At 46.8% G+C, this 286,937-nt stretch overlaps 1 protein-coding gene, 1 long non-coding RNA gene and 2 other non-coding genes across 4 annotated transcripts; 3 read left to right on the top strand and 1 right to left on the bottom strand.

Annotated features, from left to right (window-relative positions):
- The first annotated feature begins 104,184 nt into the window (after window positions 1-104,184).
- LOC136361152 (plexin-A4) lies at window positions 104,185-226,699 on the top strand. The gene is made up of 28 exons (XM_066318874.1): window positions 104,185-104,255; window positions 104,685-104,808; window positions 108,042-108,195; window positions 110,656-110,755; window positions 113,424-113,538; window positions 129,976-130,176; window positions 139,160-139,256; window positions 142,717-142,907; window positions 148,502-148,653; window positions 149,260-149,377; window positions 155,679-155,815; window positions 157,442-157,609; window positions 163,720-163,813; window positions 164,508-164,747; window positions 165,696-165,842; window positions 171,080-171,314; window positions 172,904-173,046; window positions 176,015-176,283; window positions 178,988-179,054; window positions 181,496-181,642; window positions 187,630-187,789; window positions 195,331-195,434; window positions 197,804-197,903; window positions 199,959-200,149; window positions 202,685-202,854; window positions 206,352-206,564; window positions 217,814-217,964; window positions 220,236-226,699. The coding sequence occupies exons 2-28, from the start codon at window positions 104,743-104,745 to the stop codon at window positions 220,329-220,331; spliced, it is 4,026 nt and encodes a 1,341-aa protein (XP_066174971.1). The 5' UTR covers window positions 104,185-104,255; window positions 104,685-104,742; the 3' UTR covers window positions 220,332-226,699.
- Window positions 226,700-260,400: 33,701 nt separating this feature from the next.
- Window positions 260,401-261,096, bottom strand: LOC136361993 (uncharacterized). Its single transcript, XR_010743717.1, has 2 exons — window positions 260,995-261,096; window positions 260,401-260,819 (listed from the first exon to the last, which is right to left on the bottom strand). It is a non-coding gene; the product is annotated as an uncharacterized lncRNA (long non-coding RNA).
- Window positions 261,097-281,424: 20,328 nt separating this feature from the next.
- LOC136362013 (U5 spliceosomal RNA) lies at window positions 281,425-281,538 on the top strand. The gene has a single exon (XR_010743723.1). It is a non-coding gene; the product is annotated as a U5 spliceosomal RNA (small nuclear RNA).
- Window positions 281,539-282,475: 937 nt separating this feature from the next.
- On the top strand, window positions 282,476-282,589 carry LOC136362012 (U5 spliceosomal RNA). The gene has a single exon (XR_010743721.1). It is a non-coding gene; the product is annotated as a U5 spliceosomal RNA (small nuclear RNA).
- Window positions 282,590-286,937: the final 4,348 nt, after the last annotated feature.

Here is a 286,937-nt window from a genome sequence, read left to right as displayed (position 1 = left end):
TTGTTCCATATTGAAAGGGATTACAAACCTTCTCCAGCTGCTTTTGAGCCCTAACTCTAGAAATTGTTTTTAAGCAGGTAAAGAAAAATCTGTTGTTTTCTGCATTTTGTTCTGTATCACCGGATCATTGTCAGGGACAGACTGGGACTGTGTGTCTTGTTCCTCCTCATAATCCCAGTTATTGATGTCCCTAAGTGACACCCTGTTATGAGATGTGTCTGGAATCATAAGGTGCCTCATTGGTGCAGGACTGATTTCAAAACCTGATATATGCAATCAGCGAGAGAAATAGTCTGTGGTGCACTGAACACTCTGCAATAATAAATTGCCCCGTGGAACATTAGCAATAAGAGCAATAATATTATCAGAGTAGCATTCGAGTGAGTCAGTCCTGCAGATTTGTGTGGTTTTTTATCTCCTGTTCATCACCACCACAGATCCTTCCCTCGTTGCCATCATTTTGAGCGTGGTAGATTTGTCCAGGCGGTGACAGGAGTGCAGTGACAGTGCCAGATAAAAGCCAGCAGGCTCTGCATTGTTCTTACAGTGCTCTTGTGTTGATGGGAGCAGCAGAAGTGATGAAATCTGCTTTATCCTCTTGGCGAGGAGGATGGGAAAAGTTGGCTTTCTGTTGACAGTGGTTGTTGTCCAGAAGACCTGGGCCACAATACACACAATAATTGGGCCACAATAATCTTGTCCAATGATTATTTTATGTATATATATTATAAATAGGTATAAATTACTGTGTAGGTGGTGAGAGAGAGGTTTCCCAGAGAAACTGTGGTTGCCCCTGGATCCCTGGAAGTGTCCAAGGCCAGGATGGACAGGGCTTGGAGCAGCCTGGGACAGTGGGAGGTGTCCCTGCCCATGGCAGGGGATGGAATGAAATGGTCTTCAAGGTTCCTCTCAACACAAATTATCCTGTGGTTCTGTAGTTGCTTGTTTCCAGTGGAAGGAGGGAAAATCCTCACGTTCTCCCTCTGCTTTTGTTGTTGCTGCCCAGATCCGTGTGGATGGCACCACCAAGAACACTCTGGAGTACGAGATCGTGCAGGTGGTGGACACTGGCCCCATCCTCAGGGACATGGCCTTCTCCATGGACCATGAGCACCTCTACATCATGTCTGAGAAGCAGGTAAGGAACTCCAGCAGCCCATGGTGTTTTTAAAATCTTTTAGCTCCATCATGCTGTGGACATCAGGAATACTGACAGGAATTCTGGCAGTGACCACAGTTCCTTCAAGGATGTGCTCTGTTGTCAGCCTCAGGATTTTTATGCTTGTAAACCCGTGGCATTTATGCATATATATTATAAATAGATAATATTTTTCACAATATTGAGGGGCCAGGGGGACAAAACTCGGGGCAGGAATCACCCCCAGAGTTGCTTTGTCCTGCTGGCTGCAGGACAAGGAGTTGCTGCTGCATTGTTCTCCCCCCACCACCCAAACCGTGGCTGCATCTGCCACAGACACAGGAAGGTGTAGCACTGAATGATTTGGCTCTAGCTGGAGATTTTGGAGAGGCTGGAGCCTCTCTGGGACACAGTGGGCAAGAGTACAGGACACTGCTTAGTGCAGGCCAAGTTTAGTGTGTACTCGTGTTGTGTTATCAGCATTGTGACTGAAAATGCTGGCAGACAGATTCCAGGGAAGGCGTCTGGGTATTCAGCACGGAATCCTGGCTGATTTCCGTGGAATTCTGGGCCTTGGGAAGTTTGCTGCTTGGGGCTGGGGTAGGAGGAGGAACTACTTTTACATGAAAAATGCACTGTTTGTACTTAGTCCTGTGGGTGTGCAGGATTACTTGAGCTATCATACCTGGCTGACTCACAGCTGCTCATGAGGAGCTTTGAATCCACAAAAAGAATGGAAGCAATGAGGGATTGTGGTGGGGTGGTGGGAGTTGCCCTGTGGTGTCACTTCAGTGGAGGCCACCAGTCTGAGTGGGACATGTTCACCCATACATGTTCACTGATTTATTAAACCAGTGTTAGTGGTTATATTTCTTAATCTAATAGTGTCATTTCTTCTGCCCGCACCACTTAAAATAAAGTGTTTTGGGATGTCTCCAACCATTTCCCGCTACTGTGGATATTTATACCTAAAATTTGGTGTGGGGAGAGGAGCAACTCTGTAAATTCCTCCTGATTTAAGAGGCTGAGAGATACCATAACTCAGGAGAAAGGACAGGATGACAGAGCTGGGATTCCTTCTCATCTGCTCTATGCTGGGCAAGGATGGGATTTCACTTCCAGTCCTGATGTGAAAACAGCTCCAATCACTTTTTGGGGTGGGTTGAGAAGCTGGAGACAGGTGATGCCCGAGTTCCTGCAAGACTTTAAGTGTGACCCCATTCCTTTTCCTCTTCCTTTTACTGTCTGGGCCCTTTTTCCTTCTGCATAGAATGGGGCTCCTTGAGAGTGAAAGCCCTGGAGCAGAACAATGAATGCACCCATAACCAACCCACTGTTTTCAGGTTTGCTCAGTGTCCTTTTAGTGCAGACCCATTTGGGGTCACCCCAAACACCACTGCTGCCTTTGCACGGCCCTGCAGATTTACAGAGACTCCCCAGGAACTGTCTCAAACCTCTGGGGAAAGGGTTCATTCCCTTACCTCCTTAAAACATGAAATCTGGAACAAGAGGAACAATTAGTTTTTCCTCCAGAGACTTCCAAAAAGCTTATTCTTGCTCCCTGTACTTCCCTGCCCTTTTCAGCATGAGCAGATTAATATTGTGCTTGGCTGTTCCAAAGCACAAGTCGAAGGTGGTGTTTTTAGGACCTCAGGCCCTGTGGAGAGCTCAAGAGCTCTGAGCCCCCTGTGATTTATCAATCATCTCCTCCCGCCCACCTCTGACGCCCATGGGTGTCCCTGTGAGAGAGGCTGGTGGAAAAGGCAGACTGTTGTTATTTAAAATCTGATGTGAGCCTGTGAAACACTCAGCACTGCATCAGCCTTTGCCCAAATCTGATTTTATCCGAGGCGGGCGACGTGAGTGACAGCGCTGTCACTACCTGTGTGCTCGTGACAGAACAGACTTTAGTGCTTGGATAAATTAATATTTGTAGAGCCCCAGTGAGTGGGTGCAGGGGTTTGCCTGTGCTGGAGGCAAGATTATGAACAGGATGCCCTTGGGGAGCAAATATCCCACCCACTCTACAAGCCTTTTATAAAAGGGTGAAGATCTGACTTATCAGAGGTTTTCACTGCCCAGAGTGATACTGGGAGGTCTGTGGAGATGGGGGCCAGGGGGGTGATGACTTAACCTGACCTTTTTTAAAGATAGACAGGCACCAGGGCTTGTGCCATCCCTGGGGAAGGAGGAGGCTTCTCCTTCCTCTGCCTGCTGGGCTCAGCCCTGTCTGTGCCCCAGAGATAAGAGTGGTTCTGTTATTATCTGTGTTGTTATTAAAAGCTGTGTTCATAGAATCACAAAATCATTAAGGTTGGAAAAGGCCTCTAAGATCATCAGGTCCAACCTTTGACCAAATACTCGTGTGCTCACTAAACCATGTCATGAAGTGCCACTTCTACTTGTGTTTTGAACACTTCTAGGGATGGTGGCCCCCACCACTGCCCTGGGCAGCCTTTTCCAATGCTTGACCACTCTTTTACTGATTAAATTTTTCCTACTATCCAACCTGAGCCTCCCCTGGTGCAGCTTGAGGCTGTTTGGTCTTGTCCTGTTGGGGGTTGCCTGGGAGAAGACACAGACCCCCACCTCACAAAACCTCTTTTCAGGGAGTTGTGAAGAGCAGTGAGGTCCCCACTGATCGTCCTTTTCTCCAGGCTAAAGATCTCCAGCTCTCTCAGCCACTCCTCACAGGACTTGTGCTCCAAACGTTGTGGTTTTGCCAGACTTGGCTCCACCTCTCACCAGCCCCCCACAGGAATGGAAGCCCCAGTGATAAAGCCAATTTCTCCAGCTTGTCACAGTCTTACCACAGCTCTGGGTATCCCAGCAAGGCACCTTTTAACTCGGAACACCTAAAAAGAGCTGTCACTGTAAATCTGGATACAAGGAACATCCTTCTCATGATGCCAAAATAATCCCCTGGACTTTCTGGGGTCAAGTTCTGCATGGGAAAGTTTTCCCCAGTGAACTTGGGGGCCCTGCTTTGCACATGGGGGTTTTCCTGAGCTGAACTCCCTGGTCTCATGGGACCCAGCTCAGCTCTGTGCTCTGTGGCTGAAACAAGCCCTCCCTTGCAGTTCCTCTGGACACTGAGCGGTGACAAGCAGCACTTGCCCACTCAGTCAGACGTGCAACGCTCTGGGGAGCAGAATGCAACAGCTTTTCACCATTATCTAGAAATACAGATTTTATATGGACAGTGATTGAAAGAGGGGGAGGAGATTTGTCACTGAAGCCCCGAGACAGAGCATACAAAGGTCCCATCATTTCCCAGAGGTGTGGACATCTCTGTGTTTTAGGTGTGAATGTGTTTCCAGTCGCTGTTGACAGGGCAGGGAAGGGCTGGTACACACATGGGATCTGTCAGGATTGGTCAGGTGATCATCCCTTTAACTCCAGCCTTCACAAACACTCCAAGGGAGCTACAATAACTATCGCAGCTTTCTCCAAGCCCCATCCACCCTGACCTTGGACTTTCCAGGGCTGGGGCAGCCACAGCTTCTCTTGGCAGCCTGTGCCAATGCTCATCATCCTCACAGCCAAGAATTTCCTCCTAATATCCCATTTAAACCTACTCACTTCATCTGAGGCCATTCTTCCCGTCCTGTCACTACATGCCCTGTAAACAGCTCCTCTCCACACTTCATATGTCAGTGCATTGGAGGCTGGGACTGTTTCTTTCTCCTTTTTCTGTTTCTGGTGTGCAGAGGAACCCTGTGCCTCACATGCTGATCTTAGGGGATGAGGAGCAGATGGGAAATGCTGGAGGAACAGGAGGGTTTCTGCTGCAGCTTCTCTGCATCTTCCCTGCTCCTCATCACACATGCCTGTGCTTCCGTGGGTCCCCCTCCCTCACCTAATCATCTCTGAATTTCTTTCTCTTCCTGGCTGAGGAATTCCCTGGAATCCTTTGCAGGGCTGGAGATAATTCTTCCACCCATTTCTCATTCTCCCTGCCTCTCTCTCTGATCCTTTGCAGCCCTTTTCTCTCATTTCCAGGCTCCTGCATTCCTGGCATCCCTGTGCCTTTGCTCTCTGCTCTCCCAGATGTCTCCACACCTCTGACTAACCACGTCTCCTTGTCTCCTAGCTGCTCAAGGGTTGACACACACACAGAGCCCACCTCTGCATGCCAGGAGGGGCAGGATGCTCATTCCTCTGTCCCACCTTTGGACTAGCATTTGGAAGGTCATCTCCATCACTCCCTAAATAACTCTGTTTCAGCATGTTGGGCTCCTGGGTCTCTCCCAGCATTTTGCAAACCTGATGCAACACATGGAAGCAACTCCAAGACAGGAATCTCAGCCCTTCCTTTCGATACAGAGGGATCAAAGGGAAGAGCTGGAGGAAATAACCTTAAAGGCTCAAAATCCAGAAGGTAAAGGACAAGAGGTGTCAACTTCATGTTATTTAAATCTCAAGGTTTTGAGCTTCTTCTTACTTTTGGTTTACTGAAGGTTAGGGAAGACTGTTCTGCAACCAGGTTTTGAGCAACCTTATGCTACTTATGAGCAATTTTACCCATCCCTGGAAGTGCCCAAGGCCAGGTTGGATGGGGCTTGGAGCAACCTGGGTTAGTGGAAGATGCCCCTGCCCATTTCAGGGGTGAAATGGGATGCTCTTTATTGTCCCGTATAAAACCATCCTGTGATTCTGTGTTTGCCTCAGGGAAGGAGATTTGCTGTCCCTCTCCGTGCAGACAGGTTTGTCCTGTGGGTCAGCTTCACGCTCCAGTGGAAAGTTGTGCTTTCCCCCCTGTAAATTAGCAGAAAGTCACCCACAATCTGTGAATAAATCACATCTGGGCAGTGCTATCATTCCCTAAAACCATTACAGTGTGTCGGAGGTGAGGCTGGTAGGGTCATGCGTAGCAGAAGCAGATGGGTATTTTGGAGGCTCTTTTAAACTTCGCCAGCGAAATATCAAATAAATATGTACTTCAACTAAAGCGTGGCAGAAAGCACATTTGGTAAAAATTAAGTAACTGTACTGCAAATCATGTTGACAGGGTCTTTTTGGCCTTTTTGTGTCTGTTTCTCATTAAAATGGGGAAGGCTTATACCTATTTGTCTCCTGAGATTTATTCTTCTCCCCTCTGCCGCTGAGTCATTATCAGCAGCAGAATTATTGTTTGCAAATTAGCTGCCAAAGAGGAGGGGGTGTCTGGCCAGTTTACTTCTGGTTTCATGACCACTGATTAAAAATCTTGTCTGCTGCTTATGTTATCATATCAATTAGTTAAAGCAATCATTAATAACTTTGCTTAATTATGGCTTAATTTCTTCAAATGGGGTCTTTGCACAAGATATCAAGTGGCATTAACTCCTGGGTTTGGAGTGGCTGTTTCCAGGGGATTGTCAGTCTGACAGAAACACTGGCTCAAGATCACAAGTTTTAAAAATATCTGAAGACTTTTTGGGTTTTTGGTTTTTTTTTTCTTTTTTTCCTTTTAATTTGCATTTGTTTGTGAGCCATCAGGTTGTGTGCAGACCACGCTTTTCATCATTGGGCCCGAACCAGAAAATGCAGGAAGATCTTGTTTGAAAACAGAAAGCTGAGATTATCTAATAGGTGTGACTTTTTGACCTGAGGATTTAAAAGCAGAAGAGACACCCAGAAACTGTAAATTTTGGTGCTGTTGTAGCAGATTTCTTTTATTCCGCTGTCTTGGAGTATTGATTTAGAAGGGGCTGTGAAAGATGACCACTGTGCACATCCACTCTTTGGAGGTGGTCTGGTCTTCTGCAGGACTTCACTACTCAACTTCTGGAAAGGGTATTGGCAGCATCATCTCTTCCTTGGACTAATTATCAGGTAGTCGGGAAGAAAGTTTTGGCTGGGAGGGTGGGGAGGCTCTGGCACAGGGTGCCCAGAGAAGCTGTGGCTGCTCCTGGATCCCTGGAAGTGTCCAAGGCCAGGCTGGACAGGGCTTGGAGCAGCCTGGGATAGTGGAAGGTGTCCCTGCCCATGGCAGGGTGGCACTGGATGATTTTTAAGGTCCCTTCCAGCCCAAACCACTCCATGATTCCATAATTGGCTGTTCCTAAACCAGACTGACATCCCACATAAGATCAGGGCCACCAGAGCTTCTAAGATGCCCAAAACATGGTTGAATTCATTGTCTTTGCAAAACTGTGTCACATCCCTCTCCCTCTAAATCCTCCAAAGAAGAGGATCTCCAAACCTCCCATTTCCTTGCCAGCTGTCCCACTCTTGGGCAGTCCTGCAGAAAACTGATAGGGAAGAGCAGTTCCTAGAGTTCACCCAATCCCTATCAAGCAATGAGTGTAATCCCAGTTGGCAGCAAAGGCAACTTTTTGTTCTCTTTGATTGTTCTTTGCTGCCCCTGGAATACTCCTCATTACTCTCGGCGATATCAGAGGCTGAACTCCGCTCTCCCTCGCATTTGCTTTCACCTAATTAAGGGCCTGTTAAATAAGGTCAGATGCCCTCTGAGAAATGTCTGGATAGATGGAAAATCCCGCATGGATGCTCAGCTAAGGGTGGAAAAGACGCTGTGTGAGTGCCTCTGTTTCTCAGCCAAGAATGATAAAAGTGATTTGGCCCACCGGCAAAACTGTGGCACATTGTGCTGCTGACTCTTTTGAAATAATTCCTTATCAGCAAAAAAGGCAAATTATTGCAAAAAAAGTCATAATTTAGCTTGATTTTAACTCATTTGCTGCTTTCACGTGGGTGTTTTGGAGTGAGCTGGGATAATTCAGGGAGCAGGGAGTCCCTTCACCTCCTGCTGGGTTGGTTGTGTGTTCCAGAAGGGAAGTGAAGAACTGAGAAAGCTGAGCTGAGCAAGGAGAGGAACAGATTCAAGGGCTTGGAGGTGTCCCAAATGTTCATGGCAAGGGAAGAAATTCCTCTTGGGGCTGTCTCCATCCCATGAGATACATGGGCAGCTGGAATTCCAGCTCTCACTCCTCAGCCTCGGGCTTTTCACACTTGAATTAAGCTCTTTTTATGCTTTGGAAAGGCTTTCATGAGCCAGTTGATGCTGTATTGGAGTTCCTCACTTTGCCCTAAGACCAAGAGAATGCAAAGTGCACCAGGAAGGAGGAAAGGCTGGGAGACAGTCCAGGATTTGGGAGACCTTGAATCATTCCCTGCCTTGCTCACAGACTCCTGGCACTCTCAGACACACAGTGTGATTTTTGAGGTGATCCTATGCAGGCCACGAGTTGGACTTGATGATCCTTCCAACCCAGGATATTCTAGGAACGTATAACTCAATGACATCAGCTGTGGGCAAACCTCTGTAACTCCATGTGCCCTGAAGGTACAGCAGATATTTCCAAGATCAGGATCTCTTCTGGAACTCTCCGTAGCACCTGCCATTGACTGTTGAAAACTCAGCTGTCCCCCTGACCTGTGTAGATGCCCTGAAGTGAGCTGGAAAGAAAGCTCTGTTGGTTCCCAATGTTCAGAGAGACTTTTGCCTTATCACCAGTCTGAGCTTTGCTGTGTATCAGAGAGGGAAATGCTCCTTCGGAGAATAATTTGTAGCCACCCTGTCCTCTAAGTGACATGAGTTAAAGCTTCCTTGATCCCAGCTAGAGGAACCTTGACAAGCCCAAGCTGTGTGGAGAGGACCAGCAGGGAGCAGTTGTTCTCTGGAGGGAAGGATTTCACACCAAAGGCAGGTCGGGATCCCTTTGCTTCATGCTTGGCCTTGCTGATCCATGCCAGAACCATCCCTTCCAGGCCTGCCCCATCCCAGAGAAATTACTTCCCTGCAAGCACATTGCATTCATCACTGGGTCCAGCTGTGGGGGAGGATCTGCAGCTGCTGCAGGACTTTGAGTTCATAGATCTGAGTTTTGGACAGAGTATAAATCCTGCCTGCTGGCAGGACATGAAGTCCTATAGCTCTGGGTCAAGCACTGCTGGTGAAATTTTGCAGAGGACCTGGTTGTGCCTGTGACAGAGCAGAGCATCAGGGCTGAGTCTCTGGATCACCCCTGAGCCAGGATTTGGGTGCACTTAGTCCACATCAACACAATTTATTGCCTGTCACGCTGAAGGACCTGCGTTCAGACACAGTGGGGGCACATTTGGGCCTGAACTCTCCAGCTGTACCCTGCTCTACGTGTTCAATATTTGAGGGTAGAACCACAGCTTTCCCAGTGCCATCTGTGGATCTGCATTTGGCTTGAGCTGCAGCCTGAGCTAATGTCAGCATCCGTCTCTTAGCCTGCCAAAAAAGCCATGCCAGGATACTTCCTCCGCAGGCTGCTCAAAGAAGCAGCACATGAGCTGAGGGATTCTCAGGGGTTCCTGAGGGTGCTGTGCTCTCTAGAGGATGGTTTAATTAATCTCTGGGATTCCTTGCCTTAAGGTATTCGTGTGGGGGACACGCCTGAAGGGCTTTGCCTCTGTCAGGACATGAGGAATGGGATGAGTCATTCACTCCAACCAGGTCTCCTTCCTCCTGCACCGTGTTTTGAAGTTTTAATTGTTCCCTCTAGTTCATGGGCTTCTGCTGACAGCTCCCCCCTACCTTGCACAGGAGACAGAAAATAAAAAAGGGTGGAAAGAAGGAGTGAGCAATGCCCAGAAATGCAAAAAACACTTGCAGAGTCATTCCCTGGGTGAGGAGAGGCAGGGACTATCGATCCTGGGGAGCCATGGAGATGTCCCCTGGGGCACAGCGCTGCCCAGCGCACAGCCTGGGGGTCACCTGGCACTATTGATTGTGGTGCTGTTCCTCTGTGGACTCAAACACTGGCTGCTCAGTACAGCTGCTGTGCTGTTGTGGGAGAAGGAAGGTGGATGTGTGGAGTTTAATGCATCCATCTCATGTTTTAAACAATAAAACCCCCACTCCCGTCTCCCTGAGTCCTGTCAGACTGGTAGGTTGTGTTTTCAGCTAGGAATAGGTCAGAGTATTAAGGGCAGCTCAAGGAATTTAGCTGGAAATCTGAAAATCTCCCTCCTCCCTTCCCCCAGCCCCTGACCCTGTAACAGACCCAGAAGAAGGGGAGAAGAAAGAGGAAACCTAAGAAGCTGGTGATTACATGTGAAGCCTGGCAGATCTGTAATCCTGGACTCCATTAAACATCTGTCTCCTCCAATCTCCCTGACAGCCAGGTCTCCTCCTCTCACACAGATCCTGCATTTGCAGGTCACTCGGAGGCATCGGCTGTTAATCCCCATCCTCAGCTTTGGTGTTCCACAGCCCAGCCTGGGCACCAGAGCTCCCTGGCAGGGGGATTTGGGCAGGACAGTGCCCAGGGCTCAGAGCTACAGGCACATCCACACCTCTGGGGTTGGAGCTTTTCCATCAGACACATCCTTGAGTGCTTTCCCGGATCCGTGCCCAGTGCCTGTCTGGGAACTGTTCTCTTAATTATTGCACTTTTTAAACATTCCTCCAAAGTTATTTCCATTACAGGCTCATGTGTCTCGTTACTTTCTTTGAGGCAAATATTTGCTCTCTTGGGGCATTTCCTTGCACCATAAGTGCACAGTGTTATCATTTTCTAGGACATTTTCTATTTTTCATGTGATATCCTTGAACTCCTAAGCACACTCCATGTTAGTGGATTAATAGGAATTTCATTGTAAGACTCAGGGAGATTTTTTTTTTTTCAGTGCTCCAGAGTTTGCTGTGTCTTCTGTACTCGTGGCTTTGAGTCTTTCTTGCTGTGAGGCCCCTGCTAAATATCTTTCATCACTTTATATTACTTGATACAGTCATTATCATCATATATAGTAGGAACTGGAAAATGAAATCCATTCCAGAACCTGCCCTTGAAAGGCAAACTGGCTTTTATGTTCTTTTCTATTAAAAAACCCCTTTAAAGTCATGCTGTATTGTTATTTTCCCCCCCACCTTTTTTTTTAACAGGGTTTGGGTTTTCTTTCCAGTTCTTGTGATTTTCCAGTTTATGATTGGAGACAAGAGTACTCAGCTACCCTGAAAATTATTTTCTTGTTTTATTTCCATACTGGATGAAGAAGTAATGGGAATCCTTGAGACCTAAATTTATCTGTCTTGCTTTGTTGTTTGTTGTTTGGTTTGGGTTTTTTTTTTTTTTTTTTTTTTTTTTTTTCCTTTAGAAAGCTATTCTGAACCAGCAATCTGAGCACTTGGTCAATACTGTATTTTAGTTTGTAGTGTAAACTTGGCTTTCACTTGTGTTTGGGTGGTTGGGAAGATTTGAGGGGACAGAAAAATCCATTCAGAAAGTTGTGTGGATAAATTAGTGGTTGTTTGCCTGCCCCCTCTGTGGACGTTGCACATAGGAAAGGGAATTCCTCTGCCAAATGTCCCACATGTCATTGCCTGGATAAAGGCCGTGTTAAGATTTTTTTTTTAATAATGGGATTTTTTGAACTAATGGTCCTTAAACTTTTAGTTTTACTGTCTCATCCCAATTGCAGCATTTCTCATATCATTCCTAGGAATCCTTTCCTTTAATTCACCTCCTGAACCCACCTCTTTTTCCCTAATCCTGAGCTCCTACATAAATACCTGCTCTTGTGTCTCTCCTCTGAGAGTCTGGATCCACGGATGCCTTCATGATGGATTTATAACTCACAAAGCCCTTTGGATTTCTCGAAGATGAAAGACAGTGTTTGTACAAGATCCCTGCCCTCATGACATAATTTGGGAAGCTTTCTCTGGAAGGAACCTCCCAAGCACTTGTGAGTTCATGTGTCAGTAGTTTCTGCCCCTGAGAGTGAAGGTACCCTCCAAGCATCACATCAGGAATGTGTTTTGATGGAGTGTGGACTCCAGAGTGATTCACATAATTAATGTTGGATTCATGGAGCACTGGAAAGAAGGAGATGTTTGCACTGACCTGGGCTCCATCAGAACAAAGCTTCCTTTATTCCCACAAGTTATAGCCTTGTTTTATTCCATTGTTTTGGTTAAATGCAATAAAACAGGGAACAGTTTCTGGCAGTGAAGCCAAATGCTGCCTTGTGCCTGCAGATCTCAGCTTTCTTCCTTTCACCCCCCCAAAAAAAGGATAACTCCATTCAAACTGAGAGGGAATAAACCCAAACCATTCCTGGACACTGCGAGGTTTCCTCTTCCTCTCCAAGAGCTTTTCTCCTCCTGAATCTTCCACCTCAGGCCATGAACTGGCAGCCTGGCCATTACGACCCACTTGGCAGTGACTGATTGTGGGGATCTCTTCTGCTGTGGAAAATGTGGAACTGATTGTCTGGGCGACCCCGCTTGACCTGGGGAATTCTGCATTTAACCTGGCTTTAGACATAATAAACTGGAGTAATTAGCAGAGAAATTCAGTGGTGACATGTCTAATTGATTGGAAATGCCAGTCCCCCCAATGAGAGAGGAGCTGTGGTGAGGGCTGTGCTGGGCAGGGGTCATTGGGATGCTGTCAGGAGGCAGGGAAATGCAGGGAAAGGAATGTGGAGCCGGCTGCTGGAGGTTTGCTTTTCTTTGCAGCTGAGAATGCTGCAGGTTTGCTGTTCTTTCCATCTAATGGCCTTGGTGAATACGCTATCCATCACTAATTACCAATCCCTCCACACAGCACTTTCCCAAGGTTGAGCTCACACCTCTGGGAAAATCCACCTCAATCTCTGCACAGTCCATCTCAGCTTCCAAAGAGAAAAAAAACCCCACCTTTTGTGTTGCTCATCTGAAAAACCTGCAGTTTGTGCCTCACCAAGGAGGCAAGGATGGGGCCTTTTTGGGAGAACATTAATTTCAGGTCATGGATTGATGATATCTCCTGCGTCAACACGGATCTGTGATATCCCTTCCCAGGCTTGGAATTTCTGCTTCTAGATTGATGTCAGCTGGAAAATAAAAGATTTAAATTAATTTCTCTTTAAGATTTGTGCTTGGAAGTGGGCATTTTGCTTTCCTGGTTCATGGCAGGGCCTCAGCACTGTGTGTGTGCACCCCTTGGAGCAAGGTACCCTGTGGCACTGGACCAGGAATGGCCTGGGAGTTGTGTCCAAGTGTCCAAGTCCCAGACAGTCTTGGACATGGTTTAGGGGTGACCACAGCCAGTGACAGTTTCTGAGAGGCAGTTTGGCTGCAGCTGCTCCATTTGAAGGCACATGAAACCTCTCAGTGCAGGCAGAACTGTCCAGACTTGTACAGTGTTGTGTGATTTGTGTAGGAGGGTTCAGGGTCTCTGCTACTCATTGTGGCCTTCCATGACTTAAAAGGAGCTGATTAAAAAAGAGGAAGAATGATTATTTACATGGACAGGTAGTGATAGGACAAGGTGGGGGATGGTTTTAAACTAAAAGAGGAGAGATTTTGATTAGATAATAGGAAGAGATGTTTCCCTATGAGGATGTTGAGGCCCTGGCACAGGTTGCCCAGAGAAGCCCCTGGATCCCTGGAAGTGTCCAAGGCCAGGTTGGATGCGGTTTGGAGCACCCTGGGATAGTGGAAGGTCTCCTGACATGGCAGGGGGTGGAACTGGATGAGCTTTAAGATCCCTTCCAACCCGTTCCATGATTCTGTGACACTTCACAGGACAGGAGCCATTGCAAGCTGTCAAGCATTTAGTGGGTTTTGCTTGTGGTGCTAATGAAACATTTAAAATCTTGATGAAGAGCTTTTTATGAAGAGGAGTAGAAGAGAAGACTGGGCACATGTTTGGGGAAAGCTGAAGTAGCCCACTGGGGGGCTGGCAGCAGCCTCTGGAGGGGGAAATAACAACCATACCCCATGGAAAAAGGGGAGAAAATAACATGTCAGGGTCATGGGCCTCTTTTATCTCATAGCATGGACACAGCCTCAGAGGTTACAACCTGTTGCAGCTGTTACACCATGAGGACTCTCCATTTGCTAAGGTTTTATTCTTCAAGGACTGGTTTCCTTGAGGTGCACCTTCCTCCCATCAACAGGAACCTCTGGAAACCAATCCTGGGCTTCAGGAACACTTTCATATCCAGGATCAAAAAGCGAAAAGGGGAAAAGGCAATGCAGTGACACCACCATATGCACTGAAGCATCCTGTGGAGATTGTGGAGTCTCCAAACAAACATTGGATGTGTAAACATCAGGATCAGCATTCCTTCACTGCAGACCCACTTATTGCCTTCCTGATGATTTATTTTCATTAATTTCCGTAGCTAAACAAACAAAAGTGCTTGTGGCAAACATCACGGGCTCTCCCTGCTCCCACACAACTCAACATCCCCCCCCTCCTCTTTTCCAGAGTTTCTTTTTTTCAGCTGACAGCCAATCCATCCTCTACTTTTTTGTGGCACAGAGTTTGTGCAGCCCAAAATTTGCAGAGACTCCTTTCCCCAGTTTTCAGTGCTCAGAAACTTTTGGGAATGTTATTCTCTCTGCTTAGAGAGGCAGTGGTAATGGTGGAGATGCAAAAGGAATGTTTAAATACTGAAGTATTTGTGTTTGATGGGTTTTTTTGAGTTTGTGGCCTTTTGTTTACTTCCTCCTGTGCTGTCTAGAAGGAAGGAGGATTCACACATGAAAACTGCACTTTGGAGTCATTTTTTTCTTAAAGCAGAGGGACTATTTGTAGGTTTAAGCATTGACAGTTTTACCTCAGGATCCTGGAAGAAGAGAAAAAGTATTTTTACTGGGCTGATGAAAAAGATGAAATTTTTTTGCTCTGCTGGGTCAGGTCCTTGGAAACACCCTGGAAATTTCAGTGGACCAATTCTATTCTTCTTCTGGTTACATTTGTTATTTATTTTCTGCATCCTCCCTTTCCAAGATATTAATGTGAATTTTTTTTTAAGTTTTGCCAAAAGTCACCCTGAATTTTGTGCTCCATTTGTGGGGGGAAAAAAAAATTCCTGCTCTGTAATTTGCTCTTAGCCTGGGATGGTGTTTTTTCTCCGGTTGACAATGAAAATAGTCATGTGGAACAGGGAAAGGATGAAGTTATTTATTTATTATTAAATATACATATAATATATATATTTACAAGAGCATGTGATGACAGGACAAAGAGGATTGGCTTCAAACTGACGGAGGGCAGGATTGGATTGGATATTAAAAGGAAATTCCTGGCTGGGAGGGTGGGGAGGCCCTGGCACAAGTTGCCCAGAGAAGCTGTGGCTGCCCCTGGATCCCTGGAAGTGTCCAGCTCCAGATTGGATGAGACTTGGAGCACCCTGGGACAGTGGAAGGTGTCTCTGCCCAGGGCAGGGGGTGAAATGAGATGATCTTTAAGATTCTTTCCAACCCAAACCATTCTATGATATATAAACAGACGATATTTACATACTATTGGTGATTTCTTCAAAGATTTCATGAAATGTCACAGAGTTTTTGTAACAAACTGCCCTGACCTTTGTGTGGGATTAGGAGCAGGCTGGGGGTGAATAAGGTTCCTTCCCTCACCGCACAAGAGGTTTGTGGTGAGATGATGAGGAAGATGATGGACGAGGTCATCAAAAATAGAACAGAGTACCTGAGCCTACTGCCCCCATGGAGATCTGCTCTGATGTTCATGCCAGGCCACAGGGCAAGAGGGAAGTCATGTCACTTTTCCCTGGCACTTTTACCCATTTCCACATCCAACCCCAGCGGGATCACCTTATCTGCCAGGGCAGCATGGCTGGGCTGGAAGGCAGCCTGAGCCTGGCAGGGCACAGCACCATCCCACTAATGCATCTGCAAATGGGAGACTGCCCAGGGGCCCTGGGGATAATGGAGTGGCTGGGCTAATAAAATTAGCCTGGCATTCACAGCCTGAGTGGGGAGGAGGAGAACTGTCCCTTTTGGTCTTCCCAATCATCCCCTGACATCTCATTTCAGCCCAGCAAGGGAAGCAGGAGAGAGGGGGGAGCCTTCCAGCAGAGTGACAATGTGCTGGGCACTGCTGCAAGTGCTGGGGCTTTCTGGAGAACCGAATGGCTGGGCTGTGGTGGCCCCACCTCGGTGACAATGCCAGCCCTGAGCCACCGTCATGCTCCGACAGCCGCCCTTCCCTCCACCAGAGCAAGGTTGGGAATACATTTGTCACTCGAGCTCCAGACAGCAAACGAGGCTGATTTAATTAACCCATGGAGCCCTGCTGGCCTTGTCTGCCAGAGCTCAGGACAGCAGGACGTGGATGAGTGGAGGCAGGGAGAGGAGGGAGAGGGGGAGTGGGCAAAGAGGCTGGTGGAGTGTCAGGAGCCATCTCCAAGCGCTTTGCTTCTCCCCACCGAAAGCCCTTCACAAGTAGTCTTGATGTGATTTACATTTACTTTAAGGCATCTGCATAATGGGGTGTAATGCACAGGAGATGCAGTCATGAGCTTCTGGAAAGTTTTGGGGGCTGACAGGTTCCGCAGAGCATGAAATCTCCCTTTCTCCTGCAGCTGGAAACAAGTCTGGCCTTTACAGAGCGTTTGCTCGTGGACTAAAATGCCAGAAATGTACCTTTCAGCTTGTCTGAACTCTCAGTTCTATTCATGAAGTGTCCAGACTTGCCTTTCCTTTTCCACCTTTCTGATGGATTTATTGGGAGCTTGGACTTCTTACTTAAGCACCAAGCAGGAGGATTTTCATCTCTAGCAGGGTCAAGCCAGGTGAATGTTGCTTTGCCGTCAGTCAGGGGCAGACCTTGGGCTGGGGGAAGCTGGACCACCTCTGCCCACACCTGGCAGGCTTTGGTGGGCAGGTTTGCTGTCAGAGACATCACTCCTGCTCATAGAAAGTCACCTTGGCCAAGGAGCTCTGAAATTTTAATGCTCCCCACCAAATATTGACTCTCTGAGGGCGTCTGAGTAAGCCTTTAGTGGAGGAGTCGATATTTGTCTGATGTTTCAATGGATAATGTTGCTTTTCTCTGAATTTCCTCTGGACTCTGCTGCTGGCCTCTCCCAAACTCGCTGCACAGTGGCAGAAGCAAGATAAAAAGCATGGGAAGAGGAGGAGGGAGTGCTCCTTTTGGAGGGTTGTTTTGTGCTGTCCTCTTCTCCTTGCCTTAATGAGGCTCTTTGTTGGGTGCCTCTCTCTAAACTCAGCATCTGAGCCTGGTGTAATCACTTCCAGCACACAGCAGTCCTTCCCCATTTGGCTCTCCCTCTCTCTCTAAGGAATTTGGACAGCCAAAATTTACCATGGACACAGCAGAAATGCTGCAATAAGTGCAAACACATCAGCAATTTTCCATGACAAACATCCCTCTTCCCACTGGAGTCCAGTGCAGGATAATCTTGTCACTCCATCCTGGGTGGACTTGGGTGGATCTCATCTCTCCTGCTGGGAAAAGAAGCTTCAGGTGAGATTTTAGGCAGGGTTGTAAGCCATATATGGGTAACAGAGGACAAATATGTCTCTGTTTCCCTGCTTTACTGTGGCTCCTCAGCTGAGTTCTGCAGCAAAGGCTCCATTCTGCCCTTGGACATGATCATTCTGCCCCAGACATGGTCATTCTGGCCCTGGACATGGTCATTCTGGCCTTCGACATGGTCATTCTGCCTCTGGACATGGTCATTCTGTCCCTGGACATGGTCATTCTGCCCTTGGACATGGTCATTCTGCCCTTGGACATGGTCATTCTGGCCCTCGACATGGTCATTCTGTCCCTGGACATGGTCATTCTGTCCCTGGACATGGTCATTCTGCTCTTGGACTTGGTCATTCTGCCCTTGGACATGGTCATTCTGCCTCTGGACATGGTCATTCTGCCCTTGGACATGGTCATTCTGCCTCCTTGGGCAATTTAACATCTGTCCTCTACAAGTCTGGGCTGCAGTAGGATCCCAGTGGGGTAGAAGTAAATATGTTGCCTTGCAGGTAGCAAAACACTGCTGCAGGTTAGATTTCTGCCAATTTGCCATCCATCAGGGACTTGGTCTAAGTTGGCTGTGCCTCCTAAGAAAGAATAATCCTGTAAACAGCATAGCTCTAATATACTGAACAATTAAAGAACTTGTTTCTGATTGAAGATGAAATTCATTATATTTCCATTTGCAAGGCGAGCTGGGCAGATTTCAAAATAAGTGAAAAAAGGAGCTAATTTGTATTTCTGTCTGTGCTTGTAGCAGCTAGTAAATAAATCCAGGTGCACAAGGGGAGTTGGGAGACTTTAATTTCAATGGCAGCTTGAGTGTCTGGTAACTGTGGGAGTCTGGACCTAAAATAAATACAGAGGAACAGTTTTCAGGAGCATAGGGCATGGGATTTGTGGGTGCATCTTTTTTGCTGTTATATTTAAAATTTAAAATCCCAGAATGCTTTTTGTTGGAAAGGACTTAGAGATTATCCAGTTCCACCCCCTGCCATGGGCAGGGACACCTTCCACTATCCCAGGTTGCTCCACACCATGTCCAACCTGGCCTTGGACACTTCCAGAGATGGGACAGCACCAGTTTGACTCTCCAGTCCAGATTTTATCCTGCCCAACTGCTGGTTGGTGCCTTCACAGGTCTGTTGCCTGCCTGAAAGACATCCCAGTCTGGAATTGACATTTTTGGGGTGGTCACCTCAGGAGGGCAGCCTGGGCTGGCAGGAGGTCTGATCAATATTTATCTGGCCAAGAAAGGGAGTGAGTGATGCTCGTGTGAGCAGTGTCATATTTAAAAGGTGTCTCCACTTAACTGGAGGTCACAGTGTACACTCTCCCTGAGTGGTGGCATCATTTCATAAAAAAGCTTTTTCATTAATTAAAGTCCCTTAACCTTGCATCGTGCTCAGGGTTTGGTATAGAAGCTTATTTTTTTCTGATCAATATATATTACCATATTTCCTAGAAAGAGGCTTTCACCCCTTCAGTTAGCTGAGGAAAAAAATATTTGCATGCATTTGAAAGCATTTTGTGCCTCTAGTATCCATTAAGTAGATCAGAGCTGCAGTTTTCTTGTTCTTATGGACTTTTGTCCATATCAGTTACCCAAAGGAGCAGAAAGCACTGTTTGGTGTCATTCAAATGACATTTCAATGAATGCCAGGGGATGATGATGATTCTGTTCTGCCTTTTTCTTTTATTTTCTTTTTTTTTTTTTTTTTTTTTCTCTTTAATTTAATCTTGAGAGAGAGGAGATGAACTCATGAAAATACCCCAGGCCACAAATCAGGAGTCTTGGGGTTGTGATTTCTACATGGACTCCATGTGATCACCCAAAAGTCACTGAAGGCCACAAACAGCTCCTTGCAGCGAGGTCTGCCATTTGTTTATTCTTATGTAACACCCAGGGCCACTGATTTTGATGAGGTTTCCAGGCAGGAACATGCTTATTAATTTATCCTCAGAATTAATGGAATTGGGCAGGAGAGGACAACAGTTCAATCTCCCAAACCTTCCCTTGCTTCCAACTTCCAGCACTCTGAGAAGCCTTTGGGCAACTTGGCACTCCCAATCCGGGGGCTGAGCCCTGCAGGTGGACTCACCCCCCAGCAAAATGTCCTCCTTCCCTCCTGCTGGGCTGGAATTAATATTCCTTTTTCCATCCCTTTGTACAGGAAAAGCTAAAAATTAATTGCCTGTGCACACAAGAGGTGAACAAGCAGATGCCCAGGAAAGCACAACAGAATTATTGAGTGATTCTGCTTTAATTAAGTGCATCAGAGAGCTGGGAATGGTTTGGGCCCCGTGCTTGGTGCCAGTAACATCATTGAGAGGAGGATGTGAAGGGATGGCTGCTGCCAAGGGATGATGGAAGGTACTCAAGGAATATAGAAAGCTATTTTAATTCTGGCTTCCTTTGAGAAAGCTGGAGCTACAGCCAATAACCGTAAAACTGCTGGGGCAAAGCTGCAAACGCACCAAGGGCATCCCTCAAGCACTTATCTCTGTGAGCCCTGTGAGAAGGGACACCTTTTATCAATGAGAGGGGAGCACAGCAGAGCTGCAGCTGTGAATTCCCTGCCAAAAAAAGGGCTGCAGGCAGCATTTTCAATGACTGAAGCTGTCATCATCCAAACCGTCCAAGAGGGAGGAATCTGAGGGTATCGTCCCTTCTGAGCAGGTAAAGCAGATAAAGCATCCAGAGAAAGCATCCAGACACCTGCAGGCAGTGGGAAAGGGAAATTGGCCCTTTCAGGGTGAAATACACTTGATTTCCTGCGGGTTCAACTTTAGGATAACATGAGGTACCCTCAGCAGTAGCTGCTTCACAGCAGTGAAGAGATGGCAAGGAGAGCCAAAGCAGCTCATTTTAGGGAGTTATTTGCAATGTCTATCAAAAGTGATTTTTACTTCAAGTCTCCTCTATGTCACAGCTAAGGGATCTTGGCTGGTCTCCAGTGTCCATGTCTTTTCTCCTCAGGATTCCCTGTGATCCTTACGGAGATGTTGGAGGCTTTGGCTCTGCCACCAGCTCAGATTTTTGTCCAGGCCTCACACCTAAAGCAGAGACCAGGTTGTTGACAATTATTCCAATTATTCTGCCTCCATGTCAGCACATGGCTGTGTCTCTGCTGGGCAGTGAATACCTTTTTCCCCCAGGGAATGAATTCTCATCCCTTTGGGAGGGTGCAGCATTTCCCCTTTCATTTCTCTCTGTCCCCAGCTTGCCCAGGTCACTGCTCTGTGCATCTGAGGTGGCCTGAACAGGGATGATTTTGGGGTCTGCTATGCAAAGAATGGCCAGAAATGGATTCTGAAAAGTCACTTTTTCAGCTTTAAGTCTGAGTGCTTGGACTGAACATTCTGGCAAACTCAAGCTGTGCTTTACTTTAGAGCTATTGAGATTTTCTTGTCACCTCCTTCTATTGTGGCTCTCCTCAGTACAGGAGAGATCCCACGCCAGGGACACAGATCCCACACCAGGAGATCACCCACCTGGAATCAGCAGCCTGGTTCAGACATCAAGAGGTGTCAGGACGACTGCAGTAAATCCTCCAGTAATTAAAGTCTTTTTAGCCCTCAACTCCAAGCCTTTAAAGACCTAAACCCACATCCCTGCTGTAGGAAATGTGTCCAGGGATCCCAGAGGCAAAAGTGCTGACAAAGAACTCCAGAGAAATTAGGAAAACCAGTGACCCATGGCAAAGCCCTTCAAGGACATTTATGGGGCTGCTTCTCAGAGTACATCAAACACTGAAGGAAACAGGGAATTTGTGGGAATGGCTCCCTGGGGGAACCGAGGTGTGGAAGCTCCTTGGCTTGGTTCTCATGGACAAATTGCAGTAGGGATCAGGACATTCCTCCTAAAGTTTTGTTAATCTCCTGGGTTATTTCCATTCTCCTCTAACCTTCTGGGCACTGCACTGATTCAGCTGCTGGCCCTTAGATGTTGGAGGATGTTCTGTTAATCACTGTAGCTATTCTTCAATGCATATGAAGTTGTTCTTCAATCACAGAATCATATAGGTTGGAAAGGCACTCAAAGGTGCCGTCAGGTTGTGGTAGAGGCACAGTGGGAGAGCTGGGCATGGCCTATGAATGGAATAAAAGAGCTGCAGGAGAGCAGTAAAATTGAAAAATAACTTGGAAACTGGAGATTTTGGCACATCCAGGCTGGTGTTGCTACCAACCAGCCTGGGACCAGAGGGTGCCTTTGGGCAGGGTTAGGATTGTGGCCAGAGAGGAAACTGCAGTGAAAAATTAGGAGGATGTCCCAGGTCTTGGGACATCTCTGAAGGTATAAAGGAGATCACCTGGCAAAGATCAGCTGAGAGTGAGCAGCCATTTCCAGTACCCAAAGCAAACTGGACCTCTTCCTTTTTATGTGCCCACAAAGATTCTGCACAATCCTGCACTGCTCCTTTAATTTTTATGGCATTTTGCTTCTTTCTGTGGCGTGCAGGAACTTGCAGGCTGCTCGTAACAACATAAGATCACAGCGTGGTCTGCTTTCTATCTGCATATGCACAGAGACACACAATGTTTCTCCCAGCATGAAGAATGAATAAATTCTGGAGTAATTTTTCGTTGTTGCCTTTATGAGCTTCAAGAAAAAAAAAAGAAAAAAGAAAGAAAGCCTCCAAAAAAACCTCAAAACCTAATAAATAATTTATTTTGATGCAATTGCAGTTTATTGTTATAGACTTTAGATAGCCAGGAGTGCACTTGGGATTGGAGACATCTTGTCTATATTCTCATTGTATCAAGTTTTTTTTTCAGGGAGTTCATGAAGTTTGTGTGTGCATTTGCATTTGTGGGGAAGCATGTACATGTGAAGGCAAGAAAAAGGCATAAAGAAATGTAATTTATTTCTATCTGCACATGAATCATAGAATGGTTCGGGTTGGAAGGGACCTTTATGATCATCCAGCTGAATATTTGTAAAAAAAGACATCCACTCCTCTGTTTTGGATGTGCAGGCTCCCTTCATAATCCAACACAAATTATGGATTCTTGACACCTCTCTCCAGAGCAGGACTGGTCATTGGTGGTCACTGGGGCTCCTGGTGAGGTTTTCTTTTCATTCTAAACAGCCATTTAAAATACTCCAGATGAACTGTGTTGTCCCTGTACATGCACATATGGGTAAACACGTGTGGGGTTTGTCCAGTGGACCATAATAATATGATTTTATATGGCTGTATAATTAGCAAATTGCAGTTTTCTTACCATGAGCCTCCAGGTGAGTACCTGGGGTGGGGGTGCTGCGTATGCAGAAGTGTCTGAACTCAAGACACTTAACTCTATAACCTTACCCTGTGTAATGAGACACTAGGGAGAATGAACCCAGAAGAAAAGGACCCAGAAAAAAAAAAAAAACCCAGTCTGTGTGGGCTTGTTGAGGGTCTGCCTTAGAAACACCAAAAAAAGTGACATTCAGGGTTATCTTCTTGTTGTAGCTGATGGGCTGGGGTTACCCAGGGAGTCACAGGGTATAAGGATGGTTTGGGGTGGAAGGGACCTTAAAGCTCGTCCAGCCCAAGCCCTGCCATGGGCAGGGACACCTCCCACCACACCAGGGTGCTCAGGGTCTCATCCAACCTGCATTAGCAGCCAGGGTGCTGAGCCTGGGCCTCAGAAACAGGGCTTTGCCACTGATCTCCTAGGCAAACAATTTCTCTTTTCTCTCTTTGTTATTCTGATCTGTAGGAGATCAAGAAATCTGATTTCCAGTGCCCTGAAGCTCCTTTCTCACTGAATTTTCTGCCGCTCTCGTCCATTTAGGTGTGAACCACAATGTCTTTTACTCCATGTGTGCAGCAGGGTTGGGTGGGCTGGCCTTGGCTGGACACCACCCAACCAGTCCTTTACTCCCCTCCTCAGCAGGACAGAAAATGAGATGTAAAAACACTTGTGAGTCAGCATAACAGGAGTTAAATAAAGCAGAATCTGTGCAGAGAACAAAGGAAAACAACAGATTTACTCTCTCCTTTTCATCAGCAGGTGATGTCCAGCCACTTCCCAGGAAGTAGGACTTCAGTACGTGTGGCAGTTTGTAAGATAAATATTTTCCTAACAAATCCAACTCCTCTTCCTCCTTTTTCTTAGCTTTTATATCTGAGCAGACACCATATGGTCTGGAATGCCCCTCTGGTCAGTTTGGGACAGCTGTCCTGGCTGTGTCCCCCCCCAGGATCTTGCCCACCCCCAGCCTGCTGGTGAGGGGGAAATGTTGGAGAGACAGCCTCGATTTTGTGGCCAAAACACTGGTGTGTTACCCACACCTTCCCATCTGCCAGTCCGCAGCACTGTGAGGGATCTGGGGAAATTAACTCCACCCCAGCCAGGCCCAACTCGAGGGCACGATGCTGTGGGATTCCCCTCTCAGCAGGGAAACCTTGCCACATAAATAAAATAGCAGAGATAAACCCCTGCTTTGCCACTGGGCTCGGTTAATGTCTGATGCCTAAAATGAAACAACCCAGAAATTCACACGGAGGAAAACAGGGAAAAGCAATGCCTGAGCTCTTCCCTTGTTGATTCCAGGGGCTGGTTTGCATTGGTAAAGGCAGACTAAACCCTGGGATGTGACTTCCCTGCAAGATGAGGTCTTAGGGAGATGAGAGAGCCAAAGCAGAGGGGCACAGGGTCGCTGTAGCTCCCGATTGCTGCTGCCCGCGACTCAGGCACGCTCCAGGATCACCATTCCCAAGCAATCCCGGATCTGTATTTCCCTTAATGTGCCACTGGCTGCTTCTCCTGACCTCTTCCATGCTGCCCATTACCTCAGCCCTGCTTCCCCTCCCTTCTGATCGAATTACTAAAGCACACAGTGGAGTCTCTTGGCTCAACAAAATTTAATGACAGTGACAACAGAGGAGGATAATAAAGATAAATCAGCTGCTCCCAGGAAGGAAAGATGAAGTAAGAACTGAGTGAGTTAGAAGGATACACCATGTAGTGACTCTGGCATAGGCACGTCCCTCATCATCCCTTTTCTCTCAACATCTGTGAAAGAAAGAGCAGTTTTTTCCTGTTTTTTGGGAGATTTGACAAGGAAAGTAGAGAGCAGAGGGGACTGAGGCACTGGAGATTTCTGCCTTAGGCTTGTACTTGCTGTGGAATTTGGGGCACATCTCCACCTCCTCTCCGTCTCCTTGCCAGGCTGGAGGCTGAGAAGAGACCAGGAGAACTTTTTCATTATGGAAAATTGTAACGAGGATCAGATCGAGGGTTTTCATCTCATCCCCAGCCCTGTGTATTCATGTGATCCACACAGTTAGTAAAGGGAAATGAAGTTTGTAAAGGAGCTCCTTCATTCTCAATGCCTATAAATTCCTGGGCACACCACATCTTGTTAATCCAGCCTTTTCTGACAAGATTTCTCATGGAAGCGAATGGAAGCAGAGCCTGCAGTGACTGTGACTACTGCAATCTCTCCTCTGACATTCACCATGCTTCCAGTTGCAGAGCATTTCCTTTTTAATGACAATTCCTGGAAAAAAAACCCCTCACCCTTCAATTGCAGTTCCTCTCTTCCCTCCCACCAGGTTGTTAAATGTTTGCAGCATTGCTTTAAAGAGCCCAGCACAAAACAGTGAGCTGTAGCTGAGGCCTCCTGCAAGCTCAATAAACTTAATGGACATCCTCAAGAACTTTAACTGGGAAGATTTAGCTCCCGAAGAAGGAGGAAGCAAACAGCCAGAGCAGCTTTGCCTGCCTGTTGTCCCTCATTTTGCCAGAAACAGCTGTTCACGCTGGGATTAGCTCAGAGGTTTGTACTGAGCAGAGTCTGACTCACAAGAACAAAAAAACAGGAGATCATTACATCTCAGTGCAGGCTCCAACTGCTGCAGGCTGCACGGGGAGAGAGAAAATTAACTGGAGTGGGAGCTTGATCTGCAGAGATGCTGCACAACTTCTGAATGTGACAGAGGAGAGGGAGGAGGGAGCACATCCAACTCTGCGGGGCTGGGATGGAGCTCCTGCCAGGGGGATGCAGGAGATGACTGCCAGACTTCCCTTAATGCAGCCCCTATGGTCAGGATTCACGTGCAGCCAATGCTCAGAAGAGGAGGAACAAAATTAATTATTTTACAAAGATGCTACTTATGCAGAAATTCCACTTCCCTCCAGACAGTGAGTGATGGGAACAATTTCCCTGTCTTTTTGAGGCAGGTGGCAGAGTATTCACCCTCGCATGAATTTCTCTGTGAAAGATAATCTCTGAGTTAGATTAGAGGCATTATTTCCACATTTCCGTGGAAGATGTCCCTGTCCATGGCAGTGGGGTTGGAGAGAGATGATCTTGAAGGTCCCTTCCAACCCAAACCATCCCATGATTCCATGGAAATGGAATCTGGTTCGATGCCTGAGATGTTTTGTTTTTTTGTAATTTTTTTCCTAGGGAATTTTCTATAAACAGGAGAAATGTTTTTGTAACTGTACCTATGTTATTTATTCTTTTTCTTAGGAGGGACTTCTTGTTGTCCCTCTGGTCTGACCAGTGTAATTGAAGAGGTTTGCCTTTATGTCACCAATCAGATTGGTCTGTGTGAAATAATATAAAAGAAAGACACATCCAAAAAAAAGAATAAATTTCAGCCTTCTGAATCTCGGAGTCTGTGTCGTTGTGGTCTAAAACAACATCAGGGTGGTCTGGTTTAGGAAGTCATGTTGGACAAATCATAAAGGTTGGAAAAAATGGGCAGAAGCACAAAACAGAATCAAGTGAGAGGTCTCCATCCTCACCTTATTCTTGTTATAAACAAGGAACCATCATCCCTCTACCCAACATGACAATTTAATAGCACATGGAATATCAGAGAGCAGCTACTGGTTTAACAACAACTTCCTTTCTTCTAATAACTTATTTTCTAACAATGATGAAAGCTCTGGAGAGGGGGAGAGGAAAGCAGGAGGTTAAAAGGTTGCTTGGACAGTCTTTCACATTAAATCTGTGCTTGCAGCTCAGGGGCTCCTCTCCTCTACTCATCCTTGTCAGGGGACAGCTGTGGGTGGAAACAGCTCTGCAGACTGTTCTTGTAAGTCCTGAGGAGCCCACAGGGCTTCACCAGACAGGCTCTCAGCCCCAGTTCAGTGCTGATGTGAACTTGGGGTCACCTTTCTTTGTGTTTCTGTCTTTCAGGCAGGACTCCCCCCTCTACCCTTCAGCCCTGTAACATAATAAACAGTGCCCTGAAATGCTCAGTAAGCCCATTCCCCCATGGGTAAGTCATCATTGCCTGGAACAGAGTAGGCTGCACTTCCATCATCTGCTGATGGCTGCTGCTAAGTCTTTTTTTTTTTTTTGCCTTAATTTATTTTTGTACTACTCGTCAAATAACTCAGTATTGTCGTGGCCCAACGGCTAAACCACAGAGCACCAAAATTCATGAGAAAACCCTCCTGACAACAAGACCTGGAGCTGCTGGCTCAGGGTTACCTGGCACCTTGGTTGGCTGTAATTAATGCTCTTGAAAGCCCTGGATACCCTTCCACTTTGGCCAAAGACCTGGAGTTGTGTTTTACTGCTCAGCCTCTGCCTTGCAGGGATGGTTGGTTATTTATACCCCAGCACCATCTCTCTCTTCTCAAGTGGGGAGACAGATGCAAGTTCATATTTCCCCTCTGTTAAGTCACCAGGTGTTATTTTGAGCCCCTTCTGGAACAGATTCATTGTCATCTCACAGAGTGAGGACATTGGAAGTCTCTGCCATGTGCAGTATTGATCCCTTGACTTGATTAGTTGGTGTATTGAATACCCTTGCTTTTCTAATCTAATTAATGCAAGATAAATACTCCATGCAGGGGCCTGGAGTCACGTTCCAAGAGTAATCAGGGACTGGGACTGATTAAAACCAGAAGGCTTCAAGGATAATTTATGGACTACTTGACACTGCTGGCAGGTTGGGGTATTTTGGAGGGCTCTGTGTGGTCTCTGGCTCAGAATTGCCTCCTTGCTCCACATTCAAATTCCTGCTCAGGCCTCAGTGAGGTAACTTTGGGTTTGAAGGGGTTTAATCTCTGCGGTGAGACACCAGCCTGGAGGTGAGGACATCTGGTTTCACATCTCACCAGCAGTGGGAGGACACTGTGCCAAAGAGGCAGACGAGTCACTTCAACTCTGACCTTAAGAAAATCACCACATGTCATGGTCTGATAAAAATACTGAGCACAGGCAACTGAGGACTTCACTATTATTTGGGAATCTGTAAGGAAACAGAAATAAATTATTGAGATGGAGCTCAGTCCCAGTGTGTCCCCATTTCAATCCAGATCTTGGTGTTTCAGGACAAATGAATGCTCTGGATCAAGAGGGATAACTGGAGTAGGGAAGGTGATGGTGAAAATTCATGTCACGTGCATTAATTAATGAACTCACTCCCACTAGGAGGGGAGTAACACCATCACTGCTGTGAGGAACAGGGAGAAGAGGCAGAGGGAATTTTCATGCCCAAATCAGGGCAGTGTTTGCTGCAGATGTGGTTGAGATCCTGGGGGTGAATTTAGTTCCAGTCACCTCCTGAGCTAAACCTAACTCCTATGGAAGGAAGGAGTGCATTGTGACAGAGGATTCAGCTTCCCTCTGCTTTGTTCTGCCTCTGTGGTGGCTCTTGTGACACCTGGCCACGGAATGTCCATCCTCCCACACCTTGATGAGCGCCCAGGAGGAGAAATGAGGAGTGGAAGAGTAGAATTCCAGTGCAGTCTGTGGAGAAACTGCTCTAAAATATCTCTAGAGTGTGGGACAAGAGCCTTCTGTGAGCTGTGGTGGGCAGTGAGGGTTGGGCCAAGCTCCACCTCCCCGATTACAATTACCCTGTGGTTGGAATGGCGTGAAAATCTTTTTCCAGGGAATGGGGAGCCCGGGCACGGGGTCACTGACAGGAATGGCAGGGCCATCTATTCCAATCCCTCCCTTTTGCATATATGTTTTCCCAGGCGAGAGCAGAGCTCGTACAGCCAGGGGAAGGCAAGGGCAAGTTCAGCAGCCAGATGTAATTGCATTTTCCTCCACAATTGCCTCCAGGGCTGAACCACGGCCCTCCTGCGCCTGCCTCTCTCCTCACAATGCATCAGAGAGAATTGGTGTAAAATCCAGTTAAAAGGCCACTCTCGGGTCTCAGCTGCTGCAGCACAAATTGAGGATGAATTTCCCCTCTCCCGCATCCGCCTGATGGGTTTTGTCACCCAGCCCCATATGGCTGGGTTGGATTTCTCCTCTCAGCCTGGCCTTGCTGGTCTCTCATCACAGCCCCCCGTAGCTGCTCGTGAGCTCTTTCTGAGCAGGGCTGCACTCCAGGCTCCCTGTTTTACAGTGGTGTCATTACACAAAGATTTCTCTTCCTACACGTGTGTAAAAGGGAGCCCGAGATTAATGGGGTGTTGGAGTGGATAATCACAAATCCAGCTGCCCCAAGGTAGCTGAGAGCAGAGATGGTGCAGGGCAGGGGGAAAAGGGTAGTGGGGCCTGAGGGAGCTTTGTAGGGTACATTTATCACACTGTTGGCAGAGAGATGCAATTTATACGGACGGAGCATAAATCCTGTTGGAGTTGCAGGAGGCTCCATATGGGCAGCTGAGCACCTGGGCCTGCTCTGGTGCTGGAGCTTGAAACGTGCTGCTGGGCTCATCCTGCCAGCTCTCTGCTGTTCCCCTTTCCTGCACTTCCTACTCCCTTTCACATCCTGGTGGTGTCCATTCTCAGCCCACCGAAGAGCCAGCCCCTCTCAGTGGGTGCAGGTGAGCAGGAAGGGCATTTTCCTGTGCTCTGCTCACTGGGAGACATCTCTGCCGGAGTCACTGAATTATTGGGGGTAATTGGAGTTACTGGGAAAGCTCTGCTTTCTCCTCACCAAGCCGTTCCCCAGGAGCAGGTTCTGCTCCAGGGATTGCTCTCAGAAGACCTGACAGAATCGCAGAATGGTTTGATTTTGAAGGGACCTTAAAGGACATCCAGTGCCACCCCTGCCATGGGCAGGGACACCTCCCACTGTCCCAGGCTGCTCCCAGCCCCAGTGTCCAGCCTGGCCTTGGACATTCCAGGGATCCAGGGGCAGCCACAGCTGCTCTGGCAATTCCAGCCCAGCCAGGAATTCCCAGTTCCCAAGATCCCATCCAGCCGTGCCCTGTGGCAGTGGGAAGCCATTCCCTGTGTCCTGTCCCTGCAGGCCTTGTCCCCAGTCCCTCTGCAGCTCTCCTGGAGCCCCTTCGGGCCCTGGCAGGGGCTCTGAGCTCTCCCTGGAGCCTTCTCCAGGATGAACAGCCTGAGAATAAAGTCGCTGTCCAATTGATTTTTGCTGGGTTCCATGCTGTACCTCCATACCCTTCCCAAAAATCTACCAAGCACATCTCCCCTATATCATTAATTTTCCTCTTAACATGTGATCAGAAGGCTTGTTTGCTTTTTTACAATCCTGAAAAAAACTTTCCATTTTGGTTTTACTTTTTAGAACATAGAGGACCAATTTCTCCATTATTCTGTCCCTGTCACTATACAGCCACTCTTCCCTGGATTTCAGCCATCCTTTGTGCACCCCCAGCTTGCACTTCCAATTTAACAACCACAAATTTGTTATTCAGCTCCAGTCTGCACACACACACATGGAGGGGTCCCAAGAACTTAGAATAAGCTTTGGAAATGAAATAATAAATAGAGACCCTCCTCCCTCCCTTCCTCACACATTCTACGTGTTGCTCCAGCAAACCTTGAATAAATCACTGAGCTATGGGGTAATAAATCTTTCATGAGATTAGGACCATCTGAACTTCAGCGATTGTGTGGGGAATGTATAAATTCACATGCAGATATGGAGTGAAGGGAAAAAAAAAGAATCTTTAGATTAGTTATTAACTTTGGAAACACTTGATGAGTTTTGATTCATTAAGTGTTTCAAAGTCTTGTTAATTTAATAAGTACCGATGAGGCTGTAATGTAAGACAACAATCAGTAATTTGGAGGGGGGAAATAATAAAGTAGTCATTACACAGCAGAATGTTTAATCAAAGAATGTGGAAACTTACAGTTTCACATTAATTTGAAAAGGTTGGAGATTTAAAATTAATATTAGCTCTGACACAGGGAGGCTTTCTCTACAAGAAGATAGGGTTTATATAATTGCTTAGAATTAAAATGCCTGTAAATTTAATGGCTTCCACCTCTTTAACTGGATCCTCAGGCTCCATAGGTAGAATAGAAATAGACCTAAACCAGTCACAGTCCTTCAAATCCATTTGGAATTTTGGCAGCAAACCTCAGGCTTTGGTATTCCTCTGGTGTGCTATGCTGGAATGGAAAAAGCTCCCAGGGAACTGAGACACACCAGGGAAAACTCAATTAACTTTTGTCCACCATGGAAACATCTCTTGTTGCCCAGGGTAGTTTTGGATGCCCCTGGATCCCTGGAAGTGTCCAAAGCCAGGTTGGACACTGGGGCTTGGAGCAGCCTGGGATGGTGGAAGGTGTCCCTGCCTCTGGCAGGAGGTGGAACTGGATGGGCTTTAAGGTCCTTTCCAACCCAAACCATTCTGGGACCATTCTGTGATGATGATTTTCACCTGATTTGTTACCTCAGACTCCATTGGCAGTCAGTGGAGAGACAGAGTTATTTTATGCTGTAACCTCTCTCCCTTAGGTGTCTGTACTAGGATTCCACTAATTCTTCCCCAGATCCTTCCCAGGATCCTTCCCCCCATCCTTCCGGCATCTCTGTGCCCTCCAAGGAGGGAGCATGGACAGCTTGTTTACACACAGCCACGGGCATTTCACACGTTCAGTTTTATCCCCACGTCTGTGTCTGCCTGTACCTGTGAGTGTGTGGGATGTGTTTGTGCTGTACCTGTTTGTAGGACAGAGAAGAGAAACCCAGGTAGGCACTGGTGCCGAGTGTCCAGCTCCAAGGCAAACAAAGTCATTGCAGAACTATTTCTGGAACAAGGGCAGCCGGATGAGTTCTTGGAGCTCTTGATGCTCCACCTTTTCCCAGGCAACCCCCGTAATTCTGAGACTTATTATTTTCACATTTCTCCTCATCCTGACAGGGTTCATTCTACCCATGACTCTTCATTTGGTGTGGCTCTGTAGAGGACAGGGTGACACTCTCCAGCTAGGCAGAGTGGAAATGATGGTCTGACAAGCAGCAGGAGCAGATAAATGTGATTTAATTTGTCCTCTGTCTGGACTCAACTTAGGTAAGCAGGACAAATCTGTCCAGACACAGTTTGTCACTCTTTAAGTGTCTGTCCAGGCTTTCTGCTCTTCAAGGACAGAAGGAGCAGGGAGCAGTCTCCTCTCACAGCCAAGCTGCTGGAAAATCCAGTTGGGGTTCAGCTTGGATTCACCATTAGCAGGCTGGAAAGGTGGACTAATTAAATGGATTTCAGGCCTGTGTGGGCTCAGCTTTGCTTTGCTACTGCTGCTGGTGTCCTGTGGGACTGCTGGGTATGGAAAAGAGCTGACTTTGGGAAAACCAGAGCACAACCCCTGCCTGGCTTTGCAAGGCTCTGCTTCCAACATTCAAATCATCGGCTCCAGTCTTTGGGTGGAAAGGGATTTTCCCCTCTGCAGAAACTCAAAAAATCCAGTCTGTTTCTACTCTCCCTGGGAGATCCTCATTGTACTCTGGAAAGAGGAAACTCTAGGCAAAACAAAGTTGGGATATTTGAAGGAGTCAGAGTTTTTTTTATGGAAAGGAAGAGTCTGTGTTTTTGTGGAGTTCAACCACTTTGGAGAACAACCACCCTCTAAACACGTTTGTTTTGGTTTTTTTGCATCTTGGATGCATCTTTTGTCCCAAAAACTATTGTTTAAAGACATGTTGACTTTCTCTTCTCTTAAATATAGTAGTTCATTTCTTCCCCTTCCTGGCAGGAGACTAAAATGAAATTATTTTTTCCTTTACACACCACTTGAACCATTCTTGCTGTTTTTTGTTAATGTCCTTTTGTAAGGGGAGGGAAAAAGCTCCAAAAAATATCCAAACTTCAGTTTGATACCAGTTCAAAGATTTATTCTGAGGGCTGGCAGACATAACAAGACAAAATTTGTTTATTATATTTTTTCCCTAATTTCTGCCCTTGTACAGCTTCAACATTCTCCCAGTTTTTGACATTATTTCCTGTGCCCAACGAACACTTTTGCTTTGTGTTTTTGACCCAATTTCCATTGGCTGCACTCTTGGGTTGACAGGTCATGCTTTTAAATGATCCCTCTTCTTCCAAATAATGTCCTCTCTAAGACTTTTTTTAATGATTATTTTTATTATGTGCTTTCATGGCACCAGGAGATGAATAATGATGAAGAGGCAAAGACACCTAATATTTATAAGATTATTGCAAAGTACTGTGTGTCCTCAGGTGGTTTCATGCTCAGCAAAGAGATTTATTTTGGGGTGAATAGTAGTTTCCAAATATATCTGTGTGGAGGGATGGATGATTTGTAAGTTCTACTGATCTTCCCACAAAAAAAAAAAAAAAAAAAAGCAAAGGCAATTTTTCCGAGGAGAACTGGATGTGTGATTTTTACGGCGTTCCCTTGATGTAGGGATGCACTTTGTTCTTCCCGTGATATCCATTAATTCCATGCAATGTTCAGGTAAACTGGAGGGCAGGCAGCCTCCAGTGCTGACCTGCAACAGCACAGCTCCTGCCAGATTCTGGGCCACTGGATAGAGAGGGGAAAGGAGGGCGATGAGATGAATCGTAATAAAATTTGTCGGTTTTTTTCTTTGTCAAAAGTCCCCGAGTCCTTCCACGACAATGGAGTGGGAATGAAAGAATTGGCTTTGAAGAGGGAACTAGAGGGAGCAAAAAAGGTACAAAAGCCTGTAATGACCATGGACACAGGGAAAAACCTTGATGTAGGTGAGGGAAGATGAAACTGATGAATTCTGAAGTGAGTTTGATCAGAAAACTGGCACAGAAGGAGACCTGGAGGGGCTGGACTTGGGTTCTGTGTGCGGGCACATGTTGAGGTGTTGGCATGAGTGTTCAGACACCTGGTTCAGCAGCAAGTTGTTACAAGAGTTATTTTGAGGCTGGAATTGATAATTTAATTTCTTCTGCTGTTCTATTTTATTAGTGGGGGGGAAAGGAGTGTATCCTGGAAGAGAAACTCTAAGCACAGGGTTTTCTCTGGCCTAAAACTACATTTATAGAGCCTTTTCTGTACAACTAAATGGTCAGAGCCAGACAGGGAAAGCTCTAGATTTGAGTCAAATTAAAGGATGAGAAGAAAGGAATGCTGCATTTGCCACCTGCAAGTTTGGAGAATTGCTTTTATTTTTTCTTTGAACTTTCTTTAAAAGTTGTGGAAGTTACGGTATGGACAGAAAACATGAAAATAGGTTAAAAAATGTTACAGTGGTGCAAAACACTCTTCCCATTCACCTGTCTCCATAAATTCATCAGTACTAACCCGTTAGGACAAATTAATGATGGTATGCATGGGAAGATGTTTTCAGCTGCAGATGTCAGATTATACCACAGAATGAAGATAAAAACCCAAATTTCCTGGTGATTTTGGGGAGGTCTGGTGCCCAACCCAGAGCTTACTCCAATCTCAGCTCTTTGGCTGCCCTGTGGGATGTGGGGGGGAGCACTGTCCTCCAACACTATTTCAGGGTGAAATCTTGTCCTTGCAGCCAAAGTCTTTGTGTCCCTGACTGGCTTTTGTCATCATCATAAAGGTCCAGTTTCAAGGAGGGATAGGCAGTGATGAAGTTGTCAAGAGCTGTGTCTCACACCTGTAGAAAACACTTCAGAAAGGAGGAGAAGCTCTGATCTTGCAGCAAAGAGAGGGAGGAAGGAGTCCTCAGGTGACAGTGACAACTTTCAGTGATGGTGAGTCCCCAGGGTGTGTCTTCATTGATTAGCCCATGTCATGGCTCAGTGAAACCTCACACTGGGGAAGGTAGAGGTGAAATGAGAGGGCTGGAAGCCCTTTGTATGTGCCTGGTGATGGATCTACAAGGAAATCCTGCAGCTTCTCTGCAGGGAGGATGCTCTGACCCCAGAATTCTGAGGGATTCATCCAGCACTCAAAGTCTCAGGCACAGCCAAGAGCCCTAAACAACCAGGAGCTTTAAAATCCACCATTTCCCCACCACCTTCCCAGGAGGGATGGCCCAGACCCTATTTTGGCAGGAACAGAGCTGCTTTTATCTCTCACACCAAAAGATTTGGCTCTTTGACCTTTGGGACACTGCCTGAGCCAGCTGGGATGGGGACAAGGACGTTCCCTGTGCTCTGTGCTTCGCCATGCTGTGGAGTTTGGGATGCTGTGGTGAGTCAGTGGCAGCAGCAGCAGCGCTGCTGACGGGGAGGCTGTTCCTGGGAGTGTTTGCAAAGCAGAGGCTGGCCTGGAATTCACTCCATCTGTTGCAGAAGCAGGGATTGCGCTGCCCATGCCGTTTAATGCCAGGGATTTCACACCGAGCTGAGCAGTCCTGGTTCACTTTCCAACAAACTCCAGAAGCCCTTTGCAGGACAGCTGTCCCAGAGAGAGCATCCTGCTGTGTCCTGGATGGACACACAGACCTGGCCAGCCTGGCAGACGGGTCTCTTGATCAAACCCTGCAGGAATTTCTCCAATCCCTCTGTGGTCCCAGACCATATTTGACACACCAATGGTGATGACATTAAGGGACAGTCAACAACCCAGTCTGCTGCTCCTCAGTGCTGCCAGACCCTGCAAGCAGCAGAGAAATGTCAGAATTCTCTTCCAAACAGTCATATATTTCAAGGCTGTTTCTCTCTATTCACCCTGCCAGGAGCTAAAGCCTGGCATTGCTGGCTAATTGTCCAACTGAAAGAGTCATCAGGGGCAGTGGACTGCAGGTTGGATGTCTGACTGTGGCTCAGGCAACACATTTTGGGGGCTGATATCCTACCCCCCTCTAAGATATTCCACAGACCATAAGATGGTCTTATTTTTGTGAATTTTGAATTCCCATCCATGGCATGCCTGGCTTTAGCCATGCCTCACCCTCCCTTGCTCCACTGTCCCTTTTCGCCAAACCAGGTAAATTAAACAACCCTCAGTCACCATTTTTGACCTTCCACTATTTTCCCACTCTGCTGGGAATCCTGCTGAAACATTGGGATGTGCAGTGAGGGATCCTACAAAAGAGACCCCTGCTGTTGTCCAATATTCCAGGCATCATCTGCTACTAAACTTCAGCATTTTCCCTTGGGATACCTCCTCCAGGATGGGATCTTAAATCTATTGATGCTGCATCTATGGAAGGGTTTTAATTTTGCTCTCAGTGGACAAGTCCATCCTAGCAGCACATGCCAAAATGGCATGCAGCAAGTGCTTACTGTGAATAACAATTAAGAAAAACAGGAATAAATAGCCTGTATATGCCACAGGAAAATGTGTGTGGGATTTTTCTACATCTAAAGTCAGATAATGTGTTTAGAGAAAATGAGTTAAATGGAAGTATCACCCTGTAGCAGGTCTAATAATTAACTTAAATGTCTGCAAAAGAAATGGAAAAAACATTGTGGATATTCAAGTCTAACCCAAAACTGCACCTGATTTATTCAATTTTGAGTTGATCCAATAAAAGGTGCCAATTTAATCCATTCTATTCCTATCCATTAACATTTTAGACAAAAAGACACAGAGAGGAGCAAGAGATGGGCTGGAAATGGTTGGTGAGCTTGAAATGGGATTTGGACCTACAGAGTCTGAGTTCCTATGGACATGCCTGTAGTCTGTGCTAGAAAAGATAATTTCTAACAGTAGAGCACCAATGCTTCAGTCACTGTAGGAAGAGAAGACACTCAGGAGGTGAGGGATGAGATGGAAGTGAGACAGCCAACATTGTCAGGGGTGATGTGACAACCCAGCTGCTCTGATCACATTCACAGCTTTATCTTTTTGTTATTTCATTTTCATTACTTAATTCACATTCATAACTTCCTCTTTTACCTGTTTTTTTTTGTTTTTGTTTTTTTTTTTTTTTTTTTTTTTTATTTTTCTCTGTCCTGCTGCCTCCCTCCATGGCTCATAACATTTTTTTGGAAGGAGTGAGACAGAGAGTGAAGGTTCAGAGTGTCTCATGCGTGCAGAGCTTTCCAGACTGCTGCCTTTGCCATCCCCACCCTGGAGATGAGATGCAAGATGGATCTTCTTTTCCCTTGACTTGTTTAACAAACCCAGTGTGCAGCTGCATAAAATATTTTCCCTCCAGGCAGTAGAAATGTCACACTGTGTCTCTGTTGGTGACATGGGCATATTTAAATAGGGTTTTTCTTACCAGACAGCACTTTAGGGGACTTTGTCCTGTCAAGTATCCCTTGGTGTTGGACACTGCACAGGATCTGGAGCTCAGTGCACACACATACCTGGCACAGGGGGTGATACAGCACTATCTCTAATGTGTGTTTGAACATTATTATTGCAGGATTGATGTGACTGAAGCACACACCTCAATGTAGATTACAGAGACTCCCCAGAGGCAGGCAAAGAGAGTTGGGGTATTCAAGCTGGAGAAGGGTCTAGGGAGACTTTCCAGTACCTAAAGGGGCTCCAGGAGAGCTGGAGAGGAACTTGAGACAAAGACATGGAGTGATAGGAGAGGGGGGAATGGTGCTTTATATTGACAGAGGGAAGGATTAGTTTGGATAGTGGGAAGAAATTCTTGACTGGGAGGGTGGCGAGAGAAGGGTGCCCAGAGAAGCTGTGGCTGCCCCTGGATCCCTGAAGTGTCCAAGGCCAGGCTGGATGGGGCTTGGAGCAACCTGGGATAGTGGAAGTTGTCCCTGCCCAAGGCAGAGGGAGTGGAATGAGATGATCCTTCAGGTTCCTTCCAACCCACACCGTTCCATCATTCCATCAGTGCATGAGCTGGGCCATACACTCAGAAAACACACCAGGCAGAGGCTCCACGAAACACGAAGCACAAAAAGTCTGCAAAATGGATGAAACACCAGCAAAACACTGATGGGGCTGTGTCTCCCCAGACATCAAAGGGCCTCATCTCACTGACCCCCTACACCCACAGCTGCACCCCATACCCTGCTCCAACACCCCCCAACCCATCCCCATGCCACTCCTGTGCCACACTCTTGGCATACATGGTGCCATGTGCTCCGGATGAGTTTGCTGGGAAGGATGAGTTTTCCGGGAAAGGTGAGTTTGTTGGGAAGAATAAGTTTGTTGGGAAGGAAGAGTTTGTCGGGAAGGATGAGTTTTCCATAAGGATGAATTTGTTGGGAAGGATGAGGTTTTTTGGGAAGGAAGAGTTATCCGGGAAGGATGAGTTTCCCATGCATTACAGAGTCACTTTTCTCCCTGTTTCTTAAATTGCTGCCCTGGAAGAACTGTTTGTCTTGGAGGCATTTTCATGCAGAAATGGAGATTTTGGGCCTGGAGGGGAACACGTAAAGAAGAAACCCACAGGGGAAATGGTGAATCATGCATTAAAACTTGCTGGGGGTAGGGGATTTAATTTTAACGCCATGGGACAACATGCACATGCCAGTGCTTCCAGGATGGCCAGAAATGCCTGATTTGCCCAAAGAATCTTGTTCTGTTGTCTCTTCTGATTATCTTCCAATCCTTTAAGCAGAAGAAGACTGGCTTCCTCTGTTGATGTCCAGTATCCATTTGAAAATAGTGTAATCACAGTGCCAGGCCGAAGCTGGGCTCCCAGCTCCTTGTCTCCAGAGAATCAATGTCAATCAACTCTGGCTAGGAGTTGAATGGAATCTTCCATTATTTTCTCAAGAGAAAGCAGAGTAAGAGATTTTCAAAGCACTCCTAGGTGCCACACTAAAATCCAGACACGCCTGGACACTCAAGATTTATTCCAGGGTCCATTTTTAAACTGGTGTGTTTAGATCTGCTCAGCATTTTTTATGGTGCTGTGCTATTTATTTATTCATAGTTTCTATGTCTGTTTAGCTGATGCTGGATGATGCAGAGTAGTAGCTCAGCTAAAATAAACCAAAACAAAATAAAGACTTAAACTGAAATAAAAGTCAATAAACAACCTGCTCATGTTGAAATATGCTAGTTGAAATTAAATTCTGGTTGAAATATGCTAGTTTAAATTAAATTCATGCAAAGCTTGTGTGTAAACAAGTCCAAAGTCTAACTTAACTTCTGTGGACACGTAAACTGGTGGTTTTGGATGAGCCCTGAATAAAATATACAATTAATAGTGCTAAAGTTTTGCCCCACAGTGTGTGAGCTCTGGTGATGAAAGTCACATTTTCACCTTGTTGCAAGAGGTGAAACCAATGAAAATTGAGGTTTGAGATTTAGTAGAAGTCATAGAAGAACACAGTTTTCCTTTGCTTTTACTGGTTTGTGATATTTTTACTAAACAAATGGAAATTAAAGGAAAGCAATGCAAGCAAACCTTTTCCCGGGGTGGAGGCTGCAAAACTTGTGCAAACAACATTTGCAAAAGCAGCCCTGCAGGTTTTACATCTTGTCACCAACACCTAGAGCATATCAGCATTTTGGAGCTGGCTGTAACACGTGCCTTGGGGAATAAACACAAGGATACAGCTAAACCAGGATTATGAATATAAAACTAAATATAACTCCGAGGAAGGAATGCAGGAGCTGTAACTTGTCAGGTATTTGCTCTAATGAAGGTTGATCTGTGAGGAATTAGCACCAGGGAGATCTGCACACCAGATGCTCCACAGTCTGGGGTTGGGGAGTTTTAACTCCAAAGTCCACCCAGTGTCAGCTCTGTGTGGCACAGAGGTGTCAGGAAAGGCTCTCAGCAGCCTCTCTCTCACCTGGATTTAACTGTGGTTAACTAATCCAGGACTGGACCACTCCTGACTAACAATTTCCTGATGTAGGTCTGACCACTTCTCCACAGCTGATCTTAGTTCTAGCTTCGTGGCCAGTTTAGGTTCAAATCAATGAGCAAGATCTGATTTGTTTCTCCTGGAGATCTTTAACAGACAGCTTTTTGTGGGGGAAGGGTTGTTTGATGATCAGTGAGCTCTGGAATTCAGCAGTAGGTAGGAGACAGTTAAAAACTCTCCCATGGGAGAAGGATGTCTTTGGTTTTACTTAGAGCAGAAAAAAGACACCACAAAATCAAAAGTACAAACCCCCTTCTGTGGAACAGACGTGGCCCAATTTCCCACTGTGCTGAACGACCTCGGTGGAAATGCAGAAAATCAGGTCAATGGCTAATTTTCATCCTTGGACCTCACTGTCTCACTGACCTCCTGGCCTTCAGGAGCTGTCTTGAGGTGTTTATTCTCAAATTATGCTCATCTCTTTTTTCCCCTCTGCCTGCTCTGTCCCTTCTTCCCATGCTCCTGGATCTGGTATCCAAATGTTCCCTGTGTCCCTGCCCATGGCAGGAAGCTGATCTCTAAAGTTCCTTCTAGGCCATTCTGTGATCCTGTGATAATCCACATCTGGCTCAGCACAAGCAATTCCCTAAGCTCAGTCCTCTGGAGTTCTGGGATGGGATCAGCCACAGGGAAGTGGATCCAGGGCAAGCTGAATTACAGATGTTTTAAGCAAGCAGCATCTCATTCCGTGTCTCTCCAGCTGGCTTTGAACAGTTCCTTGCAATTATGCACTCATTTCTCCAACTTAATTTCAGTGATAAATACCTGATATGCAGCTTAACAGGGAATCTGTTAATCAGGTAAATAATTGACTAATGGCCAGGGTTCTTGGAAGTCTTGCTGGGATTTCCTCTGTGTGGAGACAGAGCAAATCATGCCACCAACAGGATTCTTACCTGGCATGAAACTGTTTATTAAAGCAGGATCAGGATTATTATGAAGCATAAATTGCTCCTAATTTCATCAGCTTTCTCTGCTGCCCCAGGAGCCCTCCCTTGTTTGTCTTCCAGACTTTGTTATTTAACCAGGCGCTGATCAGGTGACGATGAGATAATTTCTAGGTATCAAAATTAACAAATCAATTAATTAAAAGGAGACCTAGGACTTCCTCTGGCCAGCAGTTCTCCTCCACTTTGCTGAATTGGAACAGGAATCACTGCCAGCTTTACTTATGCCGAGTTGTGTGATTATCTGGGCACTACTTGCCCTCTTGGGAAAATTACATTTGTTTGTATTTGCTATGCTTTTCCAGAAGTCCTCCAAAGGTTTATTTGGGACTTGGAAATTTCCCATTTTTATTTGGGAATAGGAGCCAGCTCCAGATGAGCAAGCTGAATAGATAAGGTTGTCTCAGCCAGCTGGGGTCCAGGAGTTTGCTCATTGTCCCCTGCCACTGACCCTGCTGTCACCACCCAGTCCGTGGAAATTGTGGTTATTTTCCATTCAGAGGCAACTGGAAGAATGTTCTGGAGGATATTTATCTCCTAAACTTGCAGGCTCCTGCCTGCCCACGGTCCCCATTCCCCATCTGCTGCACAGCCTCCCATTATGCAAATGGAGGCAGCTCGCTTCAAGTTTATTTCTTAATTTAATAAATGTAATTTAATAAATCTTAATGCAATACATTCCTGGTGAATGAAAGGGTAGCTGAGTGCATAAAACAGCATCAGCTGTCAGACAAGCCTGAGTGTTCTCCAGGAGCCCAGACTGCTCCAGGAATTGTTTCTTTTAAGAAGACTTTGCCAAATCAGATCTGTAGCTGTGCATGGGCCTTGCTTTTGCTCATGGCCAGGAGGAAAAAATAACTGACCCATCATTGAAATGGAGCCAGGACAAGGAGGAGATGGCTGGAATTGTGTGCAGTGTGACACTGGATGTGGTTTTCTGGCTGGCACCACAGTGTCACATCTTGTTGATCTTCCCTCTGTCCCTGCACTGGAGATTCCAGCTCAGTGTTTTCCCCCCTGCTTGTCAGTGACAGCAAAAGTGAGTGGGCAGAGGGGGACAAATGATTGCAAAAATGCAGAATTAACTTCCTGGTGCATCCCACCGAGATTTGGGTGTGCAAGGCACCAGAGCAAAATGTTTGACAGGATCTTCTCTTTGGGTGTGAGCCATGACAGTTCAGCCTCGTGATCCCTGTTTCCCAAGAATACCCACAGGATCTGAGAAGAATCAGTCCTGCGAGGTGGGAGTGGACTGTGGCAATCTCCTAAAAAAAAAAAAAAAAAAAAAAAAATCCCAAATCAAACCTGGGACTTCCCTGAATGAATTCCTCTTTGGAACAGAGCAAAGGGTAAAAGGAGCTCAGGCCTTTTAATGTCTCCACCAAGGGGTCACATCAAGGTGTCCACTCTGGGCTAGAAAACACCTGCTTGAAGACCAGCAAAACTCTTGCCTCGAGAGCCAGCTCAAGTGAGGTTTAAAGTCCAAATCCAGAGGCATCCTAAAGAGGAGGGACAGCATTTAAGAGATTTTGACATCTTGCATCAAGCTACCCTAAAGGAGTTTTAAGGTTTCTGCCGAGGGGGCTTTACTGATACCACTCTACATGTTTGGATAATAAAACAACTCCCATGCTGATAACCAGATAAATGTCTAAATATGATCAAAATCACCACCCGCCAGGTAAAATTTCCCTGCCAAGTAGCAAGGATATATGCTTCAGCTGAAGCAGGAAACCAAAATGGGAACTGAACTGTTGAAATTTTGGCAAAAGCAAAGAGAGAAGAAGCAATTTATTGGAATCTCATTATTTGGATGCCATTCTTGCAAGGATGATTATTCTGACTTGTCCCATGTCACGATAACCTCACGCAGAAAGATGCAAGAGTCCAACTTTCGTTTTTCTTGTTGTTGTGGTTTTTTTTTTGTTTGGTTTTTTTTTTTTTTTTTTTTTTTTTTTTTAATGTGTCATTATCATTAAAAAACCTCAAAACCCAACCAACAACAAACTGCCCTGTCTTCATAAGGAATCCTTGGGTCAAATGTTCAGCCACTTGAAAAAACATGTAAAATAAAACACATGTATGTGCTGTGGAAGCAGTTGCTGCGTGATGAGTTACATATGAGTTACAAATGCAAAAGAAGGCTGTGGAGGCACCAACAAAGACATATATTTTTGGTCACAGAGACAATTGTGCCTTTCATTTTTTACCTCATTCAGAATTTTTCATGGATGCATTCATTTCCCTCCTAATATCAGTCTTTTATTTATAGAAAAAACTTGACTGTCATTGTTCAGAGAAGACAATGAGACCAAATTATATTACTTCTAACTCTTGTTCTCTGTTTTCTCAGGAAGAAAAAAATTCTGTATCTCTGTAAATTTATTAAAGTGAAAAAAAACACCAAACAAACCCAAACCAGGAAAAAAACCCCAAACAAACCAAAACAACCAAACACAGAAAATGGTTAGATTTATTTTTCTACAGAATCAAAGAACTGCTTGAGTTGGACAAGACCTCCAAGATCATCAAGCGCAACCATTAACAAAGCATTGCCAAGGCCACCACTAAACAATGTCCCCAAGTACCATATCTATAAGTCCTCAAACATGGAGCAGAGGAGACATTATTCCGCCTGCTGGTCCCTTGTTAGGCCTTAGGGTTGTTAGGAAGATAAAAGAGAAAATTCCTCTCCCTCCTGACGTTTAGTGTGTGGGAGGAGGGTTTGAGAACTCCTATTTCAGGCTCAAAGCTCTTTTCAACCATCCAGCAAACCCTTGGCCTCTTTCCTGCAAGTGCCTCCAGTAAAACTTCCATGGTAAGCATGGGAATGGAGTGCCTGGATATTATTAGCCACTGGGAAGAGTCCTGAGCACCAAAATCCACTCTGGAAGGGTGACCATGGCAATAGGGACCATCTGTGGAAGAGCAGAGTCATCCTCCCTTGCAACCAACTCGGCGCCGCAAATTCCCGGAAAATTCCTCCTTGTGCATCAGGCTGGAGAGCTGGGAGAGGACACGTGGGGCCGTGGGTGGGTGAAAAGCACACAGACTTCCAACAGCTGGCACTCCTGCTGCCACCCACGGCAGAAAAAGGGCAGGAGAGCTGTGTTTGGAAAAACACCAGGCTTGGCAGACGCTGCCAAAAGTGCGCCGTGTTCCCGTGGTCTGGCCTGTCTGCGGTGGGGCAACTGGAGGATTGGGTTTTCCCTGTCCTCCTCCACCCTTATTCACTCAGAGAGTGTTCCTGCCCCACATGGAGGCTCAGTTGGTGGAAATTGTCCTGCTTTATATGGCAGAGAACTAAGATGGCCCTGTGAGGTTACAGAAAAAAGGGATGCAGGCCCTGGAAGATGCATCCAGCAAGGTCTCAGCTGTGTGTCATCCATGCAGGGTGAACAGGGGGAGATGCAATGTGAAGAGAGGGGCTGTGAGGGGGAACTTATCACCCCCAATAACTCCTGAGGGTTTTGCACCAGAGGAAACTGCCAGAGATCCAGCCAGGAGCTGTTATCACCTCTGGTGGGAAGGTCTGGCTCAGCCCTCGCTGACCCTGTTTCTCTGTCAGCATCATCTGGGTGCTCATAAAAGATAAAAGAGGTATCTCTGCAAGAAACTGCTCCATTGACTGCCAAGGAGGCTCTTTTTCCTCACAGGAGCTTTGTTTTCTCCATCTGAGTCTGGTTTTGTCTGACTGTCTTGGGTTTGGATGCAGTTCCCACATCCAGGATGCAGGAGGATTGTGGAGGAAGTCTCTGGGCTTTTCTCAAATTCACCATCTCTCACCTCTTTCTTTTTGGAACTGCTTTTGTTTCCTCTTCTCCTGTTTTTTGCCCTGATGGGAGTCCAAGGTGGGGGTTACCATTTATTCCATTAAATTCAATTTATTTATTGGCTTTCTGGTACCCTGCCTGATGTATCCATTAGAAGGAAATTGAGAGCCTAGAGAGAACAACTCTGGTGGATGAGACAATGAGTATCTGTTCCCAGGTGCTTCTGGACACTCTCTGAAGACAATTTTTTACCTAATTTCTCACTAAGTGTCCCTCACACTTGGCCTTAACATACTTGGTCTAATTTTGTGAAAGAAGATGCAGAAAGTCCTTGGCAGTTATGCATCAGGAAAAGAAAAAGATAAAACAAGCTTTTATTTTAATTAGACTTTTCTCAGGAGACAGAAATTTACATAATTCCCCAGGGTTTGACTCTGATAATGTGGATTCCCAAAGGGCTCAGCCCCAAGTGCTGGGAAGTGTCCAGGGAAAGGGTTTGCTTTTGACAAGAGCAGTGAAATGCTTCTGTCTGTCTTGGAGATTTGGTGTGATCATGGCTTTTTGCTGTGGGCTGATCTTGGATTATTTAATCTTTTTCTTCTTTCTGATGGCAACCCTCTACATCCCTTTGTGGATCTGGACAGGAAGGTGCCTAAAAAAAAGTCAAATTCGGCTTGATTTGGCTGTGGTGGCCTCTCCAAGGGTGCCTGAAGTTTGGCAGTGGGTGGGCGTTGGGCTCCTTCTGAAGAAAGGTTATCCGTCATGAGATGGAGCCAAGTACCTTTTGGGATGCCCCATATCCCAACCACTTTCTAGGCTGGAGCCTCTTTCATCTTCCAGCTTTGGGCCTGTCTGGAAAAATGTCGGAATAGAAAGAAGAAAATCTCTTGAAGGAGCACATGTCCCAGTAGCGGTGACTCTGGTAGAAATGGTGGTGGGTAATCACAACTATCCTAAATATATATTTTTAAAAAAGCTCTGGTCAGCATGTCACTGGTAAATCAAGTTTCAGCCAACACTATTTGCTTAAAACTGGCTCCTGTTTTATTTGTGTCCCATTTATATCACTTTGCATATTAATACAAAAGATAATGACACTGATGAATATTGTCCAGCGAATGCAGGGAGGGGCCTGATGGGAAAACAAGCCATTATCTCCCCTTCCCTCCACATCCATGTGCAACCTTCTGTCGGTGTCTCCAAGAGGGCCCCGGTGATTTATTGATACGGCAATCTGATTTTGGTAATTAAAATTGATTTTCAGCTTAAGCTTTGTAAATACAATGATCCATAACAAACGTGGGTCGTGTTCTTGGGAGAAAGTGGGAAGAGGGAATAATGGGATGAGGATGCCAGGAGAAGTGATGGGGATGACAGTGCTGGAGGAGGAGAGAGGCAGGGTGAACTGGAGTGAGCTCTGCAGGGCATCGCATAAAAGCTGTGGAGAGTCCCTGGGAATGTGCTGATCCCGCTGTTGTTGGGTGGCAGCAGGGCTGACCAGAACCTGGATCCCAACATTATAATCTCTGGAGGCTCCAAGGGCAGCCAAGAAAAGCTGCTGGATCTGGGAGCAAAATATTGCTTGTTACTGAGACATGGTGTGGAAAAGGAGCATGGGGAACAGCTGGCTCCTGGGGCGAGCTCTGGGGACTGTGATATAAATCCCGTCACTCATGTCCTCTCCTTTAACCTCCTCTTGATGGAAATCCATAGGTCTCAAAGCAGGCCCAGAGGAGGACACAAAGATGCTCCCTCTGCTCCAGAGCCAGGCTGGGAGAGCTGGGGCTGTCCAGCCTGGAGAAGACAAGGCTCTGGGCAGAATTTATTGTGGATTTTCAGTACTTAAAGGGAGCTTATAAGAAAGAGGGTGAGAGCCTTTTTACTGGACACATCCTTGATAGGAAGTGGTTTAAAACTAAAAGAGGAGAAGATTTGCATTTGATGATAGGAGGGAATTCCTGGCTGGGAGGGTGAGGAGGCTCTGGCACAGGGTGCCCAGAGCAGCTGTGGCTGCCCCTGCATCCTTGGAAGTGTCCAAGGCCAGGCTGGACAGGGCTTGGAGCACCTGGGGACTGTGGAAGGTGTCCCTCGGGGTGGACCTGGATGATCACTGAGATCCTTTCCAATCCAAACCACTCTGTGACTCCATGAAATTCGTCTGTGGCTACAGCTGAGGGTTGAGATCAGAGCATCTCCTGCTGCAGGGCTCTGTGCCTGCTGCCACCACTCTGCCCACAGAGTGATGGGGTAGATGGGATGGATGACTCCTTGAAGCATCCATCTTTCCCAAAACCTTTCCTCTTTCCCTGTGGGGGTGGCCTCTCCTGTGGCAAGGACAGGCTGTGCTCACCCTGCAGGTGCACAAAAATCCTCTGCTTTGGACGTGCTGTGGGGCAGCACAAGTCAGAGGGATCTGTGCTTTTGGCACTGATCTGGGTGAGCTCAAGCACCTTTTCCTGCTGGTGCCTCAGTTTCCTCACTCATTCAGGGCAAGAAAAGTTGTTTTTCCTGCTGTGAGCAGCCTGTGCTGCCTTTGAACTGTACCTCTGTCTGGGGGAGGAATGATCTCCCTGGGCTGTGCCTATCCTGGGCTCTGATAAATTGAGCTCTGCTGGGAGATTTGCACATTGCAAAGGGCTGGGAGCTCTCCGAAATCCAAGCAGAAGAGATCTCCAAGCCTGAAGCCCTCCACCGCCTTCTTCCTCAGGCCAAGCACTTAAATCACTCCCTTTTGAGGTTGAGAGGGAACATGGCAAGCCAGCCCACACACTGGCTGTTTTCTGCTTCTGAGCCATTTTTCGAAGCCAACCCACTTTTGTAGCGCGGCTGCTTCCATTAGCTGATAATCTTACTGTACAACTTCTCCAATTGCTTTTGGGGAATCTCAGTGCATAACATCTATTACATTTCCCTTGCCTACCTTGGCAGTAATGCTGCAGCTTCAAAGAACTCCCCACAAAGTTAGTTAAGCAAAAGACCTCCTGCTTGTAAATCCGTGCTGGCTGTCTCCTCTAATCCAATTATGCTTTACAAGGTGCTTCCCTCACTAAATCCTGAAAAATTGTTTCTGATATTTTTACCCACAATTTATGTTAAGCTCCTCGGTGTATAATTGCTTGTCTAATCGCGTGCTCCTATTTTTGAATAATGGGGTTAGGTTTGACATTTCTGCAGCTCTCCTGTGTCATCTGAGAACTGCTAAAATGTTATTACTCAAGACTTCACTCACGTGTGTGCCCTCGTTTCCTCCAAATCTGGCGGAGTTCATGTGTGTGAACCATGTCTACGCTGGTCATTATTGTCCACGTGTCAGCTGAACTCTCTTTTGCTTTAGAAATGCAGATGAAGTAGCCCAAGTCCTACTCACAGTAGTAATTCTGCTTCTTCTCTGAGTATATGAGAGGTGGGATTTAGTTCAGTCTCCACCTGCAGGCACAAGGAACCTTCAGGAAAAGATGTGGGGCTTTGTGCTGAGGGCCTTGCTGGCAGAAAGAATTATTCCTGTTATTTTCTGGAGAAAAGGATGCTCAGGGGAGACTTTATTACGCCGTACAATTACCTAGAAGGAGGTTGTGGTGAGGTGGGGGTCAGTGGGTCAGGCTCTTCTCCCAGACAAGTGAAAGCAACAAGAGGAAACAGCCTCAAGTTGTGGCGGGGGATGTTCACGTTAAATATTAGACAAACTTTCTTCACTGAAAGAGCGGTTAAGCATTGGAACAGGCTGCCAAAAGCAGTTGTGGAATCACCATCTGTGGAAACATTCAAAAACTGAGCAGATCTGGCACTTCACCCTGTGGTTTAGTGGGTACAGGGATATTTTGATTGAAGGTTGGATTTGATGGCCTTGGAGATCTTTTCCCACCTTGATGATTCCATGGTAAGGGACAATGAAGTGGGTCTCCCACACCCCAGAACCTGAAGATTTTTCCACTCAAATCTGGGATTCTTTTGGATTCAGGAATACATAATACCCCTGAGGTAGGAAGCTGGCTTTAAATTCTGAGGACTCCAGCAGGTGAGAGACAATATCAGAGGAGGGAGCTGTGTAGGAGGAGGTTTATTTGCCTGCCCTTTCCCTGTTTTCCAAGGCAGCAGCGATTTCCCAGGCAAATGTCTCTGTCTGTGACGGTGGCTTCAGCTGGGAGTGTTTTTTACACAGCGCTGGCAGGGAGCTCTGTTGAGATGTCACGTCGTCACACAACCAGGATTTAGGGAATAATCCGTGATGTACCATCAGCAACACCACGGGTTTGAGCCAGATGAAGAAGGGAAGTGGCATCCTCTCGCTGGCAGCCAGGCAACAAAAGGGATGGGGCTGCAGTTGGGGAGCAACAGATGGGTTTGAACCTTAAATAGACTGGTCTTTTCAAACCAAGAGGAAGAGTGGTGGCTCCTCATGCTAGAATCCTTCCTAGCCAAATATCACATTTGCAATCCTCAGCCTTTCCTTAAAGTTTAACTGAAGAAAAATTGAGGAGAAAAGAGCAGAGCAGCTTCTCTAGCAAACCCCTCTTATGAGGCTGATGTTTTGAACCTCTAAAAAGGAGAAGACAACTCCCCAAGTCTGAGCTCCCACAGACAGGTGAGGTCCTGCCACACGAACACCACTGAGCAGATTCCAGTTTTCCTTGCTGGATGAAAGAAAAGTGGCTGCAGAGACGTGGAGAAAACCAAGCAGAAAAGGTAAAAACTGAGAACCAGTTTGTTAAAGGTGGAGCTGCACTCTGACCCCTCTCCTTTCCCAATTATCCATGGGGTTTGTCCTGAGTTTATCAACATCCAGCAGCCAGAGGAGCTCAAAGATGCTCTGGGAATTCAGCTTTGTTTATCAAGCCTGGGAATTGCTGTCGAACAATCAGGAGAGGTTTTGATTTCCTTCCTTTTGGTGGACAATTTGAAGAGCACCTCTTGTTCTCATAAAAGGTGAAAATTAATTGTCCTCACTCAGCATTTCTGCCTCTCAGAATGTGAAATCCAGGATTTCAGTGATCTCTTGTAAGAGAGACAGCGATTCCTCAAGCGGGGACAGGTTCTGCAGAGAGATCTCCCAAACTTCTGCTCATTAATGACTTATTCATGCTAGTTCATATATATTTATCCAAATTATGATTTTAGGAGGATTATTTTGCCTCAGACCCTTCATCTCCTGTGCTTTGGGTCCAAGTTTTGCTCACCTCCCACCCCTCCAGCTGTCCCAGATAAACTGCTACACAGGTATTTCCAGCATAACTCCTGATCCTCTAATTCCTTTCTGGGGGAAAGGTTTATTTGGGAAAAGATTATTCTTATTGCTCTGAAACCAGCTCAGCATTTCTAAGTTCAGGTGCACAACTTGCAAATCACAAGTTTTTTACCTCCTCTCTAATGTGCTGAGCCTAAAAACAGCTCCTTGCAATCTGTCAGGGCTCGGTGGACTGAATTCTGTGAACCAGCATCTCCCCATGGAAATTTAATTTCAGCCCTTCCAGTGGGTCCTGGCAATGATTCTCTCCATTGTTGGAGAGAATTTCCCCAGGACAAAGACTAAGGGGGTTATTTATATTTTTAATCCTCGTTCTTTCATTCTAAACAACATTCCAACAACAACATGCAAGCAAAGGCAGGAAAAAAAAAAAACCAAAACCACTCCAAAAATGAAACATTTTGCAGCTTAATGCTTTAATGTGATTTTTAATTTTAAAACATAATAACTGCCTAGACATTTAGAAGACTTGACTTACTCAGATTATTAACCATTCTCTAGATGTTAGAAAATACAGATACCTAATACAAGGCCCTGGTTTTTGTAGGACACTTTCACCTTCTATGAAGCATCTCGCTGGAGCTGACAGCAGAAATAGGAGATAGAGAGGGCTGGATATTAGGTTTTTATTAAATCTGTCAATTTCTAAGTAATTAAGGAAGCGTTTGATATAAACTGTACTTCTAAATCACACTTTAATCTCCATTATTTTGCCAAAATGGTTTCTCAGTGAGTCTTTATGCCTAAAAGCACCCCTGGGCATTTGTTCCCCATCTGTGGGATGATGGGGGAGCTGGTGGCCTTTAGCTCTGCTTTTGGCTGCTCTCACCTTGTCACTCAGAGAATAAACCTTCTGATAGATGGCAGTGTCAATAAAAAAGGTTAATATTCTTAAAAGCTAGATAGATCTTTGTTTAGCTGCCATTTTGTGGCAGTCCTGCAGTTCTGTTAGGAGGAGTTTGCCCATCCCTGGGTTGACTAATTGGTCTCTGAGCTATCCTTTGCAAGGAGGGCCATGCATCAACTTCTGCTTGACAAACTGTATGAAAAAATAAATTAAAAACCACAAACAAAACCAAGGAAATGGAGAAGTTAATACTAAACTATAACTAAGTGTTCTGGTGAAATGGAATTTTACTGAGATCTGACCTGTCTCGAGTCATAGGAAAATGAATTAATTAGATTCTTTTATGAAAGGATTATGATTTCTGCAGACATGATCTGGGGGGAACTGCTCAGTCTATATTCCAAAAAACCAAATTTGATGATTTTTCATAGGCTACTCTAAATTTGAAGTTAGGGATTCAGATGAGGTCGAGTTGTAGGAACTACCAGTGATGGTATCACTGATGCTACAGACCAGTGTCTTGGAGGAAATGAGAAACTGTTTGCCCCTGGATCCCTGGAAGTGTCTAAGGCCAGGCTGGACAGGGCTTGGAGCAGCCTGGAACAGTGGAAGGTGTCCCTGCCATGGCAGGGAGTGGGACTGGATGAGTTTGAAGGTCCCTTCCAACCCAAACGATTTTGTGATTGTATGAAATCAAGAGGAGAGGACTGGAGGCTTTTTTGAAGCCCTGCTATCTGCTCTAATTAGGTGGGAATTGAATTAATTACACTCAGCTTGGTAAATGTCTTTTACACACCCCCAGTCAACATCCTCCTTTTTCCCAGAGCTTCCGGTGTCACAAATGTTCTAAATCCGTAAGAGATCCCAAAACAGCAAAGAATTCAGATTCATGCCCTAATATTTGAGGGTGCTGGAATTGCCACAGAATCACAGAATCATTCATGCTGGAATAAAACCCTCCAAGATCATCAAGACCAACCATTAACCCGGCACTGCCAAGGCCAACACTGAGCCATGTCCCCAAGTGCCACATCCAGGTGTTTTTTAAACACTTCCAAGGATGAGATTCCACTCTCTTGGGCAGACTGTTCCAATGTCTGACCACTCTTTAAGTCGTTATTTCCCTGTGAATTATCTTAAAAGCCTGTGCTGTCAATAGCCCACAAAAACTCTGATATAAAGCCTCAGGAAAATGAGGTGGAAAAGGGAGCCCTAACACAGCAAACTAATTGCTGGGATGTTTATGCATCAGCAGAAAACAAAACACATTTAGGGCGATGATAAACTTCATGTCTGCTGTCTGTGTGGCTCATCTGAAAGAGGAAATTCATCCTTGTCTGGCGAATATGGCAATTACTGTGCCAGCCCCATTACAGGCTTGGTCACCAGGTCAGGCAACTTGTCTTGTGAAATCTGCATCCTGATGGAGAAAATGGAGTTTAAAGCTGAGCGAGACGAAACCCGTCTGCAATAAAAATAATAATAATAACAATAACAACCAAAAAAACCACTTTTCACTTCACATAAAGCCTGTGTGCCTAGCTAAGCTCTTTTCAGCCCAGGCTGACAATTATGGTTGGAACTGTTTGGTGACTACTTATAAATTCATGGGATTGAAAGCTAAAAGAGGCCGGCGTGATTGTCTAATGCGATCTGCATAACTCAGGTCACAGAGCTCCTCGGGGAGATGTCTGCTCCGAGCCCTCAGCTCAGAAACATTTCGTATCTTTTAGGAAAACAAACTGGCTGAGCTAAATGTTTCCAGGCATTCAGAACATGCTTTTCTAAACATCCCCCATTAGCACCAGGCAATCCCACCAGTCTTGGAGCTTCACAGTATCCTTGGGAGCTGCAAATAGGATCTAACTCTTGCTGTGCATATGAAGGGGGGAGAAAAAAACCTGCTCCACATTTATCCCACCTCCCTTCATAAGGAACGTGCAGAAATAGTCCTGGGTAGGGTTTGTGTCCGTTTTAGAGATGCTTTGGCTGCGTAGAGGGAATTGGAGATTAAATAAATTCTGCAGATGTGTGTCTCTGGCCAGGGATGGATTTGAGTTAGGCTTTTACCTGGCTTGTCTTCCCTTCTTCCCAGACTATTTCTGTTTCCAAAGGTATAAATAAGATCTTCAGGCAGGAAAGGATGTTTGGAGCTGCTGATTCAGGGAGCGACGGCTGAAACAAGAAATAAAATAAGTGTTAAACCTCACTTTCCCTTCACCTCATTTTGGGACAAACACCTATAAAATCTGTTTGTCCTCTGGAGGAGATAAAGGAACAGGGGCATGAACTCTTGTGTTCTCCTGAAACGCAAGCCAAGAAAGTGATATTTTAACTCCTGGCATTAAAGCAGGACATCTACAGCTCTCCTTAGCTAAAATCCCAGGCAGCTGGAAGCAAACTCTCCTCCTCATCTATTATTTTGGTGAGATTTGAACCTGATCCTCATCTGCCTTGATAACACATCCCTAATTTCCTGCTCTCCATAAATGCTGAGGAAACCACTCTCCTGCCTGTGCCGGGTGAGGGCTTTTCTCCACGCCTGCTGTTGGGTTAATAAACCAGGGGCAGGGATTGCTGCTTTGGGAGGAGGCAGGCTGTAATCCTCGGGAAGCAGAGGTGAAATTGCTCCTTCAGGACATCCATTATTGCCACCAGGCTGCACCCGTATGGGCAGGAAAGAGAGAGACAGACAGACAGATGTCACGGCTCCATAACAGGCCGGGAAAAGCTGTGGTTATAATTTTATGGTTCACCGGTGTGAAATGGAATCTGATAAATAAAAGAAATGTTCCCCACAGCCCCTTTGCTGTGCTGTACAGACCTGACAGGGCTTACAAATGCTGTGAGCTGGCTGCCAGGCTGGGTGTGTGCACACACAGGAATGGCTGAGGAGGGAGTGGGATTTGGGATCATCAGCACCTCTGCTGATCCTATGGATGCCACAAGCCTGTTGTGGCTGGAAGGAGGCCAGGCCCAGTGTCCAGAGCCCAGGGGAAGGAATATCAGCTCACTCAGCTTCCCTCCACATCAGCCAATCTGTGCTTGGCCAGGCCACGTGTGGCCACAGCAGTATTTATACAGTGGCCAGACTGCTTTAATCAAACTGGTGTCAATTCTCCTGTCAATAAAAGGATGAGTGTGTTTGACCTTCAGGCAGCCATGTCTGTGCTAGGCCTGGTTTCTTCTCATCCCTGATGCTTTTTGTTGTCTGTTCCCTGTTCCTGGAAGAGCCTGAGAATCACAAGGGAGAAGCACTGACCCTGTTGTGTCTGCACTGGCTGGAGAAAAGGAGGAGTAAAGAGCAGCAATGAGAATGTCACCTCTGCTACTGAGATGGAGAAGTCAAGTGCCCTGAGCTCTGCAAGGAGACCCCAAATCCTTTGAAGCCACTGGCTTCTTTTTGGGATGAGAGTGATGCCTTAAGTTTGAGCTTTCATGTATTTCAGACTCTGTGCTGCCCAGGGGTGCAGTTCTGAGCCTCACATTCAGTGTCACTCAGCTCTTCACAGAGCAGGGAGACAAAACAAATCCTTTTCCAGATAGAAACCAAGGACAACTGTTACAAGTTTCAGGCCCAAAAGCACAAACAACAGAGAACTGAAGAGAGCAAACAAGGAGGATGGAACTTCATAACCTGAAGCTGTAATTGGACAATTAAACCTCAATATGCAAATGGACTAAAACTTATAAAAATGTGAGACCTCATGACCAGTCAGCCCCTTTGTGACCATTTTGGGTCCACCTTGGGTGTAGCCCTGGCCAGGCTCTTGTCCTGCCCAAGGTGTGCCCTTTAAAGCTTTTAATAAATGCCTATTTATTCTCTAGCTCTATCCAGTCTCTGTTCCAGGTCAGCCTTCTCTAGGAATAATTGGTGAGATGTGGATAAAGGGGTTCAGGGGACTCCAAACTCTTTGAAGACACTGACTTATTTTTGGGATGAGGGTGAGACATGGATGAAGTGCTTCAGAAGGGTCAGCAGCATCCTTCCAAGAGGCACAAATGTCACCTGCCTGTGAACCAGCCCTGCAGGGAAATGCTGGGGCTGCCCCAGCAGTGAGGAAGCTTTGCCCTCCCAGCTGCTAGAGGTAGAGGGGAGGAGAGAATCCTTTGAGCTGCACAGAGTGTCTTGTGTTTCAGAGGTGCTCTCTGAGCACCTGGCACTGCTCCTTGCTCTCGTTTCTGGCCCTTGCATTACAAGCCAAGCATGGCTCCCTCCTTTGTGGCCGGGGACAAAAGGGTATTTGGGGGTTGTATTATTTTGTGGTTTGTTGGGTTTTTTTTTGGTGAGCACTGTGAAATGCACCTGAGCAAATCCCCCAGGCCAAACCCTTTTGTAAGGGATGCCCACAAGGGAGGCAGGTGTAACCAGAGCCCCAGAGCCAGCGTGCCTTTGATCTTTTAGGTGGAGGCCTTCTTTAAGGTGCCTTATCAGACTAATCCCGCTCTCTTTCAGGGTGCCAGTTTGGGAACCACCTGGATGGAGTTGGCAAGGGCTTTGTGGGGTCTCTTGGGTCTCTGTGCTTTGTGCAGGGGCCAGCTGGCAGCGTTGATCTTGTAGTCATCCAAGAACACCGTCCCCAGCCCCTGTCCCTGCCCCCCGGACTGCGCTCCCCCTCAGCAGCAGCTTTTGTGAGCTCAGGGCTTGGCAGAGAGGAGCTGAAACGGGATCTCCCTGTTCTATACAGCACCAGAGCCATTCCTCAAATCAAATTTGAATAGTTCTCTGCAGGGACAAAAGTTCTGTCTCTCTGCAGAGCCTCATGCCAGCTGTTTTTTTCCCCCAAGAAATCTGGGCGCCGGGTCTGTCGTTCCATAAAAAGAAAGGTGCAGTGGGAGTCTCCTCTTTCTGCTTTGGCTGGAGAGAAATGTGAAAAAATTCACCAGAGTACAAGTGAAACTAATTGGAGAAATAGGAACCTTGTGTGCTGCTCACAAGCTTAGGGATCGTGCAGGGGCCTAAATTTACAGTTATTACCAGGAGTCAGGAGATCTTTACAACTCCACAGGTTTCCCAATGTCCAGGTTGATCCTGTCTAACTTTGGGCACTTCATGAAGGAATTTAGGTGTAAAGCTGCAATAAACAGGCCCTGGTTAATGCATGGCTCTTCTGAGGATGACCTTGCACACTTGAGATCTGAGTTACCCTACATCTAAAATGCTGGGGAATAAATTCATGATTTAGGAGCATCCAGTCTCCTGCTCTAATGATTCCTGTGGGCTGGAAGGGGTAATGTTAAGGAATGTTGAATAAATCTGAAGCTCGTGATTTGGGCCAAATGGCATCTGGGCAGCATGGTTCTATAAAAAATAGGATATTTTTCAATCTGTGAGGAAATAGGTGATCCATTCTTGAAGGAAATAATGAAGTTTTCTTTGTGGATGCCCTGTCTTTATCTTACCATACGGTGCTTAAGACAACTCCACAGCCTGTTCCCATTAGAAAAAAAAGTCCTGAACCCTAAAAATAGCATGAAGAGATCTGTGAAATGGCTCAATACTTGGCAGCTCTCAAAGAGCCTGAGGGTTTTCCTAGTAGTATTCTCCAGGGATCAATATTGGGCCCAAATCTATTGAAAACTTTCATGAATGAGCGGGAGGTTGAAATTAAATCCCACAGATAAAATATTCAGTGGAACAACCACTAGCTCAGCATTAACCAGGACCAGGGCACAGTGATTGGGCAACTTGGGCTCCCTCAGACAAAATAAACACAAACTTTGCTGTCTCACAGAGAGGAATTTAGGTCAGGCTGGGAAGTAGGAGACACGTCCTAGAAAGCAATGACTGAAATGGAAGAGGGGCCCATTTCTTCACATCCTTCCAAATGGTTTTTTTCCCTCATCTGGCCCGTGTTAGAAGCAGGTTGACATCATCCTGCACCCTTGGAGGAGTGCAGGGAGACCTGTCATCATGCTCTGTGGGCAGGTAGGAAAAGAAGGACTAAAGACCCACAAAAATTATTTGGAGGAAGTGGGAAGGTCCTCATGGGATCTGAAAGCATCTCAGTGTTAATGCATCAGTAGGAAGGCTGAGGAAAAACTTGATCAGGATCTGTGAGCATCTTCACAGGGTAAAAACAGAAAGTTAAAGGGCTTTACAACCTGGAAAAGAAAACCAAAATAAAGATCACTGGTTGGAAGCCAAAGCCTGATGAATTCATATGAAAAGTAAGGCAAGTGTGCAAGCTTTTTATGGTGTGAGTGATTAGCGATCAGCTGCTGGGACAAGCTGCCATTTGGAGGATTCTCCCTTTCCTGGTATCTTCACATCATAGTGGTAGGGCTTTCTAAGGCAAGATGCTTCAGCTAAACCCAGGTTATCTGGTTCCGCCTAAGAGTGGGTGGGTAGTGGCCTGTGACGTACAGGAGGTGAGGACAGATGATGTAGTAGTCCCTTCTGATCTTAAAACTTATGCATTTATATGACCCCTGAATTAAATATCCTTGGGCTTTCATTTTATGGCAAGATGAATGCCTGGGAAAGCTGGGAAAACACACGTAGTGCTTCATCCACTGAAATATGGGCACTGGGATGGAGCAACCCCCACTGCACTCAGTAGGAATTCTGCATTTCCAGCCCCCCTTTGTGAGTTAAAACCACACAGAGAGGGAGCTGGGCTTTGCTGGGCTCTTCTTCCCTCTAACTCCACGCTGAAACAAACAGCAGAGACATCTAAATGGATGTGCCCCAAAACAGTGGCCTGAATCTCTACCTGGCTGCTGCCTCTTTTGGCAGCACTAATTACCCTCAAACCTTGAGGGCTCCCACAGGCGCCAGCTGAGCAGGGAGTGCTGTCTGCTTTTCTCTCCTTTCATAAACTGAGACATAAATTTAAGGGCTTGGGAAGATCCTGCTTAACTCTTGAGTGAAACCCCTCAGGAAGGCTGCTGGTGGTGGGAGCTCTGGAGAGGCAGAGATGCTGTGGTCGCCCTGAAAGCCCCAGTTTTGGGCCTGAGAGTTGGGTTGGTGAGTGTGTTTGCTCAGGAACAGCTGCAAGCAAACGTTATCACAGTTCTCCCTGCCTCACATCTGAAGATTTTGGGCTGCAGATTAACCAGTGTGACCTCAGAACTCTTCAGCTGATGTTATCACTCTGATTGATGCTGCCTGTGGATCTCCTGTCAGGGAGATTTGAGGGCACTGCATGGAGAATGAGGTGTAACAGGAGAGGAGGTAGTGATGGGAGGAGAAAATTTGGAGTGGGGTGTGTGTGAGGGGGTCTGGGAGCAATCCAAATGCCCCTTTTTGTGGCAAGAAATGTGGGCTCTGGGGAGCTATGGGAAGATCAGAGCCACTGTGCACTCGCTCAGCTAAAAGCAATCAAGTTTTACAAGTTCCCTGCCTCTGATAAAACAATCACAGGTCAATCTGATGTGTTGTGTTTGTCACCTGGGATGAGCCTAAGGGATGTGGACACAGCCTGGTGCCTCAAACTGAGAAGTGACACCCTGGTAAAGGCAGTGGTTTAATAGTTTTTGGTGAGATCAGATGGTGAAGGCTACAAAGAGATGACCTTCGACACTACTTGGCCTCTCCTTTTGCCCAATATGTGGCTAAAAAGGGTAATTAAATGGTTGAAAGAGAAAGGATGAGCACAAGTCTGATGAGGAGCAGCTGAGGGAGCTGGCAAAGGGGCTGAGCCTGGAGAAAAGGGGGACCAGGGGGGACCTTGTGGCTCTGCACAAGTCCCTGCCAGGAGGGGACAGCCGGGGGGTCGGGCTGTGCTGCCAGGGAACAGGGACAGGAGGAGAGGGAGCGGCCTCAGGGTGGGCCAGGGGAGCCTCAGGGTGGATTTTAGGAAAATTTATTCATAGAAAGGGTGGTCAGGCATTGGAACAGATTTCCCAGGGTAGTGGTGGAGTCACCATCCCTGGAAGTACTCTAAAGCCATGTGGATGTGGCACATGGGGACATGGTCAGGACTGGCCTTGGCAGGGCTGGGTTGGACTTCATGATCTTGGAGGACTTTTCCTGCCTTCATGATTCTGTGACCAGAGGTAGAGGGTGGTTTCCATGTGGGAGGTGACTGAAGCAGCAGGAGCTCCTCAGCCTTGAAGGAGGTGAGCTGGGGAGATTGGCAAACTCAGGAGGGGATGGATAGGAACTGACTGCTCAACACCTCTCCAAATACAAGAATTACAGGGCATGAAATTAAACTGTTGAAAAATCAAGTCCCGAACAAATGAAAGCAGGTGATTCCTTCAAGCAGCGGGCTCTGGATCTGTGGAAATCCCTGGCAAAGCATGCTGTGGATGCGACAATGCAATTTCAAGGATAAACCAAAATAAAGGAATAAATAAATAGCTCTTTGGGTCATGATGGAGAGACAGACAAGATGCAGAAGTTCTCCTGAATGAAAACAACCAAAGGCTGGGCAGCTGCTGGGGACATAAATGTGTTTACCCTTGGTCTTATGCTGTCCTTTCAGGCCATGGCTGAGGGAACTGGGATATGAGAGGTGTTAGTCCCAGCCAGTACAGCAGTGCAGGAATTATGGGGCATTAAAAATCTGATTGTAACTGAAAAAGGGGCATTTATCAAACTGCCCCAATTCCTGCAGCCTGGCAGGGATTGTATCCTGCGCAAGGGAGCTTGATCAACACAGCCCTCTAGGAGCTGCCTGGGTCAGGAGTGGTGGGGCCAGAAACCTGGGAGAGGGTCAGGGTGCTGGGGGAGAGAGATGAAGCAAAGTTCCTCCAGGCAGCTGCATGAGGATCAGGGTTAGGCTGGAACTTCATAGCCCTGGGAGACATTAAACGTGTAAAGATGGAATTTGTAGTGGTGACAGGGTTGAATTGATGGGAATGGACACAACATGATACCTGAGAGGGCTGCTGAGGAGAATTAATCCATGGGAAGATGCTCACTGATAACTGAGGATGAGGATCCCTTCCCATGATGGGGTGTTGGAACCAGATGATCTTTAAGGTCCCTTCCAACCCAAGCCTTTCTCTGGAACATCTGGAAAGGCAGTGGAACAACATGACCTGGGAAGCACCATCACCAAGCAGAAACAACTCTTAACTCCTTCCTGTGTGTTTTAACTGTTCAAACCTCCACCAGGAGCCTTCAAGGGGTGCTGGGCTTTGACAAACCCGTTGCCGTGGCACAAATAACTTCAGAAGTCCCAATTAAATCTATTTATAGCTTTTTTTGGAGTTGGGTAACAATCTCTCCCTTGCTCAGCAGCCACGCTCCAGTGGCCACACAGGCACTAGCTCTCATTAAGCCTGGGCTGGCCCTGCATTAATTGTGACATGAGGCTCTTTTTATTTTTTTTTAAGGCTTTTGAACACAAATGTTTAGCCAAACCTCATTTGTTTCACAGTTTACAGAGTGAAACACTTGACCAAGAGATCAAGATTTAGTCTAAACAAGGCAGAGGGGACGTAAGCTACTTTGATGCAGCAGGGAGAAACAAGGATGGAATGCTGCAGGCAGAGGAGGTCGGCCAGAGCTGATGCTTTGTAGGGTGGGGAAGAAGATGGTTGGATTCATCAGGTTTGGGTAAAATCACTTCTCTCTTTCCTTCCACACCTCTGAGCTGGTGGACTCTGATTTTGACAGGGAAGTTTAAAGATTTCCCAGCCTTGTGCCAATGAGATGCAATCCCAGCTGGGGACGGGTTTGGCAATCTTGGCAAAGGGAAAATGAGTGAGTTCGGTGGAAATCTGAGCTGAAACCTCTGAGTGTGTGAAACACTTTTCAACCTCCAGGACACCAACCAAGCTCCCAGCAGGGTGCTGTGTCCCTGCTCCTCCTGGAGTGATTTTTTGGGGGAGGGAGAAGGGGAATTCTTTGAAGAAGGGACAGCACGGGGCAGAGGCTGAGCAGTTGTAAAGGGAAAACTGGGAACCTGCCAAACCTTAAAGAAAAGAACTGAGATAATCTTTGCTATCTGCCTGTTCCCTTGTAAATACAGCCAGAGCAGAGAGCAGGGGTGAGGTTGGTGTGAGGGCCGTGTGACAGAGCAGATGGGGAAAGGCTCTTGTTCAAACACAGCCCCTGTCACCACACAAGGGCTGCAGAGCTCTGTGATGGTTTACAAGCCATGGAACACAGAGGATTTCCCATAGCACTCTCCAAGAAATTAAAGAAAATATATTTTGTATTGGTTATTCTGGTGCTCAGATTAGGAAGAGGAGAGGCCTGAACATATTTGAGTGAGAAAATTTGAGGCAGAGCAGAAAATGAAGTGTGGCATTGGTGTGGTGAGTCACCTCACCCCAGTGACTGTGGTGTACATTGTAAATGTCTCCACCTGACCTGGCTGTCCAGACTCCTTTATATTCAGTGAACAGACACAGGCACATCCAGGGTGTGATTTATCTCATCGCTGCTTGACATCTGAAACAGAGAGCAGACAAATCCTGCCCTGCAAAAGGTCTCTCCTTCAACAGAGCACGAGTTTCTAGCTTAGAATTGGACTCTGATGTTGCAGACAGAGTTTAGTGAGAAGGCAAAGCCCTCACTTCTCACACCTGCCATGACAGAACTGTTCCCCACAAGCTGCAAGACTGACACACTTGATAGATCAGAAATGAGGCCCAGCATGGTTTACATAGAAAACTCCTGATTTGAGGAGTTTTCTGCGCCAGCTGCAGGGCAGGGTCCTGCCAGGGGATTGTATGAAGAGAAGAGCTGCACTGCAAGGTGTTCAAGGCAAATTTCACTGCTGTAGGAGCAGCAATCTCATCCTGGGAGCTGCCAACACTCAGCCTCACCTCAAAGTTTGCTGGAGCTGTTGCCACAGAGGCTGTGGGCATCAAATCTTTTATTCCTATTCTTGCTGTACTTTTGCTGATGTGAGTGTCCTGTGGTTGTAGCTGAGGATTTGCTCTGGAAATGCCAGAGTGGAGAAATCTCTCACCAAAGGTGCCCAGAGCAGAGACCGGAGAGGAGCAGGAACAGCAAACACACAGCTGGGGGTTGGGGGTCCTTGGTGAACAAAGATATTTGATCAGGTAATTTTTCCTGCCACGTAGCAGGACACTGACCCCCACTTTAATTATTGTGTCATTTGTCCTTGACAGCTACTGCTGCTTCCAATTAACGCTCTTAATTAAAGCCCCCATTTTTTCAAGGGTGTAAGCATGGATTTACTGGGAAGAAGGCTACAAGGAAGAGGCAGAGCTTGGGGCTGTCTGATGAGAAATGACATTCCCTGTCCCAGTGGAACTGGCAGGTTATGTGCTTATCTTGCAGAAGTGGCAGGCTGGAAGCAAACCCAGATTCTCCTCTCCATCCCCACAGGAGAGGAGCAGCTCCTCTTCCACCAGTCTGACATTTCCCTGTGTGTGAGTCCTGCTTCTCACCAGGGTAAATAATGAGCTTCAGCTCCCTGGGCTTTGCTTTTCCCTGTTCCTGATTTTTTTACTGGGTCTGTAGGTCAGTTAATAAGGCACAGGATATCAAACATGACAGAGGAAATCCAAGTCCCTTTGTCCCTAATTCAGGCTAGAATAAAATCAGCATCTTGGGATGCTGTGCAGGTGACTCAACACCCTCACTGGCTGTTAAAGGTACAGAAATGCTTCAACCTGTGGTTCTTTCAGGTGGGTTTTTTGGGGTTTTTTTGCCTTCCTCTATTTAATAAACTGTATTATCATGAACACTCTATTCAGGGCTTTGAAATCAAATAAGCTCCACTCTTAATCTTTCTGCAGTTTTTTTGGGGCTGGCTGAGGCTTGAAAGATAGCAGCATTCACAGAACCCACATGGCTTGACAGAGCCACTGTTCAGTGTTTTGGAAATGTATCTTTTGACTGTTGGGAAGGAAATTGGCTACTTAAGATGCCTTTTTGTACATTTAAATTAACTTAGTCCATTGGACTGAATAAATCCTGCCACTGTATTAACATCCAATTATAACAACAGAGATTGAGCAATGATTCAGGTTTGGACCAGAATGTTGGCAGTTTAAGGGGAAAAAGAAGTAATGTATATTGAAATAAAAAAGGCAAAAAATGAGAGCCAGAAAATTGTGACTGAGCACATAGCAGGAGCTTTTGTGAATGTATAATGGCAGAAGCAGGAGCCAAATTTCTAACAGGATTGGCTGTTAGAGTCTATCAGATCCAAAAAACTCAATCATTTTGTTTTAAATGACTTTTTGTAACTCATTCATACTAGAAATAGGGAGGGCAAGGGAGGTTGGGAGCTGGAGAATCTGCACTTTGGAATTTAGGCAGGATCAGAGGCGAGGTGTTGTGTGAAACACCCTGAAGGAGCACTTGAGCTATGACCCACTCAGCACTTTGCAGATTTTGCCAGATTTTTAAGATGTCCTTGTGAGCCAGAATCTTGTGAATGATTTCTTTGGAGGCCAATGAATGAGTGTGTTGATGGGGTGGAATCTCTCTTCAAATCCTGCTGCAGCCATGGCAGCTGGGCCTGCTCATTGTTCCCTTTCTGCCCTTGAGAAAGACAGAAGATCCACCTTCTCCTTGTCCAACCCTGGCTCTGGGATTGCATCTCACTCTGGGTCAGAGATCACCTGTCCCTGTGCTCTGCCACGGACAGATCTCTGGAAGCACAGCAGCTCCTGGATGTCCACCTTACCTTCATGTCTTCAATATTCCAATGAACCCAGAGCCTAAATGTGTTGTACTTAATAACCTGGTGCTCACTGAGCAGGTGTTTTACCCTCACTGAACTTCCTCCTCAAACTTGCTCAGCTGCCACAAACCCACACCTCCAGAGACACCGAGAGAGCCTTTCCTTCTGCTGCTGAGACCTCACTTTCAGCTTCAGCTCTCCTTCATAAAATGGGGAGCTGTGGGGATAGAATCAGGGAATATCATGAGTTGGAAGGGACTTGTAAGGATCATCCAGCCCAGCTCCTGGCCAAGCAAAGACACCCCAACAATCCCACCCTGAGCATCCCTGAGAGTGCTGTCCAAACACTCCTAGAGCTCTGGGAGCCTTGGGAATGTGGCCATTCCCTGGGGAGCCTGGGCAGTGCCCAGCACCCTCTGGGAAAGAACCTTTTCCTGATATCATATATTTTCCTAATATATGGGATGTAAACCCTTAGAACAGCAGTCTGTTCTCACATCCATATATTGCTCTGACACAGTGAGGCCAAAGTATCAGTGGAGCTGTGACCACTGCAGGAATATAAATGATTCCAAACTGGCTCCTAATGCCCCAAGATGAAGGACATTTTCCTTTTCTCATCCTGCTGAATCTCTGGTTATATTTGGACAGCATTCCTAGGCATGTGGTGGATTCTTGGAGTTGCCCTGTGCAGGGCTAAGGATTGAGCTTCAGTGATCCCTGCAGGTCCCTTATAACTCAGGATGTTCCAGGATTCTGTGATATTTGCTGAAAAACGTTGAATTCAGGTTTCACTCCCACGAAAAAAACAGGGGTAAGGACCCTCACTAACGTTGGGAAATGACCTTGAAGAGTTTGTCAGGCTTTCCAAGGGTGGAGAAGGGTGGAAGGAGTAACCGCTGCCTGGTTTGCAGTGGAAATTTCCACCTCCAGCACTGCCTGGTCCCTTTATCCAAGTGAATAATGGCAAAGCTCTGGAACTGGGAGGCTGCATGAACTTCCCTTTTGCTGATATTTTAGTGGCAGCACAAAAAGCTGCCTGTTCCCTGGAGGGACACAGTCAGCTCTCAAACCCTTCAAGGTGGAAAGCTGAGCTGAATTAATTACAGTTTATGCTCCAAAAAGGAAAATAAGACCTCTGATGTGCCTTATTTGCTTGATGTTTTTTCTCTTTTCAGCAGACGACCCTTAGGTAGCTTTTCTTTCAGCTGCAGCTCCTTTGTTTTTTTGTGGTTTCTTTCTGCATTAATTGGAAGGTCTGACACTTCCAGCCCAAGACATTTATCAGTGTGGTACAGTTTTAATTAATCTCACAATAAAGCTGCTAGAGGTGAGCTCTTAAAAGGACTTTTAGGGCAGGAATAATGCACACAGTGACACGGGACACACTGTGGTGGGACTGACAGGATTTGGGATGTGGGAAGCTCATGGCACATCTCTGCGGGCTGTGGGACAGCAGCACATGCCAGGTGTGCTCCTAAAAACAACACATATCCCACAAAAGATGTACCCAAACACAGTGAAAAGAAAACATTTCTGCAAAGATGAAGATCTGGGTTCCCAGTAGGTTCCTCCTGCCACTAAAATGAGCTTGGATATCCTTTGATGGCTAATTAATGAATAAGAATAAAGCATACAGAGACCACCTTTTATCCACTCTTCTTACAGCAATTTGCCAAGAAACGGCAAATTTCAGTCCTCTAGGACTTTTCTTTTTTCTTATGCCTGTATCAGAGCCACAAGTGGATTTTGACTCTGAACATTCAAGCCAGGATCACCAGGTATTGGAAAAGTTAATTTCCTGATCTAAACTTCTTAACCAAGGCTCACTTCTATCAGACAGGTGAAAACTGGCTCAGAAATGAGGTTGGCTGGAACTATCTGGAGCTAATGAGGATAAATCAAGCAGCACCATATGTCAAACTGAGGGTGGTTTGGGTGGGAACTGCAGAGCCAAACCCAACTGTGCTCACAAAATTCTAATTACCAGGTGGGAATTGCATCTGCATTGAGGAATGGCAGAATTAGAGTCTTTCAAAACTAAATTATCTGCTTCTTCTTCAAGTCCTCCGGTGGCCACAGTGCAGACATGGCCAAGCTTGACGTGATCGAGATAAAATGACTCACAATATATTTTTCTCAGGTGGAAATAAGAGGTGGGAATGGCTGGCATAATAAATTATAATGCCTCCACCTTTTGGTATCTTCCTGTAAAAAAAAAATATGCCTTTTTGGAATTTGGATTCAACACAGACTGTTGGGTTCAACGAGTTTAATTGGGTGAAACCCTGAGGGATAAAATTTATTCTTCATGAATAGGTGATACCTTCCTGATCAGAAGCTTAAGGAAGGTGGAAAACCCTCAGTCATGGCCAAACAATCTTAATTTTTAAACGTCTTGAAAGGATCATAGGATCTTGGAAAAGACCTTTAAGATCATCAAACCCAGCCATTAATTCACCACTGCCAAGGCCACCATAATTAAAGAAGTTTGAATCACTCCCTCCCTGTCTTGTTCTTATAACTTTGATTGGTCTGTGGTCTGTTCTGATTATGTTTTTTATGCTCATGGCAACGGATTCCGTTGAGAAAAGTGAGTCTGTGTTGTTTTTCGTTTGAGATTTTTCCCCATTCTCACATTTTCATTAGAGTCTTCCAGTAGCCGCAGTGGGTTCCTCTGGGTGACTTGGCACAGGCAGTGCTGCAATGGTAAACAAACCCCATCGTGTTTCTACCTGAAGTTTTCTAAAGCTTCTGCCACTTGCCAGAGGCAAAACTGCACATTTTCAGCTTTTGCTTATAGACTATCAACTGGGATATGTGAGCAGGGGTGAGAAAAACTATTTCTGATGCAACCAGAAAAGGTCTTCATACCTTAGCTGGAATTCCAGTACTGGAATTTTGCCTGAAATATATACTTACATTTGAATTAAAAAAACCCAAAAAATTAAAAAGTCAGTTCTTGGTCCATTCACAGATGCAATCAAGATGGATCTTAGTCTGTCACTCCACACTCCACTCTCTCTTCAGGAGAGTTTGTTGTGCCAAGTAAAAAAAATTGTCCCTGGGATCCAGGTGTATTCCCTCATCATTTGTCAGGAGTAACTGTTCTGCAGTTCAGAGCTGGCAGCTCTCAGCGGCGTTTCATCAGGGTAATACCACACTCTGTCATCTGAGGGAATAAACTCTCCCTGCTGACAGGAACTGGGGTGAAGACACCAGCAATTGACTGGATATTACAGAGGCTCTCTGAAGCTTATTCAACGGAAAAGGGACCATCAGGTCGTTCGGGCCCAAATTGTGTGCTTGGCTTCAAAAGCTGCGAGGGGCTTACAGAACCTGAGAGGAATCAAAAGCTCTGGTCTGTGAGGCAGGAGGTCGGGCTGGGCAGTCCCTTCCACCTTTGAAACCTCTCGCTGAAATGCTTTAATTAAAAAGGGAAAAAAAAAAAAGAAAGAAAAATAGATGATAAAATGCGTTATTTTGGCAGTACATGGGTGTTTCAGGTCCTACTCTAATGCCTTCTAAGCTGCAAAAAGCAGGGCTACAATATCCAGAAAGTATCCAGCCTGGTAGCCTTTGTCCTTTTCCTGCTGGGAAGAACCTCTCCAGGGATGGGATGGGACAAGTGATGGTTGGGAAGATGCAATGGGGAGTGGAGCTGATGCTTCCCTGGGACCAGCAGTGGTGGTGGCAGTGGGGACAGGTGGTGGCAAGAGGTCATGGGAGGGAGGCAAAGACATCACAAGACCTCAGTTCTCACAGGAAGCCAGAAAATGACAGAGTCCAAACCCAGGGAGATCAATGAGATCCAGGGAGTTTAACTTCCTGCAGAAGATCTGTTGTCCAACTGAAATGAATTAATCTCAAGGTACCACGTCCCCACAGCCTGCCTGATTTGCTGATTGCTGGGAAATCCTGCAAGTGAAGTCGTTTGGCAATGGATGAAGGGCTACAGGGAGAGGAAAAGGCCACAGGGGATGTGGAGCAGGATGTGGACAGGGACTGCAGCAGGCTGAGCACTGCAGCAAACCAGCCACATCCCTCTGCCTGCCCCAGGCCTGCCCAGCACTGCATGGATGTGGACAGGCACCTGGATGTTGGAACCCTGGAAGCTGAGAATTCCAGACTTTCTGTGCTGACAGGCACTGACCCCCAAGAAAACACTGCATTGACCTGAGGCCTTGGAAAAGGCTCCCAAAATTGAGTGACAGCAGTGGGATCGTGGGTGTGGAGTTTGGATAGAAGTGTGTGATATCACAGGGTGGGAAACTCAGAGTTTAAGGGTTTAGAATATAGTATATTATATTCTGTATAATATAGATATAAGGTTTTATAATATCTATAAAACAAGGTGGAGATTTTAGGGCAGAGGACAGTATTTCTTTTTGACCTCCTTCTTCATGGCTCTGGGTGGTGTTTTGTAATTGGATAGAAAAATCCACATTGCGAGCCACGGGTGGTTGGTTACTGGGTTAAAAGTCAAAATAATTTAGGTGTCATTTCTTAATTGGACAATTTCTAAGTTTGTTCTTAAAAGGCCTTGTAGAGAGGTAGAGATGGCTCCATTTTTTGTTTGTTAGCTACAAGTGCTGTAGAACTTCTGGCTTGTGAGACTGTAACATAGATAGGAATTAATAAACATCTGAGTCCGAACACAAAATACCATATTGAGCATTCAATCTCGCCTCCGGCAGAAAAAGAAGATAAAAAAGCAACACCAAGGGGGGGGGACAGGGAGGGTGGCACCTCCATCGAGCCATTCTGAGCAGTGTGAGAGAGAAGCCTGACAGGTTGTCCCCTTTTCCTCCTGCAGCTCACCAGGGTGCCCGTGGAGTCGTGCAGCCAGTACGAGACCTGCAGCGAGTGCCTGGGCTCGGGAGACCCCCACTGTGGGTGGTGTGTCCTCCACAACACGTGAGTACCTGCTGGGGTGCTGGATTTTTGCCCAAATGGGATGGGACCACTGGGAGGTGTTTCTTTGAGCCTTTATTTCAGCATCAGCCTCATAACAGGGTTTGAGACAATTGAAAGATGGCAACAGCTCACGTTTTGCCCGCAGCAGCCAAGGATCTCTTGGTTACAAGGCATTTTTAAAGTTTTCCAGCCAATAGCACGTTGCTAAAGCTCACGGACAATTGTTCTAGCCAATCACTAAAAGCACACGTACACCTACTTCAAACAATACCTGCTTGTGTGCTTTCTATTAACAGTACTCCATTATTAAGCATAAGAAGAAGCTTGAAACCTTCTACTATCTTGCTAAGCGTATTTTTCTGCAGTCCTAAATTCTATTCTAGCCAAGCCTAAAAACTCAAACTATTGTTTCATGTCCTTGCTTACTGTATCATTGTATCTTTCCTTTCAGACTTTGCAGCTGCAGCTAACTCTTAAATTATTTGTTCTTTCTGTTTCTGAGGCCTGCTTTTACACCTTCTGAAAATCTTATTACTTTTACTAGTAATTTCCCATGCTGGGGTCTGTCACCACCTCAGCCCTGCCTGCCACCTGCCCTCATGCTAACACAGGGGTAAAATCCTGTCTCAGCCCCTGGCTGAGCTAGGTACCGCCAAAAATGTCTCTGGCACTTGCTGGGGAGAGGCTTTGCTTAATTATGAAAGTTTTTTTTTTTTTTGGGGAGATGAGGGGAAAGAAGGGTGGTAGAGGCTGAACAGAGCTTCTCCACTGCTTGATCCACAGTTTGCTGACTGTACCAGTGAAGAAGGATGATATGTTCTGAATTCGGCACTCCAGCAGCTCTTCTCTGGGTCACATTTTCCTGGTGGTTTCCATTCCATTCAAGGGAATTTGACTCTGACCATTAGCCCTTGTCTCAGCACCTCCAGCTTTCCAGTGCTGACCTGAACCTCTCCTCTTTTGGATTTGTGATCTCCATCACCCTTTGCGAGGAATCAGATCCCAGTTAACAACATGGGATCCATTCCAAGGTGGTTTTCATTGGGACCTTATGGTTTAACAGGCCAAGCAGAGGCCTCATCCCACCCTTCCATTATTTTGTTTTACTGGTTTATCCACTGCCTCACAAGGAGCACTGGATCAAGGTGTCCTCAGTGTTGGGATATCAGTTCATTGGCTTGTTTGTCCTTTTAAAGGCTTTTAAATGATGCCTTTGATCTTGAAGTTGCCTGTCTGCAGCCTTTCCCTGAGTGATCTCCTCCTCCAGAGAGCCCTCTGCCAAAGCCCTGGAGAGGGAGGTGTCAGCTTGGCTGAGCTCCTGGCTCTGAGTGGCAGGGAGGTGTCATTTGCCAAGCCCCTCTCAGTGGAGGCAGTGGCTGGGAAGTGCAGTGGATCTGTCCATCCCAAGGCTCCAGCTGAGAGTGGCTCTGCAGGGTGTTGTCACTCCAAGCCTCACGGTGTCCTTGGCAGCTGTGGAGGTTTTTTTCTGATGGGCTCTGCTCTTGCAGCATATTGGTTCACCTGGATTCTTCCTGCTGAGTTGCAAACTCTCCAGGTGGAGACAGGGATCCAGTTGAAGTGATAGACTTTGCTGCCTCTCCTTGCTGGAACAGAAGGGAACAAACCTGGACCATATTCCAACCTTCTGTCGATGCTCTGAATGCTCTGCTTCTGTCAGGCTGTGTGACCCTCATCCAAATCCACGGCAGCCTGCCTAATTTCAAATCAGATCTGGGGGATCCATCCCCAAAACATAGCCAAAAATGTGGCTCATGCTCTGGAATCGTTCAAGGGAACCTTGGCAAAGCAGCCCTGAGTTGTGGTGTGGTGGGTAAGAGCCCAGAAAACTTTCATCCTGCTGACCTGAGGATATTCCCATTTGATACAGAGCTTTTATGGTGTGTTCCCATCCCATCTCATCCTGTGTTTGCTGTCAGTGAAGGGACAGCACAGATATGTGCAAGCAGCACAGACAGGCATGAATTTGTTCATTGATTGTACCACAGCAATGCTGGTATTTTATCTTCTCGCATACAGGGCCAGTGGCAACAAACAATCAAAATACACAGCAATAAATCCCCCCCCAAAGGAGAGAGAAGGGGCACAGACACCTGCAGAGTGTGCAGCAGCTCGTCTTGAGGAGTGCTGGAAATGACATGGAGGGTGATGGGTGGGGTTGGCAGATTCGACTTGGTTAAATATAAAAATCACTGTGCAGGCTGGATCCTTGAGGGAGAAGCGTGGCTGGACCTGGTTGATGGCAGTGTCCCCGTGCCCTCCTCCCTCTGGTCACTTAACCTCTGATTCCTTATCTGGAAAGGAGAAATTACCTCTTATTTATGTACCTCTCAGCAGGGTCAATGAGATTGATTCCCTGTGGGGCTTTTTTTAAGCACTTGGAAGGCAAATGTTATCAAATCCCACTTCAAGTCTGCTGGTTCCCTCTAGTTTTCCTCACAGTGAAGAAATGTGATTTTCAGTCCTAGTTTGGGAGGGGTTTTCAGTGCAGCCTTAGGTGTTCCTTCCTGAGTCTCAGTTTCTTCATCCTTTTGGGCAGCCCTGAGAGCAAAGGAGCAAATTATATCCCACTCAACAAGTTTTGGCTGCACGGGATATTCAGGGTAAGGACTCTGGAATACCGAGTCTCTAATTAGAAATTTTTGCACATCAGAACCCCTCAAGGCTCATTAACAGACTTTTCCTCAAGTGGGATACGTCACCAACAACTCCTGCTCAAGGATCCCTGGGGAAAAATGCCATAAACATTTCCCCTCCTGGCTGCTAACCCTTCCCTCTCCGCTCCCACTCAGGAATCCCAGGGGATTCCCAGTGTGGGGCTGGATCCAGGGAATGTGGGAGCTGCTGGAAGGTGTGGAGGAGGCAACTGGGCTGTGCTGAGCTGGGGCAGGAGCCAGATCTGTGGGCAAAGCCATGCTGTTCCCTTCTCCTCCTCCAGTATAAACCATCAAGAGGAAATGTGGTGGACTGGAGACAGGTGAAAACTGCCCAAATGGATTACAGCATCTATTTTTTTTGTCTGTCCCATGCACACTTCTCTTATTTTGGGATTTTCCCTCCAAGGGCTGATGCAGCTCCTTGTCCACAGACTTCCATTTCCAGAGGAGGCAAGGGGGCTGGTGAGGGGCTTGGAAGACAAGCCATATGAGGAACAACTGAGGGAGCTGGGGGTGTTTATCCTGGAGAAAAGGAAACTCAGGGGTGACCTTATCACTCTCTACAACTCCCTGAAAGGTGCCTGTGCTCAGGTGGGGTTGGTCTCTTTCTCCAGGCAGCAGCTGACAGAACAAGAGGACACAGCCTCGAGCTGCGCCAAGGGAAATACAGATTGGATATCAGGAAAAAGTTTTTCACATAAAGAATAATAAAGTACTGGGATGGCCCGGGGAGGTGGTGGAGTCACCATCCCTGGGTGTGTTTAAAGGAAGACTGCATGTGGCACTCAGTGCCAGGGTTTAGTTGAGGTGTTGAGGCTGAGTTGGACTCGATGATCTTGAAGGTCTGAAGGTCTCTTCCAGTGATTCTGTGAGTTCTGTGAATTTCCAGCCATCCTCAGCTCCCACCACCTGAGAGCTCCGGGGACAGCTCCCTATCCATCTCTTCCCCACAGAGCTGGGCTGTCTGTGCCGAGGGCAGCGTGCCAGGGCTCGGGAATCGATTTCCACAGCTCTGCTGTCCTAACCTTACACCGAGAAACTCGAGTCCTCTGAGAGACGCCGAGAGACAGACAGACCCACAGACGGCTGCAGGAGAGAGGAGGGGGGAGGATTGATTGGCTTCTGCCGAGGAGAGGAGCTGATACAGAGCAGGTCACTGGAGCTTTTCATCTCTGTATCTTTACCCCGATCTTGTCCCCCCTCCCTTTCCCAGCTCTGCTCCCTCCCGGGCTCTGCCCAGGCCTCTTTAGGTGGTGATGAATCATTTACTTGGTGTAAATTGAAAGTGTGGCTCTGTGGAGGGAGAGGAGCTGGGCTGGGGGCAGTGGGGATGGAGCAGGCTGCAAAGCTGCAGGTCCTGCAGTGTCACCAGCTGCAAGGTCACAGCAATGTCACCGGCCTGGATGGGGGCTGCAGAGAGGGTGAGAGCAGAGTGAAGTTTTCTGCAACCCTGAAATGAATTCAGCAGCTTCCTCCTGTGTCAGATGCAGGACTGTCCCAAATCTCACCACTCTTCTAATCCTCGGGCAGGTCACTCCTGTCTCACCCATATCCAAGCTGTAACCACCCCTCTTCCTTCTCTCCCAGCAACAGTTCAAGCTCTTTATCCCCAGAGGAGGGATAAACCCTTCAGCTACTGAAAGAGTCCTCCCTAATTCTTGATTGGATATTTGGAAGAAATTCTTCCCTGTGAGGATGGGTAGGCCCTGGCACAGTGTGCCCAGAGCAGCTGTGACTGCCCCTGGAAGCACTGCCCCTGGCAGTGTCCAAGGCCAGGTTGGACAGGGCTTGGAGCACCCTGGGATAGTGGAAGGTGTCCCTGCCCATGGCAGGGGGTGGAACTGGATGATTTTGTGAGGGTTTCTTCCAACCAAACCATCCTATAATTCTATGTACATTCTATTATTCTGTGTTCTATTATTCTATGTACATTCAGTGGTCCATCTGCATGTGGTCACCACGCAGGTTTGCAGCCCTGCACAGCACCCCTGGATTGTGTTTAACACCCCAACTGCCATAAGAATGGAAATTTGGGGCAGAAAAGCAGCATCCCTATAGAGAAGGGCCACATTTTATTACAGGGTGCAAAGGGGCCTGTCCCAGGATCTGCTGTGTTAGTGACACTTCTAGATTTTGGCCTTGCTGCCTCATTTCATCCCATGCAACATCCATCTAATTCCAAGAGGAAGAGCTGAACACACACAAGCTGTCCTTAAGGAGGATGCACCCCCAGGCACCAGCCTCCTTCTGCTCTGGAATCTGCCCTTGCAGGTCTGGGGACTCCTTGGCTGGCAGGTCATTAATTGCAATCAGAGAGGGAAACAATCCCATTTTCTGTGAGGACTTGTGATACTTCAAAACTTCTTCTTTTTTTTTTTTTTTTTTTTTTTTTACCTCCAGTTCACAGTGGCCAATTATTTTTTTAATAAGAAATGTTCTTGAAAGCCGTTCTGGAAAGGGGCTAATTCCATTTAGTAATTGGAGAATGATTCATTTAGATTTCGGAAGCTCTCGTTTTGGGGTTTGATTTCAGTTTTTAGCAAATTGCTTGAGATTTTAAAATAAAAAGTCATTCTGAAAGGAAGCATTAAAATTATTTTTTTTAATTTTTATTTTTCCATTAGAATGAAACATTTGGGCATCTGTGATTTCTTTCTCCCCTAGAAGTCTATACCAGCCCTAGAGACTGAGCAAAGCAGTCAACAAAAGCTGTTGGTTTAGAGGAGCTGACATTTGCTGCGGAGGGAAGGGGGATTGTTGAAGCATCTCCAGTCTGTCCTGCTTGAAGATACTGGAGCCAGGAGCTGGCTCTGCTCCCTGCACTCCTCTGCTCAGCTCTAAGGAGCTGCTGGTGTCCTCTGTGTGTCCTTCTGGCGCCCAGAGCCTCCCCAAGGCACCCCAGAGCACATGCCAGCAGATCCCACTGCTCCTGAACCTTGGGAATAGAATCCAGTGGCCTCCTGAAGGCCTCCTCACCCCATGGAGGAAGCAGTGACATAAGATACTCACACCTGGGCCACACCAGAATCCCTTTGGCTCTGGGTTAGTCAAGGAACGGCCAAAATGTCCCCCACACAATTCTTCAGGTGGAGCTGGTCTGGATTAACTGGATCCCTGCTGTTGTGAGACACCTCAGAAAGCCATAGGAGGATTGTTTGGTTTCACAACAGAAAACCCAGCCTTCATAGGGGTTTGATATCAGGTGTTTCAACCCTCATAAGGATTCTTCATAGGGGTTTGATGCCATTTCCTGGCAGCAGACACCCACCCCAGTGTCTGGGCAATGACCCTCCACATCCTCCTGCTCTCCACCTCTTCCCATCCACCACAGCCACTTGTGTGGAAAACTCACACCCTCAAACTACAGCTCTCCTCTCTAACACGATATGAAGGGGAAAAAACCCCAAACCAACCATTTAAACAAGCTGTTTTCTAGTGATCACTGCGGAGCGGGAGGGAGGTTTGTTATCCACACTCAGACTCCTTGCCAGACCATGAGGAAAAAAAAGGGAAAAGTTCCAAAGTGCAGCTCGAGGTGTCTGGGCTCAGCAGGTAACTCGATGCCTCTGGCAGAGCTCATTGATCGTCCCTGGCTTCCACTTTCTTGGTCAAAGTCTTCTGAGCCACCAGAGGGTCTCAGGTAACCCCAGCTGCCTGCACAGGCTGCAATAAGACCTTCCTTGAAGGGTCTTTTCTTGTTTGACTTTCTGCTGTCTGAAAGCCTGTGACTCTTTCAGGCCGAGGGGTTTTGTTCTTTCTCTTTCCCTTTTTTTTTTTTTTTTTTTTTTTTTTTTTTTTCTTCCCAGTCTTTTCCTTCAGTGCTGCTTCCAGGAGGGGCTGTGTGGGTCAGGCCTCAGGGACCCAGCAGGGCAGGAGGTGGGAATATCACACCCATTCCTGGGCCACTCTGAGCTCTAACAGTGAGAAAACCCTGACTCTTGCAGGGGTTTGTGACCCTATAAACCCTCAGCTGTCCCTGCCTTGTACTCCCCATGCTGTTTTGTCCCAGGGTGCCAACTGGAATCCCTCCAATAAGGCAGCAATTTGGAGGTGTTCTGCACTTGCCTGGAATGATGAAAAAGCCATAGAACCAGAGAATATCCTGAGCTGGAAGGGCCCCATATGGATCATCAAGGTCCAACTCCTGGCTCTGCACAGAACAGCCCCAAAAATCACTCCAGGTGCCTGAGGGCATTGTCCAAACTCTTCCTGAACTCCGGCAGGGTTGGTGCCATCACCACTCCTGGGGAATGTGCCTGGCCACCCTCTGGGTCTCACGGTCATGGCTGGGGCCATCTTCATAAGAAAATCTTTCTCCATCCTTTCCTGCCTTAATATTGTCCTGCCATGGGGCAACTCTTGAAGCCTCCAGGCACCTGGGAAATTTGCCAGAGGTACCTGGTAATTGTCCTAATCGTTCCGAGGATGGAGCACATGGTTTCCAGCTCAAATCGTGCTTTTCCTTGGAAATCTGTGCCCATCTGGGCTGTGGCCCCTTCATCAGAGGGGAGATTCAGAGCTAATTCATCTGTTCAGTTCAACACCCTGGTGTTTGTATTTGTGGACATTTCTCACTGCAAAGGAGATTTCCAGTTCTGTGCTGCTGTGTGACGGGAAGAAAAAACATAAACCCTGGGAAGGAAAGTAATTCCAGGAAAACCTGAAGCCTTTCATTTGGTTTGAAAGTCTCCAATCATTTGTTTGGCAGTCAGAGGAGGCAAAGGCAGGAGTGAATGAGCTCTCAGGATGTCTTGGTTTGACTCCTCCTGGGTCACAGCTGGCCTGAGAACCTCTTCCACCTGACAGCAAGGGAAAGCGGAGTCATTTTCCCCAAATTGGCCTTGGCACGGAGCAATGCCCACCTCTTCCCAGGCAGTTATGGAAACTGGAGCCGGGGTTTCAGGGGGAAGCACAGCAGGGAGGCATCAAAGGATCCTGCCCCGAGCCCAGGGAATCTCTAATCTGCCTGCTGAGGTACAGCTAAAGTACCCATCCTCTCACACCTTTGCAGCCCAGGAAATAGTCCCAAACGTGACAGCTCTGCAATGGCTTTTGAAATGAGATCGAGGCTCTTAGCCCAGGCAGGAGGAAGAAGAAATTCTCAGGACTGGGAGCGTGGCCTTTGATGGTGATAAAGCCCTGAGTGAATGAATCAGAAGCTCCTGGGAATTCTGTTTCTCTACAGATAACAGGGTTGAATAAACCCTTCTGAACCAGCGCCCTGAGCAGGTCCCCAGTCCTGGAGGACCGACCCATGGCTGCACCCATCCCCTAAATGCCATCGTGTCCCCTTTGGGAGCACTTCTCCTGCTCTGGTGAGCCGAGCAGTGCCGGGCAGAGCTGTGCCCTTCACAGGTTGATTGTCTCAGTGGCTGTACCTGCCTGAGGCGACTCAGGGACAGCACCGGGCACTGTGGGCCATGAGACGCAGGCGTGTGGTAAATGTGTTTTGATAACAACCTTGCCTTTGATTAGCTTATATTGCTAGAGGGCAGTGGGGAAGGGTGGGAAGATAATTAGTTTGTGCACTGGGTTCCAGCAGAAGATTTCTCCTCGTGCAGCCCTGAGAGCTTGGTGTCCTACTTGGGATTTGTCTCCGTCACAGCAACATTGGCAGCTCGCGTTTAGCATTGCACAAAGTTCAGCCCCTTCAGGGGAAGGTCTCTGGGTGAAATATCTACATATCCCACAGGAGACATCTAGGGAGGGGACAGGGATGGGAAAAAGCTGCACAGCCACCCCAAGCAGCATTAAAAATCTTAAAAATCAGGTGTGCGCTGGAGGTGAGATGCAAAGTTACAGGGACTGACACACGGAACGAGTGTTCCCTGGCTTGAATTGCAACATGGATGTTGACAGAGGCAGCAGGGAGATTCAGACCTCAAGAAGCAGCAAAATAAGGAATAATTCAGGTGCTTAAATGCAGATATATTGGAAATATAAGGAGATTTTGAATTAGAGGTGGTTTTTTGTACACAAGGGATTCGATTCAGTGGCTCATCTCTGCTGTGCTGAAAGTAGGGAACTTCAGGTGTGAGACGTTCACCTGACACTGACAAACATGGCACAGAGACTACTTTTCTTCTGGAGGATAAGATGGGGTCCTGAGGACGCCTCAAGTGACTTTAGACCTCTGTATGTTGGCAGCAAAGTAGAGCCTAACCCTAGTTTTGGATCCCTCTCAAATTCCGAGAACGGACAAAATTCTTTGGATTTTGCAATGTGACCACTCTCACTCCTCCCATGAATTTTAAAGTCTTGCAACGCCCTAATTTGCAATGAAGCAGGGCTAGGCTTTGCTGCAGGCTCTCAGTGAGTGTCAGGGAATATGGATGGTTCAGGGAGCTGTCCCTGTCGCTGGGCTGTTTGTAGGGAACCTCTCTCCTTTAGGGAATCTGTCTTGCTGTCAGGTGCTCCCCCGGTGCCTCTGCAGCCAATGATCTGCCAATGAGGGAAAATGGCACAAAAACGAGCCCTCCCCGGGATGGGGGAACATCAGCCTAGTGCTGCCACTGCTGCTTCTGTGACATTTCATCAGCCTCCACCTGTGACAAGGCTCAGGAGGGTGTTCCTGTTAGGGACACGAAAGAACGAGCAGGCAGCAGAAAGGTTAGCAGGAAAGTTTTGTTCTTTATTTTTTTGATTTTATTTTGTATACACTTGGATAAGAAGGTCAAAGATTGGCTACACAGGTAGCCACTTCTTTGACCTCCTTGGTGAACATCACCATTAATTATCTTTCTCCTCCCAGAGGAGAAATGTGTAAAAAAAATAGATAAGTTTTAAAAATATACATAGTTTTCTTGAAGCTGTGTGAGAATAAAGGAAGTACGAACAATGAAAAGCAGGCAAACTTGGGGCAACAGGAGGGAATGGAGCAGAGGAGGATCGGGGAGAGATTCCCTCCTAAAGGAAGTCACAGCAAAGCTTTAAGGTGTGTCCTTATCCAGCCCGAGTCTCTCCATGGATCCACATACACTCCTGCCCATAAATTCAGCCATCAGAGAATAATTTGTGTGGGAAGAACCTTCCAAACATCATCCCATTCCACCCACTGCCATGGCAGGGAGACCTTCCACCATTCCAAGTTGCTCCAAGCCCCATCCAGCCTGGCCTTGGACACTTCCAGGGACAACCACAGCTTCTCTGTGCCAGGGCCTCACCACCCTCCCAGCCAGGAATTCCTTCCCAATATCTTCTCTTGCACATTCTTACATTCAGTGACCTGCCACCCAATCTCTCTTTGTGTCACCACCACAGCCCCTGACTGTCCCTATTGCTCCCACACCCCCCTGCACTCCATTCCCCAAACTGAGGGGCAGAGGTAGATGTTTTCCCCTTTGACTTCTCTACTAGGGAGTGGTTTGTGGGTTTTTTTTGTTGTTGTTGTTGGTTTTGTTTTTTGTTTTTTTTTTTTTTTTTTTTTTTTTTTTTTTTTTTTTTTATTCCAAGAATTGGGCATTTTTGGAAGCATCTCCACAGGGGAATGGTCACAGCATGAAACCTGCCAGAGTTCAGGAAGAGTTTTGACAACACTCTCAGGCACAGGGAGGGATTTTTGGGGTGTTCTGTGCAGGGCCAGGAGTTGGACTGGATGATCCCAGTGGATTTCCTTCCAACTCAGGATTCCCTTCCAAGCAGAACTGTAGTCCTGGAGGGAGCTTTGGGAGTTCACAGGAGCTTCTGAGCTTGAAGTTGATTCTCTCATCCTGCTGTGGGTCTTTATTTTATTTTATTTTATTAATAATTTTAAGACTCCTTACAGTCTTTTCCTAACCCCAGCAACATCTGCATTTTTTTTGTTTGGTGAGTGGCTCTGAGCAACTCAGTGTCCTGTTTTCTTGAACATCTTCTCTCCCATTGTTATCCGCTTCAGATATGGATAGGAGAAACCGTGATATTCCAAGAAAACATATTTTCTTTTCATTTCCCTCCAACATTTTCTTCCCTGCCTGGGAAGTTACACTAGCAATTAGCACGTCTTTCTGTTAGTTGCCTTGTGGCAAAAGAAAATAAAGAGGAAGCTGAGGAAAAGTTGAGACAAATATTCTGAGGAGGAGGAGAAATGCTGAAACTCTGCTGGGACAGAATGGAGGAGCTGGAGGATGATTCTGGATAAAGGGATTTGAGAGGTCAGGGGAGTAGGAATTGCTGTGGCCTGAAGGACAGAGTCACCATTGTAAGACAAGATCTGGGACAGGCTCTGGGTGGAGAAAACATGTCCTGGACCCCTCAGTACATTCAGAAAGGAACATCAGCATGATCCACTGGTTACAGGATTTTCCTTAGGCAAGAGAGAGCAGAATTAATTTCCTTGCTCTTCCTTGCATGGTTTTGGACAAATTTGTTAGGATGGGATTTATCTTGACTGTTCCTTGGTTTCCTGTCTCTGCAGACAGTGAAGACAAGGACTTTTCAGAACACATTCCTCCTAACCCTGAGGTGTTGAAGGCATTGGAATGAATTCCCCTCTGGAAGTGCCAGTTTCTTTTAGTAGCTACTGAGGAAGCTTAAACGACCATATCAAATGCCTGGCTTAAAATTATTCCAATCCTTAACTTCCCTGTGTTTTAGCCCCTTGTTTGTAGGACAGGAGTAACAATTCCTCACCTCATTGGTGAGTGTGAGATCCAAAGGCTTGAAGTATTTTGGACAACAAATGGATTGCAGAAGTCCTGTAGGGAGCTGGATGTGATGACTGCAGTAAAAAAATAAATACATATATATATAAAAATATAAAGCATATATAATCATGTATAAGGCATATATAAAGCACAAAAATAATAATTTCATCTCACAAGTGGCTGAGTAGGTTTTGAGTTTGTTTAATTAGAGCAGAAGGTGCCTTGGCAGACATGACGAGGCGCAAGCACACGTGCAATTCCCTGATTATCCCAATGAAGACCCTTCTGTTAGAGCAGGGGTGGCACCAGAAGGGTTAAGGCAGGCAGGGATGTAGCAAACCCTCCCCATGCCTTGCTTCCCCCTCCCATATCTCATTCCCAAGGCCTCCTGCCCCTCTGCCCCAGGCAGTGGAGCAGATCTACATTTTAATTGAGACATGTGAAGAAAATAATCTCAGTCTAACTCAATCTACCTTCCCATGCCTGGAAGGCTTCTCCCTGGGTAGCTTGGTGCATATTTTGGGGTGAGGGTGAGTTAGAGCCCCACCCAACCTGACCTTGGGTGTTCCCAGGGATCCAGGGGCAGCCACAGCTTCTCTGGGCAGCCTCTGCCAGTATTTTACCACTCTCATTGTAAAAAAACCCTTTCTTATATCTCATCTTAATTGACCCTCCTTCAGTTTAAAACCAGCATTAATGAGGGTCCTGGGTTAATGGGACCCCTCTGTATCAATGACTCCCCTTTATTAAGGAAGCCCCACCCTCATGGCTCAGAGCTGAGGTGAGGAGATGACCACAACCAAACCAAACTCCTTTAATCTTCCAGACCCAAACCATCCCCACAAAGAGGTTTTGTCTGCAGATTTTCTCAGCTGTAGCTGAGGGATGGGAGCCCCCCAGAGCTGTCCTTCTCTGTGGCACCCCAGGAGCTGGGAACAGGCAGCCAGACAGACACATCCTGCTCCCAACACAAGCTTGGAAGGGATGCCAGCCCTGCCCTGCCAGGAGCACAGGGTTGTTTTGTGCAGGGCAAGAGGGCAGGATTTCAGTTCAGATAACACTTTCTCGTTTTGTCTGCTCCCAGTGTCCCAGAGCTTGCCTGGCCTGATAAAGTGTTATCAGAGCAGGGCATCTCTGAGGTGTGGCAGGGCCAGAGGTGGCTTTTCTGCAGGTGGCCCTGGCCGTTTTCCACCCAGCACCTCTGAAGAGGCAGTCAGTTAATAACAGGAGGAGAAGGAGGATTGTTGGGATGCTTGCCAAGAGCTTTAGCTCTGTGCTTTTCTCAGGGAGAAGAGAAAATGGAAACATGGATACAAGCAAATCAACTTGATCCCTTCCTCATCCTCACCCAGCCCCAGCCCTGCAAACAAGCTCACAAATAACTTTCAGTGTATGATTAGCCAGAAAAAGCAGAAACAATTTTTTCACCTTGAGGCTATTGACTCAAAAAGTTTATTTCCAGGCATGGTTCTGAATTTTGCAGTGTCTCTGGGGAGGGTCTCAGTGGACCTGGACATGACAGTGATTTTTTTTGTGTGGTGGGAAGTTAATTTTTACCAGAATTGTAGGGCAACAGTAAATCTTTGTTCTCTGTTCCCCTGTCTGCTTTTAAGGACAAAAAAAAAAAAAAAAAAAAAAAAAAAAAAAAAAAAAAAAAAAACCAAAAAGCCAACCCTGACCTGAAGAATTCCCTCCTGGCTTTATCTGATAGAAGGTTGTAGAATTACAGAATCCTAGGATGGTTTCGGTGGAAAGGGACCTTAAAGATCCTCCAGTCATAACTCCTGCCATGGGCAAGGACACCTTCCACTAAACCAGGTTGCTCCAAACCCTCTCCACCCTGGCCTTGGACACTTCCAGGGATCTAGGGGCATCTGGATTAGGATCAGAAAGGGCAGATGAGAAAGGAAGAAGAGTGGACCCACAGCACAAACTCATCTGTCCAATTGACAAAATATCATTTGATGGCCTCTTGAGCTGCTGAGGAGCACATCAGTCCCGTTATTGAGTGTTATACTTAATCTGCTATTGATTGGGGTGAGCTGGAGAGGACAGCCTTCCCCACTTCCACCCATTTCCAAATTAAAAAGAATAAGAGGAGAAGTAAATGCTTTGACTTTTCCATTCTGCCTGGATGTTTAGGGAATTTACTGCTAATTAAAAAAAAAAAAAAAAAAAAAAAAACACCCCAACAACAACGAAAAAAAACCCACCACCACAACAAAAAACCAAACCAAAAAAAACAACCCTTAAGCGTGAAAACATGAGTAAAATGAATAATAGCCAAATCAATTAATACTAACAGTATCTATTAAATATTGCACTCTGGAGCTTTGCAGGAGTACATTGCTGCTCTGATATGATCATGACATCATTAACATAATATAAAGAATCAAAAAATCAATAGCTTGCTGGAGCCCAAAATTAAGGCCAAGCAGTGTTATAGCATATCTTTAAATATCTGAAATAGCAACTTGTCTCTGTCATGTACAACCCATTTGCAGATGAAACATCTCTCCCAAAGTGGATGGGAATTTGTTGGCCTGCCTGTCACTGCTGCAGCTGCCCCTTTGGGACACTTGGCATGAAGTGATCTCCCATTTTACAGCACAAACGGGGCACGAAAACCAATCTGGGTTACACTGGCATAACCCTGGAGCAGAAAATCTCCTCAGGGTTACCTTAGTGTAACCCTGGAGGGGTCCAGAGCAGGCCGGGGGTCATTGCCCTGTTGGACAGACTGACAGATGTCTGTAGGGTGGGAACATGGACTGAGTGTCTTCTCCTGCTGACTTGGTTTGCTTTTACAGTGTAAGTGTCGAGGAGGGTCTTTTCCCTGGTTTACCAGGTTAGGACACTTCAGCTCTTCTGTGTGCATTGGGAAAAAAAACCACAAGACAAACAAAAAACAAACAACCCCCCACCAACAGAGATAGGAGAGGCTTTCAGGTGGGCTGGGAGAGATGCTTGGGCGAGAAGAGACTGGCGTGGGTCTGCCAGAATGATAAAATGGTTTGGGTTGGAAGGGTCTTCAAAAAGCACCTCATTCAACCCCCTGCCATGGGCAGAAACACCTTCCACCATCCCAAGTTGCTCCAAGCCCTGTCCAGCCTGGCCTTGGACACTTCCAGGGATCCAGGGGCAGCCACAGCTTCTCTGGGCACCCTGTGCCCCTAACCCTATCCCTCTCCACCCTCACAATAAAGAAGGTTTTTTCTAATATCCAACCTAAACCTGCCCTCTGTCAGTTTGAAGCCATTATCTGGTGGCAGGAGAACATCTCTGTGTGTTTCTGAGGACAATCAGAGAGACTCCAGTGGGAGGAGTCCTGTGCTGCTGGGCCATATATCATATATTTATAGTAAGAGTTAAAACAACTCCACGGAATATTATTGGGCACTGGGAGACAATTCCTAATGCTGCAAATTTATTAGGATGGAGTTTGGCTCGGGCCAGCTAGCGCCCTTTCAAACAATTCCTGGACGTGTTTAGGAATTAAACGGGTCAGGGAGGGTTTCCACGAGGTGTTTTGGAAGTTAATAGGGTTCAAAAACCTGGCTGTGATCAGACCATGTCATTTGGCCCTGGGATTAGGGAATATTTCCTGGTATTGTTCAATGCACTAATGGGATGTTGCAGGGGGACAGCAGGAGGAAAATCCTGGAGGAGAGGCACAGCTTCTGAGATAATGGGCTGAAAATCAACTTTTTTATGGAGGCATTTTCACAAATGCAAAGCCAGGAATGAAGAAAATGTTAAGAAAACAAAGTAGGAAAAGTTTGGGAGGAATAAGGAAACCTTTTCAAAGAGTGGGAACTGACAGAGGAAGGAAGATATTTGTTGCCAGTTAAATAAAAATTAGGCAAGGAAGAGGTTTTAGAGGTTGAAACTCATTGTCTAAAGGTGAAGTCATAACATGCCTTTATCCTTGGAAGGCTATTGGATTGGAACTTGATAAAATTCAGGTTAAAGCATAAAAAAATCAATCCCAATGAATGTCCCTTTTAATCGAGGCACATGAGAACAGGCAATCAGACAGAATTAAATGTATACTTGCTCCTGTGCACAGTCTGCTTTAAATGAAGATGCTAATGGGATACACAGCCTGAAACCTCGATAAAGGGAAGCTCATTTATGGCATAAATCACCCAAGAACAATAGAGGAGGCCAAAACGATAAAGGAAGGCCTTTCATGTTAAAGAAAATGTAAAATCAAAGGAAGAAAATAAGGTCAATGTGTGCACAAGTGACAAGGTGTCCCCAGGGAAGGGCACGGTGTTGGGGCTGGTTTATTGACCACTTGAAGGCAGTGACAGTGACAGTGACACGCTGGGAGAAATGCAGAAGGTTGGGAGGGCAGAGAATGTGGTAATGAGAGACTTCAAGCGGCCTCATATGTGCCGAGCAAAATGTCACAACACCCAGAGCTCCCACCTGGAATCCCAGGAAAAGAGACACAAATCTGGATTTATTCTTGATTTACTCCCAGGATGTGCTGCAGGACGCAGATATTCAGGGCATTGCTCAAATTCAGTGTCCTGTAGAGGCAGAGCACAATAAACAAATAAGAATTACTGTGGAGTTCAACTTCAAAGTGGAAACAACATGAAATTGAGTAGCTTGTTAAAAGGAGCAGATAGTGTAAAAAAAAAAAAAAAAAAAAAAAAAAGTGCACTGCCACAGAGTATTCTGCATAAAAACATCACGTAAGAGGTTTGTGAAGTTATATGACCTATGAAAAAAACACTTAAAGATAGTAAAAGGGAATGAAAAAAGAATCAAAATACCTGCTTAAATGGCAAAGTCAAGAGACATTATTTAAAATTAGAAGTTGTACTCAATGGAAGAAAAAAAGAGAATAAAAAGATCACTAACTCTGGGGTGTGAATTGCAAAACAATCATCAGGCAGCCCACATAGGAAACACATTGCTAACCTCATAAAAATAACTGATTAAACCTTAACAAGGTTCCCTCGGAAGTTTACTTTCCAAAGGGCACAAGCTGTGTGAAGGGGCTGCTGCTGAGGGCTCAGCAAAAAAGGCTTTTACAGCATAAAAGTGATGTTCACTGCGAGATCTTGGGAAACTGGTGTGAAATTGCCACGTTGTTAAATCTGCTCTACATCTCATTTCCTATTGTGGCCTTGATGGAAGAATGAAAGGTGGAAGACATATATATATATATATATATATATATATAAATAAATTAAGCTTCTGAAAGGTCCAAGAGCTGGAATTTGAAATCATGAAATTTGAATCCAGGCTGTGGCTGCCCCATCCCTGGAAATCTTCCAGGCCAAGTTGGATGGGGTTTGGAGCAACCTGGGATAGTGGAAGATGCCCATGGCAGAGGGATTGGAATTAGATCATCTTTAAGATCCCTTCCAAGCCACCATTCTGGGATTCTATGATTCTGTGGAATATTTTTCTTTTTTTCCCCAATTATTTGTTTGAGCCGTGATTAAGAATAGATGAATAAAAAAAGCACATGACACGCTGGGGGAGGGCGGTGGGTGTCACGAGTCAATTATTGCTCTTTAAATAAATCAAAGTCCATGTGATAGGGGTGATGTGGTTGATACAAAGGAATTCATACTTTTCCCATAGCCAGGAACCTCAACAATGCTGTCATGGGACAGGAAGATGAGTCCTCTGATAGATCAGCAAGCAGTTCAAAGGTGGAAAATAAAGACCATGAATAAAGGGTTGTGATGGAGAGAGGCAGGATCTGGGAGGGTCCCATGGGAATGTCTGCTGAGGGTGTTTGGTATATTTATAAAGAAGCTAAAAATGGGTGAAGAATGAAGCAGAAAAGGTAATTGGTGCTAGAGAGAGATTTTCAGGATTGTCAGAGGTACACAAGGAGAGATTGTGTGACTTGGCAATTTTCATCTTAAAAGAGAGATGACTGAGAGGGCCACAATAGATCCAGACAATCAGGAGTGCAATGGAGAGAGCGAAGAGGGGATGATTACTGCCCATTTCTCATAACACAAGATCTGGGGAGCTTTATAGGAGATTATCAAGTGGAATACTAAAACAAACCGAAGAAAGGATATTTTCATACAGTGTATCATTCATCTGTGCAGCGCTGAGAGGCACATTATGGACACCAGCAACACAACTGGCTGGAAAGCAATTAGACAAATTAATGAAAGAAAGATCTGTTGAGAGCTGCTCAATACAATGACATCAGTGCAGGCTCCAGGGCTGGCAGTCCCTTGCCAGTGCTGGCTGGAAGCTGGGAGCCTAAACCAGGAGGATTTTCACTTTATTATCTTTGTTTTGTCATTTTTTTTTTTCTGCCGTTGGAGTCGGAGAATGAATGAACGTCTCTGTGGATGTTTGGGCTGAACTGTTGCAGCCATTTCTACATTTGTGCATTTTCAAGAGCCTCTGAAACACAGTTTTGGTCATGAAACCCCCCTGATCTGTGTCTTTGCTAGTCCAGGCCCCAACACTGACCCAGAGCTGCTGATGGAGAGCCTGATGAGCTCCTTGGCCTTGCCCATCCCGCCAGGATGAGTCTGGATTCCCTTTGAAGCCATGGAGCCACCAAACTGCTCTTCCCCTGCCCAGCACTCCTTGGAGGTGTCCTGGCTCTGCTGTTGGCAGGATTGGCTGCTCTGGCTCTTCTGGGGTTGTTGTTTTGCCATTTCCCTGAGCTGCCTGGAGCAGGAGCTTCTCTCCCATGCAGCCACTCCTTGGTCCTGCTCCCAAAGTCTGTCTCAGCTGTGGGTTTTGTTGGCTCACGGTCCACGCTGAATTGAGTTTGATTAGCTCAGTAAATCCAGGAAGGGGTAGCCAAGATTGTTGCAGAAGCCTTTCAGCAGCAGCAGCAGGGAGTCCAAATCCCCATTATAATGTGTGCTTGGCTCATCTTGACCCTCTCATTTTTGCTGTCTCCCTCCATCCTCTCCTTTGTTTTCCTGCCTTTGATTGCAGTTGGTGAAGTTTAGATCAGTGCTGTCGTGCTGGGTTTACTATGGAAGTGGTCTTTTCCCTGCAGACCAGACATCAGGATTCCTGGTTTCCATCTAAAACTTGAGGTTCGATGGGCAAGTGATGTTTCTCCTGTGGATCTCAGGTTTTTGCACCTCTGACATACAAGGACGACGTGCTGGATTTATGGATTTCCTTTGGATGTGTGATGGGGGATGCTTTAAGGATGGATTTTGAAAGACAACTTTATCTGCTCATCTAAACGATCCTAGCGTGAGGTGTGTCAATGTCACAGCCACCAGCTGGTCTAAAATTCAACCTGCCAGTCACTGTGACAAGGTCGTGAGACATAGGAGGGTGGAGAAATCCCTGAGCTGAGCTGCAAGAAGTCTTCAGGGAATTGCTGTATGGATCTTGCTGGACCTGAGACTTAATCACAGATTTGAGAAAACTCTGACTGTGGTTGTCTTGTGAGATCTGTGAGCTCTGGGATGAGCTGGTGGGCACGTATTCTGGTCAGACTGGGAATAAAGGAAAAGTTGTTTTAACAGGATCAGTTTCTTGTGCCAGAGAGGGATCTGACTTGCTGCTGCCTCCTCTTTCCCAGCCACCTCCTTGGGGCTGAAGATCCCCTTTCCTTGCACGTGGCAATTGCCAAAGATCTGAGGGGGAAAGTAAAAAAAGGAATTTATAAAATAAACACAAACTGGGATTGAGCTGCGTTGGAGGGAGGGATGGAGGGAAACTGCAAAGAAAAACAAAACAACCTTGCAGAGGTTGGAATGATGGAAATAATCACTGAGCACCTGAATCACCCAGCATCCCACAGACCCTCCAAGTGGTACCACTGAATTTCCTCCTGTGCTACAAGAAAAGCTCCTTGGAAGAGTTTCTCAGGATGCATCACGATTCTTGTTTCAGAGGAATTAAGTTATTTAATATATTTAGAGCTCTCTGAGTCTCTCTCCTGCTTCCACTCAGGTCTGTATATGTGTCATTGCAAATTGGCACTGTCACTCCTCAGATGGAAGGATTTCTCCTCTGAATTTTGTTTTTCGGGCCTAGGGAAGGAATTAGGGATTGAATTAATAATCTGGGCCCAGCTGAGCATTCCAGTTTATCCCTGTCCTCCTTGGCAAGGCCATAGGCAGAAATCTCTAATTCTTTCCTTTAAACACCCATGAAATCAGAAGGAATAATTCAAGGTTATTACAAAAACACACACAAAAAAAAATTGTACCTCAGTTTTACTGTTCGAGACCAGAGAGAGTGGTCTATTCCTGGATGGGAATAGGGATTTTCTCCTCACAGAGTTCTGGTCCAATTGGTGCCTCCTCAGAGCAGTTCCAACAAATCACTCCATGGGTGCTGCACATGCTTTAATTAGATATTGAATCACTGACTAGAAATGAGGCCCCACATAAATCTGAGGTCAGCATCTCCCACCTGCTGTGCCTGAGCTGGCTGCTTCAGCACAGGCAGAAGGTCTCTACCTGCCCCTGACCTCCCTCTAATTATTTGGAATCCATATTATGGACCTTGCTGCACAAGGCAGCCAATGCCAGGTGTTAAATTAATAAGCTGAACCAGGTTTTCTGATCAGTGCTCTGGGCTGTTTGCCATTCCTTTTTCTCCTCAACATCTGACAAAATAACCCAGGGCTTTGGTCAAAAGTATTTTGTGATATTGATAGCACTTTGGAAGTGTTGGGGATTTTTCCTGCTGGGTAAGAAAGAGAAAAAGTAGGGGAAAACTGATCAAGTCAGGGAAAAAAGTAGCCAGAAAGCTGATAAAGTGACCACAAACATCTACTGGAGGTGCAGCGCTGGTATTTTAGTACTGGTGAACTGAAAACACAAGGAGATAAAGTGCTGGAGAGATTTTAATTCATACTGGCACACATTCAGCCATGGGATGAGCAAGGACAACTCCCCAGCTCCTACCCATGATTCTGAATTAAAGCCTTATTTAACAGGAGGCTGAGGAACATCTCATCATTATGGCCAAAACTCCACGTGCCGGAGGTAAACAATTAACAGGTTGGGGGAGGGAATATCAGTGTGGGGCAGGAATTCTGCAGAGTGGCTGGTTGGAAGTGAACTTGTCACCTGAGACTGCCACCAGGGAAATCCCTGACACGGCCATTCATTTGCTTGTGGAGTACTTTTCCTAATAGAAGAGGCAGCAACACATCAATAAGGCATCCAAGGGAGGGCTGGAAAACATCCTGGAGGAGATGCCTGGAAAAACACAGAGGGAGTGACTTGGGATGTAGGTCCCAGGTTCAGATTTTTGGGGTGAATAACTACAGAGGGGGCCAAGGAGCTGCTACAGGCAGAGCTATTGGGCTGGTCCTACCGTGTCACTGATTTGCTGATTTTGTGGAGAGTTTTTATAGCTGTGTTTGGGGTTAGAAAGCCCTGATGTGTTCAGTGTGGTTTTTGGAATGGCTTGGCCACCTCTTCCCTAGGACAAAAGTCCTATTGGTCTCACCCTGCAGGGTCTCCCATGGGGACTTCCTTTTTGGGCTCAATGATCCTTGAGGGGCCCTTCCAGCTCAGGATATTCTATGATTTTATGTTTTTATGCTGCTTCTGGCAGCAACAGTTCAAGGTTGAACAGTTTGTGGCAGAGCATCCTCCTCGTGCACCTTATCCTCTGCTGCACAGAGATTTTTGGCATCAGGACGGGGGTAGGGGACATAAATAATTCTCATCCTCACCTTGAGAAAGTAATAGTTGATTGATGTCTCTGAAGTTCACAGATATCTCTGTTTCTTACATTCAGCACCCTCCTTTTGTCACTGTGCCTGCTGCAAGTGTGTTAAAAAGACCAAACTCAAAGATAACAGAATTTCTGCTGGAATGGACAGAGGGGAAGGTTCCCAGACCTTGATGAAAAGCAGCAGGGAATAAACCAGATCTTCTGTCCATCCATCCATCCATCCATCCATCCATCCATCCATCCCTCTACCATCACACATGTAACAATCCTGATTGCAGGAAACATCTATCTCCAGGTACCTCTGCGCTCCTTCCCATCAGAACAGAAATCCATTCAGAACACAGGGAGAGTTACTGGTGTTGTATGGATGCTCCAATAGATTTTTTTATTGCACTTTCCATGCAGTTTGCAAACCCTCAGCCATCCTAAGGCTGTGTTTGCTTCATCAAATCTTGTGACTGCTTAATGCTGATGCTGTGGAGTTTGGCAGCCCCCATTAAGGAATGGTTTTCCCCATGATATTAACAGGCAGCGAAGCTTTGTGCTGATGGATAAAGCCCGGTGTTAAACCTGATTGGAATCAATCAGAGTAATTGTCTGGATGTGTGCTGGTTAATAGGAAATGTCCTGCATATTATTGGCTGGTTTATACAGCACAAGGATTAACTTCTGCTGCCTTTTGTGGCTCACATCCTCTCCCGAGCTGCTGGGGGAGGTGATGGATCTGTTGGGAGGCTCATGGAGCTTGGGCAGAGCCCTGCAGCTCACATTTGTCCCAGTGATTATTCTGCTTTTCTGTCCTTGGCTACCAACTGGGCAAAGGGTGAGTGTCAGCCTGGTCCTGGAGTGATCTGGGCTCAGGGCACAGCTTGGGGAGGCAGCAAGAAGAAAAGAGCAGGAGCAAGAGTGGAGCAGAAGGTCTCTGAGCCTCGTGTGTGCCTCAGACTCACACACGGGCCATTAAACACAGCCCTGAATCCATCCAGGCCAGCCTGGTGTTCCCACAGGTGTGTTTGGGAGGAAACACCCACCAGGAGCCTGCCACCCCTCAGGATCAGGGTGCAGAGGCAGCCTGGGAGGACTAAATATGAGCAGGCACAGTCTGATCCAGCCAGGAACCACCACAACCACCCTGGAACAGGCTTCAGAGGCAACAGTAACTGTGAGATGTCACCCACAGCCCAGGAGGACCCAGACAGCCTCTCCCTGGTGAGACACTCTGTGACCAGACACTCTGGAGCTCAGCTACACCCTCTGTGGCTGCAGGACCACAGCACCTGGCATGGTTACAACATAAACTGAGAGCACCTTTATTTTCCAGCATCCTTTTCTTCGGGGAGAGGCTTAGAGCACATTAATCACATGCTCATAGAAGCATCTTCCCAGTCTCCTGGTGGCTGTGGGTGCAGCATCCTCTGACCTGCATCTGTACCCCCAAATTCCACTAAGGGTGTTCTTGGAGAGGGGCAGTGACCCAGGAAGGGCTCAGCTGGCCTCTGGATGTGAGGACTCAGCTTTCTCCCTGCCATAAGGATTTGGCTTTTTTTTCCCCCTCTGTTTGGAGAATTTATTATTATTAGGGTTGGTAAATCCCCACAAATCACTTGCATTTTATGAGTAAGGGGCTGACTCTTGCCTGAGGTCAGGAGTAGTACCTTTAATTTAAATTCAGTTCCAGAAACTTCTGAATCCCTGGAAAGAGATCTGTCTTGCCAAAGAGCAGGAGGAGAGGGAGAGCAGGAGAGGCCAGTTCCCGTCAATGACCAGAGCCCTGGGCACCACCTGAAGTGCAGCAAGCTGGGATCTGAATGAGCTTCCCGAGCACTCCTTCCTTCCCTCAGTGAGTCGAATACTATTAACCTTTAAGGCAAAATTGTATTTTGTGCCTCTGGGAAGCAGTAACATTTCACAGAGCTGCACTGGGGAACCAGGTAAACAATTGTTAACTCTCTCCAGCCCCATTTCGAGGCCGTCTCGAGGCAGCTCCTGTGTGCAAACCCAGCCAGGCTGAGAAGGTCTCTGAGCTCAGGAACCCCTGAGATGGAAGGGTCAGGTGGAGATTCTCTGTGCTGATGTCCTCACTTCATGTGGCTGTTCAGTTGAACCCACAGTCCTGGCACAGAATCAGAAAATCCCAGAATGGTTTGGGTTGGAAGAGACCTCGAAGATTATCCAGTCCTTATCCCGTGCCATGGGCAGGGACACCTTCCACCAGACCAGGTTGTGACCAAAAGCTCTGCATTGCTGTTTTGCCATTTCTGAGGTCCACATGGATTTTGGGAAGGAGGTCTGGCTTTTCATAGCTGAGCATGTGGTTTTTGGAGTCAGGTCATAAGAAACTGTTTATGAACCTGTGCCATGACATCTCTGACAATGGGACAAATCTGCTGCTTGTGTCACTGATATTAAATAAAGCCACGTTGGCTTTGGATTAAATATCCAACTGTGCTTAGAAGCTGCTTCACCCAACAGCTTTGACAATTCAGAGGCTTTGACCAAGTCCTGCCCTGCCCTTGGACAGCGTTTGGGATCCTAGTCCACCAAAGGCACATGGACATTTTGCTATCAGGTTGGAGCAGGCTGTGAACTCCACCAAGCCTTAGTGTGTGTTGCACAAGAGCTTCTAAACCTGCTGGATACTGAGATCCATTCCTGTGGGGAAGAATGAAAAAAAAAAAAAAAAACCCAAACCCGAAGAGAATTAAAAAGTGGGGCCTTTCCCTTGGAGCCAGTGCTCGCCACTGAGTGGACCTACCCAACAGCAGGCATTGCAGGTTGGGCAGCCAGGGGTAGTGAGGGGGCTCTGAGCTGCTCCAGCCTTGGCAGGAGCCACAATCCCAGGACAAAGTCAACACCTTGGGTGGAAAATTAAATCAGTGAAGCAGCAGGAGCCAGAAAGCAAATGACGCACTGGCAGCAGAGCCAAATTGAAATGTGTTTGCTGGGGATTGTCCATCGGCTTGGGGAGTTATTATTTCCATTTCTCTAGTTATGAATTAATTTCTAGAGGACTTAATCATCCTCTCCCTTTTCCCTTCCACAACCCCCTCTTCCCTTCTCCTTCTAATTTTCCACTTGACTGGGGATCCTCTGACGGTGAAAATTCAGGCTTAGAGGAGGTCCACACAAGCTGCTCCATTAGGCTGGATAATCTCGTTGGAACCAGTGGCTTGAATAATAACACCTTCACCTCCTGCACAGCACCTGATTCCAATGGCACTTAACACCCTGGGCTGGAGGGATGGATAACAGAAGAAGGGGAAGGGGCAGGGGTGGAGCAGAGCCTGCACCCTTTGTCCCTGCATCTGCCAATCTGCCAAGGACAGCTCTGCAGTTTGGGATAAAAGCCTTCTCCACTGCTGGGGCATCACAGAATCGTTGTGTTGGAAAGACCTCAAAGATCATCAAACTCCAACTTTGACTTAAACTCCCCTTCTCACTAAACCATAGAGCCAAGTGCCACAGCCACTCATTTTTTGAACATCTCCAAGGATGGTGATGTTCACTTTCTTGGGAAGTCTGTTCCAATGCTTGACCACTCTTTCAATGTAGAAACTTTTCCTAATATTCAACCTGAACCTCTTCTGGCACAACTTGAAGCCGTTTCCTCTTCTATTGCTTATTACCTGGAAGGAGAGACTAAAAAACAGGAGATGCAACTAAAAACCTGAGTTCTGTCACCAACCCATAAGGTGGAGAGTTTGAATCCAGGATTCTGTGTTGGGTGTTGATCCTGAAGGACTTCAAGCAGGGCAGTTTTGCCCTTCAAGTGCAAAACTGAAGGTTGGACTCCTGTCCATCACAAATTATCGTGTTGGGAGAAGATGTCTTGTATAGGTGGATGAGGGCAAACATCATGAAACTGCACTTGAATACCTCCCTCAGCATTCCCAGCCTTTTCCAACCACTTACCCACACTGGATCCCTCCTATCACAGCCTGTGTTGTGGCACTGCTTCAGCCAGAAGGAAAAACCTCTTCCCAGAAGGAAAAATTTCCCATGGTCACTCCCATCACATCCCCCAGTGCAGCCTGCCTGGCTCACCCAGCATTCCCAGACATGCCCAGAGAGCAGCCCCACACAAGTTGTGTCCAGACATTTTGTGCTTTTAAAGGGCAAGGAACCAGGAAATGAGCCTGGGGGATGGACACCTGGAGTGTGTAATGGATGGCTCCATTGCTGTGCATCCGACAGCCCAGCCTGCTGGAGGTCACCCACAGCACCAGAGCCATTTCTCAGTGCTTAACCCACCCCCTCCAGCCACGCACAGATGGGGGGAAATCCATCCATCACCTGCTGACAGAGTTTTCCTTGCAGCTGGAGCGTGAGCTGGGGTTCCTGGGGTAGCCTCGGGTCAGGGAGTGCTTCTCAGAGCCTCACGGGGTGTGCCACACCTGATTGGTTCAGGAGAGTTACTCCTAAAATAATAATAATTACAATTTAAATCACAAAAATAATAACAATAATGATAATTCCTTTTGGCTGTATGTTTAAACTACCAGAGGGATGAAGCCAAGATTGTTTTTAGGGTGTTTGGGAGCCCAGGTCCTTCTGTTTCTTATGGCTAGGCTCTGGATGGGATCCTCTCTCCTCCAAACCTCTCTGCTCAAAAGGAGGCTTAGGAAGAGAGACACTCAGCTTGTTTCCTGACTTTTTGGCTGTAGCAGGCTTGGGCAGAGTGAGGCAGTGAGACTAAAAATTAAAATCCTTCTTGCTCTATTTTTCCTCTTGTTATTCTGTTCCCCAAATTCCCTTTCCTAGAAGGAGCTGAGCTGTGAAAACCAAGATTTTTTGTTGCTGTTTTTGTCATAGTTGGGGGGAAATGCTGCTTTAAGTAGCTGGGAAGTGTCAGCTCTGATCCAAAGGCTGTGCATTGGTCATGTGAGGGTCTGAAAACTGCCATGGAAACACAGTTTCTCCTTCATTTCTGATCTCTGTTCACCTGTTGAAGGCTGTGCATCCAGCTCAGCCCAGGCTTCTTCCTTGCTCCAAGGAAACAAAAAGCTTAGAGATGGATCCAGAGCTTCAGGCACGGTCTGAGTGGGGTTGGTGGAGATGCATGGGTGCTTTCTTCAGGCAGCAAATCCCATCCCACTGATTCCACACCACACAAGCCGGGCTGAGAGGTTCCTTGGCTTATTTTTCCCATTTCCCTGCACAGTTTCCTCTCCTACCAGAGCCATGGAGCTGCTGGAGATGTCCATGCCAGGTCTGTGTGGTGATGGGGATGTGATACAACTCCCTCTGTGCCATCCTGTGTTTTTTTCTGGCTGCTAATTGCAGAAATTTTGCTATTCCTGCAGAAAAGTCTGGGCCCAGAGAGAGGAATTGTCTCTGCCAGGAGCAAATACTGGAGTTACAGCACCCACCACTGCAGGTTCTGCTGCTGGGGGATGTGGGCAGAGAGATGGATGGAGAGATGGATGGATGGATGGATGGATGGATGGATGGATGGATGGATGGATGGATGGATGGATAAGGAGGAGGAAAGGAGCTTAGCAGCAGTGTGAAAACAGAGATATTGATGAAGGTCAAAAGGAGCAGTGGGTTGGGAGGATCTGGTTTGAGATCTGTGGGATCCCCTCTGCCTTGCACCTTTCTGGGTAAAACTGCTCAAGAGGTTTCCAGGGGTTGGAGATTTGGATAAAAAGTGTTCAGGCCTGATCAGTCCATCCTGTGGGAATGTTTTCTCTCTCCTTCCTGTGCTCCCCCAAGGCAGGACAGCAGATGCTGACAGCAAAAGAGCAACTAAATGAGGTGCTGGCTGAGTCTGGCAGGGTTTCCGTGTCTGTGTGAGTGGGGACTCCTTACAGAGCACTTCCCATGGCTCCTTGACCTTCGTGAAAATCTCCTTGAACACAGATCCTCATTTGCCTTTCAAGAGACAAGGCTGAAGTGGCACCAAACCAAACCCTCCCACCTGGAGGACTTCCAGGTCTCACTGCAGCCTTGGGGAAGCCTCAGCACCACTGATCAGCCTCTGGGCAGCACATCCCAAATATGACCCTTCTGAAGGCAAGGGCACCTCCCATCATCTTCACCAACAGATATTTGGCATCTGCACCACAGTGACAGGGAAGACACCAAATTAATTTCCTTGGAGTTACTCGAGAGAAGCTCCCATTAAGAATTCAGGGATGATTTTTTGAATCAGACCAGGAACAAAGAACTTCAGCCCCTTTGAACTTCAGCCCCAAATCTGATCTTTCTGAAGGCAAGGGCACCTTCTGTCATCTTCACCAGCAGGTATTTGGCATCTGCACCACAGTGACAGGGAAGACACCAAATTAATTTCCTTGGAGTTACTCAAGAGAAGCTCCCATTAAGAATTTGGGGATGATGTTCTGAATCAGGCCAGGAACAAAGAACTTCAGCTCCTTTGAACAGATTATTTGCATCAGCCCTCGCAGAGGAGAGCATGTAGGAGCACGGGAGAGTGTAGGTGTTATCTACCCAGGTTCTGGGGACGACACTCACAAATATTATTAGCATGAATAGGAGGCACCATGATAGGATGCTCTCTGGGAAAAGTAATTTTGTTCATTAATTACTTGCCTTATCTGGAAACCTCATTCCCTTTCTCTCGCTTTCGTCTCCTTTTAATTTTCTTTAAAATGGCTCTAAGTGAATTCAGTTCAGGGAAAGTTATTTTGCTTTCCTCAGAGACAGGAGCTTGCATTACTCAGGTAGCCTTCAGCTGAGCCTTCAGGGGTTTTTCCACCCTCATTTGAAGCTCAGCCTTTCATGGGTAGATGGCAAAAGGCAGATTCCAGGCAGATCCCTGTGATTCCTTTCTTGTGGACCACCTCGGTGCCATGGACTGGCTGCAGTTCTCACGCCTTTGGCTCGAGTTCTGCCTCCTGCTTGTGATTTCTGTGCTCTGAGATTCTCCTCCTGCTTTGAGCTACCAGGCTCGTGTTGTGCCTGGTAAGTTCGGCAGCAACAGGACCTGGAGGACTGTGATTGAAGAGGCAGCAAAGCAGAGACCCTGCAGCTTCAGAGATGTCCTTTCCTTGTGTCTTTGACCCTCACAGGAGGTTGGAAAGGGTCAGAGAAGGAAGCAGGAGATCCCCCATCCTCCCAGACGTCACACACAGGTGCTGGCTATGTTCAGGCTGCTTCTACAGCAGGAAATGCTTTCGGAATGGATTTTAGGGAGGAAGTTTTGACAGTGAGGGTGGGGAGGCCCTGGCACAGGGTGCCCAGAGATGCTGTGGCTGCCCCTGGATCCCTGGAAGTGTCCAAGGTTTGGGTGAGGCTTGGAGCAACCTGGGGGGGGATGGAAGGGTTCCTGCCCATGGCAGGGGATTGGACAGGATGATCTTTAATGCCCCTTCCAACCCAAACCTTTCCATGAGTCCACGATCCTGTGATTCCCGGAGGAACTCCGCTTTTCCATAACGACCAGCTGAGGAGTGGATTTCAGCCTCACCTTCCACAGACTCCCCTCCCTCATTCCCACACCCTCCCCGTGCCAGCAAACCATTTCCAATCCTCCGTTGGACAAAGGCTCCAAGTTTCCAGGGATTTGCATGTGAAATGCTCCCGTTCATCCATCTCAGGCTCCAACCAGCCGCCCGATGTGCCTGCAGAGTCACACCCGTGTGCGCAGCCCCCAGATCGCTGCTCCCTGGCCTCACCCCAGCCGTGCCTGAGCCGGGGTGGTCCTCGGGGCCACCCCTGAACCCCTGCCCACCCCTGGGGCTCGGCAGCAGGATGCTCCAACCCCGCCTCGCCCAGGCGAGATTAGCAGCGCCAAAAAAAAGGACAAGTTTCCCCCTGGAAATCTGGGGAGGGGGGCTCGGGCAAAGGAGAAGGAGCACGAAATCCCCCCCAGAGCAGAAGAGCAGGCGGGAGGGCTGCTGTTTGTGGAGCTCTTGGCTTTGTAGGGCCAGAGACGGAGGAGTAAATCCCTCGCACCCACGCCCCGTGGGGCTCCGGGGGTGGGCTGGCACAATTGCCGGGATGCAGGGAGGAGCCCACCTGGGGACCGAGATAAGGGGACGGGCGGGGGGATTGCGGTTCTGCGGCATAAGCCGGCGGAGTTATCAGGGCAGAAACTCGGCTTCTATTACCATGCATTAGAATAGATTAGCAGGCAGAGCAATTAGCGGCCTCGCTCCGTTTGGCGAGGTGACAGGGGCGGTGGAGAGGCGGCTCTGGCAGGGCAGCGTTTCCTTCCCCAAAACCGCGGCCCAAGGACGGGGATGGAGTTCTGGCCTTTCACCCCAGGGCTGCCCCGCTGGGACACTGAGAAGAGCAGCAGGGTGAGCTTTGGATGGTGGGCTGAAACTTTTTGTGTGGCTCGCTGGTCCTTTAAAACTTGCCCTGGGGAGATGTAAAGATTCAAAAAGAGTGAATTTCAGCGCTTTTTGTTTTGTTTTTGTTACTTTTTCCATGTCTCTTTGAAAAAATCCACAGGCCACTTGGTGCCCGAAGAGCACCCATTAAAAATCCCCTTGCTTCTTCCCCCAGTGCCTTTTCCCTGCTTTGGCTTTTCCCTGCTTTGCCCAGTTCATCTTTGATGCCCAAAACAAGCCGGTTTTGGGGAGTTGAGCCTGTCTGTAGTTAGAGCCAAAGCCGGAAGGATTCAACTCCTTCCTCAGACACACATGAACTTGCTAAGAAAACTCCTCACTTACCAGGACAGGTTTTCCAGGAATAATCCTGTGCATCATCCCAGCTCAAATTTATCATTTTTCCTGGAGCATCTCCTGCTTTTTTTTTTTTTTTTTTTTTTTTTTTTTTTTTTTTTTTTTTTTTTGGTCCAGAGTGGAGTATCCTAGGCAGTTGGTCAAATCTAACTTCTTGGTGCCAGGGAGAGCTAACTTTCAGCCATGCCCTGGGCAGCCTGGAGGCCAAACGGAGAGGGCAGGGAGGGAGTGGGGTATTCACCACATGGCCATGTAAAGTTTAAGGTCAATTATGTCTGTGTCTCGACATTTATGGCATTCCTGTTCTCAGGACCCCGAGGGAACCTGGAAATGTCAAAACACTGCTAAAACTGACCTTAAACTTTACATGCGAGTGGGACTGAATCTTCTCCCTTCTCCCGGCTCCAGCCAGAAAATTGCTTTGGCTCCAGCAGAGGGAAAGGCAAATTTCAGCCGCTCCCTCCTTCCCCAGCCTTGCTCCCCGCGGTGATAAAGCCACCTCAGGAGACACAAAGCTGGCTCTGCACGTTGGTCAGACCTGTGCTAAAACAAACCTCTTAATCCATCCCCAGATTCCTTTAATTGCTCCGGGTTTGTCTCACCCTTCTTTCCGACTGGGAAATTAAAAAGAAAAAGAAAAAAAATCAACTTTTTTCCCCGGTAAGGAACGAAGCTGTCACATCCTGAAAGAGGGACCAGAGTGATGAGGCTGAGCCGGGTACCTCGGGTCTCTCCAGAGCCTCCCGAAGCCGAGCATCGCTGTCCTGCGGTCCCTTTCCCGGATTCCTGTCCCAAGCCGTGGCTGAAAATGCCATTCCCAGGGTTTGCACTCGGCTTCCGCAGAGCTCCCTCTGCTGATCGCCTTCCAAAAGGCATCTCGGACCCGCCCGTTCTTCCAGGGAACAAACACATCCCCTGGACGGGCGCCCCTGGGTGAGGCTGGGCATCCTGCGGGACATCAGCCCGTGCCTGTCTGTGACTCTCTGCCAGCAGCTGGGGCTTCGTGGAGAGAGGGGAACCCAAGGGCTGCAGCAGTGCCAGAAATCCCTCTGTCACCTCCTGCGTCCCGTGCTGCTCCAGCTTTGCCAAGGATAACAATTCTGGTGTGTCCCAAGATCAAAGATTTGACAAAAAGTCTCTATTTCTGTTATTTCGTTTTGTAGGACTCAGAGGATCCCAGAGTGGTTTGGGTTGGAAGGGACCTCAAAGCCCATCCAGTGCCTGGATGCATGCAGTGCCATGGCAGGGACACCTCTCACTGTCCCAGGCTGCTCCAAGCCCCATCCAACCTGCCCAGGAGCAATTCCAGGAATGGGACATCCCCAAATCACCCTTCCCTTCCGCTGCTACCAGGCCATGCCTGCATCCCTCTTAGATTTCAGATTCCCAATTTGCTGATCTGCTCAGCTCTTTCAGTTTGACTCTTGCCTGCAGCTGCAGCCTGCCTTGCCACGGGCTCTGGCTGGGCTAGGAATTCTCAGATTTTCCCTTGGAGATGACGAGATGGGAGAAATGGAAAATCATTTTTCTCTTACCCTGTCTTGATCCAGGACAGGTGGGACCGTCTGGGCTACTCATGGTTTTTCCAACTGATACCTAAATCAGATTTCCCTGAAGGTTTCCCTACATCTTCTCCAGCCTCCTCCTGATATTTTTTTTTTTCTTGGATGTCTCTATCCAACATACCTAGAAAGGAGACCACTGGAGGTGGTGATGTGAGTGAGGGAGGCAGATGAATAATCTGAGGGAAAACTGAAGGGAACAGGTTGATTTTAAGCAGAAAAAATGAAGAGGGGTGAAAAAAAAGAATGGGAACTTTGCCCAAGCTGAAACAACATCACTGGGACGAGGTGAGGATTGGGATGGGGCAATATCTCCATCTTGTACAAGTGGAGGACTGTGGGCCTGATATTTCTGGGTCTGAGAGATTTCAGCCTGCCACCAGCTGATAACTTTTTCCCAAGGAAAAATTTCTCAAGAAAGCTTCTTCTCAAAACAATCTTGGCAAACAACCATCCTTTCTCAAAACAGTCTTTCTCCAGGTGGTGTTTTGCTGTTTCTCTGGTTTAACCAAAGGGATTAGAGAGGTGTCGTTCCTATTCACCAATCATGTTAAGTCTGTGTGGGAACACCTTATAAAAGGTAGTAAGAATTAGACAATAAATCCTTTTTTCTGTGCTCTTTGCCTTCTGGAATACTTGGAGTCTTTCTTTTGTGTGCTACAGCGACAGAGGACCCCAGTGTGAGGGACCCTGTGCCACAAAAAGTTTAGGAATGAGCAGTTTGGGGATGAAAATGGGAATTCCAACAGGAAACTTGTATCTTACCAAAATATCCCACCCTGGCCTGGTGGGATATATGTGTATATATATATATATATATATTTTATGTTTATTTATATATTTATATATTACAGTGAGATATTAAAATATCCCTGACCCTCCTCACTGATGTGACTGGGGGTGCCCTGATTGCCACCCCCAGCACTGGAGGGAAGGTGTTAGGAAAGGGGTGGCTGACATGATTCCATCAGAGGCTGAGAGGATTTATCCCCGGAGGGAAATGTCATTGTTTAGAACCAGAAAGAAAAGCTGAAATGTCAAAACCTTTTTCAAAAGAGTGATTCCAGAAAATTACCTGTTTGGAGGTGGTGGAAAGGTGTCATTTGGGCTTGCTGGGATGACCACTGAGCTGCCTCTCAGCTTTGCCATCAAACACAGATTTTTCAGGTCCTTCTCCTTTCCTGAGAACCTACCTGAATACCCAGAGGCAAAAGAAAACTGCTGGGTGAAAATGGTGAGGCTTGTCCAAAAAGGATTAATCTATTAAGAATTTATTTTTGGGAATTAGAAGTTATTGATGGTATTTTTTCCCATGAATAAAAAAAAATTGCATAGTGTGCTAATTGCCACTTGTAAAAAGCCCCCAAATACTCTGTTCTGAGTAGCAATTTCTGATCAGATCCAATCACACTCTTTTGTGTTGAAATTTGTTATTAATTAACAGAATTGCAGATAAGACCTTTTCCATTGCCAGAAAACTGACTTTTTTGGGTCTCACATTCAAAAAGTTGGATATTTTAGTCTGCTTCTTGGGAAATTATGGGGATGATATAAATCAAAATCCAAACCTTCTCCTTTTCAACAGTTAAGGTTTATGAGCAAGCAAGGCTCAGTCAGGTGAAAAATAAAGGTCATTTTGGGGGGATCTGGGAGGGGTTTATGTGTAGGGTGGTGGTTTGGGGTTTTCATGTCTACAGCAGGATGATGGAGATGTGTCTCCACTGAGAGTCTGGGCTTGGTTTGACCAAGCCTCAGCAGGGCAGAAGAACCTTTCCCATCCCTCCAGAGGTGGAATAGCCTGGCCCCTCTGCAGCCTGGGTTCACAGGGTGTGGCCCCAGCTTTAGGCCCCTGATTCAGGGATTTAGTGGTGATTTCTTTCGTCCCAAACCAGGACCTCCATCTCAGGCTTTGCCCTGCTCTCAGCCTGTGCCTCACTTTCCTGTCTCTGCCTGCTAATTCCAACCTTGTGGAGGTATCCTGAAGTTTAATTAGCTGCAGGCAAAGCCCTCTGAGATTCTTGGGGAGAGGTGCCGAGAGAAGCAGGAAGTATTAATTTAACTTTATTAAAATAATTGGTTGGTGGCTGGTGAGCAGAGGGTGAGCACCAGTGGTATTTAGTCTTAATGGGAGGTGAGGAGGAAATAATGTTCCTCATGGTTCAGTGGCAGGAGCAGCTTCTTAGTGTTTGTGCTGATGGTTTTGGATAAAACAGGACACATGGAATGGTGAAAGACAGGGCTGGTAGTGAAAGAGCAGCTGCTGGTGAGAAATCCAGAGAAGTGTTGCGTCTGCACCACAGTCAAAACCAGCTCAGGGGTGGGAGATGCTCTTTTAGGGGCCTCAAGTGGAACGTGGAGCTACTGGGTGGGAGCCACACGTCACCCAATTCTGGCGTGACCAACAGGGAATTAGGGAATGTGGCAGTGGAAAGTGATCTGGGTGTGTGGACACCCTCAGAGTGTTGGGGGTACAGATATTTAATTAAAGCAAATTGGGCGGTAAAAGGAGTTTCCCTCTGTATAAATAATAATAAACACACCAGGTGAGAGTCACAGGAGCTCCCAAGGCACAAGGTAGATAATGACAGTCACCAGAGACAACAGAAATGATGAGCTGAGGTTGGGATATTTCGTTATTCCTCCCCCAGCCCAGCTGCTGAGTGCAGGCAGCTGCCTTCCAGGTGACCACTTTTACAGGCAGGATCTCGTGTCTGGAAGTGCTGATTTATTAAAAGTCCCATTAGCCTTTATTTACAGTTTGCTGAACTTACTTCTGGGGCTGCCATGTTCCCCCGGGCAGACGCCTTCTGTGACCAGATCCTTTGTCACTTTTGTTTTCTGCTCCTCAGCCTTCACCGCCCAGGGATTTGAGACTGGTGCTGGAGGGAAAGACTTTTCCTCTGCACATGTTGGAACAATTTTCTCTGCTGTTTCTTCCTCTCTTTGGGGAGGGCAGGATATTTTTGGTTGAGCAGAGGAAGCCTGGAGGGAGGTGGTTTCTTTGTGTCAGGTATCTTTTTCTGAACTGTAGGATTACAGAAGGATTTGGGTTGGAAGGGACATTAATGATCATCCAGTTCCACCTCCTGCCATGAGCAGGGACTATACCAGGTTGCTCTAAGCCTCATCCAACCTTGGACACTTCAAGGAATGGGGCAGCCACAGCTTTTTCTGAAGAACCTGTGCCAGGGCCTCACCACCCTCTGAGCAAAGAATCTTCTTGTAAGACCCAACCTAAATCTCCCTTCCTTCAGGGTAATCCATCACAGGAAAACCCACCACGTTCTGCCTCAGCTGCAGGTGCTGGGCAGACCCCTTGGGTGCTGTGTGAACCCACAGGATGCTCCAGCCCAGGATAGATAAGGTGGTCACGGGAGAGGAGATGGAGGAAACCACAGACAAAATGCTCTGGAGAAGAGCCACCATCACTCCTTTCTGCATGCACAAACCTGCCAAACCCCCTGGCAGGTGGCTCCATCCCTTTAGATTTGATTCCTGAAGCAGCTGTGGTCACTCACCTGGGGTGCTGACCCCAGAGCCTGAGCCCTGATCCAGAGCCCAGCTCAGCAGAATGCCCCCACCATCAGACTCCAGCACCAGGCACAGGTATCTAGGGTTTCTCCAACTGAGGAATTGCATTGGAAAAGTCAGACAGTGAACTTCAAAAGTTAGGAAGTGGCAGAATTGAGGTCACCATGGAAAAAAGGAATAATAACCTGTGATCCTGTAATTAAAGTCTGGCTTGCAGTGTGTGAGTGCAGGGAGCAGATTTGGAAGTACAGAAGCTGCTTTCAGTCTGGCAGTCCCTAATTCCTGAGACCCTGACACAGCAGCCTTAACATTATATTAAACCCAGGCTCAGTTTGGTTTGGTTTTTCATAAATTCATTATTTGGATGACATTATTTTCACCTTATGGCAGATATCAAGGCACATCAGTCTAATATGGAGCAAGAGTTTGGTCTGAAAAGTGACATGTTTTAAATGTCTATGACCTGTAAACAGCAAGGTAAAATGTGGATTATTATATTTCTGCCCAGTGGTGAGATTGGGAATACAAACGACATTCCTGGATGCTTAATCCATATCCATAGATTTGAACTGGGTCTGGATATCTGCCTTCTTAATTTTAGAAAATCCAGATATTTCTGTTGTGCTGCAGCTGGAGGAAATGAATGGGAGGTAACAGAACATCTTGAAGAATTTGAGCACTTGAGTTTTGATTCTGAGCCCAAAAAGGTTTCCCTTCCAAGCTATTCCCAGGCGAGGAGTTCCCACACCCGGCAGACCTTTAATGGGATCGCTGTGGCTGTTTGGAATTTTATGGAAGTGCTTGGAAAAACCTCAGGTCAGCATTTTGCCTTTTGGCTTTCATGCCACCATGGGGGGACTCACAGTTTTGGGGGTATTTAATGGGCTATTGGCCCAACCCTCTGGAGAGTGCCCATTTAAAACTCCTGATCCAGCACGTGGCAGTGCCAGAGGAGATGTAATGGGATGAGGGCTCCTGGGGAACAGAGAGCAGGAGCTGCAGGGCTGCTTTTGCTCTCTCAAACCTGCAAAGTGTGTTGAGAATGGCCAAAATATCCCTCTATGGATCCTGCCTCTGGAAATACAAAACTTTCCTCTGCCACAGAGATGGAGAAATGGAAGTTTGCAGATTGGGTTTTCACTTTATCTAGAGTCAGTCACTAGAGAGAAGCCAGGCCCTAAAGTTTTAGGCCACCTCAAGCTTTGAAACATTTGGATTAGCCATATATTGAGTTTTTGGCATGTGTTTCCATGGATCCTCATGTGCAAATCCCCATGCACGAGGGTGCAGTCTCTGCTCCAAGGAGTAGGGATGCTGAGGGGTGATCTTGGAGCTCCAGCAGCCCCCAGGTTCTCTCACAAGTGAGACTCTCAAGCTTGGGAGCGGGTGAATAATTTAACATCCGCACTTAAGTCTTTATAGCTGGTTTTAATGGGGGGTAATAGCACTGCTAATAACAAAATCCATCGAAGACACCCTGTGCAAGTCCATAACATTAATTTAATGGCAGAAGGTAATTGGCATGCAGCTGGAGCTGTCCTTTTGGATTAACCCTGTGGATTTCCAGGCAGACACCTTTCCTTGAAGCAATGGCCTTGGCAACGTGTGTGGAGTGAAACACAGATGTGGTTTGTGTTAAACAAGTGCAAACCTGGGTGGAAATGGGGCAAACAGCCACCAATCCACTTTCCTGGTTTGTGTTTGCACCAGAGAGGTGAGATGAGGGGCAGTGACAGCACTGAAAACATCAGCAGTTAGTGGGTGGTGTGAACTTCATGCATTTGTGCAGCCCAGGTGTGTGCACCCACAAATTTCACTGAGCTGTCACTTATTTGTAGTACCTGAATTTTTAAGATTCAACTCTCAGCACTTCTAGTCAGGCATTTTAAAGCCAGATGCAAAAAAAAAACCCTCCTTAATCTGCTGGAACAACTGCTTGGGGGGTGGCCCTATCCTGTAGGTGAGGTACCAGCAGCTCAGAGGCACCACAAGTGTGCATCATTCTCAGGAGAGGCAAAAAACATGGGCTGTGCACGGCTTCTCTACAAGGACAGCCCTGCCTGAGGTGTCCCACAGCCCTTGGACAGGAGGGTTTGAAGGGCTGGGGGGTTTGGCCCAGGGAAGGTTGTGCTGGACCTGCTATGTGGGTGGAAAGACAGAGAATTTCAGCAGGGGGATGGAGTTTTCATCCATCATCCTCCCTCCTCTTACAGCTTCCGTGCAGCTCTCCAGCCTGTTTGAGCAATCCTCCAGAGTTAATGCTCTCAGGCACGTGGTAGGGCTCTTGGGAATGTCCTGTACAGGACCAGGAGTTGGACATGATGATCCTCATGGATCCCTTCCAGCTCAGGAAATTCTCTATGATCCCATGAGCCATGCCAGGGCTCAAGCGTGATTTTCTGCCAGTTGCTGCTCCCACAGCCCAGAGCTGTCCCCACCCTGCCGGCCCGGCTGTGTGTGCTCACCCTGTCCCCGTGTGTTGCTGTTTCCCCAGGTGCACGAGGAAGGAGCGGTGCGAGCGCTCCAGCGAGCCGCGTAGATTCGCCTCCGAGATGAAGCAGTGCGTCCGCCTCACCGTGCACCCCAACAACATCTCCGTGTCCCAGTACAACGTTCTGGTGAGCAATGGCAAACCCCTGACCCTCTCTCCCCTCGGGTTTAACCTGCCCCTGCAGCCTGGCAGACCCAGGGATTCAGCAGCAGAGGGAAGGACTGGCAGCAAGAGGTTCTCCAGACTCCATTTAATTGCCCGGCAACTCCTCTGGTGCAGGGAGAGATTTGCCACGGGAGGATGTTTTGGCATTGATTGTTCTCTATTTAGAAGCCTAGAAATGGACTAGGAAGAGTCTTCCCTGTTGTCTGTGAGGGCAGGTCTGAAGGGACTCTGTGTCCTGCAAGTGTTGTGTGCTGCCCTGGGAGCGGAATTCATTAATAACTGTGGGCAAGGGACATTTTCATGGTTAGAAATCACATTCTAGAGGAAAGTTGAGTGAAGGATAATATGAGTTCTTTCAGTGAGCTCCAAGTTCCCATCATTTTGGGTGGAAACATCCCCTTCTAAGCCCCCAGGAACTCCATCCTGCTCCAGCACTAGGTATTCAGAGCAGGGAGGCAGGAGGCTGTGCAGAGGAACCCAAGGCTCCCTGGGCTCCTGCTGTCTCCTGTGACTTTCCAGAGCACAAGGTTTAATCTTTCTGGCCTTGAGCTACTCAGTCAGTGGCCAAGAAAACCACACAGTGAATGCTGGCAGAGCAGCAGATGATCCTGGGCTTGAGGCAGGAAATCTCTGCTGAAGATCTGACCAGTTTGTGGTTTCTCTCTTGGCTCATGGCAGCAGCACCAGATGTGGTGAGATCCCAACATGCTCCAAGAAGGAGACAAAACCCCATTTCTCTCAGACTACCAGTGCTCTGTCTTTTTGACCACGTTAATTTGGGCTGCAATTAAGTTGGTAACTCAAGCCCGAAAAACTCCATCTCTAGACAAGTTGGTCATTAGCCCCACACCCTGAAAGGCCTAAATGGAATTGCTCAGGGTGCAGCTGCCAGACACCTTCCAGGTGACAGGTTTGGATTTCTCCAGGCCTGAGGAAATCAGCCTTTCAAAGCCTGCATGTCCAATCATTGCTGCTTTGTTTCAGCCTCTTAACTTTGCTGCGACTTTACTTTCCCCAGGCTTCAAACAAAACTGATCTGAGACATCTTAAGTTCTTTGTTCTTCTGGGAGTTCAAGGTTTCTTTTCCGTATTCTCTCAGTAGCTGTTGAGTTCTTTCATGTTGGAATAAATCCTGGGGGACTGTCTGGCTCGGGGCGATGGGAAATGATGACAGAATAAGAGACCTTTACCTCTGGGTTACTCCCGGGGTGAGGCAGCCCAGAGCTGCTGGGATAAGAAGTTGCCATCATCTGTTACTCAACAATCTGCATGGGCATTTTGATGGAGTTCTCAGCCCAGTCCCAGCAAAACTGGTGACCCAGCTCATCCCATCACCAGGGGCAAACCAGGAGGGGAACAAACAGAGGGTTGATGGTGTCCTCAGCACATCTGTAATTTAGAATGCTGGAATCTTGAGTTCTAGCAAAGCATCAGTGACAGTCAGCTCTTGCCCATGGAGGCAGAGCAGGTGTTTTTGTGGTCAGCCACACTTTTAAAATTTTGGGCATTAACAGGATCTTGGAGAATCTTACCTGAGTGTGTTTCAGCCCAGGGATGCTGCTCTGGGCTCTCTGAGAAGAGCTGCTTGCTGGGGAGGGCTCCATGATTTCCATGTTGTCCCAGGAGTGTGGGATGTAGGACTTCTTGTCTGCTTGGGGTGTGCACTGGCTCCTGGAGTTTGTGGCCAAGCACTGGTCTGCCCACCAGTGTCATCTTCTGCATGGCACAGCTTCCTCCTGCATTATCATGCCAGGGGGAGATTTGTTAAGGAGGACAGATTCCCCTTCTCCATTGCCAGCAGGGAGAATGGATTCAGCCTCAGTGCTAAATCCATCCAGATAACTAAAGCTTTTTCCATTTTCCCATCTGAGACAAAAAAAATCACCTTTCCCACTGCCATTCCTACGGCCCAAAAACAACCCTACTCTCACAAAGGCTTAATGGCATCCAGGGCTAAGGCCTGTCTGCTCAGCCTTTCTCCCTGCTGCTCCTCAGTGTGGAGAAACAGCTCCAGCCTTTCCCTGAGTGAGGAAAACACAATGTGTGGGAGCACTGAGAACAGTGTCACCTTCTCATCCTGTCCTGCTTTATCACCTGGACCGACCTCTGCTCTTTGTGCTGGTAGAAACAACACCTCAGCATGCACTTGTGTCTCCTTTCAGTGGCTGTCACTTCAGAGAAGGCCTCAGCCAGCTTGGGGAGGAGGAAAGTGTGGCGAGCATCTGCATTTGTGTCTGTGCTGTGTGGTTGGCTCCAGTGTTTGGGCACAAACCCACTAAATTTACACCAGTTTCCAGGTGCTAGGAGTCCCCTGGGGTGCCTCTCTGTGTTCAGGCATGACTTTTGAGCAGGACCCTCAGTGATGGAGAGCTCTGGGGCAGGACCTCTGTCGGTCTGGGAAATTGGCAGTGTGAATGTGCTCCTCCAAAGCATGGATGTGGTGGAAACCAGCCCTGAGATTCCTTCTCCCATGACCATGAGCAAAGCCAGAGGGTGTTGTGAACTATAAAAACATGGGCAAATCCTCCTTCATGGCTTTTCTTTTTTTTTTTCCATATGGAACCCCAGGACAGCACGAGGAGCCGACCGGCTCTTCGGTGGGATGGGCAGGAGAGGTTTCTGTGCCTGTAGAGCTTTTTTTGTGGTGGACTGAAGGCTGTAACTAGACTCTCCTCACACAGGAACTTGGGGGCAGAGTGCTCCCCCCTGCTGGTGCTGGCAGAGCAGCCCGTAGAGAGTTAGACTGGAGCGCTCCAGTTTCTCTGGAGTCTGCAGAGTGCCTCTTGTGAGTAGCAGTCACCTTCCTCAGAAACCCCGGGGGCCGCCACAGCCCCGGGACCCACTTTGGGCTGGCTCCAAAGACTCCCCCTGCCTTAACCTGACACCTGCATGACAGACAGCGAGCACTCCCCTCCTGCCCTGCACCGGCCCAGCCAGCACTGGGGACGCCGTGCAGGTGTCCCTGCACAGCCACAGCCACCCGTGCCAGCATCAGCATCTCCTCCCCTCCTCACTCGCCCCTCTCCCGAGCCGCTGCTTTCTGCTGAAGGAGGATGCTCTCTCTTAGCAAGAGGCTCTTTGTCCGACCTCTCCAGTGTAATTCTCATTCCTGCCGGCCCAGCTCTGTTGTTTGGCTGAGTGTTTCTCTCTTCTTCTCTCTTTTCCTGCCTTCTCCCCCTCCGTCTTTGCCTGCAGCTGGTCTTGGAGACCTACAACGTCCCCGAGCTCTCAGCAGGGGTCAACTGCACCTTCGAGGACCTCTCGGAGATGGATGGGTTGGTGGTGGGCAGCCAGATCCAGTGCATCTCTCCAGCTGCCAAGGAGGTGCCCCAGATCATCACGGAGAATGGTGAGTGTCCCACAGCTCCTCCACCTGCACCTCTCCCACCTTCACCCCACACGCTGCCCCTCTCCTGCATCCTCACAAAGCAGGATTTGGCTCCTGAGAGCCTGAGGAGAGGGCGTGGAAAGCCCTGGGAGGGCAGGAGGGTTGCTGGAGCTGCACAGCAGCACATCATGGCACGAGTTGTGTGAATGTGAGAGTGTTCCAGGAGTGCAAGCCTTGAGCTGCAGCACCTGCGCTGAGGCACTGGTCTGTGTGACACAAGGTGTTTGCAGGCTGCCACCGAGTGGCAGTTGCACGGATCCAGCAAAAGACAAGACAAGGATGTGAGATATTCCCTCTCCTTTTGGCCAGGCTGGTGTTACACACCAAGGATACGGGCTCCGAACACATCCCATCCTGTGTAACAGACAGAAATTCCTGCAGAGCTGGGCAATCCTGTCTGTAATTTCACCCTATTCCTCGCAGATTTGAGTCTGTGTGCTCAGCTTCCTGTCTCAATTCCTTTACTGCCTTCAGCTGTTCCAGGTTTGCTTCTGGCTCCTTCTCCTGAAGTGATCCAGCACAGAAAAATACCTTGTCTCCAAGGGTGCTTCCCCTATCCACAACTTCCTGCACTTTTTTCTTTCCCTTTTCTAACAAACTTTGCAGGTAATTTCAAGAACTGCTGTGGCTCTTTACAGAGACTTGACCCTGCTATCACCCCCATGAGACACAGAGAGGATGCTGCCAATTTTTGTCCTTGGCTTCCTGCGAAAATTTACCGTAAAATTTGCCTCTGGGGATCCTCAGGCTGCAGAAAATGAGGTGACATGAACTGTCACCATCCCCTCTGCTTTCCTTGAGCTGCACACAGCTGCTGTGCTCTCCACTGCAGTCCCCAAAACAAGCTCCCAGAACGTTGTCACCACTTCCAAGTCCCACTGAGTTATCAGTCATGTTTGCTTACCAAGACGGGTACCAGAAATCCTTTCCTTGGTATAGACTTCTGTCCCAGGCCAGGCTATCATTATCCTGCAGGCAAAACCAGCACTGAAAGGTGGAGACAGCACAAGAGGGAGAGATTTATCTGCTTTAGAGCACCTGCAGCTTGTATCAGCTTCAGAGCTGCTGCTCTGCGCCTCTGTGAGGACCAAGTCCTTCCTGCAGTGCCAGAGGCTGGGTTTGAACCAAAGGATGTGTGACTATCACACCTGGGGCCATCCACTCCTCACATCCTGGGTTGAAATACGGGCAGGGTAATGGCAAAGGCATTAAATATGGCAGAGCCGGTGGGCAGCAGAGCTGAGCTCTGGCAGCAGGATGTGTTCAGTGAAGTGTGTGGGGTTTGTGTGCCCCAAGGTGGGTGAGGGAGCACGAGGTGCTCAGTGTGACCCATCGTCAGGTTTGCTTTGGCCTCATTGACTAATGAATCTTTCAGGTGAGGAGAGAAATAATAGAATTATAGGATGGTTTAGTTTGGAAAACCTGGAAGATCATCTCATTCCAACCCCCTGATGTGCATAGAGACACCTCCCACTATCCCAGGGTGCTCCAAGTCCATCCAGGCTGGCCTTGGACACTTCCAGCGATCCAGGGGCAGCCACAGCTTCTCTGGGCACCCTGTGCCAGGGCCTCACCACCCTCCCAGGGAAGAATTTCCTCTTAATATCCCATCGAAATCTGCCTTCTTTCAGGTCAAGGCCATCCCCCCTTTTCCTATCACTCTGTGCCCTTTTACAAATAGCAGGGAAAGGGCCACCCAGGTAAATCTGTAATTAAAACTGGGTCACTTCCCCACCAAATTACTGCAATTGCTGCACCCACTGATTGCCCTCTCTGAACTGTGGGAAGAAGCAGCAGCTGACTGTCCACAGTGGGGAAGGGGATGAGAAAATGGTGTGGAGGAGCTGAGGTGAAAAGGGGTCTGCTACACAAATGGGTGGATCCCTCTGGAAGTGCAGTGGATTTCACATCTCTCACACTGAGATGGGTTCTTTCAGCCCCAGGCTGAGGGGAATGGAGCTTGGGGTGAGTGGGGTGAGTGAACATGGAAGGAATATCCACATGCCCTTTTTTTCTGGGAATGCTGAGTGAACTAGCAGTATAGAACAACTTCAAGGACAAAATTATATTTTAATGGCCTCCAAATTCCAGACATCTGCACTGATTCTTTGAGCTTAGCTTTCCTACCTGATGAATTCAGTCACCACAGTTTTGAGATCAGACCTCCTGTCATCCTCCAGTCCAGACTCTGCTCCCAGGCACAATAATTCCAGTGATAAAGACATACTCCATAAGAGTTGGAGCTGTGCCTGTGGGAGAACTGGGCTCTAGAAGGATTTTATAACACTTTTTGCATCTACTGGGGGCAGCCCAGCCAAGGTGCTGTGGGACAGCTCCAGGTTCAGGCTGGTGGCCTGGCCAACAGGGCTTAGCTGGGCTAACAAAGCAGTCACACCCTGATGTGCCTATTTTTCCTCTCAGGTGACCATCACATTGTCCAGCTTCAGCTCAAGTCCAAGGAAACGGGGATGACCTTTGCCAGCACCAGCTTCGTCTTCTACAACTGCAGCGTCCACAACTCGTATGTTCATTTCCTTTGGTGCCCATTTCTCATGTGTCCCTCAGAAAGATGTTAAAGTGTGCAGCTGACCAGGGGCTAGGGTCATTTGTGTGCTGGCCAGAATCGTGGGTCCCTCCTGAGATGACTCAGGATGTGGGGACCACTTTTCTGCAGGCAGAGCATCACGTTGGGAGCAATTTGCCATATAATTGAGTCAAAACAGGGTTGTGCCCTCAGCACATCTTCCCTTATCTTCCTGTTACTCATTCTTTTGTGGATTTTTGGCTCCTCATATGCACCTCCAACCATCATCCATGCTGCCAATCCCACCAACTAGCCTGCCCCAGGTGGTTAACATAGACTTTGACCCTCCAACCTGGAAAAAATAAAGCCTTTGGTTCCTGCAGGATATGCACTGAGCCCAGCTGAGTCCCTCCAGACCATGTGAGTGCCTTCCCTGTCTCACAGCCCATTTCCCTGGGGTTCAGCTGCCACCCAGGAGCTGCCCCAGTGGAGCAAACCCCTGCAGGAAGATGCCCTTGCAGCAAGTTAAACCACCCCTGAGCGAGGCTGAGCGGCTCTGTCCCCACCACTGAGCCGTCAGAAGTGCCAAAAGCAGATAATTACTGCGGCTCAGCAATTCACAAGGAAAGGCAAATCCTATTTCCATGTTCCTGCTGCTTTGACAAACAGTGTCAGAAAGCAAGTGTTGGGAGTGGGGGGGGGAGAGCAGGAGAGATGGTGCTGTTAAATATTTATGGCATGTTTTGGTTTCTTACTTGACAAACTATAATGCGCTATCCATTTTTAATTCGATGTATCAGAGCGAGCACTTGTTACCAATTTGAAGAATAAGTTGCTGTGCCAGAGCTGAGAGTGGATTGGGGTTGAGCAAGATTTCACAGAGACAGGGGAGAGGGGGTGTGTCTGCCTTTTGGGCTCACACAGGAGCTTTGGAGCTTTTCTCTCCTGTCCATTAAAAGCCCAGTGGTGTATAAGGACCAGGAGAATTTACTCTCCTGAAGTCTCCTCAAGGTACCCTCCAGGTACAGCAGCTGCATAGAATCATAAAATTGTTAAGGTTGGAAAAGCCTTCTAAGATCACCAAGTCCAAGTCAACCAGCACCACCACCATGGTCACTGTTAAACCTTATTCCCAAAGTGCTTTTTAACACTTCCAGGGACGGTGACTCCACCGCTGCCCTGGGAAGCCTGTTTCACTGCTTTACAACCCTTTCCATGAAAAAGAGTTCCTAATATCCAATCTAAACTTCCTCCTGCACAGCTTGAGGCATTTTCCTCACATTTTGGCACTTGTTACCTGAGACAAGAGCCTGACCCTCCCGGCTGTCCCCTCCTGTCAGGAACTTGTGCAGAGCCACAAGGTCTCCCCTGAGTGTCATTTTCTCCAGGCTGAGCCCTTTTCCCAGCTCCCTCAGCCTCTCCTGGGGCTCCAAACCCTTCCCCAGCTCCATTCCCTGGACACCCTTCAGCCCTTCCAGGCCTTTGCCCTGAAGACCTCCAGAATGTGAACGACCAGGGTTGTGCAGAGAGCTGGGCTTGGTTGCTGCTGAGCAGACATCATATTAAATGTAAAGGGAAGTGTGATGTAGGTCCAAGTCAGCGCTGTAACACAGCCAGGAGAGGTGTTTGCAGCTCTGACTCTGCACAGCCCCTGGGACACAGGAGAGCAAAACCTTGTGAGATGGAGGGAAGGGCTCTTTCCTGCACCCAGAGTAGGTGATGCCCTAAATATGCCCTCTGCTTCCCAGGTACTTGCTCCAGTAGTCCTTATTTATCTTCTGAAATGGAGAATCTGAGGTAATATATTTGCAGGAACTTCATCACCCTGATCAGAACTCGCACCAATAAACCTGTGGGACACAGAGGGAGAAAACTCCCTGCTTCATCTTTGGTTTTCTGGCTTTGGTACATCCCAGTTTGTCTCTGGGCTGTGTCATGTGTGGGAGAATTAACCAGATGGGATTGTTAGTGCCCAGAGCAGCTGAAACAGAATAAATATTTATTATTCCTCTAGTTGCAGTGATATGAATGCAATCTAAATTATTTAATCGTATGAGACATTTGAGATGCCAGTAACAATCACCTCAGGCCAGATCAAATCCAGCACCATCCTGCTGGTGTTGGGTCAGTGCAAAGCCCACGTCCTCCTGCAAAAGCAATGTTTTCCAGGCTGTATTTCCCTCTGGGAAAGGCTGTCAGTGATGCCTTGGACTGGCTACCTAGAACAGAGGTTAGACAGAGTTAGAGAATACAGTAATCATTTAAAGGCCTTCAACAGCTACACCCTGGACAGTGCAGGAGCCTGGCAGAGGCTGCACCCAAGATGGACAATGGTCATGAGTTTTTGGGACAGATGTAAGTTTGATCTATTTGCAATCAGGGGTTAATTGTCCAATTACACCTCCAGGTAATGAGGTCACATTCCCCCAGTTTGCTCCTCCCCAGTTCACTCCTGTTTACACCTTTCAGGCCTGAGGCTGTGAGGTGCCCTTAGCTCTCAGGCCTGGAAGGATTGTTTTGTCTGACCAAACTGTGCAGAGAGCTCCTAAACCCTCTACATGGAGTTCAGAGTTACACACTAATGCAGGGCAGGATCCGAAAAATATAAAACCTTAAAACTTATGGGACCAGCTGGCCAAGTGATTGCTGTGTGCCTCTGTTGCAGGTGCCTGTCTTGTGTGGAGAGCCCTTACCGCTGCCACTGGTGCAAGTACCGCCACGTCTGCACCCACGACCCCAGCTCCTGCTCCTTCCAGGAGGGACGAGTCAAGATGCCCGAGGTAGGCAGGGGAACATAAGGGGTCAAGGTTTTGGGGTGTCTCCATTGAAGACTGTGGCCATGGGTGGTTGTGACACTGTGCAGGATGGAGAAAAGCTGCTGCCTCCTCCAAGTGTCTCCTTCAGAAACCACTCAGACTCAGAGCAGGCTGCAGGAACAGCCATTTCCAGTCCATTTGTAGGACATGAAAGAAAGATGAGAGACTCCAAGTATTTCGGAAGGCAAAGAGCATAGAAGAAAGGCTTTTACTGTCTAATTCTTACTACCATTTATAAGTGTAACCAATAAAATCTAGAATTGCCAATGCATCAGGCAATATAGCTAATTTATTAATTTGTTCAATAAAAGAGTGAGCAGGTGCGCGGGGGTCACTGCCCCAAGCAACGCACAAATTCAGCTCTCGAGCGATGGTCTTCTTATAGCATTCTTGGCACTTCACTTCCCCGAGTTTTTAGTGATTTGCTGCTTGCCTTTCTTCATAATCAGCAGTTGCAGTTTTTGAAGGTTTGCTGGGGAGGTGGCCCGAGATGGTCTTCTGATGTCTTTCCAGCCCCCTACCATTCTTCCTTTAAAATATCTTTTTCCACTAGCGTTATTTTTCGTTATATATTTTTCGTTATATATATATAGTTATAACTATATATATATAAATATATATAGTTATGTATATTTTTAGTTATATAGTTTGCTTAACAAGCATTTATATTTTTGTTAGTCAGGATACATTTTTCAAGCCTCCTTTCAGTCATTAGACAACCCAAAGCAAGCAGGGCCCAACACCTGTCTACATGAGTCCCCTCTCTGAGTTACAAAACCTCAAAATCAGCATGTTTCAAAATATCCCTGTAAAGCCTGTCAATTTATGTTAGTCCCTCCCTCCTGCACACCACAGGGATTGTGTGGCATGGTCTGGGAGGGATGGGACACACTGGTCGTGCATCTCCTCCAGGAGAGAAGGTTACCTACCCTGGGCTGCTGAGGCCTGGGGAAGATACAGGGCTTTGCCCATGGGGTCAGTAGATCCCAGCTGTGTTTGGAACACCTTTGGGGCTTTGTGGGTTTGGTGCCTAATGGCAAATGCATCCAACTTCCCCCAGATTGCCACTGATTGAGCTGAACTGGAGCTTGGGTCGTAATACAGAGCTGCAAAAGCTGCCTGGCTGATGTTGTAACCAAGGAGCCCTTGCAGGCAAGGAGAATGCAAATAGGAAACCACTTAATTCCTTCCTGGTCCCACATGTAGTGTCTTCATACTCCTGTGACATGGTCATTCCCTCCCACGCCTTCTGTAAATGCTGGTTGAGCTGTCACATTTGTGCTGGTTGAGATGTCTCATATCAGATGTCCTGACCTGCAATGGCACTGGGAGAAACCATAAATACTCATGAGTTCTCTATCTACTGGGATTCAGGATTTCCTGTAACGCTACTGCAAAATGTGCTGAGGAGCTGTTGGGTTTGATGCCCTGAGTGGTGATGTGGGGGGAAAGGGTTATTCCAAAGCCTTGTCACACTTTGGCCAGCCCTGCTGGACACAGGTTTCTGTCCGTTCCACTCTAGGCACTGTAGGAACCTCATTTTCTTGCTGAGTGGGATCCCCTGGGACACTTCATCGCAGTTTTCCACTGTGCAATGTCACCACCACCACCCCTGCCCTCCTCTGGTGTGCCTCATGTACCAAGCACAGGGCTCACCTTCCCAGCTCCCATCTCTTCTCTCCTCCAGTCCCCAAAGGGAGATGCCTACAAACCTCAGTGGATCTCCTGATCCATCATGAGAATTATCCCAGTTTCTTAGGGATGAGATGGCACAGCTCTTTACTTTATCCTCTCCAAGGTGCTGCTCTGCAGAGCTGGAGAGGAGGCAGGAATTCATCAAACTCTGCCTGTTTTTAGCTTTATCACCTCTCTTCTACCTCTTTTTCTGAAAGGTGTCCTCTCCAGGAGACAGCTCCATTCTGGGGGACTGTTTTTTGTCAGTGCACTTTGCTTTTCCTCTCTTCTACTCCCTTCAACAGAGAATTTCCTGCCAAGCTTTGTGTGCTCCCTTTCTGATCTTGTAAAAGTGAGATTTTCATGGCAGCAGGAAGAGACACAAACCTGACCTTGGAAAACCACAACTGATCTATAAGGCAATGACAGCATTATGCAACACATGGATGTTGCATTGGTCATTGCTAAGGGGGGTTCAGCATTTTTTTTCCTTCTCTGGGCACAAATGAGATCTCATTCCCCTGGCATACAACATTTGGAATAATCTGCTCTGCTCAGGGGCTGATTTTGCTGTCTGCTCCACAGAGGAAGGACTGGAATGACAAAATCTGCAAGGATAAAGGCCCTGCAGCCCCCCAAACCTTCAGAGCTTGCTTTGTGCCTGGCAGTGTGAGAAATGCCCTGCAGCTTCAGGGTCCTTCTCATTTGCTCTGTGTGTTTGTGGCTCTCAAGGGCTGGGGAAGGATGGCGTCACAAGTGCACTCTGACAAACAGATTCACAATCACTCTGTGGCCAGAAAAGATTTTTTTTTTGTCAAATGGAACTTTGAACAAATGTTTATCTCCCATGATTCTCTTGAAAAGCCAAATTCTCAGTGGCCCACTGCTCTCACCAAAACTTGCAAACTGCTTGTTTGTTCCTGCCACCTGTAATTCTATCATTTTCTGTCCTGCACACTTACCTGTTTGTGGAGTGGGTTCTCTGAACATCAGAAAACTTTCAGTACCTTGAAGAAGCCCAGCCTGGTTCCTCTTTGCCAACGGAGACCTTCACCTGATTCCTGGTGATGCAACAGGACCACATGATTGACAAGACCCAGGTCTGTTCCATCCTCAGTAGAGCTCAAAGTGCACCCTCACCTTGAGTGGCTCTATTTTCACTGGCTTCTCAAATCCATTCCCCTTTCAATCCTTTTCTCTGCCAGCATTTGGGGCCTTGGAGGAGAGGGAAGGCTTTGCCACCACCCAGGCATGAGTGCCTGCTGAGCTGGTAAACCTTGAGGAGGTGCTGGTGGGAAGCATGGTGTGGTTGGACCATCCCATTTGCTGTCCCTCCATGAGCTTGTTGAGCAGATTAAGTCAGGCATCTTCCCAAAACAAATATTGATGTTAGTCTGTCTCATGGACCCGTGCCAGAAACTCCTTCCCTCTGGAGTCATCAGTGCTGGCATGCCAAGCCTTCACCCTCCCCCTCACTGTGGCCTTCACCTTCTTTTGCTACCCCACCCTCAGGTGATTTTCTTCCTCTGATTCCCAGTACAACATCTTCCCATCCCATGGGAAGAGGCTTCCCGCTCTCCAGATGGCCTGGGGGGCACATGGGCTCACTGGGCTGGCACCCCTCACTCCTGGGCCAGTCTGGAGTGCTCTGAAGGGAGCCTTGTGCCCTTGTGTCCTCCTGACTCCATCATTTCCTTAGGATGCCTCACAAGTTCTGCGCTCCCACAGACACACTCAGCCTATCATTTAGGACTCATTCATGTTCTCTGAGAGGATCTTGGGGTTTTTCGCTTGTATTTCCTTGTGGTGTGAGTTGCTGATTAGTGCAGGATGCTGGATGGGTGTGAGACTGATCCAGAGGAACAGCAGAAAGGCTTTGGCTGTGACCCTCATTGCCCAGAAAATGCTGTTACCTGACCCTGTTTTACATCATGACACAGACTTCGAGCTTCAGAAGGCTGAAAATGACTCTTAGTTTTGGGACGTGTCTCCCTCATATACTGTTTTACACAGACCAGTTTGATTGGTGACACAAAGGCAAACCTCTTTAGTCACATTGGTCAGACCAGAGGGACATCAAGAAGAAAAGGAAAAATAATGAATAATATAGTACAGTTTACAGAAACATGTCTCTTGTTTACAGAAAATTCTTTGGGAAAAGAATTCCAGAAAACCAAAACACCTCAGGCACGAAAACAGGGTTACAGTTACCTGCCACCCAAGGGCAGCCTTTGAATTGCCTCATGGATGGCTGGGATCAGCCAGCCCCAGGCTGGGAATGGCCAAACCACCAGAGATGGAGAAAGGACAGAAAATGCCTGTTCCCTCACCACCAGCACTGAGATAAGACTTTCTTACCTGCCACTTGTCAGGTGAATCAGTTCTGTCTGTAACAGATGTGAATCAGTTCTGTCTGTAACAGATGTGGATCAGCCACTCTGGAGCCTTGGGAAAGCCCATGTTTGCTCCAGTGAAGAGCTCCAGCTTAGTCATAAAGCAAGACTATTTATGATTATGGCACTGATCTTAATCACAGAGGGTTCATGATGTCCCCAGATGATTTGTAGAAGAAATACTTCACCTTGGCGTGTAATTTCCCTTTACAGCAGGTTTTTGAAAGCCAGGCCCACTTGCTTGAAATATACTGAGTGACTTCTTGTTTTAGAAAGGCAAACTGATATTATTGTTACTGAGGCAGGAAAAGAAAGCATGAGGGAAAAAAGGACATTTTAATACTGGAGTGGATTGTTGTTGCTGCTCTTGTTGTTTTTCCCAAAGAGCTGATGGTAAAAGTGGAGAGAATTAGTCTTAGAGATAAAAGGAGTGAACTTTTTGGGGTTTCTCTTTCTTATCCTGTCTCTGCTTTTGACATTTGCTGCTGACCAGAGTTAGAGTGCAGGCTCAGAATCTGAGCACAAATCATGACATTGCAGATTCGCACTCTGGAATCAACCCTTACCTGGCACAATCCCCAAGCAGGAGAGCTCAGCCACTTCCTTCTTTAAATGGGCAAGACAGTCAACAAGAACTTGGGGGAAACTGAGGCAAGAGGTTTAAAACAATGGATCTGAGGTTCTCCAGTGTGATAGGGGCTGTAGAAACAACACCTGTCTCCTGATATCAATTACCCAGTGCTGATTGCCTCATCTGCCTTGTCTCCATTCACATCTGCTCATATCCAGAGAGTAATTTTCATGTCAGTGTTTCTGTATGAGGATGGGATGCTGGGATAGCCTGCTTGAGTTGCTGGGATAAAGGAACAAATCTTTTATTTGTGCCTTTTACTCTAAGAAGAACATTATCTTGTTCCAGGCCTTGCAAGGATTTTAGCTTTGTGCAGGGGAAAAAGAAGGGAGGAAAATGACACAAGCCAAAAGCAAGGCAAGATAACAAATCTGTTATTCACCAGGTTTAACAGATACATAATCATTTAATTACCTTGAAGGAGGTTTTCATCTCTCCCTGCTCAGCCGACATGTGCGTGCGTGTGTTTTCCTTCCTCCCCCAAACAAGCCTTTCATTAAAAGGGTTTTCATCTGCTGCCTAAAAAGGGGAGAGAAGAAAAGACCTCGCACTGAGGTGTTTTATGTCGAGTTGTACGTGCTAATGACAGCAAAGCCCACATAAAAGGAACAACTGCTTCAAATATTCATTTGTCAGGAGCGATGGGGAGCCCTGTGAGCCATGAGCAGCTGCTGAGGAGCAGAGCACGGATTTGCTCCTGCCTTGTGCCAAACCAAGAGCTGTCCTGGTGGCCCCCATCAGCAGTGCACTGGTTTATCTCTGCCTGGCTGCTGGTCCTTCTTGGGAAGGGGTTTGCTGGGAAACGGGGTGGAAGGAAGTGGGGGAAAGAAGGTGGAGGGTGATGATGCCTTAACTGACAGACATCTAAGAGACATTTGGATAATGTTATTTATAACAGCTTTACATTTTTCTTAGTCCTGAAGTGGTCAGGAAATTGGGCAGGATGGTGGTTGTAGGTCCCTTTTAACTGAAAATACAATAATTTATTCTATTCTGCTCTACTAGGTCCCTTTGACCTGAAAACCTATTCTGTTCTATTCTATTCTATTCTATTCTATTCTATTCTATTCTATTCTATTCTATTCTATTCTATTCTATTCTATTCTATTCTGTTCCATTCCATTCCGTTTCGTTCCATTCCACTCCACTCCACTCCATTCCATTCCCACCCCTCCTATTCTAATTTGTTTGTTTAATGTCCATGTCTCCTCATCATGGACTTTGTAGTAAACTCAGCCTTCCCCATCCTGCTGCTCCCACTCAAACTCAGAGAGGACTTTGCCCCAAGGTCTCCAAAACCCAGACAAGTTTCCAGGCCCTCCAAATATCCTGTTTTGTCCTCTTTTCACGGTGCACCAGGAAGTCACAGCACCCACCTGCTCCCAAAATGCACCCCAGTGAACTGGGTGGCTGCACTGGGGAGGGGACAGAGGACCTGCTGGGGTGAGCATGGCCAACCCCTGGCTCCCTTGCATCAAAAACCCTTTGAGGTGATGCATCTTCAGCTGTTGCTGTGGCAACTGCTCAGTTTCCATCCGTCTCCTCTTTCCAGCTTCACTTAACCCATCTAGAGAGGCGACTGCTGGCAGCCTCAGCACGGGCAGAGGAGAAAACCCACCCCTGCTCAAAATGAATGCTCCTCTCCCTTCTCAAGGGCTGCAGTGAGCTCCAGCAAGGCCAATCCCAGAGCTCCAAACCCTTTCCTGGCTTGTCAATCATCCCTTCATTTATCCTGGCACCTGTCTGTCATTAGGGGAGGGTGTGGGGGAGTTTCTATGGCAACTGCAGGCAGCTTGCTGGGCAAGGCAGGGGCACTGGGGCCATCCCAGGCAGGGAGGATCTGCACACATTCCGTGGCACCTGCAGCACAGGGGGCTGGTGTTTAGCATCTGTTTCACTCTTGGAAGGGTTTCCAAGCATGTGTGATGGAGTTCTGTCTGCTCTGCATCATGTCCAGGGAAGGCAGGGGTGGTGATCCAGGAGGAGGCTGCAGCTGATGGTTTGGATCCAGCTGTGCCTTGGGACTCCTGGTGGTTTGGCATCTCAGGCTGTGGCATTTCAGCCCCCAACCATCGTCACAGCACTTTCCCAGAAAAGCAGATGTGTCCTGTAGTGGGCGCATCCTCTTCAGCGGGGGTGCTTCAGATGGTGATGAGAGGGAATTAAACACAGAAATTGGAGGCTGGACTAAAAGCTCCCCCTTGCTCAGGGAGTCTTGTTAGAGCATGAAAATGCTGCTCAGAGGCAGTGTCAGAGCCACAGGTTTGATTTCAGCAGATGAGAGTTGTGTTTCTAACTCTGAGTTGGCTTGGACACGTTCACCTTTCTGTGCCCCTGACTCCCTCACACCTTCTGATTCGGGTAAGCACTTCCAGTTAATAGGTGCTTGTACCATCCTTAGTTCCTGGAGCTGTGATCTCACAGTGGGGGCTGCTCAGGAGAAGCCTTTGAGCACGTACAAACAAATTAGATAATTTATAATTTGCTGTTGTTTGCCAGTCATGGTGACTTGCACTGAGGCAAAGAAGAAGAAGAGTGTGAAGAGGCTTCTGTTATTTTTGGGTATCTTTTGCCATCTCTGAGCCTTTCTGCCCTGCAGTCATCCAGCTGGCAGGGGAAAAGGCTGGTAACTTGCTCCATTTCTGCAGTGACTTTCATCAGGGTTTCAGAGATTTATTAATTCATAGAGTCATAGACTGGTTTGCGTTGGAAAGGACCATAAAGATGATCTCATTCCAACCCCCTGCCATGTGCAGGGACACCTCCCACTGTCCCAGGTTGCTCCAAACCCTGTCCAACCTGGCCTAGTACACTTTCATGGGATCCAGGGGCAGCCACAGCTTCTCTGGGCACCCTGTGCCTGGGCCTCACCACAGAATAAATAATTTCTTCTTAATATATATCTCATCTATTTAATATCTAATGTATTTCTGATAATTATGGTGATGGATCTTCAGGAAATCTGTCCTGGTGCACAACAGCTCCATCCTTTCTCCCCTTGTTGAGACCTCCAACCAAACCACCACAGAAACTGAGCAATGATGGGAAGAGGCTTTTCTGAGAGCTGTACATCCTACCTTAATGCACATCTTGTTTTCTTAGAGCTCAGCCTCACCTTGTGAGTGACTAATCAAGGACCTGCTCCTTGTGTGATTTCGAGGAGCAACTCAGGGAGCTTGGTTGGAATGAGAGATACAAGAAACATCTGACACTCGGTACTGTGTCCCTGCTGCTTTTCATAACAGTTGGGCTGCTCATCTTTGTCATGCAGGATTATCTATCCCACAGGACAGAGTGATCTCAGAATGCAGCAGGGTAATGTTCATCTGTCCTCGCCAACACAACATCCTTGAAAAAACACCAGGAAGAGCTTATGTTGTTTTGAAAGCCTAGCTCAGTGCAGTGCTGTTGTAATGCCTCAAGTGGCTACAGGGTTTTCTGGATATCTGTCAGGACTGCTGGAATCCCTGTGGCACCCCACAGTCTGAGGGAGGAAGGACAATTGCCCATTCAGACAGTTTAGAGTGATGTCTTGGCTTGGGAGCCAAAAGAATTTGCTTTTCTCCATTGTAGCATCAGCTGCATTCACTGCTTTGGGGCCTGGCCAGGGAGGAACATTCTCAGGATGCTGAGGCTGCAGATAAGAGGTGAGGCTGGAATGTGCATCCTGCCTCACTTGGGGCATCTCCAGGAGCCCACAGCCTCCTTCTCTGCCTGGTCTTTGAGCATGAGTCCGTTTGCTTTGGCTTGGGTGTTATCTCATGCTGCCGTGGATCTCGGGGAGGGGGAGGATGATAAGAGCCATGATATCGTGGTCCTGACCTTCCCACTGTGGAAGCCAAGCTGTGATGACTCCCTGGGCTTCTGTCCTGGTTTCCAAAGGAAGTGGGTTTGCATCAATGTGACCTCTGTGCAACCTCCAGCCCATCTGCTCCTCTCTCTCCTCCATTCACCTCCCAACTCACTGACCACTTTTGCCTTGTTGGGCCAAAATCTGGAGTTCTCAAAGTTCCAGAGAGTCTGGAGTTCTCAGGTTCCCACTGACTCTGTAAAAAGGCACAGCTTTAGAGGACAAATAGACTTTCAGTCCTCTTAGGAAGAAAGTGTTACAGCTTGGGCTCAACCATTGTTAGACCCCAGAAATCCCCATGGGAGAGTGTTGTCATGGAAATGCCTCTCACTTCTCAGGAATTCTTAGTTGGGTCATGTCCCTTATGTGTGCCAAACTCATTTCTTGGCACTGGTTAATAATGAACTTTATTGGGGAGTGACAGGTCAATGTCATTATCATAAAGTCAGAGTGATTTGGGTTGGAAAGGACCTTAAGAATCATCTAACTCCAACCCCTATTCTATGGGCAGGAACATACACTGAAGTTTTTGTGATCTTCTGATAAAACTCCTTATAGAAGGACAGAAGGCTGGCTGGAAAGGGTGCAGATTTGTACAGGCATAATTAGAGAAGGAATTAATTACTGATTTATGAGCTGCCTGTGGTCTGCTCCGTGCTTTCCACAGCTTTCCCCAATCCAGTTTTTCTGTGTGAGTCTTTGGAAGAACTCTCTTACTTAACTAGGGTTTTGCTTCAACAAAAGACAGATTGCCCAAGTAAATACATGGTTTCCTTGTCTCTTGCACACACACCACCTTCCTCAATGCTCATATTCATATTATTTATGATTTCCAAGCTCAGGAAGCATCAGGACTGAGGCTGCTCACATGTCCCCAGTAGCCACTTTCCAGCGAGCAGATGGACCTCATGACAAAACCATTGACTATTTTTGTCACTGGTCCACTCCCCTAATCTGGTGACCAGAAGGCTCCTGCTCTCTGGATCATTACTTCTCCTTCTGAGAGTGTGTCAAAGCAGCAAAGGGCTGAAAGAAAGCTAATGTTGTGTCTCTATTTAAAAAGGATAAATGTGGCGCTTGGATAATTATGGCAGCCTGACCTTGATCCTTGTGAAATAATGGGCCAGCTAAGAAAGACTCTATTAATAAAGAATTAAAGGAGGGTAAAATCATTAATGTTCATCAGCAGTGATGTGTGGACTGGCTTCAGAGGCAGAACAGTCCTGGGTTAGGATCAAGCTCTCGACAGACCTGGGTCATTTCCCAGCGTGGCCTTGGGGGAATCACTTTGCTCCCAATCACCAGGAGTGGGCAGTGAGCCATGGCAGGGGAGGTTGGTTATCTTCATTTAGGTCCTGCTTTTGAGCAGCCACTCTCTGGTGATCAGCATCACTCATCACCACCCAGCCTTTACAATACCGAGGCCACGGAGCCAGGGCAGCTGAGCTGATGATCTCCTGTCCATCAGTGAGGAGGCTCTGGAAGAGGTCTCCAAGAGAAACTCTTGATGTCCCATCCCTGGAAATGTTCATAGCCAAGTTGAAGCAACCTAGTCTAGTGGAAGGTGTCCCTGCCCATGGCAGGGGGTGGAACAAAATCGTCTTTAATGTCCCTTCCAGCCCAGCCTATTTTATGATCTGCTGGTCCACCTCCAGCTGTGGCATCTGTGCCCTGATTTGTGCGAGCTAGAAATGTGCAGCTGCCAGAGTGCACAGAGCTAAAACAGGGCAAAAAAACTTCCCCAGTATTGAATTTATTGAAGAGCCAGATGTATTTAGCTCTGTGAGGGTTCAATACCTCTGAGGGTGTCCAGCATCTCACAGAAAATGGCTTAAATAACTTTGTGAGAGGGCATTGTCAAGTGTGTCTTGAAAAAGCAAAATGGTTTTAATAAAAGAAGAAAATAATACAAAAACAAAGAACACAGTTGAGCTCAGTGTAGGGACAGGTCCCATACACCTGCTACAGCACCCCAAAAATGCACTGAGAAGCCTCGTGCTCTCCCTTAAGTACTGGACGATTTGGGTGGGGTTTTTTGGCAAACAGCCCCATAAAGAATAGCTGTTCCCCTGTCTGAGGAACAGGTAAAGAAACCTGTCAGTGCTTTTGTCTTGGCACTGAGCCAATCACTGCCAGGAGAGCAAAGAAACTTCTGCTGTTCTTCCCTTAAAAGGTTTTGGAGTCAGTTTTAAACCTTTCCCTATATGGAAACATCTGCTCAGGTGTGGAAACGCATTCCTACATCCCAGCCTGGCCACCAGCCTCCAGGCCAATCACCTTTTGCCCTTGCAATGCCTGACAAAAGAGAGCTGGAATTTGCTCCTGAGTGTGTGGAAGACTCTTAACTAGAAAGGAGCCACCAGAAGTGACAGAGATGCAAGGACTCAATTATTCCTTTGTTGTCTCTGCAGATGTTTACACTTCCCATCAATCCTGTCGCTTTCTCCTCATCAGCTGCCTTTAAAGTTCGGAGCATTTTCCTCATGTATTATTACTTTTGCTGTGCCAATAAATAAGCACACCATCAATCAAACTAACAACATTGTAAACTTTGGGAGTGTAGATAAAATATATGGTGCATTAAAAAATTCTTTGACCGGGTGAGCTTTTTTTCAGAGCTGGTTTGATTGCTGCTGGTGCTGATGTAAATTTGGGGGAAGTATATCCGGAAATTTATGGAGCTTGGATTCCTGCCTACAAGGCATTGACCTGATTCCACTTTATAACATAATAACGGTCCCCAGCGCTGTTTGTGTAAATTTTAAATATAATTTTTATGACTCCAAGAATTAGTGGTATAATAATGTAAACACAGCGTGGACTGTAACTCACCCCTTCTCCTCCTACACTGGGGATGGAGAGCTCCTTGCTGCTTCCTTCTCCAGGTTATCCAGGATTTGGGAAGCTGTGCAGGAGTTTAAAAGGAACCAGCTTGGCAGCCCTGGAGCCCTGGGTTTGCAGCAGCGCAGGGTGGTGACCCCGTGTGACTGTGCAGAGGTGTGAGAGACAACATCAGGAAACAAATTCCAGGCAGTCCCTATTGCCTCTCATTTGTAAACTTGCTTTTTTTTCCTGCATTTTATCCAGGTGAAATCTGATTTCTCCAAAGTCAGTGAAAGGTTAGGGGTCTTTTTTCCTCTCTTCTTCCTGTTTCCCCACTTCTTTTCCTCATTCCTTGCCTTCCTTTTCTTTCTCTTTCTTTGCTCTGTTTTTGTTTCAGTGACTTTTTTTTTTCAATCTAGTTTAATTTACAGAGCATCCAGATGCTGTGGTCTAGATATCTTTATAAAAAACCAATCCCTGCCTCTTGACTCTCACCCTCTTGACTTGATTACAGCAGAGTGGGCGGGTGACAAAGCCAGAGGGAACACAGAGAAAACAGAACATTGCAGCTCGGCGGAGCAGATGAACAAAAGATGTATTTATTTACGTAATATCTGAGTAAATAACATTCTGAGTTTCATTTCTTATGGAGTCTCAAAGGGCCTGAGTGAGTCAATCTTGGTCACCACTTAGATTCACTGTATGGTCATTTTTTTTCAGGCAAGATGCCTTGGAAAAGGCACAAAGATGGTTGCTGGGTGAGGGATATTGAAAGGGAGCTCTTAAAAAAAACGCTGTAAAGTTGAGGATAAAGAAATGGATTTCAATGACAGAAGAAAAGAGGAACTGGATGCTTTGGGTAATGAAGGAATTAGTGCTGAAATGATGTAATGAGGGAGCAAGGAAGGAATTAGTGGTCTGTTCCTGAATGGAGGCGACTCCCACTCTTCTGGGAAAGGAAGGGTGAAAATCCATTGCCACGGATTGAGTTTATCTGGCCAGTGGTGCCCCCAATGCCCTCAGCATTAGGTGAGCTTTAGTTTCCTTCCGTAGGAAGTGGAGATCCAGCCAGTGCTACCAGGGATCATGAGGGAGGAATGTGCAGGAAAAGTTGGAAAGGTTCCCTCCCCTGAATGCTCTGGCTGACGAGAGATGCACAAGTGGAATCAGTATAAGGTGGGGGCTGTGGATAGGTGGGGGGTTCATTGTATTAAACCTTCATGGATGTGTTTCCTGTTCCCATGTGGAATGCCTGCCATCCAAGGTAGTTAAATCTCCTTTTCTACTGGAAACTGGAAAACACTTTGACGACCCTTTGGATCACAATCATGGCTAAAGACAATAACAGAGAGTGAAACTGTGCAAAATAAGGTTGGAAGAAAACCTGTGCACTATCACCAGGGTGTGAAGCATCCTGACATGCCTTTTTCTAGGAGACGAACTCGGGATATTTGATCAGTCTCCAGCTTACACTGGGAAACAGCAGAGTGAAACCTCCATGAAATCATAACTCTGGATGCGTGAAGCACCATAAAGAAACCAAGCTAATTAGTTCAGGACTAGGACCACACAGCCTCAGAAAGGCCTTCTCGTTCTATTTAGCAGCATCCTCATCATGTCTCTCACTGGAGACCAGCTCGGGCTCAGTTCTGATGAAGGCCATAACACACATGTGAGAGAAAAGCTCCTCATATTTCTGAGAGTTATTATTCCTGCAAGCTACAACAAAACACATTTGCAGGCACTCTGTGAGGAGTTATAAATAAAGGAAATTAAACTACCATCGACCCAATGAGTACAGGCCATTTCGTGCAGTGTTTTCACTGCAAAAGCTCTCTGACTTGGTAATTGGCAAAATTTTGGTGATGTGAGGTGTGCATCGCTGCTGATACCAGTAATTGGCAAGGGTGGAGGATATTATTTTAAATGGACTGACTCATTTGAAAGCATTCAAGGACTAGAATGAAGCTACACACACAAAATGAATCAACAACAATTCTTTGCATTGGGAACCATCTCCCCTTAGAGTCAAGCAAAAGATTTAATTTATTACATGTCAAAGGCAAAAAGGGATGGGATTGTGCCCATCCTTCGTGCAGTTGTTGGCAGTCTACAATTTTATTTCCCCTACATCCTGTGAAAACTGTATTTTTCCAACCTAGGTGAGGTCCATAGCAAAGAGAAGGGTGAAGAGAAAGTACCTTCACTGTAAAATGTCCAAAATAACTCTTTTTTACAGAGCCTTCTTCTTGGGTCTGCTCTGGTCAGCTTGGTGTTTTCCCCTCAAAAATGCAAACCTGGCCAGGAACCCAAAGCTTGACACAGGCTGCAAAATGAGTTCTATGTTTGAATCTGAACCCAGAGCCTGATCCAAGCTCTGAGGTTTTATGCAGTACATCACCCAATGAAATTGCCTTTTCCCCTCCCCGTTTCAATTAGAAAGAACATTAGGTCAATCAGATAAAGCCACATTGGGAGGATTTCCTCTTTATGGCGCTTGCCTCTTCAATTATCTATAATGAACTTCCTCACAGCATTGCAAAGCTTTTTATATGCAAACGAACCCTGTTTTGGGGCTGCCTCAATCACGGCTTGTTAATGAACTTGAAACAAGTGTTATCGGAGAGGTTACAGCACCAGTGGTGGAGGGGGACGGGATAAAGCCACACAAGAAAGGCCAGGCTGAGGAGCTGGGATTGGCCTGCAGGTACACAGAGTGGACTATCTCCAGCCTCCATCCCTCAGCCCCCACCAGAGGCTTTTCTCTGTGACAGACATCAAGTGAAATGCCCACTCCTGGGAGACGGCTGCTCGGCAGCAGATAGGGCTTTCCCACCCTCCTGCCCCACGGATTCCCTCTGCCAGCGCATCTCTCTCTCAACTCCTGGAGCTGGGGAGGAAAAAAGAAAAAAAAAACACAAGGAGGCTACTGCCAATGTATTTTTTTGTGCCAAGAGAAAGAGAGGGAGCTGAGGCAGAGGCCCCAGATATATTGGGCAGGTGATGGGGAAGGGTCAGGGGTGTTGAAGCCGTAATGGTCCCAAATGGTGTTAGCATGTGGCATCTTGCTGGTGTGTTCAGTACTGAAAACTCTTTAATATAGCCTAGATCACCTCCTTCTGCCCTTTGGGGTTTTTATTGGTCTTAAATCAGCCAGAATTATAGATTATGCCTTACTTTCTTGTGCTGAGTGGCTGTGGAGAGCCTTAATGCTGGTGTGCCATGGTATGGTAGAACCATTGAACCCAAGCTTGGGAAGACTTCAGATGGTTCAGCCTTGCTATTTAATCACCAAAAATGCTTCTGTGACACTTTACCTGTCGTATTTCAGCATCAGGAGTTCCCTGGAGAGGTTTCATCAGGGAACAGAGCAGTAGTGAGGCCAGGGGCTGCTGGGACAGGGTGTAGCTCCTCAATTCTCCACCCCCTAGAGGGCAGAGAGTCACAGTGATAAAGTTCATCCCTGCATATTCCATGGGTTTTCCACCTCCAGCCAAGTTAATGGGATGGCCTGTTAAACCTTGGGAGCACACATGGAGCCAGGCCTTGTGCCAGATTATCTCAGGCAAGGAGCCACTGGATCCAAGGAGGTTCTACACCCTGCTCCAGGGGCTGTGCTTGGCTCTCCTGGTTCTGCTGCCAACCTGGGCAAGGCCAGCTGAAGCCATCAGCAGCACTAGTTACTTCCACCATGAGCATCACTCTGTAAGTGCAGATGAAAAATCGTCTCTCTGACTCCTCAGTCTTGCACTGAACCTTAGGACACCCCCTCAGATCCTCTTTGGGACTGGGGAAGGTTCTGGACTTCACTGCAGGGATGCATTGGGTGGTCACTGGATTTTCTCCCTGCTCTGGCCAGGGATGGGCTCACATCCTCCATGTGATGAGGGCTGGCTCCTGTAATTCTGTCCCTCGTTGATGTAACTACAGATGTTACATGTCTAATCCATTTCTTTATCTCCCTAAGCTATTTGCTTCAGTAAGATGCTCCCACCATCTGCTCTAACAAGATCCCAGGCTCTCAATGAGCCATAAATTCCACTTTTGAACCCTTCAGTCCCTTTCCCTACTTTCCTGCCCTGAATCAGTCATTTTCCTCCTGTCCACACCTACAGTTCCCTGTCTCTGCTGGCACCAACCAGACCTGGCCTTAACTTTGGGCAGGACAGGCAAAGGCTGCAGTAATTTCCTGAAGGGCTGATATCTCCCCAGAATCCAGGAAAAGGACAATTTACAGTTGTCTGACTGTACTACAAAGAAGCAGAGCATGGCCACTCTAATTAATTAAGTTGTGCTGATTAATGAAACTTTTAATGCAGCCACCTGTGAGGCAGCTTTGGGTGCCCAGAGCTCACCTGTGTGTGGCACCCATGCAGAGGCACCATATCAACAACATCCACTTGGCATTTCTCCTCTTGTGAGCCAGTGGAAAGCTTTTCCAAGGGGCCTCCATGCCTTTTGTGACAGTTGTTTCTTGGCAGCCGGGTCTAGATCTCTGTAATGAATATTTTGCCCTCTTCTGAGCCAAAATAAACTCTCTTTTTAACATCCCTGACTCCATAGGTTCCAACAGGCCTTGCTGGAGCTGTGCCTTTTGTGCACTGGTGTGTTGGTTGGCTGTTGGGAAGTGAGGAATTGTGCTCAGATTTTTGCTTTATTCACTTTTATCATGGCATTGGGGCTGGGTTAAGTCTGTGGAGGGAACATGATTGCTTTTCCATTACCTGAACAAATGGAGCAGGTATTAAAAAGCACCAGAGATGCCTTCCCTGGGTCCTGGGGGCTGAAATAAGCCAGGGAGATAGGAAAGGATGGGCTGTGAAAGCAATCCTTCCTCACCTGTTTATCTGAGCCTTCCCAGGAATGCTCCTTGAATACCTCTGTAACAAACCAAGGCAGCCCTGGGAGCTGCAAAGGCTTTGTAATGATGAGGACTGGGAAGTGTGGGAAGCACCACAGGACTCTTCCTGGGAAAACCATGGCTGGGAAAACCATGTGCTGACTCAGTGAGTTGTCTGCTCTCTCCCCAGGACTGTCCCCAGCTGCTGCAGGCCGAGAAGATCCTGGTGCCCGTGGAGGTGATCAAACCCATCACTCTGAAGGCCAAGAACCTGCCCCAGCCCCAGTCAGGGCAGAGGGGCTACGAGTGCATCCTGAACATCCAGGGCAGTGAGCAGAGGGTGCCAGCCTTGAGGTTCAACAGCTCCAGCGTGCAGTGCCAGAACACCTCGGTGAGCAGGGGACACAACATACCCACAGCACTGTCCCCAAGGGGTCTGGGGGCCTGTCACAGTCCTTCTGAGGGCGCTGGGGTTGTTTATCTGGGAGAAAGAAGGCTGAAGGGAGACTTTATTGCTCTTTAGAACCACCTGGAGGTTGTGATGGGGTTGGGGGTCTGGCTTTTCCCCCAGGCAACTGTGGTAAGACAAGGGGAAATGGCCTCAAGCTGTGCCAGGGGAGGTTCAGGTTGGATATTAAGAACAATTCCTTCACTGGAAGAGTGGTTAAACATTGAAAAAGGATGAAGGAAGGGTGGAATGACCATCCCTGGAAGTGTTCAGAGGAGGTGTAGACATGGCACTTCACAATATGTCTTAGTGGGCACGGGGCGGGGGGTTCAGTCAAAGGTTGGGCTTGATGATCTTGGAGGTCTTTTCCAGCTTTCATGATTCTATGGTTCCAAACACAGTCAGGAAAAGGTTGGCTGGTAGCTTGAAACTGCCCTTTTTCCTCCTTGGACTCACTCAGCTGTTGCTTCTGCCCCTGGATCCCATCCTCAGGCTGGCCTGGAGCACCTCAGCTGTGACCCACAGGCAATAACATCAGCCTAACCTGCTCATATCCCCATAGCACCACAAAAAGGGGTTCCAGTGGGACAGGCGTTGATGTCAATGTGAAAGCGAAGGTTATTTGTGGGGAGTTTGGGGATAAAACCCCATATAAACAGTCTGACACGTGCCAGCATGTAATAGGTCAGAAAAAAGGCGAGAACACAGGATCCCAGAAAGGGTAGGGTTAAAATGACCTTGAAGATCATCCAGTTCCAACCCCCTGCATGGGCAAGGACACCTTGCACTGGATCAGGCTGCTCCAAATCCCATCCAGCCTGGCCTTAGGCTAAGTCAAACCTTCCTCCAGCCCTCACAGACCCTTTGAGGAGTCTGTCTCTGCCCACCTGAAGTGCAGGACCTGTGACTGTCCTGGCAAGGAACCTGTGTGAGTCATGACAGTGTTGTCACCACAGCTATGTCGCTTTTGGGGACAAACCCAGCCACCCGCCAGCAGCCAGGAGCTGTGCCCATGATCTTCTCCAGAGGTTCCTCCATGAGATCCATGTCTCCAGGATTTGCACTGAGTCATTTTCATTGCTGCTACTGTGAGATGATTTATTAGTCAAAGAGCTAATTACAGGCTTTAGCCACTTCACTGCAGCTCTGCCACTCCACGCTGGGCAGTGTTTGTCACAACATATTCTGCTGCATTAAGCAGGGCTGAAGATTACAGGCAGTTCACACATTTTACATCTGTTGCAAACAAGCAACTTCCCAACCGATGCTCTTTTTTTTTTTTTTTTTTTTTATTTTTTTGTCTCCCTCCCTCCCATCTCTCCCTGATGTTCATTACTGGTTAATGACCTGTGAGCATTCAGGTTTCAGGTTAAAAACGGGCGGGCTGGGAAGTTAAGGAGGTATGCACATTTTCTTTAAAGTATTATTTGAAAATGGTGGGAGTTAAGGGGGAATTGTATGGTCGTGGGCAGAGATTATATCTGTCCAAAGAGTCTTAGCAGGCAAGGCAGACCTTTAATGACCCTTTAGAGTTACGAACTCTCTGGCACACGCAGACATTCCAAGGAATTATCTCAGGACCGTTTAAAGCAGTTGGGCTGAGGAAAGTCACTTCAGCCAGCCTCAGCATCCCACTTTGCAGAACCCAATAAAAAGACTGTTTTTGACAGATAATGGTGATTATTCCCACACGACCTGCATGCTCCAAGTTGCCAGTGCCTGGGACCAGAGAAGTGGGGTTTGATGAGTCCCCAGATGGATTTGCTCATAGGATTGCCTGAGTGCTGTGACAGCACCAATTTGACTTTAATGCCTGTTTTCCTAAGCCAGAACACTCAAGGCTCTGCCAGAGCTGCAGAGGGTGACAGGGCTGAGCGTCAGGCTCGTGCCAAGGCACTCCATGACCTTACTGCTGAATTCTGTCTGCAGGATGCTTGTCCTGAGTTTGGGGGTGGCTCAGGTGGATCTCTTTCTTCTCCAGGGGGAGAGGCTCATTTGGGAATAAAATCAGTCCTTTTCCGTCCTATTTCTGCCTCTTCTTTTCTTCCGCCCTCCCCTTTCCCTCTCCATTGCTTTCCTTCCTTTTCCTTCTCTTTGCTTCCCTTGTCTCTCCTTTCCACCCCTTTACTTCTCTTGTCTTTCCACTCCATTTCTTCACCTTTCTTTTGAAGGAGCTTTGACTCTCTGATTTGAGGTCTTTCTTCTCCATTTTTTTTTTTCCTTGAGAAATGTTATTTCATTGTTGCTCAGAATTTGCCAGACACTGAAAGAGAAAAAGATGTGGAAGGGAGAGCCAGACAAAAGAAAGCAACATTCAGAGAGATACAAAAAGGCAGCAGAGAAGCCCTGGCTGCTTGAGCAGGTAGCAGAGGACACAGACAATAGGGAAGGAGTGCTGGAGATCTGTCTCCATCATGATTATTTCCTTCCCTGCCAGAATTAGCATTCAGGCAGGAGCCACTGCAGCACAATGAGCCTCTGCTCCGGGGGTCACCTGGCTTTGGAAAGAGCTGTCTGAGCCTGTTTGCAGATCGAACCAGCCCTCTCTGACAGAGCTTTTTTACTCAGCAGAGTTGCTGGAGGAGGCACTGAACGTAGCACCTGCATTGCAGGCTTGGAGAAGGTCCAGGGGAGGCTGTGCTGGGATGGTGTGTCCCTGAAGGGATGCTGTCCTGCCAGCACATCTTCCTGTTGCTGCTGCATGCCAGACTAAGCAATCAGATGTGCCTCGTTTTCCAGCAGGAGCCTCCTCAAATCTGCCCCCTCCCATCTCACATGAGGCACCCAGGAGCTCGAATTTGCCTCTTGCAGAAAAACTTCGGCAAAGCTCAGGATTTTTCACACAGGCTAGAATCAGGAAAAGAACTTCAACTTTTGCTCTGCATTTCCTGCTCCCTCAAGATTTACACCAGGGATCAGAACCAGCTTAAGCACCTTTTCTAAGTGGCTCCGACTTCTGTTAAAGATGCTCTAAGGGCGCCCAGGTGTGACCAGTCTGTCTGTCAGTAATGTCACATCCAGCACTGATGGTCCCTGGGTGCTCAGCCCAGTCAGGGGCCAGATCTGCCTCTCTCCCTGCCTTTCCCAGAGATATTTCATTTGATAACAGCAATAAGTCACCACAGGCAGCACCATTCTGGACAATTACTGTTCTTGTCGAGTGGTTTGAGACTCTCAGCTCTGGGCTTTGTCCTCTGTCACACCACCCAAGGCATGCAATTATCACTCAGAGGGACCCTTCCTGCCATTCCTTCTTGCACTCGTGACAGCTCTGCCAACAGCCTGGACATGGAGCCATGGGAGGGGATGAAAAGCAGGGGAGCTAAGGAGACGTATAAATAAGTAAGTAAAAATGTCAGCAGGAAGGGCTGAAATTGCTGGATGTATCAGGGCAGAGTGCAATCTTCCCAGTGGGAAGCAGTGGGAGCCCCAGCACTTGCAATCAGCCCAAAATTATCAGCTTTTGGCATGAGGAAGAGAGAGATGGGGCGGGCTGACCCACCTGAGCGTGCTATGATCAGTTCCATCACCTGGTCCCACATCCTTGCTTGGGTCCTGCCCACCCCTGGCCTTGGCACAGCCTGGTTCCCACCAGCAAAATCCCTGCTGATGGTTTAGTCTCCAATCCTTCACAGCTCTGTGTGCTGTGAGAGCCGAGGTGCTGCAGCTGGAAGTGCTGTGTGGCTCAGGGACAGGAGAGCAAGTCTGTTCTATTTGTCACATCATTGCACTTTAGCAAGAGATCTCAGTGGCATTTGACTCCGTGGTGTGGCTCGGCTCGCTGTGAAGGGAGTGATAAAAAAAAAAAATCAAATAAAAAGCAGAGCTGAGGAGAAAAAAAAAACCATGAGGAGCTGTTCACAGAAATCATGGGAAAAACACAGTTGTGGGTGGCCAAAAGACAAGCACAGGGCTGCGAGTTGTAGACTCAGGGAATGGTTCGGGTTGGAAGGGATCTTAAAGATCAATTAGTTCCAAACCTCCCACTGGGAATGTCACCCTTGTGCATCCACTTCTCTAATTATTATTTATCTACATTTAAATGAAAGAGAAACCTCAATAATCACATGGACTCTGTTGGCCTGAGTGATACTCAGTTATAAAAATTCAGTCCCAGCTCTGGGGAGCAAAGGATCCAAGGAAACAGAATGACAGTGAGCAAGAAGTTTTCTGCCTTTTTATGTCTGGAAAATGGAGGCAAAAAAAGATTAAATGGTTTCCACAGGATCATGCAAGGGGTTAATGGCAGAGTCAGGTACAGGAATCAATCCCTGGATTTGAGCTCTAATCACAAAAGTGGTGTCAGAGAAAACAGGCCAACACTAAAATTCTGCAGAATTTTCCCCACTATTGGGCATGTTTGAGGTACAAAGGGTGAATACCAAGAAATCAGTCCGGATTTGTCATCTTAAGTGTGCTTGAGCCAAATTGAGCATCCAAAGGGCAGGATGCTGCAAGTGATCAGGCATGGGTATGGATTTGCACAGACTGTGGGAGTATCTGATACTGCTGGGGAGTTTAAAAGGAAAAAAAAAAAAAAAAAAAAAAAAAAAAAAGATACTTGTGAGTTCCAAACATTGCTCCTGTGAAATAGAACAGCTCCTTCTAGCAGCTTTTTGGCATTTCCTGAGGAGAGCCAGTCTGTGCTCCAGGCAGCATAGCCTTTCCTTCTCAGTTGGGTCCCCAAATTGCCCATAATTTTCTGCTTTGATGAGATTATTGTGATTAGAAGCCAGATTGGTCAGACTTAGGGGTCAGATTTACATCTCCTGGGATGTTTTGCCCGTGTTGGAGGCAGTTGTGCAAGGAAAGGTGGAGAGACAAGCCCTGATGGTATGAACACTTCTCAGGAGTGTAGCCCTGATCCTTTAGCCTTCCAGTGATGATTGTTTACATATTTCTAGTGTGGTCTCTCACGAATGTAACATAAACAAAAGTAGATTGTTTTCACATACCTCTCTGTGATGGACTGCTGAATTGACCACTGGGGTCAGAGAGCTGTTCCTCTCATCTCCCAATCCTTAATCAAATCCCAAATCCTATTTAAACCCCAAATCATAATAAACTGCTGCTTCTTCCTCTGCCCACCCCTCAACCTGAGAGAGTGTAGTTCATTCGTGTCCCTAACAGTGACACAGGAGTGTCCTGGAAGTTCTGCTCTCCTGGAGATCAATGCTCCGGCCCTTCTTCCTCCCCTCAAACACATTTCCATCTTATTGTCACTGCTCAGCGAGTCCTTTTCAAAGACTTCTGTTGAGTTCAGTGGGCTTTGAAGAGGGGTCACAATGAGTGAGCAGCTCCTGTGGTCTGAGGAGGAAGGAGCATTTCCTCAGTGTTCCTTTGCAAATTGCTGTTTCGCTGCCCTGCAGCATCAGCTGGGGCCGGGCATGGGCAGTGTGAGCACCCTCACCCCAGCTGGCTTCATCCTCGGAGCTCTTCAGGGGATTTATTGTAGGAATGCATTTCCCACACCCAGCAGGTGCTTCCAGAGAGGGAAAGAGTTTCAGTTTACCTTTAGGCATTTTAAGAAGTTTAACTAGAAAGTTCTGTGCCCTTCTGATTGTAATTGGCTCAGGGCCAAGAGAGAAGCATCTACTGGACCTTGTCACCTTTCTTCAAAGCCTGTCTCTCTCTCTATTGGCAGCAGGTCTGGTTATCCCTCCTAAAACAGTCAGTGTTTAGGAAGGGGCCCAAAGGAAGTAAAGGAGTGTTTTTTTGAAGTGTTTCTAGGGGGGTGTCAGAGGTTTCTCAGACACCTGTGAACGGCTTATTATTTGTTTTCTGTAACATTTGTTATTTTGTTATTTTTTCTTATTAAACCTTTTACTTTACAAAACACCTCTGAAGAGCAGTCTTGGAAATTAATTAATTCCTTAATTCAGGCACTTCTCTGCAAAGGCTGGACCCTCAGAGATTGATACATTTACACGTGGTTCATTACACTCTGACCATGTGCTAACCTGTATCAATTTATCCCCTCACATGCCTTTCCAGGTCTGGATCAAGCCTGCTGGGTTAAAAAGTCCAATACATGTTTGCCCCTGGTGCTACAGACAGATAAGATCTAAAACCCAGCCGAGCTGCTGCTGCTGGCACTGGGATCTTCCATGGGAAGAAAGGCTCCAGGAGATTCCAGCTGCCTGTCCCTTGGCAGCCCTGCCTAGGCTCTGCTTCCAGCTAAGTCCCAAAACACCCACGAGGCTCTGCTGAGGCCCTTTCTAAGACTTGTCTTCTGATTTTAGGATGACCAGTTATTCTGTATATATCCCATTTTTCCATTCCCAATCAGCGTTTTCCAAGTGCTGTGCAAAGCAGGTGTTCCTGAGTGGCAGAAGTTTAATTATTCACCACTCTTCAGGCATTCTCCTTCCCACTCCTGTCTCCCCATCCTTGCTCCCAGCCCTTCAGAGCTGGGAAAAGTCAGAGGTGTGAGTCCACTCTGTATCATCTTCAGTCTCGCTGGCAGTGACACACAAAAGTGTCACAAAAATGCAAATCCTGAATGAGACCAGCAGGTCTACTGCAAAGGACCTGAGCTGCTCTTTACATCCATGGAAACCACAAATACCCATAAATTCCCTACAACTGGATCATAATCACAGCGTTTTGCAGATTAATGGCTAATTGTGTTTAGTCTGTGCAAAGGGGAATTACTGTGCCAGCAGCTCCCACTCTGCTGTAATGGACAGAAATCATCAGTTACCATTTACTCCGCAATTATACAGCAATTAATGGATACAGGAAAACCCACCTGTAAAGCTCAGAGCTTTGGCATCTCTGTGGATAGTCACAATGGCATTTTAAGGGATGGAAGACCCTTGAGTGACTTTTTTTGGCCCAGCCAGACCAGCTTGCTGAGTTATATTTAACCCAGTGGTGGGGAAAATATTTTCCTTTCAAAGTGGGATTTTGTCCTTCTGTAGATCCCAGGAGGGTAAATCCTTATGTGCCCCGTGCTCAGCAATAGCAGCAGGCACAAAATGTTTCTCCCCTTCTTTCTTGTTCCCTTCTGTCCTTTAATCAACCACCTCCTCTCCCGCTGTGAGGTTTTTTTGCCTTTTGGTGAAGTGTTGGGTGGAAGCTGCTGATGGAGGGGGGTGAACTGGCTTGAGATAAATCAAAATCCAGGAGAAAAAAAAACCACTCAGCACCACATGGAGATGGCCTCCAGGGAGCAGCTTCCATTTCCTTCGTTGGGGTCACCTCTGTGCACCCTGACTGCCCCTGACAAGAGTTTGTTTAAATCTGTCCAACTCTCTCAGAATTTTTTTTTTTTTCAGTTTTTAAAGATGTATTTGCTGGGAACTGGATACCCCTTGCTCCAGCTGAAGCCTTTCTGGTTCTGAGTAGGGAAAAGTGATTGCCTCCTGGGGTTTACACATGTAACAAACTCTATCTGCTCCATCCTCACATGAGAATTGTTTGGGTTTTGGCAGCAATATGGCATTGTTGATTTACAGTCTGTTCATGATCTCCAGCAGTCCCCAGACTCTCTACTGCAGCACTGCCCAGCCACTCCAATTTCAGAGTTGTTTGCATCAATTCCTCCTACTGAAAAATAGTCCCCATTTGCCAGCATTGAATTTCATTTGGTTGATTTTGGCCCAGTCCTACGGTTTGTCAAGTTTGTTTTGAATTCTTAACCCTGCTGTTGGAGGTTCTTACACCCCCTCCAGAACAGTGTCATGAAATCATCCAAGTCAGTAGTGAAAATACTGAGTATTGCCAGACTCAGGACAATATTTCTTTTGAAACGTCCTCACGGCTTGACATGGAATTATCTGATCTTTTTGTTTAATGGTTTTTGCATAAACCTTATGGTGGCCTTCCTTAGGTCATATATCCCTGGTTTGTTTATGGGGATCTGCTGTAGGATAGTAGCAAACACTCTCCTGAAATCAGGATAAATCACATCTGCTGCCTCCCCTTTATCCACAAAGTCATTAAGCCTGTCAAAAAGGAAATTAGATTGGGTTGACACAATTTGTTCTTGACAAATCTGTGCTGGCTGATTTTTATCACCTTATCATCTCGCAGGTGCTTATAAATTGATTGTTTAATAATTTGATGTACTTTCTTTCTGGGAAGCCAAGTTAGGCTGACAGGTCTATAATTACACACTGGCTACATTTCCCCCTTTTTCAAGGGGTTTCCCTGATTTTGAGACCTCAAGTCAGCTTCCAAGAGTTCTTCAAGACATCCTTAGTGTAAATAACCTCCCCTACACACTCAGCACCTATGGAATACACAGCAGAGGCTCAGCTGGATGGAAGACCCAGAATGTGTTATTTACACCTTGAAGTTGCACACAACTTGGAAAACTTCTTGTCAAAGCTGTGCTCAACACCCAAAAAAATGGATTTCAGAGTTCAGGCCCATCACATACAAACTCACTTACATAATGGAATGTTTTTCCAAGTGATAGGACAGGAGAGAGTGGCTTTAAGTTGAAGAAAGGTTCGGATCAGATATTAGGAAGGAATTCTTGGTTGTGAGGCTCTGGTTGCCCAGAGCAGCTGTGGCTGACCCTGGATCCCTGGAAGTGTCCAAGGCCAGGTTGGACAGGGCTTGGAGCACCCTGGGATAATGGAAGGTGTCCCTGCCCATGGTAGGGATGGTACTGGATGGGCTTTAAGGTCCCCTTCCATCCCCATTCTGGGATTCTGGGAATGTTCACCCAATGGGTAAATGGGCTTTAGTGAGGGGCATGGTTGGAGATCCACATTTTTGGGAGCATCCCGTGGCATTCTGGCAGGGTGCTGCTGATTAGGGAGGTGAGTGAGAGCTCCATTTCTCTTGTTCTCCATGTTCAGCACCACCTCTTGCCTCGTCCCATCCCCTCCCCACCTCCAGGCACTCTCTATAGTCTGGGGTTTTTTAGTTCTTTTTTTTTTTTTTTGGTTTGTTTTTCCTCTCCCAATTCTAGTACTCGTACGAAGGGATGGAGATTAACAGCCTGCCAGTGGAGCTGACAGTCGTGTGGAACGGGAATTTCAACATTGACAACCCAGCACAGAACAAAGGTAAAGAGTTATTTCAACTTGTCCTTGGAAGCGGTAACCTTAGCAACGGGCCCTCGCTCCCTGCACTTAACAAAGCTGCCACCGTCTCCCCGTGCTGCCTGCCGCACACTTGTTCCCTGCACTCTGGAAATTACCAATTTTTGAGTGCTTTGTGTGCCTCCCCCCAGCCCTCCAACTCTCTCATTGCACCTGAGAAACGCGACTCTCCCTCCCACTTGTGTCGCTCTCCCTGTCTCCCTTCATCGTCTCCTGCCTCCCGCTTCTCCCCACATCCTCGTGCCTGGTTTTCACGCCCCTCCTTCTCCAGCTTTTTTCTCCCCCCTCTTTATTTCTCCTGCAGTGATGCTCTTCAAGTTAACATGCCAGGAGAGCGGGCTCTCTGCTCACAGGCAGTTTGGTAATGAGCAGGGAAAGGCAGAGGGGGAGCAGAAAAGCTGCAGCTCTCCAGTGGGAGAATTCTGAGCAAAATAAAATGATAGCAATAAAAAAGATCTGAAAACCACCACGTGTTTAAGCACCGCGGATGGCACAGGTTTGATGTGCCCCTTGCAGAAGGGGCTGCACATCCTGAGGCAGGCTGGGTGTTCCTGGAGATGGATGGTCCCTTCACATCTTCTTCCTTCTCGTCTCTCCACCCTGGAACCTTCCCCTCTCCTCGGCTGCCCTGCATTTGCAGCTCACACCTGCAGATTCTCTTCTTCTCATATCATCACCTCTCAGAAATTTCTCCTTCCCTCCCTCTCTTTACCTTGTCGTGGACACTTCCCACACCTTCTCCCACTCCATCTGTCCCCATCAGGTTCTCCCATAGTGCTGTCACAGCGTTCCATACCCACCCTCGTGCTGAGGGTGATGCCTTGGGAGGGCTGACCTGGAACAGAGACTAGGCAGAGCTAAGAGAATAAAGTAGATATTTATTAAAAGGCCTTAAAGGATCCATCTTGGGCAGGACAAGAGCCTGGCCCGGGCTACACCTGAGGTGGACCCAAAATGGTCACAAAATGGACCCAAAATGGTCACAAAATGGACAACTGGTCACAAGGTCTCACACTTTTATAAGTTTTGGTCCATTTGCATATTGGGGTTAATTGTCCAATTACAATTTCAGATTAGGAAATCCCATCCTTCTTGTTCCTCCCTTCAGCCCACCCCTGTTTGTGCTTTTGGGCCTGAAAGTTGTCCTTGGTCTTTATCAGGAAAAGGATTTGTTTTGTCTCCCTGCTCTGTGCAGAGCTGAGTGACACTGAATGTGAGGCTCAGAACTGCACCCCTGGGCAGCACAGAGTCTGAAAACCATGAAAGCTCAAACTGAAGGCATCAAGGGGTGGTGAGTGAGGTTCCCACCAACACCATATTGAACCTGGATAGCAACAGAAACCAACTTTTCTCCCCATGGCACAACCCCTCTGAATGGCAGAATTCTAGCACAAAAACCCAAAACTGTAGCTTTTGATGGTTAAATCCACTCAGCAAACACAACAGGCTGGAGATTCCTGTCCAGCCCTGGCATTCAGGCACAGCCTATGTTGAAACTTCCACCCTGCCTCTACTCTGAAGTTATCTCCTTTTCTCCAAGCTGTGCCGAGGTGTTTCCAGGACACTGCTAATTTCCACAGGCCCAAACAGTGCCATGGGCTGTGAGAACCTTTAACAGTGTGGGTTGGAGGTCAGAATTTGGACACTTGCCCCAGTCCTTCTTAGTTTTGTGCTACCATAAAATGAGCATCTCTGACACAACATGGTCCACACCAAAAAGGTAAATCCTTTTCTTGGGCTATCCTAGGTGATGTGGGAGTAAAATTAATCTCATAATCATGATGATCACATTTTAGGACTGTTTGTGCAACTAACATAAAGCAGACCAGGGGGTGAACTCAAGAATCATCATCTCTAGCACAGTCTCTTCTTGGGTTTTTCCAAGCCAAAATGTTGCAAATAATGTTTCGGAAAAAATCTGGGAGGCAGCACTGGCTGGTGGCTATCCCAGATGAGTAATTTGGATATTATCATCATGTTTTTGGTCAGGAGGAGAGTTTGGGCATGTGCCCATAGAGACACCACATGGAAGCAGTGCCACACTCTCATGAGGACGCAGAGGTGACCAAGATGCCACTGCTTTCACATCCAGCATCACCATGGCTGGGCTGGGAGGTTGAAATGCTAAACTGACCCAAACCTACTTAATTACCTGCAGAGATACCCACTGGTGGCATCTCAAGCAGAACAACTCAGCAAATTTGAGGAAATCCAACAGAAAACTAAGTAAAGAGGTGTATCCCACGAGGTCTGGAAAACCCTGTGCTTGACAGATGTTGGCCGGCTTTTTGGGGTACTTCTGGGTACTTTCCTTGCACTCAGCATGGAAAAATCAAGAGTTTCTGAGTTTTTCTTGCACCGGCCAATACTTGCTGACTTCTAGGGGGAAAGTATAGAGAGACAGGGCTTTTCAGCACAAATATTTCCAAATATCTCTGGGATTGTGTATAAAGATAAAAACCACTTTAGTCACCTATGGACATAGCAAAACAGAAGCACAGAGGGAAAATCTCCCAACATGCCCACAAATGAAGGAAAAAAAAAGTCTGAGAGCCTTGATTCTGTCACCTTCACCTTCCAGGAGGAGAATTTTGCTATCAGGTCTCTCTGTAAGCCAGGCCTCGGTTTCTACATTTGTAAAATAAGGATAAATAGCATGATCTCATTTCATAGGAGGACTTCAATATTTTTAGGCTTTAGTGGAAAAAGCTTGGAGTGCTTCTAATCACTTAACAGCCCAAAATGCAGCTAAGCATTAATCACTGCTGTCTGTATCAGAGTGGAACAACTCTGCTTCAAAGTGGGAAACAGACTGAATTTCTGGAGCAGAAGAAGGGTTAAAGGCTGGTTGTGAATCGCTGGAATCAGTCTCAAAATGAACCATTGTGTATTTAGATTGTGTATTACATTGTGTTATCTTTTGGGGTTTCTGTCGAGTGGGAAACCTGAGTGGCACCATCTTAACACAGAATTCTGGGGAGTTTCACGCCCAAGTTGAAGCTGTGGGTTGGCCAGGTCTAGAAAATTCTTTTAGGATGAAGAGCTGAGTCTGAGGCTGGTTGTTGGTGACACTTTATGACATTCAGTCTGTGACGAAGGAAGGGACTGAGGCCAAATCACTGCCCAAGCATCATTTCCTCCAGCCTCCTGCTGGTTGTCCCTCACCATACTGAGAGCACCATCCTCCCTTCTGCTCTCAGCTTCCAAAAAACCCCTTTGATGAAAAATGAACTAACAAATGAACTTTATTTCAAGAAGGACGTCCATGTTTCCCCCTCATTACTCACCTCCCTGGAGAGATTCCATCCTGCCTCTGGCATGAGCAGCCCAGAACACTTTCCCCTGTTGCTCCCACTGCCATTCCACACTTTTCTGTGCTGTCTGCGTCTCTCAGATGTTTTTTATTTTTTGCTGTCCCCTGCAGTTCACCTGTACAAGTGCGGGGCCATGCGGGACAGCTGCGGACTCTGCCTGAAAGCCGACCCCGACTTCGAGTGTGGCTGGTGCCAGGGGCAGAACCAGTGCACGCTGAGGCAGCACTGCCCAGCCCAGGACAGCCAGTGGCTGGAGCTCTCCAGCACCAAGGGCAAGTGCACCAACCCCAAGATCACGGATGTAAGTCGTGGCTCTGCAAGAAAGCCGGTGGGATTCCCTGTCCTCGGTTTGTTCTCCTGACTTGGGGTTGGGTTGGTGATGGGAAGATCAGGGCTGAGTTCTGCTGGGTCAGGGTCTGGGGATGTGAGGCCACTGATGCCTTGGGAAGGCTGACCTGAAACAGAGACTGGACTGAGCTGGAGAATAAAGTAGATATTTATTGAAAGGCCTTTAGGGTACACCTTGGGCAGGACAAGAGCCTGGCCAGGGCTACACCCAAGGTGGACCCAAAATGGTCACAAAATGGACAACCAGTCATGAGGTCTCACACTTTTTTAAGTCTTGGTCCATTTTCATATTGGGGTTTAATTGTCCAATTACAGCTTCAGGGTGTGAAGTCTCATCCTTCGTGTTTCTCTCTTCATTCCACCATTTTTGATGCTTTTGGGCCTGAAAGTTGTCCTTGGTCCTCAATAGGAAAGGATTTGTTTTGTCTCCCTGCTCTGTCAAGGGCTGACTGACACTGAATGGGAGGCTCAGAACTGCACCCCTGGGCAGCACAGAGTCTGAAAACATGGAAGCTCAAACTTAAGGCATCATTTCCCCCATCCATCACGGTGGTTTCACAGGCAGGAGCACAATTTCAAGTGTCTAAAACCCAGGGATGACCTTGGGTTAACACCCAAGGGTGTCAGGATTTCCACTATAATCCCCAAACACAGAGTGCTGCTGCAACCTGAGGAACCCCAGAGCACCTGACCTGCCCAAAAAGGGCTGGCAGATGTTGAGACCTTGGCCTTTAAGAGGAACAGCTGAAGGTGAGACAAGATGCTCTGGGACATCTCCAATGGTCGATGTGAGGGTAAATGAAAGGAGCTGAAATGTCTCTTGGAGCAGACTCTCTGGCCAGCCTGGCTGAGAAGGTGGTGTTGAGTTATCCCGGAGACGTCGGAGCTTTGCTGACAGGAGGTCAAGCAAGAGGGAAGGTGTAATTCATGTTTTCTGACAACATGACATGGACAAAGCCATGTCCAGAAAAAAAAAAAAAAAACAAAAACCAAGCCAACCCTCCGCTGACTCCAGCAGATTACGCCCTTTTGTTTGTCCTGCTCCTGGCTGATGTTGTGAGGTGAAAAAAGTCTTCACAGAGCAAATAATGCCATGTACAGTTGTCAGATGTGCCCTTGGAAGGCTCAAGGAAGAAGCAGGAGCAAGCCTGGAGTAGGAAAAGTTGGGAACTGTCCTGTTAAGATAAAGAGGGCAGGGCTGGGGGAAGGACCTGCAGAATAACTTTGTTCTTCAGGAAGTTCCCTATTGATTGTGTTGGCTGGGCCAAAGGAGAAGCTGGAGGAAAGGTTCAAAAAGGAAATAAGAGAATAAGAAGACCATAAAGACAAGGAGCAGAAGAAGGGAGACAAGGCAGTGGACGAAAGTCCAGCCTGAAATCTAAAGGGAGTTTTGTCTGCTGTCTTCGGATGCCTTTGCCATAATGCCAGACATGTTTTCAGGGTCACAGCACAGGCAGCAGGACAGACTTGAGCCTTGAAAATGAGGGCTCCATCCCTTTCCAGCTGCCTCCTGCCTGGAGCAGCTCTCAGTCACCAGGCCTTACCCAACATGAGCACCCTTTCAATGTGCCCAGGGCCTGATTTACAAATGGGAAAAGCCAGGAAGGAAATGAGACAGGGAAAATGGGGAAATGTAAAAGAGAAAATTCCAGCCTCCACAATGCTGGTTTAATAGAAATAATAAGGTGGGTTATTTTCCTAGAAAGCAAGAAAGGCTTTTTTAAGTTGTAATTGATTTAGATTCAAAAAGTGGGGCTGTTATGGAAGAATCCTAAACCAGTATCTGTGCCTGAACATTTTGGGAGAGCAAAGGCTGTGTTGAATATGTTTTTTCCCAGATGTTACTGAAAATAACCCCTTTCCCTGTGTTTTGATCCATCTCCCTGCCATTCACCAGCTTTCAAAGCTCTCTCTCAGTTGAACAGTTGGAGTTCAGTTTATTCTGATGTTTACAGTTTATTCTGGTGTTTCCAAGGTGAAGGTCTCTACTTTACTTGGATTTATCTGAGACTGGTAATTCTGACCCCACCTCAAACACCTGAAACCAAACCCAGACAGGCAGAAAGCACAGCTACACCTGAAAATTCAAATTTAAGCCTTGAAAATCACTTGGAGTTGGGGGAAACATTTTGAAAACATTTTCAGATTCTCAGACCTCGTGAAACAATGATAGGATTTGGTATGGGGCAGCTGATGGATGAAGCACAAACCCAAAACACAAGGACCTGGGTGCGCAGAGGTTCTGAAGGTCCACCTACATTCCCTACCACACTTTAGCCCTAATCCTTCATCTCCAGCCTCTTTTTGAAGAGCAAAGCCCTCATTCCCCACCCTAGAGCTCCACAGGGGCCATGCTTCAAATTCTGCTAGCATTTCCTCCAACAACTCTCCGAGCTCGAACAGATCATTGCAACACTCGCTCATGAAATATTCCAGCTGCCTGCTGCAATCCTAAGTAGCTCTTGGAAGGCCTTTTTCTGAGCCATTAGCATGGAAGTAATCTCAAGTGACTGGATATATATTGCAGCTAATGGTAGGTCTGGAGCTGTGGGGTGGGAGCATCCAGAGCCTGGAGAGGAGCCAGGGCTGGATTTCTGCAAGGAAGAGGAGGAACAACACGTGTACTCACACTTGTAGGGGCACTCACACCCCCTCAAGCACCCATCTCCCCGTTTCTGTACCAGCTCTGGCATTTACAGAGCCACTCAGGGAAATTAAAGGACTCAGAGACTTGCTGAGCCACAAAAACCTCCTCTAGGAGTGACAAGCATCAGCTGATATGAGCAGAGACTGGAAACTGGGATGCAGCTCTGGGTCTTCCAGAGGAAGCTGAGGCTTCCTGGCAGCTTTTGTTTCCCTGCCTGGATTTTCCTCTCCAAAACTGACAGGTCTCATGCCACATTTTTCACCTGTCATAGAACAGGCTCCTCCTCTCCTGCTGTGAAAACAACCTGGTAACACCTTCCTCTTGGTTGAATCTCTGGCAGAGCTATGAAATAGGGTTAAAAATCATCGATGTGATCCTGGGAGAATCCCAGGCCCTCTTGATTTAAATAAATAAGTGGGTTTTAAGGAAATAAGTGGGTTTTGATGTTGGCCTTTACAAATGAAATATTGCCCAGAGAAGGATTCAGTGGTGCTGTGTTGGCTTTGCTCTAAGAAATTTCCTGTTGATGCTTTTTGAGTCAGAGCAACAATTTTTTGAAATCTTGTGCTTTAGACAGCTTTCCCTTTCACTTTCCCTTTCCCCTTCCCATTCTTCTTTCCCTTTCTTTTTTCTTTCTTGGAAAACCACCACAAATACCTCCTGCTTCCCTGTAGTGTCACAGTTAAGCCACATTCACTGAGGAGTTGGTTCACAACACCTAAAATTAACATCCTAAAGTTAATAAGCAAAAAATTAAATATCCCCTGGAGGTGCCTGGCTGTCCTTCCTTTTATGAAAGATGGGCCTTCTTACAATCACCCTTTGGGTGGGAATTACACCAAGCCTGGTGCCAGGGAAGTGGTCGGGAGCAGCTCTGCTCATTCAAGTGCCTCGCCTTTCCATGCCAGTCCAACTGCTCATACAGGGCATCACTGCCAGCTCCAAATTCCCACCTGGCAGAGCCAGGGGCAGCGGGTATGGACCTGAGACAGGGAATTCCCCCAGCCTCACTGCAGGGAGAGCTGTGCCAGCGCTGGCAGATGGCAGCCGTGGCATCCTGAGTGGGCAGCAGGGCAGTTGCATGGCAAAGTGGGCACGGCAAGGAGTTGGAAGGGCAGAATGGAGATAATTAAAGGCCAGCCCCTTGATTCTGGTGTTGTTCCAGTGCTCAGGTGTTGCAGCGTGTTTTGGATTGTAATTTTATCCTTAACAGTTTGTTTTGTACCCCCCCCAGTAGTATTAATTTAGTCCTAATTGTCTGCTATACCCTAAGACCTGCCCCTCGTTCAAGAATATTCTCTGTTACTCTCCTGTCCTGTAGGACACGAAATAAAGTGTGAGGCAGTAGAAATTAGAAGGTTTATTTACAATTTATTCAGCTTTTTTATAACATGCTTTGCTAAAAAGACACGTTATTGGTCCATAGGACTGAGACCTCTCCCATTGGCCAAGTAACAGAAATAGCACACAACACCTGTTGTTATGGGAAAGGAATATTGTTTACACAATATTACACAATAAAACAAGGTTGTTTTGGGGAAAAAGAAAACTGTTGAAAAGTTTCCCTTGGAAAGAGCTCAGCAATTCTCAGGCTAGGAAAATATTGAGCCCACACTCCCCTTACTCTGTTGTCAATCCTAGCTAGTGCCTGCCCTTTGCCTCACCCATCAGGGTGTCAATCCTTGTCCATCCTTGCCCTACTTCCACAAATTTCTGTGTTCTTTGATGCACCATTGGTTTATTCAAGTTGTACCCTCCCATTGTGTTTTTTCTCATTGGTCACTGTTCTGTCAGTCCTCCCATCCTTTCCCTATTGGTTATGAGTTGTACCCTCCCCTGTTTATAAGTTCTTGCACACTTGTGTTCACTGTCTTTCATCCATCACTCTTTTGAGGAATAGACCCCTTTGGAAACCACACGAAAGACCTCTCCCTCCTCCTGGCTCCTGCTCTCAGTGCCTGAGAGCATAATCCCTACAGCTCTATCCCATACTGTGCTGCTCTCTGGGAACAGCCCACTCTCAACCCAATGCCACGAGCTGGCTGGGGAAAAATCAGCACTGCATCACTCAGGAGACAGTTCCAGTGCTGATTCCCACCTGGCTCTGGACAAAGGTCATGGAGCAAGACCCTGCAAGGGTCTGGTGCAGGGCCAGGCTGGGATGAAAACAGCATTCCAGCAGCCCCCAGGTTAGTTGGGATGGTTGCTCATCTCATGCTGAGACTCAGAGGCTCCACAGATAATCTGTCCATGCTCCCTGCCCACCCTTCCAATGGCCTCAGCTCTCCCAGCAGGAAACTAGAGCTCTTTCAGGAAGAGGCGTTGGCACAGAGCAGCTTCTGCTTCTGCTCTTTCAGTTACCACCCACCTCCTCCACACCTAACCCAACAACATGTTCCTATTGTGGCTTGGCTAGTTTTATTCCAGATATACATTTTCAGCTGAATTTCTGATGCATGACCATTACCTACCTCCAGAAGAGAACAAAATATCCACATGCTTTTGTGCTGGGAATTTAGGATTTCAAGTGACTGGCTCAACCCCTTATGTCCTTGTCTTGTTCTTTCTCCCATTTCTCTCCACTGTGTCCCTCTCCTGCCTTTCCATGGCTCACGTCTAGCAAGTGCAGGGCTCAGCTGCTGCTCCACAAATCCCTGCTCCTGCCTAGAAAAAAATCTACACACTTCTGGATGTTTTGCAAGCAGTTAAAATAGAATAAATGAGGTCTGAGGCAGAATTTTGCATACTCTGAGTACCTGAAGTAGGTTTGTTCCTTCACCTGTTTAGCATTTATAATTATAAGCGTCCCTAGTGATCCCCAAAAGTTGTCTGTTCTTTCCCCTGAGAGGATTCTGGTACCTGGTTTGATTGTTCTACTTTCTCTTGGCTTGTTTCCCCAGATCAACCCCGTGACGGGCCCTCGTGAGGGAGGGACCAAGGTGACCATCCGTGGGGAGAACCTGGGGCTGGAATTCCGGGATATCGCATCCCACGTCAAGGTGGCTGGTGTGGAGTGCAAGCCATTGGTGGAAGGGTACATCCCAGCAGAGCAGTAAGTGGGGTGTGTGGCAGAGCAAAGGCCACAGCACACCTAATGACATTCCTACCTGTAGGGCCCTCCAAGGAATCCATCTCAACCTGGGAACTGAGGGATGGAAGAGGATATTCCTCACCTACAGCTCAGGATAATCCATTTATTTAATAATCCAGTTATTACTGTGTTTGGATTGAATGTTCAGGTGATCTTCATGGCAAATGCCCTGAAGTTATCCTGATTTTCACCAAGAAGTCACCCCAAGGTGTTCAATTCCAGTTTGGAAGGCAGCAATCCTGAAAAGCCTCTTGCTAAATGCAGGAGTGATCATTAAACCTTAGAGCTGCCTCCACCATGCTGGGCTGGAGCTGAGAGGGATGGATCCAGATGTCAGCCCAAATGTTTCTGTGTGTATTTAAGTAAATTTACACCACCCCACACTTGTCCCAGTCAGAGGCCACCACTTTCTAAAGAATAACTTAATCCACCATTTGGATTCTGGATGGGACAGAAGAGGGTGGGTAATCTACAGTCCATCCCTCAGCACTGTGGGCTCTTTGCTCCAATTCCATTTTACCAAACCATCCCTCAAGCTCTGCTCTTGGTTGGTATTTTCCCCCTCAGGATCGTGTGTGAGATGGGGGAGGCCAAGCCCAGCCAGCACGCCGGATTCGTGGAAATCTGTGTGGCCGAGTGTAAGCCTGAGTTTATGGCCAGGTCTTCCCAGCTCTACTACTTCATGGTAAGTTCCTGAAAAAAAGTTCTCCTTGGCTCTGAACTCCTTTGCCTTGGTCTTCTTTACTCCCTCTGTCCATTGCCCTTCACCAGGCTGAGCCTCTGAGCTCTTCACTACTGTTCTGGGTGCACCAAATTGTTCATTCCTTTTCCTTTCAACATCTTGTTCCCAGCAAAAATAGCCAGTCTAATTAAAGTTTTAACAACCTAATAATAGTCTAGATTATTAGTCCGGTTACAGTTCCATGCAGCTGCTGTCCAAATTAATACAGAAAATTCTCATTAATAGTTAAAAGTGCTGTACAGGAAAGAAAAAAAGAGAGCTAAAAAAGTGAAAAATTTCCCTAGTATCTTATTTTTTTGGGAGTGTGATGCTCTTGCTACCAACACCCCTCTGGTTGGAGCCACCAGTGTCCTCCAGAAGAAACTTGAGGGTTGCCACTACTCATTACACCCCCCTGATCTTCAGCAGCCTGAGTGTGATGGACTCGATTTCTCCTCCCTCTTGGATTCCCCGAGGTGTTTATTCATCGCATCCACACCAGGAGCACTGGGATCAGGACAGATCCAGCTCAGGCTGCTGGTGAGATGTAGGATGTAGCTGGGGCTCAGTGCTGGTAGGCAACTGTTTTGGATGCTCCGTGATGAAACGAGAGACACCTGCAAGCTTCAGCTTCAGTTCAAGTGCAAACACATGTTGTACACTCAATCTGTGCTTTTTTCCTCCCTTCTGATGATGTTCCTTGTCCAAGAGACCTGATTATTCCTCCAAGGCCCCTTGCTGGGGACATGCAAGCATTGTCTGGCCTTGATCTGTTCAGATCTGTGCAGGTTTGAGATGAGAGGGTCCCTTTGTTCCCATCAAAAGCTCTTGACTCCTGTAAGAGAATGGGTCTCTTCTGAAATTATTCACATGCCTGAGCATTTCTTTATGGTAAAGGGAACTTGTAATGCATGCAAATGTCTTGGACTCCCCCCTTAAGCTGCAGAGATTCCTCAGTTCTCCGTGTTTTCCGATGTCACTCAGGTGTAGCGGTGGCAGGGGCAGAGAAACGCCTTAAGAGAAAGCCCCTACCAGGCAGCCAGAAGGGCTCTTTCCAGGACATTACACTTCAGTGTGTCACCTCTGCTACTCTCGGAATTAGTGTCTGCTTTTGATCATCCGTGTCCATCTGTGACAGCTTTTCCCTCTGCCTGCCGCCGTCCCGGCTGCCAGGGCGTGAGCACGGCGCCACCGGGGTTTTCTCTGCTGAATACCTCGATACCTTTCTGCTAGACAGAAAAAAAACAACAAACAAATCTAAAAACAGAGACACTCTCCAGCCTGCCCATCATACTCCCTCTCCCATACTCCTGCTTTCACAGTGGGAGCTGTGTTTTTTTGGCTTCCTCGGATTTTTCTGCCAGGAGGGCAGAGATGCTGTTGCAGGAATCTCAGCGTGCCTTGGCATCCTGCAACAGTGCATGGCAGCTTGAAGGGAAAGAAGATGTTTGAAAACCAAGGAAAGGCATCACCTTGGAGATAAATGTCACCTCCTGACTCATGGCAAATCTTCTGGAAAATTGCTTGTTGAGAAGTTTGAAGGAAAACTTGGTCAAAGTTGGCCAGTTGGTTCAGCCTTCCCCTGTCTTGCAAGAATTGGAAGAGATGATGGTTTGGACTCGATGGAGTGTTTAATTTCAGTGTTTAAAGAAAGAGGTGGCTTAGTTTAGGGATGCCAGAATGGTTCTTCTCCACCTTTATAACCAAAACTTTTAAATTCAAATAGCTGCTCATTTGTTTTAAACTCATCTGCGATCAAAACCTGCAAATTGCATTAGAAAGTACAATAAGCCAAGAGGGAAACAAAGCTGAAATGAAATTTATGATGATCTAAATGAAATATACTTTTTCTAGAGTTATTCATTTTCTTGCTGTGATTATTGCCCCAGTCTTTCAATGAAAAAAAAAAAATTCTATTCACTTCTCAATTTGGGTGCTGAAGAAAATTTACCTTTACTCTGGCTTTAGATGAAAATATTCTGTCTCAGTGCAGGTTTTTTCTACTTTTTTTTTTTTTTTTTTCCCTACTTTTCTTCTGAGTATGCTCCTAAAATCCTTGTTTTGGAGAACATTTCCCACCCATCCCTTTTATCTTTTCCCCTCTTCCAACTACCATAGGACTTCTAGAAAGGTGCACAAGGTGTGTTTGAGTCATATCTTGCACCTCCTGGGAACACAGGAGGAATGGATTGGGAAGCAAGGTCTTGACAAGCTTCATGGGAGGTGGTTTAGACCAAGCTCTGATGCTGCTCTGTGGAAAACCTGTGTGCAGGAGATGCTGGAGGGAAGATAGGGCTGGGGAGCTGAGGAAAGAATTTAAAATCCTAGCAAATGCAGAAAATTTTCTGTCTTCTTTCCCTCGTTGTCACTCTCTGGCCTATCACTGATGTACAAGACCCTCTTTGCATTTTCCGTCACCTTTCACCTGTGAGGAAATGGTGAATAGTCTGTAGCTTTGCTGTGAATGTGCTGTGCAATGCTCATGAAGGCTACTATGAATAATTAATAGTTCATCAGAACTTAGAAAGCTGAGCCACAAACCCATTTGCAAGTGTCTTGGTTTGGAAAGACAGCCATTGGCCGGGGAAAGCTGGAGCTTCCCTTGGAATGGAGAATATAAAACCTCTCCTTCTGAATTATTGTAATTTTGCAACTAGGGGCTTTCAGGCAAAGATATGGGGATAGAAATAACAGTTCTTTACTAGGAATATTAAAAATATGCATGTAGTGGTACAAAACAAACAAGCAAACAGAGAAGCAAAAATCCTAGAAACCCTGACAGAGTCAGAATACATACAACCTGACACCCTGTTGGTCAGGGTGTTGGGAGCAGTCCCAATAAATCCTCCTGCAGGAACAGATGTGGTTTCTGTTGGAGTAGAGATGATCGTGTAAAAGGGTCCAGTGGTGCTGAGCTGGGTCTGGTTTTCCTCTGGGAATCCAGTGCAAACAGGCTGTGCTGCTGTTCCAAATCTCGGCTTTTATCCAGGTGGGAATGCTGGGCTCCTCCCCCTGGGTGGAGCCTCTCCCAATGGGATGCTGGAATTGGATCAGCCATGCAGTGAGCCTGGATGGCCCATGAACAGCAGATTCCCTGGAGGGAGGATGGGGCCTGGAAGGGATAAAGAAACACTGCCCCAGCTGGTTCTAACAGCTGGGCCATGAACAGAAGGCACCTGCCCCTCTCCCTGGAGTTATGGGGAATGGATTATACAAGAGATAAAGAAAACACCTCCCCAACCAGTTTCAAGAGATGGCAAATAGAATACACATTTACAGTCATATATTGCAACCCACGACAGTAAGATTGGCTCCAGACACAGCAGTGCTTTGTCAAAGAGCATTCCTGGTGTGGCTGTGGGCTGTGAGGATCCTCAAAACGCCATGGCTGCTTTATCCACCCCAAGGAGAGAGCAGAGCACCCACACAGGGGTGGGACAAAGGTCTTTTGGTCTTTAATTTAAATCTTCCTCTATGTTTGAATCAGATGCTGCTGCAGTGCTGCTGTGTAGGCTTTGGGCCATTCCCAACCCATTTTCTCCCTGGTCACCTCCCAGCAATCAGCCATCATGGCCAGCAGGAATTTGTACTGGTGGGGGTGTCCATCAATAAGGGAGTTACCACTGGAGTTTGAGGTGTGGTACCCAAAATGTAAAGGAGTAGTACTGAAGTGCATCCTTTGCGATTCCATACTCTTCCTATGGTTTTTATCCCAGTAAAAGAGAATGGAAGAGAATATTCCCAGGAAATCAGGCTTGAAGAATGGCTGGAATGCTGCCCAGTGGAAAAGGACCCGGTTGACAGTGGCTGAACATGAGGCCAGGTGTGTCTAGGTGGCCAAGAAGCAAATGACACTTTGGTTGTTATCAGGAATAGTGTGGCCAGCAGGACCAGGGCAGTGTCCACTCCACTGTGCTGGGCCCATCTCAAATCCTGGATCCAATTTCAAATTCCTCAGGGAAGGGAACAGAACTGGGAAGGGTTTGGAGCCACAGGAGAGGCGGAGAGAGCTGGGAAAGGAGCTCAGCCTGGAGAAAAGGTGGATCAGGGGGGACCTTGTGGCTCTGCACAAGTCCCTGCCAGGAGGGGACAGCCGGGGGGTCGGGCTGTGCTGCCAGCGAACAGGGACAGGAGGAGAGGGAACGGGCCAGGGGAGCCTCAGGGGGGACATTGGGAAAAAATCTTGATGAAAATGTTGCCAAGCACTGGCACAGGCTTCCCATGGAAGTGGTGGAACCATTGTCCCTGGAAGTGTTCAAGGTGCTTAGAGTAGTGCTTCAGTGGTGGCCTTGCCAGTGCTGGGTTAATGCTTGGATTTGTTGATCCTCGGGGTCCTTTCTGACCTCAAAAATTCCATGATTCTAAGTATAAAACCAGCTTCCAAACCATCAGGTGAAAACCAGTCAGGTTTAAACACAGTAAGTGCCCAGCTCTGACAATAGATCCTTCTAAAGAGCTGCAAGTCTGATTTTCATGTTCTGCCCTTCCTCCAAGAACTGCATTTTGAATAGGAGCAAAATGGAAATCTTGCCGCTGTTTTTCAAAATGATTAAACCAGAGGGGCCTGAGAGCAGAGGTGGCTCTGTGTGTGTGAGACTGGGAGCTGTGGTGTGTGTCAGGTGGTTTTATAAACATGGATTAATGGTCTCCAAAGCTCAATAAGGTGACTGCGTGATGTACCTGCTCGCTCAGAGGAGCTGAGAGCTTCAAGCACTTGTGTCATCATTCTTAAAGAGAGGGGGAAAGAAATAATCTTCATTTAAATGCATATAGTAGCTTTTCACTTGGGACTGAATGGAAAGTTTTTCTATTAAAATGCAAATGAAAGAATAAACTGTAACTCCAAATTTCTCCCTGAATATTGATGCCTCCTCTCTGCATTGTGGTAACAGGGTGATCTGTGCCTTCAGAGCACGAGTATTTTATCTTGATTTGGGGAAGAAGGGAGGGTAGCAGGGTAAGAAAAAGAGTTTTGAGATTTGGAGCCTCTAAAGGAATTGTGCCCCTTTTTGATATATTTAACACAACACTGTGTTAGGCTGGGAAAAAGAGGCTCAGAAAATCAGCAGGGAAAAGGGAGGTGGTGTTCAGGTGGGCAGTGCTGCTTTTGTGGCTGTGGCATTTCAGAGGACACCTGGACAGGAGCGCCACCACCCCAGGTGGTCAGTGCAGGACAGCTCGAGGCTGTCTCAACATCCAGGTCAGATAAGAGGAAGATTTAGGGTCATGTGTGGGCATTTTGCACCAGGGCAGGTTCAGGTTGGACTTCAGGAGGAATTCTTCATGGAAAGGGTTGTTGAACATTGGAATTGCACCAGGAGCGGATGGAGTCCCATCCCTAGAGTTCAAAGAACAGTGGAATGTGCTCTGTTCTGGTTGTCAAGGTGGGGATTGGTCATGGATTGGACTCGATGATCTTGGAGGCTTTTTCCAGCTTCAGTGATTCTGGAATCCTGTGTGGGAGAGGCAAGAATAAACTCAGGTGTTCTGCTGAGCCACAGCTCTCCTCCATCCAAGGGGGAATGGCTTCCCACAGCCAGAGGGCAGGGTTAGAAGAAATATTGGGAAGTAGTTGTTCCCTCTGAAGGTGGTGAGGACAGAGAAGCTGTGCTTCATCCCTGGAAGTGTCCAGTGCCAGGTTGGACAGGGCTTGGAGCAACCTGGGATAGTGGAAGGTGTCCCTGCCCATGGCTGGGGTGGGACTGGGTGACCTTTAATGTCCCTTCCAACCCAAATCAGTCTGTGATTCTAAGAATCAATGAAGTTGAGTGATGTTTTCAAAACCAAACAATTTCCATAATTTGTGAGCTCCACAGTTTGGAGGTGGAGATTTCCCATTAAGATCCAATCAAACCAGTTCACTACCGGAGTTCTCCTGCAGAGCTGGTGTTGTGTGACAGCAAAAAGACTCCTGGGCTATGCCAAACAAGCAGTGGAGATGAGAGATTGTAACCCAAGGTGCTGCAGGCATGGACTTTTCTTTGTAGGAGTATTTCTGAGTGAGTACAAGGGCAGATCTCATTTTGGAGGGGTGAGAACAGACTGACGTTGGGTCTGAACTCATCCCACCAAACCTGGCATCCGAGCAGAGGGTCTCTGACAGGGCTGGTGTCACCCCAGGTTTCTTTATCAGCCAGAGGACGTGGCCAACTTCAGCAGTCCTGATTCATCCTTGGGGGTGCCTCCCTCTCTCCACCCCTAACAGGAGAGGGAACGTCCCTGTGCTCCTCTGCTGTGTTTCCAACACTACCCTTTGCCTCCACAGACTCTGACCCTCTCTGACCTGAAGCCGAAGCGAGGACCGGTGTCGGGTGGCACCCAGGTGACAATCACAGGCAACAACCTCAATGCTGGCAGCAACGTCATTGTGACCTTTGGGCGACAGCCCTGCCTCTTCTACAGGTACAGATGGGCCCTTCCTGCTGCTCATGCCTGAGTGTGAAAGATTAAATGCCAACTGAAGTCAGGAAACTTCTCCTGCAGCCCTGACACCTTGTCCCTCAAAGTTCCTGCTTTGCTCGTGGCCACATCTCTGCTGCAAAGGGACTTGTGCATTCTGCATCATGCACAGCCTTGCAGGCCACGTTTTGGGGAGAGAAAATAGGATTTATTTCATTGTTTTGACCGGTATTTGATGTGCTTTTTCCCGTGGCCTCTTGTCAAATTTCAGCACAATTCTCCACGGTCCTATGCTCTGCTCCTTGCTCTGGGAGTGCGTCGTTTAAAAGATTCATTTTCATGTCCCCGCTTTAGTGGAGGTGACAAAGAAAATCTGACAACATCAGTTCGAAGCACTAAACCACCTCCCTTTTATCCCAGAATAGTCCTGTAGTGCTAAGAAATGGATGATTTGCAACATTTTAGTTCTGCATTGGCTCATGTTCAACAGCGCTTCAGAGAGGCTTAATGTCAGCGTTACCTGCTGGATGCTCCCTGATCCCTGTGAGAATGAGCCTGAATCCCATTCCCAGGAGCTCCTGCAGCTCAAAACTACCCAGGGCAACACATTTTGCTGCCAGCAGTGATGGGGGCTGAAGATGAAGTTGGCACATTTCTCCCAAATATGTCCTTGGCAGAGGAAGGGCTCATTCACAGGAGACCTGGGAGCAGTGCCCTGGGGCAATGCCCTTCCCTCTCCTGGCTGTGGGGATCCTCTTTAGCAGCCTGTCATGGCTGTGGAGTGATCCAGCATCCAGAATTCGGCAGGGTGAAGTCACAGTCTGTGATTTGAAATGCCAAATGGGAGCTACAGCTGCTTGGAGATGCTCACTGAAGACTGGGGGGAGGGATTTTAGGAGGGATTGGGCACTGTCTTTTGGGGAAATTAAGAGGGCACCTGGAGGGTCCAGTCGTTGAAGGTGACTTACACACACCCATTTTAGGGGTAGTAAGATGATGCTGCATAACAAATCACAGGACTAGAAAAACTGAGAATTTTTGGTGCCTGGATTTTTGACTCATTTTGAAAGGAATGCAGACCTGGAGTTGGTTTTGAGCCCAGCCAAAAAGGAAAAGTTTATGCAGAATCCTCTTTAAATATAATCATAAAATGCTTCCCACTGTATTAGCACTTCCAGAGGGCCAAGGCATGCTGCAAACTGCACTTAAACAAGACTTACAGTCCTAATGCAAAGTAAACTTTATGATCCCAGACTGCAAAGCTGAGGTGCAAACACCCCTTTTATGAGCTGCTGCTGCACATGTCTGCAGGCAGGAAGGAAACATCCATCAAATATTTAATCACAGAGAAATACTTCTGGAGAGAGGCCTGGTTTGGACTGCCCTTGGGGTTCAGATTTTATTCCAAGTCCTGAGACAATGAGGGCTCTCGTGGTTTTATTTAAACCAGTGAAAAGGCAGCGTCACTTCCCCAGACACTGCTACAGGAACATAAATGGCTCATACTGAGTCTCACCTCTTCAGTGCACAGGCTTGGGCCACAGGACATAACAAGAAATAGTTGGACTCTTTTTTACCACTTTGCTGCTTGGTAGCACCTGGTTCATGTTTGCTTTCTCCTCCCTCCAGGAGATCCACCAAGCACATTGTCTGTAACACCACGGCCTCCTATGAGGGCTTTGAGAAGGTGAAGGTGTCAGTGAGAGTGGACAAGGCCAAGATCCATCAAGAGCTGCACTATGAGTATGTCGAGGATCCCACCATCCTGAGGATCGAGCCTGAGTGGAGCATCTTCAGGTGAGCATCCCAGGGGAACCCTCTCCTAATTCCCATGGTTTTTTAAAGCTCTGCTCTGCTAACTTTGGTCCTTGGTGTAGAAAACTCATTTCCAAGCATTGTCTCCACCAAGAATTTGTGCAGAGATACTTCCCAGAGCCAATAGACAGGGTGGATTAGAGTGAAGCTACACTGAATAACCAGTGTATATAAATATAAATAAAAATAAAAATATAAATACAAGTAAAAATATAAAATAGAAAATTATGTATGTAAATAAATATGTAAATATGTTATACATTATAATATATAAATATAAAAATATTTTTATAGATTTTTCTATAGAAAAATATAAATGAATATAAATAAATATAAATATGGGTTTATTTTAGAACAATTAGGTTGCAAGGAAAAGCAGCTACACAACCTTTTTGGTTGTTGTTATCTCTGGCAGTGAAAATATAAAAGCCTAAAAATACCACATAAGAAAATGCATAAGATAGAAAAGGAAAGGAGGAGAGCAGAAAGGTTGCACCACTCACAGGCTCCACAAAAGTTGGTCATTGCAATTTTGATATCTGTTGGTTGAAGTGATAGTCCCAGACTGGATCCATCAGATGACAAGGAGCACCCCAAAGAAAGGATGGAGAAAATCCCCAGAACACCACCTCTGTTGAGTTTATACTCAGGTTCAGGTGGGAACACCCAGCTGGGAGTTTCCCACTGGATGATGGAAAGCTGTGGATCAGGGACACCTGGATGATGGAATCACGAGTGTTTGACACCTTCTAGGTTGTCACAGCTGCCTCTTGCACCAGCCCAGCTGGCTCCGTCATGCCCCATCAGCAGTGCCAGCACCTTCTGGCTCTGTGTGAATGTCCCTTGGGCAGGGGAGTTATCACAGCTGAGGTCACTGGAGAAGCACAGAGATGAAGTTCCCACCTCCCAGGGCTCTTTCCTTATCTGGTCCAACAACAGCTGCAGCCCGAGCTGGGCTGTGCTGGCCCCTGGGTGGATGCTTTGCCCATCAGCAGCTTCCTCTGAGTGTTTGATCCACCAGCATCCCAGTGTCTCTTCTAGTACCACATTCTTCTCCCTAGACCTGGGAGGACTGGACAGCAGTATCACATTTACCTTCTCCCAAGTTCCCTTCACACTCCAAATTCTGTCTGTAGGTGTATTTGGGGAGGGGTGGTTTTGGTGGTCACAGATGAGCAGCTGCTTCTTTGCAGTTTGCTACAGTGGGCAAAAGCCTTTCCATGATTTTAGCAATATCTAAGCCATGAACCATTTCATTCACTCACAGTTTGCAAGCTGCAATTCCTACCATTCCCACAGCCCTTGTGGACTTGGAATTCTTGTATTTCCTCCAGCCTTCATGGACTTGAATTTCCTATATTTCCCACAGCCTTCATGGACCTGAAACTTCTGTATTTCCCCCAGCCCTCATGGACCTGAAATTCCCCTGCCTTTCCTACAGCCTTCATGGACTTAAAATTCCTACGTTTCCCGCAGCCTCCGTGGACCTGAAATTTCTGTATATCCCCCAGCCCTCGTGGACTTGATGCCTCAGGACTAAGCACTGCCTGTTTGGCCATGGTGCCTGACAGCTCCAGGGCTCTGTCCCAAGATGAAACACAACGGGAGCCCTGCTCCCTGCCCTATCCAAGAGCCCTTCTCCTCGTTAGGGATCCATTTTTCTCTTCACCCCCTTGATGCTGCTTTGGTGAATTCACAGGGTTCACGTGAAGGTGCCTGAGAGCAGCGTTTGCCCTGGTTGTGGAAGGCATCAAAGTGATGCCCAAACTCTCAGAAGCCTGGAGAAAAGGCCTCAGGAAGGGAGAAATTGGTCATTAAATGCGCTGGTATTTCCTTGAAAAGATACAAAATAAGAAATCTTAGTCTCCTCTCATTCATCCATGGCAGCTCTCTGCTTCCCTGTCAAACTGGACTGATTGGAGTCCCTGGAGATTAGGAGCAGGGCTTGTAAATCCCCCCAGTTCAGCTCCCATCCCAGAGATGTTTTCACAAATCAATTAGTGCCTTTAATTACCATGAGGGAATTTACTGATTTAGCCGGATTGAGCCTCTGCACGTTGGGCTTGAAGCTTTAGTGTCGGGATTTTTCTATTTGGGGCTTTTATTTTCAGTCAGAGTCCAGGTTATCAGTGAAATGAGAAATCACTTTGCTCCCTTTTAAAGCGAGTTCTGTGCTGCTTAAAAGGTGCAGGATTGACAGCCTAGGAGAGTGAATTCCTGAATATCCCCAGGAAAGCTGCAGCACAGGGACATTCTCCCATGTGGCCTCAGGTGTGGCTGGGAGGTGAGGAGCAGCCTCCTTGCTGCTTGATGTCTCTGCTGAAGCTGCCAGAAAGAGGTGAAGGAGCAGCCAAGGAGATGCCTCAGGTGTGTTAGCAAAGTTTTGCCCAGCCTGGAGCTACAGGAACTCTGTGTCCCACGGCTGGCTGGATGGGATCTCCCATCCCAAATCCCAGAATAATGGGAATAAGGGTGAGGTGATTTGTTTAGGGGGTGCTGGACTATTTGTGGGGTGTGTAGGTGCTGGGATGGATGTCTGGGACTGCACTTGTCTCATTCCTCATGGAATTATTAAGGCTGGAAATGACCCCTAAGATAATTGACTCCGATCTTAACCCAACACTGACATGTCCACCGCCAAAATGTGTCCCCAAGTGATGCATCTACACAGCTTTTGAACACTTCTAGGGATGATTTGAGAACTTCCAGTGATGGAGCATTTTTTGGGGTACAACCCTTTGCTTTCTTCATCTGAAATCAGGAAACATCAGCTTGAGCATTAACAGATGCCCCATTTTAACCAGATCTACCCCATTTCATCCTCCTTCTTAAGCACTTTTGAGTCACTCCAAAGGTGTAAAACCCTGGAGAGAGAAGATGGAATATTCAGGATTACCACGGGGGTTTGGGGCTTTAGGGACAGTTTTAGGTGCAGTAACTGTGGGGCTGAGCTGTTCCCAGGCAGAGATGATTGACACTAAACCAGCTTTGCAAAACCAGTGAATGAATGTACCAAGCCTGGCTTAAAACCTTTTTAAGGGCTATTTTTCAAGGCAATAAAGAAAAGATTACTGCTAATTTACTTCCATAGCCAAAAAAAAAAAAAAAAAAAAAAAAAAAAAAGAGTCATGCTGGGCTGGCAAGTAAATAAAATTCTATGAGGCTCCATTAATACTTTTTGATCTGGGTTTGATTTGAGTTACATCCAGCAATTACCTGAGTCTGCAGGCAGAAAATGATACTCAGGGTCTTTGGGGGCAATAAGCAGTTAAATTCTGAGAGCTTTTGGCACCTCTGTTATTTTGCTGGGCAACAGCAGGTCTCTAGGCTCTGCTCCTACCTGGCTGAGCATCCACATACAGGCACAAATACCAGTGGCTGGTGATTTTCAAGGCAAGAAACAGTTTTATTTACCTTATTTTCAAGCCAGAGAGGGGTTTGGGGGTGATTTTAAGTCTTCAGCAAACAAAAAACCCTGCTTTACCATTTTTCTTTCCCTTTCTCAGGTCAGGTGCTGTGGCTGTGTTTATTACCTGTGGTCTAAGCCTGCAAGCTCAGATTCCAACCCAAACAGAGGATTTTTAACACGTGGGTTTAAAACTGTGTGCACAGATTTGGTTGATTAAATAAAAGGATTTGTGTGGTTTATATAGACACACATACCTGTAGGTGTGTTCACACATTGGATTTTTTGGAGCACGTAAAACTTTCAGCCCAGTACAGATACAAAATCCCTCCTAGTTTGAATCAGCAGAGATGAATTATATTAGTAATGATATTATTATTAAGTCATAAAATAATAGCAGTAAAAATAATATTTTATTATTATTAATATAAAGGCTCACAGCCAAAATTCAGAAGATCCAGGACAGTGGAGAAAGAACAATTTGGTTTATACACTTCTGGGTTTTGAAGAATGAGCTTTTCTTGCATGATATCTGGAATCTTTACAGGGAAGCTGAATTTTGGGGAGAGGACATTTTTTTTTTTTCTGTGAGGCAGGGAAAAGAGAAGGGAAGGTCTCTTGTAAGCAGATGTGTGACTTCAGCAGGATCCCTTGTGCATCCAAAAAAACTCATCCAGATCTTATGGAAACAGCAAAATGCGGGTTTGCCCCGTAAAATTTCCCATTAGCAATCTCCCATCATAGCTGATGATTTCAGAGAGAAAAAACCTGAGATACTCTGCAAAACTCAATGTGATGCCCCAGCCATGGACCAGTCCAGTCCTTGAGTGAAAGACCATGTGGAGCCTCCAAGAGAAGTGTCCCAGGAGTATCTGCTGAAAGATGTGGTTGTGCCAGTTCTCTTTGGATAAACCCAAACTGTTTGGTTCATCAGCGTGGCTGCCACTGGAGGGGCTGCAGCAGAGCTCTCCCAAACCTGGCACCTATTCTGTGCATGTTTGCATTCATCCCTGCCCCCTAGCTGATTAATAATGGAAGATAAATGAGGAACACTGAAAACAAAGGTCAGAAACAGGGAAGATTTGTTGCCTTTCTTCTCACAGGGTGTTTATTCTCTGGTGTTTTCTCATTTATAATGCACGTGCTTCACCTTTCCTGGATGTGCAGCTTTACTTGGAGGCAGGGAAGGGATTCTGAGCTTTTTTTTGCAAGCCCACTGATTTTCATGTGCTCTCCCCTTCCCAGCAGGAAATAAACTGACTCATGGACAGTTTCCAAAGGGAGTTATAGAGACAGGTGCTGAAACTTCTGAGAGCACTCCCCAGCCTGGGAAACCCTCAGAGATGGGGCTGTCTGCTGATATTTCCTTGTCCTGTCCTGGCTGTGTGAGCCCTGACAGGGGAAGGTTTTGCTTTCTTGGATAATTCTTCTCCTTCCAGCCCTGGATCCCTCTGCCCCCACCTCATGTAACAGCAGAGCTCACCCTGTGTAGTGGTTTTAGTTCACCAGTTTGAGATTTGAATTTGAGGCTTCTTCCCTCCTCACTAAACGTCAATCAGTGCAAAAGCAGCACATCCTGTTAGATCAGAGCTGCTTTTATTTGGGATGGCCAAAGCTGCCTGTGGTGAACCCTTCTCCTTGGTGTGGTGTTCAGAGCCAGCCCTGTGAAGCCTGGGAATGGTCCTTTGCAGTTTCCTCCCTCCTTCCCCCGCATCCCCCCAAGTCCCACAGTTGCTGGCTGCAGCTGGAAGAGGCAGGGGAAAGGAGAGAAGGGTGTTTGTGAGGGCTGTTTCCTTGTGGTGTCAGTGACTCACAGGCTGGTTCCAGCTACATCTCCCCATAAAAGTGACAAAATCCTGTGGGAGTTGGCTTTCTCAGGAAATTGGCCTTTGAGCAAGGGGACACAGAGAGTGGGAGTCTGTTTGTGTTGGATCCTGATCTACCTGGGCCAGTGCCTGATGCACACCAGAGCTGAAGATTTTGGCTCAATTTCTTCAATTGCTGCAGGGCTGGGTTTCCCTGCTGGTACCAAAGAGTTCACCGAATTGTCATATTTGGGTGAGGTTTGACAGCAGGTTAGATATGGGGCTGTAAGACCTCAACCCAGAGTGCTCAGGAGCTGTTTCCATGGCACTGTGTCCATGAAGGCTTTTTGGGTTGGGCACTGGAGCAGCTCCCCAGGGAATGGGCACATTCCCAAGGCTCCCAGAGCTTCAGGAGTGTTTGGACAATGCTCTCAGGGATGAACAGGGTGGGATTATTGGGGTGTCTCTGCAGGGCTGGGAGTTGGAATGGACGATCCTTGTGGGTTCCAATTCAGGATATTTTATAATTCTGTGACTGATTGAGGTGATATAGGAGATACAGCCTGTGCACCATTTTAAAGACCTTGTGTTAAATCTCCACTGTTTATCTCATCCCCAAATGCTGAATCCTGACAATGAGAACCACCCAGAGGCTGCCTGACATGGCAGTTTTAGCAAGCATTTGTCCTTACTTATTTCTCCCCTTATGAATCAATGAAAAATCATTTGTTTTGTTCCTCCTTCCCTCTCTATGAAACCACAAGATGTGATCAGACACTTTGCAACTAACATTTAGGAAAACAGATCACCCATTCCTGGTGTGATGAGCTCTGACATCTATCAGCTGGGTTCATTCTTTAATCCCATTTCTTGTTCTCCAGTGGCAACACTCCCATTGCCGTGTGGGGAACTCACCTGGACCTCATCCAAAACCCTCAGATCCGGGCAAAGCACGGGGGAAAGGAGCATGTCAATGTGAGTACCACTGCAGAGCTGGGGAGGGGACGTGCCATGGTGGGGACAGGGGTTGGCTGACACCTCTGGAGCCTGAAATCTCCTACTGCAGCCCAAAAAACAGGGTGTGACTCGTCTCCAGAAATATTATCTCATCCCTGAAGGATACTCAAAAAGGAAGGTTTTTGGCAGGGCTGGAACCAAACTTTAGGGTCCTCTGAGACTTTCACCTTTGTCTTTGCTTTTCCAGCTTGCTGGGATTCATTTCAGGTAATCTGATATCCAAACTGGAATACTGAGCAGGCACTGCACACTTTTGGAAAAACGAGCAGAGTGTGAGACCTAATTGCAAGGTGGTCGTGAGGTTTTGACTAATCTGTGCTGTGCAAAAAATAAGGGAAGAAAGTTCTATTTCAAAAAGGAAATTAAGTCAGGGAAAGATGCTGATGCTGGCAGCAGAGGCTGAGCTCTCTCAGGAGGCACAGGGGGACCTGTTGAAGTGTAAACTGCTCCACACACCTGCCTCAGCAAGGCTTTCCTAATCCCTGCCCAGCCTTGATGGTGTGGTGGGGAATGTTTGGAAGCAGTGGAGCACCAGCCTGTCCCAGGATAACCATGGGGGTCAGCTCCTCCCTCTCTCTGAGAGCCATCTGCCCACCAGGAAGGATGGGGACATTTCCCTTAAACACTCTTTTGTTTGGGTCTCTTTCCCCAGAACTGTGAGGTGCAGAACAGCACAGAGATGACCTGCCAGGCCCCAGCACTGGCTGTGGACCCCAATCACCAGTCTGAGCTCGCTGAGCGCCCGGAGGAGTTTGGCTTCATCCTTGACAATGTGCAGTCCCTGCTGATCCTCAACAAAACCAACTTCACCTACTACCCCAACCCCATCTTCGAGGTTTTCAATCCCTCAGGGATCCTGGAGCTGAAGCCTGGAAGTCCCATCATCCTGAAGGTGAGATGGGGACCAAGGACTGGGTGAGGAAGGACAAACACAGACCCTCTTGCCTCTCTGTGCCCAAATCATTCTGACTGCACCCCAGAAATTCCTCCATTCCTTGCCCCTTATGAACCATATCAGAGTCACTATCAGCAAACACCAAGCACTGCCCACACCCATAACTAAAAATTAAAAAACTCCTGTGTGCAGCCTAAATTTGTACCCACTGCTGTTCACCAGAGAACATCTTCTACCCTTGCACCGTGGCTGACAGTGAAATACCCAACTCTGTTTCCTTTCTTGTACATTCAAGACCTTCCTCTCACCCAAACCAGTTTGTTTAAACCCAAACCAGTCCCTTGCCGTTTCTGTAAACTTCACAGCAATACAGAGAAGAGATTTTGTGATGCAGCATTTCTGTATCAGTATTTTTACATGGTGAATATGCAAAGAAATTATTTTACTTGCAGATGCTTTTTTGCACGTTTGGAAAGGGATCTGACTTATTTACCTGACAATTCTGTTTAGTGAGATCTTCATTGTGCAGGGCTCAGATGAAACATTTCTCATTCTGTTGCAGAGAGGGAGGAGCAGGGCAGGCCTTTGTGACTGCTTGGAGTCTGTAACCACTCATGCTGTTCTCTGCATGAGCTCCTAAATTGGCTTTTCCTCTCTGTGTGAGCAAATGGCGAACTACAAATGCTGTAATAGAATAATTTTTAGGTTGGAAGGGACCTTAAAAACCATCTTGTTCCAATCTCCTGCCATGTGCAGGGACACTTTCCACTAGCCCAGGTTGCTCCAAGCCCTGTCCAACTTGGAGCAGTGTCAGGGATCAGCCATCCACACCTCTCAAATGCAGTGCCAACGCTTGTACCCTAGGGATGAACCAGAGCTGGGGAAGAAAATTCTTTCCTGATGTTGATTTGGTTATTTTGGTGTGTGATGTTCCTCTCTGTTCAGGGCAGGAATCTGATCCCCCCCGTGGCAGGAGGCAATGCCAAACTGAACTACACCGTCCTGGTGGGTGAGAAGCCCTGTGCTGTGACCGTGTCAGATGTGCAGCTCCTCTGTGAGTCCCCAAACCTCATTGGAAGGCACAAGGTGATGGTAAGTGATGCCTGACCCTTCCTGGGTGGCTTGGGAGGGCAGAGCAGAGCTGGAGAGCTGGCAGAGGGCTCCAAGGGGTTTGCCTTCACAGAAACATCAGGGTCCATTTTTTTGGTATAATATTCTCATCAAGGGTAGCTTGGAGAAGTGGAACAGTGGAAAAGTGACCTGGAGACCTTTGTGGACAGTAAGATACCTTTCATGATCAAACCCCAATAGGAGAGTTTGCTTCTCTTCTGTTTTGGTATGGGCTGGATGAACCCTTAGATGCTGTTGTCAGACCACATGTAACATATTCCGACATGAAATTCTTAAATTCAGCACAGTGCCCATCACTTTGTTGACAGGACGGTGACTAAAATTTGCCTTTTTGTAGAAAAGGGGAAAAAAATAGCAGTATGTGGACAATAGTGTGACTGGACTTTGGAGTTTTGACTTCTATCAAACTTAGCACGCTCTTACAAATCCTTCCTGGAACCTGTGAAGAAAAGACCCAGTGATTACATCAGAGGGAGCTTCTCCTCCTCTCACCACTTACTTATTTACTCCTTTTTTTACTTTCCTCTCAATAATGTGAGCTCCTTGATGCTGGTGTTTGATAAACCTCATATCAGCAAACACCCTGGAGTTGTACCAAGCTGTGGGTGGGAACAAACAAAAGCTGACAGCTGACATCAGTGTTTCTCATTCCTTGTCAACAACTGTTCTTCTGTTGCACCCCCCAAAGCTGTATCTGCCTCCTATTAATTTATTTCAGTGCAATGAGACTCAGAGAGTTTGGTCTTTAAAAAGAATTTTTCTGGGAACTTTTAGGAAGTAGAGTTCATGACAACCATTTTGGGTCTTGTTTGTGGCTGCTGCTGGGATCCCTCGTAGTGGCTACTTAAGTTCTCTGTGCCAGAGTTTGTCATCTGGAAAATAGAGGTAATAATCCTTTCCAGCCATGCAAACACACCGTGACCCTCGATTCATTGCAAAGCACATTAAGGCTCTCCAAGAGGAGCAATAATGAAGTGAGAGATTTTCTCTGTGTGAAAACCGAAGCTTTTGAGCAGGGCAATAAATGTTCCCTGTTATTTTCATGGATATGATTAAACATATGGTTAGTCAGGGATGGACAAAGCCAATCCTGGGGAGGCAAAACTCAAAGCCAGGTGAGCAATAATCAACCCCTGGGGATCCAGGATGATGGACATCTGGCTGGGCTGTACTAATTGGGAAGACCCCTGCTGCTGCAGCTTGGGACAGTTTAAGTGAAGCCAAAGATTAAGAAACAATCCCTTTTTGGAGGATGCTGGTCAAAACAGCAAGATTAAGATCCCTTTTTGGAGGGATACTGCTGCAGAGCTGGGAAGAGGATAGAGGTGCTCAAGGATGGACTTTGCATCTGGAACCAGGGCTGGAAAAAGCCTCCTCCAGCATGGCACAGCATCTCTGCTGCTCAGGCTGAGACCATTTTCACACAAACATCTCTTCAATGGCCAGGATAACTGACAGTAGTTCCTCCTCCTGATCCTGACAAAGATTTACTGTCTGACCTTGAGGAAATTGTTGAACAAACCCTTTCTTGCAAAGTGAGGTGGCCACGAGCTGAGAGGGAGCCATGGGAGTGAATCAACTGGTGCAACACAGAGATTATTTCTAAGTGAAGGAACAGTGACAATGACACACGTTGATGTCAACATGCTTTTGATCTGGCTCAGCTGTCTTTTGCACAATGACAGAGTTAAGTATTTGAAAGAAAGAGCAAAGGAATAAAAGACCTGGGTGATGGTTAAAAAAAGAAGATTGACTAGAACTAAACGCAAGTTTTTTCCAAGGGGAAGAAAGAGATGTGAGGAAGATCCACTAGAGGCTATGCCAGAGAAGGTTTGCAGGGAGGATGTGGAATACATCTGAAGGGTTGCTGGTATCTAACACAGTCTGGAAAGTTCCCGAGACCCTATAAAATGAGTAGAGATATGTTCAAATGCAGCAGCTGAAGAGGGTGTGATTCATCTCATCCTTAGAGGGATAATTTTATTTGGCCAGGACAAATTTGCACAAGGAAAAGCTCCTTCCTGAACTCCTACAGGTGGCCGCTGAGACTTTGTTGGAGAAAACCTGGCTCTGACATAGAGCCCATTTAGAACACTTAGTGTAATTTAGGATAAATTCATGACTAATGGTCTTTAAAACCAGCCAGAGTGTTGTTGGTGGGTTCATGATCAGTCTTCCAGAAGGCAAAAAAAAGCTTCCTCCAGAACCACTTGGTGGAATAAGAAGTGAAGTAGGGCTATATGCACATATTTTCCTGTCTTTTAAAAGCTCACAATAACATTGCAGCCTCACAGACTTTCTTCTTCAAGGGCCAGATTCCCTCAGATCATGGCAGCTTCACTTGTGGATTGTGAGACCTTCCCAGTGATGAAACCACCTTCAAAGGGGAGCACACTGGGCCTACCTTTGAACACCTGCTTTTTGGAGCTTAGATCCCCTTACCATTAATGGAGAGAAATGGGAACTTCCACTGAATGAAACAACTCATCCTGATGTCAAAGGTGTCAGGAGCAGCTCACATAAATCACATCCTGAAAGTGGTTTTTTCTCTTTGTTGACTCTGGAATCGTGCTGCAGTGTCTAACTTGGATGTGCACGTGGAATATTTGCTGAGAGGAATCCCACCCGTGGAGACGGGCTGTTCTTCCAGCTTTGAGGATGGATCTGCACTGGGATTTGGGATTGGGGTGTTTGAGTCTCGTCTGATATTCATTGAATGGACTCATCTGACTGCAGGGCTTGCAGAAAGAGAAAGTGAAAAAGAAATCTATTTATTGATCCACTGATTCAGGAAGGAAAGTGTGCGAGCTGTGAGAAAATTTTTCTGGGAGGATTTGGGGCACTGGTCTAGGGCAAAAGGGAACAACTCCCAGTGCATGGATTAGGATGTGATTTTGGCAGTTTGCCTGATCAGTTGAGCAAACCACATTCCAACAGTGAACCTCCGGATTTATAAGTGAGTTTGATCTTGTATCTTGAAAGAGATGGCAAAACTCTTTACTGCTGCATCCCCAGCTCCATGTCTGAGGTTCTTTGGCCACTGAAAATGTTCTACAAGCCATCAGTGTCATGGTAGCAATTGGTCATCTTGAAACTATTACCTGAACAGATTACCTGAACAGATGAGTTTACAATTAGTTTTGTTTTTCATCGTGGACATTTTATCTCTCTAGACCCCATCCCAAAATGGCATGAGAGGGCCTTGTGAGTGGAAATTAGCTGTTTTCAGATGTTCATTCTGGTCTTGTCCATGACATCAGGGTTGTAGTTGCGTCTCTTTGGCCAGGACACACTGAGGAGCAGCCTACACCTGGTGGTAGAGCAAAACAACCTTCTCCCCTGAGGCTGCAACTGGGGCTGGAATAATTTCTAGGAGATGATAAAGGTCACTGAGATTCATGTACCCAGATGGGGTTGGGGTGAAGAGCACCTGGGAAAATTCATTAATCCATGACTCTGCTCTGCAGTCTCTTCTGCTGGCTCCAGCTCGGCCAGTTTCTTCCCCCTGCAGCCTGGAGAGGAAACCTGAGCAGGTGCCTGAGCTGAGATGTGGGAAGCCCTGGAATTAATAAGTGTCCATGGAAGCTGGAGATTAACTGAGAACCAGTGGGATGCAGGACAAGGCTGAACACTAGGCTGGGGTGTGTGAAGAAATCTGAGGGAAAACTCCTCACAATGGAGAAATAAAACAGTTTAGTTCCACACTGCAGTGGTCCCAGGTGCAATGGGAATAGGAAACAGTCAGCCCTGGGATCCTGAGTGCATTTCTGCCTGGCAGCAAGAGTTTGCCCTTTGTGCAGGGCCAGCTGTGACACAGCTCTGCTGGGGTGTAGTAATGGGGCTCATCATCCTTCAAACTCTTTGCATGACATCTTCCCAGCTTTCTGCTGATCTACAACCAGCATTCCCAAACCACAGCACAGCCCTAGAAGCCTTTTTATATTTCAGGCCGGTCAGCAGAGCTTTTCTCCCACCACTCAAGCTTTGCCTACTCTACAAATGGCTTCGAACAGCCTTGTATTAGCCTGAAGCCAGTGGTACCTGTGGGATTCCTGTTGGGAGTGGTGTTCATGTTGTAAAAAAGGGCTCTAAGGGACTTGTTTCAGCAGATTTTGTTGGGCTTGCAGCGGAAACACTTGCAAGGTTTCTTTCTGGTTGTTAAAACCAAGGCCCTTTCACAGCAGCTTCTTCCAGAGGCTGGAAGCAGCTCTGGGAACCTCTGGAAGCACATGGAGAAAAAAAGCTGTGTTTAGCTCCTACTGGTGAACACCTGCAGTCACCCTGACAGTGTGTGGCTACGATAGGGGCTGTGAAGAGAATGGGCCAGGCTTTGTGGGGTTTGTGGTCGTTTTTCACTATCTAAAAGGCTTCCAAGTAGAGTTTTGTCTGGTGGGAGGGTCAAAAGAAAGTAGTGACTCTGATTTCTGCAGTCCCATTGTACTCACTGGGTCAGGTGTCCTCTGCCTCATTGCGGGATTAGGACCCATCAGACCATACCTTGAGCTCTGTATTCTGCATGTATTTTGGGATTAAAGGACATCAGTGCCTCATACAACTCATCAAGATGGGAAATAAAAAATCCAGAATGAAATCCAAATGATACGGAGAAATCGTGACCGGTGACTTGTCCCACCACAAGTCCTTTTGTGGCTGGGTTTGTGGTTACTGTAGTTGTTGGACACAAAAGAAAGATGAGAGACTCCAAATATTTCAGAAGGCAAAGAGCACAGAAAAAGAAGCCTTTATTGTCTAGTTCTTACTGCCTTTTATAAGGTGTTCCCACACAGACTTAACATGATTGGTGAATAGGAACGACACCTCTCTAATCCCTTTGGTTAAACCAGAGAAACAGCAAAACACCACCTGGAGAAAAGATTGTTTTGAGAAAGGAGAGTTGTTTGCCAAGATTGTTTTGAGAAGAAACTTTCTTGAGAAATATTTTCTTGGGGAAAAAGTTATCAGTTGCTGGCAGGCTGAAATCTCTCAGACCCAGAAATATCAGGCCCACAGGTGACTGCCAACAGAGGTGATTCTATCAGGCATTTCAATTGTTTTTAAGCTGTTCCATACCCAAATACTTTCCCTCTTGGCTTGGGGATGTCACCATCCACCCCCCCCGCCAAGACGACGACAGAGTTCCTCTGCGTTCCTGCTTGTCTGATGGTTTTAACGCAGCTCTTTGCTGCTTTTCCCTCCAGGCTCGTGTGGGAGGCATGGAGTTCTCTCCAGGGATGGTGTACATCTCCCCAGACAGCCCTCTCAGCCTGCCAGCCATTGTCAGCATCGCGGTGGCCGGCGGGCTGCTCATCATCTTCATCGTGGCCGTGCTGATCGCCTACAAGCGCAAGTCCAGGGAGAGCGACCTCACCCTCAAGCGCCTGCAGATGCAGATGGACAACCTGGAGTCCAGGGTGGCTCTGGAGTGCAAAGAAGGTAGGATGAAGAAGGAAGGATGATGCTGTGGGTGTTGGCATGTTGGAGTCCAGGGCTTGAGAAAAATCCCTCAAATTACCCTGAGGGGTCTGAGACCCCATCTGGGGCCCCAGGAAAGTGTTGCCTTTGACCTTAGTCCATGGGAAAAACTGCCAGCACTTTTAGATGAATTGAAAACAACAAAGATTTAAAATAGATAGTAGTTTAGTTTGTCACAGGGTGAAAATGTATAGTTTTGGGTTTTTAGAATGGAAAGAGAAGAGAGCAAGATGGAGACTTTTGGGTGGTGTCTTAAGTTCTTCTCCTTTGACTCCATCTTCTGTGATGGTGGCATGGAGACATTGATAGAATGTATTTGATGTGAAAATTGTGTGTTTAGAATCGATAGTGATTATTGGCACTAAATATAGTATGTTTTAAGAGTTATTTGCATTAGAAACTTTTAAAAGACCTTGAGCACTAAGCCTGATGTTCTTGGCAGTGGGTTTTTCCAGCGCACTAAGCCTGGTGTTAGGCGGTGCGCAGACCTTGAGATAAGAAAATTGCATAAACATCTTTTAAGATTGAAGCTGCAAGTTCCACTCATCTTTGAAACCCTGGTACAAGACTTTGTAATGAAAAAAACCCTCATTAAGGGAGTTCCCAGACTCAAAATTCAAGATTGGTAGAAGGGAGACATCCAGTCGCAAAGCTTTGAGCCAAAACACCACAGTATTGAACCCTGTGGGTGTGGCTCAAGCCTGGATCTGATCTGACTCCCTGTTTTCCCTTAGTCCAGATGTTCTCCACTCTCTCCTAACTGGATTTGGTAATTCCAAATCCACAGAAAGCCTTGGCACGTGTCCCTGGGGAAAGGCTGTGTTGTGGGAAAGGTGACCATACTCTTGTCCATCTTCTTCCTCTCCACATATCGCCTTTCCTTATACTTGTTCACGAGAGTCTGTAGCAATGTGTAAATAGATGGTGGTTGCTGCTACCTTCCCCAATAAGCATCTCTTCTGGAAAAGCCACTTGGGTAGGCAAGGCACTCAAGTCCACACACCACACACACCACGGCTAGCTCAGCGAGGAGAGGCAAGAAGGGTCTCCTGTGTAAGTCCCAGTGGGGTTTATTTTGCAGACATACACTGAAGGGCTCAGGGGCAAAAGACCCAGATCAAAGCAGTGTTCAGGGTTAAGTATGGGGTCAGAGGCCAATGGTCTGAGGGCAAGGGGTGGTACGAGGGCAGGGTAAAAGGCCTATAGGGGACATGGAGGCAGGCCACCAGGGATACCACAACCAATGGGGAAACAGGGAAAGGAGAAACCATGAGAACTAGGGATATATATGAATCACAGATGTGGGCAATGCCCACAGATAAATGAGGAAAGCAAACTGAGGTAGAGTAACATGGTGTTGTAGAGCACCATGGGGGAAGTCTTTTCTTTCAGTCTAGGCAGGGAAACTCTTTGGTAGATTCTTCCAGGGTAAACCCCTGAGGGTTTCCCTGAGGGGTTCAAGGGTTTCCACAAGAGTCGGGGGTTTTTCCCATTCAGGTTAGGCTGACCTCGATTTTCCCTGCTCCCTGAGGTGTTTGGTTTTGTGTCAGCCTTTGCAGAGCTGCAGACAGATATCCACGAGCTGACGAGTGATCTGGATGGAGCTGGGATCCCTTTCCTTGACTACCGAACCTACACCATGAGGGTGCTTTTCCCTGGCATTGAAGATCATCCAGTCCTGAGGGATTTGGAGGTAAAACAACAACATTTCCTGCTTCTAGCTCCTCTCATGCCTCCCTGTTCAGTCCTGAATTCTAGAGATTCTGTGACAGTGGTGGGGATGTGATGACTTGATTATGCTGTATCCCACAAGGCTGAAACAGGTCCTCATTAAAAATCTGGGTGGAAAGGGGAAATGTTTGCTGTTATTTCAGATCATATTAGATCATAAAATCATTTAGGTTGTAAAAGACCTCTAAGATCATAAATTCCAGTCATCAACCCAACTCTGCCAATTCCATCACTAAACCATGTCCCCTTGTGTAACATCCACACACTTTTTGAAAACTTCTTGGGATTGTGATCCCACAACTCCCCTGGACAGCTTGTTCCACCACCTGATCATCCTTTCGGTGAAGAATTTTTTCCTAATTTCCAATCTAAACCTCCCCTGGCACAACTTTAAGGCTGTTTCCTCTCATCCTGTCACATGTTACCTGCTAAATTCTGTCTGATCACTTACTTGGAAAACTCATAAATCTATATGCATTAGGTCTACTCAGTTAAGCTTCTGTTTGGTCTTAGCCCTTCTGTGGTTTGAGTTTTAGACTGGATTTAATATTTTCTGCCATGCAGGGGCAAGAAAAAGCTGTTGTATGCCAGAGGAGCATGTTTGCCTGTGTCATCCAGCTTTGCATGACTCTCACTCTACTAAGAGGCCAGGTTTTCTTTGTGGCAACCCCTCTAAAAATAATGTCACTGAGGGAGGTTCACTTTTGCTGCATTCTGGTTTGCAGTGAGATCAGAAAACCACAGTTTTAGTGTCTGTCTGTCCATACTCTGCTCACACCTACCTTCCTTACCCACCCCGACTCTCTGCAGGGAGATTGGAGCACACTGAGGCTTTGTTCACAAACCTTGGGGTCTACACAGAGCCTGTATCACCTGAGTGGTGACAGAAGCTTGACGGGAGCCCAGGTGAGCTCTGCCAGGCTGAAATCTTCTCCAGGCTCTGGCAGGTGGACAGGCTCTGCTCTAGGAATACCTGTGCTGGAGAATCAGGAGCTTCACCATGGCCAAGGTGTTGGCTGAGGTCTCTGTGAAGCCTTTGGCAGGCTCTGAGCTCCAGAGAGGCTCTGGCAAGGGCCTGGGAGATTTCTGGAGGCCAGGTCTGGGCTTGGTTGGCTGGAAGGAGGAGCAGGAGCTGGCACAGGCAGCCCCACGCTTGGCTGGCTGTGTAATCAGAGACGCCTGCTCGGCTTCGCTCCTGCCCTTCGGAAGAGCCAAAATTCATCCGACTGTGTAGAGAGAGACATTAAAAACCTGATCCACCAGCAAGGAGGGCTGAGTTACACAGAACTACCGTGTAGATTTGGAGTGGCATCCAGCTGCTTTCCCTCAGGACCAGCAGCTCCAACAAAGGAGGAGGAACGAGGGGTGCTGAGCCTCCCTCTCACATGTGTGCACACAAACACTTCCATGATCCCCATGGCCAATTTCTACCCCTGCATTCATTAACCCCATCCAGCTGATCACAGAACAGCATCTGACCACTGCAGAGGCCTCAGCAAGGATGCTCTCCTATGTAGATATACACTGAGCTAATGTTTCAATCTTTGATCTCTTCTTTTCCTTCCATTCTTTTTTTTTTTTTTTTTTTTTTTTTTCCCTTGATCCTTTTTAAAGCTTCACCAGCTCTCTTAGTGTCATCATCTTTGGCTACCAACGTGAAGGCAGCTCCCATTCTGCTCCCTTCTCTGTAGCACCCAGAAGGAATTGCTATTTATTGCAAAAGGCCCCAGCACAGATCCCACAGTGAGATCTTACTTATTTCCAGTTCATTTGCTAATTAACTGCTTCCAGATGCAGCACAAAATACTTTTTCTTGTTATTTTGTTTTAATTCTCCATAATATCCCAGGGATAGGCAATATTAAATGTTCAAGCAAGTGAGTTAAAAATAATTATTGGCGGGATGGGTGGTAGTGGTTTGTTGGTTGGTTGGTTGTCTCAATCTATTTAGGAAGTAATTTATTTGTTGGATGCAAAAAGAGTTGAGAACTCTAATTTCCAGAATGAAAAAGTAACGACTCTATAAGGGGCCTTGCACTGCTTGGCTGTTTAAGCAAGCCAACTTATTTAGTAATAAAGTGCCAAATTTGGGTGGTTATTAATTCATATATGCATTGCTGACATGTGTTGCTCTGTGGTGAGATCCTCCAGCTTCCAAGAAAGCTTTTTAAAGGGCTGGAACAGCTTTAGCAAGTGAAGGGATAAGTTTGAGGTTCTCTGTTTAGCTTCCATTTTTGCCTAGAGCCAGGAGGATCAAAAAGAACTCTGTGGAGCCCAGGCTCTAGCATTGAGTTCCTAAATTGTTCCATATAAAAATGAGTTCCTCAGCTTCTCACAGCTGAGAAACACAGAACTTATCAATGACCTTTTTCCAAAACACCTCAGCTCCCAAACCCAGGGGTTCTACTGGAGCTCAGGGTGTCCTCTCACACCTTCCCCTGCCTTGCTCTTCAAACCAAGGCCCAGTTCCATGGTCACCATCTCAGGCACTGCCTCACTGCACTTCTTATCTCCCCAAACCCCACCCTGGGCTCTCTTTCCCACTCACCCTCTCGCTGCCTCTCCCAGCTCCCTAAAGCTGAACCCCAAACTTCTGCAAGTAGGTTTCATACAAAATAAGTTTTACATGAAATCAGAGTAAGACTTAGTCTGACTAAAATAAAAATATTACGTGGCACAGTGACACATTTAAGCACCAGAAATCCCTTTTGGATGTCCTGTTCAGAGAGGGCAACACAAGACTGGAAAAATAATCTGGATGTGGCTGGGAGTCTTCTCAGACTTCCTAACCATTAGATGATGTGTGGATTCCCTTCCTGTCTTTCCTTAGCTGAGGAGCTGGAGGGGCGAGAGCAAAGATAGTGTGACAACAGGACACTTGACAGTGGGAAAATGAGGGAAAGGGGAAAAACTCCCTTTCTTCTTGTGCAGGTCCCTGGCTACCGGCAGGAAAGGGTGGAGAAGGGCCTGAAGCTGTTTGCCCAGCTGATCAACAACAAGGTTTTCCTGCTGTCCTTCATCCGCACGCTGGAGTCGCAGCGCAGCTTCTCCATGCGGGACCGTGGCAACGTGGCCTCGCTGATCATGACTGTGCTGCAGAGCAAGCTGGAGTATGCCACTGACGTCCTCAAACAGCTCCTGGCCGACCTCATTGACAAAAACCTGGAGAGCAAGAACCACCCCAAGCTGCTGCTCCGTAGGTAAGGACGCCTGGGCATGGAGGTTGTGGTGGTCTTTGGAGATGATATAGGTCTTGCTCTGTCTCCTCCCTGATCAAAAAGTGATGCCTTGGGAAGGCTGACCTGAAACAGAGACTGGACAGAGGTAGACAATAAAGTAGATATTTATTGAAAGGCCTTTAGGATACACCTTGGGCAGGACAAGAGCCTGGCCAGGGCTACACCCAAGGTGGACCCAAAGTGGTCACAAAATGGCTGACCGGTCAGGAGGTCTCACACTTTGATAAATTTTAGTCCATTTGCATCTTGGGGTTCAATTGTCCAATTACAGCTTCAGATTATGAAGTTCCATCCTTCTTGTTCCTCCCTTCAGCCACCCTTGTTTGTGCTTTTGGGCCTGAAACTTGTTACCGTTGTCCTCCATCTGGGAAAGGATTTTTTTTTTTCCACCTACTCTGTGCAGAGCTGAGTGACACTGAATGTGAGGCTCAGAACTGCACCCCTGGGCAGCACAGAGTCTGAAAAACATGGAAGTTCAAACTCAAGGCATCAAAAGTAGCCAATGATAAAAAGTTACAGAACTAATCCACCTCTGGGTTTTCATGTGGATCCTCCAGAAAGTTTCACAAGCACAGAAAAACTCAATCCTTATTTTGCATGCTTAAGATGTTAATTTATGCTTACTTTTCCTTTTGACCTGAAAGTCCCAATTATGTTGGGTAGGATTTATAGGAATATCACACACGCGGTCTATTAAATCCCTGGTGAGAGGATGTCAGCTTCTTCCATCTCCTGCCTAGGACATGAATTTCCCAGCTTTGTTTTTTGTTCCTGAGTTAACTACAGACACATGGAGAGTCTTCAGCTGCGTTGTGGGATATCATTTCTCTCCCAGAGCTGAGAGTCAGTGGAAATCATCTGAAGAGAGGGACGACAGAACTGGTGTCATGCAGAGAATAAGTTTGAATTGATGCTTCTTGGACTGGTCTAAGGTCTAAACTCCACAGTTCCATGGGAAACCTCAAATTAGGAATTTAGTGCTCTGTAATTAATGTCCTTTCCCTGCCTAGGGATGTGCTGCCTCTTCTCCCTTTAGGATCAGATTAATCTGCTTTTCACAGACTGAACCAACCCTCTATCTTCAAGGACCCTAAATAAATCATGGGGAGTCTTCTGGAGATGAGTGGCCTTTGCCACAGCTCAGAGCTGATTCTGAGGAGGCCTCAGTTGATTCTGATGGACAGCTTGGACAGGGAAGGGATCTCTGCTGCCTGCTGGGCTGGGAGTTTTTTCATCTGGCACATGGCCCAGTGTGGAGAACCAGCTAAAAAGGAGCAGAAGGCACTTTGTGGCATTCAGGGCAGCAATGCCAGGGGCAGAGGCTGGACTTTGCTTTGGTGTCAGTTGACTCCCTGATGTGATCAAGCCCTACAGCCTGGCTGGTGACCCCCTTCCAGCTGTCCCCAGGCTTCCTGCCTGTGCTTGTTCTCTGATGATGGATGTCATTGCCTCCCCCCTTCACTTCCTCCTTTTCCTTCCTCTTTCTCCATCTCTTTGTCTTCCTTCCCTTGTTGCTCACTCTGAGCATCCCATCTTTCCTCTCTCCTTCCAGCTCTTTTCTAAGTCTAATTCCCTTTGTTGGAAATTAATTGTGGCCATTGGAAGGAGAGCCAGCGGACAAAGAAGGCACATCCAGTGTTCCAGACCCTGGAAACACCAGGAGAAGTCAGAGAAGGAAGTTCTGCACTGAGCAGCACCAGAACATATGAACAGCTCAGGGCCTTGGGTCAGATGTTGGTGTGAGGTCCTCAGATAGTTCCTTGGAGCAGCTGGATTCAACTTGATGCTTTCCTTCCCTCCCCATGAGTCTGTGAAAAGGAATCTTTTGCAGTTTTCGAGGAGTTTGGCAGAAGGAGCTGGTAGAAATGATTTTCCCACCTCACCTGTGTCCAGTGTTCGTCCCACATGACATTTATGGCCCCAAAGAGATTTTCTGAGCAGAGAGCAGCAGCAACAACAAGCAAGAACCTCTGCATGGCTTTGGTGAGAGCCAGGACAAGGAGGACCCATTTTAATTCGTCCACGAGGAGACTCTTCTTTTTATTTGGTTTCTCCAAGTTTCTCTTGGTTTCTCATGGCTTTTTTCCAGTGCATGTGCTGGAGCCAGCACAGGTTTCAGCAGAAGAAGCTCACCCTTAAGCCCTGAGCTGGATTTTTGTTTGATTGAGGACAGAGTGCTCAAGGGCAGAAGGCTGAGCTCCGTGTATGTGCCACATTGACACATTGAGGAGTGTAATCACTCCCAAATGCCAGGGAGATAGGCAGTGCCAGATAACTGTTCCCTGGAGACTTAGATCTGTCTCTCCTGAGTATTTATACAGCCTCCTTGACATATGGCCTTGCTCTGAGCTCCTCAGATTTGATGGATTTATCCCCCCTGAGCTCTTTGGAGAAGATTCCCTCAAATGTCATCAACTACTTTTCTTTGCTGGAGAGGCTGAGAAACAGACCCACAGGGACTTGCAGCCACAGGAGAATCAACAGGGCAGCAAGGCTTTTCCTGCAGATTTCCTAAATCCAAAACTAAAATAGGGAGCCTAGAACATGCTAAATCCTGATGGTGCCATGCCAGACTTCCCACTGGGCAGGAGGATGGACAAGGACAGTATTTTGATAGGACCAGCATGACTAACTCATTTCCAATTCTCTTATTTCTCCACTTTAGGACAGAGTCTGTGGCTGAGAAAATGCTCACCAACTGGTTCACCTTCCTCCTCTACAAGTTCCTCAAGGTAAGAGGAGGACCATGCCTGGAAAAACAGCTGCTTTAAATCATTTCTTCTTGGTGAGAATCACTTGGGGTGAAAACTTCCCAGACATAAAGTTAAAGGCTTTTTTTGCCTCTGGAAGGAGGTCACTGCCTGATAGGAAATGGGCTGTTTTCTGACCCAGGGAGAATAAAGAGGGACACTTTGTTAGAGAGGCAACTTGTTGGTCTCTCTCTTGTGCAGAGGTGGGGTCTAAGGGTCAGTGCTGAAATGGGAAGGATTTCAGAGCCTGACTGGGACCTGTGTGGAAAATGCTGTCCTTTTAAGAGCAGGCTGAGCTCTCCATCATGTGGTGACCCCAAGTTTCAGTGCCCAGTGCATGGAGATCTCCTTCCACCCCAGCTCAGGACAGTACTGAGACACAGCCCCACGAGGAGTGGATGGACACCCATCAGCAAAGCCGTGTCAGAGAACTTGAGTGGAAGAATTTGAGGCACCCCCTGAGCTCTCTCATTCCTTCTGGAAGGTCTCTTTGGGGCTTGTGTAGTTAAAAAAGCCTTTCAATCTTTGAGCCCTGCCACTGACTGCTGGAGGATCCAATTTCCCCTGGGGGACCCACACTGAGCCTCAAGAATCACAATTCCAAGCTCAGAGCCAGCCTTTTTGCAAGGAGCTGAGCTCTGCACCTCTCCCCCACTCCCACTGCAGCTGCTAAATATCCTCCCACCTCACATCCTCATTTGGACAGAATAACCACCTCTGCCAGGCAATTTGAGGCTTTACAAATAAACCCCAATCCCCCTGAGCCTTCCCCAGGCACGACCAGTTCAAGGACGAGCACATGGGAAAATTTTGAAGGTCCCTGGAAGGTAATTTCACTGACTTCAGTATCAGATCCCTGCTTTCAGCTGAAAGGAAAGGATATAAGGAGGTGACTCTCTAAAGAGCTGCTTTTATAATAGGCTTTTTTCACCCCACTCAGCTACTTGTCTTCTTGCTTTAGCCTGAACAGAGGCCTGATAAGGGCAGGAGACAGGCACACAGAAGCAATATGCTGCTGGCAGATAAGCTAATTAAGTGGGAGACAGGTGTAGGGACTGAAAAAGGGGCCACTTTGCTTCCGATTATTAACTTGTTTTCGTTGGGATTTACACCAGAGGAAAATGACCTCGCTGGTTGAGTTGGGACACAAGAGGAGAGGGAGAGGAGGGGAGGAAGAAGGGAGGGATGGAGTGGAAGAGAGGCAGGAGCAGAAAGCTCGGGGTGCATGGCTCTGAGGGAGGGCAGCAAGGGAGGAAAAGAGTGGGAAGAGGAGTGCAGGGGAGTGGGAATGGTGAGGAGAAGTTGGGGAGAAATGAGCTTTGCTGTGCCTGCCTGGGGCTGTCCTGTGCTGGGTCCCACACTTCTGTCACCTCCACAGAGGTCCAGGGGCACACCTGGGCCTGAGCATTCCTGTTTGCCTGCAGCATGGGAGTGCTCAGGGGGTCTGTGGGCTCTGCCCAGACACCCAGGAGACGGGGCACCAGCCATCCATCACCTTCTAAAACCTGCTTTCAGGTCAGCTGGGACCCATCCCACTACCTGCTCCACCAGTGTAAAGCTCTGGCCTGGTGGCAACCACTTGAACAGCCCCAGCATTGCCAGGGAACACTGACACCTTTGTCCCATGGACACTCAGAGTCACAAGATAAGCTGAGTTGGAAGGAACCCACAGGGTCCAACTCCTGGCACTCCACAGGACCATCCCCAAGGGTCCCACCAGGTGCCCAAGGGCTGGCTGCACTCTGTGGAAGTGGAGGGTCACCTCTGATCCTGTGCTGTTGGAACAGACTGGTTCCCGTTGGTGTATCCATCACAAGCAGTTTGGGATGGCAAACCGAGGTGGTCACTGGGGTGCCCAGGTTGGATTCTCAATTCTAGCCTGTAGTTTCACCTCATGTATTGAATTCCTCGAAGAGCCAGGTGTAATCAGCTCTGTGACGGTTCAATACCTCTGAGGGTGTCCAGCACATCACAGAAAATGGCTTAAATAACTTTGTGAGATGGCATGGTTGAGTGTGTCTTGAAAAAGCAAAAATGTTTTAATTAAAGAAGAAAATGATACAAAAACAAAAGAACAAAGCTGAGCACAGTGTAGGGACAGGTCCCATACACCTGCTACAAAACCCCAAAAATGCGCTGAGAAGCCTCGTGCTCTCCCTTAAGTATTGAACAATTTGGGTGGGGTTTTTTGGCAAACAGCCCCACAGAAAATAGTTCTTCTCCTGTCTGAGGAACAGCTAAAGAGACCTGCCAGTGTTTTTGTCTTGGCATTGAGCCAACCACTTCCAGGAGAGCAAAGAAACTTCTGGTGTTCTTCCCTTAAAAGTCGTAAGGTGAAAGTGGAACCATTTCCTCTATATAGAAAACATCTGCCTGGCGCAGTGTAACACTCATGGTCACCTGGTTGCCTTCCATCCCTGCAGGAGTGTGCTGGGGAGCCTCTCTTCTCCCTTTTCTGTGCCATCAAGCAGCAGATGGAGAAGGGCCCCATCGACTCCATCACTGGGGAGGCCAGGTACTCGCTGAGCGAGGACAAGCTCATCCGGCAGCAGATCGACTACAAGACCCTGGTGAGTGCTCTGGGCATACCTTCCCCCTGGGCTCGTCCAGAACCTTCTGGATAAAGGGCGTTTAGGGAGCAGAAACCAGTGGCTGACACTCTGGCAGGTTTATTCTTGTATTTTAGTAGGGTGATGGTACTAAAATTTTAAAAATGTGTTTCCAATGAGGATTTCACCGTGAGGAAATAGTCAGAGGTACACAGGGCAGGGATCTCTCAGTTCAGCTCTAGAGCTGGTGTTTCTCCTTCTTGAGAAAGCAAAAATGGTGACAAGGAAAAGGAACTTGATTTAAAGATTTCAGGGGAAAGAAACTAATCCCTGTCACTGAGCCATTTCCCTCAAAATGGAATTGCCTGCATGGTGCAAGGTCCACGTTGCATATGTGCAGCTTTAGCTTCTGCTCTGAGATTACACCCTCTTCCCACTTGATTAAAGAGCATCAATTAAAGAGAATTAGATATCTCTCCTTAGCGTGTTTGTGGGCCTTCATTCTTCCCTAGATGCATGAAATCCACTGAGCTTCTAAGTCTCTGCCAGATGAGGAATGCTTTCTAAGCCTTCACTGATCCTTGTAATTTTTCTGTTTCCCATCTTTATTCTCAGCAAATCCCAATATTTTAGGAGAGTAAGTAGATGCTCTAAACTGATCAGATTATTTTATTTGCACCTTCAAATTAGGGACATGCATTTCATTTAGCTCCAGAAACCTCTGAGGGCTGTGCCCAGTCACAGAGTCATGGGATGGTTTGTGTTGGAGGGGACCCTAAAGTTCATTTAGTTCCAAGTTTTAGACTTTGACCTGTCTTAGACCTGTCTTGGGCTTTAGCTCAGGTGGGGTGATGCTAGAAATGCCCTTTTGTGTTCTTTAGCTCCAGTCTGGAGCTGAGCTTTGATTGAATCCAAGTCTGATGAGGGGGTGGATTTAATTCTTAAATAAGGCCACGGTTTTATTCTGCATATTAAAAACATGACTTTCTTACTAAATTGTGCTGCTTCTCTGCTGTTATGTCTGGCTGTCTAAAATTTCAGAGGACTGATCACACATGGAGAAAATGAGGAGAAAAGAGAAAAAAAAAAAGCAGCCACAGAGTGATCACTTTCACTGTAGGAAATCCCCCCCGATCCTTTTAGGCTTGATCTAAAGCAGCCAGCAAAGGGTAGTAATTATACATCAGGCTGAACAAAGCTCTCCTCTGCTGGCTTTGTGCTGTTTGATGATAATCAGCTCTCCCTCTTACATCTCAAGAGCAGACAAATATATCCCGATAGGAATCTCAGCAGATTTACAGAGATCAGCTCTGGTGAAGGAGATTAAGAAGGAGCAGAATATGAATTGGATTGTTCTTCATTTCTGTTTCTCTTTATTTCTGTTTTATTTTGTCCTTCTTCTACCTTCCTCCAGCCGCCTGACATCTTTTATTAAAAATATAGAGTAATAAAATAAAACCAGAACTGATTCAGTGGTTGTAATATGGGAATTCCAACAGAAAAATGGAGAGAGACTATTTACACAGGCCTGGAGTGACTAGACAAGAGGGAATGACTTCAAACTGAAAGAGAGTAGGTTTAGATTGGAAATTAGAAAAAAATTCTACCCTGTGAGGGTGGTGAGGCCCTGGCACAGGGTGCCCAGAGAAGTTGTGGCTGCCTCTGGATCCCTGGAAGTGTTCAAGGCCGGGTTGGATGGGGCTTGGAGCAGCCTGGGACAGTAGAAGGTGTCCCTGCTTATGGTAGGGATGGGACTGGATGATCTTTAAAGTCCCTTTCCACCCAAAACATCCTAGGATTCTGTAATTCTATGATCTTCTATCAGAAAAAGCCAGGAGGGAATTCTTCATGTCAGGATTTTTTTTTTCTTTTGTCCTTAAAAGCAGAGAGGGGAACAGAGAACAAAGATTTACTGTTGCCCTACAATTCTGGTAAAAATTCTGGAATGAGATGATTTTTTAGGTTCCTTCCAATCCAAACCATTCCACAGTTCTGTAATTCTCAGAGAATGCTTTCCTATGCTTGGCTTTTTTGGGGTCTTTCTCCTTTTTCTTCACCAAACCTCACTGTATGAAAACCCCATGGAACATTCCAGCCCAATACAGAAGTGAGAGGAGGATTTCTGTGTCTGGGACAGGAATTGCAGAAATGTCCTGGTTTTTCAGGAAAAACCTCTCAAACTCAGAACCAGGGTCACCATGGGAGTAATCACAAACTGTGCCTTCATTATTTAAATGCCACTAATCCTTAGTGGAAATCAGGGCTGAGCTGAGCCAAGCTTTGTATGTATACAGACACTCAGAGACAGCTCGTGGCTGGGAGAGCTGGCACATTAAAAAAAAAAAAATGCCCAAGGATGGAGTAAAAGGTCAGTAAACACAAATCCAGAGAAATGAGATGTCCCAAGGTCACACAGTGTCAGTAGCAGAACAGGGCTTGGAGATAACTTCTCCATGATCTCCCATTCCCATTCCCATCTGTGTTGAGCCCCACATCCTGATGGGACACAAACCTCAGTGAGTGACAGGACAGCAGTGCCAAGTGCTGGTGTCCTCTCAGTGCCCAAACAGTCCCATCCTTGAGTGACCCTGAAGCCCATATGAAGGTGGTGGGTGATGGAGCAGCAGCACTGCATTTAGGAGATCTACATCACAAAGCTGCCCTCAGAGTGACCAGTCCTGCAGGAATACAACTCAGGGTCATCATGGGGTCTCTTCCCCAACAGCTGACATCAGAGATTTTGTTCTGAAGTCTCTGAGCGGCACTGCTGGAGCAGTGGGATTTGTTTCTCGCTTAGTTGTTATGAGTATGGAGAAAAGTTTCATGCTCCACATGAGAACAGCTAGAAAACTGCACTGGAAAGATGATGTAAAGCCTGGGGAAATGTGCCAAAGCCACTGTGCTTGGAGAATGGGGTTGGCTTCCATAACTGGTGTTAGAATTCCCTAAAATGTTGGAGGGAGACCCTGGACAGTTGTTCATATGAACATAGAGGAATTTAGCAATTTTCAGGGGTGACCATCTGCCTCACCTGTGGCTGAAACACAAGAACAGCCCTTTGAAGAATTGGCTTCCCTGCTCCTTCTTCTTCCAGCTGAGCTGGAAGACAAGAAAGCAAGGATTACTGCAGTCAGGGTGTGAATAAGGGTGGTTCACTCAGGCAGAGTTTTCCTGACACCTTCTAAAGTTGGCACCCTGTGAAATCCAAGGATAACCAAGAGCAAATCACCATTGTCCCCTTCCAGCTGGGCACCGGTGTGGGGCACACTGGTGAGCACCTGCAGGAGATGTTGGGTCTTCTGCACCAGAGGTTGGCCTGGCAGGGCAGCTCAGATCATCCTAAAGAACACCAAGTGCCTTCTGTGGGGAACTGACCCAAAATCCAGCTGTTTGTATCGGAGATTTATCACACCACAGAGCTTCCCCTGACTGGCACCAGCTCATTTTAGCTGAGCTCAGACCACTGAGACAGGAACTGAGGAGTACCTGGTCCCCAGAAACCCAGGTGTGACCCCAGAAAGCTGTCCCAGGCTGCCATCACTGCTCCATTCCCCTGCAGGGGTGTGATAGAAAAATTTAGGCTGGAAGATATATTTAAGATCATTAAGTCCAACCATAAACTAAACCCCAGAGCAGGCTCTCAGCAATCAGGTGGGATTTTCTGGTTGTACCCAAGAAGTTTACAGAGGGAGAGGTTTCTGTGGGCTGGGAATGGGCATAACCCTGCAGAGCTGCAGAGGCCAACACCAACTAATGACCTTCAACACTGGATTCATTTCAACAGCACCTTTCATGTGCAATTCTGTGATCTTTTGAGATGAAAGATGCCCCAGAACTGTAAATCTGTGCCGTTGTTATGATCTGAATTGATGTTTTTTCAATACTTCTGGAAGTGACACACAAATAATAGCATTATGATCTAATCAATATCTCCTATTTACATCTCCCCTTTCATCCAGCAAGATCACAGAGCTGTTTGTAAGCGAAATCTTCACAAGTCCCTCTTAGCTGAGCATAACATCACCAAAGGGAGCCTGGTGAGGCAGTGTGTAATTAGACTGATAAGGTTTCACCCCATTTTTGAGTTCTCATTGCATTTTAGGAGGTGAAGATGAAAAGTGAGGGACAGTCCAGCACCTCTTTCATGCTACAAAAGGGAATTTAAGTCAAGTTAAAACTTGTCTAAGGGACAAAACCCAATATATTTGCACTTGTAAAAGTGCCACAGGAACATTTAATGACCACATACAACCTGGAGCATCACTGAACACCCCTTCCAAGTGCAAAGGTGTGCTAAGTTTATAAAACTTTACAGACTTCACACTTGTGCAATCAGAAATGAGCTGAATGGTCAACAGAGACAGCCAAGGCTCAGCAGGGAGGTTGCTGTTAAATACTCTGTGTTTAAGGTATCCCCACTCACCATATGCTTTGCATTTACTCTTGGACAGAGTGGAGAAAATTAAATTTTCCTCCTGAAAAAAGCAAGGCCTCTCTGGTTGGGTTGATTTTCTCCTTCTGTACATGAAAGCAAAGGTTGCTGGTGTCGGTTTGAGTTCCATTTTTTCAGAAGCCCTGCATTTCAGATTAATAACATTCTTTTGAGAAGAATCTGCTGTGCAGATGGACAAATGTAAAGCTTTTCACTGGGATTATCAAAGCCAGGTGGCAATGCAAGGAGGCCACTCCTGAATTAGGTCACCTTGACATCTCAATGAACACTTTTTTACCGAAAGCACCTCAGCTGATGTTCATTGGTTTTCTGTTGTTAAGAAGGAAATTCTGCCCTGTGAGGGTGGATGATGGAATCTGCTTGGGGCCAGAGGTGAGTCCCCTCTGAGGGTAAACATCAGACTCAGAAATGGCTTGTAAAAAAACAGCAAGACAGCATGATCAGAGGTGTTTGGAAAGCAAAAAATGTTTTAATTAAGGTGAAAATAACAAACTATGCAGAACAAAAGAGAGATAAGCCGTGCCAGGGGCAAGGAGAATCCTTGCGCCTGCCACAACACCCCCAAAATACCACATTCTGCTCTCCTTTAATATGTAAGGATCGAGGAGAGATTCTAGGCATCTTGCCCAGTAGAAATAGCTACAGGTCTTGAGGTCTGTCTATCTAACAGGTGTCTTTGTGCTGGAACCTGGCCAGTTATGGTGAGAAGAGCATCGAGGTTTCTGGTTTTTTGCCTTATAAGTAAGACAAGGAGTGAAACCCAAATCCCTTCCTAATATGGGAACACCTGCTACTGTGGGGTGCACTCCTACAGAAGGGGAAGGGCTGGCACAGGATGCCCAGACAAGCTGTGACTGGCCCTGGACCCCTGGAATGTCCAAGGCCAGGTTGGACACTGGGGTTGGAGCAGCCTGGGACAGTGGAAGGTGTCCCTGCCATGGCCGGGGGTGGGATGAGGTGATTATTGAAGCCCCTTCCAACCCAAACCCTTCTGTGACTCCATGATTAAATATAATGAAGACACCTCCATGTGAAACCACACCTCTGCCTGTGTGAGGGAGGGAATACCCTTGGTACCCATTTTTTGTGCCCTAGATTGCAGGAGTTCAGGAGTTCTTTATGATCAATGAATAAGGCTAAGCAGATGCTGTTTATTGTTTAATTAAGTCATTGTTATACATTTTAAGGCTTCTGTTCACACATTATTTGACTGGAAGCTCTATATTGTCCATGTGTTCAGCACACATCCTTCAGGACACAACTGGTCACAGTCCATCATCACCTTTATCCTCCTTTATCTTGCATTCTGGTATTCTGTTTCTCAGGCCCTCCTTTCTTAATTTAGTGCTGTTTATGTCTCAGTGACCCTAATGAATTCCTGAGGGTTTGATAGGAATGACTACAAACAGTTTGGCTGGAGCTCATTGTGGCCTAAGTTATTCAGATACATTGCTACACTAGACCCCTCTTGTAGGGTGCAGACACCATGAGGGGGGACAGCCAGAGGGTTTCAGTGAAATCATGGTGAAATCTCACTGTGGTGCCTCTCTCTCAGGTGCTGAGCTGTGTGAACCCCGACAACGTGAACAGCCCCGAGATCCCCGTGAAGATCCTCAACTGTGACACCATCACACAGGTCAAGGAGAAGATCCTGGATGCCATCTTCAAGAACGTGCCCTGCTCCCACCGCCCCAAAGCTGCTGACATGGACCTGGGTAAGAGATTCTTCCTGGCCAGGAGGGGAGAGGGGAGGTGGAAGGTGAACAAACCCCATCCAGACACTTTGCTGGGGCCACTCTGCACACCCCTTGCAAGGCAGAGAAATCACAGTTGCTGTTGGGATGGTCATGGGACCCAGAGTGACCCCATAAAAGTTCAGAAAATTCCTTTATTACAGACACATTCTGTTTTTTATATGGTTTTTACAAATCTCGAGGGTAAGTTCTAATTGGTTAATCTCTTTCTTGTTAATTATTCTATTGGTTAGAAAAAGGTGTTTTACTTGTCCATCAAATCTATCTATTCTCGGATTGTTTATCTATTTTCTTTACTGGTTCTCATTGGAAAAATCCCTTGTTATTACAGATGTATTTGATTTTCACCCTCAGAAAGCAGATATGTTAAAGGAACTTCTCCTTCTCAAAACAGCTTCATATAGGAACTTGTAAATTGCTTGTTAGCTGCACTACAAAGAAATGATAGGCCAGCTATGGTTCTATCCACACACAGTGACAGGGCAGAGGGGGACATCATGGTGAAAATAATGGCTTTTTTTGGGTCTTTCTCCTTTTTTCTCCACCAAATTTCGCTGTATGAAAACCCCATGGAACGATACAAATGCATGATATTTAGATCTTCCAGGACAGTCAGTGAGGATACTGCACTGTCAGACGTACAAAATGCCTCCCCATACTCCTGAGCAGCACAAGAACTTTAAATTCTGTGCTTTAACTGTTACAGTAAAAACTCTGAACATCACACTCTGCTGAGCAAATTCATGTTTAGCCTGGAAAGCTTAAGACTCAAATTGTTTAACACCTTGACAAATGCAAATATTCATAATTTTCTAGTTATGTTAATATTCAAGCTTACTCTGAGAAAACTTAAAGTTTCAGTAATACAGCAGCAGAAAACAGATTTCCTGGCTTAGGAAATCTTTGGCCCTGAGGATGTAAAAAAGGCCAGTGCTCTGCTTTTCTGCCCACAGAATTCATCTTGGGCAAGGGTCTGGAAAAGGAGTGGGACTGTTTTTCTTCTCTTCTCAAAGACCCCTGGGAAAAAGGATACCTGGAGTGAGGATGCTGAGAGGAGTAGGTGTCTGAATTTGGGGTTTGCTGGCAGATGTGGTACCACACCTGGTGGATACAATGAAAAAATGCAGAAAACTCTGCTCAGGGCACTGCTGAGGTGTCTGGTGGAGGGCTGTGGAGAGTCCATTGTGGCGGAATCTGCCAGAATTTGCCCTCAGTGACCTTCAGTGAAAGAGCCTGGGCTGGAAAATGATGGAGTCCATAAAACCAGCTGAGCTGTAGAGGAACCAAAAGGAGAAGGAATGGACCGAGGCCAAGAAACAATTCACAGCAGTAATGAAGGCAGCAATGAGAGGTCAGGGATTAAAGTTAAGTGTCTGAGCGTGTGTGTGTGTATGTGCAGGGGAGGGAGAAGTTCCTGACAGAAATTGCTCATCAAAGGCAGTTAGAATAACGAAACAAGCTGCCAAAACCAGCAGCAGTAAAGAGCAGATCACGTACATCATCCAGAAAGGACCCAGGACGGCTCTGGAGCTGCTGTGAGTGGGCAGGGGAGTGGTGAGAGTGAGGGAAGGCAGGGCAGAACGCCAGGACACAGCAGAGCAGAGGAATGGGGTTCACAGCCACATCTCCTGACCTGTCTGTGGCCCCACAGAGCCCAGTTCCTTCAGATCTCGGGCAGGGTGTGACTGGGAAGTGTTTGTCCTGCTGTGAAGGTGGAGTCTGTGAGTCCAGCTGGGGGTGTTTATCCTGGAGAAAAGGAGACTCAGGGGTGACCTTATCACTCTCTACAACTCCCTGAAAGGTGCCTGTGCTCAGGTGGGGTTGGTCTCTTTCTCCAGGCAGCAGCTGACAGAACAAGAGGACACAGCCTTGAGCTGCACCAAGGGAAATGCAAATTGGATATTAGGAAAAAGATTTTACAGAAAGGGTGATAAAGTACTGGAACAGTCTGCCCAGGGAGGTAGAGGAGTCACCATCCCTGGATGTGTTCAAGAAAAGACTGGATGTGGCACTTGGTGTCGTGGTTTAATTGAGGTGTTGGGGCTGGGTTGGATTTGATGATCTTGGAGGTCTCTTCCAACCTAATGATCCTGATTCTGATTATGGTTCATAATGAGATGCAAGAATTTTACCTGCATATTGTAAATACAGGGATTTATTGAATTCTGCTGTAGTTCCAAGAACCAGAAGTGTTGTATGCACAGGGTCCCAGCTGGAACCTGACAATTCTGCATCCAGGATTGCTGCTGTTTTAAGAAATATTTGACCTCTTCAAGACCAGACTGCACAGGGGCTTGAAGCAACATGGTCTGCTGGAAGCTGTCCACAGAAAGGGGTTGGAACTTTCAGATCCCAGTCTGCGATTCTCTGACCTCCTGTGAGTGGTGCTGAGGAGCAGAAAGTTCCAGAAAGTTGGCATGAGCATGTGCACCCCTCAGAGAACAGACTTACTAATGAGCAGCTCTGGCCAGGAGTCCTGATGAGGCAGTTGGGGTAAAAAACAATTAAAATACAAAATAAAAAAACCCTTCTCCAGTAGAAGGGGCTCACCAGCAGCAATGCAGATAAGGCGGGAGGAGCAGGGCTGGCCTGGGTGAAACAGGAGCAAGAGCATCCAAGCCCCTGGACGCTCAGGGCTGCAGAGGGGCTGGGGCAGAGCAGATGGCTGCAATCTGGCCTCGAAACCCGTGGCTTTCAAACAGCAGCAGCGTTTCCTTGCTCCCGTCACCATTTTCTGGGCTCTCTGTCCACGCTCGGGCCAGATTGCTCACAGGGCAGAAAGCAAACAAGCTAATGAGTTGTTTTGAGCTGTTAAATGCAGGGTAGCTGCAGGCAGAGGGACTTGAGCGTGTGGCAAATGTCACAATGCTTGGCAGTCGCCCAGGCAACTCCTGGAGGGGGTTGTCGGCTGAAAACCTTTATTTTGGACACCCTGAGGTAATGTTTTTAGTCCAAACCCCCCTCCCAAATTGCAGCCGTCTGATTAAAGGCTTCTTTCCACGGTGGCGGTTTCTGTCGTTATCATTTTTAAAAGATCTCTCCCGCACATGAAACAGCCCATCTCCGGGAAAACATTCGGGTGTGAGGGTCACAAAACAGGAATGTAGCCTCATGCTGAGGCGTTTGCTCTTCCCTGGGTTTTGGATGCTTTTTTTGGAAGGGAGGGCTGAGGTGGTGGGAGCTGCTGGCTTGGCTTGCTCTCAGTGATGCTGTCTCAGGTTCATTGTGGACCGTGTCAGGTGAGGTTTCATCTCCTCCCCAGCCCTGCAGTGCTGGGATGTGGGGCTCATTTAAACATTTAAATTGCTCTGACTTTAGTATATATAGGGTACTGTGCATTTCTCTCTCCTGAAGACAGCCTGGGAGAGCTGGGGGTGCCTGGCCTGGAGGAGACTCTAGAGAGTCTTCAGAGCCCCTTCCAGTGCCTGAAGGGGCTCCAAGAGAGCTGGAAAGGGACTTTGGGCAAGGGCCTGGAATGTCCGGACAAGGGAAAAATGGTTTTAGACTAACAGAAGAGGAGTTGTAGAATAGATTTGAAGAAATAATTATTACTCTGAGGATGATGAAGCCCTGACACATTTTGTCCAGAGAAGCTGTGGCTGCCCTTGGATCCCTGGAAGTGTCCAAGGTGTGGCTGGATGGGGCTTGGAGCAGACTGGGACAGTGGGGAGGTGCCCCTGCCATGGATGGGATGACACTGGATGATTTTTAAAGTCCTTTCCAACCCAAAACATTTCTGATTTGATGATTCACTCTGTGCAGGATGAATTATTTCTCTGGCATTTTTCAGCTCCATGTTCTGATAAAAACTTTTATTCTCAGCCATGGCTCTTTCTCCACCCCAGAAACAGAGCTGAGTTTCTCCTCTCTTCTTAGACCTGGATCAGAGGGAAGGCAGGAAGGTGGTGTAACATTTTCTGTAGGATTTGAGGTGCAGGGTGACATCTCCCCATCTTCCCTCTCCCCTCAGAGTCACTCCTTAGCCAGACATTGCTGCAGCTCAAAGAAGCACCTCGTTGTCAAAGGCCTCTGGAATTTCCTTTTTCCCAGTCAAATTGAACAGAGAGGTTGTTTCTTAAAAAAAAAAAAAAAAAAAAAAAAAAAAAAAAAAAAGGAAAGAAGAAGTAATTCCTGCGTGCAATAAAAAGATACACTATCTGCTGAATGAAATATAAAGGCTTCACAGCAGCTGTCTCCTGAGTTTGCATTTACCACTGCTCCTGATTGGAAGGCTTGATAAAGTTAATGGGATTTTTACCTCCCTCCCCCTCTCCTCCCTCTCTCTGGAAGGTGGAAGTGTAACAAATTGGATTGGAGTGTGTCTGTCCTTTGTGCCAGCTCAGAGGAGTGCTCAGATCCCAGCAGAGAGGGGACGGGGGGCTGTGAGTGAGGACAGAGCTGACAGGGTTCACTTAATGGAATGGAATTAGTGGAGATACATGGTAGGGTCACCTTTTCCCTTCCCAGTCCCTTGGCATTTACTTGCAGATCTATTTGTGACTCCCTGAGCTGGTGGAGAAGGGGATCAGTGAGGCCAGGAAGAGTTGGGGACAACTGAGGGTCATCTGTCATTGCTCAGGTGCTCAGTGAAGTGCCGGAGGTGAAGTGATTTGTGTTTGGACAGGGAGAGCAGGCTGCAAAACTGAAACTGGAACTCTAAGCCTTGCCCTGAAGGTTTTCCTCCTCATCTTGTGCAGTCAGACTGCCCCTGACTCCTCCTCACACAGCTCCTCCTGCAGGAAGGCCAAGGAAAGGGCTCAGGATCCTCGAAGTCTCCACACAAAAGGCTTGAGGAAACATCTCAGGAACCCCGAGTCTCTGCACAAAGAGCTTGAGGGAACATCTCAGGATGTCCCAGAACCAGAGGGAAATCTGCTCTGAGCACCTTGCCCAGCCCTGGAACACAAATAAAGCCCAGAGTGAGGAAAGCTGTGCTTGTCTTCAAATTAGAGCCCAGTGCAACACTAAGAACCGGTGCATCCCTCCCAAAACAAGAGTGTGTGTCTCTCCAAAGGTGAGCCAGGGGAGAAAAGAACCACAGGACCATGCAGAGCCATGAAGGAGAGAGGTCAAAGTCACACTGTCCCTGTGACCACGTGAGGAAGGCACACAAGCAACACTCCGTGACAGCAGAATTGCTTTTAGCCTTGAGTGGGGCACTTTCTAAAGGCCCCATTTCCCATCCCAGCCCAAACTCCAGCATTTTTTGCTCTTCTAAGCAGTGTCTGGGACCTGTTAGATTGCAGGAACCTGGTCCAGGTGGGAAAGAGCACAGAGCATCATCCTCAGACTCCCCCAGGATGATGTAGGTGAGGAGCTGAGGAGCTGAAGGGCAGTTCAGGATCACTGCTCAGCCAACACAACCTTTGCTCACCCTGAGTGTCTCCAGCCAAAGTAACACCCAGCAATAAACACAGTTGCTGACCTCTCCCTGCTAATTTAAATGAATAATAAAGGCAAGTGCAGCTTTGCCATTGCATTTTAATTATGTGATAAGAAAAGTGCTGAAACCAAAAGAAATTTGCAACGGTCCTTGCACTTTTTATATTAGGAAAAACAAGCAAGGGTGGCAGGTGATGTCTCCATATCCAAGAGTGCATTTTAATTAACTCCTGCCAATGAATGGACTTCTTGCCGTGGCTCTGGCTAAGCTGTATTTGGTTGGGTCACTGTGACTGAAATGTGACAACCAAGAGGAGAGCTTTGAATGGTCCAGGCTGCCCGTGATGAAGGCACAGCTTTCCCTGGCAGAGAATTTTTCTCCTTTTTTTGGTCATGTTTATATTTTCCTTGCTTTAGGAAAGTCTGTGGGGAAAGCTGTGGCTTTCCGTCCTCAATACTGCACGATCTTACAACTCTTTTTTAACTTTATTGATTCTGTCATTTTATGGAGTGTTCTTCAAGGTCTGAGCAAAAGAAAAAAATGGTACCCTGGGAAGTGAGGGGCTGCTCCAGTGCTGCAGGAATTCATCATTCCAGGGTGAGGGCTGGAGAAGAGGCAGAAGCAGGAGCCCTTCTGCCCACAGGCAGGTGCTGAAGGCTTGTAAAATTTACATCCTTCAGGGAGAAGGGGTTGGATGTGTCCCTGGCTTTTCCCCACCGTTGTGCCTCTGCTATTGTTGCCTAATATCCAAAGAGAAAAAACTCTTGCTACAGTCTCAAAATAGTAAAATAAAAAGCAGGCCTTCTTTTTGGAAGCTTCCAGGTGACCCAGTGGTCATGGGTGCACCTGGTACTGCATTTCCACAAGTTTATGAATTTAACAAATTATCATATCTAACAAACATTGGCCAATTAGAAGAGCAGCTGGTTAGTAGTTTTTCCCTGGGTACTGCCCCATTGACATTGGTCCAGGGCTCCTTTGCCCCATTTCTTGTTGTGTTTTCTCAGATTCTGACTGGAAAACAAAATGTTCCTCTTGTAGGTCCTCTTCTTGAAAATGAGACTAAACAGTATTTTCAGGAGTGTATTACAAGCTTAGCTTACTGTTCTAAAAGTCTAAGAGGAAGGGCAGGAAAAATCCTAGGAGCTGTGTAACTATGCAATAGTAATCTACAGAGCTGAGCCCAGCACAGGTTCTATGCCCAACCTGAGACACTGCTGTGCCCTCTCTGGGCTGGGTCCTGGCAGGGACAGGGACCTCAGGCACTGCTGAAGGCTCTGTCTGTGCTGCCAAAGGAACAGGACCAGGATTCCTCTCCCTGAAACAAGTGGCATTTGTTCCTGTCCCATGGGGGTGGCAAATGCAGGCAAGGACAGGCTGGTGTTGGGAAGAGCAGTGCTGGAGCATGAGCAGAGCTGTGGGTCAATTAAAAGTTAAGCACTGTGAATAATCAGGGTGTAGAGGTGATAAATGATGAGCCCACACAGGTGTGTCCACATGGATTCTGGGCACGGGGAGTGCCAGGGCTGTGCCCCTGTGATGCCATTTGGTTTTTGCTTTTTTTTCCCTATGTTCTTTTTATTCTTTACACATATATTTGTAGCTCTGTAGCCTGTTGTATTAGTGGCTGGTTTTCCCAGTTATTTTTCATGGCCTTTCCCTAGGCAGAAAGACAAAACAAATTCCAGAGCCCTCAGCCCCAGGGGGTGCAGGGCTCCAATGCTATCTTGGTTCTTCCTGGGACCCGAGGCTGAGAACAACCCTTGGAGATCCATTCTCATGGACAAAATAAAATTAGTGCTGAGAGGGGGACTCCAGAGAAGGGGCTTGACCTGGGGATGGAATTGCATCACCACTTGTCCTCCTAATTGGTGCTTTTTATCAATTATGCTAATTTCCTAAAACCTATAAAAATGTAGTCTCCACTGGGAGGGCTGGACTTTTGTGACATCTTTCTACAACTGACCCCTGAAGGCCTTGAAATAAAGATCCGCTCTTATATCACCTCCTAATTACTAAAATTACCTCGAGCTTCATTTCCAGGCTGGGGAAAAGGCAATACCTTTGTTGGCAACAAAAAAAGGCAGCACTGTCTCATTTGTCCCTGTTCTCCTGGCAGAGTGGCGGCAGGCGAGCGGGGCCAGGATGATCCTGCAGGATGAGGACATCACCACCAAGATAGAGAATGACTGGAAGAGGCTCAACACTCTGGCACACTACCAGGTACCTGTGGCAGAGGGCTGGGTGGGAGTTAGATCTTCTTTCCGACAGAATAAAAAGCAAAATGTTATTCTCTTGCCCAGGGAAGTGCTCAAAAACTGCTGTAGATGTGGCACTTGGGGACATGGGTTAGTGGTGGCTTTGGCAGTGCTGGGTGAACAGTTGTGCTCAACGATTTTAAAAATATTTTCCAATCTTAATAATTCTATGTTTTTATTGCTCTGTGATGCAGTGGTAAAAAAAGATTGGGTGGGCAATAACTGGGCAGAACCCCCATGTTGAGCACATCCCTCCTGTGCTTGTACCAGTTGTCCTGAACAATGCTAGAGAGGAAACCAAGGGTAGGAAAAACATCTTCTTTCTCTCTCCAAGGACACCCCTGGTGAGTGGAGGTGGTGAGGAGCAGATGAGGACAACACAAGCTGACGTTTCTCATGTAGACAAACAAACCCAAGGCCTTCCCTGCCCCTTTTTCCAATGTATCCGTGGCCTTTTAATGCAAGCAGAGTTCAGAAGTATGGAAGAGAGAAAAATGGAAAGAGGGAGGCTTGGTGGCTGGAAAAAGGAGGTGGAAAACAGCGTGGCTAGAGGCCACGGAGCAGTGGAGCTGATATTACAAGGAACTTTTCTTTTTGATCCTTAACCTAGTCCAGGTGACCCGCTCTGCTTCCCTTCATCCCTGAATGACCTGGAAATCCATAAGAGAGGGTTAGAGATGTCTGAAAATGTCTTACACAAGCGGCAGATTTAATGAAAAAAGTGGAGTTTTGGTCAGTCTTCTCCCTTGGAAAAAAACCCAACAAAAAGACCTCATTAAGTTTAATCCGATGCTGACTATTTTGCCATTTCCTCCATCACACCTCAGTAATCTCTGTTTCATAACAAGATTATTTTCTCTTGTCAACTAAGAGCTGAGCTGAGGAGGCAGCAAACAATAATTTGAAAAGGAAACAAAACTTTTACTTCAGATTGACTGAAGCATTGCTGGCTGATTTTGATTTTTTTTTTCTTTTCCCAGACAGAGCAAGGACATTTCCTGCTTTATTTCATCAAAAAAACAGGCATAATTTTCTTCCCTCTCTGTACTTTTTTCCATGTTTTCTTTGCTTCGGGCAATGAGCTCCCAGCTGTATGATGAGCTGGGCCAGGTCCTCAGGAAATACAATTTTCCTGGCTGTCCTGAAGGCTGACATGGAGCATGCTGGGACAGACACTGAGATTGCCTTTGCCTCAGTTTCCCCATCTGTGGTGTGGGGCTAAAACTACAAAGAGCCAATAATTGCCTTCCATGATAGCTGAGGGGCTATTTAATTAGCCTCTGCAGTGCTTTGAAGATGAAAAACTCCATGCAAGTGCTAATTATTATTATTATTATTACACAGACAAGAGTTAGATGTCGTTAGAAGGGATTTTTTTTTATCCATCTCCTCTTTATGATGTCTTATTTATCACAGATGTTCCTGATATGGCTCTTTTGAGCCACGGGCTTGTTAACATTTCTGATATGGGACCCACATGATCGGCCTTGTGGTAGAAATGGAAAGTCTGGCTCCTTTAAAAAAGTCCTGTCGTCCCTCAAAACGTTGTCCTGTGACATCCTGAACATCAGCCACTCCAAACCTGCTGCTTTTCCACATCTGAGTCCCTCTGATACCACAAAGAGAAAGGAGTTGTGGCAGTCCCTTCAGTCCAGCAGTGCATTTGTCATATGGAAGGGTGAGAGGTTTGACAGGATCACAGTGGAAAATGTAGGCAGGGATTTCTGAACCAGGCTCCCAGCTATCATCTGCAATCCAGGAGGAAGGAATGGAACATTTCACGTTGGTTTTATCATCCTAATGGGACAGCCAAGCCTGTTTGAAGTAGTTCAGATGATTTTATTATTCTCATGCTCCTGCTCTGCCTACGAGCTTCCCAGGGATGAACCTATTGTCAGATTTACTGAGGTTAATGCAAAAACCACCCCTGGAAGTGTTTAAAAGGCCTCTGGATGTGGCCCTTGGGGACATGGCTTAGTGGTGAACACGGTGATGCTGAGTTAATGGTTGAACTCCATGATCTTAAAGGCCTTTTCCAACCTAAGTGACTCAGTGACTCACATTGTCGTCACTGGGCTTTGAACCAGGCCTGAATGGAGCAGAGTCTGTTTGTCACCACTTGTCCCTTTGTCCAAGTGCAGGATTCTGGCTGTGTAACAGCAGATTTTGTCCCTTTTTATTACTAGACCAACTCAATGAGGAAAACAATTGAAGCTTTGAGGGCAAACTGTGCCCTGCCTACAGAGACACTGATTTGCAGCTCATGCTGCCCTGGGCATGGTCCTCAGCCACTTTTCAGAAGCTTATTGACTGAGTCCTTTTTTTTTCCTTCAGGTCCCAGATGGATCTGTAGTCGCTTTGGTCTCCAAGCAAGTCACTGCCTACAATGCTGTCAACAACTCCACGGTGTCCCGGACATCAGCCAGCAAATATGGTAAGGGTTTGTGTGCTGGGATAGACTGGGAGAGCACTGGGAAGAGATTCCAAATGTCACAGGGTCACCAGACTCTGGGCACCAGCAGGGACACTGATGGGAAAATTTGGTGAAATGAGGCAGGAGGGGAGGATTTAGCCCTCTAAAAACTCCGGTGTCTTGTTCAGACTGGTGATCCAAGGGGTTGGGTTGCTCTTGGGAAGTTCTCCTTGCTCATTAGTGAGAGGAGGAGTCTATGTAACTAACTGCCTCCCTCTTAGACCACCAAATGTCATCCTCAGAGTTTGAGGTCTTTATCAGCAGATCTCAAAGCAGTGGGCTGTTGTTCCCACTGTCCCCGTGAGACAGCTGAGCGTGACACAGCTGTGAGAGGGACCCCAGGTGGGAACTCCTCTGCAGGGCCAAGCAGGGACCTCCTGAGTGTCCCCCACCCCTTCCCACACCTTCCTCCCCTGCACTGGAGCTGCATCCAGTCCGTGTCTCACTCAGGTGATGCTGGACAGCAAAGAAAAATATCCCTATAGTACAACCAGAGTGCTGCAAACCCCCCTCCAACCTGCTGTCATATCACTTTATTCATATTTTAATGTGTGAAAGCACTTGCGATCCTCCTTACTCCCTTTATCTTAAGGGAAAGTGCAGTTACTCAGTGTCCAGAGGTGCCCCCTTCCACTTTCTCCAAGGACATAAATGATCCATGAGGCCTTATTAATATTCATCCTCTTTGCCATGTTGTTGCAATTACTGAAAGACACGGTGACCTTTGGAAAGGAAGACTTGAGGGGGGTTAATTTCTGTTGGATTTCTTTAATTCTTTTGCCATTTGATTTTTTTCAGGAGGAGGGAATAGGGAAGGAGGCAGGGGGAGGAGAAGATGTGGTGGGTCAAAAAGTGATTGTTAATTGCAATTAAGAAAACAGCATCCAGAGAGAAAAAGGATATTCCATCTGATAATTAATATGTAGAGATTGGTAATGCATTAATGAGGCTGATTCAGATCTTGCTACAGAAAGGTGCAACACTTCTGATAATTATGGTTGGAAAAGGCAACATTGCTGGAAGGTCAGGGAGAGGGGAATGCCTTGTGCCATCACTCAGAGGCAAAGAGAGGTAAAATTTAGAGGTTAAAAAAAACCTTGGAGAGGAAATTTGTGGGTGTCCACCGGGGTTCTGGCTGATTTCTGTCAAAACAAGATTTTGGAGCAGGGAGTGAGGAGGATGGCTGGGCAGGAATTGTCTGTTTGCTTTGATGCCAAGAGAGGGAGGGGAGGCAACTCCTTCTAAATCTGGGGATGAGGAGCTAAATAAGAGATCCCATTAGAGACACCAATATTTTTATGTCAGGCAGTATGGCACAGCATGGATAAAAATACAGGAAAATCAGTCACATAAGGAACTGGTTACCAAAAAGAGCTGGTGCTACCCCCAGAACCAGTCCTGGGAAGTGTCTGATGCTGACAGTGCCACTTGCCAGGGAACATGACAAGAGGCAAAGATTATGAACAACTGGAAATCAAGTGTTGTGGGCCTGATATTTCTGGGTCTGAGAGATTTTAGCCTGCTAGCAGCTGATAACTTTTTTCCCAAGGAAAAATTTCTCAAGAAAGCTTCTTCTCAAAACGATCTTGGCAAACAACTCTCCTTTCTCAAAACCATCTTTCTCCAGATGGTGTTTTGCTGTTTCTCTGGTTCAACCAGTGAGATTAACAAGGTGTTGTTCCTATTCACCAATCATGTTAAGTCTGTGTGGGAACACCTTATAAAAGGCAGTAAGAATTAGACAATAAACCCTTTTTTCTATGCTCTTTGCCTTCTGAAATATTTGGAGTCTTCCTTTCATGTCCTGGAGTGACACAGTGTTTGAACCACATTTAAATTAATAGTGTAGACATTGACATCACACCTGTCTCGTTGACATCGCCTTTTCCAAGCCAACCATGCAGACAATGCTTTGAAAAACGCGTTTGGTGGCATGTCACCAGCATGATCCCTGAAAACCCCAATCCTGAGAGCTGCTGGGGCAGGTGAGGACCCCTGGAATCTGTGTCTCTGCAGAAAACATGATCCGCTACACGGGCAGCCCCGACAGCCTCCGCTCGCGCACGCCCATGATCACGCCCGACCTGGAGAGCGGCGTCAAGATGTGGCACCTGGTCAAGAACCATGAGCACGGAGACCAAAAAGAGGGTGACCGAGGCAGCAAGATGGTTTCTGAGATCTACCTGACCAGGTTATTGGCCACCAAGGTATGTGGTGGAGGGCAGGGTACAGGGGGTTTGGGGGTGTGGTGGAATTTCTTGCCGGCAAGAAAGGGAAGGCTGCTCAAAGGATGCCAAAGTTGGGTTAAAAGGGAAGAGCAGAAGGAAAATAGAGCAAGAGGAGAATTCTGAGCATGTAGGGAAGGAGCTTGGGCTTTGAAAGCAGAGTCAATTAAGAGACAATGGAAAAGCAATGAGGAGTAACAATCCAGGGCCATGAGACTGGTGGGAAAAGCACTGCAGGAGGTGCTGGAGCTGTGGATTATACTGGTTTGTAATTTGTACCAAAATAGAGCAACTGAAGAGCCAGGGCAGGTTCTCAGAGCAGGTTCCAAAGATGTGTCAAGTCTCACAGTCTGAAATGGCTCCTATACCAAAAAATCCTGAGTTTTGTGGTACAAATCCTTCTCCACATTTTCCCAATAAACACTCTTGTGCTGATGACTTGGAGAGGGTTACATTGACCTTACAGTGACACATGGAAACTCGGCATGCACAGAGAGAAAATACAGATTAAATCAAGCGGGGGCAGAGCAGGGACATCCTGACCTGAGTCTCCAAACATATCCATAATTTGGACTTTTTTCATTTTCTCTCAGGGTATTAATAGCCACAAACACAACTCCATGTGTTCATGCAAATGCTGCCTGAGTTTGCCCATTTCCATCACTGATTCAAGTCCTGTTTTCCAGATTTACCTGCTCATTTATTCCTTAGCTGTTTTTTCCTCTGATGTCTGGCCCTCCCTGCAGCATCACTCAGGCTGTTTGAGCTGCAGAGAGATTTGGAGGAAAGGTGGCTTTGTCTTTAGCCCCTGGTCCATGCCCCATTCCCTGGCATCAGGAGGCTTTTATGGATCACACAACTTGTGAAAAATGTTGAAAAAGGAAAGTGTTGCTCCCCAGGGCTCAGGCCCCAGCTGGTGTAGACCAGCAAGCATTGGACTGGTGCTGATTTATGTTGTCTGGGGATATGGCCCCTACCCCACCACTGAACTGCTTTTGCTTTCTGTTCTGGGTCACAAACTCAACGCTTGGGTTGATTTTTTTGTTGGTTTGTTGGTGGTGGTGGTTTTGTTTTGGTCTTTTTGGGGTGTTTTGGTTTTTCTGTGGGGGGAGATGTTTTTGTTTTTTTATGGAGATGACAGTAAAGCAGCTGCAAAACCTGCACAGAAAGAGTAGGAAGGTTGGGGCTTTATTGTTCCCCTCTTGGGCTGAGCAATTTTCTTTGCTCATTGTGACTGTTTGAGGGAGGGAAAGAGAGAGAGCAGTTGCTGTAATACAATCCCCAGGAATACTTTGTTAAACTGACAATGATTTTTATTCTGGTAAATCCCTGACCTCTGATACCTAAGAGCCTCTTCCCTAAAAGCCTCAGAGATTTTTTGCGGCATTTGTGAGGGTGAGCATGTAGAGAACTAATTCCCTCCAGGAACTGAACCTGAGGGCAGCTCTTCCATGTCAGACCAGGAGGATTTCCCCTCCGGAGCCCTTTCTCAGTCAGACATGTGCTGCAGGGCTTTGTTCACCCCGCAGGAGCTCACACAAGCAAAAGGTGCCTCTTGTTTGTTTCCCGAAGAATAAATCAAGTGGTGAATGAGCCAGAGACACCAGCTTTCCAATTAAGTGTTTGTTAGCTCTAGGTAAACTCGAGCCACTCTGGTGGAACCCAGGGCTTTGTTTCTAGAAAGAAGACATTTCTTCCCCAGGTGTTTGGAGAAAGGGCAGAGTTTTATTTTGAAGGAAAGGAAATTTTTCACATCAAGGAGTATTGTTGGAGATTCAGTTGATTTTTGATTATTTTAACAGCTGTATTGTCCACACACAAATGCCTGTGAAGCTGTGGTGACAGAGAAAACGTGCCCTGCCTGGTTCTACCCCAAACCCAGCCTAGAATCCCTCAGCTGTCCCCTTCTCCAAGCCTGGTCACCCATAGACGTCCCAGTTCCTCTCCTTTCTACTAGAAGTCCTCACAAGTGTGACTTTCCAAGCCCTGGATCTGGGATTCTCCTGCCAGTGGGGAATAAGAGATGAGGAGGCCTCTTGGGAATGAAGTTTGTGTTATTTGGGACACTGGTCACACATTAACCCCCCACTTCTGTAGGTTCTCTTGTCCTTTTTGTCTCCATGATACCTTCTATTGTGCTCTGCAGCCAGCTGACTTCTCTTTCCAGCTTAAAAGGTGGCCCTGGGTGAAAGCCAGCCTGGAAAATGGCTGGGTTTTGTCTCATGGGTGCCCTAAAGCATTGAGGATGGGATGCAGAGAGAGGAAATCTGTGTGGAAATGAGGTGTAATGGTTCTTGTGATGATAAACATTCTTGTTTTAAGACACCTGTATTGAAATTCCCAAGTCATGTCACATTTTACATGGATAAAAAGTGGGAATTAGATGGCCCCCACTTTTCAATCTCACCTTGGTCTGATCCACAGACATGCCCTGTTTTCAGTGGGGTACCAAACTTCAGTGTCCTCTACCTAGTTGTTACCTCGTGTTCTTCTTTCCTTCCTTCCTTCTCCCACCAGGGCACCCTCCAGAAATTCGTGGACGACCTCTTTGAGACCATCTTCAGCACTGCCCACCGTGGCAGTGCCCTCCCCCTGGCCATCAAGTACATGTTTGATTTCCTGGATGAGCAGGCAGACAAGCACAACATCCATGACCCCCACGTGCGGCACACCTGGAAGAGCAACTGGTGAGTGAGGGAGACAGCCCAGCACAGCCCAGCACCAGCCACTGGGCTGCAAGGAGAGGGGAGGGGAAGTGTGTTTGGGATCTGGCTGCTGGGGGAGCTGAGGACCCCGGTGTGGGGCTCAAAGGATGAGCCTTGGTCTTGCCAAGTTGACGGAGAAGTCAGAAGATCCTAAAATCTAAAGGATTTTGTCAGGGATGGAGGAATTTTGCTAAACTGCTCCCACTTTGCCCTGTGTTGCATGGAGATGGCAGAATTTGTGATGGATTTGTTGAGGAAAAATGAAGTTTTTAATGGCTGCAGCGCCCAGGATCACACAGGAATATCTAGGGAGGCATGGGAGAGGATTCAACTCCACTGACTTCACCTGCACTGGGTGTTTTAATTCCCAGCTTCATTTGTTTGCGCACACAGAGGTATCTCATGCCAGCTGAGAATTTTAAGGTATCCAAGATATCCTCAGAGGATGTGGAGCACCCACAGGAGACTTGTACCCTCCTGGGTGGCAGCTGGAGGCCAGGAGAGCATCTACAATGGTACAAAGCATTTAAAGGGTCTGGAGCTGGTTGTGAGTCTTCTTTGGAGTGAGTAACAAAGGGTGACATCAGTGGCAAAGGGTGACATCAGTGGCAAAGGGTGACATCAGCCCCTTGCTCCAGCTGCCAGCTCCTCCTCATCCCTGCAATGGGACATCAGGAAAAACCAGGACCGGGGGAGAAAAACCTCCTCTCTGCCGAGTTGGAAAGAGCTCCCTGGGGAATGGTTCCCTCCCCTTCTCCTGTGCAAACACAGGGACTATAAAAAAGGAGCAGCAGAGGAGAGCCATGGGGCTCCCAGCTCATGCATTTTTTTTCCTTTTCCCTTTTCCCAGCCATGCTGTTGGCAGATCGTCATAGCGCCGGTGACATAAAAAAAGAAACCCCATGCACCAAAGAGGCTTTCAACTAATGAAACATTAGCATATTATTAACATTATCTGCGGCACTAATCTAAGGCTGATTGCAGCCACTCAGCCTAAATGAGCAGGAGGTTTATTTAAGGGGGGAGGGGGGAAGGCAGAGAGTGTGTGTGTTTGTGGGAAAAAGGGGCAGTGTGAAGAAATCTGTTCAATCAGATCAAATTAACTCAAAGTCACATCACAGGGCTTCATTATTACCAGCCGGGGACATCGTCCCCCTGCCCCCTCCCCACACACAAACACACACTCTGCTCCTCACCCTGGCTGTGTCTGTCACCCAGACACCTGCACAAGGATTTCTGCAAGGTTCACTTGTCCACTTCATCCCCCCAGGGATGATTCTTCACTCTCACCCAAAATTCCCACAACTCCACCGTGTCTCATTGCCATTTTTTTAACCTATTTTTCCCTGAGGCCCTGGGATATCCTGTCCAGAGAAGCTGTGCCTGCCCCATCCTCTTCAAGTCCAGGGTGGATGGGGCTTGGAGCAACCTGGGATAGTGGAAGGTTGTCCTTACACCAAGGGTGTGAAACTGGATGATCTTTAAGGTCTCTTCCCTGTCCAAAGCACTCTACAATTCTGTGTTTTCCAGCATCTCCCTCTTCTCCTGAACTTGGCTGACAGGATTCCCTGTGTGGGGCTTCCCTTACATGTGTTCTGTGGCTCTGCTGGCTCAGGAGAGCACACAGAGGTTTAGGAAAACACGGTGTCAGCCCTCTGTCAAGGAAGGTTCTTACCCAAAACCTATCAGACTTGGAGATGAATTTTTTACAGTGTTGTGAGCACAATGAGCAAATGCGAGGAACTGGGGAGCTTATCCTGAACATCAGGAGAATTTGCTAAGTGGAAAGATGCAGAGTGAAGGTAGGCTTAACAATCTGCCTGAGAGAGAGACAGGAGCTGGGCTCTGTGCTCAGTGACACATCCCAGCTCCTGGGCCGTGATCACTGCAGTGCATCTGCCCTGACAAAAAGGCTCCAGGCAAAGGCTGGAGGTATCTCATGCAAGCTACCTCGGGGCATCTCATACAAATGAGCTGCTCTTTGGAGAAAAAGGGGAAAAGGGCTTTGGATTGCAACTGGAATAGCATTTCCTTGGTTAGGGCAGATATATTTTCATATCAAAGGCTGTGAGACTTGTTTCCCTTTTCCTTTTTTTTTTTTTTTTTTTCTCTTTCCTTGAGGCAATGGGGCTTCCCCTGTCATGCAGCAACTTCTCTTCCTGCTCAGGGGACTGGGATCACATGCAGGCTTGGGCTGGAGCAGTGGAGAGTGACAGAACATGGTGTCCTGGCACACAGCGTGTGCCATAAGCATTCCTAGTCTCCACCTGGGAGCTCTTCCTACCTCTCTTCCCATGGGATTGCTGTGAGGGCTGAAAGCCAAGTCCCTCAATGACAAATGTGTAGAATCACAGAATGGTTTGGGTTGAAAAGAACCTTAAACTCATCCAGTTCCACCCTCTGCAATGGGCAGGGACACCTTCCACTATCCCAAGTGACTCCAAGCCCTGTCCAAGCTTTTCTTGGACACTTCCAGAAATCCAAGGGCAGCCACAACTTCTCTGGGCAGGCTGTTCCAGTGTTTTATGACCCATACCATAATAATTTTTGTGGGTTCAATGCTTGTCTTCATCTGATGGAGCAACCAACAAGGTCAACTTTCCATTGCAACTTAACACAGAGAGAGTCAGAGTGTTTCTCGCCACCTAAATTATACTCCCATTAATTTAGGGGCACCTTCAACGAGATTGTATTGACTTTAAGGCTCCCCAAATCTGCCTTGTCAGGATAACAGGGACAAAAGGTGACGTCTCTACCATCCCTCGACTTTGTAGAGGAGGAATTCATTGCGTAGCTTTTGTCACCAAATGGTTTTTTCTGACCTAGAGATGGGGGACCCTGAGAAGAGTTTCAAAAGATTTTATTCCATTTTCAGTTTAATGAGAAGGGTGAGACAGTACAGATTTTACAATTCACACCATCACAGTTCAGACGCCAAACTGTTTCCTGATTTGATAGAAGTTTGATAGAAGGCTCACATAGTACGCATTTGTGTGCAAACTTTAAGAATTCTCTACAAACCTGTAGCCCTGGTTCCATGCCTGAGGTGTTTTGGTTTTCTGAAATTCTTTTCCCAGGGAATTTCCTGTAAACAGGATAAATGTTTTTGTAACTGTAACTTTGTTATTCATTCCTTTCCCTAGAGGGGACTTCTTGATGTCCCTGTGCTCTGACCAGTGTGAGTGAAGAGGTTTGCTTTTGTTTCACCAATCAAATTGGTCTGTGTAGAATAGTATAAAAGGGAGACACATCCCAAAAACAGAGGAGTCATTTCAGCCTTCTGAATCTCAGAGTCTGTGTCGTTGTGGTGTAAAACAGTGTCACAAATCCATTTTTTCCCACACAAAGTTTAAGCCAAACCTTCATATCTGTGCTGTGATATCTTTGACTCCTGCACCTCTGTGTGATGTCACACGGCCAGGCACAGTGAGCTGTGCACTGACTGTGTCCCCTCTTGTCCCCTCTGCCCCCTCCTGCAGCCTCCCCTTGCGCTTCTGGGTTAACATGATCAAGAACCCTCAGTTTGTCTTCGACATCCACAAGAACAGCATCACAGACGCCTGCCTGTCCGTGGTGGCCCAGACCTTCATGGACTCCTGCTCCACCTCAGAGCACCGCCTGGGCAAGGACTCCCCCTCCAACAAGCTCCTCTACGCCAAGGACATCCCCAGCTACAAGAATTGGGTGGAAAGGTGAGTTTTATCTGTGGGATGGCATGAAGTGACACAGCCAGGCCCTGCTTTGTGGGTGGAGGTAGGAGGCAGCAGGGCTGTTGCTTTTGGAAACTGCCCCTGGGGCTTTTTGGACTTTGGCTTTTGCTAGGTGGAAATCTCCACGTTAGCCTTTTGTTCCCTCGAGCCTTGCAGCAGAGACGGAAGTTTAATTCATGATGGGAGCTGAAGGTGTTTGCCATCATTTTTTCTTTTGAGGAGAAACTCGTGAAGAGCGGCAGAGGGAGGAAGGAAGGGGAGGTGATGTGTGTGAGCCCTGGGAAGCCTACGGTCTTCTCAGTCTTTCCACACAGGCTTGAAGTGGTTTGCTGCTCTCAGCATCGTTGTGACAGTCCCCACACTGCCTGAATCCCAAGGGATTTATAATTATATTTATAATTATCCCCCAGCAACTTCCCTTGGAGGCTCTTGTGTGCTTTGAGTGAGATGCCAGACGATTGACAGGCTGCTCACTGAAGTTCTGCAGGTATTTTATATCAGGTCAGAGGCCTTTCCAAGCATTTTGTCCACACTTCCAGGACCTGTGGCTGTACTTCAGCCTGCTGTACCGAGGGTCAGTGCCTGTTAAAGCTGCTCCACAGGGAATACAACCAAAACATTTATTCCTGCAGTGTGTTGGGGCTTCAGTTTCTGTAGGGTTTCCCCCAGGAGAAGCAAACAGCACATCCTGCTCTTCATCCAGCAGGAGCTGTGCTTTGCTTTCCAATATTCTGCACTTGCCTGGTGTTATTGACAGGTTTGGGAACTGCACAGATGGGGAACAGTTGCTGCTCTGTAAATACAAAGGCGGGTTTATCCTACAGATCATTCCTGTGCACTGCATCCAGCTTTCAGCAATGATTCCTCTGGATGACTTCCCAAGCACAGCCCAAAACTGATACCGTGTCCTGCAGGTTGTACAAGGCCTCTGCTGCTGCAGACACCTCACACTGTGCTATAAACCCCTGTACTGCCTTTGCTGGGGATGGTTTTCTCTCATTTCCTGACAGGAGTGTGATCAAAAAGCTCCGTCCCTTGCTCGGCACGAGGCAGCGTTTTTTTCCAACAATCCTCCCATTGGTCTATGATTTGTCTGGACAATTATTTTTAGATATGGTTAAACACTTCAGCAAATGTCGTTTCTAGGCAACCTGCAAGGCTCTTATGAGCTACCTTGCTTAATTATGACCTACTTTTGGTACCGTGTCCAAGTTTCTTAGCCTCTTATTGAGGCTGATTGCTGGATTGACCTGGATAATGGGAAGCAAATGTTGGAGGTTCCATTTGGAAATCGAGTTTGTACAAACAGTGACCCAAAGGTGTCTTTCTCTAGTGATGCTTTAGCAACAATCTGTGTGGTTGGGTGGTGTCTGTGGACAAAATCTCAAACTGGTTGTTTTTATCCTGGGAGATGCTACATTTATGTGACAAACTGAGGTATTTAAGTGGAGAATATTTCTGAACTGAGGTATTTAAGTGGAGGATATTTCTTTATGCAACAAACACCTTTTTTTTCTCTCTCTCTTTTCCCTCTGGATAAACAAAAGGCTGCAGTTTCCATTTTGGTTTTTTTCCAATATTGATTTCACTTTACAACTTTCTGGAGCTAAATCCTGGTGCCCAGTGATCTTCAGCAATAGGTGCTGCATTTCCTTGGAAGTTTTCCCAAACAACTGGGTTTGCAAACGAGGTACATAACACCTCCTGCTGCTTGTAAACAGCCCTGGATTCCTGTCCCCAGCATGTGCTGGGTTGTTATCTGCACTGATGTCTGACAATGAACTGAAGCCTAAAGGGAGACTGCAGATTTTGGAATATGGTTAGAGCTTCTTCCCTGCTTTTATTTTTGTGTGTCAGTTCCACTGGCTGAAGGCAGTGGCACCTGGATGCTGTGGGAGATGAAAGAAAAAAACCTATCAGGGATGAATAAAATATAATTTGAGTTCTACACCGAGCTAATGAATTCCTTCTCTCGGCTCTATGATTGTGCTTTGAGGGAGTTTTTCCAAATCCAAAGGCTTCCAGTGCTGGTTGGAGCTATTTCTGTAGGCAGCATCAGCTGGAGATGGCATCCTTCAAGACCACTAGACTTCTTCAAAGAGTGAATCGGGAGATAAAAGGTTGGGGAGTTTAAGAAGTGGTTGAGTAAATCAGAAGAACCTGAAATCATACAAACTGCTTTGACGAAGAGGAAACTCTAAGAGGGTAATTAGTCAGTGGTAGATTGTACCCAACTCGAGGCACTCTGGATTAAAACATGCCTGCATTCAGAGGTCTGGAAATGGAGCTGAGCAGGGTTACTCCAAGCCACCCCATTGAAACCTTTGGTTTCTTGGTGTGGAGCCTTTAGGACGCACAAAACTCAGAGCAGGGAACGAGAGCGTGGCATGAGAAGGAGGCAGGGATGAAAGGACTTCCCTCCAATCCTTCAAAAACTTGTCTTCCACCTAGGAATGTGCATTGGGAAGGGAATAGTTACAGCTTCTGGCCTCAGCAGTGGTCCACCTCCACAGAGCGGTAAGCTGGAAATGTGATTCCAAAAGATTTCAACAGCAGGACTGTCAGGAATCTTCACAGGTTTTATTTGTTTGTTTGGCTCATGTTTTAGCGTAGGATTTTCTCATGTTTTCAGTTACTTGTTTGTGATGAGTCAAGTATTGCCTTTGGAATTGGGATGCATGACAATGACTAATTAAAATATTTTAAAATTTACCAATTTTTGCAATTTCCTGTCGACTTAATGGAAAACTATGTAAGAAATTGACATCTTCCATGACATTTTGAGAGGTTGGTTGTTTTAGTGCCCATTTCTGTAATTATTCAAGATAATGGATTTGCTGACAACAGCAACAAAAAAATTATTGTGCATCACTTAAATTTAGTTGAAAATGTTCCCTGCTCATTGCAGGGGGCTTTGACTAGATGACCTCTAAATGTCCCTTCCAACCCAAACTATTCTGTGATTTTATGATAGTCCTTTTATAACATTATTGGAAGCAGAGGTGGACTCTGCCTGGCGAAACAATCCAGCTGAGAAATTCTGGCTTTTGGGAAAAAAAAGCAAAAAACAGGTTCACTGTTCAAATGAGACACCCAGAGCTGGAAATACGTGGTTAAAAGGTGTCCCAGTGCAGCCACATTTTGGATTTCCTGCTGCTCAACACGAGGCCTGATGAGGCAGGACAATTAACCCAGGAAATTGGGACAGGCTCTTTGGCTTTTGTTGAAGCCATGTAGAGTCAGGCTGTAGTTCTAAAACAAAGTGGAGGCTTTTCAATTATCATTATATGAGTCCATTGGAAAAAAAAAAAAAAAAGAAAAAAAAAAAAAAAGAAGAAGAGGAAAAGAATGGTAACGGTAGAGCAGAATCTCATCTGACTTCAGTTAGCAAAACTCCATAGGCTCTGCTGAATTTACATTAGAGCAGCTTCAGATCTGCATCTTTTCAAGTTTACTTCAAATGTCCCCTTTGAGCCTGGAAATCTGGAGAACTTGGGAGCATTTGATGCAATCCCCAAGCAATACAAAGGGGAGCCTGTTCTAATTGGGACTGTCTCATTAGCATTCAACACCACACTGAAAAATGACAAAGGGCTGTGGCTGACCTTTCATTTCTCTCCATGCTGCCAAGCTTATGATAACACTTGTTTGAACTTCATTAACACCATTTAATTGCCTGCATCACAATCAATATGATGTTTCCCTACTGAAGCCTGGCACGGAGGCAAGGATGTGGGAGACTGAAAAGGGGCAGAACACAAAAAGCAGAAGCCAAAGACTTTTTCCATTTCACACTGGTGCCCAAAACACCTGCAGGGCTGCAAGGAGAGGATCTGGTGCTCCTTTTTTTCCTCATCCCTGCAGGGACTTGGTCTCCTTTTGGCTGCTTATTGTGCATTGAAAAGAGGCCCTCTAAGAAAAACTTAAAGTCAATGGAGACATCACAAGTGTTCTTAACTTAAAGAGTCATCCAACGAAGACCATTCAAAATAGGCTTGCCAGGTTCAGGATCAAAAGAAGCTTAAAGTGATCTGACATGTGGGATTCAGAATTATAACATTTTCATTTTTTTGTGTTAACCTGGGTGCAAACACTGCTTGACACAGCTGGTGCTACCCAGCTCCTGAGGCCCTGATCTCATCTACTTTATTTTCCTTACAAGTGGAGATACTTTTAGGATAAGGGAGAACCATTTTAAACTAAAAGGAAGAGATTTAAGTGAGATGTTTGGAAGACATTCTATACTCAGAGGGTGGGGAGGCCCTGGCACAGGGTGCCCAGAGAAGCTGTGGCTGCCCCTGGATCCCTGGAAATGTCCCAGGCCAGGTTGGATGAGGTTTGGGAGCACCCTGGGACAGTGGAAGGTGTCCCTGCTCATGGGAGGGGGTGAAATGAGATGATCTTTAAGGTCCCTTCCAGCCCAAAACATTTCTGATTTGATGATTCATGAAGCAACTGTGATTTGCATCCCATTAGCCTTTAGGTGTCAAGGTCTAGATCTGGTTAGGAAGAGCTTTGAGAGCGTGTTTGGAGTACACAAAACAGACAATCTGCACCCGTTTGGGACTTCACCCACCCAGTGTGTCAGCTTGGGCTTTCAGGGCTCTCAGGTCACTAGGAAATCTCCACCTGTGCAGTTCTTGTGATGTATTTTGGCCACTTTTCAGTTAACTTTAGAAAGAAAGACAAACGGGACCAGTTTAAAACAATAAAAAGCTGCATCTTCCCTAACACTGTGAGTTATTGAGGTTTTAAGGAGAAACTCTGAGGGCTTTAAAAAAGAGCATCACATGACAGGTGGAAATCCTGGCTCTGCTTTAAAAAAACCCGAGTTTTCTGTGCCCCCTCTCTCTCTCTGCTGGAAAGAAAGCTCAAGAAGTAGCATACCAAAGGTCAAGGCAAGAGGTGTTGTCAGTGGAGATAATAAAAACCAGTGCTGGAAGGGGCCTCGGGAGGTCAACCCGACCATCTCCCGCCTCAGGGCAGGATCAGCTCTGTCTAAAGCCTTGCTGGCAGATGCTTGTCTACCCCTTTCTTAAAGGCCTGCAACAACAGAGCCTCTGCTGTCCTCAGGCGATTCGTTCCCGTGCTTCCCTATCCTTCCCATCACAGTGTTTTCCCTGCTGGGCAGCCAAAATCTCCCTGGCTGTAATTAAAGCTCAGGCATCCCCAGGGCAGGGGGTGCAGCTCATTCCCTGCCTCTCTGGGGCAGACTGCTCACTTGTCTTTCTTCACTTTTCATCTCAAAAAAAAAAAAAAAAAAACAAAACAAACAAACAAAAAAAAAAAAAAAAAAAAAAAAAAAAAAAAAACAAAAAACAAAACAAAAAAAAAAAAAAAAAAAAAAAAAAAAAAAAAAAAAACCCAAAAAAAAAAACCAACCCCAAAACCCAAAAAAACCAACAACAAAATAAAACAGACAACAACAAAAATCCACACAAAAACCCCCCAAATGTTTTCTCATCACGGCAAAAAGCTGTTCTTACACAGTGCAGCTTTCAGCTGGCCAGATGCAAATATGTCCATCTGTGGAGGGTACAGCCCTACACATCCTCTGCTCTGAGGTGGTGCAGGGTGATCTCTCTCCTCTCCCAGAAAAGCTGCCTGTGCCTAAATCACTCTTCAGCCACTCAGTCAGTGCTGTCCTTCAACCCTCCACTGTTTATTCTGAGGGCAGAAGCAGCAGGAAAAGCCATGAACAGGGAAAATAAAAGCGTTGCCCTTTCTAAGGCTTGCACACGCAGACAGAATTGCTCCCTTCAACAGCTTGGGTTGGAAGGGACCTTGAAACTCATCTCATTCCACCCTTTGCGATGGGCAGGGACGCCTTCCACTATCCCAGGTTGCTCCCAAACCCCATCCAGCTTGGCCTTGGACACTCCCAGGGATGGGGCTTCCCTGGGCAATGTATTCCAGTGCCTCACCAGCAGCTCAGATGCTTCCCAGGAAACTCGAACTGCCATTCTGTGTCGGTGCGAGAACTGACAGCACGTCCTTGCGCTGCTTCGCTGCATCCCATTAAAGAGCCGGTTGTTCCCAAGCTTTCCACCAGCCCTTCGCTGTTGGAACAGTCCCCCGTATCCCTTTCACACACCTCTCCCTCCTTCAGTGGTCTGGATACAGCCGGCTATTGCATAACCCTAATTATGTTATTGCTGTAATTGTGTCTGCCGTCTGCAGCGCATGGATTCGTTACAAGCTTTTCATATGCTAAAATGATTATTAATGAGTGCGGTCCCATCCCAGCGACAAACAACAGCCATGACAAAGAGATCTTTTGGAAGGCAATTAGCTCCATGCTAAGCTGCCTAAACCATGGGCTGTGCTGGGAAATTTCGGGCTGGGGAGGAAGCACTGGCAAGGTGGCTTTTCTCTTCTCTTTTGATGAGTTAATGAGTTACTGAGCGGCAGCAGGCACAGTCATTCTTGTGAAACAGCTCCACTAAGGAGCCTTTGTGGGTGCCGAGGGAAAGAACATTTATCCCTGGATAAACAAGAGGACAAAATGTATTCCCAGGTCACTGTGATTGTATGCCCAGGTCGCTGTTGTGTCGCTTTCCTTGGGAAAACAAAACGGAACAAAACAAAATGAAACAAAACGAAACAAAAGGTAACCCAGGGAAAGATGAGGTTGGGAGGAACAAGAATAATTAATTTTTCAGTATAAGAGAACCAGCTGCATCCTGCTACATCCCAAATCCTTCTCCATCCATCAGTGGCAATGGAGAGTCCCCTGGACTCTCTCCAGTTCAAGGCAGGCTGGGGTTAGTTGCTTTGCTCCTGATACCTGTGAGGACACATCCCATGGCCCAGTTAACCTCACATCCTCCATCTGAGCTGGAGTGCTGGAATGATGAGTTTACCCCAGTCCCTCACGATTTTAATGAACAAATTTCCTGTTGCCACTTGAGAGGATGGAGAGCCTTGAGGTAAGAAAATGGAGGGTGCTCCTGTGAGTACAGGGAAACTCAGACACATAGGGCTGGATCTTTTGATATTCATCTGAGGATCTTCTGGAAACAGCTGGGGAAGGATCCACTGGAGATGAGCAAAACTGGAGTACAGAAACAGCAGCAAATCTGCTCAGGATTCTCACTCTTGACCTCTTGGAGGAAGGTTAAGTTGAATTTGCTGCTTTGCTTTGTTGCCCTTCTGTCTCATTCAGAGGGAATCTGGCTCAGTCTTGTGTTCTCAACCTCCTGCTGACTGTGGAAGTGTGAGTCAAAGACCTGTCCCTGTCAGAGGTGAGACCTGGTGACCCTCGACAGGTGACAGAGCACCTCGCTGCCCCTGGCACTCCCTCCCAGCCCAGCTCTGGTGTGGGAGCTGTCAGCTGCAGGGCTGATGGAAACAGCACAGGCAGCCTTGCAAATTCCAGCAGTGGAAATGTGTGGGCCTCTGGGGTTTAGTGACAGCTTCTCAATGGTTTTTTTGCATTAGGGGTATGCAAATGGCAGAGAGGCTCTAAGTACCTCCGAGGATCTGGGCTGGAATCGAAGGTAAATAAAGACTCAGCAGGGATGTTGTCATCTCCCTGCTAGGATGCTTTAATACACACATTCATCATTTCTTTAGAGAGCACACTGATGGCTTCATTAGGAACTCTTCTGCATAAATAAGTCACTGGGCCATGGCGGAATTTGGATGGAAGGATATTATGTCTTCTGGCTCGTGTAGATTGGGGTATTGGTACATGTTTATTTCCCTTTCTTTTTCTTTTATTTTTTTTTTGCCACAAAATACCTTGGTTTGATGGGAAATGACTGTTTAGGTGTGTGATGCCAGGGAATTGAGTCTGGAGGAGACCAGGATACTTTGGTGGGTGATGGCCTGTGACCCCAGAGCACTGAGGTCACATCCTGGCAGTGTCATGGCCAGAGCCCTGAAACTGTGACTCTTGAAACTCAAATCTGTGCATCCCATCCTTGGCTCCAGGGAACATTTCCTGCTGCTTTTCCTTGTCTGGATGAGTCACGGGAGTGTTGTGCCGCTGGGGAATGATCTCTGCAGCGCTGGGAAGGGATGGAGAGTTTTCAAACCCTTGTGAGTCACAGACTCAAGAGTCTGTTGCTATCAGATGGAGAAGACATAGGACAAACTTGGAGAAGGAGTTGATAAGTGTGTCTGTGTTCCAGTTTTTGGGAGCACCCTGTCCCTACACCCACTATCCTGCCACCACTTGGTGACACCTCAGCCAGAGAGGAAAAGGAGAATTTTAACTGCTTGTCAGAGCCAGACTGGCACCTCTGATTTCCTCCACCAACCCCATTTATTTTTGCTGTGATGAGCCCCCTTCTCTTCTCATTTCACCCATCCGGAGGATGCCTATCCAACATTTGTGAGGAGCTGCTCTCCTTTCAGGCACCATAAATCAGTGTATTTCACTGCTTTGCAGCCTGTTTTCCCCGCAAGTCTGTGAAATGTGCTGGTGGCACATGGATTTTTTTTGGTTTTTTCTAGTGCCAAGGCACACCTTTCTTTTTGACCATGAGATTCCTTGCTCTTTGAGGCCAAGATTCCTTGTGTTCTCAACCATGTTATGGATGCCAACAGTCCCTGATGCTTTCCCTTGTGCAGCACAGATCTGATCTTCTCCAGCAGGTGATGCCAAGACCTGTTTGAGTTTTTTCTGGGAGCGGCCAAGGTCTAAGGAATATTTATTCCTCCTGCTCAGCATCTTTTCCTTGGAGCAGTTATGCAGGACAGGGCCTCCTTGGATTTCCAGATGCTCACCTTACTCACAGACACCTGCCCAGGTTCACCTGGGGATGGAGGGTCAGGCAGAGGGTAAAGAAAAAACAAGCTCACACCCCTTTTCCCTGGAGCACTGGGAATGAGAAATATTTAGACCATAGGACTGAGTTAGACTAAGATTTCTGGCTGGTCCTAAGCTCAGAAGACAAAATGCCAGGACTCCAGGGAGAGAGATGTTTTCGTGCCTGCTGGAAGTTGCAGTAAAATTAATGAGGTTTGCAAGAGTTTTTATGGTGAAACGAAGTTTAGCTTTGGAAAATGTCAAGCAAGAAAGACCTCTGCCTCCCATGCTTCCCTCTCCCAAGGATTACAGCAACATCCTACCATCAAAACCAGGATATCAACAGAGACTGGTCCATTGTGGTGAATCAGGGTGGGATTGAAGGGCACAAACCCAGACTGAGCACAGCTGGGGGCTCCTGGTGTGGAAGGGTTTCCCCCCATGCTCTTGCACTGCTCTGTCTTCCACAGGACATTCCAGCAGCTGCTCATCCTGCTCTGTCTCAGAGTGTTTTCCCACTCATCCACCTCAAGGATCCTCATCACACAGCACTTCAATGTCCAATTTCTCTGCAGTGGCAAACAGCCTCCATCTCAGCAGGTGTCTCCACGCTGTTTACAGGACACCTGTCAGCTCTTTTGGCTCCTCGTCCCCTCTGCCTCCTAATTATAAAATTGTGGATTGCTGCAGCTATGGGCTTTTTTTTTTTTCCCCTTCTTCTTCTTTTATTTTTTTTCCTTGTGCACAAAATGTCAAATTGCAGAAATTAAAAATGTAAATGATGGCGTCTAATTAACCAGTTGACAGCAGAGCACAGCTGCGAGTGACAGTGACTGATTACCTTCTGCAAACCTTGTCCTCCAAGACCTGCCTTACCCAGGGGAGGAAGGACATCAAAAATAGCAACTTCCTTAAAGAGACATCACTCTGCAGATGAAGCCTGCTGGGCAATGGTTCTGGGGGATCCAGATCCTGTGGGTTTATCCCGGTCCTCCTGAGCTCCAGGGGAATGCTGTTGACTCCCAAGGAAAAGCAGATTTTTCCCAGTCAAGACTGGAGTTGAAGGCTGTTACCACAAATATCAGGCCAGTTAAAAATATGGGGCAAAAAGGAGATGGTGAGCAGGAGAGTTGTTGGGATAGACTGGATGGGGTGGGGAAGGTGGATGATGTTAGCAATGGGGGCAGATGAAGTGGTGAGAATGGTGCAAGGAAAAATAAAAAATATTGGGGTTTTTTCTGTGCATGGCAGTGAAATCTTGAGTTCTCAGTGGGCAGCAAGGTCTCTCTGAGAAGAGAGGCAGGGCTAAAAGCCCTTGAGTGTCTGGCAAAGTGCTCCAGCTTCAATCCAGCTCCTATTGATGGCACAGGGAAATTTTACAGGATACCTTTTGGGCCTTCATTTTCAGATTGGGGTGAACACAACACGTGTCTGGTGCTCATGATTAGTGCTGTGTCATTTCCACTTTGACTAGGTCACCTTTCTTGCTGTAAAATAAGAGCATGAGCAGGCGTATAACCAGAAAAACCCAACACTAACTGTGCGCTTTTTTCTCCTTTTTGTTTGTGGACTTCTGTAGCAGTGTGATTTCAGATGGTGGAGCTGCTACCTATTTCCCAATAAGCATCTCCTGTGGAAAAGCCACTTGGGGAGGATTAAGGCAAAGCAGTCAGGTCCACAAAACACACATGCTCACCAGCTCACCAAGGAGAGGCAAGAAGGGCCTTTTGTATGATAATTCCTGCAAATATTTATTCCAGCATCCCAAAGGGGATCAGGGACAAATCAGGGACAGGCCTGTGGTGGGCACAGGCCTAAAGAGAGGTCAGGAAGCAATGGTCTGAGGGCACATGGGTGGTACAAAGGGCAGGGCAAAGGTCAGTGACTTATAGGGGACATGGGCTGGCCACCAGGGATACCACAACCAATGGGAAAACAGGGAAAGGAGAAACCACAAGAATTAGGGGCATTGGGAGACAACAAGACTGGGGTAGATTACAGTGTCACAAGGCAAGATTGGGGTATTGGTACATCTTTGTTTCCCCTTCTTTTTTTTTTTTTTTGTTTGTTTGTTTGTTTGTTTGTTTTGTTTTGTTTTGTTTTGTTTTTTACCCCACAAAATGCTTTGGTTTGATGGGAAATGACTGTTTAGGTGTGTGATGCCAGGGAATTGAGTCTGGAGGAGACCAGAATACTTTGGTGGGTGATGGCCTGTGACCCCAGAGCGCTGAGATCACATCCTGGCAGTCTGTCATGGCCAGAGCCCTGAAACTCAAGTGATTCTTGAAACTCAGGTCTGTGCATCCCATCCTTGGGGGAAGCCTTTCCTTTCAGCTTGGGTGGAAAACTCTGTGGCAGATTTCCAGGGCAGGACCCTGGGAATTCCCATGAGAGATTGGAGAGGTTCCAACAAATTTCACTTCTTGATCTCCTGCCCTGCCCTTGAAGGAGTGAAAGCTGTGTTTTTGCCCCTCAGGTACTACTCGGACATTGCCAAGATGCCAGCAATCAGCGACCAGGACATGAACGCCTACCTGGCCGAGCAGTCCCGCATGCACATGAACGAGTTCAACACCATGAGCGCGCTCTCCGAGATCTACTCCTACGTGGGCAAGTACAGCGAGGAGGTGAGAGCCTGGCTGCTGGAATGATGGAAAGTTTTTAAGAGATTTTAAAGGTTTTGGTGTTGTCCTGGTGCAGTAATCCACCCTACGCCTCCAACGGGTGCTTGCAAATAGGGAAAGGGTTCCACTTTGCCTTTAGACATTTTAGGAGGTTTAGCTGGAAAGTTCTGTGGGTTTGTCATTGTAATTGGCTCGGAGCCAACAGTAAAGCATGGCTTGGACTCCAAGAATGTAACTCAAAGCCCGTTCTTCATCTCGTTGGGCCAAGGGCCAAAAAGCCCACCTAAACTGTTAAGTACTAAAGAGAGAGAACAAAGAAACTCCACGCTTTCCAAGGTGTTGTAGCAAGTAGGAAACTTGTCTCTATACTGTGCTCGGCTTTGCCTTTGTTTTTGTATTATTTTCCTTCTTTATTAAAACCATTTTTGATTCTTCAAGACACATTTGATCATGCCATCTATCTAATTGATTTTTGCCATGTCTCTGCCAGGCTGGACCCTCAGAGATATGGGTAAAACCCATAAACTGGTTTATGGCAAATTTGGGAAGAAACTGCCTAATGGGGTCCCTCTGGGGAGCAAACCCAAATGGCTCCTCCCCGCAGCCAGTCTGGGAAAAGAACTTCCCCTGAGAAAAGTGGAAATAACTATTTATTTAAACAAACAAAGTGCCCACAAGCATAAAGAATGAGTAATATGAGACAATAAAACCTCTAGCTTCTCCAAAGAGAGATGGCAAAATTGAGGAAGTCCTTGCTGTGGGTGTAGCTCAACTCCATCAGTCTCCCACCAGTCCCAGTCCCTCTGGAGGCCCAGGCCCCGGTGGGCTGCAGGTGTGAGCTCCCAGTGCTCCTCTGGGGTTTTCAGTCCAGAGCAGGTTTAAACACTCCCAAGAAAAAAGGAAAAAAAAAAAACAGTCCAGGGAACTGGACTGCCTCAGCTAGCTAAAACTAACTAAAAGCACAGGAAATCTCTGTCCCACTCTGTCCGTGCCTCCGACAAACACATAGAGTCTGGAGAAAAGAATGTGTAAGAGTGAACTCTGTTTTCTCAAACAAACTGAGCACTTCTTCCTTCCCTGTTTCACTCTCGGAACTAGTTGTAAAGGTACAGAACTCAACATACAGCACACACAGAATGAACAACTACGGGTACAGGCATCATAAAGTCACCCTAGGGCAGGTATATAGTAATATATGTGGGGCAAGATGGAGACTTCAGGGTGGAGGTCAGTTGTTTTCTTTTTTCCACCTTCTTCTTCCTTCTCTTCCTGTGTGAAGAGCTGGTGGTTTTCTGTTATTGGTTAATAAAGTCCATATTGTGGACTTCAGGTGGTTAGTTATTGGGTTTAAAGTAAAAATAATTTAGGTGGCATTTTACAATTGTCCCTGAAAAGACCTTGTAGAGATAGAGAGGTACTTCATTTTACCTTCATTTTGCAACTTGCTAGTTAGAGCTCATGGCTCGTGAGACTGTAATATAGATAAGAAATTATAAATACTGAGTCTGAACACGAAACTCTGACTCCCATGTATTAATCCCAACCTTGGCAGAAAAAGAAGCCAGAACCATCACACCTCAGGGCACTTGTGGGGGGCCATGGGACAGCCCACCCATCCCCAGGGTGTGTCACTGGAACCTGTCTGCATCCTGGCTGGGAGGGTGAAATATTTAAGGAATGAGAAACAAGGCTTGGGGTTTGGAAAGGGAAGGTCTGGGATTTTGGGTCTACTCAGTATTTCTCTCTGGATCCCTGTTGGTTTTGTCTGTCTTGGTCAATCAGGCTCAGCTGGTTTGAAGTAGTTGATGGTCAGATGTTAGCCCTCTGCAGAGGAGCCCTCCATGAGCTTTACGTCCAAAGTGGCCAAAGGTTGCCCAACGTCATTCCAGATACCCTAAAACACCCCAAAATGTTCCAACAGAGACTTTAAGGTTTCCACCATGGTTCTGTGTATTTAAGGCCATGTGAGACCCCTTAGGGCATCTCAAGTGGCATGGCCAGGTGATGGATAAAGCTCATAAATAACTAACTGATCTCTAAGATAAGAATCCCTTTGATTGGTTGCAGTCCGGAGATTTGCCCTGAGTCAGATCAAACCCAGATGCCCTGCCCAGTTCTCTCCTGGCTGACTGACCTGCCTTGCATGATCTAAGCTAAGCCTGGGACCTGCCTCAGAGAAAGCTAACCCTCCTCTGCTGCTCTAAGATGCTGGACTCAGTTATTTTGGGGAAAGAAATCAAAATCCCTATCACTCCTTCCTCTCTCCTTTTCCAGATTCTCGGGGCCCTCGATCAGGATGACCAGGCTGGGAAACAGAAACTTGCCTACAAACTTGAACAAGTCATAACCCTCATGAGCATAGACAGCTGAGAACTGTCCTGCCAGGGACACCCTGGGAGGGATAAACCAAGTCGTGCCTCACTCAAGATCATCATCTTTACCAAGTGCAAGTTTTGATGGGCTGTAAGCAGAGTCACCCGAACAGCGCTCCTCTCTCTCTCTCTCTCTCTCTCTCTCTTTCTCTTTCCCCCCTCTCTCTTTCTCTCTTTTCCTTCTCTTTCCAAATCTGTGGACAAAGAGACAGAGCCCCAGGGGTTAAAAGAAAAGACTGCAGAGGAATCTTGGCTCTGGGGCTGTGAAGACATTCGGGTGGAGCTCTCCTTTTCACAGCTTCCCCTCTGCCTTTTGCCCTAGAGAGAAACTATTGAACAGACACAAAGACCCCACCAACCCTCCCCCAGCATCGCATCCTCAGCTCTGCAGAGGTGAAACTGGGAGGTAACTTCTGTCATGCTGCTTTAACTGCCCTCCAAGGGCTGTAGCCTCTGGAGTGGACATGGAAATGAACTCAGTATTACTCAAGTGTCCCTGAGGGGAAGAGCAGCCTGCCTGCAGGGCTCCTGGAGGGCAGAGCCCATCCAGCTCCTCCCCTGCACAGCCACTGCAATCCTATCTCTTGATAGCGACCCACTGGGAGAGGAGGCTCCCCGAAAAACGCCACAGCTCCGTCCAGAGCAGGACAGCTGTGGTTCACCCTTCCTGGGCAAACAGCTGCTCCCCTGGGGCAGGGAAAGGGTCAAGAGGGGACGAGGAGACCGACGCTCCCCTGCCCACGTGTTCCATATGGTTCTTCTTATTTTTCCCAAGAGCCACGTGTCCCCCTCCGTCTTTCCCGTCGTGTCCTGTTGGTCGTAGCACTGCAGCCAAACGCTCTCTCTGCTCGGTGGCATCCCCTCAGTGGTGGTGGTTCTGCTCCTCCTGGCAGCACAGTATCATCCCCCTCATTCCTTGGAAAGCAGGAGCCACAGGCCTTGGTTTGTTCCAGGCAAGGAGCTCAGCCTCAAAAGAAGAACCAGAAGGATTGTTTGTTTATTTGTTGGGTTTTTTTAGCTGTTCTTTCCATTTTGTTCCCTCAACTGGAACACACAGCTGTTGTTTTCCCACAGTGGAATATCGGAGGGTTACTGAAATGCTTGCTGTGACGTGAGGTGGTGCACGGGGCTGATGGCAAAGCCTTCCTTCCAAGCCGCTCCTAGGAGGACATGTCACCACTCATTTTGGAAGGAAGTCTTGGAGGAAATCCAAATGAAACACTGCAAAAAATTCTTCTACCTAGATCCCCCCAGCTGAACTGTCTGTCTTCTGGAGGTCTTTGAACTGCTGTGAGCCCATCTGCCTTTTGGTGCCAACTCCTGGCCTTTCCTCTTCTCCGTTCCTGGAACCAACAGGCCTTGCTGAAGGCACAGTTGCTGCCTGGGGAGGATTTTATCTCTCTTTGCACTTCTTATCCCTTCAGGGATCGCTGTCACCATGGGACAGTTGTGGTAGACCACTCTGTCCCTGTCCCATCGTCTGCTCAGCTTCTCCAGAACGTCTCAACTTGTTCCATGGCCAACCAAAGGGGAGTTGAGCTCCTGCATCTCTTTTGCCTTCAGCTGTCCCATTCACACATCTGCCAGCCCAGACAGCACCGTGATTAGAGACCCTCGGGGTGTGGAGAACCTTCCTTGTACACCAGGGATGCAAGAGCTGGGTCAGCATTCATCTGCTCAGACACGAGCAGAGCTCCCTGGCAGATGGAGGAGTGGCTGGAGAATCAGCCCATGTCCACATCACGCCGTCCTTGGAGCCACAGCCTGGATCTGCTTTGCACTTGGAGGGAGGGAGGGGTGCAGGCAGGGTGTGTAAATTGATTACAGGTTTGGGTTTATTCCTGTCTCTTGCCACCAAACCAGCACCAAACCTCTTGGGAGTGGCAGATCCTGAGTGTGTGTGAGGGGGGAAGCAGGGAGGGTTTCCTTCAGCCAAGCAGATACACACATAGGTGAGTCCAAAACCACTCAAACAACAGCCGTCCAAAAACTGGATGTGTCTGTGGGGAGAAAACCACCAGATTCACGTTGAAACAGCAAACTTAGGGACACGTCTTGGTTTTAAACCCCTCAGACATTTCTCTCTTGGTCACAGTTCCGATTATTTTGTGCGTGTGCGTGTGTATCTGTGTGCGCGTGTGCGTTCCTTTTATTTTTGTTGTTGTTGTTTTTTGGTTCTGCTTGCTTTCTGTTGGATTGCTGAGCTGATGGACTCATCGTGCACCTTATGGACATCTCAGCAGTTTTAAGAGGCCTGCGCATTGGGGATGGTTTGGGTTTGGTTGGTTCTGCCATGGTTCTGTTGATCCATTTCAGTAACGTCAGCGCATGTTCCAGATTCATTGATTATGGCTGTGAAAGTGGGAAGCCCCACCAGAGCCAGTGGTAAGAAGATGACAACAAACAACACAAACACAGTATTTTTTATAAGTACGTAAATTAAAAAAAAAAAAAAAAAAAAAAGGGGAAAAATTAAAAAAAAAAATAAAAACAAAAAAGGAAGAAACCAAAGGTTTTGACAAACAAAGTGCCACAAAATATAAATATGGACCCTATTGTCATGCCTTGTACTCACAGCTGGATGGTAGGAGTCTAAGGACAAAGAGCTGGCTTGGAGGGAAGTGGTTATGAGTGATGGGCGATCCTGCCTGGACATGCGCACATGAGAGGAAGAAGAAGCTGTTTAACAAAAAAGGAAAAAAAAAAAAAGTATCAAAATGAACTGGTGTGATCCTGCACTGTTACTGAAGTCAGAGGAACACCACAGGGGAAATCTGAGACTCACCCTGTTTCTTTTCGATGTTTTCAGGGCGGTGTTTTTTGGTTTGTTATGGTTGTTTTCCATGGTTGGTATTTTATTTCTTCTTGCTGGTACGGAGTTTTTTCATCTGTATATTATATATATATATTTTTCGAGAAAAACTTGAACACCTCAGAGACACTGAGAATGAAACACTTAGGGGAAATAGGAAGCACCAGGAGACTGGTGTCTTAATCCTTTCCAACTTCCCATTTAGGTATTTCTGCTTTCTCTCCATCCTCTTCTTTCCCCCATGCCCAGGATTTGAAAGAAAATCTGCGTTTTGCTTCTCTTTCATCTCCTCTTTATTTTTTTGTCTTTCTGTTTTCTCTTTATTTTGGTGTTTGAGCTGGATTTGCTTTTTTGCTTGGAAAATGTGCCAGAATCGTGATGTAAATGCGTGGGCTTCCTCCCCTGTCCCCTTCAGTGCCCTTCCCATTTCCAACCAGTATCCCAGAATCCCCCAGTCTATGAGAAGTCTTGGCATCTTTCTTCCCAGCCTTCCCAGTTGAGCTAACTATTTTTTAAGTGCATGTAAAATACAACTAAAAAACAAAGACACAAGCAGAAGAATGAGCCCTACTACAACACGGATGCTTTCTTTTCCTTTGATTTCTTTTCTCCCCTACCTCCCTTTCCACACTTGACCAAAAATTCCTGATAAATAGGTAGTGTCCCAGACTGTTTTTCAGGCCCCATGGAGAGAACTGGAGCCAAAGTTCATAGAAGCCCATGGAAAGGCTCCTAAATATCCAGAATATTCCAGACGATAGGCTGATCTCTATGGGCGTTTCTCAAACTCTGCAATCAAATAATTAATGCTGAAACCTGGAGCACCATCAGAAACAGGGGAAAGGGAACTCATGAAGATTCTCTGAGGTTCTCTGGAGTCAAGATTATTTCTTCACAGCAGGGTTTGCTTTGGGGCTTTGCTGCTGGGTTAGAGGAACAAAGGGTGAACAGCCCCTCTGCAAACACCTCATGTCCTCCCTGTGAGGGGGACTCAGCTGTCAGTGACAGTGATCTGAGACCTGATCCATCATGTCATGTGCTGATGCAGACTGAGCCTTCCAGAGAACACCAGTGTGGGGAAATCTGTGACAAAGTGAAAGTATTTACACTTCCACCAGAGCAGTTTTAGGTTGTGTGTCTGGAATGAGGTGCTGGGAGATTGTTTGCCCTCCAACAGACAACACAGGAGAATGACTGAGGAGAAACTCAGCCACCCGAGGTCACCTTCCTCCCCTAGCGTAGAGTCATAGAATCATTTGGGTTGGAAAGCATCTATAAGATCACAGAGTCTGAATGTTAAAACATGCCCCAGTCCTTCTCTTCCCACTCTTCATCCTGTCCTGAACACACCCAAAGGTTTGGTCTAACCCAGCACACACCAGCCTTGCTCTGTTAGAAAAGAGGGCTATGCCAATTTTCATCCCTCCAGTATTACCACCACAGTTCTCTTAAGTTGCATCTTTGACACTGAGGAACATAAAATTTATTGGGTCATGAAGAAGATTTATCAGCAGAATTTCGTTGGGCAATTGCTTAGATTGAAAAGTGATTACAAAAGTTTCCCAGTCTTGTGCATTCACCCACAAGAAAATGTTTGCCATGAAGGGACAAGACCAAGCCAATCAGATAATTGTCATTATTTTTGATAATGCTGTTGAGAACTGATAGATCAAATTTGAAGAGTCCAGTCAGTGGTCAGCCTTCCTGCTGAGTCCCCTCTGAATTTCCTGGAGTATGGGATGCCTGTGAGGTAAAAACCCAAGCACATAACAACCAATGTTAGAAGGACAATGGTTCAGAACTAAGTCAAAACACAAAATGTAGGTCTGTCCTTCCCCAAGGCTTTAACAAACTACTTTGGTTAGAGACACTGCTGTGTGGGAGACTCTTCCAAAGGAAGATTGGAAACCTGGAAGGACTCAGTCCCAGAGCCTGGATAAGTGGGACATACATTTGTGTCTGCACAAAGGACTGTGGGAATCATGGAATCACAGACTGGTTTGTGTTGGAAGGGACCTTAAAGATCATCTCATTCCAACCTCCCTGCCATGGGCAGGGACACCTCCCACTGTCCCAGGCTGCTCCAAGCCCCCATTCAGCCTGGCCTTGGACGCTTCCAGGGATCCAGGGGCAGCCGCAGCTCCTCTGGGTGACCACAGAGCCTCAGCAATTCCAGGACAATTTGTTTTGTACATTTGATAAGTACTGAGAGTTGTCCTCCAGGGCAGGTGGAGGTTTTGGGATGTCCCAACTCTTGCCATCCAAACCTGGTGTGCTGTGGAGCAGGAAACTGGTGAAACACATGAACCTCAATGTCATGGTGTGAACCTCAACCTCGTGCCCATTCCCAACCTGAATTTTCCTGCTTTGCACCTGGTGCAGCTCCCGTTTCAGGGTAGCGTTTGGTCCATGGAATCCTTCGGTTTTCCCTCACCTCTGTGACTGTGCAATGCCCCTTTCTGAAAAAAAAAAAAATTGTGTTGTCTTACTGAGAATAACTATTTTGTGGAGAATGCCTTGAAAATAGAGCTTGTCAACCATGTTTTATTTGGGCTGGCTCAGTTCTCGACACTTGGAGAAGCACCCAAAGGGACACAGGCTTACAGAAAAAAAAAAAAATTAATTTGTAGAAAGATGTCAAAAAAAGAGTAAAAAAATAAACACTTCAAAAAATAAACCCACCAAAAACCCCATTGAAGTTATAAAGCTGCTTAGTCTGATCAACCTGTCACGTGTGTGATTTCTGTTGTCGTTGTTTGTTCATTGTTTGGTTGGTTTTGTTTGGTTGGTTTTTGTTTGGGTTTTTTTAATTTTAATCTTCTGTTCTAAAAATGGAGAGTTTACCTCAAGAAATTCTTTCTGCTTGGAAACAGATCACCTCAAAGACGCTCGCAGCAGAGAGCAGTGTGCAGGGAAGCTCAGTAAAGCAAACTTGAGTCTGGAAAACAGAGGGAAAACCAGGACATTCAGGCTCTTTTCAGCATTCCCTTCTCTCACTGGTGTGGTCTGGCATTCCCCAGTGGAGAAGTTGCTGTTCACTTTCAGATAGACTGAGGCACAAAGAGCCAGCTGGAGAAAATGAAGGCACATGTCCAAGCTTGAAGTCCTGTCTGAAGTATCTTTAAGAGAAACTTGGTGTTATTTAAACTTTCTATGCTGCTCTTTCTCCATTCCCTGGAGAAATTCCACTTTCCAGCCCAGGCTGGGGTAAGGAAGCAGAGAGATTAGGTGCTAGCTAAATGCTCCCAGTGTTTTCCCCAAGGAATTGAGAGGCAACTGGATTATTTAAGGTCACAAGAGAGGCCCTTCCTTGTGTCTGACCCCGTGTCTTGGACATACATGTGAGCCCAGAAGTCTCATTCTCTGTTTTGCTAAAGCTTCCAACTTAAAATCAATGGAAAAACATTTCCTTTCACCACAGTGTTACTAACAGCCTCAAAGAGATGTCAAGACAGCATTAGAAAGGAGGTTGGGATCCTTTTTCTTAGGTTGTTGTTGTTGTTGGTTTGATTTTCTTTTGAACTGATCCTAGTTAAAAAAAGAAAGAAATAAAATCTATACTATTTAAATTGGAATCCCGTTGTTACTTGGTAAAGGCAAAGCTTCTGTACCTTTGTTATAATTAATTGTATACCTGTGTATGTAAATATAAGGCATTCCTATTTTGCAGTCCAGAACAAAAAAAGAAAAAAAAAACCAACTATTTGTAATATAGAATAAAGTTTATTAAAAAAAATAAAGAAATAAAAATGGCCCAGGCTGTGATTGCTGTTTTCTATGTCAAATGGAGCCAGAGGGAAAGAATTGAAGTTAAGGAAAAGCTGGAAAATACCTTAAAGATCACTAAGTCCAGTTGTTAACCCAGCACTGCCATGTCACCATATCCACACATTTTGGAATCAACCTTCCTTTCTTCCTTCCTTCCTTCCTTCCTTCCTTCCTTCCTTCCTTCCTTCCTTCCTTCCTTCCTTCTCTCCCTCCCTTTGTTGTCATCTCTCTTTCCCTTTCCCTGTCACACAAAAACATGTTAATTGGATCGATTTTTTTTTGCTTGCAGAGGTGGGATCCAGACAGGTTGTTCCTTTCCATTTCCTTTTGGGGTGTCACCAGCTCTATTAAAAAACCACAAAACCAAAGCCAAAACCAAGCAAAACACAAAACCAGCAACAACAATAAAAATCCAGGTTGACTGGCTCAGGAATTCAGGAATGCTAGCAAAGGAACCCCGTATGAGGCTTGGGGAATGCAAACAGCTTTCTGCAGTCTCAGCTCCATGGAGACCATGAAAAGAAAGCAAGAGGGTGGATTTCAAAGAGGTAAAGGAGTTGAATGAAGCTCTGACAGCTTCAGCTTGGTATTTAGCAGCGTCTGGGTACCTGTGGAAAAGCAGCATATGTACACCTGTAACTGAGCACATCCAGCCATGGAAATGAGACATCTCTGCCCAGCTGCCCCTTGGGACACAGAGATAACGGCTTGAGGCTCAAACTCCTCTGCCATCACATCCCAGCAGCAGCCCAGCCACTCCCAGCAGTGTGTCCCACACACAACCATCCCTCACCACACCCCTCGGCCCGGCAGGGTGAGTTGTGGGAATTGAGGCTGAAAAATTCTGTGTGCAAGGAAGAGCTTCAGGTTTCGGCTCTTCTGAATTATCAGTGTGTTTAGGGTAAAACCCAAACCCACCTCTGTTAAAGAGTTAAGAGGCGTTTTGTTTTTCAGGGCATTGTCTAAACCTGAACTAAAACATCTCACTCAAACCTTCCTTTCAGACAAAAGGAAAGTATTTACACTTTCACCAGAGTAGTCTCAGGTTGTGTCTCCATCAGAAATTGCATAACAAGAGAGAGAATGTCCCTGTAGGAATAACAGCTCCCCTGTCAGTAAGACCAGACAGGAAAAGGAAAAGGTAGAGAGGAACCTGAGGCATGAAGAGGTGAAATGGATTGCCTGGAATCTCAGAAGGAAAGCTCTCTGTAGCCCAGTATCAGTCCCAACCCACCCAGTTGGTTTTTGTGACTGGTCATGGCTGTGTGTTACAGATTTGGGAGAATCCATCGGGCAGGGCACGGTTGGGACCAATGTTGTGACCCTGTTGATACATCCTGGACCAGTTTCCTCTTGTCTTCTGTGCCAAGACTGGGAAACAACAAAACACCAACTATTCCCACAAAACACCCTTCCAAATATTGAATGGAGCTGCAGTTACTGAGCACAGCCAGGCAAACACAGTCCAGGCTTGTGGTAACTCCCTGCTGTCCGCTGGAAAATGTTTGTTTTTCGGAGAGTTACATGTGTGGGCTCTGCTCAGTGGAGGATTGCCCTGTGGATTTAATGAAAGCTGCAAGAGTAGGAGGGAGGAGGAAAACCTCTGACATGGATCTGTCTGCAGCAGGGCAGGGCATCACTCTGATGCTCCCTGGGATACTCTGGGACCTTGACTGTTGTCACACGTGTGAGACAGACACTACATGTGTGTGACTGGAAGCTACAGCCTCTTCTCCCAGTTCTGGCCTTGGAACGCCTCTGTTCAGCTCCCAGATGAGCTGAGCTGGATATTCAACGCCAAGTAGATATTTACAAAGCAAACAGGAGCCACCTTCTAATCATAGAAGTTGGAAAAGCACTCAAAGATCACCAGATTCAATCGTTAACCCAGCACTGCCAAGCCACCACTAACCCATGTCCCCAAGTGCCCCATCCTTTCCTTAAAGTCACTGGTGTTTCTCTGTCCATGCTGGGTTCTCCCTCCCACAGCTACAGAAAAGAGGCATTTTCAAAGCTTTCCTGATTTTGTGGTCCATGAGAAATCATGGCTACTTCCTGCACCTCAATCCTTGCCTCCTTCCAGGCCCTCCACTGAGGAAAAGGTGACCATTTGCTCCAGGTCTGTGACATCCCAGGTGTAAATATCCCCCAAGTGTCCCACAGAAACCTGGCAGGGGGAAAGGCCCTGCAAAACTTAGAGATGGTCTTTATCTCCCAGGTAAAAGTTGGGAACTCCTCTGCAGCTCCGTTTCCCAAAGCAATCCCAGATGTCAGCTGAGAAGGAGCATTTCCAGCACCCTGGGGAGGATTCAGCTTGCCTTTATTATTTCCTATTTCCCACTTTTTAACTCTTCCCAGGTTCAGCTGCCTGGACTGCATTAAGATGTTCCCCTCACCATTCCCCACCCTGGGGGTTTTCTGGTTCAGCAGAGAATAAGTCCAGCATCAGCTCCCTCTGGATATCACTTGTCCAAGGGATCCCTTCCCTGTTTCAGCCCCAGGTGCACCTCACCAAGGTGGTGACAGGGGTAGGGACCATAAATCTGAGTCCCTTGCCCTGCAGAGACCTGCCAGCTTCAGTGTCAAGGTGTTCCAGCTTATTGAGTGGCAAGAAAATGATCCTGGGACCAATGAGGTTTTATTCATGAAATCAGAATTGTTTGTATTGGAAGGAACCTTGAAGATCATCCAGTCCCAACCCCCTGCCATAAGCAGCGACACTTACCACTAAATCAGGTTGATCAGAGCAGGATTTCTGCAAAATCACCTCTTCTGATGAGGAGTTTTCTGAGTGGCTGTGGGTGTTTTCTCCTGTGGGGCTTGTCCTGTATCTCTGCGCAGCCATCAGTGAAAACTGAGCCTTCTGGGATTCAACTCATCCCATTACAGCCCTGCTGGCTCAAACAGACCAGTGACTGACAGAGGGAAATGCTGTTTCCTCTGGCTGGCTCCAGGGAGGAGCTCACCCAGCTGCAGAGGATTGCACTGTGCCTTTCCAAAGCCAGGTGGGATGAATCCCAGCAGTGGCTCTTCCTTGACCTTTTTTGCTGTAATTATTTCAGGAAAACTCTCATGGTATACACACAGCAGAGCCCTGAACTTCCCCACCATGTGCTGCGTTCCCACAACCCAGCAAACATTTGGGAAGAAAGCAGGAATCAGTTTGGTCTTTTGCCTTCAGCTAAGACATTCAAGGGAAAAAAATTGAGAGAAGAACAACTGTTTTATTAATATTTATTCTCGGGTTGGCTTCTTCACCCGAGATTTAGGTGGTTAAGAGGTTTTTGCCTCTGAAGGCCCTGAGCCAGATGCGAGAATGAAACAGAGTCTTCAAGGTCTTGGTTTTTTTTTCTTGGTTTCTCATGTTATTTATTAATCCTTATCTTACAGTGTTCTCTGTGCTCGGCCGAGGTGTTCTGCTGCTCAGACACAGGACAACTCCCCCCGATGGGAAGTTGCTGTCCTCTTATACAGATAACTACATGTATATTATTTACAGTTATGTGCCAAAACCTGTCACCTGTACTAACAGGGTCATCTCTACTCTGACCCAATTCCCTTAAACTACTTTGTGCCACCGTCACAGCAGAAGATGGGGGCCAGGGGAGAAGAAGGAAGAGCTCTGGGCAACACCCTAAACCCTCCATCTTGTCCCCCATGTACCTATATTCTAAAAACCCAAAACAACACAATTTTTCACCCCGTGATAAGCTACACTACTGTTTTCACACCTTTGTGACTTGTAATTCTTCTCTCAATGTTGGAAGCCATTCCCATGGGCTGAAGTCAAAGGCTGTGTCCTCCTGGGCTCTGTGCCAGGCAGCCCCCCTGGACTGGCTCTACACTCCCCTGGCCAGGATTCAAACCCTCTTGTACAGATCTTAAACCCTCTTGCTCAGGTCCCAAACCTCTCTGCTGAGGTCTGTGGCCTCCCAGGACTCCCAGAGGAATGTCTTGGATTCCAACATTTTTTTAAATTATTATTAATATTATTATTATTATTATTATTTACCCCATTGAAATTCCTGCCTGCTCATAAATGCTGGTGGGAAATGTACTCACTGACCTTATGACTCCCCAAATCAAACACGATGCCAAGACTTCTCCACAGGCCAGCTTTCCTTCAGTTTGCCATATGGGATGCAGCCCTCGTTCCTACAACACAGGTCAGCACTTAGTCACAACTCACAACACACAAACATGTTGTGGGCAGGAACACCAGCAGGCATCGTGTTTTTCCTGGCTACATCTGTGCTAGTAAATAAAAGGAGGCCAAAGTGGAGTACCAGGCTCTGTGTTGAATTGTCTGTGGTGTTTAGCTGTGAATTTTGGACTATTTTCTCCCAGAGAATGGCCAGGCACAGCTTGGGATGAGCATCTATCATGGATTTTTTTTTTTCCCTCATGGAAAAAAATGCATCCAGTCTGTCTCTCTCTGTCCCATAGGCTCTAAGACACTGTGGCTTCAGAGGGCCAAATGTACAGAGCTAAACAAAAACAAAAACTAAAATAAAAACAAAACAAAATAAAACAAACGAACAAAACCCCCCAAAAAACCAAAAAAAAAAAAACAAACCACATTCTGGGAAAAGGTGTTTTGGGTCAGGAGGTGTTTGTAAAAAAATATTGGAAAGAGGTGCTTTAAAGGTTCTAAGTGTGAGGGTTTGGTGTTTACTTGTTTGGGGCTGGTGGGGGGAAGAGAATGAGCCCTAAGAAATAGTTTGAAGTTGGATTTAAGTTTTGAAAACCAGAGTTTGGAAACAGAGAGAGGAAATCTACCCAGTGGAACAAGTACTATATCCCAGGACATCCCAGTGTTGTCTCAGACACCACTGGCCACTGTCAAATGAGTCCTGGACACCCTGTCCTGTTGGGTTGGATGGACTTTCCTGAAGGAGCACAAAATACATACCCTGAGGTACCAGCAGGACCTGTTCTTCTCTGGAATGTTATGGATCAGGACCAGAGGTGTGGAATTGAGCAAGATCTCATGTCCTGGATTGGGACTGGTGGCCCTGAGTTGGGTCTTGCTCATCAGCAGTTTGGGAAAAGCCAAATGGAAAATCTCCAGGGCTCATCAGGGTCACCCTGGGGGCCATGCCATGGCTCTGGCCCTGTGCTCCTTCTTGCTGATCAGTGACTCTGAAAGAAGAGCTGTAGACATGGATCCAATCACATTAACAGCACCCAAGTTTGCTCTGTGCTTCCCCAGTGCTCCAGCCCAGCCAGAATCCAGGGAAACTGCCTCATAAAGCTGCCCTGCTTTGTATTAGCAAAGGCAATCTGATTAAGTCCCCAGCAGGAGCAAGGCACAGCCCTGAGCTCCAGCTCAGCTTCCACATCAGAGACCTCTGGTGAATTGGATCCAGAAGAGGCAGCTGTGAGTTATGGGGCTGGAATTCCACCAGGGGTTTCTGGGGAGGTCACAAACCCTCACACAGCTCTCACAGCCTCCCTCCCTCTTCCCGTGCTCTGTCCCCAAACAGAATTACAGCCCCATAATTCAAAGGGGGGAGGGGGGTCTGTTTGTCTGCAGGAGGACAAATGCAAGGAGCCATCTGGGGCTGTAAATTCATCCCTTTTCCTGCCATTCTTCCATCTTCACAGGATGGGGCTTCCAGGCTTCACCCAGGGATCCTCATTTTCCCCACCCATCCAATCTTCATCTCCTTTCTCCTTCTTTTCCTTCCTAATAGTGATGCCTTAAGCTTTAGTTTTCATATTTTCAGACTCTGTGCTGCCCAGGGGTGCAGTTCTGAGCCTCACATTCAGTGTCACTCAGCTCTGCACAGAGCAGGGAGACAAAACAAATCCTTTTTCTGATAAAGACCAAGGACAACTTTCAGGCCCAAAAGCACAAACAAGGGTGGGCTGGAGGGAGGAACAAGAAGGATGGGACCTCACAACCTGAAGCTGTAATTGGACAATTAAACCCCAATAAGCAAGTGGACCAAGACTTATAAAAATGTGAGACCTCGTGACCGGTCAGCCATTCTGTGACCATTTTGGGTCCACCTTGGCTGTAGCCCTGGCCAGGCTCTTGTCCTGCCCAAGGTGTATCCTGGAGGCCTTTTAATGAATATCTACTTTATTCTCTGGCTCTGTCCAGTCTCTGTTCCAGGTCAGCCTTCCCAAGGCATCATTAGCGACACAAAAACAGTGGGTGTCTCACACTGCTGACCACTCACACCCAACCCCCTTCCCTCCATCCCAGAGAGTGAGAGCAACACTCACTCTACTCCTCAATCCTATTTACCCACAACCCGTTTCCTGGCAGAAGCCAGATTGCAAACATCCAACCCACATTAAACCTCCTCAGTGAAAACATACCCTGGTTCTTTTCAAGTTGGGCCAAACAAGGTATTTTCCCATAATTGCATTATTTTGGATGGTTTAGGGGACAAGGGAGGCCTGGGGACACCCCTTTATAGTTTTGCTGGCATTTACATGCAGTTATTTACAAGTAGAAAGCCAGTCTGGAATATTTCAGCATTGTAACTTAGCAAAAACTAAGAGATTCCAGCCTTATTCTGTTTGTGGGATGTTTTGGGGTGTTTGTGGGGCTCCCTGGGCTTCAGAGCTGGTCCATGTTCCCCAAAGATTCCCTTCAGTTGTTGACAAACCAGACTGCAAATCCTCTGGAAGTTAAATCTGGGATATCCTCAGCACTAATTCAGCAAGAGGAAAGTCAAGTCCAGAAAGGAAGGATTTTCTAGGGCCAGGCACAGAGCTGAGGCTAGAAGATTCATCCCACCTTTTCTACCAAACCTGCTGGCTGGTCTGCATAAGTAGGATGAAACTGGGTTTGGGCATTTCACATGTTCTCAATATCCCTTTTTCTCCTTCCACCAGAACTTTTGCATCCTCCTGTGTTCAGGAATTTGGTGTGATAGGTCAAGAAGCAGGACCCGGAAGTGCTGGACATCTCAATGTGAGAAATGACAAGGCTCAGGGATTTCTGTACCTTCCCTGTCATTTTTGTGACCCCTCCTGTATTTTATGATATAAATTATATTATATAAATGGTCACCAACTCCCTTGATGACAGGAGGGCGTTGTACCCATGTCAAACCACAGTGAAACCAGCAGCAAATTTGCTGTGTTTGTTTAAATTTAAATGCTCCTGTGAGCTCAGAGTTGAAAAGTCAAGGGGTTCGTGGTGCTCTGACTCAGGCAGCAGCTCCATGACACTTGGAATGGTTTTTGCTGGCAAATGGTACAAAATTTGAGGGCATCTTGTGCTCCTGACTCTGAAAACAGCACTCTGGGAAGGTTCTTTCACCAGTCAAAAATACAGGTAGGGTCATGTGTGGGCTCTAAGCCATATAGCAAACCCTGAACTGTTACAGGCAAAACATCTAAGAAAAAATGAATTAAAACAACTTAAAACTCTTAAAAAGCCAACTGATAAGAAACTAGCAAGAGTCTTGGTGAATCTCAGCAGAAAAGTTCTCTGTGAACTGGATTGTGCCCTGCGATCAGCATTGTGGGGTTTCATATATATAAGTATAAATTCTTGAATTACTAAGATTGCCCATGTAATATTTGATAATTCAGCCCCTTTGGGAAGTTGATTGTAAGGGAAAGAAATAAAATATTGTTTCAGATTTCCAGCCTGGGGAATTGTCTTAGAGGCTTGTTTTGGTTTATTTTTTTTTTTTTTTTTGCCTTGCTATTTCTTGCCCCTCTTTGGAAATCTATCATTTTTCTTCCTTAGGACAGAATTTCAATTAGCAGAAGGATAATGCCATGGGGAGGCACTGAATATCCTCGGAGATGAATCTAGCTGGGAGTTGTCAATGCAATATCTGAAGCAGCCTGACAGCAGAGGTCCTGTAAAGCTTAGATTACTCTTAAAAATAAAATAAAAAAAACCCACACCACTAATCAGTGTACCTTTCAGAGAGGGAATGAAAGGGGCAGGAAGGAGGTGTTTGTTTTTGGGTGTTTTTTTGTTTTGTTTTGTTTTGTTTTTTAATTGCTACATTCAACTGCAAAAGAGGATGATATAAAAAAAAAAAAAAAAAAAAAAAAAAAAAAAAAAAAAAAAAAAAAAAAGAGTATATTAGAGGCACCCAAACTGCTGCATTGACTGAGAAAATGTCCAGATAAACTTCTAGGCACATCTATAACCACTTTTAAGCCTTCTGGATATTCTCATCAGCCAGCTGAAAGTTTCTTGTTGAATCTTCCCTTATGAGAGGGTCAAAAGAGACCCATGAAAGCTGCAGGAACCCGCATGGGGTGGGGGACATTGAGGCAGATCTAGAGCAGCCCTGAGCATACAGGAACATTCATTTTGGGTTTTCTCATCCTAAAAACCAAGATTTTCATGGTAAGGCAACCTTCCCTCTGGGAGAGGTGGGATTGTTCAGCCTGGAGAAGGTAAAGCTCCAGGGAGATCCTATAAAACCTTCCAGTGCCTGAAGGGGCTGTGAGAGGGAACTTTAATAAGGGTGTGGCGTGACAGGACAAGGAGCAATGTCTTTGAAATGACCAGGGGCAGGTTTGGATTACACACTAGGAAGAAATTCTTCCCTGTGAGAGTGGGGAGGCCCTGGAACAGGGTGCCCAGAGAAGCTGTGGCTGCCCCTGTATCCCTGGAAGTGTCCAAGGCCAGGCTGGATGGGGTTTGGAGCACCCTGGGATAGGGGAAAGTGTCCCTGCCATGGCAGGGAGTGGGACTGGATGGGCTTTAAGATCCCTGCCAACCCAAACCATTCTCTCATTTTAAGAATATCAACAGCTTATTGAGGAGGATGATCCTTCCCCTCTGCTAAAGCCACTTGTGGAGTGCTTCCCAGTGCAAGAGAGACATGGACATGCTGGACATATAAATAAAAATAAAGAAAATCTTTTTAAAGGAATACAATTTTTTTTCTTATTGGTTTTTGGTTTTGTTTGTTTTTTGTTTTTTGTTGTTTTTTTTTTTTTTTTTGTGAAGGTGGTTGAACACTGGAGCAGGTTTCTCTGAGAGGCCATGTCCAGGTTGGACAGGGCTTGGAGCAGCCTGGGATAGTGGAAAGTGTCCCTGCCTGTGGCAGGGGGTGGCACTGACTGATCTTTAAGATCCTTTCCAACCCAAACCATTCCATGATGTTGTGATCCTGTGATTCATCCTGAGACCAGGATGGTCTGACACAGCTCTGCCTTCACCCCCTCACTGCTGACCTGTCACACTCACCTGAGGGTTTACCTGCCTTAGATCACCAGAAATGGCCTGAAGAACTTGCCTGTGACTGCTGCTCGGGCTGGAGGATCTCTCAGAGATCAGACACACGTGGCCCTAATTCTGCTGAGCCCGTTTATCTGCTCACATCTGGTTATCTTCAACACAATCTGTTTGCTCCAGCCCAGCTGAGGGTTAGGGACATGCTGAGAAGACCCCTCTAATCTATTCCAGAGGCTCAAAGGAGCTGTGGATGCTCCTTGGCAGAGGATTTCAGATTAGCTGGGGCCGTTTAAAAGATGTCACCACCCAGCCAAAATGGCCACAGAGTCACTGAGTGGTTTGGGTTGGAAGGGACCTTAAAGGTCATCAAGTTCCAACACTCCTGCCGTGGAGAGGGACAGCTGGAAGAGGAAGCAAATATTCTGATATCACCAGTGGAACCACTGCAGACCTTGCCTTTCGTGGAGAAGGGTATTATGGACAAGTTCTGTGGCATTAGAAGTCATCAAGAGGTAGAACTTGAGGTCTGCACTCCAGCTCTCTGCAGGATCATCTATGCACCATCTGTTCTCCACCAGCAATTCCTGTCAGCAATCTGAATCTAGACAAAAGAAAAAAAAAAATACAAAGAAAATAAAATATCTGGTTTTGAAGTATGGGCTGATCCCAAGACATTATACATAACCAGTTTATGACAGATTTGGACTTTAAAATTGTATTTTTTTTCGGTCATTGTTGCAACTGAATGGGCATTTTCACACTAAAAACACTGGCTTTCCACTCCTCTCTTTTTTAAATTAGTCAACTTGCTTAAGAGTGGGATTTCTGCAGTAAAGTGAGTCGTTGTACCATTGCCAGTATCTCCTTTAAATATTTTCAGGATAAATACCTGCAACAGAAAAGTGTGCAAAGCTCCGGGCACCTGGCCAATGCCTTTGAATATTCACAATTAGCAAAAAAGAAAAGAGGGAAAAAAAATCTTTCCAGTCGGGAAGCAGAAACAAAAAGTCATAATTAAAACATTAAGTGCAGAACAAACCATCATTGCTTTTCGCAGCAATTTGGACCCTAAAAACCCTGTTCACAGAAATGCTGGAAAACATGTGACTAGAATAGATTTGATGAGGAATGTGACATAATTCACAGGAAAATTGGCAAGTTCTCAGTCTGGGGGATGAGTTAAACCTCCAAAACAATCGGTCCAGTCCTGCCATTGAAGCCTCCATGGGGCCAGCAGCAATTTTTTGGAGGATGAACTTTTCCCTGAGACTTTTCTCAGAGTTAGATTTTGGCTTCTTTAAGAACAGCAGGCGTTTCTTTGTGATGGGATGGGAAACCATCTACATCTTCATCTCAGAGCAGTGAGGACAAAGTGTAACTCAGAATGGTGGCATCAAAGGGGTGGAAACCACTGTCTGCAAGCACACAGAGAGAGGGCTCTAATGTGGGGGGATGCTGCCAGCAGGAGAAGGTTGAACACAAGGAAGATTTGGGGTTCCCTACAGGCCTGCTGAGCGGGTTTTTGGAACCTCTGCTTTGGTTTAAGCCCATTTTAGTCCTTCAAGCACTGAAAAGAGCTCGGCTCAGCCATCATTGCTCCCTGGTCCTGCTGGTGACTTCCCTGTGCTGAGAAAAATGTCCCATTTTTCCCTTTATCAGTGACATAAAGAGATAAAAAACCCCAAAAGTCTTTCTAAAACCATGAGGCCAATAAGTGTTGGTGAAGCAATATTTCCTTTTCCAGTCACAGCCCGATATTGGGAGGGAAAAAGTCCAGTTTCTGTTTTTACCCACCTGCATAGACACCACTCCAGAAACATCCAATGGGAATATCTGTGTGTCACCTGCAGTTTGAGCCTTGCAGAAGTGAAATAGCTCAGCTCTTCTCCTCTCCTTGCTGCCGTGGGCTCAGCAACGCGTGGCAGAACCTCTCAAACTCAATTTATTTCAAGCACATTGATGGATTAATGTGCCCTAAGACACCAGCAAAGAGTTTTGGGGATATGGGAAAGGAGCTGAGCCATCCTCAGACAACAAAGCCACCCTGGCTTGACCATGGACTCCAAACTTTGCCAACCATCAGCATCACAAAGATTCCACATGAAGAAAAGCCATGGCCAGTCCTCTGAGGCCAAAAAACGTCCCTGGTTCACCCTGGGAAGAGCCAGGTGAAGGTGACCTGCTGATGGAAGGCAGCTCGAGTCCACAGGCACCCAGATGAGAAAACTGCCTGAGGGCTGTGTCTCCAAGGAAGGAAAGGGAAGGTTTGCAGCTGTTCCACTCGCCCAAGGGGGAAATTATGCAAGCCTCAGAAGCAGCAAGTCAAGATCAAAGGGGAGAAAATTAGGAAAAGAGAGAAGAATGGAGAAGTGGGAATAACTTATGCTAGGGTAGTGCTCCAGGGCTTACTCTTGTGCTAAAGCTTTCAAGTCCACATCATGCTGTGGAATGCAGCTTTTCTTCTCTTCCTTATCTTGTGAACTGATCCCTTCTCTCTCCTTCTGAATGGACACGAGGTGCTGGAAGAGAAATAAAAATATCCTTCCTTGGCTGGCCTGGGCTGTTCCCAGCATTTTGGAGTCAGGTAGGGCAGTTCACTTGCCTTCTCCTGGTTCCCAGGTGGACCTGAGCCACACAAGATGTCTGTCAGCAGATAGAAAATTCTTACTCCTTGTTGCACATCTCATTTATTCACTGTGGTTTTATATCCTGTTTGGGCTCAGAGAAACCTCCGCAGCTTAATTCTGATCAGCAAAGTTGATCTATCAGCTGGATTCAAGAGGGCTAAAAATGCCAACAGCCCCACACAAGGCTGGTAAAGGAGATACGGGAAACACGTGATGCAGAAACTTGTGGTTCTGCAGAAGCATCTGCAGGCTGGGCAGATAATTCCGGGTGCTAGAAATTATTTAAGATGTGAAATCCAAGAATTGTCCCTCCCCCTTTCTTCCTCTGCCATGACTGGTTTTAGAGCAACAAACAACAGGAAAAAGGAGAAGGCGAATACAGCTCACAATACTCAGCACTGAGAAAGTGACAGGGCTGTGCAGCACCTTTGGGAAACAGAACAAAACCCAAAATAATACAGGGCCCAGAGGGCTATGGAGCATTACATTTTGTAATAAAAAGTTCTGCTTCAAACTTTGCCAGGTTCTCCCTTTAGCTGCCCACCACCAGCTTCTCTGTCTGGCCAGGGAAGGAGCAGAGCAGAGGGCTCTCCCTTCCCACTGCAGTGTTTGTATATTGGAAACACTGCCTGCACTTGCACCAGAGGGATCTGTCCTAGCTCAATGCTCACAGCCCAGGAAAATTGCCATGGATGGGTGATGGCTGAGAGAAACCCCGTGGGGACCACCAAGATGACAGCAGCAATATTGAAGAGAGTGTGTTTGGCTCCCCACTTCAGCCTCAAGTCTGCTTTACCTTGGTAAACAAAAAAACCTGTTTATTTCCCAAGGAGGAAGAGGAGATAAGTGATTTGGGCCAACACATATTCAGGGTTTGCTAATAAATTGCCTCAGAAGTTTGCCTGCAGAATGATTTTATACTTTTTTTTTTAGGTAGATCCACGATGTTTGCAAGATCACCTAAGACCTGAGCTCTCCATGGCAATGAAGTGAGACAATTCCCCAAAGGAGCCCAGACTCAGCTGTGGCACAAGTGGAAGCAAACAGGCTCCTAATGACTGATTGCCTGAAATATGCTCATTATCTCTCGGGAACATCAGCTTGCAGCAGCAGAGCTCGTGGGCTTGGGGTTCTCCAAGCCAGCAGAGCAAGACAGGCTGGGTGGGAGGGAGGTGAAATCACAGCTTAGGTGACAGGGTGACACTTGGGTGGCACCAGCTGGGCAGACATAATTTTTTTCGGTGCTACAAGCTGGGTCTTTTGGGTGTCAGGATCAGAATCCAGCTCGCTGCAAGGCATTTGGTGTTCAGTGCACTCCCAGCAGCAGATCCAGAGTATTTTCCTTCTGCTGGTCACTGACAATTTTACAAGGCACATTCTTTACCTCTGAATGATGTCTTCCCACATATAATCAGAATTATAACATACACATAATTTCTCCATCTATTACTTCCTCAAATGAGGGGTTTTTGCACAGTTTTCAAGGGTTTCCAGCAGATCAAACTGCTCTTAAATTGGGCACAAACGTTTCATGTGCTTTCAAATTTACAGCACATCTCAGGCCTCGGTTTTATAACTGACAGGGCTTATGCCTGAATGAAATTAATAGGACTACACAAATCAAACAGGTGCTGAAATATTTGGGTAGTGATTTATAAATGTCGACAAAACCAACATTTCTGTTTTCAGGGTAACATTAGTTGTACTAAGGGAGAAGCAGCATTTTGGTGTCCAGAGAAAATACAGAAAATTAAAGGTGAATCTCAAATATCATCTGGAAAAGGAAAATTTTGTGGGAGCAAGATTGGGGAAAATACCAAGAAGCAGCTTTCTTGCTGGTGTCAGGTTAATTTCAACTTCCAACGGTGTTACAGGAGAACAGGGAGCTCTAAGAGGTGTCTGTGCTGCTTGTGTGGTGTTTCAGTCAGGAGCCAGCCCAGCTCTGGCTCTGATTAGGGCCTGTAAGTGCTGTTATTATCATTAATAACAATCAGGATCCCTGAAACGGGGCTGGTGCTGCCCTGCTGTTCCCTGTACAGGAAAGGCAAGGAAGACTGACTTTTTAGAAGGGTGTATATTGTCCTTGTAAAGGGCATTTTACAAGTGGTTTTAAATGGAAATAAATAGGTTTAGATTGGATATTAGGAAGAAATTCTTTTGTGTGAGGGTGGTGAGGTCCTGGCACAGGGTGCCCAGAGAAGCTGTGGGTGCCCCTGGATCCCTGGAAGTGTCCAAAGCCAGGTTGGACATTGGGGCTTGGAGCAACCTGGGATGGTGGAAGGTGCCCCTGCCCATGGCAGGGGGTTGGAACTGGGTGACCTTTAATGTCCCTTCCAACCCAAACCCTTGGTGTGATTCTATGAAAAATTATTCAAAAATTATGCGAACATCTCATCACGAAGGCTTTGCCATCCTGTTTAAGAAGTTGAAGGAATACAGGATTTTTTGCAGCCAGCTTTAAGCAAGCTAACGTGACACCAGGAGCTTTCAGACTTTTGTGGTCTTGTGCTTGTTAAGATCATCTCCAGGTGCTGGTTCTCCAAACTCTCTGATGCCTTTATGTGACAGACCAGTCCCACAGTTTTCATAAATGAGAAATCCAAGGGCTGTTTGCTTGGGAGATTTCTTACAGCCAGAATTTCCCCAGGTGTTGCTCCCTTCACCACATGGTGTTCAGTGCACTCCCAACAGGAGATTCAGAATGTTTTCCTTCTGCTGGTCACTGACAATTTTACAAGGCACATTCTTTATCCCCTAAATTATCCCCACGGCTCTTGATCCCACAAAAAGCTTACACACACTTTCAGAGGTGTGTCAGGTATTTTGAACTGCAAAAAACAAGAGTAAAAATAATAATTCTGCCTTTAGGCCACAGAGTGATATAACCAAGTGCTCTGCTAGGGAAAAGTCTTCACCAAAATGTTCTGGGCCCCTCAGTTTGGGAAGGATGTAGAGATGCTTGAGCATGTCCAGAGGGGGCAACAAGGCTGGAGAGGCGCTTGGAACAAAATAAAGTGTAGAATAAGGACTTTATAATTAGAAGATTGTAAAGCAGGTATGTTTTATTTCCAGCTGGGACACATGGGGGGGATACCTCCTCCAAGCCGTGCCTACCTGGTCAAGACAAGGCCCAGGTTTAAATCCACATGGATCCCACAAACCCACACCTGCCAGGTTTAAATACACTTTTAATCACAAATTGATCCCACAAACCTACAAATCTCCAGCCCCCCATTCCCTGCCTTCTCTCACTTCACATTCTAATTAGCTGTCGCCCCTCCTGGTGCTCGTGAGTTGGGGTCTTGGGAGGCAGGCCAACATCTTCCTCAGGTTGATCTTTGCTTCTGGGCAGGCACAGTGGAGGTTTGGCCGTATTTCAGGTCACTTTGCTCTTGCCAAAGATGAGGAGCTTGATTTTGCTGGATTCAAGCCACAAAGTTCTGCTTTATCAATTTTTGACAAATACCTAGGTCCCGCTTTGCTGAGTTTCAACATTATACATATTACCTATATGACTTCTACTTAGTAACCACCTAACAACCAAGCTTAATAGCTAATCTTCTGTGTGTTCTCAGTACAAGATGTTTTTTACTTTTACAAAATCACCAAAAGCTGCTTCTAAAATCTTTTATTTTTATATTCATGAACTTCCTCCATATCAACAAGCCCTGTGAGGAACGACTGAGGGAGCTGGGGTTGTTTATCCTGGAGAAAAGGAGACTCAGGGATGACCTGATCACTATCTACAACTCCCTGAAAGGTGCCTGTGCTCAGGTGGGGTTGGTCTCTTTCTCCAGGCAGCAGCTGACAGAACAAGAGGACACAGCCTCGAGCTGCACCAAGGGAAATACAGGTTGCATATTAGGAAAAAGTTTTTCATGGAAAGAATAATAAAATACTGAAATGATCTGCCCAGGGAGGTGCTGTAGTCACCATCCCTGGATGTGTTTAAAGGAAGACTGAATGTGGCACTTAGTGCCAGGGTTTAGTTGAGGTGTTGGGGCGGGGTTGGACTCGATGGTCTTGGAGGTCTCTCCCAGCCTGGTCATTCTGTGATTCTGTGAAAATACATGGACATGACCTTCCTGCACCGTGGCCACCCCTCCCTGGGACAAACACAACAAACACAGCTGGGTTTATTTGGGATTCTGGCTTCTCAAGGCATTGGCAACTTACAGCAACTGGGTTTTATCAGTCTGTGATATGCACCATGTGGGGCTGAGATAGGGTCAGACCCATCATTTCCTGATGTAATTAGTGATACGGCTACCTCTCTTCATTCCTTTTCCCATGCCTGTCACCCACCTGGCTGCAGCACTTCCCCACCTCTGTTTCATCCTGGCACCTCCAGGAACGTTTCTCTCTCCAAACCCCATTCCCTGCGCCTCCAGCAGCCTCCTGAATGTCCCTTCTCCAGGGAATGGCCTTTCCTCTGGGTGCCACCCCGAGTTATCCTTCCCCCAACTCCATGACACATTGTAGGTGATGTCCCTGGGTGGTCAGGGACGAACATTCCCTCCTTCCCCCACAGATTCTTCACGCCCTATTTATTCCTTCTCTGCCCCCAGCCCCCTGAGGAGGTTTCTGTGAGTCCCTGGCTGGGGACAAGCTGAGCTGTGCCATCATCCATCACGGTGACAGACATACCATGGAGGGGCTTGGTGGCACAGAGCCAGGGCTAATGGCCCGAGACACGGCTCTCCTTCACTCCCAGCTGCTTTGGGAGCACTCCCAGGTGCCAATTCCAGCTCCCTGTGGCCCCTGAATGAAGGATGAGGTGGTTCAAGGCAGGGGGGAGATTTGTGACAGTGGAATATGGGAACAAAAGGTGCCAGCAGCCCTTTGGTTGTGCCACAATCAAGGCACAGCAACTTTGAAACCTTTTCCCTGCTCCCCAGGAGAGCTGTGGTTTGTAGTCATTCTCTATCCAGAGCCCAGGGCTTCCCATGGGTGACCATTTCTCCTCCAGCATGGAATGGCCACAGCTCTGCTCTGGCTCATCAAAGGAGATGGAATAAACATGGCATCAAAGTTTGGAGTAAAATTACCTAGAAATCATATTTTAGATCTGGGAATATCTCTTCTCACTGAGGACAAGTGTCGCTGTCCTTCCATGGATTATCCCATGGTATTTCCATTATTTATCCCATGGTACTCTGGTTCTGGGTGCCTGTTCACCTCTGGAAGCAGCAGGAATAGGACCAAGAGGAGTCTGTCTGGCTGAATCTGGCCTTTGCTTCCCCTGGCTTTGCCAGAAACAGAGAGCCAGAAACAGTTTCTTCTGCTCCCTATTTTATTTCCTTCTTCCACTGCCTTCAGATAAATGCTGTTACACAACCTTTGTTTCTAAAATGGCCTGTCTTGCAGAGGGAGAGATGATCTTGTCAAAACTGAATAAAACCCCATTTTCACCATGAATCTGTGAGGGAGTTGTGAAATGCCACGGCACCAAAAACTGCTGCCTCCACAGCCTGTCCCTGCACTCAGCTCAAGGACTTTGCCTTCCATCATCTCAGCCCCTGGGAGTTTATCTGATCATCGCTGCTGGCACTTCCCCTGACGTGTTCACTGATGGATTTGCTGCCCCTCACCTTGCACAGACAGATTGGTGGGGTTAATGTGGGGCTGGGATGGATCCCTTGCAATTCCATCCTTTTCAGAGGGCTCAGAAAGGAGAGGTCTTTAAGGGACACCAAGAATTTAATGAACCTTATTTATGAGGATGAACCACAGAGATCACTTGAACTTTCAGGCAGCAAAAATATGATCCAGTATAAAAATTATCTGTGTAGGAGTGGGTCTGTAGGAGATGGAACCATCAATGCCAGTGTTCACCAGACAGCCATAAGGGTCCATAAAACCACCACCTATTCCACCTACCATGAGCCACAGAAGACTCTCCAGTACCTTCAGCTGATACTAAAATCTGTAAATCCTTCTGTGAAGACAGCTTACAGAGTTCTCAGCCATGGAAGTGTTCAAAACATGAGTGGACATGGCATTGTGTGATCTGGTTTGGTGGGCAGGGTGCTGTTCAAAGGTTGGACGTGATGATCTTGGAGGTCTTTTCCAACCTTCATGAACCTATGACTGATGGACCAGTCATAGGATTGACTGGTCCGAACAATTGATGGACCAAGTTAAATTCCCTCCCTTTTCCTTTCCTAATGTTGAGACAGAAGCTGTGACCTGTGAGGGAGGCAGACACTCACTGGCTGATCCAGCCATGGCAGGGTTTGTAAGCACTGTAACTGCTTTCTCTTTTCACCTTTTACATGTGTTGCATCCCCATTCTCTGATCTCAGAAGCAAAAAAAAACTCCACTGCCTGTGCTGGTCTTTGCTCAAATGAAACCAACCTTTATTCCAGCTCCAGATTCTGGTTGCATCCCCTTCCAAATTCATTCACTGCTCTCAAAGCTGGGATTACGGGGAATTAAAAAAAAAGAAAAAAAAATATGGAGAAGTTAGCAACATTCGAAAGCAATTTAAGCAGAGAACAACTTTTAAATGAAGCCATTTAAGGCCAGATCCTCCCAGCTGTCTGGGTGTCCCTGCTGAGCCCACTGCAAATCAGAGTTCAGGACAACCCTGTCACTGACTTCAGGCTGCCAGGGAAGATGCATTAGCCAGGAACGTCCAGAGCATGATTAATCTCTCCCTCCTCATTCAGATGCTGCTGCAGTTGCCACAGATGTTCAAGAGCCTCCTGGCAGTGACAGATCCCTGCGTGGTCCTGACTCCTTACCAGGCAAGTAATGACAACAGCCACAGATTCCCAGGGCTGTGTCAGCTGGATTTTATGGTTTTTGGGGGTTATTTTCCCCTCCTCTGGAAAGTTCTGCGTATTTTCTGGGCTGTTTCTTTATGAGTTGTGATGTGTTTGAATCAGGCATCAGCTCTTTCCCACAGTTCATGGGGGTAGATTGGAGATCTGGGAAAAACATCCTCCTTTCTTGTCATCCCAACCTGGAACTTCCCAGAGGAGAAGGAGGAGGAAGGTTGTATCACAAAACAGGATCCACAAGGAGGGCAGCCAAGGACCTGTGTCTTACCTCGAACCATTATTTTATCTTTAGGGAGAAGTGGCCAATCCTACAGGAAGCTTTGCTTCCCTTGCATTGCCTTTCCTGGCATGGGAGTACAGCTAAGAGTCTGTAGTGGGGCTGAGCCTGTGCCTCCAGGGGGCCCATGGGCCACCATGAGGTGGGAAAAGCCATTCCCTGGGAGAAGGGGAAGTGACCAGCCCTTCAGGGTGCCTGACAACCACAGAATCACTGAACAGTTTGGGTTGGAGGGGACAAGAAAGACCAGCTCATTCCAAACCCTTGCCATGGGCAGGGATGCCACCCACTATCCTAGGTTGCTCCAAGCCCCATCCAAACTGGATGAGCACTTCCAGGGATGGAGCAGCCACAGCTTCTCTGGGCAGAATCCCCCTTATTGCTCAGTGAGTTCTCAGGGTGCTCCTTACTGCCCTCGGGTTTGCTTTCCCTGTCCATAAACACGGGCTCTGCCCTGCAATGTGAGATTCCTTGGTACTGAAACCAGGAGATCCTGTCTGACCTCCAGAGAAATCTGACCACTCCGTCTTAGCCTGGTATGTGAGGCAGGCAAAGTTTTTCTCTCATTCTTTAAAGGTCTCAGGAGCAGAACTTATCAACTTATCTCACTCCTTGCCCAAGACAATTTATTTTGCTGATGATACATCTCCACAAAAAAACCCCCAACCAACCAAAAAGAAAAAAAAAAAAGAGCCAACATGACAAGTTTGTTTCACATTTTCATTTTAAATTTTCCACCTTCATTCATTTTCCACCTTCCCCTTCATGCCATCAAATCTCATTTTGCGTTTTCTGCCAGCTGCGTTCAGACAGTGCTGACAAGAGCCTTCAAAGGAAAACCCTTCAGCTCCTCCTCCTCAAGTACAACCCTGTTTACAAATCAGCAATGAACTTATTTGTGTAGCATTACAGAGCTGCAACCCCTGCCTGGCAGACCAAAAGTCACTCAAAATTCTTCCCACTTCTCATATTATATCCAGCAAGGTGTATCCCACTGTCAGAGATGAAATCTTAGCAGCAACCACGAGAAAAATTACTCCCCACACTGCAGTGGCCATGCGAGCCTGAAATATGTGGAATGTCATGTGCATGTAAAACACTCCTGGGCTCTGTGGATAAAATCCTGATGTGGAGAGAGGCAGCTGTGAAGCAGAAGGACTCCAGCAGGTCCTGAGACTGAGTCTCCTTTACTGTGGATGTCGCTGCCTCTCAGCTCCCTCGTAGGCTCTCATTCAAAGGAGAAAATATCCACAGGGCACATCCAACCCATTTTTAGCCAGATCCAGGACATGTGGCTGCATCCCATCCTTGGCACTCTTTAAGGACAGAACATCTGGGTCCTAAATCAAGAAGCCTCATGCACTGCCCTAGGCTGCAAAGGCAGCTGAGGGTGATTAGCCCAAAGAGAGGTGCCCATCTTATGATTTAAATTGAAAGAAAGTAGGTTTTGGTTGGGTTTTAGGTAGAAATTGTTCCCTGTGAGGGGGGTGAGGCCCTTGCACAGGTTGCCCAGAGAAGCTGTGGCTGCCCCTGGATCCCTGGAAGTGTCCAAGACCAGGATGGACAGGGCTTGGAGAAACCTGGGATAGTGGAAGGTGTCCCTGCTCATGGCAGGGCAGTTTAATTAGGTGATCTTCCTTCCAACCCAAACCATTCCATGATTCTGTGGTTCCATAATTCTGTCATTCCATGATTCTGTGCCCACACCCAGCCAGAGAAATTCCAGGCAGGTCCTGGGTTTGCAGAGGAATCCCTCAGTGGTGCAGCAGATGAAAACAGCGCCAGCAGCATCTGCCGAGGGCAGGACCCCACAGTGTCTCCGAGGCACAGCTGCCTCCACTCCTCTCAGGGGGTTGCTGTCTCCCAGCTCTGGTACAAGCCATGATTGCCAGTTGCTTTGATGCTGATTAAAAAATGCATAAAAGGAACCCCCGAGAGCATGAGTTGTGCTGGCACTTCCTCATGGTACGAGATGTGATGGATCCTGTCTCGTGCGTGATCTTGGGAATAACATCCAGCCTCTCCCATCTGTCTTCCACTCCCAAATACTCCCTGATAACTCTTCCTCTGTAACTGGTGTGAAATTGAGTTTCTTTGCAGGTCAGCACAGTCTCGTCTCGTGTTGGTGAGGAGGAAACACAGTGCGCGATTAGGGACATGTGTGTTCTGTAAATTAACTTTTCCTGGGAATAAGCATGGGGAAGGGCTGTTCAGGTGATGGAGGGCCAGCAAGGGATGTTTTAGGAGACGAGATTACCCATGTTTCATTTCCTGAAGGAAGTTGTCACTCAGAAAAATCCCACTGGACTGCGTGAAAACAAGGGAAGATGGTAAAAGCACTTCAGACAAGTGACAGGAAGGGCAGGACTGACACCATGAACACATAAAGAGAGAGATCAGAGAGCTCATGAATAAATTTGAGCTGATAAATAAGAAAAATCAGTTAAATCACCAGAACCAGAAGGTTTAGAAGAGCTATCAGAGGAGACAGGGAAAGAAACTAAGCTGCTTAAATGGATCTTAATGCCTTTATTTAAAAGATTTTTTTAGCATAGATATCATAGCAGCAGAGGACCAAGGCATCTCACCTGGTCTTGTGTCTCTAAACCCACCCCTCTTTACTCCATCTCCTGTTTCCATGCAGAAATGCACAATAAAGGAGCCAGAAACTCCAGAGCAGCCAAGCCCAGCCTGGCTGAAGTCAGCCCAAAGCAGGGCTAAGATTTAGCACCAAAGCTTGGGGAGGAAGCAGCAGGTGGAAGCCCCTCACATCCCAGACAATCCCCTGATTAATGCTGGCAGCCAGAGCGAGCCAAAGGGAGAACTTCATAATTCCTAGGCCACTAATCTCACCATCATGTAACATTCAGGAGAGGATGGATCCTTCTCTTTCCACAAGGGGGTCTGGCTGAAAAATGTGAGTGTTAGAGTGAGCAGCCATCAATTAACTTCCTGAGCCAGCTCCTCCCTGGCTGTGCCTTTGGATGCATGGCCCAGCCCACAGCTGTAGTAAAGCATCCCCCACACCCCCAGCAGGTATTTCCAAATAGGGAAAGAGTTTCAGTTCACCTTTAGACATTTTAGGAAGTTTACTAAGAATTTTCCACACCCTCCTGACAGTAGCTGGCTCAGTGCCAGCACAGAGGCATGGATTGGGCCTGGAGATTGTAACTCAAAGCCTCTTGCAGATCTCATTGGATCAAGAGCCAAACAGCCCACCTAAAGTATTGAGTACTAAAGAAAGAGAACAAAGAAACTCCACGCTTTTTGAGGCATTGTAGCAAGTAGGAGACTTGTCCCTATACTGTGCTCGGCTTTGCCTTTGTTTTTGTATTATTTTCTTTCCTTATTAAAACCTTTTTGATTTTCCAATACACACTCCATCATGCCATCTGGCAAATTGATTTTTGCCATGTCTCTGCCAGGCTGGACCCTCAGAGGTGTTGGGAAAACCCACATACAGCCCCATTCCCACTGCCCTTCCCTGCTCCCAGAGCTCCCACACCTCCCTGCCAAGCCTTTCCCCAGCGCCTCAACACTCCAGGAGTGCTCCTGCCTTCCCTGCAACATGAGTTTTCCTGCTTATTGCTGGGTGTTAAAGGCAGTTCTCCTTCTCCTGACCTCTGCAGCACCAGCTCATCCATGCAGAGAAAGTGGATGCATATCCCATTATCCCTTGAAGTGTTTTATAGCTTATGTTAAAGCTTTGGGCTCCTCAGAGTTTGGACCCAATTTTAGGATCACGATGCCTCTTAAGGGGAAAGTGATGGGGTGTTATCTGAAAATCACACTAACCATCAGAAGACAGATAAAAATATTTATTTTATTTATTTATGAAATCTGAACTAAATGGTACAGCTGAGAAAAGAATGAATAGGGGAAAAAAAATAAAAAAAAACCAGAACAAAGAAACAAACAAACAAATCACAAATATACCTAGAATTTAAATGATGTGAAAAACCATCTTTTTCTCTGAATGGTTCAGCTAGCAAGAGGACAGGCATTTCCCTGGCTTCCCACACAATCCTTACTCCTTGGAGGAGCCCATATCCATTTTTGGGATGTTATGAAGAGAAACTATTTACAAGGGAGTGAAGTGATAGAAAGTAATGGCTTGAAACTGATAGCAGGCAGGTCTTGATGAATATGAAAAAGATGTTTTTCCCTGTGAGGGTGGGGAGGCCTTGGCACAGGGTGCCCAGAGAAGCTGTGGCTGCCCCTAGATCCCTGGAAGCATCCAAGGCCAGGTTGGATGGGGCTTGGAGCAGCCTGGGATAGTGGAAGGTGTCCCTGCCCATGGCAGGGGTGGGACTGGATGAACTTAAAGGGTTGCTCCATCCCAAACCTGTTAAGGATTCCATGACCAAAATTCAAACTTTTATCCATCAACTGAAGCAATGAATCTTCTCACCATCATCTCACCCTCAGGAAACTGGTGTCAAATATTCAGAAATCATATCTTGAATGATTTTGTGGAAGCACATTGCTGCACAGGTAGGAGAGACCTTGTCACAGCAGTAACTGCAGCTTGATGTGAGATCAAGAATAATCCATATGAAGGATGGAGCAACCAGTGCCCAACCCTACAAGGGGTGTCAGTGCCAGTTCAGCACCAGAGAATCCACTCCTGAAGTCTAAAGGATGCTTGGTCAGCTCCCATGGGCAACATAAATGACTAAAATTGCTCTTTTTTTCCCAGATGCAGCTCAGTTTACATCCCAGCAGGGGCCATTTCAGCAGCTGGTGGCCCTTCTTGCAGTATCTGAGTCAATCATCAACTGCAGATTAATTCCAATAATTCTGGGCACTGATTTTCTGCAGTCTGTACTTGGAATCCATTTGTTTGTCCCATAAAGAAAGGGAAGATTGTTTCCTTGGCCTTTACCTTGAATTAGACTTGAGTATAGGAGAAATGCAGCAGGAAGACAAATGTGCAGACCCCCACTGCACCCAGGAACTTACCCAGACCCCTTTAAAATCCACATTCATAGAGAAAAGACAACAAAACACTGATTTCATTGTCCAAACCCTGATTTCCTTGTCCCTGGTCCCCAATGCTGGTGTTAGACTCCCAGTGCCCAGCCCAGGCATACCCAGAGCTGATGTTTTCTGGGCAGTGCCCTTGTCCTCAGGACATTTATGGCCCTAAGGACACTCAGCTCCAGGCACAGCAAGCCCAGGGTGATTTGGGTTTGTTCTTTTTTTGCCCCAGAAAACAGTCTTTCCGTGCTGTGTTTAGGATAAAACTGACCAGCAACTAATTTCCATAAGTTTTTAAGAAAATGAGAGAACTGAGGGTTGAAAATAGCCCCCTGGTAAATGTGTTTCAGAGATAGGTTCTTGATGAATGGGATTTTCCTTGCTGAAATCAAATTGTGAAGTCAAGCATTAGAGAACTAAAATCCCTTCCTCTATTTTCTATTTTGTCATGGTTTGTTTTCTGATAGGAGTTACCAGTGTGACCAAAGGATTTATCATTTTTTTTGTTTTAACTTCACTCTTCAGCGAACTCATTATATCCTAAATTCCTTCTCATGCAACATCAGACTGTTTTACTTTTATGACTGTACCATTAAAGAAAAAAAAAAAAAGAGAGAGAAAAAAAAAAGAAAATCAAGAAGCCCCACAACCCAGATCAGCTTTTAACTTTCTGTGAAAAGAAAAAATATGAGTTAGAGTTCCTAAAAGTATCATCTCCATTTCCATCATCCTTCAGGAATATGGAAATTGTAGCTGATCAATTTTCTTCTGCCATAATAGTTAATTTCTAATAACTGGGAAATGTCTTAAGACTCACTCAGGTTATTCAGCCATCCATTTACTGGTGCCATTCCTCAGTGTTTTCATATATTCCACAGTGAAAGCTATTAAGTCTCTTCTGTCATTCTGAAACCTTCTGCTAGATGAGGAAAAGTGAATTAAAAGTTAGTTATATAACCTGCAGAACCAAATGACATCTTAAATATAGCACACTCTGCAGTATGTGAACTTAGCAATTAATCTGGAGCTAATATTCCTCTTATTTGTCATTAAATTGTGGACAAAATGGTTTCTCCCAAGGTTAACATTTTCATTATCATCTGCAAACAATGGTACATCACCAAAGTTCAAGCCATTTGAATGTAGAGCACTTTTTACATTTTTAAATATTCCTAATTCATTTTTTTATTGCTCTCTTGAAAATAATTAGGCAGAAAATGGATTATTCCTCTTTCAATGAACAACTATTGGAAACATTCTGAAATTTCATGCTTTCAGGCACCAGTGGCCACAGAGAGAAATACGCCCTTTCAACCAAGCCCTTAATTATTTTATCAATTGAAAGAGGAGCTAATATATTGTTGGCAATACACAAAACATTGTCCTCCAGATCTGTATGATTTTATCCATGGGCTAATCCTGAAAAATAATTAACTGCCCCAATCCAGTGATCTACACAAAGAGCTAAAATAACCCTACAATTCAACTCTGTCCCTCCTTCAGAACAAAACCCTTTCAAGAGTTTTGTTTTTAGGAGCTGCAATAGAACTAATTTTATCATCTTTTATATTCCTGCGCTTTCCTGCATTTGCCAGTCCACATCAAGTAACTCAGAGACAATGTTAATATTTGTGCTGGAGAAAGCTTTTTGCTTTCCCTCTTGATCCATTCCCATTCTTTGGGAAGGAGCAGAGGACTCTGGCTGTGTTTTTAGACCTGCTGATTGATAAGGGCTGATCCACGTGGGGATTTAATTCAATTAACTAATGAAAGCCATGGACAGAGCCCTCAGATTTGACGTGAGGTCATGATTGCTTTGCTTGATTCATCCTCTTCATGTGCTAACCCAGTGGTTTTCAGAAAATGTGCCACATCTGGGCCAGATTTAGTGCACAATAAACATGAGATAAAGTTTTCTTTGGAAACCAAGTGGTTGGATGCCCAGGGCTACCCCCCTCCCTGCATTTCCAGCAGACTGGATCTGTTCAGATTTTTGTATTTTAAGGGGGAAAAAAATTCACTCATGTAACATGGGGAGAAGAGAGTCAGGCTCCTGCCTAAGAGGATGGGGAAACAAAGAATTTGGTTTTATTTAAGAGATGGGCAGTCACAAGCTGAGGACTCTGGTGATCAGCCAGACCAAGTGCACTCCTACGTGTTCAGTTGCCATGGAGACACGCATATTTTTTTTTATGAACTTCTTCCCAAAAAAATCACCCCAATTAGATCTGCCTTCATACATCACATATGCCTGAACTGTTCCCTGAGGTTCCTTAAGTAGTTGTGACTGATTCATTCTCCTTGCTGACATCTAAAGAAATAACCTTTACTTCCCAGTTCCTGGGCCAGCTTCTGTTCTGGTTTCACCTCTCCACATTTTCCCCACAGCCCAAAATGGGCCACTTGCTGCCGTGCCCTGTAGTTAAAAAAGCTCCAATCCAAAATTCCCTCCAGGGATGACCCAAGGAGAAATGCCTGTCGAAAAGCGTGGAAAAGAACAAAGTTTGGAGGCAGGAGCATGGGAAAGAGGAGGAGGCATCAGGGCGTCTGTCTTGTGCTGCTTGACAACTGCAGAGATTGGTCTTAAAAACAATGATAAATCACAAGCTGATCCTGTTCAGCATGGCAGAAGCAGCTTTGTCTGGATCAGGGACTGGGACAGGTCAGCTTTAGGCTTCCCTTTTTATTCTGAGTTGTTCAGTTCAGCTCTGAGTGCCAGGAGGTTGCACATCTGTCATCAACAGAGCAATACTGTGTTGCTTCAATGTCATCTCCCAGGATGTCCCATCACCTTCACACAAAACCTTGTAAGACTGTGAGTCCTACCATGATTTCAGAGCAAGAAAAATGAGGACAAATGAGGCCCTTCAAGGACCTGGGTGGGACTCCTTAGACTGAATGTCAACATCTGTGCAATAGGTGATCACATGGGAATCCATTTGTAGCTTTTAGTGAGATCCTGGCACTCCCAGGGAACAATTCGGCTCACCCAAATGCAGTCAGGATCAAGGCAGGTGCCGATTTTACTCCAGTGCCTGTCAGAGGAGAGTTCTGCACAGCTGGAGGCCCTGGCAGTAAGTTTTGATTTAAATTAATCCCATGTAAACACTTCTGAATACAACCCCATGCTGGACCCAGCTCAGGACCCACGAGTTCACATTGGTACCAATCGTGTTGGGAAATTCTAATGACACTGAGTAATTTAGTTTTACAGAGAAATGCCACTTTTAGTGATTAGTCTTTGCTGAATTGTTGCAAAATTCAGGGGGGTGGATGAAATGAACATTTTGGAAGGCAGAAAGAGCATTATGTTAATTAGCTGCAATCATAAAGGGAGGAAAAAGCTTCTCCAAAAGCTGCACTCGTCTGATTTACAAGGATTTCAGCTGATTTTGCTGGAGCTGATTTTGGACTCCATCTGAAAGGTCATTTCCAACCTAAATGAGTCTAAGTTTTAAGGGGTGAAATTACTATTAAAAACTCGCATTAAAGTGCAAGGTGCTTGCATAACTGCATTATAACTAGTTATAAAAAGAATAATGGGAACTCTTCTGGTAGCCAGAGCAGTTTTTCCTGCACTTTCTTTGTGATGATTTGGAAGCTGAAAGCCCCAGGATTACAACTCTGACCTCTACAAGTTACCCCACAATCACCTCAGCCTTGACAGTCTGTGGTCACATGAAGAGTTTCCAGATACAAAAAAAGTGACTCAGAGTTTCTCTGCTTGGGCTGATACTGCTTCTGATCAGCCCCCCAAAAATTCAGGCTTTGTGCTCGTGATTCTGAAACCAGGTGAGTTCCTGTTCTTCACAGAAAGCTCTTCCCAGGGATGTTTTAAGTCAGGGCCAGAGGACATCTTTTGTGTTGTTTTAACCACCCAAGCCATAAAGAAGGCTCTTCACTTTGAATTTATGAACCCCATTAACTTCCCCAGGAAAAGTCCCTCTCTCTTATTAAATCATTCCCTGGGAAGAGACAAGCACACAAGTCATACTTGGAGGAGGGAAAACACGGCACTGCTTTAGAGGCTTCCAGATAAGAATTAATTCAGCAATATGCAAATGGGAGCAAATCCGGAGGTGTGTGTACAGGGCTGAGCTGGTGCTGAATTACTGTTATATTTTGCATTAAAAGTATAAATAGTTTACCTGTTTCATGAAATTTTCAAAGATTTGTGATGTAATTTGGGATAATAATGATACCATTAAATATACATACAGAGACACAAAATATTTTGGATAATTTATGGCTTCTGTGGGTTCTACACTCACCGTTTATGCATCTAAAAGCAACGTTATTTTTTTCAGTTTTAATTAAGGTTTAACAGGTTGTGTGCTTGTGTAGTTCTTAATATTCTCAGTAATAGCGAAATACATTTCTTGAGAAGAGTTGAGGATGAACTTCACTGAACATTTTTTAATGCTTTTAACAAAAATTGCCTCATGAGTGTCCTAGCCAGCATTTTTCCCAGAGCGTGCTCCCATCCAGACCCTTTTCCAGAGCTGGCAGCTGTGGATTTCGGAACAGCTGGGACAGCAGTTACAAGGTGTGTGGATATTCACTCTTGCTAAGCCCAGACATGATTTGTTGCTCATGACATGGACCCCTACTTGTGTGCAAATGTGTTATGCTTAAAATAACAACTTTATCTACTGCCAGGAAGAGAGGAAAGAGCAGGAAAGGAGTCCTGGACAATTATCCATGACCTGTTTGGTCTGGTGTTGAGTGTGGCTGGGGCTGGATAGAGCCCAGCTCCATTCCAGCTGGAATTTCTTTGCTTTACCCTTAGACATTCCCTGCCCACCAAGCAGAGTTTGTGTCGGAGCCAGTCAGCCCCAAATGATTCCCATATCAAGGCTCAATCCATAATTTTCTCCTGGGGGCCATAGCTGCAGGATGAGGTGTGAGGTGTCTGGAAGTGCTCCTTTCTCCCACTGCTCACAAGGTTTGTCTGAGGATCCCTTAAATCAGGACTGACAGAAGCTCCCCAAGCAGCTCAGGAGCCTGGAGAAGAAAAAGCTCCAGGGAGATCTTACAGAACCTTCCAGTATCTAAAGGAGCTATGAGAGAGCTGGAGAAGGACTTCGGAGAAGGGATGGAGGGACAGGGCGAGGGGGAATGGCTTAAAACTTAAAAAAGCGGGCAGGGTCAGATGGGATGTTGGGAAAGAATTCCTGGCTGTGAGGGTGGGGAGGCCCTGGCACAGGGTGCCCAGAGAAGCTGTGGCTGCCCCTGGATCCCTGGCAGTGTCCAAGGCCAGGGTGGAAGAGCTTGGAGCAGCCTGGGATGGTAGAAGGTGTCCTTACATGGCAGGAAGTGGAACAGGATGATCTTTAAGGCCCATTCCCACCCAAATCATTCCAATATTCCACAATTAGATAGTTCATTATGAGCAGCCATAATTTAACCCTGCTCCCACCCTATGGGAAATGGATTTGCAGAGAACTCTCAAAGCCTGACAGAAGGCTCACACAGTCCTGTCCATCTGTGTGCAAACCTTGAGATGAGAAATGCTGACTTAGAAAGGCCATGGGATAGGACAGACATCATTGAGAGAGAAATGGAACTAGAAATAACTTTCAAAAGACGACCTTGCAAATAAGACTGGATACTTTGGAGAAATAAAACTGTGAAAGGTGCATTGTAGTAGGACCCACCAGGGGTAATTTTAGGTGATTTGCTTTAAGGCATTAACAGCATTGTGTGGCAAAAGCTGATAGGCAAAAAAACCTCTATAATGTATTGTAATTAGGAGATAGTTTGGCTTCTGATTGTGATGGAGTGAATTGTAACATCTGTACTGTCTCATCCTTCACATGAGACTGAAAATAGAAGTTTTTAAAACATCTCTCAATTGTCCCATCTTTGGGTCAGAAAAAGATATAATCCAACAAAATTGGTGCCTACATGAGGCAAATAACTCAACTAATTTATCCAACTTATCAAAAAAACCCAAAGTTACCCCTTTTGATCTCTAAATCCAAAAAAAATATAATCCAACATCACCCTATCAGCTCCCAGGCTGGGCACAGGTGAAGCCCTTGCACCACATCTAGGAGAAAGGAGGATCATTAGATTTCAGTCCCTTTTAGCCAGGAAAATTGTTCCAGTGATTTTCCAGTCATTTCTGCTCATGTTGTGCTCCTAATAAGAGCTGTGCAGCAACTGCTTTGCATACAAGACATGAATTTGAGTTGTGGCTACTGTCATCAGACATCTGAGATGGGGGAAGATGAATCCCATCACGATTCCACTCGGGCAAGTGGGCAATTAACCTTTCTTTCCCCTTTCCACACTGAGTTATGGATTTATGTGGTAAAAGGGGCAACAAAGAAGTGCTTTAATGTGAATTATTTAGCCCAAAGAATTACCATGTGCCTTTCCATCATTTGAGTCATGGCACAGATCTGATTAACAAAATGCATCATGTATCAGTCTGCCCTCAGGCATCTTCCTGGGAGAAATAGAGGCTCTTTTCATGGAGACTGGGCATGAGGGAGAAAAGTCTGGGATTTTCCTGTGGCAGAGAGATTCAGCCCATGAGAAAAGACAAAGGACAAGAGCATCAGGGTGCTGGAACAGGGAAAGGCCCCTTGATCACCAGAGAATCCAGGAAGAAGCTGGGCAATGGTTTTGCTCCCTGACAAAGCAATGACCAGGATCACTCCAAGGATCAGAACAATCTTCTCCATTTTCCCTCACTTTTCACTGCTTCTTAATATTAGGGTTAATCTTTCTGCTGCAATTTAACCCCATGGCTTTCCTGTCCTGCCTCCAATGTCCATGGACAATCCTGCCTTTATGGCATAAAAAGGGACTGCAAGGTGGACACCACTGTCAGAAAAAGAAACTTAAATTTGAGGGCTTATCCACCCCATAAGGATGTAATAGAGCAATTGGTAGGAACCAGCAGGAAGAGCAGTGGAACAGGGAGAAAAAACAGGTATCTTGTTTATTTTTCTTTTTCATAAGGGAAAAAAAATGAAACTTATAAAAATTGCATGAGCTAGGTCACGGAGGAATTCTGCAACAGAGCTGGAAACTGCATCCAAGCCTTCTGAGAGCCTGCAGGAGCTGTAATAGCTTAGTTGCCAAAACTTTCTCCTTCTTCAGCAGCTGCAAAGGAGAATCACAGGTCCAAACAAACCAAACCTTTGTAAAAAAGATGAAAAAGTGCAAAAAAATATTCCTTCCTTAGTCAGAATGGATGGTCACCTTAGACCTGCGGAAAACCAAGAGACAGCAAATACAGATGTGCAGGCAGGAGTGTTTAGGACATGGACAAGTGGTGGGTTTGACATTGCTGGGATAGCAGCTGGAATGGATCACCTCCGAGGTCCTTCCCAACCTAAATGATTCTGTGTCAGAGGCACAGCAGTTACCTTGCACACAAGGTGGTGACCTGGCTGATTTCCACTTATTTTGGGTCATTTTGGTACAGTTCTGTGTTCCCAGGGTTCTGCCTCAATCACAGCTGGTGCAAAATCCCAGAGTTATCTTAGCTGGTGCTGGAAAATGAAGGATACAGAGGATTTCCCTTATTTGTTGTCCATCACCACACAGATGGTGCCCATAGCACCTCATTCCTGCCCAGGACCAAGCAGCACTGGTGCATTTTTCACACATTCCACTGACGGGGATAGGTCTTGAGAGAGAGGAAAAGGTGGGGACACACATAAACCAACCAATTTGTCCTCTCCTGAGCCCAAGGCATTCCTCCTTCACCCTGGCACTGACTTCTGTCCACCCTGTGCTCACATCCTCCCCTCACATCTCCAAACAGGAGCAGAGAACTTGATCCACTTGAACACCATCAAATTTCAGAGAGAGAGCAGGAAAAAAGCTGAAGCTAACTTTGCCATGCCTGGTCGTTTTATCAAAGAAAAGGGGATTAGCAAGCAGGAGATGAAAAGTCTCCCCTGCACGAGCCATCTGGTAATTCCAGTGAACGTAGACATAATCAGGAAGCCTTTCCTGACCTGTGGGATGGTGGGCTGGGAGTGGGATCTGCCAGGATGGGTGTGTGACCCCGAGCCCTGCAAGAACCCTCAGAGCCTTTTCAACCCCCTTTTTCCCAAGAACAGAAACCGAGAAAAGAAAACAACCCAACCCAAGCTGCCCCCTGAGACACTGATTTATTCTGTGCTGGCAGGAAAAAGAGGAGACAATGTGAACTGGAGACAACAAATGCAATTAAAAGGGAAGGGAGGCATTCCCTGAAATGGCTGTTTCCGGCAGGCAATATGCTGTGGATTAGAACGTCTCAGGCCTGGAGTGGCACCATATGGCAAAACTCCCTCCGTCCCACATTAAATCCTGGCATTTTGCAGCTGTCAAGATTAAGCTGTTTGTATGAGTAACATTGTAGTTTGCTTATAGGGAAATAATATGTAGCCAGTTATGATTAATCAAGGTGTCCAAAAGCTGCTGCCGGCGCCTGGAACGGATTGGGTTCCATGGCAGGAGCTTTGTCTCTTAAATTATTGACATATTTTACTCTTTTTTTCCTTTCTTCTCTTGTTTTTTTGGGTTTTTTTTGTTTTCTTTTGTTTTCCTTGTTCTTCTTCTGTGTGTGCTGCTTTTCCCTCTCTTCCCAAGGGCACACAGGGAGTTAGGAAGAGGCAGATTTCATCCCTAGGCAGCTCCGTGGTCCTCTGAGGAAAAATCCAAGAGATAAGCTCTATCCATCAGCTGAGGGATGATGCCTTTGCTTCACTGACCCAAATGGGCACAAGGCTTTTCTTTCCAGAGCAGAATAAGTCCCTTTTTTGCAAAAAGAGAAGCCAAAGACCTACCTTTGGAAATCTGTAGGCTTTTCTCTGCACAGGATCATGTTATTTTTGTTGCTAGAGATGCTGGCAATCCCTCTCTCTTGCCAAGAGAACTTGTAGATGCCTCACCCTTGGAAGTGTTCTTTGGACAGATGTTTGTGTGCCCTACCTGCTGGATTCTCCATTTTGGGGGGGGATTGTCTTGTGCTCTTCCCCAGTTTTGCCCAAATCTTGCTTTTTCAAACTTCACATGAGGCAGCCAGGAGCTCCTGATGGGAAGACAAAGAACCAGCTCTGTTCCTGGCTACCCTTCTTGGCAGGGAGGCTGTGAAACTTGGTTATTTAAGGGCATAAAACTGGTGATTTACAGCAGAACAGTTCCACAGGAATCAATGGGAAGTTTTGCTAGAAAATGTTGCATGTTGTTCTGAGATCCTCCTGGGAAGGGTTTTACAACCAGCCTGTCCTGACTCTGAGAGTTTTTATTGAGTGACCATTTCAATAGGGCACCCAACTCTCTCCCTCTTACCTTGGGCAAGGTTTTTACCTTCTACACAAACACACAGGACAAGCTTTGGGATGTGGCCTGAAACACTTTTACACATTCTATCCTTTCCTAATGATAAAGCAACAGCCTTTTAATCTGCAGATTCATCACTGTTGTCCTCCCCTCACAAGGCCCTGAGGAGATTTATCCCTCCTCCTCTGCCCCTATCAACATTTGTTGCTGAGCAGTCAATATTTTCAGGTTGATCGTTGGGAATAGGACGCCTGGCAAAGGCAGGCACCCCATCTCCCTGGATGAGCCACTTATGGGAAACAATCCTCTCCATAGGAGGCTGTTAATAGGGGCTGCAGAGAGAGTTATAGATAATCAATGCAGAAATCACATTTGTAAATGGCCCCTGTAGCTGCTTAATTAGGCACAGCGTTCTGGCATCAGGCATTGAGACACTTTAAGGCCTATTTGTCTTCACAGAAAGGATCCCAATAATATATTTGCAATTCTGTGCTAACTCAGCCTAATCTCACCTGCCTTTTGTGGATTAACAGGATGAAGTGATTTAAATAATGGTGAGGAACTTCTGGGGAAGGTGTGGAATCTATAACAGTGCCAAAGGAATATTTGTTTTTGATGGTCTGCTGAAACAATTTTTTTCTCTCTCTTTCGAATTTCCTCTTGCATCTGACACCCAGGATGCACTCTGCAAACCTCTGAGCCGCCAAGAATCTTTCCCTTCCTGACAGAGAGCTTGGGATGTGGCAAGGAGCAGATCATCAGCCAAGTTATTCCTGAAAGAGGGAGAAAAGACTTGAGATTGGGATTCAAGAAAAGACAGGGATTGAGAAGCAGGTAGGAGAGTCAGGTTGTTTACGCTGCTGTTGTCGTTATTATTATTATTTTATTTCCCACAGTCCCTCCTAACAGATGTTCATTTTGGAAACATCTTTGGGGATTGTTTTTTACTCTCCTCCTTTTCTTATCTGTCTTGCAATTCCTCATTCTTCAGTCCCTCTCTTGTATCCATCTCCGGTGAAAATTCAGTGTTGGCATGTGTGATCAGCTGCTCCTGGGAGACTGGGCTGGATCCCAGGAGCGCCTCAGTCCAATCAATGTCTTCCCAAAATCCACCTGCTCCCCAGGTGCAAGACATCCAAATTCCTTCTCAGGTTTCCAGACAGACAACAGCTGGGACAGAGATAATAAATTGCACATGTCCAAGGGAAACTCAGACCTGCAAAATTTGATCAAAACAAATCTCCAAATGTTAAAGTTTTTCCTGTTTTCTCTTCACTTTTCCACTAAGTCACAGCACAGATTTTTTTTTTTTTTTTTAGATTTTAAGTCTAAAAATGCCATGACAGGGTGCAGGGAATGCCACAGGCATTAGAGCTGGGATCCTGGACAAATGTGACTTCATCCCATATTAATAATATCAATTTTCATCTCGTAAAGAATCTCAGCTATTTAAAATAACTTCTTGCTCTCTTGACATTTTTATTGGCCTACTGCTGTAATATCTTGAATAAACCCATGGTGGTGGCACTCTTTCAGTGAATAAACCTGTCACGACTTTTGAGGGTGACTTCAGACCTCCCTCTTGCCAGGAACTGTGAAATTTGAAGGAATATTGTGCAAATCAAATGGTGGGAATGTTTCCAACATGAGGAAGAATTTATTTGGCTGCTGCTGAGCCTGGGAGAAGCCAGGCCCTTGGGTTGTCTGCAAATAGGTGTCATTTTAGACATCCCATTCCCTACCTGGCCCCAGCACAATTCCCAAAGGGCTTGGGAGTCTCAGTCTGCGTCACATCTGCTAGCCTGGAGCATCTCAGATGGCACAAGGAAAGGAAATGTATAATGCTTGTCTAGGAAAGGAAGTTCAGATGTATTTTCAAAGATTATGTCAAAGGGAGCTGCAAAACAAAGCTGGGCTGTGCTAGACGAAACAATGAGGTGTGGAAAGCCCAAAAATCATACCCAGCCTTCTCCCCACTACAGCATCATCACAAGGAAAAGCCCAGGGATGTGATCCAGCTTATCACAGCCCTGTGTTTAATGCTCAGGGTCCCTTTTATCACCAGTGTCAGGGTGGGAGATTGAGGCAGAAATCATCGCTGTGCCCCAGGGGTGGGTGGTGCTGGGCTCTGGTCATGGTTCACGTGCTGTGACCCCCTCTGTCCTCACAGCCTTCATTAATCTGCTGGTGACAAGGGCACATAAAGCACTGCACGAGGAAGAGGTGGCAGGGATGTGGGAAGGTCCTGGAGGCAGAGAGCTCTGTCAGCAGATAAATCCTTGTGTGGGAACAAGGCTGGTGTGTCCTGAGTGTTCACACATCCTCTGTCAGGGAGCACTTCATGGGGGCTGTAAGAGGGACAGGGAAAAGTGAGAATTGGTGATTGGAAAAAGATAAAACAAAACATCCCAAAAGGGCACAAGGTGGGGATGGTCCTGTGCAGGGCCAGGAGTTGAACTCAATGATTCCATAGGGTCCTTTACAACTCAGAATCTTTTGTGATTTGGGATAAAGAGGGAGGGAGGGAGGGAAGAAGGAAGGAAGGAAGGAAGGAAGGAAGGAAGGAAGGAAGGAAGGAAGGAAGGAAGGAAGGAAGGAAGGAAGGAAGGAAGGAAGGAAGGAAGGAAGGAAGGAAGGTTAAGAAAATAAGGAAAGTGAGCAATCAAGAAGAATTCAGAAGGAAATTAAGAAAGAAGAAAGGAAAGAACGATGGAATGAATCTGAATCCCAGAAGTAGGCATGAAATAGATTGAAGAGCTTTTCTTTATCTGGTCAGACTCTCTTCACACCCATAGCTGTGCACAGAAGACCTCACATGGACAGATCAAAGCCTCTGAGGATCTTCCCAAGCACATGTTGCCTGTCAGGCTGCAAAGGAGGAATTCCAGGGAGGAATTCCAAGGAGGTGCAGCCCAGGTGCCATGACTGCCCAGCCCCATTTCATGGAGGAGCATGTGCTGATATGCCCTCAGAGCTGATGATGAGGGAAGCTGCTTTGAAGCTGCATGGAATCCTTGGAAGCAGTTTGGCTTTTATGAGGAGAGGACTGCTCCAAAACTGTGTGAAAAATGAGACACCACTACCTGTCTTTAGTTCATCATTTCTTTCATGGCCCTGAACCATACAGGACCAAATGCAGCAAGGCCAGAACCTACCCCGAGAGAATCCCAAACCCTTGTCTCTCCTGGTGTCATTTGCAGCTCTGGTACTGGACATCAACACCAGATGATGTTTGGGGACATCTTTTGGCTTTTGTGGCAGAGCAGACCCATGGGGATGGATTTCTGGGTGATATCTCCAGCCAGGGATAAGAATTTTGTATTTTTTACTGCTCTACCTCTCCTCTCACAGCCTCAGGCTCTTCCCCTCTGGAGCATGAAAAGTTTCCTCACAGTTACCAAACACTGGAGTTCACGAAGGGTTTGCAGTGAGCAGAGATTTGGTTTCTCCTGTGTATTTCAAGCAACATTTTTCATCCAGAAAGCAACAGATGAACACAGCTGTTCCCTGCTGGGCTCCATTACCGCTCCCTGGCTGAGCTGTTCCCTACTTGAAGACAGCAAATGGAAAAGATTTCCATATCCAGCACAGAGGAGCAGGGAGGCTGACTCAGGTGGACAGTCAAGACCCACATTAACCTCTCAACAACTGCAAAATTCCCTGCAGGATCACTGATGGAGAGAGCAGGCCAGTTTAAACCTCACCTACCTCCTTTCCCTTTTTTCCCTTGAAGATTTAGCACTGTACACACCACGGCTCATTTGTTTTGGGAGAGGTTTGCTCCCATTTGGTAAAAAGAGCTGTTAAACTTGCAGACATGTTCTAATCCAGATGCTAAATATCTTCCCCTTCACATCTCTTCCTGCTTCCACAAAACCCCTCTCCTCCTTCCTCAGTGCCATGTAAAATAAATGAATAGAATCAGCTTTTGCTCTCCTGTATTCATGGCTGAATGGGGAAATCTTTAAATTTGTCACCACCATGTGCTCTGTGACCCTGCTTCTTGAGCTAATGGTTATTAGTCTACCAGGAGACTGGATTACTAAGGTTATAATGAGTCTTAAGAGTTTAAAGCAGAGATTTTTAAAACTAAACACCTCAAAAATACCTGTAAGTGATCACCTTTACCCCTAACTATTGAAATAAGCTCAAAATCAGGCTTGAAAACATTTTGGAAAATTAATATACTCAGGCTGGAGCCCAGATTAATTCCAGAATCCATCATGCCACATCCTGGGCATGGGAGATGTCCTGGGAGATGGGACAACACCTCAATTGCTCTTCGGTGCTGGGAAATGTCCTCCTGGCCTCTCATCACTAGGCCTCAGTTGCTCTGTCTGGAGAAATAAATTCATATTACTTCTGTTTTCAAAGTCCTTTGTGCCCTCCCATCTCTTTAGGGTGGAAAAACTTTATTTTTCAGTATTTATCTCAAAGATGTCCATCCTTTACTTAGTGACTATTGCTTCTTTCAGTCCTAAAACTGCAGAGCTAAAAGCTGCAGTTCATCCCAGGACTGATTTTCTCCCAAGGCTGACAAAATTCTGCATAAACAATGCCAGAGTTTTTCTAGAGCTGCCAAGGGATCAATTAACAGCACAACTGATTAAAAAAAAAAAATTGCTGACAGGATCAATTAAAATATTTTGGGAGTATAATGCAAATACTTTTCAAGTCCTTAGAATAGGTGCTGTTGGACTTCCTGCAGAGGTTTTTTTGGAGAGGGGGTGAAAGTTTTACAGTTTGTTAGCTGAGAGTCCATCAGAAATGTCATTTATCCAAGGATGTTTATCAGCAGGACGCATGGGATGCCCCACATATTTCTGTGAATTAATTTCCCATGCCATTCATCACATTCCTATGGCCAAAGTTTATAGAACCTGGGATCTGCAGCTCACTGTGCTCTAACCTTCCACTGTGCTCCCCTTGCACAGAGTCTTGGCATCATCTCAGATGAATATTTCCACCCAAAATTTAGCATCTCCTATCGCAGAATCACAGAATCAACCAGGCTGGAAAAGACCTTCGAGATCATTGAGTCCAACCTATGACCTAACACCACCTTGTCACCCAGACCATAAAAACACCTGAGTTTTGGGGTCTGTGAGGAACGGGTCTCCATGGGATTTGGGTGTCCGTTCTCCTGCCAAAACCAACAAAATCCTAAGGCCACCAAAAAGTGCTTTATCTCACCCTAAAGCAGAGGATTTTGTGTGCCCTCAGTTGATCATTGACATGGATGCTGAGATCTTCATGAACTCACATGTGGGCCTGTTTGTAAATCCACCCTTAATGACAAACGCCATGGAACATCTTTGTTTGCACAGCTAAACTCCCCTCCCCTCTGGAGTATTTTTAACACGCAGATCAGCACCTGAGCTGAGTGTCCTGGCTCCCTGCAGGCAGCTGGGGTCGAGCTGAGATCATCAGTGCAGTCAAAGCTGTCATTGGAGCGATGAGAGGCGGACTCCGTCTCCGGGAGAGATGAACCACATGGAATTCCAGTGCCCACACCGGCTGTCTCTCCTGATAGAGATCACTGAGGGTGACATGCTCAGAGGCAGATCCTCTCTTGTATCCCTGGGTGATTGCCCAGACTCCTTCCCTAATCACTGCTGAGATTGGCACCTGTAGTCCTGCCTCCCTCTTGGATGCCTCACATGGTGACAACACTCATCTTCCTCCTCCCGACTGCGGAGGGGACACGGACACTCCTCTCCTGCATACCTTGATGCCTTAAGTTTGAGTTTCCATGTATTTCAGACTCTGTGCTGCCCAGGGGTGCAGTTCTGAGCCTCACATTCAGTGTCACTCAGCTCTGCACAGAGCAGGGAGACAAAACAAATCCTTTTCCTGATGAAGACCAAGGACAACTTTCAGGCCCAAAGGCACAAACAAGGGTGGGCTGAAGGGAGGAACAAGAAGGATGGGACCTCACAACCTGAAGCTGTGATTGGACAATTAAACCCCAATATGCAAATGGACCAAGACTTAAAAAAGTGTGAGACCTCGTGATCAGTCATCCATTCTGTGACCATTTTGGGTCCACCTTGGGTGTAGCCCTGGCCAGGCTCTTGCACTGCCCAAGGTGTACCTTAAAGGCCTTTTAGTAAATCTTTGCTTTATTCTCCAGCTCTGTCCAGTCTCTGTTTCAGGTCAGCCTCCCCAGGGCATCAACCTCATGCACAATCTGTAATTCACTCCAATCCACGGGACATCACCACCACCATGGTCAGCTTGAGAGGGTCACCTCAGAATCTGGTTGTCCACCCCAGAATGTGAGGAACCCTGGAGACACCACGAGTGGATTGGAAAGCACCTCTCAGTGGAGGCAGATTTCACTTGCTCTGTGTAATTTTGTTCTGAGACACAAAATCACAGAATTATCGGAAGGTACGAGGTGGAAGGAGCATTAAAGATCACCTTGTTCCAAACCCTTGGGCAGGGACACTTTCCACTTGACCAGGTTTTTCTCCAAGCTCTGTCCATCTTGGCCTTGGGCACTTGGAGGGATGGGACAGCAGAGCCCAACTCTCACAGCAGCCCTGAAGGTGTGAGGTGGAAATATCCACAGATATTCATGTGGATATCCATGAGGGTGCTGAGGTGGATATGATGCACTTGGATCCCATGCTGTAAACTCTAGCATCCTTCCACCAACAGACCCCACCCTCCTGCAGTACCTATGGCTTTCAACCTCACAACAGCAGAGAAATTAGGGATATACTGACAAAAGAACTATTTTGATCCATGTCTGCTGCAGATTGGTCCCACCCCAGGCCAGCACATGCCCATAGATGCAGAAGATGAAGCAACTGTTGTGAAAGATTCAGTAAAGGAATATAAATGCACATTTGTTGATTAAGTGTTCCCTTTGGCTTTGCCACTGAATCCCTCTACAAAAATACCCCTGTTGTTCTCCTCAGAGGGATTTTTTTTTATCCTCTTCTCCACCAAAAAATTGAGAAATATGTTGTGTGAAATATCAAGACTAATTAGACCAAATGGTGCTCAGATCTGTTGCTGGTTTTCTGGAGGATTGCTGACAGCTTAGGAGACTTTATTTTTCTTTCTTGTTAACTAATTACGAACAATTCTTCACACAGTTGAAAATTCCTGTGGAGGCATTAATGAATGTGGGCTGGCTGTGGGAATGGAGAAAGTGTGACAGTGTGTGTGGAAGCGTGTGGGGCTGAGAAAGGGGATGTTTTGGTGGTGGGATTGTTCTGGAGTGCACATGTGGGGAGGGAAGGAGTGTCTGTTCTTTAAAGGGTGTGTGTTTATGGTTTTCTGAGGCAGGCAGTGGTTTAGGGCAGCACTTCTGAGAGTGGGGAGGTCTCTTGTGGTGTGAGGGAGGGTTTGCATGAGGAGCTGCTGATCTGTGGGGCTGGGGTGCAGATGGTGCAGATGGTGCTGTAGATGTGGAGGAACACCAGGATTTGGGATGCAAAGCTGGCTGTGGGATGTCCAAAGCTGTGCAAGCCTGGAGAGCTCAGGAACAGTTGGTTCACTTGTCTGAGAATGGCAACAAATAATCCAGGAGTGGCTGCAAAAAGGACCATGGCATGGAGCTGTGCCAGGGGGAGTTTGGGTTGGGTATCAGGAAAAGGTTCTTCACCAGGAAATGGTCACAGCCCCAAGCCTGACAGAGTTCAAGAAGTGTTTGAACAACCCTCTCAGGCACATGGTGGGATTTTTGGAGTGGTTTGCAGAGCCAGGAGTTGGACTCAATGATCCTCTGGGTCCCTTTCAACTCCGATGGTTCTATCATTCTGTGAAAGTAGAAATTACAGAGAACACAACCCCTGGGAGGGCTCCTGAGCTGAGCAAACAGCTCGGTGTGGATGAGTCCTCTCTTTCCATAGTCCATGTGAGTAAATGTCAGTCCTGCAGTAAATCCACAGAGCTGAGTTAGTCCCGAATTTGTGCCCCAGGGAGGGTTAGAATGAACACCCCATATGGAGAGGTGCTTCAAAACCTCTCAAGCAAATCCAAAATACAAAATGTCTCTTCAGCATTCTCCTCCCATCATGCCAGACCTCACAGAGTACAAGACTCCACCATTGCTATGACCAGGCTTTTTGCAAACCCTATGGTGAGATGTGAGAATCCAAACTTTGTCTCCAGCTCAGAGAGGACCCCCAGCAGCAGGATCTGAGCAGCAGCAGCACACCTGGAGTTCACTTCTCCTGCTATCATCTCAAATTTGGCCCAGTCCTGGCCCCTCTCTGCCAGTCTACCAGGCTTTCATTTCTGTGTTTCTTCTCCTTTACTTTTTTTTTTTTTTTTTTTTTTTTTTTTTAATTCTAGTTTTGTTGTTGTTGTTGGGTTTGGGGTTTGGGCGGGGGGGGGAGTTTGGTTGATTTTTTTTGTTGGGATTTTTTTTTTTTTTTTGGCTAGTGCTAGTTCCCGGAACACTGAGCTGACAGCTGCGTTAATAGACCTGAAAATGCCATAGCAGAACTAAAGCAATTATTGTAATGTAGTTTAACAGAGGCTGTAATGACAGAGAATTAAAAATGTACCAGTCTCATCACAATTTGGTGTTCCTTTGACCTTCCAGGGGTACTGTCAGATGAGGAACTGAGCAGCCCCTCTGCTGTTCCCTTCTTTTCTCTTGTCAGAATAAGGAACAAGCAAGGCAGAAAGCAAAAATTAACCAAATGCAACAATCCTTTCTCCAGAGCTGTGTCTGGGTCACATTTACCCTGATAGTTAAGGGTAGGGAGGTGTTCATTCATCATGGAATAAAGTCCATCAGTTCCTAATCCATCCACATCCAATCTGCCGAGTAGACCCCACCATTATAAAGGTGAAATTTAGGATATAAAGACACAGGAAAGTGATGGGGGTCTGGAAAAGGCCCCTGAATCAGCAGGCAGATAAGGCAGAGGTACATTGCTCAGAAGCAATGAATCTTGGAGGTGAAAACCAGAAAAATTTTCTCTAAGTTTCAAGATGGGACAGAAAAAAAGGTGTTAACGTGGTGATTTTTGTCCTTAAAACAATGCCTCCCCAAGCTGCAGCCATCTCAGGTCAAGGAGGGAGCTGAGGTCTCACACTCCCCACCTTCAGCACCAAATTACTTCTAATTTTTTGCATTGCAAGCTCTTTCCCTAGACCTCCTTTAAGAAAAGTCTCACCAGAGTGTCCTAACCCTTCCCAATCCCACCAGGGCCCTTCCCTGCCTGCTGCAAACAAAACGTCCCAACACCTCCACACCTGGACTAGAGAAAGCAGCAGGGCAGAGGATCCACCTGAAAATAAGATTTGGTGAGATTTTATCTCCATTTCTCCCCAGGTCACAACTTCTCCACTGTGTGTGCAAGTGCTCTGACCAGTAACACCATCACCAACACCTTCCTCAGGCTTGGCTTTGGAAAACATGCTAAAACTAGATTTCTCTCACCTGGATAAAATCTAAGCCTTGCAAATGTAGGAAGAATTTCTCATCTCAGCTTTAAATAGGCTGCGGGGGAGAGGCCAGGTGAGTGTTCCAGCAGCAACCAGACCAGCACCTGCCATCAGATTTAAGACATGGAGGAGGGCTCACTGTCAAGTGTATTTGCAAGGCACAGAAAGATTTGTGGACTCAGAAAAGCCATATTTCACTCTGGGCACAGGCACAGAAGGGCTGTGACTGTGCTCTTCGTGTAGTTTTATTTCCAACACAAAGTTTGTCCCAGACACTCAGAACAAAGTGGACTTTCCTGTTTTCCTGGCTGGAGGGAAGCTGTGACTCTGTCAGGGGTGTGATCAGGATCAAAAAAAACAACATCTGAAAATGAGAACAGCCTTGCAACCTTTTGGAGAAAACTTTTTGGAGAAGTCAAACTGCTTAAAAACATCAAGTAAGAGTGGTAGCAATTCCCTGAATCAGGAAAAGGATGGCATGGAAAGCATTAGAGCATCCACCAGCTCAAAAAAGGCTGCTGGGGGGTATCATTAAGAGGTAAAATCTCCACAGATAAATATCTGCAGGTTGTGCTTTGGCAGCAGCCCTCAACTGCACATTCTAGAAAGGACATCTTGTTGCTTGTAGACCTCCACAGGGCATCCTCTGGGCTCTAGAGCAGGGAAGAAATGCTGATCCTCCACTATAACACACCTGAGAGTGAAAAGAGGCTTGAGAAATTCTGAAACTAAGGAAGAAAGAGATCAGGAGGAGGCTGTTCCCATGTGGCAGAACCCGATGTGTTTGTTTTGTACAACTCTGAGGCTTCTCTCTGTAGGAGCAGGACGCAGGACCAAAACCACAGGAAAAGATGCTCTTTGAAAAGCAGGCTTTTGTGCTCATCATGAAAAGGAGCTGTGGGAAGTTATGGCTGAGGGGATGAACTCAAGCACAGAATGAAGTGGAAAACAACCTGACTTTCAATTATGTTCTCGTGAAACCAAGACAAACAGGTCCCTGAGCCCAGCAGTTACCAAGAAATTTTTTTTTTTTTTTTTTTTTCTGACTTTGGAACAGCTTGGCAACAACAGCCCTGAACATCTCCTCTGTCTCCTGCATGTATTTATAAAATACCTGTATTTAGAAAAACAGTGGATGTCAGACAATCACCTGGCCTGGGGGCCAGAGGAGTGGTGAGAGACTTTTCTAAATGCATCACCAGGTGTCACCTGAGATGCCTGGAGGGCAGGGGACATGGCACAGGACCAGCTGGGGAGCTGTGCCCCTCTGGGCTGGAAGTGGAGACCAGGTAGGACATGCTGAGACATCTCAAAGGGCATTTGCTGGCTGTGTTGGCAGCTGGATCCCGTAAGTGGAATTCCAGCCACAGTAAAGTGCAGCTGGATGCCTCATGGAAGCCTTCACCCACCTTCAGCCCCACTGATGGGAAAGCTGAGCTTCCCCCTAACACAGTGTGGAGCGTGGAAGGAATGGTGATGATGCAGAGGAACTTCTCCAAGAGGAGAGGGTTTCTCCAGGAAAACACATGTTGCTTTTCAGACACTTCTGGGTTCAATTTTAGTTCCACAACTGGCTCAGCACAGAACACAGGGTGTCCTCCTGTGTTTTGCTGGCAGTGATAGGATCAATTTTAGGCAGCAGTGCATACTTAGACCACCAGCACCTGTAGAAACAGGGTGGTGAAGGCTGCAGAGACAGGTATTTCACATAATGCTTTTGATTTCACATAATAATGCTGCTTTTCTGTGCTGCTTTGCTCTGAGTGTTAGTTTAACCAGACTAATAATGAGTATTAGATTTTGATCCAACTGTTAATACTGTAATTAAGCCAACAATAAGGTTGGTTTGTTTTGGTTTTTTTTTTCCTACAGAGAGAGTGTATCCTGTTAAACAAGATTTTGAGGGTCAGGAAATGAAGGGGCACTGAACCTGCAGAGCTGTCTCTCTGTGATCAGCCACTTTCTCTTTTTTATCTAAATGAACATGCAAATACAAGCCACAGGCCCAGTCTTTTCGCCAATTACTCCCTGCAATCCTCTCTGAAACTGACCTATCATTTTCCAGAAGGCTCGAGCAGAGCTGGGTGAAATCTTCACAGGTTTGTGTCCTTTGAAATAACAAATCCTGTGACTGGGGGACAAAAATGCAGTGAAAAAGATTGGATCAAGATACCCTGCTCATTAAAGTCAGGAAATGGCACAATCTGAAAGGTCTTAATTTTCAGTCCCAAAATAAAAACGCCTTTTCCTCTCCCTTTCATTTCTTCCCAAGCCATTTCAACGCTGCTTACTGCTGCAAAAGTGATCTTGATAAACTTTAAAAAATGCTGCAGATCCTCTGACTATATTGGAATTCCCTGTTACAAAAATATCTTAACCAAGGACTGAGTGTGCTGGGCACTGAAAGTGCTCAGCTGTGTGCTGCAGCCCTCAAACAGACAGCACAGATTTGCTTTTGGGTCTTGGGTTTTTTTCAGAGCAGAAGGACTTTTTTTTTTAAGGAAGAGGATTTACAGCTTGATTGAGGGGGATGATCCTTCCCCTCTGCTGAGACCACATGTGGAGTGCTTCCCAATGGAAGAGAGACATGGACATACTGGACATATAAATAAAAATAATGTGTTTAAAGGAATGAATTTTTGTTTGTTTGCTTGTTGTTGGTTGGTTGTGGAGGTGGTTGAGCACTGGAGCAGGTTATTCTGAGAGGCTGTGTCCAGGTTGGACAGGGCTTGGAGCAACCTGGAATAGTGGGAAGTGTCCCTGCCCATGACAGGGGCTTGGAACTGAATGAGCTTTAAGGTCCCTTCCCACCCAAACCAATATGTGATTTATTGTTTCTGTGAAAAACTGGAGTTTTATCCCAAACTATAACCAAAAGCATGAATCATCCATGGAGCCAGATGGGTGACAGCAGGAAAGGAGCTGTGCAGGAATTATTAGACCACCTTGTGTTATCCAGAAATAAGAGGTATCCCACAGAACCTGATGAAATAGCCTCTGGAATATAGAGGGATCTCTCTCTGTGAAGGAGTTTTGATGTTAACTGGTTCTTTTGACACATTTCTGTCTCCCTACCACCTGAACCCTTCACAGCCACACTTCAAACACCTTACCAGCTGGAAATAAGCTGAAAAATAGTAGATGTTTTCCACATATTAAAGCACTTTCCTAAATAAACCTGGAGTAAGCACCAGGGAGGATGAAGAGGTACTTAATAAAAATGACAGTGCTAACGTCAGTGAAATGGAGGATAAATAGCCCAGGAATTGGTTTAGGGTGGGAATTGGATTTAAAACTCACCCTCTGCTGTAGATCAGGCTCCCTTCAGGACCAGAAACAGAAGTGTTAATTTGCCTCCTCCTCACTTGTCCGATGGAGTGAATGTGACAGGGGAGAGAATGACCTTATACCACAGTCAGGATAGACACGGTTACAAGGATTGCTTCTGAGGGGAAATGTAGAAATCATCTGATCACTCCTGCAAGAGAAACTCCAGCTCTCCTGTTAATAAAAGCTGTGACTTGGGCTCCAAGTACTCTGAAGCTGGGGATAGATTTTTTTTTTTTTTCTGGGAGAGGGTTTCTGCAAATGGCAGGAGAAATGCAGAGCTGCTTTTACAGAGGCCACAAGCCAAACTTTCTTCAGAGCATCTCCATGCTTGGTGTCCACATGACTGTGAAGGCTGACATGGCAGCTCGGAATTCATGTTCTCAGAAATAAAAATTCAGATCCTTTGCCCTTTACAAAAATCTTTAACATCAGGAATTTTCCACTCTCCAGAGTGAGCAGATGGGAGGAACCTCCCTCAAATGCCATCTGTGGCACCACCATAATTTCATAACTCTCGCTGTCATGAAAGATCCCTTTTTAAGTCAAAAGAAGCCTGATCTGGGGGAGAAAAAGGGACATCTGAACCTGCATTCCTTGTTTCCTTGCACTGGCACACAAAGAGGGGGTTAACACTGTGAATCCAACTTTAGGAGACTGATGGGTGCCCTGAATAAGTACAGATATTTATGATGACATGAAGGAGAATGATGGCCACAAGATGCTCAGATTTCTTCCTTCACATCTTCACGACCACTCCATGATACCTGATTCACCTATTTCAGGAAAGGGTAATTTTCTCCTTGGAAACTCCTTTCTCTCTCTCCATGGACACTAGAAAGCCCATGGAAAACCAGCTTGGACCAGATCCCTGTTACGTGGTTAAAACTGGACATGGAGTCCAAGCCTGCACAACTCACCCAAGACCAGGCAGAAGCAAAGAACTGATTTACTGGGGCACTCAGCCAGCCTCTGGGATAGCTCTGGAAATGCCAGATCCCAAATGTCTTCTCTTGGAGATGCAGACAGGAAAGGTAAGACCCTCCAACACAACACTCATCACGCAGGACAGTGCAAGATGGTTCAGTCTGGCTTACTGGGAAATGCACACCAGGAATATTCCGACAGCTGAAGGCTGCTGGACTCTCAAATTTCACAGTTACACATTAAAAAAAAAATATATTCATCTCAGAAAAATATGGCAGGAAGGGAAGCTCTCTGTGTGTGTATGGTGAATCTCCATCCAAAATTCAATCTCCACCTAATACAAATAAAACAAGTTTTGGAGCAAGGTGGAAGGAAGGAGGTGGGCAGGGGGAAGGTGTCCACGGACCAGTTTTTCAGCAGAGAGTAGGCCTCCCTGCTTCTACTTAATTGATTAATTCCTTCTTAGCAGAGTCATCTGTTTGATGTGCTTTTCCATAAAAGCAGTTCAGAAAGTTCATGGCAGTTAATCCGTGAAGATGGCTGGAGCTGCAAAGCCGAGCATCTGATTAAACGACGAGGAGATGGCTCACAGCTTAGCTGCTTTCAAAGTTGTTCCCAAAGTCTTTGCTAACCTCCGTGTTTCAAAGTTCATTCCTTGGCACTGGGGAATTTAAAGGAGAAGGCTCCTTTTTAACAGTGGGATTATTACTGTGATCAAAAACGCTGGGGGAATAAATTCCGAGGAGGCCACACGCAAAGTCATGAGTGCAGCCGTAAAATGCAGAGGGTGAAAAGATCCAGAGGCAAACACACACACAGAGGCTTCTGTTCCAAACCAGCCTGCTCTGAGTGCAGCAGATATCTCACACATAAAGGCAGAGCCATCCCTCGTGCCAGGGTCACCTGCCTGTGCCCAAAGACTCAGAGAAGCGAAGAGCACAGGAGCCGTTCTCTCTGCAGGGGTTTGCACTATTGCTGCTCGCAGCAGAGCCTGGCCAGCAGCATGGAAAGGTGAGCAGGAGCTCCAAGGGGAACATAACTCAGGTGTGCTGGTGCTGAGTGAGGTAATGAGGTGACAGGAATCCTCTGCTGGGGCAGTAAACGATGAGGGATGATGTGGGAGGCTTGCAGAGGGGCGTCACACTGCCGAGCGATTCTGTGATTGAAGAGCAGCTGAAATTCGGGGGGAAGTAAGTGCAGGGTGGTACACACGGGAAAAAGAAAGCAATCCTAACTTTACCTATGGTGACGAGCTTTGAATGGACTATTACTTACTCAGGAATGAGTTGGTGTTTATAATGAGCAGTTCTGTGAACATGTCACCTCCGTGCTCAATGGTGGTGACAAAAAGCAAATTGAATGTTAAGAATTAATAGCGAAGGAATGGAGATCAAAATAGAAGCCATTATTACACCCCTGTGTAAATTCAGTGCGTGTCTGCCTCGAGAATGTTTTGAGCAGCTCTGCTGTTCCCCCCACAGAAAGGATGCAGCAGAACTGGGAAAGATGTATAGAAGGGCAATAGAGTGATCAAAGGTACAGAACAATGAAGTACTCCAGGAATATTTCATCTGAATAAGAGATGACAGAAGCAGAGTATGATAATAGTCTATCAGATTATGAGTGGCATGAAGAGGATGAAAGAGAGCAACTATTGTCTTCTTTTCTTTTTTTTTTTTTTTCCTTTGAATAGACAAAAAAGGGTGCTTGAGATGATAGCAGGTCAGAACAAAGGACTTACTTCACACAAGGTGAAGTTAATCAAGAGATTATCTCCCCTTGCCAGGGGATACTGCAAATGCTGGAAGTTTACTCAATGGAATAATGTTAAACAACTTAATGGGAAGAGATTCATGGGATTCCTTCCTAGTAAATACAAAGATACTTCAGGAATAGTTATGATTTTGTTCTCTAGAGGATATAAAAATATCTGCATTACCCAGTGTTTCACCTTTTACTTTCCCCTATGCTGGGTTGGGTAGACGCAGAGTGTGGGTGATGTTATCAGTGCTTGATTTCCTGTCTCCTCCAGAGGGTGGAGTGGGCACTGGGGGAACCACCATGCCAGGAAGAGTTCAAAAGACATGTAGATGTGGTGCTTAGGGACCTGGTTCGGTGGTGGACTTGGTAATGATTGGTTAATGGTCAGAGTCAATCATCTTAGAGGTATTTTACAACCCCAACTATTCCATGAATAAATGGTGAAATATTGGGACTTTGTCCTGGCCTTTCAGAAGGGCAGCTCTCTGGAATCTTTTCTGGATCAGCTTCAAGGCTCCTGAAGAAATTTTTCTACACTAAATTTTCATAATTTCCTGAATTATGTTATGCAGGTTTGATTTGTCCTCACAATTTCTCGAGTTCTTGGAGTTTTGAGGACAAATCAAACCTCACTGCTCTGTGGTTGTGTTGTGAAGCTGATATTGCCTCTAATTAGGGGCAGATCAGGAGAGGAAAAGGATTTAACTCTACAAAAGAATACTTACTGTGCCAGAATTCAATTGTACAGGACCATGAAGTAGAGTTCACAGTGAAAAGGGAGATCTGCAATTTTGCCTTTCCTGTATGGCCTTGTCCATGGCACAGCATCTCCTTTATCATCCTCTCCTCTCCTCTCCTCTCCTCTCCTCTCCTCTCCTCTCCTCTCCTCTCCTCTCCTCTCCTCTCCTCTCCTCTCCTCTCCTCTCCTCTCCTCTCCTCTCCTCTCCTCTCCTCTCCTCTCCTCTCCTCTCCTCTCCTCTCCTCTCCTCTCCTCTCCTCTCCTCTCCTCTCCTCTCCTCTCCTCTCCTCTCCTCTTTTTCATGGAAAAAAAGACCTCACTCTATAAGGGATATATATTAGTGAGCTAATCCAAGGAAATTTAGGCAGGCAGATGCTTCAGAAATGTTTCAGTGCCCTCCAGCAGCAAAAACAATCAGTGAGAATCTCATCTGCTATGGACAGAGCTGGATATTTTCACTGGTGAGGCACAAGGGAGTTTGAAGAAGGCAAAGCCCTTCTGAAAGAGTAGAAAATGCCAGAGTTTAGGTTATGAAGTTCAACCAGGTCATGGAAAGACTGTGAGCATGTCTGTTTTAAAGCCCTACAAGTTCCTTGGCTTGTTCCCTCTCTCTCCATCTGTCCTGAAGGCTTAGCTGAGGTAGAGGTTTGTTTTTAGGATGGATTCATGTTGTCCATTTGCAAGCCAAGGCAGTGGAAGCACTGATACCTTCAGCCCTGGAGAAGTGATGAGGGGCCACACACACACTTGAGAGCCTGCAGCACCCAGGCCGGTACCAGAATCATCTTGGGAACATGTGGGCTGGGTGTGGAGGCAGAACAGATGGTTGTCAGTGCTGTGTTTAGAAACATGGGATGAGGAGGTGCAGGAGGAGTCAATAATTCGAGGTCATGCATCCCAGTGGAGATTCAACCCGTGTCCTGCATGGCATCCCCTAAAACTGTCTTTCCTTCTGACAGCTCCTGACTGGAGAGCAGCACGAGCAGCACCCAGGCTGGGCTGGACACAGGAATTTGGAAATGATAGGCTGTGGTGAACACAGTGGACAGGTGGAGCAGTCACACAGAGTTATCATCTGTGGGGAAAATAACTCTGCCGAGAGGGATTGGGATGAGTCAGGCTAGGGATGCTGTAATTGAATAAAAATACCTGTGCTTTCCTGCAGTTCAGCTAATCCACATTAGCAGCTTGCTCAGATTTCCTTCCCTCTGACAACAAGAGCACAGAATTGTGGGATTTTAGGGCAAAAATGCCCCAGGTACATTTTTAACAAAAGATGATTTAAGCGAAAATCTGCTGGCCACCTTTCCCCTCTCCTCCACTCAGACTGACCTTCACCCAATCTGGCTTTAGAGAAGAATTTATTTGGGGAGTGAATATGCAGCAGGTTGCTCTTCCCTGGACAGATCCCTATCTCCAACCACACAGCAGGCCGAGGTCAGCACAGTTAGCTGAATTTTCATTAGGAACAGATCCTTTTATCGTGGTTTACAGTTCTGGACACAGAGATCAGGAAGGATATCAGGTTGCCTGCTCTTTACCTTTATCAAGCCTTTCTTTCAGCAGGTGACATCATCTTATTGATAAAGGTCAGGTTGGCCTCAGCTCCTTTCTGACTCATTGAATATTAGAGATGGCTGGAGGCAGGGGCAGGAAAGGTGATTTGATGTGACAGAGCAGGAGGGAGCACACCAGCAGAGCAGCAGGACACAGGCTTCAGGAACGGGCCATGCCATGATCCATTGTGACACAGGGAGAGCTGTGGATGGATGCTCCAGTGGCCTGAAGTGACCCAGCAAGGGGAGGGGAGAGAGAGGCAAAACCCCCTTTGGTTTGTGTCCATTCCCACTGCAATGGGACAAATCCAGAGGCACCTTCCCTAGCTGAGGATGGGATCACAGATTTATTGTGTGAGATCTTCTGATATCATGAACCAGGTCCCTTCCTTAAAGCTCATCTCATTCCACCCCCTGCCATGAGCAGGGACACCTTCCACCATCCCAGGGTGCTCCAAGCCCTGTTCAGCCTGGCCATGGACATTTCCAGGGATCCAGGGGCAGCCACAGCTGCTCTGTGCTACCTGTGCCAAGTCCTCACCTTCCTAGCAGGAGAGCATTTAATCCTGACACCTCATCTAAACCTACTTTGTTCCAGTACAACACCACTGATTCTTTGTTTTAAGATCCAGAGCACAGCAGTCCAGGCTGGATCCAGGATGTGGATCCAGCAGAGCAAGGGAGAAGCAGCTGCAGGGACTCTGCTCTGTGGATCTGTGGCTATGGAAAAGAAAGACAGGAGCAGGAGCCTCTGATATCCATCACTTGCCATGTGCTGCTTGACTAACCTGAACATGCATTTAAAGACATCAGGTTTGCTCCCAGGAGATTTCTCCTTCCTCCAAAAGGCTGTTTCTCATGCACTCAGCATCCAAGTATTTTGAGAAAAGGGTTCTCTGTTCCTGCAGGCTCAGGAAGGCAGGGACAGCTGGTAGATGTTTCCTTCCAGACCTCTTCCTTTCCCATCCTGTGAAATTTCACGCCAGCTGTGGTCACCTGTTTGATTTCTCTCTGAGTGCCTGTCTTCCTCCACAAATTAATTTTGATTATTGTCTTGCCCGGCAGGGAGGGAACTCTGAGTGGTGTGAGCCTGAAGCACTCACTCCCTTTACACCTTTCTCCTTTTCCCCTGCACTGATCCTGATTCTGTGGTTCTCTGCCTTCCCCAAAAATAACGCTCAGACCCAATTCTGAACTGTCATCTTCATCACATCACAGCTGCCTGCAGATGGGGCTTATCACTTGCAATCCACTCAGTTACACTTGTGATTAAAACTGATTGCAAACCCGATCCTGCCTGCTCAGCCTGGGAACTGGGAGCGTCTTCATAATTTCTGACAGCAGATCTTGAGGCCTTAGATGAGCCTGGCAGGAAAAGGTCTTTGCAGACCGGTGGGAGTGGGGTAAGAATATGTATCTATAAGAAAAAGATGGTGATTTAGGGGAAAAAAATATATAGAAGGGCCCAGGTTAGAAACCTCCAAGCTGAAATTTGGGAAAGGTGAGGGGTAAAAATAAAGCTCAGCTCTTTGGACTGCCAGGAGCATCCCTAGGAACAGGTGATGGAGGAAATGGTGTAGCAGAGAAAAGGAGATCCCCACCCAAGACTTCACGCTGTTTGGGGCATCAGCAACTCATGGAATCTGTGTGGATATTCCTGGAAAAACAAAAAATAACTGTTGTGCTTCTTCCTAACAGCAGCACATCACTGTCTCAGGATTCTCATGTACTTCTGCATCTGCTGCTGCTCCATCCTGTTCCCTTTGTGTAGCTGGAGCTATTTATCCTCTGCTGCATCAGAGCAGGGCTGCAAAATTAAATTTTTGCAGAGTGATGGAGCCTTAAATGTGCTCAGAGTATTTGGATCTTTTACCAGACCTGGAAGAGTCTGGAGCTGCACTGAGCTGCAGCTTGACTGAGCTGCAGCACCTTTCTGCTGGCCTGAATTTTGGCTTGATTTCAGAGATTTATATATGTAGAATTAACTAGGGACTTAGCATTTATTATATAATAGGTATAAATTTAAATTATTAAATAAAATATTGTTAAATGTCATAAATATTACATACCTTTATATCATAACTCTTTGTTTTTCCCCACCTGCTCTTGTTGGGGGTCCAGTGCTTTGTGTTGAACCACAGCCTGATTTCCAGAATTTCTTCTGAGGAGACAGAAAACCCACCATATCCCTCAGGATGTTTCTCCAGCATGTTAAATCTTCTCCCCTGTTCACCCTAGTCTTTTTTTTTTTTTTTCTCTTTTTAGCCTTTGACCAATGTTTTCCTTCATTTCCTCTGAAACTCTCCAATAGAACCAGCCAAACATCTCTGTGAGGATCTGCCCCTCCAGTGCCACTCCCTGAACTGAATGGGGTTAAGTTTGACACATCTCCTGCTCAGGGTTTGTCCTCCAGATTTCTGAGTCATTTTTGCTGCTTTCTGATGTCTCTGCAAGCACTGGATGCTCCCTTGCAGGCACAGACATCAGAGCTGGGCGTCCCCACTTCTCCCATGCCCAGATGAGAAATGACTCTCCTCATCTCACTCAACATGTTCTGGCTTCTGTGTCCAGGGACTGAGTCAGGCCCTCTGAGGGAATTCAGGCATTGCTCTGAGACTTTTTGCTGAAATTGTTGAATTCATCTGTCTCTCTTGGAGTTGCTGCCTTCCAGCAAAATTCTCCCCCTCCTGCCCATTCTCTAAGAGGGTGGTGGGGTTGTTTTTTTTTTTTTTGTTTTTGTTTTTGTTTTTTTTTTTTCTTTGTTGTTGTTTTCTGTTTGTTTGTTTTGGGGAGGGTTCTATTTATTTTTTCCCCTAGGGTCTTTTTCGGGGGTTGGGGGGGTTTTTTGCCTTTTTTTGTTTGATTTTTTGTTTTTTTATTTTTTTAAATTTTGTCTGTTTGTGGGGGTTTTTTGGTGTGCTTTTTTTTATTGGTTTGTTGTTACTGGTGTTTTTGTTGTTGTTGTTTTTTGGGTTTTTTTTTTGTTTGTTTGTTTTTTTAAATATATATATATATATAAAAGCAAACCTTTGCAGAGAATCCGTGACCTGAGATGATCTAACTTAAGGCATGGGGCTGAGATGCCTCTACCAGGAGCCCAGTCACAAAAACTGTCAGCAGAGATACGCAAAAGAATCGGGTTTTCTGTATCAGCAGGAAGCTCTCGACACACCGAGATCCGTGTCAGTGTCCCGGGCCAGGCTGGACAGGGCTCGGAGCACCCGGGACAGTGGAAGGTGTCCCTGCCATGGCAGGGCTGACACTGGATGAGCTTTAATGTCCCTTCCAGCCCAGACCTTGCTGGGATCCCGTGCTGGTTCAGGCCGGGAGCTGGGCTGGGGCAGCCCGTGTCCCGCCGCTGTCCCGCCGGCAAAAGGCGTGTCTCCGATGTCCCCGCGGGGCTCGTTTGCTGTGCCTCATTAGTACTCGGCTAATTTGCATACCCAGGGTGCACCGCGGGCCAGCGCCCGAGCCCCGATCAAAACTGCCACCCGTGCCGTGGGGACATTTGTGTGGGGACACGGGGCTGGGCTGTGACACTGCCGGGGCACCGGGCTGGGGACACCGCAGGGTCAGAGCGGGCGGCGGAACAGGTCACCGTGTGGTGCAGAGGAACAGCCGTGCGGGGCCTGCTGTGGGGCGGAAAGCAAAAGTATACTCTGGTTTCTCTTCAGATCGAATAAATCTTTCGCCTTTTACTAAAGATTTCCGTGGAGAGGAACAGCAACGAGCTGAAATAAATTTTTTGTGGCTCTGCCCTTGCAGAGCTGCTCTCATGTTGGTCAAAAGTTAGATGAGTTCTTGAAGTGCGGTGGAGATTTTGTAACTGACTGAGTGATGAGTTGTATCAGTTTCCTGAGCTGCGGAGACAAAATCTCAGGGTGTTACCGCTGGGATTCCCCAGCCTGGAGCTGTTTGAGTGCTCCAGAGGAATCCATGGAGCTGTTTCTGGCCGGAGCCCCTCTGCTCTGGGGCCAGGCTGGCAGAGCTGGGGGCGCTCACCTGGAGGAGGCTCCATGGAGAGCTCAGAGCCCCTGCCAGGGCCTCAAGGGGCTGATATAACAGGGGGTGTGTGACTTTTTACCCCAGCAGACACTGATAATATGAGGGGAAATAGCTTTAAACTAAAACAGGGAGATTTAGATTGGATAATAGGGAGAAATTCTTCCCTGTGAGGGTAGTGAGGCCCTGCCACAGGATGCCCAGAGAATCTGTGGCTGCCCCCGGATCCGTGTCAGTGTCCCGGGCCAGGCTGGACAGGGCTCGGAGCACCCGGGACAGTGGAAGGTGTCCCTGCCATGGCAGGGCTGACACTGGATGAGCTTTAATGTCCCTTCCAGCCCAGACCTTGCTGGGATCCCGTGCTGGTTCAGGCCGGGAGCTGGGCTGGGGCAGCCCGTGTCCCGCCGCTGTCCCGCCGGCAAAAGGCGTGTCTCCGATGTCCCCGCGGGGCTCGTTTGCTGTGCCTCATTAGTACTCGGCTAATTTGCATACCCAGGGTGCACCGCGGGCCAGCGCCCGAGCCCCGATCAAAACTCCCACCCGTGCCGTGGGGACACTTGTGTGGGGACACGGGGCTGGGCTGTGACACTGCCGGGGCACCGGGCTGGGGACACCGCAGGGTCAGAGCGGGCGGCGGAACAGGTCACCGTGTGGTGCAGAGGAACAGCCGTGCGGGGCCTGCTGTGGGGCGGACAGCTAAGGTATACTCTGGTTTCTCTTCAGATCGAATAAATCTTTCGCCTTTTACTAAAGATTTCCGTGGAGAGGAACAGCAACGAGCTGAAATAAATTTTTTGTGGCTCTGCCCTTGCAGAGCTGCTCTATGTTGGTCAAAAATCAGATGAGTTCTTAGAGAGTGGTGGAGATTTTGTAACTGACTGAGTGATGAGTTGTATCAGTTTCCTGAGCTGGGGAGGCAAAATCTCAGGGTGTTACCGCTGGGATTCCGCAGCCTGGAGCTGTTTGAGTGCTCCAGAGGAATCCACGGAGCTGTTTCTGGCCGGAGCCCCTCTGCTCTGGGGCCAGGCTGGCAGAGCTGGGGGCGCTCACCTGGAGGAGGCTCCATGGAGAGCTCGGAGCCCCTGCCAGGGCCTCAAGGGGCTGATATAACAGGGGGTGTGTGTCTTTTTACCCCAGCAGATACTGATAATATGAGGGGAAATAGCTTTAAACTAAAATGGGGAGATTTAGGTGGGGTACTGTGTAGAAATTCTTCCCTGTGAGGGTAGTTAGGCCCTGACACAGGTGCCCAGAGTAGCTGTGGCTGCCCCTGGATCCACGGAATGTCCAAAGCCAGGCTGGATGGGGCTTGGAGCAACCTGGGACAGCAAAAGGTGTCCCTACATGGCAGGAACTGGGGCAAGATGATCCTAAAGGTCCCTTCAAACCCAAACCCTTCTTCGACTCTCTTCTTAGCTCTGAAGCAGCCCCTGGTGACAAGGGAAACAAACAGCTCCTCCTAAAGGGATCCAAAATTACAGGTAAGATTTGCCAAGTTAAGGCTGTGTGTTGACCAAAGTGGCACCCTTATCTTGAATTCAACATGCCCATTCTTTGGGACCATTTTCACCATAATTAATTTTTAAGGTTAAGAAAGGAAGACTTTGAACCACTCACACCCCTCTCTTTCAAGAAATGAGTTTCCTGCCTTTATTTTTTGCATGCCTTCATTTCCTGCTTTCATTTCCCCTGCTTTTGAAAGGAGCAAATTTTTCTGTTTGCACAAGTGAGACCCAAGGTGACAAATATTCCCTCCCAAAAAACCCCTCCATCTCTGGGTGAAGTGTGGCATCTGTCTGAGAGCACAGGGAAATGTTTTTATGTGTCCAGAACAGCCCAGAGTCAGGTCCTGCTGCATTGATTGGGACACTGAGCAGAGCATTGAATTTATTTGGAATAATAAAGGGAAGTGTCCCAATTGGGAAGTGTCCAGGGCACAAAACAGACCCTGAATGAGATGCCTGGCTTGCAAGGTCCTGGCTTGAAGTGTTTGGCTGCCAAGAAATCATTGCTGGCATCTTGGCAGTGCTGCAAATACCACAGACATCCGATCTTTTCCTTTGGCTCCTGCTGTGGAAGCCCCTGTTGTCATCATCTCCTGATCATTCTCCACAGACACAACTTAGATCCATTTGTGGCTGTGGTTGTGGCGACCTTGCTGTTCTGGAGGCTGTAAAATCACCTTGAAGACCTGTGTGGACATCTCTGGTGAGTGGAAGAGGCTCCAGGAAAAGATGTTTGGGTTTACAGGCTGGTAAAAATGAAAATAATGGGTGTTGCATTGGATCTGTGGGAAGCAGGTGATTGTGCTCAGCAAGGCAGGGTTTGGAGGGAGAGAACATTCCCACATCTGCTGTGGGACCTGCAAACTGTCCTTCTATGGCAGAGAGTCAGAGCCACTCATCTCTCATGTCAGCTGGATGAGGGGGAACAAAAAATGAGGAGAATTTGCATCACCAAGCTCACAATTTTCCTTGTAGCTTTTTATGATTTAGGCTTCCAACCCCAGCCTGGCTACCCAAAGCAGGCTCCTGCTTTGAAACAGCACTAAAATTAAGGGGCAGAGACTTCCCCCACAGCGTGCCTGGGATGCTCAGTGTCAGTGCCCCAGCCAAAAATTAACATGCAGCCTGCAACCAAGAGGCTGCCAGTGACATGCAGCAGCTTTGAAGGTCACCTCGCCTTCAAGCAAATAAATAAATAGTAAATAAGAAATCAGGCAGCAATGAATAAACCAGAGACATCCCACTGGCTTGGACTTGAATTTTTTTCCTTATATTTCTTCTCTGCTCTTTTCACTCTCACATCCTCAAAGGTCGGTGCTAATAGGAGACCCCTCTTATTGCTCCTGCACACTGCAGCACCCTGGCCTGTCTCAGAGGCCCTGAGACCAACCCAGAGCCCAGGCTGGGAGCACAAATGGTGTCATCCCTCAGCTGATGGCTGTAATGAGGCCTTCTGTCAGTACCAGCCCATGACAGGGTGGGAAGATGCTCTGCAAATACTGGGTTTGCCTCTTAGACAACAATCTTCACCTTTTACACCACAATCCTTCTCTCTAAAGGGACATGGTGGTGCCAGGAGTTTGTTTTCTGTGCTCCTCCCTGCTGTGCCTAATGAGATCCTGGCTCTGCAAGCTCCGGGTTGACTTTTTCCAGCAGTTCCTGCAACTTTGGCCACATGGCCAGGGAAGAGACAGTCTGAAATGATGCAGGGAGCTGTGCCAGAGCAATTTCTGATTGTGGTGGTGCCATGCTGGACCCATCTGCTGCTGCCCCTCAAGGGCTGCTCACAGGAGAAGGTGCAGGGGATGGGAGCTCTTTCTTCTCGAGCAGAGAGGCTCACAGCCAGGAGAAGACTCTGGCTCACCTCTCAGGCTCTTGGGCATCCATCCAGGGGCTCTCTGCAGGCAGGGAGCTGGGCAAGCTGACAGGACAGTTTCCCAGGGATGCTCTCCAGGGATACACCGTGCACATGCTGCACTAACTGAGCCCAGTGCTGTCCCAACACGCACAAGGCTCATTTGGAAAAATTTTTGTCACACACCAGGTCATAAAACTCATTTCCTGGCATCAGACTTGGAAAACAACACATTGAGGGGCATGACATTCCTTGCTGCCTTACCGGGACTCAATATTTTGTCCGTGTCGCTGACTACTCCCACAGGTAGTCCAGCAGAAGCCAGAGGTGGATGACAGGAAGTTCTTTTTCCTCTTAAATAAATGCACCCTAGGAACGTGCTCATTATCACAGATTTTGTCCTTGTTGGTTTGCTTGGTCACTGACACTTTTGAAATGAGACAAAACAACTTTTGAACTGAGACTAAACAATGCAGCTGAAGTTGAAGAAGCTCAGGACACTCAACCAGCATCTCACATTGCTGCTCTCCACCTCTCCCCTTTGTGCTGGATAGATTTATATATCTATAAAAATATGGGATCCCATCTATTTAAGAATTCCTGACCAGCAATGTGAAGAGGAGCTCTCATATTCAAGAGGAGTTCTCCGTATTCTTATGGAAAAATTCCATGTTCATCTGGAGGCTTGTAACCATGGAGTTCATCCTGCAGTGCAAGGAAAGCAGGATGGCTGTTTAGGGAAAACCCTAACCCTGGACCCCATCATAAGAAACTATAATTTCTAGAAGCAATGAATGCTCTGAAAAGAGCATCCCTAAGGGAATGAGGACAGTGGGCACAGGTAACAGGACTTGTAGACACTCTAGGAATGAACAAAACTGGATTTTGTTATTAAAGAAATACAACTCGGTGGTGTTTTCTTTTTCCTGTTATAACCCAGTGTCACAGATTCTTCACATCACAACAAACAGGGTGCCCAGAGGAGCTGTGGCTGCCTCTGGATCCCTGGAAGTGTCCAAGGCCAGGTTGGATGGGGCTTGCAGCACCCTGGGATAGTGTGAGATGTCCCTGCCCATGGCAGGGGTTGGAGCTGGATGATCTTTAAGGTCCCTTCCCACTCAAACCATTCCATGATAACAAATGCTGAACCCATGACTTTATATGTGTGATGACCAATAATGGGAACAACCAAGCTGACACCAATCTGCCAACTCCTCACCTCACGGACATGTTGTCCTGGTTTAGTGCAAATTTGGGAAGAAACTTTTGAAACTTCTGGGGTTTTTCTAGAAAGCAAATTCAAGCAGCCCCTCCTCCACCTGGTTTAAGAAGATTTCCTTGGAGAAAAGTGGAAAGAAACTGTTTATTTAACAAGAAAAGTGTTCACAAGCATAAAAATTGAATAATATTAAACAATAAAACTTCTCTGTTCTGAAGAGAGATGGCAAATTCAGAAAGTCCTTGCTGTGGGTGTAGCTCACATCTTGCTCAGTCTCTTATTAGTCCCTCCAGTGTTGGAAAATCCTGCATCCCAGACCCTGGTGGGCCACAGGTGTGAGCTCCTGATATTCTTCTGGGTTTTCAGTCCAAGGCAAGTTTGAACAGTTCCAAGAAAAAGAAAAAAAAAAAACCCACAGTTTTGTTTGGGGAACTTCTCTGCCCCACCTAGAAAAAAAACTCATAAAAAGCAAGGGAGAGGTCTCTCACTGTCTCTGCTGCAGACAACACTGTCCAGGAGGAGGAATGTGGGGCAGCAAGTGCAGTTTCTGAAAGCAAACCCCATGCTTCTTTTTCTCCTCTTCACT

This window comes from Sylvia atricapilla, chromosome 5, assembly GCF_009819655.1.
Source record: "Sylvia atricapilla isolate bSylAtr1 chromosome 5, bSylAtr1.pri, whole genome shotgun sequence".
Lineage (NCBI taxonomy): Eukaryota > Metazoa > Chordata > Aves > Passeriformes > Sylviidae > Sylvia > Sylvia atricapilla.
This window is presented reverse-complemented; position numbering and strand designations above follow the sequence as displayed.

What these genes read in the sequence shown, in the direction of transcription:
- LOC136361152 (XM_066318874.1), top strand. Translation starts at nt 104,743, where the DNA reads ATGAAGCAGTGCGTCCGCCTCACCGTGCACCCCAACAACATCTCCGTG. An exon ending in TGTCCCAGTACAACGTTCTG is followed by an intron (nt 104,809 to 108,041) that starts GTGAGCAATGGC and finishes CTTTGCCTGCAG; the next exon opens with CTGGTCTTGGAGACCTACAA. An exon ending in CCAGATCATCACGGAGAATG is followed by an intron (nt 108,196 to 110,655) that starts GTGAGTGTCCCA and finishes TTTTCCTCTCAG; the next exon opens with GTGACCATCACATTGTCCAG.